The sequence below is a fragment of the Sesamum indicum genome, linkage group LG1 (genome assembly GCF_026168435.1).
Source record: "Sesamum indicum cultivar Baizhima isolate 11 linkage group LG1, ASM2616843v1, whole genome shotgun sequence".
In the NCBI taxonomy this organism is placed as follows: Eukaryota; Viridiplantae; Streptophyta; class Magnoliopsida; order Lamiales; family Pedaliaceae; genus Sesamum; species Sesamum indicum.
This window is the reverse complement of record NC_142657.1, coordinates 22013435-22223380: the sequence shown is the minus strand read 5'-3', so window position 1 is coordinate 22223380 and position 209946 is coordinate 22013435. Positions and strand designations below refer to the sequence as shown.

Sequence of the window (209946 nt, the reverse complement as noted above, 5' to 3'; positions counted from 1 at the left end):
TTAAATTATAATTACATGAATGCCCTTGTAGAATCAATAGCATTGTGCTTATCAATAACAATAAAAAATAAAAATAAAAATGGGGGGTGGGGGTTGCAAAATTCAAAAATTGGATGGGAGGGTGAAATTGTACATAGGAATAAAAATAAAGAAATGGAAAAATAATGGAAGTCAAAAAGTCAAAATAGAGAGATGGAGGGCCGGCGTGGCATATATTTCTTTTGACAGTGCAAAGTGCCACGTCGAATCCAATGATGTCAGTTGTAACCGAAGGGGAACATCGCTAACCTCAGCGCGTCTGTGGGTTCCACCCACCGTTTGTTTGTAGCAGGATACTACTCTCTCTCTCTCTCTCTCTCTCTCTCTCCCTCCCTCGCCTTTCATGAAATGGACTGCATGTTTCAATTGCACATGTGGTAACACCAGAATACACTGACACGTTAAATCATGCACTTCCATCACACATGAGTATTTCTCATCCCATTTCAATTTCATTAAATTTATATTACAAAAAAGTTACAATTTTCTCGTTTGAAATATGATATAACTACGTATAAATTTTTTATATTAAAAAAATATATTTATTTTTATAATTTTACTTTCTATTAATAAATAAATTTTTACATTAATTAAAATTTTAAAATTTATCAAATTAGTTGATATTGACAAAAAAATTGATAAAAATTCATATTAACCCCGATTGATTTATTATTAATTTAATACAAGTTAAATAAATATTTTTTATAATCAAATTACCTTTATACAACTTTACAAATTAATACATGTGATGAGGTATACTTTCACCTATATAAGAGTAGTTCGGTCACCAAAAAAAATTATTTGACTTGCAATAAGACAGTAAGAACTCAATTGAGGATAAATATCTTTCTTTTCAAGTAATTTTGACTAACCGAATGACCTATTTATTGTAGTGATACAAAACTCAGGTATATTGGAATAATTTTTTAAATAAAAAAGATTACTATATAATTACACCGAATTTCAAAAAAGAGAAGCATATTATTCCTTTATACTATTATATTATTATTTAATTGATATACATAATAAAGTGATCGTAGATTACATAATTAATACATATACTATCACTATAATAAAAATAATATTAGTGATAAAATATATCAAGTGAAGATAAAATTAAAGGATAGTATTTTATATTTGACCATAATATAATTATTAGTGACAATAACTATACATAAATTTGTCCTTCACTATGAAAAAAAAAACTAGTAATAATTTTCATATTATTGCTAATATTATATATTTAGTGACAATAATTATTATTTTATCACAATCAATAGAGTTTGAGTTTTAATATTATTTATTAGTAATATGAATTAGTGATAAATTAAAAATTATAAATAAAAATATCGTCAAAGAAAATTAATAAAATATATATAGGTGATCATATAGTAACAACAAATAATTATTATCACTATATTGTGGGGGAAATAGTATTTTTGGTCCCATAACTTAGAGCCTTTTTATTTTTTATTGTATTGGTTATAGAATTTTCATTTTTGGTCTAATAACTTGGAAAAAATAGCAATTTTGATCCCATAATATTTTTTCTTTAGATGTTTAATGAAAAATGTCACATGACCCTTTAATGAATGGGACAAAAAGTGTTATTTTGAAAAATTATGAGACCAAAAGTGATAGTTCTGTAATATATGGAACCAAACGTGTAAAGGCTCTAATAACCATGTGCTAAATACATGGTATTTTCCGTTAAATATATAACGGAAACGTGTCATGGGACCAAAAATTTTAATTTTTAGAAGTTAGAGGATAAAAAATGAGAATTCTGTAACCAATGAGACCAAAAGTGAAAAACCCTAAATTACAAGACGAAAAGTATCATTTTCCCTAATATTGTGTTGCCACTAAACTAGTTGTCATTATATGTGTTATTAATTATTTATAGTAGTAATTCTAAAGCCTGTCTTCAGAATAAAAATTTAATTAATTTGGATATATATAAAATTAAATCATATATAGGTAGGTGTATATATATATATATATAGTAGAAGGGAGTAATTTGAAGTAGTAATTGTGTTCTGGTTCTGGGGTACGTTGGAAGAGTAGGAGGAAAACTCAGGCACAGTGCGTAACGGCGCCACCGCCGCGCCGTCCGGTGGCTGTCCAAAAGCGTGTGGTGTAAAGCCGAAGCAATGACAGGATGGACTGATGGACCCACATTTGACCGACACGTGTTGCCTTGTTGAACCCCCCTTTGCTCACACTCTTATTACGGTACTAGATAACAGTGTTGGAGTACTGCACCACCCCGCTCTAACACTCCAACTTCCGTTTTATTTTTATTAGCATTATGATACGTGTTTTATGTGTGTAATAAATAATGATTTATATTTTAAAATATATTATAATAAAATAAAATATATAAATCAACACATTATATTTAAAATAAATACAAAAATAAAATTAATATAAAAATATTATCGATAAAAAAATTAATGTGGGTGAAATTTTCATATTAGTATAGATAGATATTATAAATCATATAGATAAGAAAATGAATTTGAGTAGGGATGGCAGAGAATACATAAAGATATTTTTTATAATATAAAAAATTAGTATCGCGTATAAGTAACCGTTATTTGTGAGTGAAAATAAAATTTTTTCCTCTTTTATATCGTATATGCTTATTACTAAAATTTTATATATTAAAAAATAAAATCATGATTTATAAATTTTTCTATGAACTATATTTATAGTTTGATAAATTACACATTTCAGTCCCGATATATCAGGTTCAAATCGTTTTTGGATCCCTAAATTTCAAAAACATGATTTTTATTCTTAATTTTTACGATTTTATTCGAATCATTTATGTAAAGATATTAAGAAAGAGGGGACTGAATGAACCAAAATTGTACTTTATTTTTCATATATATGTCTATATATTATGTAAAATTCGATTTTATTTAATAGGCTCTGAATTGGAAGACATGATGAACAACATAAACACAATTTATCCGAAGCCATTGATCTAGAAATGAGCAATAACTCAAACTTAATATACATACAACCCTATTTTCAGACAATTAATCTATCAAATAAACATTTGCTATGATATAAGCAACCAATCAATAAGTTAATTAGCCCTAATTTATTAATTAAGAAATTAATTTGTTGGATGATAATTTATTATAATTAGCTAGTTATATAGCAGAGACATGTGTAATTAGGTTTGTTAATTGAATTATCATGAAACCGAATATAATTCAAATGTGCATGGGACCTAAGCTTTGTGCACTCGTGTGGTCAAAACCTAGGAATTATAAAACTAATTTGACGGAATTAATGTAAAATAAAACTAAGCAATGGTCATAAATTTGCTGAGTTTTGTGAAGAAAAGCGTGTGTTTTATTTATGTCACCCCGACATACGGCAACTTTTAATTAATTTATTGCGTATCTTTAACAATAAAACTTTAAAACTCAGTATTATTACTTAAGATTTTTGAAGACTCAAAGCTGAATATTGTAGTGTGGGCTGCGGCCCATGGGCCTATTAGAAAGAAGCCCAGATGGTTCCACTTTCCCCCAGGAATAATAACAATAAACTAGCAGTCGTATAGAATTTTGACCGCTACTAAAATTACACAAATAAAATAAAATAACATATTTCAACACTCAATACATATAATTGGTAAAAATTCTGATATTACGTTATATTATTTATTTCCTATATACATAAATAGTAATGAATAATGATAGTATAAATAAATCCCCTAAATTAAGACAAAGCGATTATATATAGTTTCTTACATTATTCACAACATACTATAAATGCTTCCACAATTGAGACATAAACTTAAATTGATAAGGTAGAGAGAGTGTGATGGGGGTAGGGTTGATTGGTCCAAAAGCCTAGGATCTGAGTTGCAGAATTAGAGTGGGCAGAGCAAAAATTATGAGCAATCACTTCAACTTTCATCTCTGCCTGCCCCTACTTCTTTCACTAATTCTTTTTCTCATTTCCAACTCTAGGATTTTTTTTTTATTCAAATATATATATATATATATATATATATTAAAACTTGTTGATGTAAGAACTGAGGTGTGGGCCTAAGCGGGTAGCCCACGTGTGTTTGGATTTAAATGCAGTCCAACATCGATTTCCGAGATTCTTCGTGGTGGGCTTGACCGGGGGGGACTATGCGGGACGGGTTCTTCTACGCTGGGTCTAGCTGCACTAGCTATCCGCTGCATTAATTTCTCTTCTATTTCCCTCCAATCATAACAAAATAAAATTAAAAATAAATTACTATCACTTCATAACTTAACAAACATTTTCTTTTTTAAACATTTTATTTTTTTATGTATTTTTACTATGAATGTTATAATAATTAATTGATGAAAAATAAAGGAATATTTTAAAAAGAAATCAGTGTTATTATTATTATAGTATGATGTGTGAGAGACACGTGTGGAACAAAGTGGTGAGTTCATGAAATGAAGCACAAATCCCTTTCAATCATTATTGGACAAAAGGGGCAACTCTCTCTCTATATATATATCATCATTGCTTAATCACACTCACATCACCTCCTTAAATCAACTCTAATCTATCACTTCAACCACACTATTGAATATTTAAACTATTAGATACTCATTTTTTGAATATTGATTATTTATCTACTGTAATATTAATTATTAGTCAATTTTTTTATATGTTATGTTTATAATTAGATATATTAGTTTTGGTTGTTAATTGAAATGGGTGATGTGATCTATTCAAAAAAGAAAGATTATATATGTACCGACATATGTTTATTTAATTATTTATTGCAAAATGGATATTGATAAATTAATATGATTAATATTGGAAAAATTCCAAAAATAAAAAAAGACAAGGGTAAGGGTGGAGGAGGTAGGGTTTAAATTTAATAGGGAGGGGAGCAGTGTAAGTGTTGGTGGGTTGAGTATATGTATGTGTGTGTGGTGAGTGAGTGATGGAAATGACAAGAGAAAAAAGCGATTTACTGAGAGTTGACAGTGATTGAATGGGATGTCTGTCCCACGTGGGAGATCGCACGTGGAATGAATTGAAAGAAAGAATTGTTGGGATGGGATGATGAACAGTGAGTGTGATTGGGGTGCAGTGTGTTTGCTTCACGCAATCTCCCCTCCCTTCCCTTCTCCCCCCTCCTATTCTTTCTCCCCCTCCTCTCCTCTCCACTCCACTACCGTTTGCCGTGGCTTTCAAGTTTAATCTTAATTTGCACCTACACCACTGTTTAATATCTCTCTCTCTCTCTCTCTCCATCATAAATCATTGCTTTATATATATCTATTTTCTAATTAAACTTTTTCATCTTTTCCTCAAAATAATAGTATTCAGAAATTATAACATAATTTTTAATGTACGTAAAAAATTTTAAAAAAATCAAACAGAATATATATATATATATATAAATGAAGATTTTACGTGGTTTAATGATAGATCATAAAATTCTATAAGTTATAAGTTTATTCCGAGAATAATAATAATAATGCTTTTAATTTATTAGGATGAAATTCGTTTAGAGATAGTTCTAAGATGAGAATAACAAATGAAATTCGATAATATTTGTTATTGTATGATAATTTCTTCCTCATTTCTATGATTGGGAATGAGTTAATATTCATCCACATTATTATATATAAATTAAAATCCGATTTAATTTCACTCTGCACAGACTATATATATATATATGTGAATTAATACAGACCCACCACCAAAAAAAGCTTGGTCCATTTATTAATTACACAAAAATAATATGTGTCCGTACTTGAACTCACACAACAAACAGCAAAATAGCAACAAACAGACCCCTTTTTCTCTAAATAAAAACCATCATCTTTTCTTTTCTTTGCCCTCCACAGACCAAACACCAACAACGACACACCTTCTTCTAATTACTACAACAATGAGCAACGGCGGCGCTGCAGGGCCTTGTGGTGCCTGCAAGTTCCTTCGAAGGAAGTGCGTTAGGGGTTGCATTTTTGCACCCTACTTCGACTCCGACCAAGGCACCGCCCACTTCGCCGCCGTGCACAGGGTGTTCGGTGCTAGCAACGCCTCCAAGTTGCTGCTCAGAATTCCGCCGCACCGCCGCCTCGACGCCGTCATCACCCTCTGTTATGAGGCACTTGCTAGGGTTAGAGACCCCGTTTATGGCTGTGTTGCCCACATTTTCACTCTCCAACAACAGGTATATATATGTATATATATTATTACAACAGTTCTATCTATATATATATATACTCTTCTCTACTTATTTGCTTATGGTAATATATATTCCAAAAATTGTTTGTTGGTAAAATAGGAGTGATATAATAATGTGATTGGTTATTTTTTTTGAAATTATGCTATAATTACACAACAAATATATAATACTTGACATATATGTAATTCAGGTCCGATCAAATTCGATTTGAAATAAAATATTTCTATATATTCTTATTCTCAAAATTTTGCCATCATTCATACATATACGTATAAGAACTTATAATTAGGGTATATATGTAGTGTATGCCTTGACTAATATTATTACCCTAGTTGAGTTTTCTTAATAATTACCTCATATATAGATGCTTTTGTCTGTAATTGATGAGGATGACTTGCATGTTCTAATTTCCAATCTTGTCCACTTTGATGCATTTACATAGACCATATAAAGATTTAACCGAGTTTTCTGGGTCTTATATGATGTAATATCTTTGACTTGTATGCCTTTTTCCACTAAAATATTGTTTCTTGAATCCGCTCATCTCTAGGGAATAGTTACTGAGTTGCAATAGAATAATGTACGCTGTCGTCAATTATTGAACATTTTCAAACATAAATTATCCATGTTGCTAGCTTTAATTAGGTGGGCTGGTGGGGTTTCACTATTATTATGCCTTGTGGTTTAGAAAATTTCTTATCCAACTTTGAGTTTCATTACATATTGTGATTATTTATAATGTAATAAGTAATATTATATTTGTCACACGAGGAATTGTAATCACTTGAATTCAACCAGATTGAACTGAGAGTATGTTATTGTAAGAACCTTAGAAGGTCTAGTGCTGATTTGATCCTTATATATTAGCTAGGAGGCATGAGTTTTAACCATTAGCATACCGGATAATCTTATCTCAAAGAGAAGAAAAGCCTAACTCTTGGCTTGTAAGGACGCTCATGATCGTGGTTCTTGAATGGTCGTAGGTTGTCAATCTCCAGGCCGAACTGGCGTACATCCAGGCACGTATATCAACCCTACAACGTTCGCCATTACCACCCCCTCAGCACCCATGTCTTTCCTCACCCAACATTCGGACCTCCTCAGAGCTTGCGGGCAACTCTAGTTGTCTGCAAACGGGCATCTTCGATCCCTCCCAGTCTGAGGAAACATCTCCGGAGATGGTTAGTTTTTGTAACGCAGTCGATCAAGAAGTGGAAGATATTGGCGATCTCCAGTCTCTGGCCAGGGAATATGTTTCCAGGTATTTTCCAGGGGTTAGATTCAGGCCTCCAACTTCACAGTGAAAAGCACTGGTGACTGTGTTGAGGAACTTGTAATCTGTAGTGCCGTTCTGACCTTTTGGGTTTTAAGGATTAGTACTATAAATGTTTGTATCTTGTCGTGGAAATAACGTGGTTTCTGGTGTAATCTGAATTAGAATTTTTGTCATTCTTTACAAATTTAGCAAGCCTCAACGTTGGCAGTAACAAAATATTGCCTAACAAATAATATGCAAAAAATTTAAAAATATTGAACGCAATCAGTGAATAGTTAGAGAAAATGAAGACTTGCTCCCTTGATTCTTGAAATAACTTCACTTAAAAAATATTGAATCAAAAATAAAATCTAGAAGATAATTAACATATTTGGACGACAAACAACAACAAATTTCGCTCCGACAAGTTTCGATTTCGATAAATGTTTTTGTATGTGCAGTGCAATAATTCCGAATTTTGAGGTATAATTAAATTTCTAGAAAAAACTGGGGTGAGGTTAATAGACATTTGATTATGATGGGCCGAAGAGTGTGTTTGCTGGGCCATAAAATATGGGCTTGGGCTTTTGGGAACTAACATCCATAATGATGCTGCTATTGTAGATTGTAGCCCAATGCGTTTCATGGAATCAAGCCCGCTTTAACTCTAACATAATCCATCTCTTATTAATGAAGAAATATTATAATAATCCTCTATACTAATCTATAAAACGACTGTTATGACACCACAATACCAATTTAATTGTTCTACTAATAATATCCCTAAGTTGTTTTTCTTTTTTTCCTTTGTTGCTCTCTTTCTTTCTTTTTTTTTTTTGGAAATATAATGTATGATTTTTTTTTTCTATAATGTATCTCAAAACGTAAAATATTATTTATTATATGCATATAGAGACAGCGTGCCATAACGACTAGTATAAAAAGAAAAGTCATCTCACACTCACAAATGGCAGTTAGTGACACCACCGCATCAATTTTTTGTAAAATAAAAAATACCCTTCATATGAAATAACTAACTTATTGAACTTTTCAAAATTTACATTAATTGATAAATATTTTTTACTTTTTTTTAATTAATCTAATGTACTTGTTTATATATTTTACGCTTATTTATAATATACTTTAAAGCGTAAAAGATTATTTATTATATGCACGTAGAAATGACGTACCATAACGGCTAGTAGGAAAAAATGGAAAGTTATTGAACATTCACAAATGACGTTTGATATATATATTATTTATTTAATATTCTAGATTTATATAAAATAATCAATTATTTTTCTTTTTTCCTTTTTAATATAATATATTAAAAATATAAAAGAAGTATATTTTATAAACTGGTGGGAGGATTTAAAAAGAAGAATTAACAGCAGTGCGTGGATGTGGATCCATGGCACGAAACAAAACCAAACTGCGAGTGCGAAATTCAAACAGAGAGTTGTGTTTGTGTTGTGCATGTGCGACATGAGTCAACACCTCCAGCTCCACCCCCCTTCTCACTCACTATCGCTAACCCTTTCCGGTTTCCGCCAAAATCCCCAATTTCTAGTTTCAACCCTTTCTCCAACTTAATCAATTACTCACTTCCTTAATTCATGCGTATATGCTAATCAGAAAGAATTTAGAGAGAGAGAGAGATAGAGAGAACGCTTACACTCTCCTTCTATGTCAGAACCAATGACCACAGAACTTCCACAGATAAACTTCTACGCGGAGCTCATGCTGGTGCCGCTTCTCTGAAATTCTTTGATTCTAATGAATCCCAGCAAAATCGAGGAGGCTATACTCCACCATCTCGGCCCCCCTCCTCTGCACCATCAACAGTTTATGGGCCCCCACCCCTCCATTGACGATGACGCCTTCTCCCTCCCCGAAATCGACCTCTTCCACCACGACGGCGACGACGACGATGACGTCAGCCACACCTCGTCGGACGCCGAAGTCCCACATCCCCCGTCCAGTGACGGGGTGCCCTCTCTAAACCCTAATTTGCCGAATCCTCCCTTCGTCGCCCATAACAAGAGGCCAATTCAGCGCCCCTCGATGCATGTTAGCCCAGAGCCCCACATTTCCGCCCAATTCTACACCTTCAATAAGGAATCCCATGCCCTAATGACTCAATGCTTAGTTGAAGGCCGGTTAGCGACGCCGGAGGAGATACGCGCCGCCACTCCCCCGCCGGTGCTCTCCAGCTGGCGGTCAGTGTGGAAGGATCGCAATGAGGATACTGCATATTTGACGGCCTGGAAGCGCATCCAGGACAAGCTTACCGTACACGCGGCGGAACCCGCTGCCACTATCACCGGTAATCAGAGTCATTTTCTTTGTTTCAAGAACAATTCCAATCAATTTGTCTCGCACGTTGATCAGTGGCAGGACATAGTCATGTCATTTCACGGTGATGCGGATTTTAAACACCTAGGATTGAAAGAAACTATAGACAAAATTAAGCAGGTGTGGACTGTAGGCACCAAATTTTATGGCATTCCTGAAAGCTATATTAGGACTTGTGTTGCTGCCTGCCCAGTGTGCTCAGACGAGTCTTCTGGGTGTGCGCCCAGGTCTAAGAGGCGTAGGTTTGAGTATACAGAGTCTTTTGAAGTGCCTGCCAAGGAAGTGCCCGTTAAGTTGCAACAGTTGGCTGCAAAGCATAAGGTTGTGTTGTGTATACGACAGAAGTATATTAGGTACAAACCAGTTATGGCTGAGGTTAAGGATTATGCGTGCCACAGGGCTGGCGAGCCAGTCTCAAAAAAATCACGGATTTTGAAAAGAGAACCATACACGTCAAAGCGGTGTGGGTGTGGGTTTCGTATAAGGGCGATAGTTCCAATATCAAACTATAATGAGAAGGACAAGACATTTGTCTACGAGGAAGAGGGCACAGCTGTCTTTAAGCTGTACGCGTTGCACTCAGGACATGAGCCAGGGCCATTGGATGGCAATGCAAGGATTATGCACCGAATCGTTGGGCATAAGGGGGGATTTTTGATGGATCATGAGACACTCAATGGCATGGCTGAGGAAGGGGAAAATGACAATTTTGGGTTCTTGGGGAAGGATACTGGACAATTACAGCATTCAGTTCTAAAGCAGCTGCAGGAATTGAGGAATGAATTGGGGTTGCTTGAGGGTAGGGTTCAGAAAATCCCGCCCCAGCTGTTGGATTCTGTGTCACGTGAGCTCTTTGACATTGTGAATACACTAAGAAACGTAGCAGATGATGGCTCGAAATCCGTTCGATTGTTATCAGGGAAGCAGCATCTGGATGATTTGTTGGTGGTGGAACATGATTTGGCAGATTGGGGTGATGATCATCACGCTAGGATCTATGGGGATGGAAAGGATGCAGATGTTATCGAAGATGATGAGGACAGCTTTGGCAGAACTCTTGGGGAGGTTGCTTCTTGGGATCAGATGAGAATGGAGGACCAGAATGAGAAGGATCTGCTTGGTGAGACTTGTAAAGAAGAGAAGTGGTTAAAATGTGGTGGGTTTGGCGAAAAGGGCATTCTTGGCTGCAGCAATCCTAAGGCGCCCAAGTCCTTAAGGCATGATCAGGCAATTAATCTGGATGTTGGTCTGGCCAGTGTACAAATGGATGGCTTCTATCCTGAAAACCCAAGGTGGTTTGACCCTCCTTGTGGACTGGACCCTGGAGCTGGTTATAGTGATGGTGGATTCCAACATGGGGAGATTGTTTAGAAATCATTCATCTCTATGAACCGACCCACTCTAACTTAATTCTGAGTTTTTCTGGTACCGTTCATCTCTTTTGCTGTTGTACATTTGTTTACATAGAGCCCGAGCGCTCTAACAATCACTCACAGGCCTTTAGTTGTCTTCCTTCCATATAATTTTGTAAAGTTGCCCATTTTGGCACCTGCATATACTTTAAATGACTCCGTGTTGACCCACTTACGAGTTTCAAATTTAAACTTGGATTTTCTGATATGTTATGATTTTTAGCCCGTATTATTGCTCCATGTTAGCTTCATTTCATTTTCGTGTTGGTTTTGAGTATATAAATTTATTGCTGGGATATGTGTGATGTTTTGTTACTTAGCGCCTATGTGTTTTTCTTATAATTTTTCGAAATCTGTGCATTATAGGTCTGAAAATGTGTACCATCACTCATTTTTACGTTCTGAATTGATCTGCGTTGCTTTGTTTCAAATATAAGGTACAATCTCTCAGTCCCCCAAAGAAAGTAATGGTGCACAATCTTTCTCTGTAATTCTGACGGTTAACATAGAACTAAAATTACCTTATTTGTGTACTTAATGATTTCATAAAATTTTGGTTGTTGCCTGTTTTAGGTCAGTTGGACAATTTTGTTGAGCAATATTTGATGCTGATTTACTCCGGTTATTGACTTTGTAGTATTTTGTTGGAACCTTATTGTTATATTAACAACATTTGTACCAAGTAAAATGAATGGTGTGACATCTGCTCTACGAATAAAGTCTGATTCTGAAAAGTCTCAATTTCATGGAATTGAAGGGGTAGTGGGTGAGTCTTAGGACTGCATCATTTAATTAATGAAACAATTGCACAGTGTCATTTGCATGCGTGCCCAAAATCCGCTGCACCTCAACGCCTGTTATTTTAGAAATAATATTTGTGAAGAGTAATAGAAACTAGGGTTCTGCCCCTTGTGAATCGAATTTTGAGTCATAACATAATAAATGCATGACAACATCGGTATTTGGTAATGTGCTCTTAGTGTTCTCTTTCATTAAAAATATCAGGAAAATGTTCAAACTTTCACCCACAACTTTCTCTATGATTAAGCTCCGGCTAGAGAATAATAGCCGATTCTGGGACATGCTAGTTAAAAATGTAATGAGGTCTGAAATTAAACTTTGGTTCACTTCTGCTCTCACAAATGGTATTATGAGTTAGAAATGCCATAAATCTTGGTGGATTCTGATATAAAAATGCGAGGTGTTATTCGATTTATGTGTGAGCATATTCAAGCTTTGACATGAATCGATTAGAGGAATCTTCTGAGTTATGAGATCGAAATTTTTTTCTCTTTGATTCGGATGCATAATTACTATGCAAGGTGAAATTAATGGTTCAGAACATACGGAGTGATTGGAGTTTGGGAAGTGCATTTTCAAAATGGTTTGTTGCAGCTACTTGTCAAGCTCTGCTGAAATCATGGTTTACCAGGTCTTAACATCATTATTGGTAGCTTACAAACTGCACTAAGACTTACACAAACCCCCTTAACCAATTTCCTTATGTTTCTTTTTATAATTTAGAAGATTCATGATCACATATGCCTTATACACAAATGTGCATTGGATATATGACGTATCCTTGTATTCATTGTGTGACAATCAGGGAAAATGGAGGTTTGATACATTTGTCTATAATGAATTCATGGTTGTTTCAAGGTAATACCAGGGTAAAGCAGTCCCTGCACTTTGCTTACAGGTGATGAACAGGTCGCTTGATGTATCTTGAAAGCTTTAGAACCTAAAGACTGCTTGACACGAGTTATTTGGGAGAAAGCTACGACCTTTATTTATGAACACCAAGAAACATTTCTGAGGTCTGCATGTGGAGCTAAATGGAACTTCACGGTGGTAATCAGCTCTGGGGTCTTTGGTAAGTATTTAGATCTTAACCAATATGGACTCCTCAACCAAGTGATCTAAGTTGTTTGCAGGTCAGTGTCCAATCCAATGCAACATTTATAAAGCTGTTGCTACTACGTTTTTTGACACTATGCGTAACATTTTACTTTTTGTTTTTTTGTTGCTGCTTGGACCAATGCAGATGTTGCGAATTTTTTGCAGCGGCTGAATCAAACCTGTTCCGCTTAGTTGCTTGGACGGAACTCTCGTCCTTAGTTCTTTCCTTTCACTTCAGTGTTGAAGGACCATTGGCAGGAACATGACTGGATGTTGCCAATTTCGGGCTGTGTTCTAGCCAACAGCACCACCACAAACACTCACACAACACAAGACAGAAAAAAGAGAACCCTAAGGACAAAAGAATATCTTCATATTGCCTTCACAAGTATGCTCTGCCGTGTACAAGTTTTCTATATACTGGAAAGAAAGTATAACATATGATGGAATTTTCCCCTAAAAGTTGTTGAAGGGAGAGCAGCTTAGCTTAGGGTCGAGATCCATGGTGACTATTCCAAAGGCATATCTTATTGCATCCTCATCCCGGCAATGGCATCATCGCTTGGTAATCTGCTGGATGTTGGATCATGTGAATAATCATACATGTTTGATTTGAAAATGTTTGTTTGATCTTCATTTTCGCCATTACTTCTTCGTATCACTTCAACTTCAGGAGACAATCTTAAACTAACTACTACTCCATTTTAGGTGACTTTGAACTGAAGCTGTATTGATTGGCTTCTTTCCTTTATATGTCTGAATGTCAGCAAAGATTTTCCGGACAACACCACTGTCACTCTGGCTTCTTTGCTCCTTTCTTTTATAAAACGTGAACGTTTGAAATTAATATATCTTGATTTAGTGTGGTGGGCTGGCGTATAATCGCCCTATCCTAAATGGGCCTATTTCTCACCTACTCGACCAAAGTGGGTTTTTCATCTAAATGCCAGAATTGGTTGGATTAAAATATTAATTATGCATCATCCTCAAGAAAGTAAACTTTTATTATTTGATTATATATGGAATCCAGACCCGAAATACATACAAGGACTTTGTACCAATGATTTTTTTTTTATTTAAATTAAATTTAGTTGAAAATCTATTATACAACAAATAATGTACTTATATTTATATACTTGTTATCTAATAATTTTAGAATCGATTAAATTAGATTTAAATAAAAAAAAAACGGTATCAATCAGCTACCTTCAAAGGTCAGTAACATAAAATAAAAAAAGAGTAATTAGATATATAAGTAAATAGCTATAACAGTTATTTTATATAGAATATGGAGTAATATCAAGAATCCATAGCAATTTCAATTTCTTAACCAGACAAAATTTCCCAATACATATAAAACCTTGCAATCAAAACAGAGTAGGGCCCCTTTCTCTTTTAACTTAACTGTTGAATTACATTGTCTTGTTTTCCACTAATAACAGTTTTAAGGAGAGGGTTTAATCCATCATGTCAGATTTTCCGTCAACACTATTTTGTAATAACCTTTCACTTCCCAAAAAAGGAAACACAACTAACTAATCACTTACATTTGCTGTCCTAATCACAGTTAATTACCTTAATTACCCAAATACCACAAATTTTCAACATCAGTGGCATGATTAGTAATTAACACCACCTTTGATGGTGTTTCTGTTCCATCTCACCTATAATCAACATCTGAACAAAAGGACAGAGAGCAGGTCAGCAGAAAAAGGGAAAAAGTTTGACAAAAGAATTCTACTCTAAGTTTCTGGTCCCCTCCCCTACATTAACTTTTCTTTTTTTCCCTTTTAAAATTGCAATATGTCAATTGTAAATTCAAAAGAAGCTTTCACCTTTTTCCATTAATAATAATAATTAATTTTTACTCCTCCAATTAAGCTCTTCAAGATCTTGATGAATATCTGAACCGGACTTGAAAATTTTTCTTAATCACATTTCATTTTCTGTTCTTGGGCTTTTGTTTTCTCTCTTGTTCACCATTCCACACTTTTTTTATTTTTTTTACAGTGTTCTAAGGAAAGCAAGATTAGACAAATTCGTATTCATTTTTTCTTGACTGCTTTGAATTTATCAGTAGCAGTACAGTGTGATTGGAGGTGGGCAGCAGTGTACAGTGTGACTCTGTGTACGTCTTCTTCCTGTTTACTTGACCTTAAGTTTTTGGTACAAATACTAAGTTTACAAGATGAGAAGAATTTGATTCTGTTGATACTGTCGGTTTATTGTTGTATTTTTGTTTTTGTGTTTCTGGGTTTTGCATGGGCTGAAATGGGTACAAGTTAAAGAAATTTTTACCATCAGTTATATTTTTCTTGTGATCATGAAAAAGATTGAATTTTTCTCTGGCTCGAGTGTAGAGAAGGTCTGAGCTCTGAAGTTTGTACATTGAAGACAATGCTGATTGTTCATGGAAGTTTGCGAATTAGATTTTAGCACATTTTCTGATAATTCCATCATCCTTTTCTTTCTTTGGAATGGTTGGTATGTTAGAACATTTGGGTTCTAACTTCTAAGAGTTGAGACAGTGCCATCTTTTTAGCTTTCATTTCAGCTAATAATGGGAAAAAATCTTTGACCTGCTGTTGATTGTTTCATTACAGATATCTACATTTGTTGTATTTTATACATTTTTTTACCTTAATGGAGTAATGTTATGTTCAAATTAAGTTTATAGGATTGAATTTTTGTAGGAACATCAGGTTTTTGGGCATTAGTTCATTAAGAATCTACAACTACGAGCCATGGATACGGGAAAGGCAATGGCCTCTGGGGTCACAGTAATCGCCCCTGGAGCTCCATCCACCTATCATATGGCTCCAAGAATCGAGAATTCTGAACTTGGAACATCGCAAATGAGTTCACCGTTGATGACTCCAGGCTCTGAGAGGAAGAAGAGAGGCAGACCTAGGAAGTATAAACCTGATGAATCATCAAGCAGGACGTTCTCTTCAGTGCAAGTTTCATCTTCAGCTCCACCGGCCTCAGGCAAGGCCTACACGGAGGAGGATAAGCTGAATGTTGCACGGCCTATGAATTCTGAGAAAAAACATAAGAGCAAAATTGGAACGGAAAAATTAGGTAATCGAATTATATCTTGTTTCTAAATTTTAATTCAAGACTGCCCTCTGTGAATTGGGAAGTACATTTAGTAAGTGGAGATTTATTTACTGACTTTTGCTCTGTTTTATATTGTCATTGATTGCTACTTTCTGGTAGATTCTCGAAACACTACTGTGTTTGGGCTTGAATGCGCATAATGCAATTGATTGATATTAATTGGAAATTTGTTAATCTGAAAATTTGAGGATAAGCAAATTTTCTGGAGAATGGCATGAGAGTTGAAGGTTATTTTCCACGTTGCAGGTAAAGGGGGTTCTTCAGCTGCAACACATGTTCATGGCAAACTCTACAAATCAACATGGACTATTTTGTCTGAAATTATAGTCAAGATTATTTGATAGTATCAGTACTTACTATTGCTGAACATCCACTAAGTTGTAGTTTTGACTCTTTGCATAAGTTTTGATAATTGAGATCATAGATCAAAGTGAACTCCAATTCACCCTTTCCATTACCAATTTGAGTTTGAGTAGACATGAGAGGAACTTGGTTACCAGTTAGAAGACAGGAATGTTTTGTTTTCACAAGCTTTTGAAAGTAAAGTTACTTTCTTTAATGCACTTGATTTGCACTTGATTTCCAGGGCCTTGTTTGTCGTAGAGGTTTTTATCCATCATATTTCATCTGCAATATTAAATCATTCCCATAATTTGTTTCAACTTGTGGAGGTTTTAAGTGTATTGCCAATAACTTATTTGAGATGTTCATTTTAGAGCTAAGTACGCCATTCTTGTGTATCGTGACTTCGTGATCTTTTTTTTAACTATAATTAACTCTAATTACTGAAGACACAATTCGATATAAACGTAACTCTTTGTTTTTCGATTCCTGTACTCAATTTTACTCTATCAACTATTCATGTTTATTTAACTTGTTTTCTGCATAAACTTCTCTTCTTTGCACTTCTGCCCTCAAATTATCTCAAGTTTCCACTTGGGTTGGATTCTTACCAAGAAGGTGGAGAAGAATAAGTAAAACTATTCAATACTATGATTAAAGATCTTATACCTTCTTCATGTTGTTCTACAGATGATTGGGTTGATTGCTCTACAGGTTCAAGTTTTTTGCCACATGTGATCACCGTCAATACTGGCGAGGTACACTGATAAGATTGAGATGAAGCTTTGGTAGTTAAAATGCATTCTTTGTTGTGAACATTATTAAGCATAAATTACGTTACATCACCTGAGGTTAGGTCTAAATATACAAACACCCCTTGCCATTTGCAAAATTACAAGATTGTAGTTGTAATTACAATCACACCCCCAATTCAGAGGCAAAAGCATCGCTGAGATACATTACACTAGCACCCCCTTAGGGGGTGGATGTGCAGTTTTGCACAGGGACAGGGTGTTTGTGTATTTGGACCTAATCTTAAGGGGTGTCAATGTAATTACCTTAGTATTAACTATTCCAACCAATTTCTTTGTTTTTCAGGATATATCCACAAAGATAATGGAGTTCTCTCGAGAAGGGCCTCGAGCTGTCTGCATAATATCTGGTAGTGGAACGGTGTCAACTCTAACAATTCGACATCCCAGTTCCTCCGCGGGCATTACGACTTATGAGGTCTGCTGTTGATCTTTGAGTTTCTAGTACAGTTACATTATTCTTTGCAAGCAAAGGAGACAGTGTATACGATAAGACTGTATATTAAAACAATGTCCTCATTGCTCTTATACATTACAAAAGAAAATCAAAATATTGAAATTACTTGGTAATATTTTAGTCCAATGACTCCTCTTATGGATCCTAAGGTGATAAATCTGATTCTTCTGCGCGAACTAACTTCAAGATTTTTTTGCCATTACATGCATTTTACATGTCTGTAGACAAGCACATAGATTACAAGAATATGTGATAGTCCTAGAACACCTTGATATGTAATTGATGATGTGATCTCGTTAGGAAAGAATGTCCATAGCCAGTGAAGCATGGTTAATGAATGAGTTGTTTTCATCCAAACTACATTTTTGTTCTGAGTTTGCGAAGACATCCAGATAAGGTCACAATCTAAAAATGCACAAAAGACACACCACTATACCTGGGGTGGCAAAATTATGCTCTATACGCTGTTATTTTCTTTCAGCTAGATTTTTTGAATTAAATACAACTCCGGTTGCCTTATGACCTGGCTGTTATCGCAAACCATTTAATTTCCCACATTCTTTTATCAGATTTGCTATTCTTGTCCAACATTTTGATCTTTGGTTGGCTGAAGGATTTCCTCGAATAATTTGCTTCTAGGGTCTTTTTGAAATTCTTTCTTTTTCTGGATCCTTCACACCAATGGAGATGCCAGACCCCAGATCTGGCACATCGGGCAGGATGACCATAACTTTGTCGGGTGCCGATGGTCGTGTTGTGGGCGGTTTAATTGCTGGATTGACATTAGCTGCCAGTCCTGTGAAGGTACATTTTTCAATTATCTTTATCTTTCACCACTACTACACAATCACCAGAGGACTGATGACATCCTCTGCAATTTCTAAAACGGAGTCTAAGGTTTGTACGTAGTATGGAAACTTTTGATTTTGAAAAATCATAGTGACCCCCATGAAACCATGTTTGTCATCACAAATATTGCGGTGCTCATCCAATCTTGAGTCTCCTTTTGACGTTATTTGAGTAAGTGTTGGCCACTGTGTCATACATCACATAATTTCTGGTTATTATTCCTCCTACCTTACCTGTCTGTCTAATTACACTAGGTTGTTGTTGCGAGTTTTCTATTGGGCAGTCCTCACGAGCTAAAACCTAAGAAGCACTTCACAGTCGATGCATTGGGTCCAAATGGTGCCGCAGCTTCCAATGCAGAGAAGAGGAGCTCCGACAATGTACAAGGGCCGGGCTACTCGATTTCTGACAACCCGACTAGTTGGGCAGCAATGCAAACTGCAGAGAGGTCGAGGAAGTCTAAAGCAGACATCAATATATCTTTACAGGGCTAGTCTCCTACGTGGAAATCATTATTTTCTAATGTTACTATGTATATCTGGGAAACAAATGTGCAAGAGACCTCGGAGATTATGTGCTGTTCTGGAAGTGGTACTCTTTCAATTATTGAACATTTGCTAATTGTGATGATGTACATGTGAGGTTGATTTCATTTGTATTTGTGTATTGATACTCACCTTATCTCATGTAATGTTCCTATACTGTCATGATGTTATAAGATTTGGAAAATTTTATTACATCTCCGGTTTGCTCAAAATTGGTTGCTATCAAGACTGTTTTTAGTAGGGTATGGTATCGCTGCATTTGGACGAAACTCCACGCTCCAACAATATTGAGACTCCACACAAGATTTGTTTAAAAGCAATGAACGCATATAATACACATATGGATGATTGCGCTACAGTGATTGAGTAATATTCCAAAGAATCTTGATTAAAGAAATATCTTATGGGGATTAAATTACCTTCATAGGAATAAAATTTGGATAAATCACGACGAGCTCTCCTAAAGTTTGATATAATTATAATATCTTTTTATTGCTTGAATAATTATAAATATCTTTATACTAATTAATGAAATAATGTAATTTTTGGATGGAGACTTAAAATTGTCAACTTTGCTTTTGCTGTATTTTTCTTTTAAAAAAAATTATAAAAAATCGAACGAGGTGGATGGAAAATTTTAAAAAATTATCTATTTAGTCCAAAATTTTTAAAAATAAATAAATTATAATTCTTAGCCCGTAATGATATTTTAGTTAGTTCACCACATACAATCGATGAAAATATAATTGAAACTAATGAATTGGGCTAATTGTTAGACGAATATTAAAATCAAAGGGTATTGGTAATTTTTCAATATGAGAATGTATTTATAATTATGCCATATAAATAATTAGTTCAACTTAACCTAATATTTTTTTATTACATCGAGATTAAAATATATGTGGGTAGAGTGACATACAATTATTGCATCATTGTAACTACATACATATGAATTCATATTGGAAATAAATAAATATTATTCAATTGTGGGCGTTACGTTGAAAAACATGCACACACCCACTTTTAATATTAGCTACATACCCAAATCCTAACACAAAATTTTGGAATTGAATAATTAACCACAATAAACTATTTGCAAGTGGGTTATTTTCAACTACCGAAATAAATCAAGTAATCAAAGTATTTTTTGTAATAATTAAGACCAAATTGTTGCTAATAAATGGACACAAATATTGTAAGTGGCATGCCATAAATTGGAGGAGCATGCTGCTTCATTATGAACTCTCACATTACAATTTATCATACATCAATTTCAAATTCTGAAATAATAGTTAGGAAATCAGCTTTGATTCTCCTTTATAAAATAAAATTATAATGATTGCATTTTTCTTATATGTTAAGAAGTAACAAACCCAGAAGAAGGGAAATAAATAGTTGTAGGAGAGCAGCACCCAAATCACATAAAATCTCATTACCTCCAATTACATTTATCATAGGGTAAAGTACACTTTCCCCCTAAATTCTTCATCATCATGTAATATTTATCCTTTAAATTAATAAGTATAATATTTACTATCTTGATTGAACAAAAATGTCCCTCGTATCTTGAATAATTATATTATTTTTAATATATTTTAGTATTTTGCACATTAAATCATCACCAAATTATTTTTTAATAAATGAAGAATTTAAATTAAAAATGGAGTATATATATAATAGATACACAATATAATCTAACCAACAACCTATATATGCCTCTTAAAAGAAATTGATATATATATATATATGTATGCTTAACCAAATGTTAGACATTTTTAGAAAAAAATGAATAAACATATCATAATTTTTAAATAAAATTTGTGAAAGAAATGGATATTTAATTATTCATTTTTATGCAAAAGAATAAATAGTTAAAAACTTAATTTTATTACTAACTTAAGAAAATATTTTCATGAAAATTTTTTGTGTACTTATTGTACTCATTTATTAGTTAACTTTGAGTCTATAAAAAAAATCGAACTATTTAACTTACTAAATATATAGATATTTTTTTCAATTAAAGAAATTTAATTAAACTTAAATTGCAAAATTACTAAAAGAAAATTCTTTGAACTAAATATATATATAATATGAGTGCAATATTATCCGAAAGCTTAATTGTAGGGAGTAATTAAGTGTTACATTTGCTAGTTTAGGGGGTAATTGTTATATGACGTATAGTTGAGGGGGGCAAAGTATATTTTATCCTTTATCATAACACAATTCATAATAAGGGTACATTATAGTTAATTTTTTCAAAATTTGTCATAATTATAAATATCTTTAGTTATTTAAAAAATTACAAATATTATTCTTAAATGAAAAATAAATATGTAGCTCCTAGATGGTAAAGTAGATATTACTATTTTACACTTGTTGAAATTTAAAGAAAAATTGAAGAAATGTACCAAAAAAATTAAAGGTTTTTTTTTTATTTTCAAACAACAAATATTTATTTATAATTAATCAAATCTCAGTTGATGTGGCTGTAAGTTATCCCTCGTAATAATAACGTGCCTCTCCACTGAAGTTAAAAAAAAAAAGAAAAAAGAAAGAATTAAGGACAACATAAACCTACAATTACAGTAATACTATTGTTCATATATAATTTAACATCTGCCTCCCAGCAGAATAACAGCATCACAAGGATTATTACCGAGTACAGCTAAAAATTTGAGACACTAGAGATACTAAAACTGCCATTCGTCTGCTTTATGCTAAACATCTGCTGCAGCTTTCTCCCCGACAGCGAATGCAGTTGGAAAGCTTGACAAATTCAAAAAGAATGACGGTAGGATTATCATCGGTGAAGATCAATAAAGAGATTCTGCGTAATCTAATGGTCTAAGTGACGAACAATACTAGTTCTTGAATAGTTCCAAACAGTGCTCCTGGTCCAAGTTCCTGCTCCAGAACTTATTGTAATACTCAGCATATGTGAAATCTCTATAAACGGCTCCATCTTCTCCACTTGTGAGTCCCTTTGGAGCACTAATGTTTGCGCTGTCGCATGGGCAGAGGAAGGAAGCCACTGAGAGTCTTGCGTTATCTGCATTTACTACAGCGCGATGCCAAACGCTTTTGTACTTCCCGTTGCTCAGTGCCTAAAGATATTAGTTATGATAACAATTCAATAAAGTAAGCAAGTTATTTTAAACTGCAATATTTGGCCTGTCTTATCTGATTTCTGGTAAAAAATGCCCTTTACCGTGAAGGTCAACTAAATTCCCCTTCTTAACATCAGAAGATATGTTGAAACAGGAGATACAAAAAAGAATTTCTCATTTTTTTCCTTTGTCAAAGAACTGGTTGAGTTTGTTTTGTGTCGAGAGGCCAGTAGAAAATGTCTCGAGTGCTCAGGAAAAACAACCATGTTATTCATTTTCAGTTCCGTATAATAAGTTAATAGACCAGTTCTTCAAACGGACTTTCTCATGTTATCAGTTAATTGAATTTACAGAACCACATATATTACTTACCTGGAGTTGATCACCGATGTTAATGACAAAAGCATCCGGCTGAGGTTTTATTGCCATCCATTTTCCGTCCTTGAGAACTTGAAGCCCAGCTACTTGCAAATCTTGAAGGAGAATGGTGAGGGCATTGGGATCTGTATGTGCTGGTAATCCATACGTCAGCTCTGGTTCTGGGCATGCAGGATAATAGTTCATAGCCATGTGTTGCCCTTGCTCTCCTAAGACATTCTTGAGGCTGTCTTTATCCAATCCTAGGCTCTCTGATATGGCTTCCTGCAATCTGAACCCAAGTTGTCGAACTTCCATGCAGTAACTACTTACAATATCCCTACAAATGCAAAAATATTTACATTATTGCTTTGCTTCCACTACTAAGGAAATGGTTTTCCAAAAAACACTATGATTCGTAATAATGCTGGTTCATCGGTATGGGCCAAACATCGAATAATGTAACTCACTTGAAAGAAGAGGGATTAGTAGGCCACTCGGGCACATATTTGTCCAACGGATAACAATGAAGCCTGAGATAGTCCCTCCAATTATGAACAGTCTCCTTCTTCACATTAAAACTCGTGGAAAGTCGCATAGTTTTGGAAGGGTCATCAGAGTACAATTTCATCTTCTCTTCCACAGGTAATCTAAAGAATTCATGAGCCACTCCCAGGATTTTATCCACCACCTCCTTTGAAACTCCATGATTTATCACCTGATACCACACATTTAAAAGAGCAAAGATATATCCAGTAAAGTATATGTATGGATTGGGCTTTTAGTAACAACATATAAGCTGGAGGTAATGAAGTAACCTGGAAGAATCCATATTCTCGACAGGCATCTCCAATTTGTTTAATTATTAGGCTTCGATCTCCACAACCCAAGTCAACAATTGGAACATTATCGCATTCCACAACTTCAGACAGTTTCGGCCTCTGAGATTCTGGACGGATGTAACTGCTGGGGAGGCTTGAGAACTGGATTCCACTAATGACCTTTGGTTCCATGGAACCCAGTCTCTCACTATTATTAAAGAAACTGGAAAAACCTGTCCAGAGGGTGGCCTCCGTTTGAGGTTATGGAAGCTTTCTGAAATCTACGAACGAAAATACAAAGAATAACAGGGAAAATGCGAAGCTAAATCGGCCACTGGATCTTTCATAGATGGCCTCTGGAATTCCCACATTGCTGGGTGCCTGAACAATTCAAGGCTAAGAATTAACACTTTCTTATTATCTTTTGTTCTTCCAATTAGTAAGGTACAACAGGTAGATAAAAAGGTTTGACAAATAGGACACTGGTATTACAGCATAAACCATTGATGATAACAGAAAATACCGACAACAAACGCAAAGTAACATGCAAAATTAAATGCAGAAAGAAGGTTCTCTTTCGTTCAAATATATAATAAAGACCACTACCACCAGTGTTTTGGTTAAAAATGAAAAAACAGCCCAGTCATAAGTCATTTATATGGCCCTTTTGCTTAAGAATTTTCTATAAAAAAACAAAAAGTGTTGAATTGCCAAGAAATTCTAGAGATCTAGGTGAGTTCAAATATACTAATCGGGATTTAAGCATAAAACTTGCTAAAATGCCTTCTGTTTCATTAAGGACCAAATCACTTCACGCACTGCTTATCGTACTTCCTTTTTGAAGAGATTCTCATTTATATCATATTTGACAAATGTTTTGGCTTCAAAATTTAATCTCCAGATATGTGTATTGCACCGCGGTAAGTTCACATAAACTTAGCCTTGAAATTAATGAAGAAATGGGAACAGCATCTCCTCCCAAGCTTTTTGCTCAACAGCAAAATCTACCAGCATGCATTCGATGGACGGTGCTTTACACTTTAATTATAAAAAGCAAATCCATGAACTCGACTTGTGTACTTCACAACCGAAAGGAAAAACTAAAAACTCACTTCACAAGAGAGGAATCTACAGGGTGTGGCTCAAGATAAAACTTTATCGCCCTCTAACATAATAATACAAAGATCATGAGAGAGCACTTTGGACTCTTGACTTGAGAAAGTTAAGAAAAGACAAAAAGCATTAACTTTTTTCCCTAAACGATCAACTTAAACAACTGCAAACACTTTCCCTGATTACTCTCATAGTTTCATCATATATATCTCAATCCATGCATGAATCTATTAATCATCATCACCTCAGTGGCCTAGTTCCAACTCAAACATGCAAAATTAACATGTTAGAGTAAAAATACACACACCACCAAAACGCAAAACCAACAAAGAAGAAACAGAAATTCAACTAGCAATCAGCACCCACACAGTAAAGCGTGATTCTGCGTGTACAGGAATAGAAAGAATAGTAAAAGATTGAAAAAGGGCACCTGGGCCACTGTTCTTCTACTTCCAATCAGCAACTAACATTTATCCTTAACTCAATGCTACAATAAAACAAACACTTTGTGTTCATACTTAAATAAACATCGAGGTTGATGGGAAACAGTAGGATCTTTTTCTAGAAAAAAGAAAATACTACCTGTCCCTGTATTACCGATTGCTCATGAAGAGCGCATTTTCATGTTATCATGTGCATTGTTCGTCAATAAATGCTCACCACTCGATCCCACCATTGACGTCAACGCGGATATATCCAATGATGTCACCAAGGCACAGTTTTCCAGAACTGGGCAGAAAATGCAAGCGGAGCTGAGGTAATCCGATTACGTCAAGGCTGGTGTCATCCTGACAAATTGCTGCAAAGTAGCTTAGTGGCAGAGTAGTAGACTTTGTGCCGACCTCACGAGCCATGGTGTCCGGGGATTACAGATTCATTACGATGCTTATTTGTTTGTGTGAAACTTTTTAACCTTGGATTATGAACTAATTGGTCGCCCTTTCTATATTATTCACTACTATAATATTGAGTACATTATATTTATTAAATATTCCCTTTCAAATAAAATGATAAAAAAATATTCTAAAAATTAAAATATTACGTTTGAGTCGAATATTAAAATTTTAAAATAAATACATATCTAGTTTGAGTCAGATTTCAAACATTAAGATATGTATATATCTTAAAATTTCATGTTAATTTCAGAAAAATGGAAATTATATCCCCCTCTCCTCTCTCCGACCACAGCAAAACTCAACGATTAACCTTGTTCTCTTTAAAAATAAATAAATAAGTGTTTTATTTGAGAATAATTTTTCTGTAATATATCCTTTATGAAAATTAAACATCCAAGATTTTTATTTATTGATTGTATTTATTTATTCAGTATTCCGCCGCAGATAAATAATAAAAGCGAGGAAAGTGTGGGAACACGTGGGAGATCGTCGGGCCCGTTTGCTATGGACGGAAATACACATGCAACTTGACAAAGGCTCATACGCCCATAATCTTACAGTGCTTTTCGCTTTCCACGTCATCAAAAGACAACTCTTTTCTTTTGATAATGTAAAAACGATGCACATAAATATATATATATATATATATTATTCAAACAATATGTATATATTTAAAAATATTTATTTATTTTACCAAGTCAACGACCCACCACCGCCCCATCATTATACTTGTGAGCCATAACGCAATAATATTCGTGTGAATTTCTTCAACAAGATTTTGTAATCAGTAATTCATACAATAAGTAAGGAATTCACTTTTTTTAAAAAATATAAAATTACCTTTTTTTACGAAGAAATTAAAATTATACCTACACATGTAAATTCTCTGTTTAGACTTGATCTATTTTATTAGGGATCGAACCAAAAAAACATGAGTTTAGTAAAAAAAAAAAAAATTTAATTTTACCATTTATTTAGCATTCTCATGTATATTTTTGTATTTATAAATGAGTAAAAGTGATATATATATACATAGAGTGATATTAACATCATTACAATACTTCTCTTTATAAATACAAAATTACTATATGAGAACAACGTGAACGGTAAATTTTTGAAAGGTGTAAGTATAAATTTAAAATTTAATTAAAAAAATATAATATAATATTTTTAAATAAAAATTTGAAGTATAATTAATTTTATTATTTTTGTTTTATTCTAAGAAGAAATAATGGTCGCAAAAATTATGTGCGAACTGTGAGGAATTATTTTATTAACACTTAGAAGATTTTATGGTTTCTTTAACAATTAGAAACTGTGAGTGAAGTAGGACAGGATCGTGGCGGCCACAGAGTGTGACATGATTGTGCAATTACACCATAGTTTTTGCGTGACTAATGACTTTGGCCAAAAGTTACTTTCTGGGACAAATCAAATTAATAAGGATTGGAGCTCCATGCATGTGATGTCTGATGATATGCCCACTGCACCCATTCATCAAAGGCAAAAAGTAACACTGAATACGAGGAGGACTTGGACTCCATCACTACAAGTTGGCAATAGTTTAAGGACAAAAGCGCATTCATAAAATGGAAAATGTGCACATCCGCTTTTTATGCTAAACTCCTACTATCGATTTCAGTAACATAAAATTTTAAAAAAAAAAAATTATTTAGTATGATTCCGACATAGTACATCATGCTTTATGCCTGTTTTTTTTTCTAAAAAAAAAAAAAATTATGTGAGGTGATGACCGACTAAATTATTGAATGACTATAGAATAATAAATATGTATATCGAATATGTCACTATGATTAATGTAGATGATTACGATCAAACGAAGATACATTTGTGGTGTGTATTTATTTTCATGACACAAACTTATTCGTGACGAAATTAATAGTGTGGAGTCCATCCAGCACTAATCAACCACCTCAAATTACTTATAAGTCTATGTTGATAATTAAGAGACGACCAAGACTTTGCACAAAAACATCACAACATTGTCTGTACTAATCTCATGTGAGGTGTCGCATGTATTGCATAAAAGGGACACAAAAAATAGATTAAAATCGTGTATGTATATATATAGAGAGAACTAATATAGTAGTAGTCTTTTGTATTAAAAAATAATAATTATATAATTACATCAATATTTTAATAAATTTGATATTTTATTAATTAAATTATTATAACTAAAATAATAAAATAAATAACAATAAACTCACAAAGTTTAGTAAAGATACTCACATAAAATTAAATAAATATCTACCCGTTTAATAGAATTCAAAATCATAACTTCAAATTTATTCGTAGATAATTTTATGATGAACGAAAGGAGCGTAATTTGTGTTTAGGACCCTGGGGGACTAATTATACAATTATTGAAGATATAACATTTATAGAAATGTAAATGCAGGAGTTTAGGAGACGGCGAGAGGGTCTTCCGACCCCAGTCCCAAGTCTTGTCGGAAAGTGAGAAAAGACAAAGAAGGATGCAATAAATTCCAGGCCCCCTTTTAACGACGCATGTGACTCATTTCCTTGAAACGACAACTCAACCAGATAAATCCTCTATCCCTGCTTTTGCCTCCACCTTCACTTCATTTTTCTCGAAATTAAATCATTTTAATAATAATTGTATCATAATTAATAATTATACTTGTCAACTCCGATTCAAATTCAATTTGGATTAAAATTATCCCATTTCTCTCAAACACATCACTTTCTTACCATCAGAATTACGAATTTTCAGAAATATATTGAAAGTATTATGCAAATGAATTTGTTAAATTATATTCGATTTGAATGAAAATTGTTATCGCCTTTTAAGATAATGTCGATGTCAATTCAAATGAGAGATGTTCAGTTGGAATTTTGCTACGATATATCAATTTAAATTTATTGATGAGACGATACGCAAATTAAGAAACATCACCAGCAACACTGCGCATAAACTTTAGACGATTATGATGTATGGTAGCAAAAATCACCATCAAGATCATAAATAATTGCAGATTAAACTTACATCTTATTTTCTATTTCCTAGGAAATTTCTGCGAAACTTCCCAACTTTCTACGCTCAGGAATTAATTTCAACTTTATCAATTAAATAAATATAATAAAAATTTAAATTATATACATATATTGAGTGCGCTTTGAATCATTCTTATAATCAATTTTTTCCCTTCAAATTGTTCATGAAATTTACATTTTACTATAAATTCATAAAAGTTTTCTCAGAGACGAAATAATCTTCTGAAAGTATTTTATAAAATATTTAGTAAAACTTGGAGGATTTTATAAGTTCATAAAAGAGTAAAAGCAAAAAAAAAAAAGTCTAACTTATTTTTTGAAACTTTTAAAAATTTCTACAATTTTTTTATTATATTGATTATAAAAATGTCGAGAACCTTCAAGAACTCATTTTAAAAATTAAAAATAGTACTATTTGGATCTTTTATCTATATTTTTTTTTATAATGATACTTATTATTTGATTATAGATTAATCATTAAAGATTAATTATTAAATTAATGAAGCTGCTTATTACCTAGATTTATGATGGTACACGTATTATGCATGTGATAGATTTATTAAAAAAGTGACAGCGGATTAAAATACTTAATTAATCGTTTCTTAAAAGTATAATCAATGTGTGAGCATGATAATCAATGTGTTGGCTCCACGCAACCCCAATTAAAAAAGAAAAAAAGAAAAGAAAATAGATGAACTCCTATTTATAAATTTCGTGAAAAGAAAAAAAGAAAATGAAAAATGAAATTAAAAACCTCTGAGTTAAGAGTCCATGCCAAGATTAGGAGATAGAGGGTGTTAAGACTTCAGAATATATTCATATAATAAATATAATATATATTTATTAAATAATTAATCTAAATTTGATCAAATTCGATAAAATTTAATATCCATTTATAGAATCATAGGATTAATCAATTTATATATATATATATATATATATGCTGATCTGGATTGAAATGGATGTGAGCCCTCTTATGGTCGGATCGAGCTCATTCCACGCGCCCAGTAATGTAGTTCCTAAGAAAAGAATAAATCGTTAGGTTAGTTAGTAGATCTCTAACTAAAATCCTCCAATATTTAAGTCACTGTAGGTTATGAGAGGGTCACAAGCGATCTAGAGGAGTAAATTAGGTCGAAAAGACCGTGAGAGTAACATACTATAAATGCATATAAACAGTAGTATTTATAGGCCCAAGTGTCCATACATGATTGGTCCACATGGCGCCATATCTCATGAGGTGTCGTCAAAGGATTTACAGTCCAAATTTTGGGTTACTAATGTGAGTCGGAGCCTGCGAGTCAGGTGTGTGACCCGACCCAAAAAAGGAATGCGAATCCTTGGATTTTAGTGTATTTTCCTCATTTTGAAAGGGAATTTTTGTCCGTTTGACTTATAAGGGCAAATGGTAATGCACTCCCACAAACAGAAATTACTTATACTGCGATATTAATTTTTTGAATTGTAAAAAATATTTCTTATATATTTTTTAAAATTCTTACTCAAATTCCTTTTCTCATCTATATTATTTATTAATACCAATATGAAAAAGAAAGATTTTTTTTTTCAGTCACACACAACAATTTGTGACACCACGACACTCAATCTTTTATGTCAATAACATTCCTAAATTAATTTTTTATTTACTTATTTATTATTTTAAAAAATGATATGTTTGTTTATATTTTTTATTTTTATGTGTAATATATTTTAAAGTGTAAACATATTATTTATTATATGCACGCACGGACAACATGCCATAACTATTATTAGTTTATCTATATCTATTCTATATAAAAAGAAAAGCCTTCTACAATCACAAACAACGACACTGCTTCACTAATTTTTTATAAAGCCAAAAATACTCTTCAACCAATAAAATAAATAACTTATTTAACTTTTCAAATTTTACATAAATTGATAAATTAGCTTCTTCTTCTTTTTCTTTCTTTCTTCTTTTTTATTTTTTTATATAATATATTGATTTATATATTTTATTTTTATTTATAATATTATTTCTAATATATTTTAAAATAAATAAAAAGATTAAATATTGTATATACGAAAAAACGACATTCCAAAATCTCAACCTCAACCATAGTGGATTTAAGACTTAGTTGCAAATGAAGAAAAAAAAAAAATAGAAAAGGAAGGACGACAAGGACGGAAGTGGGAGGAATTGAATGAAATAACAATAGGCAATAAGGCAATAGGCGGTGGATGAAGGAAGGTTGAGAAATTAGTACAAGGACGTGTTGGACGGGGCGGTGCATGTGAGAGTGAGTGGATCTCCTCCCTCCGCCGGCTCCTCATCCTATCTCCTCCCCCCTTCCTCTCACCATCTTCCTAGATAAGCCCCCTGGCCTACCCATTCATTGCTTTTCTAATAATTAGTTATCATTTCACGTAATTTTTACGAGCATATAAAAAAGAATCTTAATTTAAAATTATGATATAAAGTAAGAAATTTGTGAAAAAAATATTTTTTTTAATTATAGATTATAATAAACGAGTGGATAAGTATGTATCCATAATAAATAAATAATTAAAAATTTTTCCTTTATTTTTGAGTAAATTAATTTTACGATCACTATAATTATATTTCATGTAAGAGGAAGCTCAATTGATAATGGCTATTTATTGAGGTTTTAATATTGGGTTATTTACTGATGTACAAGAAAATTCTAATTCGACATAAATTGAGTTCATTTAAAATAAATCACATGACTGGCGAAACAGTTGTCATAGAATTATTAGCAAACAACAATTTATGAGCTCCTAAAGTCATGATTTAAAGTGGTTTTTTTTAAAAAATATTTTTTGACAAAATTACAACAGAAAACTATTGAAATTTAGTCACATTTACTGACATTCCTGAGATAAGAACAACGATTTTCAAGTCAAGGATCAAGCAGTCATAATTATAGGCAATTCACAGGGTTTGCTAACGTGGAAAAAAATAAAGGGCCCATTGGAATTTGTTTAATTTAAATTCCAAACCCAGAGTTAAATCCAATATATAATGCTATATATGATAGTGGAATTGGTCAATTTATTAATAAATTGCAGTTCTAACCCCACAAGTTTCTCAAAAATCCATTCTTCCCTACAAGTTTCTCAAAAATCCATTCTTCCCTACAAGTTTCGAATTTATTATTTTAGCTCCTGTCTATTATTAAATTGCTCCATACAATTTATCAAACTCTTCTCATTTTCCTCTCCAAGATTAAAATCATGATTCTGTCCCTGTTGATCTACTCAACAAATCAAACAAAACGTTATTTTTTTCTTTTTCTATCTACGTCACCTTGAAATTATGCCCAAAGCTACTCTTAAGTAATCCCTCTGATGCATCAGTTCAATCTAACATATATTTATACTAATATAATTTCTTTTTGTCTTACTATTTTTTGAATACTTAAACTTACCCTTTAATTTAAAATAATAATTTCAATGATTTTTAATAAGTTTACGAGTACAAGTTTTTTCCTCTTAACCCACTACCTCATTTTTCTCTCAAATCACTCCACAATTTTTTTCCTCGTGAACTTGTTTCTTTCTCACTTTCTTTTTTTTTTTTTTCACAAATTTCTTCTTTTCCCTTTGTCTCTTGCGCCAGCTCTTTCTTATATGCTCCCGATGACCGCGTGCAACGATAACTAGTTTATTACAAAAAAAAAAAAAAAAACACATCTAAACTCCACAAACAAGAATATAAAGAAAAGAAAATGTCAAACTAATACTAAACCACATCTTGAATCAGGCATGGGGCAGCCCATGTGATCACGCAGTCAACATCGCATTTTCGCCACCAAATTTGGACAGCCCACGAGTCATGACAATCGTGCTCGGCTAAAACTTAGAATATACAAATGTATATGAGAAGTGCAACTTTTATGTAGTTATCAATACATAAAACATTGACTAAGGCTCGGCATTAAAATTAGGAGGTCCTACCTCTGAGAGATTATTCAAAATGTTTCTAGTATATCCCAGATGTTATTTCTTGTCTCTACTAATACTTTGCCTTTGCTAAAATAATTCGAAACAAACCAATCATTCACAAGTTGGATGGATGTTTTCCGCAAGAATGATTCAAAATTTAACTGCGCAAGCAAGAATTCTGGTACCTTAGGGTGGCTGGTGGCTATATTCTAGAGAAGTCATGAAGACTATCCCCAGTTCATCACTAACGCAGCCGCAATTCAAGACTTGTGCTATAGATGATAGATCTCAACTTCCATACCTGAACTGTAGTTCAATACAGCAATTGAGAAATGCAACCAAAGACTAACTGTACGCTGACTAAACGGAAAAATTCCCAGCTCCAACGGCAAGTACCTTATTGAAATTGATAGATATACCTAAGCTGCACCAAGTCTTTCCAGGTATAAAAAATACGATGATGTGATCTGTAACTTTGTATTCCACTTCATTCAACCAGGAAACACTAGGCCTCCAATGTTACTTGCCCGTAAACAATCTTGCTAAGATCAGAAGACTGGAACATTCCTTTTCTGGCTCTTATATCCCTTGCCAGACCATACTAGAAGGCAAAAGTAATCTACAACTAAGACAACTTCATTCCTTCTCTTCCTCAACTTCAAGCAAACAGAGACAGAGCGTCAGTGCTGCTTTGTTCCCTTCTATTGATACAAAATACAAACCCAAAACACTTCATAAATTTGGATATTATGCTTACAAATCCCGGAAGCATAAATTTGACTTGCTGGGAATGCGATAATTTCCTGTAAAAATTGCCATGTTTCTTCACTCCTTTTCTTTCTGGAACACACAACCAAAATAAGCATTGCTGTTTGATTTCATCTCTATGTGACTTGCTTCATCACAACATACCCCGAATTATCTAGAAGGTAGTAGTTTTAGCATCACAACAGATGAAACCAACAAGTGAATAACTTTCCTTTTTCACTGGAACCCAAGATAAACTACAGAATCAACTGCATTCGATAACAGTTTTGCTACTTCCTGTTGTATGAGAAGAAACACTGGATTTTCCATTGGCTCTATAAGTACTCACTTCGTTTTCCTAGTTTATCTTCTGGTTCCTACAACATGTTTTACCAGCCCCTAGGCTCCAAATGAGGTTTCATTATAGTTTTCAGTCAGTGTATAGAACATCCCTAGTAAAAGAATTGGACAAGATACATTGTTCTTCTACTTCTAGAAGAATGGAATTGATCTCTTTTAGCATCAAATGGGCCCAGGCGAATTGAAATTCTTCCATGTACAAAAACAAGAGCTCACAGAATGTATAACAAATAGGTGCAAAACCAGAGAGCTCATTCATCCACAATGGTCCAAATCATCCTGAAAAGGGTGTCATGATATAAATCAGCAAAACAAGGAACATCCTGAACTGAAAAATAAATCATACAAAACATTTGAAGTACTCACCAGAAAATTGTCAAAGCCAGAAGGATGACCAGGTATCCTAGCTTGTACAATTTTACCTTCTTCTCCCAAGGAAGCTGGTTGAATATCTCAGTTACATCTACCAAGTGCCGCCTCCTAGTATAACTGATCACAGTTCAACACCACTTAGCTACTAAGAATCCAATAAAATGGAAAATTTACAAACTAACACTTAAGTTGACTGTAAGTTATGTTCATTGGATTCTGACAGAAAAAACAAGCCATATAACCGGCCAAGAATTTTAGATGCAGGTACTTATTTAGCATTGAGCTATGAAAAGATCAAGCCAAGTTAAAATGTTAATTAAACTTAACTTACTTCATAAGTGTACTAAGGGAAAAGGCAGCAAAGATTTAGCCAAATAATGACCACCTGGTTTCAGTTCATACCATAAGGGCACAACATATAACCATCGAACACAGAGTATTAAAAGCTATTCTGTCTTCTATTTGAGAGCACTACCTGAGAGATTCCTTGACATTTTCAGAATTATCTGCTTTTTCAGACAACAATCAAAGCAAAGTGCAGGAGAGAACCTGGTTTAAAATCAAATCAAAATTCGCTCAATTTTGATTAGTTCAAGGCATTTTAGGATTCCATTTCACCAATCAGAGTGCCAATTGGATAAGTACTCCAGAGGTCTCAAACCAAATACACTTATTCTCAAAATTCTAATCAATAAACTGCTATTTCCATGGATCTCAGTTTCTTGGAAACATGTATTTGAACTGTATTTTGCCTCCCAGATTTTTCTGAAAACCTCGTTGTGACAGGACAAAATGAAGTATGACTGCTTGAATAATGGATATTTAGCTTTAAGGGAACACATTGCCTTCTGCCTCCAACATAGCATAAATGGACCAATTTCTTATATACCATATGGAAATGCTAACACCTTAGCTTCTAATTTATGCTAGTTCGACAGACCACGGACACAAAATCCCACTGATAGGACACCTTAGGTCCACATATTTTCCGAATGTAAGATTGATATCCAGGCCTTGGACTAGATTGATTCCTACTTATGTTCATGGTTTTCTTGACATCCGTTGCAGATTTGGTTAACTAGGCTGTCTGAACTAAAGCAAAACCATGAATAGGAAACTTAGGAGCTTAATTGTACCATGATAGCCAGTGGATGCATCATCTCATCTACCTCTTTGATCGCAATGTGTTTCTTATTTTTCTGCCTATGCCCAGCACATGTCTGCTTCAGAAAGGTGCTTGCTAAAAGCTTAATAGCTGGCTCAGAAATTAAAGAAATAAAGAATTTGCCGATCCCAAAATTATTCATGTCAAAAAAAGTTTTTATTGTGCTCCTAGAAAAACTGAAGTTGATCCACCTTTTCATATTAACCTGAACTGGCTATTCTGAGCTATCACTTAGTAAAAATCTCCTTGCCAACACCAATTAAGATTTATGAGCAAATACATTAACTGCCTCATAAGTCCTAGGTTTTACAGAAGTATATCTTCATAAAAAGAAATATCACATATACCTTCTATTCATGTAAATTTTGATAAAGTAAAACAGAAACTTTTCATACTGTTCAAAAAGGAAAATTGATTTTTCCAAACAATTTTCAAATATGAGTTGCAATGCAGCTACATAGTATCTCTTTGATTGACAATTCTTTACATAATGCAATTCTGAAAATTCACAGGAAAAAGACACATATACACAACAAATGCCTGATTTTATCCAATTTCCTCCAAGTAGGTTTTCCGATTTATAATGAATATATCTTATTTACAATTATGTGATTCTCATCTGAGTGCTGGTATATAACTCTGGACATTTTATCATTCTAACAGAAGTTCTACAAATGATTCCCTGGGATCTTCCCAGTAACAATTAGGCAAAAGCAAAGTTTTGATAGTAACTGCTGTATATAAATAATTATCCAGCCAAGAACATTCATCATATTGCACATAATTTCTTTGACACCGTTAGTCATTCACAGTGCAGTGTCAATTGTTGTTTGTTACATGGACCACATTTAAAATGTCAACGTTTGGCGGAGTTGACAGGTTCCAAGAAGAATTTCCATTAGAAAATAACTGTTCAAAATTTAGACTGAACCACAATATAGTCTTGTAGTAATTCTAACCAGAAGGAGAAAAACTTACAGTGTTACATTATAGTATGTACACGGAACACACAGCAAAAACATAACCCAGTGTCCTGTAATCAGATGGAGGAAGCACAAAACTCCTTGAACAACAAACTCAGGCAAAACAGCCTTATTGATTCTAGATGCTGAATCATATGGATTGATATAATCGTACTCAAGGTCAGCCAAGCACATTAGCTGCAAGACAACAATTTCCAGCATCAATTTCTCAAAACATAAAGGAAATGAACAGATGGACTAATTCCAAATAAAAGATAAATTTTAGAACAACTTTAATTCCAGACTCTTAATTTTACCTTTCTCTTGAAATCATATAATAAACACCACTTTAAACCTCCTTAATTTGACAGTACATAAGCCCCTAAGCCAAGATTTCTACTTCATTGTTCATACTTGTTCCCACCCAATTCCTTTCCCCATAATTCTTTACGCTGTTCCAAGTTTAACAAACTACCTCGCTTCAAATCCATGAAACAGAAGTAAATACTAAATTTTTTTTTTCTCGTAGAAAGCACGAAATTTGAATCCAGAACACAACATTAAGACATCAACAAGTCAGAATACAATGACTAAAGTGAAGTAAAACAGATGCAAAAACAGAGTACAGCTAATCATGGGCATGAGCACAGTAACATAAACATCATATAGAAATTTACCTCAAAAAGTATAATACCGATAACAGCTATGACGAGAAAAAAGGAAATCAGCCATGCAAATAAATCCGCCATTGCTGACTTTTTCCCCTTCTCTCGGCTCTGCTGCTTTCCTCGTTCTTGTTCTGTGTGTTGTGCGATTTGTTGTAGTGCGTGAGTAACGATTTAGACCATAAGCGGTTTTACGATTTATCTTGTTCACCAATATAGCGGGTTTTTTATTAAGCACGAGATTTGTGCTGAAGTCCTTCCAAGAAAAGAATAGTATATTTGCACAAAGACGACGCCGTATAGAAGCTTCAAAAGCATTTTCCGGGTTTCTTGAGAGAACAGGTACCAGAGAGCTCAAAAGAGAATCCATATCAATCTTTATTCAGTCGAACTTTGCCCCCATCACTTTCCGTGATTTGTATTTCTACGATTGAAGATAGCTATGACGAAGCAGCAAGCAAATTGGTCTCCTTATGACAACAATGGAGGGTATGCGGCAACCCTAGTTCGATCTCTGTGGATAGAAAAATAGATAAACCCTATTTGAAATTTAATGCCGATTCTTACTCATTATGGTGTGTGCGTGTTTGCTTTCTGTAGGACGTGTGTTGCAATTGCTGGAGCTAATTACTGCGTGATTGCGGCTGACACTCGAATGTCCACCGGTTACAACATTCTTACTCGCGATTACTCCAAAATTATTCAGCTGTAAACATTTATTTCTCAGTCGTTTTTCAGTTTTACCCGATCTTATTTTATTGATTTTTGCTGTATGTTTTTAGGTTAGCTATGTTTTTTTCGTGTGAATTTAAGGGAGGAAGGGCATATTGATATCTAGTGTATGGCTTATAGAAGTCTGCTGCTAAATATGAAAAGATAGTTCAATTGGTAGGTACCAGTTTTTATATGGAAAAACATAGAAACGAGTTTGTTGGGTTAGGAGTTGATTTTGAGTTAAATATCAATGTAGGAGTCTGCTTGGGTAATGGCTAGATTTAAAGGAACAGAGGAAAGATGTGAATTTTGTGCAAGAATTATGCAAATGAAGCACATAAATGATTCTCGGGGCTTGAAAAGACATGGTAAAATTCAGTTTCCTAACTTGTTACCTTTTCTACCCTCGCTTGATACTCAACTTAATGGTGCCCTTGAGCTAAGTATAAAGTTGGATTTTTAAACTTTTGATCGAACATTTGTTACAAAAGAATGTTAGAGATGCTATGAAAAGACTTTTTGCCTAAGCTAAGTTTTGCTATGACATATAGATACATTTTTCAAATGAATTTCTTGTCACCTCAAAGTTCTCACTATAAATATTTTTCTGTATTGTAATTTATGCGTTTGTTTATCCAACCATGTAGAGCGGACAAATCTGTGATGGCCTCTTCAGGTTTTCAGGCTGACGTCAGAGCTCTGCAAAAGGTTTTGGCAGCCAGGCACTTGGTCAGTTATCTAAGCATTTAGTTTGAGAATGTGGTTTAACGTCTTCAATAATCACGTCTGTGTACATGCTAACTTTGTGTGCTGTGTGACTGAGAGAGGAGGTGCAGTGGTGGTTGGAGCACATGCATGCATTTGACCACCTAGGCGTCCTTTCTAGTCCTTTTTATATCTCAATAATAATATGTAAATTCTGCCAAATAATCTATCTATAACAATACCATATCAATTAAAAGTTCCACACATTTTAATATTAAATAGGGGTCTGGTCTTTTAAACTTGTTTGTGAATTTATAGTTGGTTTGTAGATATATAGTAACATACAAAGCATTGTTATGTTTGGCTTTCAGCTAAAGGGGGAAAACGCTGTATCTTAACTCTAAGGGGTCATAGTATGATCACATGTATAGTGGGAGGGGTTACAGATCGAGTACTATACTTCTCTTTGGTGCGAGATTTGACATTGATGGAGACTTTGGACTGCTACTCTTCCGATGCCATCTAACTTGTTGTATTATTTTGTTGGAATTGTACTTGAAATATTTTGCTATTATTTGATTTCTAGATCTATCAACATCAGCATAACAAACAAATGAGCTGCCCTGCAATGGCCCAGCTGCTCTCTAATACCCTGTACTACAAGCGTTTCTTCCCTTATTATGCTTTCAATGTCCTGGGTGGCCTTGACAATGAAGGTAAGGCTTCACCTCTTTTGAGTTGGGTTTAAATCCAAATCTTCCTGATCCATGACGTGTATCTTTCTTATACATGGGGAAAATCCTGAAGGAAAGGGGTGTGTCTTCACTTATGATGCTGTTGGATCTTATGAAAGGGTGGGATACAGTTCTCAAGGCTCTGGTGCTACTCTTATCACCCCTTTTTTGGACAACCAACTGAAGTCTCCAAGTCCTCTCTTATTACCTGCAAAGGTGTGATTTTGGCAACAATCTTGTTGGCTATATCCTTTTACTTCAACTTGTAGCATCTCCAAGTAAAAACTGTAAATATTGCAGGATGCGGTAACTCCTCTTTCAGAGTCTGAAGCCATTGACTTGGTGAAAACTTGTTTTGCATCAGCAACAGAAAGGGACATATACACTGTAAGTTTGGTTCTTCCCCTTGTTCCAACCCTGCTGTGTGAGATTTGCCATTTGGATATTAATGCTAAAGTTGGAGATTCTCTGTTTGCTATCTTTTCAGGTCTATTGATTTTCTCCATACTTTTGACCTGTGTTCCAGCTTTATTAGGAGTTATATTTAGTTAAATTGGGAGTCTCCCCCCTTTCCCCCTTCCAATTGGAAGGAACCATCTGTTTGAGCCCTAAGGAGTAAGGACGTTCCACCTCAATGTCATCATGTTCTCATAGACTTGTAATCAATTTTTCTGTACTATACTATAGATTTATTTCAGGTTGAGCCACAGAATGGTTGCTTAGTTGCTCAGGAAAGAAATAAAAGCTTCAATAGGCATAGAGGATAGGCTATCAGATTTACCAAAAATTAATGAACTTATACATATGAAGTATGAACCACATAGGCATGACAATAGCTAATTCAGCAACTATTATGATCGACTAATGACTTGCTTGCAAGACAAATAGTAAGCGAGAGTTCCAGATACCACAGACACACACATCCCCATGTAACACCCCCCCCCCCCCCCCGGCGACTCCATATTCTGTGAAAAGTTGACTGTATGAGCATCACCAATGTGGATAAATAGTAATTCAAAATTTGATGTCCTATAAGTATCATCATGAATCATATTAGATGTTCAAATTATGGCTGTGGAAACATTTCACTGGTTACCCGTTCTTACAATTCCTGCTTGTTATACAGGGAGACAAGGTGGAGATAGTCATTTTGAATGCAAGTGGAATACGTCGTGAGTACATGGAACTTAGGAAAGACTAAATCCAGTTTCCTGTTCCTTGTGCCCCTGCTTTCCTTGGGAGATCGAAAATGCTAGGGTACCTGTTTGACGATATTTTATCCCATTGTTGGGACACATTAGTTACCTGTTACTTAGTGAATTATCCTCTCATGGTATGGTGATTTCTTGAGGAAAATCAAATTTCTGTGTTTGCATTTAAGTCCCTGTTGTTTAAACTCTCAAACCTTGGATACGAGGAGCAATCAGGTATTTCTTGGGGGAAAAAAATTGAATCCTTTAATCTTAAGAAACTTGTAATGGTTCTTACCTTATTTCCAGAAGCAACACTCAGAAACAAAGCAACAGTCATCCTGTCGTGTCAGACGTATAGAACTCCGATGCTAAGGCATCTTCATTTCTTCCTGGCCATTTAAGCATGTGGAGTAATTTTTATTTGTCACTACCTCTTATTTTCTCTCACCTGGAGGAGTCCGGTTATCTTGTGTTGGGGTAAGCAAAGGCTGAAACTTCCACCTTCAATCAGTTCGGTTTGGCAAACACAAAAAGTGTCGTTGAACCGAATGATGGTAACCATGTAAGTAGGGCTTTCGCATTAGTCAAAGCTCACGTCTGTTATTTGCCATAAAGTAGAGGTAATTTGTATTCTGTACTACGAGTTATTTGGGTGATATGATAAAAAAAGAATAGAAATTTTAAATCTTATGTTAATTATAATATAAGATAAATTATAACAATCTTCTCTAAAATTTGGCATAATTACGAATATTTTTCGTTGTTTGAAAAATTATTAATATTTTTTTATAATCGTTGTCTAATAATTAACCAAATTCGTTAAGTTTGTATTTGTTCTTTATGATAAATTAATTAAAATATTCTTGTGGATTAAAATTATAATTTTATTTATGTTTTAAAAACACTTTATTTTTTTTTATGGACTAACTGGATAATTTTTTGTAATTCTTAAGATCTTTTCATTCATCTAGTTCGATTTTTTATAAGTTTATAATTCTTTGAAAAAAAAATAAAAGAATACAGTAAGGGCAAAGTTGACAATTTCATAACTCCGTCCAAGGATTATATAATTTCATTAAATATCAGGGGATATTTATAATTTTTCAAACAATGAGAAGGTATTCGTAATTATACCAAACTTCAGGGGAGGTCGTTGTAATCTACCCTCTATTATATTTATTTAGGTAGGTTGAGTTATTCAACCCAATGTCCCAAAGAATAATTAATATTTTATAATTCGGCCTGTTGTAACGTAAAATAAACGTTTTATTTGGATATATTATTTTGCATATGCAACTTGATAATAAAAAAACAAATGTGGTATCATCGTATAATAAATCTAATTATAGCGATATTAGTAGTTGGTTGCCATTCTATCAAGATAGTAATTGTAAAAATTATACTAGTATAGAAAAAAACAAGAAGAACAATTATTTTTTTGGAAAAAAAGAAAAAGAAAATATAGCAATGTAGTAATACAAGGAAGATGAGGTGAGAGACCTTCTTGTGCAAGTTTCCAACAAGGGAAAACCCACAGAAAACACAAAAGAAATTTCTTTGGCAAGATTTGGGGCCAAATTGTAATTTAATAAAATTCAGATTGACCCCGCGCGGAATAACTGAAGAAGCACCAAACGACATCGTTGACCACTTGTCTCTATATATTTAATATTTTCAAAAGCTAAACCCCTCTTTTTCTCTACTCGAGACTTCCACCACAATCTCTGTAATTTTCTCGGAGGAAATGGCTCGAAATAAGGTGATTTTCCCCGCAGTTTGTCTTCTTCTACTGGAGTAGGTGTATGCCTTTTCGTTGTATGCGCTCAAGATTGCTGTGTTTGATAATCTGAACCTACTTGAACAAATTTTGGCGGTGTCTGTCTAATTTCCTCCTCAATCTATATGTCTATATTGATGGGGTTAGCCTGCATGAAGTTTCTGTGATTTTCCTTTACATGGTTTGATTATGTTGTTGGTGCATTTGTACTCGATGTCTTTGGTATGTGTGAATGCTGAAAAAATTTTCATTTACAAAGCAATGAACTCATAGAAATGCACAGGGATTCCGGGGGAAAAGAAAGATAAGTTTTTGTTTTTTCTATTTAACAGGAGGGCCTTGTTCTGGTGCTCGATGTTGGTCCATCTATGCATGCTCTGCTGCCGGAAATAGAAAAAGTTTGTTCTATGCTAGTACAAAAGAAGGTACGTAAATATTATGTTCAGTTGAATACTCCTGCTTCTTTTAAATGAGCACTTTATGCTTGTAGAAAAGATTCAAATTAACAGTCTTGTACAACTTGCAAGTTGTACTACTGTCCTTGTCATCTACCAAAGTTTTGCGCCTGAAAATTTGTAACACCAGAGTAGTCAGTATAATCTTATGAGCTTCTGCAATAATGTGAACGGATTTTGATGTTGCATGCCTTCACTTATGCAGCTCATCTACAACAAGTATGATGAAGTGGGAGTTGTCGTATTTGGTACTGCAGGTATTGTATTCTGAACTGATGCAGTGAAATCTCTGGATTGTCATGACAGCAGTTCAGAAATTGGTTTGTAGTTTTAATTTATAGCAGAGTGGCTAACTGGCTAAGTACATGTGTGCTCTACAAATGATATGTGAAATGGTGACAGATTCATTTTACTGGGTGCAGAAGACATTTGAAAGTATTTTTATTTTTCACCAACATTCTAATTAATCAAATTTCATCATTTCTGATTTCCATTATAAATTTGATTATATTCTTAACTGCTTTTGTTGATGTTCACTTGAGATAGGTAATGAACAACTTGTGGTTGAAAATTTCAGATACTAAAAATGACTTGACAGTGGAAGTGGGTGGATACGAAAACGTGATGGTTTTGCGGGATGTAAAGGTTGTAGATGGAGATCTCATTGAAGCTGTACAACAACTTCCTCGAGGAAGTGCCCATGGTGACTGTATCCGATTTGGCCGCTAAAGTTTTATATTCAGAATATGTGCTCTTATATGGGCTTTGAGCTATATTTATTGATAGCTTCTTCCTTTGACCACTTTTATTTGTGTTTGGCAACTTCTTTGTCCCTTCAGATGGCAGAGTTCTCTCTTAAATCAGGTCGTCTGTTTCTGCAATATTTGAAATGTATCTAACTGGTTAAAAGACTAACCAATTTTTTTTACTCTAAAGAAGAATCTGAGCATGTGTTCTGATATCAAGTAAGATCTATACATGGTGAAGTAATGTTTGTCAACACACCGCGATAAACTTTGCCACCACCAGGCATGTATCTAAGCAGTTTCCAGAGGCTTATTCCTCTAAAGCAACAAAGAAAATAAAAGAGAAAGAAGAAACCCTGTGATTTGCTGGCAGTCTAGAGCACCTCCCCTTTAGTAAGAAATCCTGTTCTCCACGCCGTTATCTTGGTAAAAACTACGGCTGGATGCATATTTTTCATTGGAAAAATGTATTGAAGTTAAAGTAACAGTAGAAGAAAGTTCATAGTTTGGACAGATAATGAAGGAATCATGTTCCTATAAGTATGGGGTCAGTAGTGGGTTGCTGCAATCTCTAATGGAGAATGGCCCTTCTTTTTCAGTCTGGAGTAGACCATACTGTTGGTCACTTGATATGTGGTTCTTTAGGCGATGATTTCTTTGGTAATTAGATGTTCTGCTGTTTTAATGTTTTTCATCTCATGAACACCTATGGCCTTAACTTTGTTGAAGTTCTTGATGCAATTGTTGTTGGGATGGATATGCTGATTAAGAAGTATGGGCCAACTAACAAGGGAAAGAAACGTTTATGTCTCATCACCAATGCACTTACTCCAATCAAAGATCCATATGAGGGATCAAAGGAGGATCAAGTAAACACAGTTGCTGCACAGATGATGACGCATGGTATGAAGATGGATTGCATAATTATTAGAGCAAACCAAGATTGGGGTGTGAGAAAGGAGATTGTGAAAGAGAATGATTTCCTTTTAGATGTATTTTCAACCAGATCTTCTTCAAAGAAGGTGTATGTTGAGAGTGCAACTTCACTTTTAGGTGCATTAAGAACTCGTAACATATCGCCAGTCACTATATACAGGGGTGATTTTGAGCTGAGCTCCAAACTGAAGATCAAGGTGAGACTCCAGCAAACAGTGCTAAAAACTAAATGATCCTTCAACTGTCAAATTTATACTTATACAAAAGAACCCTGTGTTTTTGTGTTATTTGCACTACTGCACATCATATGATGATACCCTGAGGGTTCTTATTTCCCTTATCAGAGGCCTCAGTTAGTTACTTGGGGCTATGGTCTAACATTGTGGACGGGTATTCCCCATACGATGGGTGCCCAACACCCCAAGTAATTTCGTACTTTTGGGATGACTCCTGCCTTTGGTTCTTAACCTTTGCCAATGAAATTTCTTACTCATAATCTTGTAGTTTAGTGTTGAGATTGATAAAAAGGACCAGATATTTGTCTTACAAGTGCATTCTCTCAGGATGCCATGCATGTTTTAGATATTGTTTTTTTGGATTCTTATGCTATATAGCAAGAGGACTAACAACGTTAAGGTCAAAGTTTGTTTGTCTTCTTAACATTCAAGCTTGGCCTAAAGATAAATTGGTTATACTCCTGGCCTTGTCCTTATAACTGTGTTTGTTAAGATGTCATATGGGTCTTGACTCATGAGAACTGTACCCGATGAAGAATGATTTCTCAAAAGCATTTTGAATTACCGCCTCATCTAGTAACATCGAAGGAGACCCTTTGCTTCTTGAACATGACTCCTCATTTTAGGCTGCATCTTTTCTTTAGACATGCACTTAAAATTTCTTTAGAGAAGGGTGATGAAACTTGAACCCAATTTTATTTTGGATCTCTCTGATGCCATACTAAATAACAAATTCAAAAAGTTGTTCTTATAAAGGAAAAATGTTTAATTTGCAACTGTTCAATGTTTCAATAAATAGCGCCTCTTTGTGTGTACTGCTTGGTGTGTTACAATGCCACACTTCTCTGTTTAGAGTTCCAATTGGTGCAGTAGCTGTTCTTAGTGCTAATCGCTTTTACGTTTGCTTGATCAATACATTTGCATAGGATAATGGTGATTTTTTTTGTCAATTATGCCTTGATCTGTTGACATATTTGATGCGCCCTTCTATTTCGTTTTGTGATTAGGTATGGATCTACAAGAAAACATCTGAAGAGAAATTTCCCTCTTTGAAAAAGTATTCTGATAAAGCACCTCCAACAGATAAGTTTGCCACTCATGAAATCAAGGTTGATTATGAATACAAGAGTATTGAAGATCCAAACAGAGTTGTACCACCTGAACAAAGGATCAAAGGCTACCGCTATGGTCCTCAAGTTGTCCCTATATCATCTGCTGAGTGGGAAGCTGTGAAGTTCAAACCAGAGAAAGGTGTAAAGCTTCTAGGCTTTACAGATGTTTCAAATATCATGAGGTAAACCTTGGTGCTCTTTGCCGCCCATATGATTTTGGTGTTAGTTAATTTCATGGAGTTATTGAAGAGTTTGTTGTGTCCATCACTATGTATCCCAAAAGACAATATTATATGAGAGATGTGAACATCTTCATTGCTGAACCTGGAAATACAAAGGCCACACTCGCAGTCTCAGCATTAGCAAGAGCAATGAAAGATATGGATAAAGTAGCTATTATCCGCTGTGTTTGGAGACAAGGACAGGCAAATGTTGTTGTGGGAGTCCTAACTCCTAATGTATCAGAAAAAGATAATATTGTAAGTAACTGGAAATAAGCATTTTAATGACCCTTTCTACTTTCTAGCATGATTTGATTAATTTTTTCATCCTTAATTTTGCAGCCAGATTCATTTTATTTCAATGTGCTTCCTTTTGCTGAAGACGTGAGGGAGTTCCAGTTCCCATCTTTCAGCAATCTCCCTCCATCAGTGCAGCCAAATGAACAGCAGCAACAGGCTGCAGATAAGTTGGTTCAAATGCTTGAGCTTGCTCCATCTGGCAAAGAGGAAGCCTTGCAACCCAACCTCACACCCAATCCTGTTCTTGAGGTAATTACTTATGACAATTTTCGCGTACTACTGGATTGAAAAGCCATCAACAGAATGGTGCAGATGCCTCTTAAGCAAAATCTGGCCTTGATTATTCTTTGACTCCCTTAGTTTGCTTGTTTCTCATGTCATCACCTGCCATTTAAAATCACCATGCCCACTGGCAGTTTCCAGAGGCTTTCTGGAGTGCTGTAAAGCCATCTTCAAATAGCGAACATTAAATTAACGTGGGATTTTAATCTTGAATATAAAGAACTTCTGAGAACAGAGGATAATGTTACTGGAGCTAGCTATTTCCTTGATTCATCCTTTTGTCAAAGATGATTATGCATGTTAATGAATGTTAGTTTTATTGCGAAAAGTGATATAAACTTATGTTAGAAGATTGGCTGTACAATTTGGAAATGACATTTGGCTGAGATGATTCTTATCCATAAGAAGCAAAAATTGCCCTTGATTTTGGGGGTCTAACATAATTGATATTTCGGTGTTAATTGTAAATGAAAACAGGATATGAGTGAATAATACTCATTGGTGGTGGAGAACAAGAATACAGTTTCAGTGATTTGAATTATGAATTGATTCTCTAAATAACTGTAAAATCAGAGTAATATATAATTATTTCTTGTGATATCTATATGATTTGATTTTGGAGAGATTTTCCTTCATTTTCTGTTATCGGCATATGTAATTCACTTATATAAATAGTTGAAGGTTGTATCCTCAAACTAAGAGAGAATAACATGATTTAGCCCTTTGGGTATTGTCTTGTCGACATAGTTCATATGACCGAACCATGTAAATCGTCGTCTTCTATTTCTGCCATCACTTATCCAAAATTCTGACATGTACTTTTCGTATATCCTGTAATTAACTGTTTTCTACAAAAATTCCAGCGTTATTATCGTTCCCTTGAGCTGAAATCAAAGGACCCAGATGCTGCTATCCCTCCACTTGATGAGACCCTCAGAAAGATAACAGAACCTGATGCCGAACTTCTTTATCAAAACAGAGCTGTGATTGAGGAATTCCGTACGTCATTTGAACTCAAAGAGAATCCAAAGGTTATATTCATCAATGAATCTCATTGCATAACATATTTCTTCTTTATAAAATCCCTTCAGAATTGTGATATCATTACTTGGTCTGTCTCCCAGCTGAAAAAATCATCCCGAAGAGTATTAAGAGAAAAACCTTCTGGATCAAGTGAGGAAGGAGAGGGTGTAAGTGATGTTGGTCAAGCCATGGATGCTATTGAATATACATCCAACGTAAAAGTCGGAAAAATAGGGGATTCAAATCCTGTTCAAGATTTTGAAGCCATGATATCTCGTCGAGATAGTCCACAATGGATTACAAAAGCTATTCAGAGCATGAAAGACAAGATATTTGATCTAGTTGAGAACTCTTTTGAAGGAGACACCTATGAGAAAGCACTGGAGTGTCTAGGTGCTCTCCGCAAGGGTTGCATTCTGGAGCAGGTAAACTTTCATCCCAGCTATTTGCTCTTTCTATGCATGAGTGTTTTTTTTTTTCCTTTTTTTTTTGTCTGCCAAATTCATTAAATGATCTAGTGGAGCTGGTTAATACCGGTTAAGTGTGGCAACATGCAAACACACTAAAAAATTTACTTTACAGGAACCGAAGCAGTTCAATGATTTTTTGCATCATCTCCATAAATTCTGCCAAGAGAAAAACCTCAGTAGCTTTTCCGAATATTTGATGTCACACGAGATGATGTTAATAAGCAAGAATGAAGCACCAGAGAGGTCTGACCGTATCAATGTCTTCTCTTTGTTTCTTCATGGTGTTTTTTGACTCCTCTGTTCCTCATCTTTGAGTCTTTGACCAAACAAATGGTAATCTATGTACTATATCTTTTTTCCCTCTCATGTAGTGATGTTCCAGAGCATGAAGCCAGACTCTTAACCGTGAAAAAGGAGCCGAAGGCTGAGCAGGATCCTGAGACAGTACCCCTCGATGTCGGGCGGTTGTAACAATTTTTGACTCAGCTCGATGGTCACAGAAGAGACTCTTCAGTCAAGTCATTAATGTTCCGGTAACCCAAGAACCAAGTAAGCATATCTTGACACCACCTGTAAACAATGGAAGGACTTCACAATCGAAGAAGAGTAGCTTCAATCTTCTCATCCAATCCTGTTTTGTTCAGATGCTCAGCCGAGACTCAATTGCATGTTTGTGTACGTGCAAAATCTGTGAATATTGTGACCTTTGAAGGAACTTGTCTGAACCAATTGCATCCGCTAGATAAGATGAAGATCCTGATACTGTTGGCGACTAATTATTTGGTGAAACATGTGAAACACATACTTTGATTTATCACATAACTTTTTTTTTAAATCTTATATCCATTTTCTGATATGCTAGAGATGTTGGTATTCAAGTATAGAGTTCAAAGTTGTGTTGTATATGGCCAATCTTGCTATCATAAAAGGACTATTAATCGTTACAGGGCGATACTTGAAATTTCCATGAGCATAGTTACTGCAATTCTATGTAGTTATAATGAAGCAAGATAGCTAATCTTGTCTAATTCACAAGAGTGCATAAAGTTGCTTGAAATCCCATCAGTATCCACATATGGCAGGGAGATAAATGATTCTACAACTGTCCAATTTAATTCTAAACTCCCTCGCCTTGGACCAATGAAGGAAAATGCGATTTACAAATACCAGAGAAAAAAACAAGAACCAGCACTTATTTGTGTCAAGAAACTGAATGATATCAGTGGTATGCTAAGAGAATAATTACTAAATGTCACGAGTGCAGCTTGCAAACTCAAACCACATTTCCTCAACAAGACACTAGCAACAGCCATTCAAATCACCAAATACGTATGATCAAACCTTCACAAACATATCTAAAACCATTTAGTGGCACAACTCAAGGTATTTAACCTTCTGAGTTGCTCAAACACAACCTGAGAGTGCCAGCTAAACCCACACTTGTGCATCTGCAATGATGATGATTTTTGCCACACCAGGCCAGCAGATAATAGTGGTATCTCCATTCATTTCATCTTGTTCTTGAGTTTCCTGAAGGACCAATTTTTTCACAAAACTAAACAAACTGCAAATTGATATCAATAGACAGTCCCCACTTAAATGGTACTTGGGTGGGGGTAACAGAGCTGCCATGCAGGACTAAAGAGGTCAAAGGGGCAGATTCAGAATGTCATATGCACTACATTGATTCACACTGCAAATTCAAAATAATTCCACGGGTTGTTTCTGAACTTTTTGCTCAGGTCTTCATAGTATTCTACAAATATTCAAGTTCTATGCATATTTGCACCCCAACGATTTCCAATAAAAGGAAAAAAAAAAAAAAAGAAAAGAACTTTTGCAATTCAAAATATATTATCAGCTGGACCTTTAGCTTCATACCCCGTTTCACAAATCTTGCTTTGATCCTCATTTCTTCCAGGACTTCGAGGGCAATTAGATGAGAGGAAAGTTAAAACAAAGCCAGACAAAACAGCTATGTCATCTGCGGACACCAACCAATTCAACATCATAAACAAGCCATGAGTTTGGTGGGACATTATTTTCCACACCGTGATCTCCGAAACTGCATAAAAAATGTCAGAATCTTAATATGTGGTGTGAAAATTTGCAAGAAACTGTTTTAAGTGAGAGAGAGAGGTGACAGAAATTTATATGTTTTTGGAAGATTTAACATGTACCCCATAGAAGGTGGGATGATCAACCTCCTCTTGTCACCAACATGCATACCTGGGCATATCATTTTGCAAGACTATAGTTATAGAGGCAACGGGCAATGAGTGCACATAAAATAAGCCAAGGAAACGATACTAATAAGGATCAGTTGCAGAAGTAACTACCCTCAATACCAACATTCCATCCATCAATAAATTCTTCATCCCCTGAAAGCAGATGGAAATGATGGTAAGTAAACAGATCAACAAAGAACCTAAAAGAAGACAACTGGGGTACGGTGGAGGCTGGAGCCATGAACATTGCAAAAGACTGGAATTGGTACCTAACCGGAACTTGAAAGCAGTTTTCCCAACATTCGAGTCAAAAACATGCCAGGTCTCTTTTAACATGCCAGTGTAATAAATTTTGACCTGATACAAAATTTGTCTATTCAGTAGTGAGCGGCATGATAATAAATATTTCAATTAAAACGTGACATCTATCAACGACAATATAGTTATCCCTGGATGGGTTTACAAAATATACCTTTTTACCAGGGGCAGCTAATTTTCCTCCTGGTGGTCCACTTGCCAACTCTTCAATAATCAACCCATTTGACAAGGTCCTCTTTTGAAGTGGCACTGCATTTGTAGTCTGATCCTCAAAGTTCATGAGCGTCGTCTCTTGATTTGCTTTCAGCTCAGACACATGCATATTCAAGTCACTCGCACCTTGAGTTTGCTTCATCTTTTTCTTAGTCTTCTTCTCAGGTTGATGATCATTTGCTAGTAATTCAGGATTTGTGCTGGTATTGCTGCATGTAGAAATTTCATTTAAAATCAGAGCATTAGGAATTGGAAGCTAAAACTGGAGGTCATTACTTTGTTCACAAGCCATAATCAAATTACTGATCACAGATGGGTGCTGGGTTGCCTTAAAATGCCAGCAAGCACACAGGTCTGAAACAACTCAGAAATGATTCTCAAGAGTTCTAGAAAAAGCCATGTTGGTAAAAAGATAGGCTTAGGGAACCATGAACTGAAAAATAATCAGCTGGTTCACTGGTTGTCCATATTCAAATTTAAAAGGAAATGGCCAGCATTCCTCCCTCACCCACATAGTCTCTTTGATATATGTTGCGGAGTAATAAATAACAGAAATCATAAACCATCAAAAGGCAGACAAGTACTAACTTATCAATCTGTTGCTCCCGATATTCTCCGTTAGCTGCTGATAGATCCTCTCGGATGCTGTCAGCAAGTTGTAAACCTTGGACGGTTTTATACTCTTCAGGTTTATTCTGATATGTTGCGCCAATTTGTTCTGTACAAGCTTCTTCCAACCTCAGTTGCTCCTCATTTTCTCTATTAGCAGTTAGCAGATCCATTGTCCTAGTGTCAATACATAGTGAACCCTCCTCGAAATTATCATCCTTATGGACACAGTGACGTTTTTCGTCAATTCCTTCTGCATGTGGTTCTTCCAACGTAATTCCATTCTTTCTCTTCTTTGATTTTTGACCATTTGCAGAGCCCAATTCTGGAGTGTTCACTGAATCATTTGCATCGATTTCCCTGCTAGAGCATGTGATATAAGATGAATGCTCATGAAGGTTACTACTAACAATTGTCAATGAAGCAAACAGTTATTGTTACCATACAAACATAAGATGCACCAACTGATTATTATTAACAGATCAAACATGTAACATTCTTACTGATCAGTGGAGGCCTGAACCTCATGCTCTCTATCCTCTCCGACCGCACTGTGCTCCCTGTTGTCAGTCTGAACTTCAAAGGTTTTCTCCTCCTTCACAGAGCGTTCTTTTCTTTTCTTTTTTGGTTTTACACTGACCGGACAACCCAGTAAAAGCAGCAAATGAAGTAGCAAGTCAGACCGTGTAAGAGTAATTTATATGATGCATCAAGTAGGCATATAGCAGATTGTTATATGATACTCACATATCAAGGGATTGCATTTGATCTTCTCCATTGCTTTCATTAACCGTATCACCAGTTAAGGCCTCCTTATTGGAAACAATATTTTCCTCAAGAGTCTCCACTTCCTCAGGAAGTTTATTCTTTTCATTGTTGTCCTCAGAACTTTCACCATCACCAAAGAACGTTCTTGTCGCCCTATACAAATTCGTGGAGGAAATCAAACCATGTTATACAATCATAAAAAATGAAAAAAAAACCTAATTGACACGTCACATCTCCCAAAGTTCAAGAATAAAAAAATCTTAAAGAAGACTGTCTAAGTTCTTCAAATCCAAGAGGTTAGAGGACTACATAGAAGTAAAATCTCCTAAGAAAAGTGAATACAAAATTTACAATACATTGCTTTTTTTACCTTTTTAGCATGCCATCAATATCTAGAGGATCAACCATTTGCTTTGATTCGCTACCACATACAGCATCAGCTTTTGCATCATCACCCATTTCCACCAATACCCGAGCAATCTTTTCTTCAGCATCAGACATAACTGTCTTGTCGGCTCTTCTATTCTTACATACAGATAAAGTGCGGCCATCTTCATCTTCACTTTCATGTGAATTAACATCATTATCTGATTCAATCAATCGGCATTTCTTCTTAAGTTGTTTCCCACGACCCTTTCTGTCCTTCGGCTTATTATTTTCCAGCATAACCTCATCTATTCCTTTAATGAAAGAAAGTTCAAAACACAAAGCCAAACCTCTATGCCATAAACAAGCAGAAGAATTATTCAAAAGCAAAGTTAAAATTGTGTGGTAATACGATTTTAATGTTACATTAGAATATTTCACTTTCCGCATTACAGTGAGGTTCTCAGCATAAGATATTTTATGACTTAGCCAAAACGACCAGAAATTCGTGTATCTAGAGCTTTAACAAGTTATATCTAAGATCTCAATATGGCATCCAATCGTGATAACAGATAGAATTACCACCAAATGTAACTGAAGCATACCTTTGTCGCTTAAAACAGGAGACTTGGGAGAACCTTGTAATTCATCATCATCAATAAAACTGTCATCATACTTATCATCATCACTACAGTAACTAGATCCCTCTGTCTGGGTGTTTTCAATATCCACACCATATGATTCTCTATTTAGTCAGTGTAAAGGAAGCTGAAAATTCAGAACATGCAAACCAAATAAAAGCTCAAGAATAAGAATTGGAAGTATTTTCCTATATAAGAATATCTATATAGTTGTAATGAAAATGTTGAAGTTATTAAATGGGCAGTGAAGGAAACTTGCAGTTTTCGCATTTGGGCTAAAAGAAGTAAGAAAATGATTTAGAGTAGTAAAAGGGCGTCAACGTCTAGATGATCACTAGAATTAAAGAGAATAAACAGGCACGAAGGATACGTATCACTTTGGAGGTTTGACTGCCGACTTTGATGGACATAGTAACCAGTGAGGAAGACACTTCGTGGGCCGATAACAGAAAAAACCACATCAACCGCCTCATCAAATTCTAAGTCTAAATGGCATGACTCCGTTTTGTTGGGCAGCAATACACAGAGCAAGACGGGACTTCTGTTACCCACATTACACTGTACTATAGTCCTCGTCGTGGCTCGACCAATTCCCAAAGTCGCCTAAAGAGTCAGTCACAGCATAGACAACATCAATATAACACCAACAATATTTAGTAAGAATTAACATGCAAATATCAAACTTAACGACAGATAAGCAGTAAATGGATTTCTCTTTTATCACTGTCATTCCCAATCATAATCCCTCAGGAAGCTTTCCTCTACAAAAAAAGGAACTATTCAGAAACCAAAAGCACTTTGCAGCAAAATTAACTTTTCACGAGAATACAATGTGCATTATGTCCAGAAACTTGTTAGTTAATAGGGAACCAAAGATAGAGGCAACAAAGCATGCCACATTACCAAAACCAACTAGCTTTATCTGGTAAATAAATGAAGACCTGTGAAATTCGGAGCCTTCCTCTAGCCTCTTCACAAGAATGAGTGATAGGCTTTCCGGGCTTTACCTCAATACCTGAAAACAATAACAGACAACGCGATCTGAACGCTATACAAAAATAGTAGAACAACACAGTAAAACACAACAGCAGAGAGGAGGTTGAGGGAGAAAGGCTAACCCCAGAAAGTCATTGTTGCGGGTAGAAGATTCCAGAATAGGGATCGTCGCAATAGTGGCCTTGTTTAACAAAAGCTGGTATCTCCGATGCTCCTCTCCTTAAACCCTAGTGTGAGAAAGATGCTTCGGTCAGAGCTTCTCGATCCTCAAATTCCATTTAAATGAATATTTCATATATATTGTATATTATAATATAATATAATATATGTATCGATAGATAGGGGGGAGAGATGTGATACGGCGGGAGTCCGTCCGTTTATGTTTTCCATTTCTTCATTTTCAAAAGTTTATTTACATGTTGCTCGATTGTAGGAATAAATGACAGCAACAAGCCCGTCTAGCTCAGTCGGTAGAGCGCAAGGCTCTTAACCTTGTGGTCGTGGGTTCGAGCCCCACGGTGGGCGTTCATTTCTTCTTTTCTGTTGCTTTTTTCTGATAGTACGCTTTTAATTTACCTCTTCGAATTTCAAAGGATCCCTTCATTTCCTATTCTGGTAATTGAATTTCACAAGACCAAACATCAGCATATGTTTGGTTTTAATTTTAATTTATTTTGATGTGTTTTGTGGAGATAGAAAGAGAAAAATAAAGATAAATAAATATGTGTTAGAGATAGTGTGTATATTTTTGTTTATTTTTGAAAATAATATGAAATAAATATGATATGTTTGATGTTATTTCGTATGAGATAAAAACTACTCTTCATTGTCAATTATGTATCTTTTATATATACTTATATATATGTATGAGTATGTATATAATTTTTTTTAGTTGTAGAGCCTATAATTAACATAGACTTATTTTTTATAAAAAACAAATGAGGTACTATTTCAAAACACCATCAAAACTTTCAAAACAAATCAGGACAAACATTGTCCATGTTTTGACCCATCTCGGAGATGAAACAAAATTGAAACTAAACATTATGCAGAAATTCCAAACCACCATTCTCATTACCGGTTTTTATTCTCCTCCTCTTTCATTTTTCCGTTAATTTCTGCAAGCCTTTGACCAGATCCACCACACATTTTACTTTGTAGCCTATATGAGTAAGCAATGTATTGAGAGTCCAGATACCAGTTGGCCGTACATGGTAAATGTCAACTAAGTTGATAAACATATGAATATCAGTTCAAAATCCCAATCCAGATATTAAAGATAACCTAAAGTACCCATGCTATCAGTTCATTCCAATAGTACAACTTATAAAAGTGCTCTCATTTCTCAGCACAAACAAAAGATAAAGCCGAAGCACTGACCAAAAATTTCTCAAAGTAACCAAATTACTAGCTCTGCTGTTTTTTCTTTTTGCCGGAAAAAACCGAAGGGAGTAAGACCACCTGGTTCTCTTTCAAACTTCTCAGAGAATTTTTGTCCCAACTTACTTTCTTGCCTACAAAATTCTAGCAAGTATGAAGATAAGTGAGGTTTTACGCCCATGATAATTTTCCATCCAGAGAACTGTGTCAAACTCGCCTTGAAATTTACTGACTCTGACCAGAAGCCCTATCTCATGCACAATGGGTTAAACCTGTTCCCGATACTCTCCTCAGGAAGGATGCAACGGCGGGCTTGCCCATAGCTTGACTTTCTTGTCAGTGCTGGCCGTGGCTAAAACAGCCAACTCTTTATTTTCTGCAGAAAGACAAAAAGAATGCATTAGAGTTGTTAATGCATTTAGAAATGTTCCAAAGATGTATTTTTGTAGAAATTAATTAGAGTCTTATATGTAAATTGATCACAAAGAACACGAAGGTAAAATGACATTACACCAATAACCTACACCAATCCAGAAAATAAATAATTAAATACTTGGCAAGCACTGAAAGTAGAAAACAAAGAAATGCTTGACAAGCATCATATTGAAATGTAAAAGCAAATTACCCATAGGAATGGTTGTTGGCGCCCATGCCATATCCGTGATATCACCTGCATCACAGTTTGCTTATGTCAGATAATTGAAGACAGTTCTATGCATAATCCCAGTTTATTTGCTGCATGAGACAAATGTGTACATCAGAACTATATTTGCTTTGCATTTAATCCAGATCAATCTGACTGGATAAGGCCCAGTAACAATATTCTGCAGATGTCCTTTACTGTCAACACCAATACCAGCCATTCAACACATAACCAAAATTTAGGTGTTCACCATCTGCTGGAGCTTAATTTTAGTGAGAATATTAGGGTATAACAGCAGAACACGCTTTGACCTGGATGAATATATTGATGAAGGAGAGAAGAAAACTCAAACATACATGAAGTTCTTCTATTATTATGATTTCACTATAATTACAGCCCCCCCCCCCCCCCCACCTTTTTGCCATCCATAAGATCAGGTGGAAACCTGTCGTACAACATACATAGAAAATCACTAGGAAATTCACAAAATCAGATTTACCATCATGAGCTTTTTCAGCAGTGTCCAAAACCTCTCCAGTCTCAGCACACAGCCACTGCAATGTTGAACCATGAGTTGCTGCCAGTATCTTCCCATCAGGCGACAGACTCATACGATCATAGTGTAAAGTAGTGCCATTTGCATCATGAAGTGGTATGGGAAGCACCTTCAAAGTCTTAGGGTCCTCATCTAGATGATATCGAACTTCATGAATGATGAAACAGCTAAAGGTCAGCAAAAATATACGATGCTATTATCACAGGAAGTATAGATGCAGTAGTTTGGGATAACAACAGTATTTAGTGTTGATGGCCAACTAATGCCCAGTGAAAAAGGATCATTTGTTGTAAGATATGTTTAAGATTTCTACACAATTTCATGTTTGCAGCTGGGAATTGATGCGGTTATGTCCCTCGTTTATTAGTTTCTATCACTTACAAGTAAGAAATAGTTAACCTCAAATACTATTACAGATTGCTATAATACATTTCCAAAGTGTATATTACACTTCCGGTATGCAACTATAAATCCCAGTTTATAAACTGTCCTTGCCATCAGCTTCATCTAATTCATAAATTCAGAATAACTCAACAAAGTAAGAATAAAGTCACAAACTATTCATACCATTGATATTCCATATTCTTATTGAACCATCCTTGGAGGCTGTGATGATTTCTTCCGAATTTGGAGTAAAGCAAAGCCACGTTACTGCACTCTGAAAATCATACATACCAAAAACTTAAGGTAGAACAAACAGGGTGAAGTTGGAAGAAGCAGCAGACATATTAATAGGATTGATCATGATGCAAATATGTGGAAGTAAATCTCAACTTTTTTTTTAAATATGATAAAATATAAATCGAGAATGAACAAAATGTAACTGGAGTCAGGATCTCCTGCCAGAGCCATAAAGAAACAGAATTTACTCGCATTCCAAAAGAGAAGTTCTACTCTAATAATGGGCATCAAACTCTTTGTTTGGATGTTGGGAACATCTTTCCTCCCAGGTTCTTTATCTTGATAAGGGTAAGTTTCATGAAATACCCAAACAAAATTACCAATAAAAAGAAGACATGAAGCTGTGACAAACGAAAACAGAAAAAACTGGAAATGAAACAAACATATAATAGAACTTGAAAATCCACAATGTGCCTGGAAAGGTACCACTTAAGAGACCTTGAGCTCTTGTTTGCACCACTCGAATTTCAATGGAGTACTATGATAAATTTATTTATGGAAGTTGGAATTCCGACCAAAACACTAACTCTGAAGTCTATGCAACCCATAAACCTCAAAAGGAGATATCAGAGGTGCAAAAAAAAGCTAGAGGAGGCTGGGTAGGATTTAGCACACATCTAGCACAAATCTCATACTTTACACAATCATACAAAGACAGCACCCTGCACCGCAAGTCTGGATGAAGTCATTATAATTGCAATACAACATGAGCTAGGACGGAAGAACGAGAAGCACAAATAGCATTACAAAGCATGCATGTAACCACAACCTTGTGACCTTTAAGCTGCATAACCTTTAAAATCTCCTTCACCGAACCATCCTTCGAGTACACAATTTCCCAAACCTGTAAAATAAGGCTATCAAAGGTAAATGTATGCTGGTTGATACTAAATAAGGGGAACTTGCCAGTACAATACTTATATTTTTAGATTTTTCTTCAATAAATGTAGAAGCTAGGGCGTCATAGTTCAATAATTTTCAATTGCCAAAATGGTACACATGGATGCCTACTGAACTTAGGACAACTATTCCAGATACATTCTCACAAGTTATTGGATGTCTTTTATGAGAAGAGTAATGCCATATTCCAAAAAATCCTGAGTTAAGGATATTTTACCATAAAAATCTAATCACCAGTATGTCAATTCAGGTACAAAGAGCAATGTGTTAACCCATCAGATAAAGAGAAAAATGGGTTCGGACCTCGATGGAAGAGTAGAAAAAGGCTTGGTATATCCTATCACATTACTCAATGTAATAAGGCAATACACAAGTGGATATTGCAAAATGTATTCCCAAATTATATGTAGTACAGTAAACTTCCGCAGTCATTCAATAAGATCTATTCATAAAAACAAATATAATTAGTGAAATACAGATGATTCAAATATTCCTGTTAAATAAATTTGAGTAGTCAAAGATAGAAATTTGAAATTATTGAGGTTAGGCACACAGGCGACCAAGAAGAAGAAAACATCTCCTCTCCAGAGAATAGAAAAGGAAACTAAAAGCATCAACTTGGTTACAAAAGTTCTTAACTTAGGATTAACCAAGTACAAAAAAACCAATTATTTTCCCAATAACTTCCTTTTGCTTGCTCGTTAACATGAAAATACCCATACAAATTTATCAGATGGAAATAAAAGTTAAACCTGATTTAAGCATCATACATTGTATACTTTTGTTGTATATAAACAAAAGTTCCCTAATATTCAAGTGTTTCATATATGGTGGTTTTTTTAAATTTAAGAACCTTTCAATAGAGGGTCAGCTTTTCAATGTTTAATAAGACTCTTTCATAAAGGGCCGGTTTCTCTACAAGGATAATATGTTTTCCAGTAAAATATAAAAGCGCCACAGATAGCAAAATTCATAGACACCTCTAATATTAATCTAGTTCAGTTTCAAACCTTATTGAGAAAAAAAGTAATCACATGAGCATAGAAATCACTCTGATTCCTAACAGTCAAACGTCATTTAACTCAACACATGAACAGGACTGTCACCTTCACATCAGCAGTAAAGGCAGCCGCTGCAATGAAACGACCATTAGGAGAAATGGTGGCCATTGTATTTTTGAGCTGGTTTGTGTCAGTATGGCCCAATACTTTTCCAGATTTTCCGTGCCAGAGTATAATATCAGTGCCTGCAAGGAACATGAGAAGCAAAAAGAGAGAGAAATTAGTTTTCTTGCAGATTCTTATCCATCAAACCTTCACTTTTCTCAACAAAAAGAGGAAAAAGATATCCTTATGAACAATAATGCAATTGTTCACTAGACAGCTTTAAGTTTCAATATATTGAACTAGAAAATAACAGCAGCCAGAAAAAAAACACATTATTAACATATGCAAAGGAAAAAGATTTAGCAACTCTATGCACCAATTTCACGCAAGTTCCAAACACCAACTTTAGCATGCAGTGAGAGAAGATGCTATTGCAACAAAAGAAACTAAAAAAGAGAAAAAGAAAATAACAAATTACTGAACCATCTTATTAAACTACCAGGGAAAGTGCGACAGTTTATAATACCTATGCAGAGACAAGAAAGAAAATAACATATAATAAGAAAAATGTCATGATATTAGAAGGTTTTATGTAAGCTCAACTCCATACAAGAACTGATTATCAGCAATAGAAAAGCACCTTCTGAGCATGACGCAATAATTGCACTCCCATCAGCGCTGCCATAAGTTGCCTTGGTTCCGACCAAAGTTATGATGGCTCTCTTGTCATGAACTTTGTGGTGTTCCCATTTGATTTCAGGAAGAGGGAGCTTGCTCTGTTGCTTCTGCTCGCCAGTTGTTTTGGGTTTTTCTTCTCCATACATGTATAAAGATGAGCCTGCGAGTACCTGGGTAGCCACTACTACAGACGACGCATCACCAGCAAAAGCAACTGCTGTTGGATGACCTCCAGCAGGTAAGTTGATTCTCAGAAACCTATAAAACATAATTGGAACAATTAGAACACGGAAATGAAACACTTGCAGCAATACAACTGGGGTGGAGAAGAGAAATCAGAGATTAGTACTTGAAGCTTTTGCTTGAAGCATCATCCAACCTGAAAACCCGGACAACACCATCTCCGCAAGCTGCGCAACCAGTGTTAAAAAACTTCAGGATAACCATAATAAATTCAGATTTTGACTGAGATGCTAATTGAACATGACTAATCAATTAACAAGTAAAAGAATAAACCACATCCAGAAACAGAAATATATACTACCCATTATGGTACAAGTTAATGACCAGAGTTACTAAAAATGAAAACTAAACCAGGAACTAGTTCAGTAGGTTATATCGTAAACAATTGATAAATGACCAGAAGAAAGGCTATCAAGCATGACTGGAGACCAATATAATACTCAACAACGAGAACAATAACGGGCAGACTGAAAGCAAAACAGTTACCAGTTGCTAAGCTACGTGCATCAGGCGAAAAAGATACACTGGTGACAGCATCCCCGTGCCCTTTCAAAGTATTCAAATCCAACGGGTGATGCTTTTTATTAGCATCCTACAGTTATAATACAAAACAATAGGAGATCAAATTCTCTAAGACCCTAAGATAAACAGTACGATAGAACCAGAAAAGAAGCAGAAGGAATTCGATCTTTACTTTATCGGCTGCATGCGAATGGGAGTGAGATTTGTGGTGGGGTTTCTTGGCAGCCGATGGCTTCAAAGCGGGTCTGGGGTTCGTTTTCAGGGTTTCGGGCCTGTTGATGGATTCGATTTCAGATTTCCTCTTCCGGAAATAGGTCCCAAATATTACAAGTGCGATCACAGCTCCGACGATCACCGAGAAGGCGATAATCGGCAGAATTGCGTCCATTTCGAAAATTCTTGGGGGTAATGCTATGAAATCTTTTGAGTTATGGGTTTTGAATTAGAGTTTTACTGCGAATTCGAAGCAAGTGTCCATGCGGATTGCATTGGCGTAGGGGTTGGGGTGCAACGTTTATCCAGTTTCGTCCGATGTGAGCTGGTGTCGCATTTCAGAAGCAGCGACTTACAAGTATTTGTTAGTGATGAACTCGGGCCTGCAGTTCACATGTGGAAGAAAGAGTGTGCATATTTTGGGCTGGGCCAGGCGTATGGACCAACCGACCTGTAGCAACTTTATAATGAAAGTTGCAAAGTGCGGTTAGTTTTTCAGTTAACCCCTTTTTTGGCCTTGTTACATGTGGGATAATGTTTTGGAGAGAGCTCATTTTTATGGTAGATTTTCCTCAAATACATCATTCCACGTGCAACAAGACCAAAAAAAGGGGAGCTAATTGACAAACTAACGACATTTTACGACTTTTCATTAAAAATTGATTAAAGTTGTTAATGGGATTAACTTTGCAACTTTTATTTGACATTTTTGGACCAAAAAAGAGTTCCCATAATTAAGGAATCAAAACGGGCACGAGGCTTCCATATTTAGCCTAAAAGTAAATATGAATTATGTTACTAACGAAAATTAAGTATATATATAAATTTTATGGGTAAGGATAAAATATTATATGCATATCCAAGTTTACCTAATTCAAGGAAAATTATTGACAAAACAGATGTGTTTGCGTTGATGCAATGTATATGGAGGTTATACAATTGTTATTGTTCCCTAACCCTTTCCATGAAATCATAAAGACAACCCCTTTCTTTTTTTCAATCATCCGCAAAATGAGTTAAATACAATGAATTATCGTTTAAATATAAAATATGTTATAAAACCATTAAAGAAATGAAAGGGAAACGCAATCCTTGAACCTTCAGAAAAAAAAAAAAAAGAAAAAAGACAACCCATAAACTAGGAAGTAGCGAGCTTCTTTTTCAAAAGTTCAAAAATCACACTGTTTTTTCTTTTTCCTTTTTTTGTTTGTTTGGAGAAGTTTGTGCATATTAATGTTTTCACATAAGATAAACTGCAATAAAACCCCAAGTAAAAATGATGTGCCCAACTGGAAGCAGCAACTATACTTTTCTCATTGCTTGCAATGTACTTTCTAAAGTAACAGACAATATACTTCAAACACTAAAGCTTCAAAAATCACTACTAATAAAAGATAAATGATCAAGGCTGAGTACAAACAAAATTAATGGAGATAATCAAAGCTTCATATTTTAAGGCGTCATCCGAGTTTACTCCCATTTGCATGTAGTATAATTGAGCAGGACGATTCAGGGTTGTTCCAACGTTTGGCTCCTTCATGCACCAATTGCATGCTGGACATTAGGTAGAGATTTAGTCTTGATAAATCACACAGAAAGAAGTAAAGCCATCGAAAAATAGGAAAAACCTACGCTGTTTGGCCAAACTGTATCTGTACAAAACTTGGACTGTTCAAACATTAATGTCTTCCATTGAGAGCTCCTTTTCTGACAAGAGCTTCAGTTTCTGACAAAAACGAGAAAAGAAGCAGAAAATTATGCTCTGTTGATTTTTTATTTCAGTGTAGCAAACAAGTCAAAAAAGATGGCAGTTTTCAAGTATAGAAAGACTCATGGAAGGTAGAAAAGGTAGATCAACTCTAAAACTTGATCATTTCATATATCTGTGTCAGGTACAACAACGATAATTACAGTCTCATATTCCAAACTTAAACGTGGTTATACATAATTGATATATGGATTGGGTTATAGTACAGCTCCAGCAATTTGCACTATTTTAAGCAGAAAAGGGAATGTAAAGAAAAATGTTGGACAATCTTTGGAGAAAGAGGGACAAAAGTTAAATGAAGCACGAGAATATAGTTACCGTAATATATTGAGGTGGATCATCAATACTAGTTGTGCCAAGGACCACTTCCCTTCTTAACTTTGCTGTAAGTTTATGGCAAACCCTAAGCTGTGGGCAGACCAATAACTTGGTTATAGATTAAATTGACCACGGAAGCTTAATGCTGTGAAGGAGAACAATCAAGAATTTATACCTCAGATCTGGTTGCCCCACCTATTATGAATATAAAAATGCGCTGTCCCATCTTTCTAAAGTCAGTAGATATGCATTTCAAGACTGAGTCACTGGAAACCATGGAGGCAGAGAGAATAGAAGTGAGTTGTGTTTCTCGTAATAATGGAAAGATCAAATTGCAATCAAGATCTCTCATACAGTGAAAGTAGAAGAAAAATGTAAATGCAAGTTGAGCATTTGGAGGTTATGCTGTGTATTTTTCGTAGACCGATTTACTCCACATGATGAATTAACCAAAAATAGGAGTATATTACCTGGATCACAAGCTTGAATCAAGAGAAAGAGTAGCACATGGGTTACCTTGAAGTTCCATCATCAGAGTTGCGCGTTCGTGCCCATGTTGCAGTTCGTCTTGATCTCATAGAATGTGGCTGACCTGTTTTACCTGATGGAGGCTGTGGCGCTCCAGAACTCCCGTGGGTAGTGGCACGATTGGAAGGAGTTGGACTAGTGTTCATGCATTGGTACTCATCTTTGGGCAATTCTCTTTTATTCAACTTCTCAATTAACTCCTGAGAGAGAAACCAGGTCAATATATGCAAAACATAGTCAAATAAAAGTTGACGGATGCCTCTTTCACTCCCAAACAGGCTTCACAGATGGTGCCAGTTTAAGTATTGTATTAAAAATGAGTATGTTTCTCACCTTAGATGGATGAATATTGCCTCTTCTCACTTTTGTAGATAAATGGTTCAATATATGCACAAATCGTGATAATGCGGAAAAACAGTGAAGTTCAGAAGCATAGACTTTCAATAGTTATTCACAAGATCACAGAATTATATGCCTGTAAGTTCTCCTAAAAATTACATAAATAAGTACTTGTTAATTACGCAGCTCCAAGTACAACGAATAGAGCCATTGGTTGGGTGAAATATAATCAACAGCATTTTCTCATGTTATAATGCCTCAATTTATGCATCCGCAGCCGCTGCAACAAGCACTTTTTTGCTTATCACAAGGTATATCCTGCGTTTGCTCATGTTATGGGTGGTGATTCTCCAGGCAGTTCTGAACTAAACACCACCATTTTAATTTGCCTATGAACCAAAGGAGTGAGGAGTGAGGATTGAGGATTGATATCAATCAAAACCTCATTCTCCAGGATCAAAGTCCATATGTCCAGTAGTTTCAGACATAAGTTTATGTTATTTATTGTTCCAAGATAAAAGGATCATGTCTGAACAGCCAAACGAAGAACAGATGGTGCAACAGGCAAGTTCTTCTTTACTGTGAATATCCAAATTTTTCAGACCCATCTAGCGTCATAAATAGATTGAAAGAATTTTATGCTCAAGCAACATATGCATTTAATCTAAAACCGAACCTCAATCTTGGGATAAAACCGAAATAGTGCCCACGTCTCTTCCTCTCCAGTTCGATCCTGTCTTTCTGCATGCTTCGTCTAAGAAGCAAAATAGTAGGCAACTTTCAGGTCTCAGATATAGACCCATGCTTCGGTTCTGTCAATAGTTACAAGCTCTTGGTCTAATAGAAAGATTTACCTTCGCTGAATCAAACTTGAGTGAGAATCCCCCATTTGAACTCTTTCTAGAGTCTGATGATGCCTCAAGCAATTTCATATTTTTCACTGTTTTCATGTCTGCACGTGATAATTTTGCCAACTGAAGAAGCAAAAATAGGTTCAGAAAATGCCAAAGAACTTCTAAACTTAACATTCAAACTCAATTTTGAATGTATATAGTTGGAAAAGACAAGAACTGGCTGAAAAAAATCTCTAGTAGCTTGAAAAATCTTTGGCGGAGATGGCCCAAAGGCATTCAATATTTTGCCAATTTTTGTCTCGTTTCTAAGTATTTGTAACAGTGAGTGGGCGACAAAACTAAAATTTCTCTCTCTTCATTTACAAATAAATTATATACATTTTTATACATATATATAAATATATATCAAAAAGACATGATTTGACAATAAACAGTACTTTTTGTTTCTTCACTACCCAACATCAAATATACCAAACTTATTTTATATTATCTCCAAAAATAAATCCAAACATACACACTATCTCTAACTTATTTTTATTTATCTTTATTTTTCTCTCTATCTCCGCAAAATACCCAAAAATAAGTTAAAAACAAAACCAAACATTTTGCAACTTTTTTGTATCTCCCAAGAAAATACTTTTACTTAATAAAATCAAGAAAAAGAAGAGTTTGACATTTTCTTTTTTCCTGATATTTGTAAGTAAACATTCAACAAAAGTCATATTTAATCCATCCAAGGTAATAACATGTTTACCAACAGAACTCCCTTGGTCAGCAATTGGATTTCATGTTTAAGTTTGGAAAGTGTTTAAATATTTGAAATAAAACTTAATTGTTAGAATGGAAAAACAACAGGTCGGAATTTTTTATAGTGATAAATCACAAATATCCATTATTATACACAAATGATGCTTATTGCACATTAAAAGTGGCTATATCAGTTATTAAACAAATATCATGAAACATGAAAGTATGCTTACAAAAGTGCGTCTCCATATGCCATATGAGCACATAACCTATGCATGAACATGCATTTGCACAAAAAACAGGCAAAAAGACCCTCGCGCACACACCCATATATGTAGATAGGGGTATGAATGGGCCAAGATGGAGATCAATAACCTGCATAAGTTTTACTGCTTTGTCACCCTCAAACTTTTCTGGATAGACACAACCATAAATCATCAAAAGCCGCAATTTATTCTCGCACGGCGCATTCTGCAGGGTAAAGAAATGATTAATGTATTGGCATGACTTAACAGAACCTAAAATAGATGTCTACTGGTATTCCTAGATTGAAATTAAAATATTACTTGATTGGATCTCAGAAAATGGATGACTTCCTTTGTTCCTGCATCACCAAATACAAGGTCCTGCTCCAGTTGTCCAAGTTGTCGAAGACCCGCATCTCTGATAATTTTATTAAGTTTCCCAGCAATCTGATTAAAAAAGGTATAAGATCAGCATTTTGCTAGGTTTCTCAACAAAAATACTTCTCTTCGTCTTCACAATCATTCTCAAAAATTTTCATTTGATTGGTCCATGTTAGTTGCACATTTGACTAGTCAAAAGAAAAATTAGAACTCTGCCAACTATTATACAATAACATGACAGAAACCCAAATCCAAATTTGCTGGTTAGGCCTCGAGTTGTTTTTCAGTTGATATGATATACATTTAAGAAATGATGAGAGGCTTCACAGATATTGTGAGGTAAACAACCTGAACATGGATAGAGAGTTTCTCCATCTGTTCATTATATTGTGGCAAAGCTTGAACCATTTTCTGCAGGTCTCTTGTGGATAACTCATTAGCATCTCTGCATAAAAACATAACTTGAATTGTTAGAGTTAGACAGATGAAACAACAGTAGTATAGAAAACTTCTGTATGAGCAAATAACAAGGTAGGCACCCAGTCACAATTTCTCATAATATTTTAATCTGAAAGACATGTAGAACAAACTGATCCTGTAAAAGTAAAAGTTCAGCTCTAGTCATATCAATCATCCAACAAAACAGAGACCTGGGTTTTAGATGAGTTTCCATACTCCTAAACTAAGATGAACTTGTCGGTTATCCATATATTTTATTGTGATCTGGGAACGAAATTTGCTTCTAAAAGAGATGTTTCAGTTTCAAACGTGTGGCCATCTTACTAGCTCAATCAAATATAAAAGACCCGGTGAATTAAAATGAAAAATCAGATTCTGTAGGCTACATTTACTGATTAGAAAATGTCCTCCACTCAATAACATAAAAATACTGCTTCTGGCCAGATCACCTGACTACGTGACAGGACATAATCAGATTGAGGTAGATGCATTTATAACCACCCACCTCTGTTGTAATTGTGCTGCTTTATTCTTGGAAGTAAAATTTGTCATCTTCTCGTGCAACCGTTCACTAGCCTAAAATTTTAAATGGAGAATATTTAAAAGATGGCACATATAAGTAATTGCCAAAGGCCATTCACATACAACTTCAAGGAACTTCAAGGAAAATGTGGATGTGTTAGAAATACCTCTGCTATGTGAGCATGCCGGAGCTCAAGCCAGACAGGATCATGATCTTCCAGAAGGACTTCCTTTTTTTCAGGGTCACCACCTGTTTTGCTAGGAACCTTGCATCCACTATATGCCATCAGAAAAGTACTCACACCCCAAAAAGAAATTCTTGGATGAAAGCATTTACCTCATGTATATATTTATTCCCTTCGAGCTCAAGCAGATCATGACACATTGCGTCATACGTCCATTCATGAATGACGGGAGCAATCTAAAGCAGCAAATTCATCAAATGTTCAAAAGGAATAAAACATGAAAAATCAAACTTATGAATTAGATTGAAGAGTATGAGACCTGATCAACTGATCTGTCTACTATAAGGAATTCACATGTTTCTGTTTGTGGGAAGTTGGGAATGGAAGATTTATAAGTTGTAATGTGGTTCCAAATTGCTGCAGCTAGCTTTGCCGGAACCAAGGCACGAGAGTTGTTATCTGAGGCACTATCAAGTCCTTTGGCAGCTTTATACCGCACATAGGGAAATTCCTGACATTGAAAATTGTGAAAGAAGGCAAATAAAATTGACAACAAATGGCACAGACTCGATTTTCCATATTTTCCGTATTTGAATCAGCAGTCCAAAAGGGAATATATTCCAGTGCTGCTCCATGCACTCCATGTCAATGCCATATTTTTGCACCAGGTAAATTTGGATTTTGGTTAAACTTTTTCCTTCCATCTACACTTACAAGGGGCAATATTCAAATTGATTGCCTCTCAACAAATTTAATAAATCAGGATACTCTTACCTTCTGCGTTTATTGGCATTAAAACTTTAAGCACTTTAATATTGCAATGAGACAGATTTAAAAAGGCAATGGAAGACAGTCAACCTGGATCAACACTCTTACTTTTCTTGAAGTTGTGGGAGGGTAGGGTTGAAGAATCAGGGTGAAACACAAAGAAGATTCTTTTGGTACCTTCAATGAAGCAAAAACCGTAGCAATTCTCGAGGCCATTACATTTAAACAGGCATCAAATTTGTGAGAATCTGCAGCATTATCACCGAAAAGTTCTTCAAGTGCTCTTTCATGATCAGTGATGAAGGCCTGAAATTAAAATTGCCCATGCAGATAGTTAAAATAGTTCGTCCTCTTTATTCCAAAAGCCAAACGGACATAATCAAAATCCAAAATACCAAAATGGATATGAGTTACCTGACTGTCTATAGAGAAGTACTCCAAATTCATCTACAAATTGCCAAGGGAAAATTAATGAAAAGATACTCCTTAGATTTCAACGAAGATAAGTATAATTTACTGCCAAAGACAAGTAGAGGTCGTTTACCTCTCTTAATGCACCAATACGTGGTACAACACTAGCATCATTCTTGATGCGAGTTAGAAGGTCTTTTGGTACATGCGAACTGAAGTATATATATGCTCTACAGCAACAGATTATCAATACAAGAAAGCAAGCATTTAGACTCCAGACAAGAAACTAAGCAGGGAGAATGAAGTTTGGTGATAAAAATCTCTGACATACTTCTTATACAAAGGTTCTCTTCCTGACATGTCAGACAACAACATGACAATGCTGAAAAAGGAAAAAGGAATTAGTGCCTATAGTTGATTTCCTGGAAAAGCTATATTACCGTAGGACACAATCCCAACATGAGTTAAATGGAGGTTTTCTGGAAGCATACAATAAGGCTAAAGAAATGACCAAGAAAAGGCAGATTCTCCAACAAGTATTACATCTTAACTAACTGAATACGATTACATCCGTCTTATGGAATAAACTGCTTCCAGCAAAGTCTATTCCTACCCTGACATTTCAAGTATTAAGAGCTCCATGATGATAATTGAATAGAAAGACTATTTTAAGCATTACAAAATGAAATAAATAAGAAAAGAAGATGGACGAGGACTTCTTTTCAATTACACTGATCTAGTAATTAAAAGACTATTTTAAGCACTGCAGAAAGAAATAAATAAGAAAAAAGAACGGGGTGAGGAACTTCCTTTCAATTACGCTGTTCCACTAATGACAATGGTGCGAGGAAATTAATCTTTTTTAACTGGCTAAAATATCAGTCATCAATTAGATAGCAACAGATATCAGAAGACAACAACTGCTACAAAATATTCTTTTATGAAACTTGAATTGACGGAATCATTACACGAAGATAGAGCATAAAAAAAAACTAGAAAGGATGAGATCACATACAGACAATGATATCAACCAGATACCAGAAGGACAACAACTAAAGCATTCCTAAAGCATAAAAAATAAGCATATGATGTTGGACAATTGGGTTTCAGATTAACTTCTATTCTTTAAACCAAGAGCAGAACTTCAACAATAATATGGAATTCTCAAAATGTCAGGATTGAATTTGAACTGGTATAACCTACTTTTGGTTCACCAAAAATTACAGCCTAATAGTTAGAAAAAGAAAAATGAAGAATGGCAATACTTTTCTTTGGATGGTTGAATGAAATATACGGCATCCATTGAAGGCAAAGGCTCTCTTCTTCTAAAAAGGTCTTCCACCACTGCAAGGATTGGGGACAAAAAAATATTACGAATGTTATAAAGCTAAGAACTCAACTGAAATATCTATACTGACGTTGTTGAATAATTAAATTGTGGATGACTTCATTTCACACAACATCGAGCGATAGTATGTCAGCACGATTACTTTAGCAACTGAAGACTAAGCTAATAATTCACATACAAGAAAAAAGAATAAAGACCTCTGGAATAAAACATCAAGAGCTTGTGACTCTACTGGAAATTAAGAAGAATGGGTAACAAAAGTTTATATTACTTTAGCAACTGAAGACTAAGCTAATAAATTCACATACAAGAAAAAAGAATAAGACCTCCAGAATAAAAGATCAAGAGCTTGTGATTCTACTGGAAATTAAGAAGAATGGGTAACAAAAGCTTTCTCGTGATAAATCTCTAAATTCTAAATTATTAATAGGAGAGAAATCCCATTGCTATGTGATAGAGCTTTATCAAGGTTAATATGAATAAAGCAACAGATCTTCTACTATATAACATAATCTTAAATGCTTACATGAAATTCCTTGGTCGGTGATGTCTGCCATTTTGCATGAGTGGGACATCACTTTTACAGTAACTTTGTCCATGATAAGTACCTGACAAAATTAGGTAGTTCAGAAGACTACTTTCCAAAAACTGAAGTGTCAGGATAAAGGAGGTAGATCCATGACAGAAAAAGAGCATTAAGATTATGAAATAGTCCAATTTCGTAAGCATGTTGAGGTGCTTTATGATTCATAAATTAATGATAAATTGATCCAGAAGAAGGCAAGTACATCAATTTAGACATATCTTTTCACATAATTAAATAATGTAGTAGATATTAACTCCTGTTTCTTCAAATTGCGTGGACTTTTAAAATATTAATATCAAGGAAAAACTCCCTTCCCCTTTTCTTATTTCCAGAAGATGCTCACAATAGAAGCCCAAAGATCAACACAATGGCAAAAAGAGAAAGCTTGAGAATTTTCACACAGCTAAAAGCCAGATAGTTGCGGTTCACCTTTCTCCATGCAACCTTTCAAAACTAATGAAGTACGTTCCAAGAGCAATTTCTATGGCCTGTTAGATAAGAAAAACTGCACGCACGCATTAACTTAGTATGATATAAAGCTGATATTGGTATAGGGATCAGTGATGAATTAATATACAACCATTAACAAAGACCCGTTATCCGTCCTTCCATCAGTCTGCTAACACCACTTCTAAGAAAAACTGCACGCAGGCATTAACTTAGTATGATATAAAGCTGATGTTGGTATAGGGATCAGTGATGAATTAATATACAACCATTAACAAAGACCCATTATCCGTCCTTCCATGAGTCTGCTAACACCGCTTCTAATGCTTTCTATACATTAACCTTTACTGTGCAACTATTGAAATTCTATCTCCTTCTCCATAACTTGAACAAAATATGGTAAAAGGAGCCAAATCACTTAATGTGTAGTATTTCAAGGGGAAAAAAAGGGTATAAGTTCATAAGGTGGTAAAACTATCTTTTAAACTTCGATTTGCCAGACTATCTAGGTTTCTGCTTGAAATAAGGATGTATACGCCAATAAAATTGCATGTTTTTAAACCTAAATGTGTTAAAATTAGATCCTATCACTATACTATTCCGATTATTTGGAAAAAGACATTTTCACTTAGAGCCCCAGTAAATTACAACAAAAAAGTTACAATTACTTAGATTCCTGACATACAAATATCTCGTTGCATGTGCGAAATTAAAGAAAAACTACTAAAACTAGAAACAAAATTTAAACCATTCTTCCTTTTTTTTTAAGAAAAGAAAGAAAATTATCTTCACTGCACGGACAAAATTTAAAGTATAACAAAAAAACCTTCACAAATTTGCTTCATTATAACTGTAAAGTACAGTGAGATTAAATATACCTTCCACGATGATTTTGAATCTGCTGATTTGGAATCTTGGAGCATTTCGTACAATAACCCTACAAGAGAATTACACCAAAATAATCAATCAATCCAAATACGAAGAAAATACATGATAAGAAGATCTCTACTTCAAGACTAGAAAAATCAACTTGTTATCTGGACAGGACAAGACAAGAAAAGCGAAACCTTCAGCAGATTGATCGTCGCCTTTCTCAAAACATAAAATAGTAATGAACCCTGATATAGTAACTACACTTGTTCATCTCAGGAAACACACTATGAAAACGCTGAAGAACATCGTATAAAGAATAAACAGAGAGTAAAAACATAGTCGAAATAACTAATACAAAGATATGGAATCGAGAGAGGATCAAAACTTACGATCGCGGCTGATTTGGCGGAAAGTTTTGTACTCGTGTGAGGAGGTTTCCGAATCCGAGAACGACATTTTCCGGCGCCGGTGGCCCAATACATAAAAATTTTAACATTCAGAACTTTCAGTTGTTTTTCTGGTTCTTGGAGAAAAGGAGAGAAAGAAATTCACAGAGAGAGAGAGAGTCTGTGTGTTCGTCGGAAGAGGCGGGTGATTTTAAGGAAAGAGGTCGTTATATTTGTGGGAGCGCATGATTTGCTCCAACGGTCTCCTCCACGTATATTGTATTTCTCCCCCTATTTTATCTCATATTTCACTTCTTTGCCCTTATATTTTACATAATTACTTATTCACTCCTTTGAATATCTTTTCCGAGTTTTGGTATGACAACACAAATTTTGGTGTGTATTTATCATGTTTTTTTGATAAACATCAATAATACAATTTTTCGCCCATCATAATCAAACACTTATGTAACTATACTAAAATGATCTCATTTTTTTTTTTCAAATATTGCTAAACGAGATATGTAATGTAGTTATTGGTTATGTTTTTTTTTTATGATTTTAATAAAAAAATAACATCAAAGTATGAGTGATGTCAAATTCAAAAGATTAAAAACGAAACCAAGGGAAGAACGTGTTAACATCATAGTTCCATGCAATTCATTTGCATAGTGGCTAAGCCCTCGTTTGATATGGTAATTGTATAATTAATAAATAATTAACTTTTAAAAAAACGATCATTCCGATATCGTAATTAAATTTTAAAATTGACCTTATTTAATTGATAGAAAGTGAAATTAGAGAAAAATAGTTGGGTGGGATTAAAACTATAAATTATACATAGTCTTTGGTTTTATTTTTGGACTATTTTATTTTGGGGTTTTGGAAATAAAGAGAGAAAAATAAAGATAAATAATTATGTGTTGGAAATAGATTGGTATATTTGAATTTGTATTTTGAGGTAATATAAAATAATTTAAAATTAGTGGTGTATGTTTGATATTAAAATTTATGAAACAAAAATTACTGTTGATTATTAAATTATGTTTTATATATATATATATATATATATTTATGAATTCACAGAAATTTTCTAATTTGAACTCAAAAGCAGAACAAATGTATCAGCCTTTTGCCTCTGAATACTCATCCAGCGGGTGTGTATTGTATGCCATATAGGCTCTCACCACATCATCGACATGGACTAGACTGGAATAAGCCTCCTTACGGGCCATGATCCAAGAAAACATGTTCCACCCGTCACTGAGTCGAATTTTTTATTTTATTTTATATATACATACTATGTATATAAAAATTATATCATTATTTTTTTATAAATAAAATAGGATATACAATATAAATTGCAATAAAAAATTCAATCTCATCCCTTTTTCTTTCTCCCATTTTTGTCCCTTTTAATTTTTTTCCTTGTTTCCTTCTCTGCCATGGATGCATATGTATAGATGGAGGCGATTCATGTCATTTCCACACAAAATGATGATGCAACACATGGCCAGATTTACATTTATATTAAATTTGAAGAGGGGGATTAATAAGTAATTACGAGGGGTTGGTCTTACTGATCATGCATGTTGTATTTGATCAAATGGTTGGTAGTTTGCGTTGCAAGGAATTAAATGACAATGTTCACTTATAATATAAAAATGGTAATATAAAAAGTAAATTACATCTACGTCTCATGATATTGAACGATATTCGATTTGATTATAAATATATTTATATTGAGATTGAACATTACAATTACCCAATTTGAGGTTTGTTCCATCTTAAATGTAACGTTATTCCATAGAATTTTGGAGATTTTTATATATGATATTTAAAAAATACAGCTCATTGAATTTTGATTGTAATTTAAATATTTTTTCAGAATAAAAATGTCTTTCAGATCAAATTTCAAGTAAAACATTCTTGGTTGTTTCGTCAGTGTATTAAAGTGAAGATTGTCAGCATCAAAGAATTGAAAAGACGATTGGTTATGGTGATATGGGGAAGACGATATAAAGAGATGGGGATAAGAATAAAATGAGTGTCAGATATTATTATCTTTTTTCATTTAAAAAAAATATTTAATATTCTTTTTTTCTTTCTATCAGAAAAGAGCTATGATATTTGAATACCTTATATATAATAATTTAGGTGGGAGCACTTTAAAACAAGAGGGGTAAGCTTGAAATACATTATTACACCATTCGATCCATTCATTGCCATATGAATTTAATTACAGACCAAACTGTATCGAAAGTAAAATTATTCAAACACGTGCAACCAAGAAACAAGGTACGGCACAACGGTAAGAGATTTTCTACCTCGTGTTTGTGTCGCACATGATGGTTACATTAAAAAATTCCAACACAATATGAATGTAGTATAATAAAATGGAATGAAACAAATGATGAATCATCAAACAACTAGAGAAGACCCTTTTCTTTGCAACACTTGATTGCTCCATCGAACATCTCCTCGAGCCCATTTTCATACTTGAATCCAATTTCCTGGAGTTTTTTGGTTGAAAGGCCAGAGAATTTAACAGGAATTAAATCTTTCCAAGAACTGCATAAAAACAGACCCCACCCCAGCCCCGCCAAAAAAAGAAAAAGAAAAAAGAGCAAATTGTTATTTAAGTAAAATAAGAACAACAATGACTATATATAGATGAAAGGAGAGTGGGAACTCACTCTGGAGTTGGCATCTGATACTCAGGGTATGTGGCAGAGATGAACTCACACAAATCTTCGATTGTGAACTCAACCGCAGAGCAAATGTATCGGCCTTTCGCCTTCGGATACTCAAGCAGGTGTATATGGGCTCTAGCCACATCGTCTACGTGCACTAAACTCCCATCCTTAAGGTGTTGATAATGCCCCTTATCACCTGTACCCATTGAAAGAAAAATATAGATTATGTTAACAGGACACTCAGGACTGCTATGTAGAGTTGACTATTAGATCATGCAGGGGAAATTACAATTGTAATCATATAATTTAGAAAAGTGGCATTTTTAGTCCTGTATAAATTGATTTTTGCAATTTAGTCTTGTAACTTTATAATTTTGTCAAACTGTAAATAAATTAATAAAGGACAAAAAATGACAACTCTCCCATGTTATAGGACTAAAAATACTAATGTCCCTTAAGTTACAGGACAAAAATTTCAATTTAATTGGGTCGTGTGCAAGTCAAATGTAATTCTTCGTTCAAATTGGGCAAAAAAGGATGAAATTGTCAAATTTTTAAAATTATAGGACTAAATTACGAAAAAATCAATTTGTACTGGGCTTGTCGCACCCATAAATTATAAGACTAGAATTGCATTTTTCCCGCATCATGCATGATGATATCAGCGCTTGGTTTTAAAACGTTATTGAGCATAACCAAACGCCCTCTAAGTAGAAGAAACGTACCAAGAATCAAGGCCATGGAGACATAGACTGAATCAGGGCAGTGAGAGCAAATGAAGGGACCGGTAATCCAAGTAGGGTTCACTGAGACAAGATCCAGTCCAAGTTCCTCAGCCAAACCCAGAGCTGCTTTCTCCGCTAAAGTCTTGGTCACGATATATGGTCCACCGAACGTCTTTAAGCTTCGTATAAACTCCACATCGGTCCAGCAACTTTCATCAACGAGTCCCGACTCAGACTTGTTGCCGAAAGCAACTGCCGAAATGCTAGACGTGTACACGACTCGTTTTATCGTTTTTGAATCAGCGCACGCCTGTAAAATCCCACGTAAGGCAGCCGTAACTCTTTTGACCTTGACTTCTTCCGTTTCTTTCTCCTCAAAATCCAATGGGTGAGCCATGTGGAAGACGCCGATGCACCCTTCTAAGGCCGGGGCAAATGTCTCGGCCTTGTCGAGATCTGCATTGAAAATCTGTAGCCTTTCTGATGCGCCGGGGAGGTTGGTTAGGTAGCTGATGTCCCGTTTGCGCTCTGCATGCAGTCAACCAACGTCAAATGGACTAATAAGTGAAAATTACAATTTTAGTCGTATAAAATTGGGAAAGTATTCGGACTGCAATTTTAGCAATGTGAATCAACTTAATTAGATGCACTTTTTCGATCGACCATTTTTTTTCTTAATGAGATTTCTTTGAAATGATTTAAAAAAATTATGAAAATATATAAGACTAAAATTGTCATTTGAACTGCATACTTGCACTATTAACATTACAATTTTTTGAAACTAATAATTTCAAAAATATATATAATTGTAACAATATGATAGTAGAAATAGTGATTTAATTGTGTGACCTGGATCAATCCTTATGGTAGCGTTGACAGAATAGCCATCTTGGAGAAGCCTCTTAATGGTCCAAGATCCAAGAAAACCTGTTCCACCGGTCACACAAACTCGTCCCTTCTTGTTGTCGTCTGCTGCCATCTCTCTCCCTGAATCTGATCTCTCTATCTCTCTCTCTTGTGTTCTCTCCGTTGACTAGGAAGGAATAAGGCCATGCATATATACACACACATATATATATATATATAGGCTTCAAAATCACATAGATGGAGGAGGTCATTCATGTCTTTTTCCTATCTACTCCGTTGCCCACTCGATAAGAACCCCCCCACCCAATCCCCCCCCAAAAAAAAAAAAGAAAAAAAAACACATGCAACACATGGCCACACACTATTAACGTACGTACCATATATAGCTAGCTGTCCCAGACCTATACATATATATATCATCAATGTGATATACGTCATTTACAGTTTAAGATGGTTAATTTTTTGAATAATTAACATTCGAAGAGGGACCATTGCATGTAATGTCCGCATGCAACCATAGATCGTGTGCATGCCACATGATGCAAATTGCGTTTTGCAAAGGACGTCACCAAATCCCGAAGCTCATCAAATGGTCAGTATTGGTGGAATCAATTAATCATATTTATTATATAATTAATTATTATTTTTAAATAAAAATAAAATGATGCATCTATAGTATAAAATGAACTGGATGAAGCTTTTCCGTCCACGACAAAATATCCATGCAACCAAAAATTCTAGCCCAATCGAGCTAGCTATGTTATTAATACATGGCTGGAGCTATTACTCCAAGCAGCGTAAATTTTTTGTCCCTACTGAGTTTGGCATTCCCAATTAATAATTATGGGAAGTGGTATGCTAATTATACGATTATTATAATTAATTTACCTCCTATTTATGTATTCTTGGCCAAATTCAGTACGAATTAGAACTTTTCGGATGAGTTTTACCAGCGTCTATTCTCTAATAATTTTGTATATTTTTTAAAATATTTTATTTGTGTATATAAATTAATACTATATATACATGGAATTAATATAAATAAAACAATACACAAAGTATTAGAAGTATATTCAATCAATATTTCACCTAATATAAGAAAAAAGTGCAAGGAACCCCCTTGTGATATCTACCCCCTTATGAAAAAATAAATAGCAATTTACCTCTCTATATATTTTAAAATGCAATAATTTACTCCCTCTATGATTTTTAAAATGAAGCAATAAGGAGATAAATTGCTTTATTTTAAAAAGTACAGGGGAGTAAATTGCTATAATTTTTAGAAGGATAAATTGCTATTCACCCCGTAATATAATATATTTTTATTTTACCAGAAACTTAAACTTAATATTTTAAGTAATACTATATATGTAATAATTACACATATTTAGTCTCGTCATATTTTTTCATAAACAACATTATTTAAATATATATTTACATATTTTTTGCTGATTTTTTCACGTGAATTCTTAATTCATTGTACTTTTGTAATCAACAACTAATTACATACACTATTATCCTAATTCAATCTCTCTCTGCTCTTTTATTTATTTAATTTTGGGTCAACGAGAGGGGGCGTCATAATGTGTTCCTAGCTAACGAGTATTATAATAAACTGATTTGAAAAAAAATAAAATAAAAAACACGAGTACTATAATTAATGGGAAAATGTGATTCTCACAATCAGGTCATAATACATATAAATTAATGTTTTTTTCTTTATTTTATTTTTAAATGTACAACTGCGAAAATTAACCTTCAGGTCTGAGATTAAAAAAACAATATGTAATAATAATAAAGTACCTCCATGTTGAATTGGAATCAAGTACCAAGTACTTGAATAGTATTGCTCCATTCCCACCCTATGGTTATATTAGTAAGTTGAGCAACATTAGAAGACAAGAAACGTCAACTCGAGGACAAGGACAAGCTACCATTGATTCATTCATTAATTATATAAAATAAACAAATAACGAATTATTATTATTAAACTAGACAAATAATTATATTAATTATATATTGTATTTGACTCAAATCTTGAAAATACACCATCATATTTATTAAAAAGGAGTTACAACTTTCTCTCCATTTTCGTGGTTGCCTGCTTTTGCGCGCTTTCTTCTTCTTCTGTTGGTTCTCCACAAGTTCTTGATAGTTTTGCTATCGATACATGTGGTCATAAAATTTGTTTATTCTTTTTTCTTTTTTTTTCTCTCGAGTGGGGTAGACTTAGATATTGATGAAATTATGATTTAGTTCTTTTTTTTTAATAATTACATACCTCTTCCTTGAGGTTTCATGTAATTATACGTACACTCTTATCTAACAAATAAGTCTTCTATTAATCAAAATTCACTGGATTTGATAATATTTAAAAAAAAATGCATAAAAATTCATATTTATCCCGATTGACTTATTACTGATTCATTATAGGTCAAGTAAATCAGCTATGACCAAATTACCCTTATGTATCTTTGCATGTTGATGCATGTTAGGAAGTATATATTTATTATTATAAGGGTAGTTTAGTAAAAAAAATTATTTGACTTGCAATAAGTGAATAATAAATCAATTGAGGGTAAGTATCGATTTTATTCAGTTTCTTTTTTTTTTTTTGTTAATATCAACAAATTCAGTAAATTTTGACTAACAAATAGATTTATTTGTTAAACGAAAACAAACTTTAGAGGTACTAAATTAATATAATTTTCAAACCACATAAAATTTACATGTAATTATACTAAATCTGATGAAAGGAAAGTATAATTATCCATTTTGTTTAAAAAGGACAAAATATTTGTTTATGTGGGCTAATCATTTATTGCTTAGACCCAATGGTGCTCATTCACTTTCTTGATACCCCAATCTCTTTAATTGTTAGGGTTAGGTTTAACAGTTAAGTGTACGATTTCAGTACCGCTGAGTTTCATTATAGGTACGGCGATAATTTATTTTGCTTATTTAAAATTGTATTAAATTGTTAATTATATAACATTTTGATGAGATAATATTGTTATAATTTCTATTAAAGTTACTAATATATATATATATATATATATATAGCGCGCACACGCCAATTCTTGATGAATATTCTCTGCCACAGATCTCCTGACCTGATGCACTTTTCATTACAGCCGTATTTTTGTTCTGGTTTTGAACTGCAATGTTCCATTACCCGGTTACACCCAATTGTGAAGTTTTGCAAGTATTTATTATAATGACACCGGTCGTTACGGGACATTGTTTCTATGTGTATATAATAAATACTTTTTTTGTATTTTAAAATATATTATAAATAAGAGTAGAATATATAAATCAATACGTACATTAATAAAAATAAAATAAAATTATCAATTAATGTAATTTTAAAAAGTTGAATAAGTTAGTTATTTTGTTATGAAAGGTATTTTTTATTTCAAAAAAACTTGGTACGGTGGTGTTATTAACCGTTGTTTATAAGTGTGGAGGGATTTTTTTTTTATATTAATATAGATAAAAGAATATTTTAAATTTTCTTTATACCGTCAACAAATACTTATAAGTTATTAATTACTATCGGCATATAAATAATTTTATATCATTTAATTTTATTTCAAAATTTATTCATACTCATAAAACGTATCAATACTTATAAGTCACATAATATGCCAAATTTTGATAATACCGGTTAAATTCATGCTACATTTAATAATTTGTTATATTGGGTACAAAATAATGGAAAAAATACAAGCAACCTCCTTGTGATATCGTAAATGAACAACTTACTTCCTTATGAAAAACTAAATATCAATTTACCTTCCTATATTTTTTAAAATACAATAATTTACCCCTTTATGATTTTCAAAATAAAATAATTTACCTCCTTATACAAGGAGGTAAATTACTTTATTTTAAAAAGTATAGGGGATAAATTATTATATTTTTTTCATATGAGAGTAATTTACTTATTTTTTCATATGAGAGTAATTTCATATTTACTCATTTTAAAAAGTATAGGGGATAATTTACAATGTTGAATAATTCAAAATAAAAAATATTAAGAGTGAAATTTAATTCTTTACTTATATAAACCTCTAACCAATAATTTTACTAATAAAATTAAATACAGATTTGAATGTTATGTACATATTATTTATATAGATAGGGAAATTAATAAAAAAATAGAATAAAAATTTGTAATAAAATATTTAGATTAGAAAAGAGTATGTTATTTAATATTATTTAAAAAACCTCTATTGAAAAATGTTATATTCTCAAACTAGTCATGGCAATTCTGTAGATAAGAAGATTAATAAGGACATTTTTAGAATTTTTGGGTACCAATGTCATGGTAAAAAGGACAATTACTTTATAATCCATCATAAGTGGGATAGCCGGGATAAGCAATCCTACCTGTCCAAGTGGGATTGCTCCCAGCTTCCCAACCTTATACATTTTCAATCGGCCTAATTTAAAAAGTGGCCGACCAATATGCAAGTAAATATGAAATTGGATGGTGATGATGCCACTTATAATTAATGGGTCAAGTACACAAATTAGGTCTATTAGTTCAGTCGGCTAACAGCCCAACTTGCTCATCAGCAGAACGGATAAGGGCTCACTTATAAGTCAGATGAAGCCCACCATCAGGACGGATAAAGCTCATCAGTAGGGAAGAAAGGCCCACAGGCTTACTTGCTACTATACTGAACTGGTAGACTCAAGAAACAAGCCCATTCCAGCTGACACGTCACCATACAGATAGGAGGACACGTCATATAGCTTGCCGACATATTTGTACACATCACCTTAAAATATCTTCAAGTGATTCCAAGTAAATCGGTAACAAATTAGTTGGAAAATCCACAAATAACTAATTTCCAAAATTGTAGACAGATTTGACAAGGTTTAGTCCAGCCTCGCGTATCTCAGCCAACACTTATCCAAATCACCAACAATTTATTTTGTATGACAGCCGATCCAAATAGCTTTCTAATAGTGTATGGAACTCAGTATTTGACTCTGTATCCAACTTTATACAAGCCTATAAATAGAGGTCTTATGCGGATTTCTAGTAACATTAAGCAACATCACACTTATTATCAAACTCTCACTTTCTTGTACTACTCTGTCTCGATTATTGAGCTATTCTAAGCCTATACTTTGCACTCTATATGAATCCTTACTGTGCCTAATCATATATTACCATTATTCTTATTTTTATTCAAATTTTTCCTTTTATCTTTTAATAAACTGTTATTAATTTAAGTATTGGAGTGCTAATCTTTATTTTGGATGTCCTGAAAAAAAAATATGTAGCCCAAGACCAAAGGTAGGCCCACCCACTTCTGGACAAAGCTCAGCCCAAGCCCAAGCCCACTACCCTACCCGACCCGAACCAACTGCTGAAAAAAAAAGCCCTATCCCTAACCCACAAAATCTGACTCTCTCTCTTCCTCTCTTCAAATCACCGTCTGTCTCTCTTCTTCTCTCATTCACTGGGCCGCTTCTCTGGTTTCCCCTCCACCCAACAGCAGGCTAGACCTTCAATAATTTTAGAATATTTTTTAAAAAATCTTTCAATTATTGTGGTGTGGTCAAATTTGTGTTACGCATAAGATGAGATAGTCAATCGAATAAACACAACCTAATACAAAAGATGAGTGCATATTGTCCACTCTTTAGCAAATTGATTGGGGTCAAAAATATGTGGCTAGTATAAGTTGTAGTTACTATAGAAGAAGGTGCTTGAGCGTGCAATGTCCATAAAATTTTTAAATAATTATGAAATTAATTGATAAGTATTAAAAAAAATTAAATTAATTGATAAATAAATTATATGTTGAAATTTAAATATATTAAAAATTTATAAGAGTAAATTGAACTGTATAAAGTATTTGAGGTTAAAATTATATATTATTAGAAAAAATATTTAGGAACTAAATTGTAAATTGGATATAAAAGAAAATGGAAAATGAAAATAGCAGCACATGGGCAGTGGGGATGACACTAATGATTCTACTGAGTGAATAGCACCACCATTTGATATATAAAAGATACTATCAATACATTCCAGAAGTGGAAAGCTTAAGGCTCAGTCTCCTTTTTCTTTCTTCGGCATAGCTCACCTCTCCCTCAAACAGGTAAGTATTCAATTTATGCAATTTTTACTATTTGATTTAATGTTTAATTTGAAAATTTATTTGATTATTTTTAAATTAGAGTTGGTTAGATATTCTACTTGAATTAAGGAAGTTAAAGTTAATTTATTAAATTACTTAATTTATTAAATTTAAGTATTGTTGTAATTGATTTATTGACTGAATTCTTAATCATATGTGTAGGTGTTTAATTTATTGCTATAATAACAAGATTTTGATAATAAATTAAATTATATTTGAAAAATATTACACTTTTTTTAACATAATAAATTAAAATATGTCCTTTGAAGTCAGAAGGTCACAAGACCTCAACTTCGTCAATTAAATTAGGTTTTATTGACTACTAATTTAATCACTTTGAGATTGATATAAGTACAATTAATTAAATATATATAGATATATACCTATTTGTTTGTAAAATTGATTGATGGGGATTACATTGTTGTCCTGTGAAGTTACCGTCATGTGTTTATTCATGGTTATATCTGAAATAAAAATTGATCGATAATTGTATTATATTACATTTAATTGTTGAAATGCATGAGGAAGTTATTGACGGGGATATTGCCTGTTGAGATGGATAGGTGGCTTACCTAATATAAGCCATATTTAATAGTTTATAATGATAATGTGATTCATGATGTGATATGTGATACGAAAAAAGTAAATATAAACCTAGAATTGTGGTGCATAGGGAACCAAAATAACTCGAGTCGCGGGAAAATCCTGTGTTGATAAATTCACACTGGGATGGTATGAGGATGTCAAGTTCGTTGTGATGCCTTATATTGATATTGTTGCGGATATTGCATTCTTCGGGTATCATGTGTTGTATATTATTTGACATTAATTATTGAGATGATAATGATCGACAAAATCATGAATGATGTACTCCAACTAGACTAAGCTGGGCATTAAGAAAACTTACAAAACCTTGGGTGTATTATGCTATGGATTGATCTATGATTATTGGAATTGGTTACTTCATGAATTGTGGTGATTGCATAATGAATATTTGTTGGTTGCTGTCAGTGTATGAAATTTCTTTGGAAGCATATGTTTATGTATATATATATAAAGTTAATTAAGTATACTTATAAAGTTGTCAGCTCATTTCTTACCATATATTTTTGAAGAGATAAGTGAAGTTTATAGATATTATAAATTTCACTTTTCTACATTTCTTATGATCATAAATGCTACCATGGACTACAAAATCCCAAATTTTTAATGAAGCGCTTAATTACTTGATAACTATATAATATATTGGTAAAAGTAGGTTTTATCTTATTAAGTTAAATGAGAATTTTCTGTGAGAAGAGTTGTATTTATTATAATTGCTGCAATAGTTGTGGGCAGTGAAGTGACAAGCGGGAGAGAAATGGGAGAGGATGATGATGATGCGAAGAAGGGAAGAGTATGCGTGACGGGTGGAAGTGGATTTGTGGCTTCATGGCTTATCATGAGGCTTCTTCAACATGGCTATTCCGTCAACACCACTGTTAGGTCCCAATCCCACACCTCAGCCTCAGGTACATGTTTGCCATACAGATTCGATTTCTCATTACAAATCACTTTGCATGTTTTATTACATTTAGCATACATGCGGGGCATGTACAAAATCTTTTTTTTATAAAAAAATTAAATAGATAATATAATCTTTATATGGGTCAAATGCAATAGAAGCTGCAGCAGGCAGTTATACCATCAAGCACCATATCATCAAATTGTGGCATTTTGGTGCAATTGATTCAGGCAGTAAGAAAGACATCAGCTTCCTAAAAAGCCTGCCAGGTGCGTCAGAAAGACTACATGTATTCACGGCAGATCTTGAAAATCCAGATAGTTTTGCAGTAGCAATTGACGGATGCATAGGAGTGTTCCATGTCGCTCACCCGATCGACTTCCAGAACAAGGAAACTGTAGAAACGATCACCAACAAATCCATTGGTGCAACTTTAGGCATCCTCAAGGCATGCCTTAAAACGAAGACTGTGAAGCGGGTCGTGTACACGTCTAGTGCATCGACAGTGATGTTCAACGACAAGGCTGCTGGAGCAGTGCTTGATGAGGGCTCGTGGAGTGATGTAGATTACATAAAAAATGGGAAGCATTTTGGAACTTCTTACTTTATTTCCAAGACACTGACTGAAAGGGCAGCTCTTGAATTTGCAGAAAAGCATTCGTTGGATCTTGTCTCGGTGATCCCGACTTGGATTCATGGCCCCTTCATTTGCACTAGCTGCCCTGGCTCAGTCAAATCATCACTGGCTATGCTCATCGGTATATCTTTTATATATTGCAAGCCGAACATTATGAACCCTTGCCAATTAATATGCATTTTGGAAATTTGAAGATGCATAATATCATGTTCTTATGCAGGAAACGAGGGACAAATTCAATATTGTGAAAATACCCCTTTTGTGCACACAGATGATGTTGCAAGTGCACACATATTCCTTTTCGAGTATCCAGAAGCTAAAGGGAGGTACATTTGTTCCGCTAGTAGATAAGTTACATGAGTTTCTTTCCGCTCGATATCCTGAGTTCAAAGTATTGAGTGCAGAGTGAGTTGCTGTCATCTTTTCTCTATTTTTTGTCAAGTTAGAAGAACATAACTCTGATTCTAAAGTAATTGGTTATCTTTTTTTCTTATTTTCTTGCAGCTTTTTAATTGATGAAGGAGTTAAATTCACTAGCCTATCATCAAAGAAACTGTTGGACACTGGTTTTAGGTATAAATATGGACTAGAGGAAATGTTTGATGAAGCAATTGAATGTTGCAGACAGAAAGGTTTTATTTGATTATGTTGTTTCTTTGTGTCTCAAGAATTTGGATCTCCCTAAATTACTTCTCTAATATACACTCAGTTTCATATATTATGTTCGTTGTCCGAACCCATACCGAAGTTAGTACTTTGATAATTTCCATCCTTTTGACACAAAAGTTATCATCTTTTCTCTCCTTATTTTCATTCTTGTTCTTTAAATCAAATGTGCTATTTCAACTCTCTATCATGAATACACGTGTTATAAAGTAAATGTGTTAACTTTGTTGCGTGAACAATTTTGAATGGTTTTGTATTTTTACGCTCCATGTTATCTGTATTTTTACGCTCGATTCATATAGAACAAAAAATGCAATATCTGATCGAGTCGGGCCTTTCATGCCACATCATGAAACTCAGTAGCCCCCTAAGGTTAGTAATGCGAAAAGCTTTTACTACGCATTTGACGGCAAACGCAGAATAAGGACATTGATTATCAGGATTAAGGTCACTTTTCTGGAGAGTAATATATGTGTAATGAGATCATAAGAGTGAAACGATATGGTTTCTGTATCTAATATGACGTTATATAATCAAATCAGACAGCTATTAACATGGATAGCAATATCTTGGGAATTCACAAACCTGAAAACTTTTATGTTGGTTTAAATGGAAAAATTAATTTCCATGTATTAAAGGTAAAAAGGAGAACGTAGAAACTTAAAGAGAATTCATATTGATATATAGATACAGGTTTTTGTTTTTTTTGTTTTTATCTTTTCACCCAAATAACTCGTATCACAAAATAAACAGGGCCTGACATAGGATACAAGTATAATCAAAGAAAGCCCTTCTGTTTGCAACATTCGATTGCTTGATCAAATATTTCCTCGAGTCCGTATTTATACCTGAAACCAGCATCCAACAGTTTCTTCGATGAAAATTTTAATGTATTATCATCTAAAGATCTGCAAAGAAAGTAAGCAAATACGGTTAGAGTTATTTGCTCCGGACTTGATAAAGAAACAGAGAAATTAAAACTGATTGCAACTTACTGTGGGCTCAATATCTTTAACTCTGGATACCGGGTAGAAAGAAACTCATATAACTCATCCATTGTGATTTCAACGGCGGAGCAAATGTACCTCCCTCTGGCTTCTGGATACTCAAAAAGAAATATGTGTGCGCTGGCAACGTCATCTATATGCACAAAAGGATTAATATTGAAATACTGGACTTCATTCTCTTTTCCTGCACAAGAGCACAATATGTATGTCTATCATAATACATATTTGCTGGAATTTTTTCCTGAACCAATTAGTATTAACAAGGAAAATCGAGTACAAGGCAAAGACATACCAAGAATCATAGCCAGTGATCCGGTAACAGAGCCAGGGATGTTAGGACAGATGAAGGGGCCGTTAACCCATGTTGGGATCACTGAGACAAGATCCAATGAATGCTTTTCTGCGAATTCAAGAGCTGCCCTTTCAGTAAGTGTCTTGGAAATGCTGTAAGAAGCTCCAAAATAATTAGCATTTCTGACATAATCTACATCAGTCCATGAGCTCTCGTCCACGACAGTGTCTGGACCATCGTTGTTGAACATTACAGTAAATGCACTAGACGTATACACAACCCGTTTCACGGTCTTTGCTTTAAGGCATGCCTCCAGAATGCCTAAAGTTCCTTTAACCGACTTCTTGGTGATCATTTCTTCAGTTTCTTGGAAGTCGATCGGATGAGCAACATGAAACACTCCTATGCATCCTTCAATTGCTGCTTCAAAGCTATCTGGATTTTCAAGATCTGCAGGGAAAACTTGCAGTCTTTCCTGTGCACCTGGCAGGTTCTTCAAGTAGCTAATATCTTTCTTGCTGCCTGAAATTGCATGTATTCTTTTTAGTATTTGTAAAAAGCACGAACGAGAACTACCGAAAATATTAAAATGAAATAAAGCAACTCTTGAAAAATGGATAAACAGGCCCTAAAACACGGTGAATTTATGCCTATAACTCAGAAAAAATTACACCAACTTGGTCCAAAAATAGCCTAACATACTAGTAATAACGCGGTAAAATGTTATACCCGAAAACTATAAAAAGAAAAATTTATACGAAAATTAAACAAAGTACGCTGAAAAATGGAAAAACATGCCCTAAAACGCGGTGGATGTTTTTACTAAACCCAAAACATTACGGAACTTGACACAAAGATAACCTGATATACTAAAAAAAACATTAAAAATTAAACAAAGCAAGCTAAAAAAAAGGAACAAACATGCCCTAAAAACGCGTTGAATTGGTGTCTAACATGTTTTCAAGAAAAAAGAAATCCCTAATCAAACCTGAAGAATGGGATTGGGGCCTCATAGTAGTGTTGACGGAATAGCCAACTTGAAGAAGCTTCATTATAAGCCATGACGCCACAAACCCAGTTCCACCTGTGACGCACACTCTTCCCTTCTTCTTCTGATCATCCTCTTCCATCTCTGATCTCTCTCCCCGCCGCTTATCACTACTCTGTGTACTGCCCTAGTCGTTGGATAAGCCACTTGTGCTTTAACTTGCTGGAACTTCATAGCGGCCACATGTTTTTAGCATTGTCAGATTTTACGTTTTAGTGCAAGAAACGTGTTTTATCTATCTTTCGCTTTCTTTCTTTTCATTTTTTTTTTTTATAAATTAACACCCTATTCATAAAAGTCTTTGACATGGTTCGATGATTCCCATTACAAAGGATTTTGAACTATGTTTAGTGAAATATTAACGAATTTCAAATTTATTTTATATGAAGTCATTCAAAATCCATCTTTCAAATTCAAATTATTCCATCTAAATGTAATTTTAGTATCTTATAAATTTTCGTCAAATACTTTAGATTATATAATCTGAAAATTTTAATTCTGTTTCAAAACCTAAAATAATTTAAATATTATTTATTGAAAACTGAAAATGAAAACATAAACAAACAAACAGAGACAGAGAAGTAAAAGACAGTGCTTCTTAGGATACAGAAGACAACATAAGTAGAGGAAGACAATGCTGCTTATTAAGATCTAGAAAACAACATTATCAGAGCACACCCCTCTGTTTGCAGCATTGAATGGCTTCATCAAACATCTCCTCCAGCCCAATTTATACTTGAAACCAGCATTCAATAGTTTCTTTGATGAATAGCTAGCCACTTTTATTGCTCTATTAGTTAAACAGCTGCAAAATACAAAGAAGCAGTTATATTCTTCTAATTAATGTGATTAGAACAAAATAGTTAAAAAAAAAACGACCGACCGCAACTTACTCTGAGCTCAATATTTTATTAAATTCAGGATACCGCACAGAAAGAAACTCGTATAACTTATCTACTGTGATTTGAATACCGGAGCAAATGTACCTCCCTTTGGCTTCTGGATACTCGAAAAGGAATATATGTGCATTGGCAACATCGTCGATGTGCACAAAAGGCATGTTTGGAAAGTATTGGAATATTTGATCCATGTTTCCTACATAAGTGCATAATAATATATCTCATCCAGTGTCAAAATAAACGATTCATGTAATGTACATAATATTTATCAATGTGATGTTTCTCCCGGCTATCTGCACAACTTCTTGTTAGATTATGTTGGGAACAAATACACATACATCCCTTGAGATTTTATCACATTACTAAAGATCCTTAATATGTTCAAACCTATAATATGAAGTTAATTAGAGTAATTATATTAATTAACAGGTAATAAACAGACATACTAATGATCATAGCCAATGCTGAGTAGACTGACAAAGGGCAGTTAGGACAAATGAAGGGGCCATGAATCCAAGTAGGGAGCACCGAGACAAGATCCAAGGAATGCTTTTCTGCGAATTCAAGAGCTGCCCTCTCTGTAATAGTTTTGGAAATAGCGTCAGCATCTCCAAAAAACTTCAAGTTTCTCGTATAATCTACATCACTCCACGAGCCCTCGTCCACGACACGTCCCTCATCGTTGAACATTACTGTCCATATGCTCGACGTGTACACGACACGTCTAACGGTCTTTACTTTAAGGCATGCGTCAAGAATGCCGAGAGTTGCTCTAACAGACAAGCTGGTGATCATTTCCTCAGCGTCTTTGCCCTCGAAGTCGAATGGGTGAGCGACGTGAAACACCCCCGTGCATCCTTCAATTGCTGCTTCAAAGCTATCCGGATTTTCAAAGTCTGCGCTGAAAACTTGTAGTCGCTCTGATGCACCTGGCAGGTTTGTTAGGAAGCTGATGTCTCGCTTGCTGCCTGAAATCGCGTAAAGATTGTATTCCATTTCAAAAACATGTAATCTTTCTTTCTAACAGCTTCAATATTTAGATAAAATGATCGTTTAACATAGAATTAGAGTCGAATTCACATGCAGAGTTTGCTCTTAAGGCGTGTGTATTAAGATATTGCACATTAAGTGATTTTTCTTTTAAATAATTTAAATTTTTAGATAAAATAATCGTTTAAACGCGATCAGCATAAAATGAAAGAGAAATAAAAGAAACCTGAAGAATGGGATTGGGTTCTGACAGTAGTGTTGGCAGAGTAGCCATGTTGAAGAAGCCTCATGATAAGCCATGAAGCCACAAATCCACTTCCACCTGTTACACAAACTCTTCCTTTCTCCTCCATCTCTCTCCCACAATATATATATTGTGGGGTGAAAACTGAAAATGGGTTGGTTTCAAGAAAGCGTATCCCAGTAGTTATAAAGTCACAGGCTAAATGTATTTTTGATTTTGTAATTTAATTTATTTGATATTTTTCAACTTTTTAAAATAATATTTCTTTTGCTATATTCGCTAGTATTATTATAGAGAATGTCACACTACGTATTTTTAGTATTAACTTGTCGAGTTCTGTTAGTACTAGTACACTTTATAGATTGTGGCGTATCCCTTAGCCTGTAGAGGGAGATGCTAGCACCTGAACACTGTTGTATTATACCTCTATTCTCTTTTATGAAATTTACCTTTTTTCGAAAAAAAAAAAAAGAAAAACTGAAATGCTGAAAAAAATGAACCAATATAAACAGTGGTCCCAGTTTTAAAAGTTCATGTAAGATGCATATGTATTTCTTCGTTGAAAATAATAAACTTCGATGGAGAAAAAAAAAGAATTGAAATTAAAAAATTAAAAAAATATAGAATTAAAATACTATCTTATAAAATTAAAGAACCAATAAAAACATCAAATAACCTAAATTACCGAATAAAAAATGCATTTAATCCTAAATTGATCGATGATAGATATGCTAGTTATCAAGGAGATAGCCTTTCGGTGGCCTTATGTATGCGGACTTTTAGCACCTTGTAAACTTTTTAAAACACATTAATTACTATAAATTTTCATTACTGACATTTTAACCTCAATAATCTTAATTTTATTCAAATATTTTAAAAATTTATTTTAAAAAATAAGTTCTACAATCTTATGAATTATGAAATATTTTATAAGATGTAAAAATTTATAAAATATGTAAGACTAGATTTTACTTCACATCTGAAAATTCTTAAATTTTGTAAAATTTTTGAATAATATATTGCTTTTGTTAATATATTGGTATTTTGCAAATTTTTTTGGAGTTTTTTTTTTTTTTTTATCTCTTTTACTTCGGTAATGGCAACTCCAAATTAAATTCTAATAATATCTTCTTGGTTCTTAAAATTTTGATTTCTACCCAATTATATAATTTAATTATTAATAACAGTTTAGTATTTGAATAAAGTCAAGATAATTATTTAAATTTAAAAAAAAATAATAAATTTACACTTATTGAAAATCTAAATAATTTTTTTTATCAATCAAACTACCATAAAATATTTTTAGTAAAGAAAATAAATTTAGTAATATATTCTCGTGATACCATTACTTTAGATTAATAGAACAGTTAATTTTTATTATTTTATTGTTTGAAAGATCATAAAAATTATTAATAAGTTAAATATTAATATATTATTGTGATATCATTGTGAAAAACACGTAGAATTACTTCATTCATTTTAAAATTTTATTTTCTGAAACTTATTACAAAAAAAACAAAATACTTAATGGGTAAAGCCAAGACCTTCCCTAATTATTAGACAGGTTAAGCTTGGCAAAATTTCAAGTTTAAACTCAAATTCGAGCTCATACAAAAAATACAAAATTAAATAAATAAATTTTCAATTAATCATATAGAATAAATTTAAAAATTTACTATCTTTAGAATATTTATTTAAAAATTAACACATGAGGTCGATATTATTTATAATCAGAGATACAGAACAACATAATCATCAGAGAAAGCCCTTCTGTCTGCAACATTGAATTGCTTCATCAAACATCTCCTCCAGGCCATATTTGTACTTGAAACCAGCATCCAATAGTTTCTTTGATGAAAATCTAACCAGTTTTATTGCCTTGTTAGTGCAAGAACTGCAAAAGAATGTTTAGAATTAGAGTGATGTTCTCAGACATATATATATATAGAGGAAAAATCGACCACAACTTACTCTGCACTTGATATCTTTTTCTCAGGATATTGTGTAGAAAGAAATTCATATAACTTATCTATTGTGATCTCAACAGCACAACAAATGTATCTCCCTTTGGCTTCTGGATACTCAAAAAGGAATATGTGCGCACTTGCAACATCGTCGATGTGGACAAAAGGCATGTTTGGAAAGCATTGGATTTGATACTCGTTTCCTGCATAAGAGCATCATAACTATATCTCACTTTCAATATATCAAAAAGTATGTAACGTAGAAAAATTCTTATCCAAATCAATATTAAATTAATCACAGAGTAAGTGTGATACATTTGCTATTAATAGGGGCACTTTTCTTGAAATGTACACTAACAACACGATAGGCATATTGTATTTGTCATATAATTAAAAATGTTCGATCAAATTCAGTATGAATTAGAACATCCCTACAATGTTAGAGTAATTAATCAACAGGTACAGAAATTCATACTAATCATCATAGCCAGTGCTGAGTTGACGGACAAAGGCCAATTGGGACAAATGAAGGGGCCATGAGTCCAAGTCAGGTTCACCGTGACAAGATCCAGCGAATGCTTCTCTGCAAATTCAAGAGCTGCCCTTTCAGTAAGCGTCTTGGAAATGTAGTAAGAGCCTCCATGAAACTTCTCATTTCTAATATAATCAACATCACTCCACCAGCCCTCGTCAAGCACTGCACCTCCCTCAACCTCGTCGTTGAACATCACCGCCGACACGCTAGACGTGTACACGACCCGCCTCACGCTCTTCGTCTCAACGCACGCAGTCAGGATGCCTAGAGTTGCTCCGATGCACTTGTCGATGATCGTTTCTTCAGTTTCTTCGTTCCGGTAGTTGAGTGGGTGCGCGACATGAAACACCCCCACGCATCCTTCAATTGCTGCTGCAAAGCTGTCTGGATTTTCAAGATCCGCCGTGAAAACACGCAGCCTTTCCGATGCGCCCGGCAGGTTCGTTAGAAAGCCTATATCTCTCGTGCTGCCTGAAACTGCACCAAATTAAACGCCACAATGTCATATATATATGGTATTTGTACGGTATTTGTACGCCACCATAATTATTGCATTTAACATACACATGCCAGGTATATAAATTATCAAACCTGAAGAATGGGATTGGGGCCTAACAGTAGTGTTGACAGAGTAGCCATGTTGAAGAAGTCTCATGATAAGCCATGAAGCCACGAATCCAGTCCCACCTGTTACACACACTACTCTTCCCTTCTCTTCCATATCTTTCCCACTCCCACTATGGAGGGGTATGCATTTGGTTTGAGGATAAGTCTATTGCAGGCTTTGCAGCAGCTATAAACTGAGGCAAGATGGGATAAGGGTGCATTATTGCAATTATACATGCCCCCTATATATATATATATTTTATATATGTGCACCAAATAATTCAGAAAAATTAATTATACATGCATCATGAAGGACCATAAAAAAATTAACGATTCGTCTTTGATGGGGAAACCCCAATTTTAATGTGAAGTACCAAAAATATCTTTAATAAAGGGTATTTTCTTCATTTATTAGCTTAGGATCGGCGCACCGAGGAAAACGGGTCGAATAGTCCAATCCCGGATCCATTTTGAGAAAGAAGACCCCGAGATCTGAGGACTGTCCGATCGAGGACGCTTGCTTCTTAGATGAGGACACGTGGCTTAAACAACAGTAACCGCCTGGGTCGTATAAATACTTCGACGCACTGTTATTTGAGGTAATTGACATTTATTTATATTCGAGTTGTTTAACTTTTGATCGCACATTTTCTATTCGATTTGACCTTACTAACTCGCATAGCCCTGGCAACGAGTTGAGCTCGAGTCGAGCTCGATCATTTTTGTCGAGCTCGAGCTCGACACTCTATTCTCGAGCTCGCTCTCGAACTCGAGTTCGATTTCACGAGCTCGAGCTCGAGCTGCCGAGCTCGAACGCGAGCGACAAACAGCAGCGACAACCAACAACAGAACAGCAACAAGCAACAACAGAACATCAAAAACAGACTTTTCGTTGGTGATATTGGCAAAAGCAATTCCAAATATTTTTAGTTTGTAAAACTTCTAAAACTTTAGTTTGTAAGATAAGATTTTTAGGATATTTTGCACCAGTCAATTGCAGAAGCAACCTTGTGTCAACAGAGAGAAGGATTACCTCGTCGCTACCGACGAGCTTTTCTTGTCGCCGTGAATTTGGGGGTCTAGGGTTCTAAGATGTTTGAGGAAGAAATAAGAGAGGGGAAAGAATGGAGGTAGAAAGAGAAAGAGAGAGAGAAAGAAAGAAAAAGGAAGAAGAAACGATGAAAAGAAAGAGAAAGAGGGGTTTTTGATTTGACTTTTGGTATTATTATTATTATTATTATTATTATTATATTATTATTATTATTATTTAAAATTATGAGATCGAATCATAAAATTTTTATATAGATATAGTTGAAATTAATATATGTTCATAATTTATAAAATTTATATATTTATAAATGTTAGTATAACATCGATATAACTATCATCTTATATTATTGAACAATATAGGTTAATCGGGACATTAAAATTCAGATCAAATCGTTAGATATGATAAAACTTACAAAAAAATATATTTGGTAAAGTTTTAGACTTATTGGATATACGGATGTCGAGATATCGTACTCGCACATAAGAGTAATCATTCAAGACGGTGTATCGTTGAATCAAGTCATGTGATTTTAAATCATATCGTTTGATATGATCTAATGGACACAGTTTTGTATATATTTAAATTTCGTATGAATCAGGTGTCCGAATTTTAAAATATCTTAATTATTGATTAAACTTTTTAATCTCATTATATATATAATAAAATAATAATTGTAATTGTTCAACCATCATCATCATCATCATCATCATCATTATTATTATTATTTTAAATCATGAGATCAAATTATGAAAATTTACATAGATATAGTTGAAATTAGTATATATTCACAATCTGTAAAATTTATATATTTATAAATGTTAGTATAACATTGATGTAACTATCATCTTACATTGTTGAACAACATGGGTTAATTGGACCATCAAAATTCAGATCAAACCGTTAGATATGATAAAACTTACAAAAAAATACATTTGGTAAAATTTTAGATTTATTGGATATACGGATGTCGAGATATCATACTTAGAATATAAATATAATCATTCAAGACGGTGTATCGTTGAATTAGGCCATGTGATTTTAAATCATATCGTCTGATATGATCTAATGGACACAATCTTGTATATATTAAAATTTCGTATGAATTAGGTGCTCAAATTTTAAGTTATCGTAATTATTGATTAAACTTTTTAATCTCATTATATATATAATAAAATAATAATTAGAATTGTTCAACTCTCATTATTATCATTATTATTATTATGTTGTTGTTATTATTATTATTATGATTTTTAGATTAATTCATAGGAATTACTAAATTTTGACAAAATTTTATAAATAATAAAAAATTATAAGTCAATTACTTGTCAATTTAAAAAATGTTAACGTAATACAAATATATATTAAAATATAGCATAAAGTTCTATATATAATATTAAACAATAATTATAATTATAAAAAATATTATAATTTATTAAGTTGTTGATTAAATTTATTTTAGTATAAAGATTTAATGTATAAATAAAAGTACCATAATTTATTATTATCTAAAATAAAATATATGATATTGATTAATAATTATAATATATGGTCAATTTTGATTATAAAACTGATCAAATATTAAATATAAAATTAAATATATAAAGAATTCAAAAATTAAAACATATATAAAAAAAAAATAAAAAATATTCACCAGCTCGCGAGCTGGTGAACAACATTCTTTGAGCTCGAGCTCGAGCTGGCTCGACTAATCTGCCACCCCTAAATTACTCGCGTGTCAGAGGGTCAAAGTCGGGGACGAACCCAATGAGCCTCACGTGCTTTCTTGTCCTCAGGATCCAATACTGTATTGATAGAATACATGGCTGTCTATGAGATTGTTGTGGAACGTCGCTAATTTCAATCAAAATCAGTCTTAGTACTGGCAAAATAAAAATAACTAATAATTAAATCCTAAATCATAGCAGATGCATTGGGCCAGCCCTGGTAAAGTATTGTCATTGGGCTCTGGGTTGGATTCACTTTAAGCCCATTTTATGCCCCATCATGGAGCTGCCGGCTGGCCCATGAGAAAATTAATATGGGAAAATAGAAAGCGGAATTCAAAACAAAGTTAAACAAATTTTTATTTTGAGATACGCATATAATTTTTTTCTAAAAATGAAAAAAAAAATGAAATTCCACTCTTATTTACATTTTTTGAAAAAATTTCTTTGCATAATTCATCTAATAAATATTCAACACACCAATAAAAAATATATAAAATTAATTTAAAATAAAGATGAAATAAATTTACCAAAAAAAAAATAATTTCAAAATCAGATAACATACTATTATTATCAACTATATATCAATATTTCTAAATTAATCATTAAATCTACATTCGCAAAATTTGAACTCACATCCTCTTAACTGTAAAACCTTAAATTCACCGAATTGCTAAAAGGCGTGTTTGATTCGGCAAAGGATAAAATTAACTAACCTAATCTCCTAATTTATTATGACCTTTTTCAAGAAAGTCAAATTTTTTAGCTAAAGTGTACATGCCCTTTCATTTAAAATAATTATCTTCTACTTAATTTTCAATTTAATAAATGTTAATAGGCTTCTAGATGTTCACCCACTGACCATGACCACAACAGGCAAGGACCCAACACGCTTCTTGAAGTTGTTAGCAGCTTCCCACAATTGACCAACATTTCTTACTATACTAACAAAAATCAAAGGATAAGCAAAGAGGTTGTTGGATTTTTTTATCAAACAAATTCCTCTTCTTTTTGCATAAATACAAAATTTATCATGTTATTTTTGAATCGTTGAATTTAAAAATATTATTTTTAGTTAATAATACATATTTTGTTTATTTGCTTGATTAATATTATATTAAAAAATATTTCAAATTCTTCGTCTCTCATTTTGAAATATACTTTCCTGATATATTGATGGTATTTTTTTTCTCGAATTATCTTTGTATTTATTAATTTAATTTTTTTAAACAAAAATCTTAGAATTGATTTATTATCTAAATATATATAAAAAATTAATAATAGAATTTATATAAATATTTTATTCTAATTTATGTTGAAAGATTACGTACATATGCCACGCTTACTATTATATGTAAATATTGGCATATTTTTAGTAAGGTAAGGTTCAGAAATTGATTGATCAAAAATGCGCGGATAAAAATAGGATGAGTTAAAATAAAAAGTATTTAATTTTAGTCTTACCCATGAGAAAGAACAAATATTAAAATCGCCCCTCCCTTTTCTCTCTCTATTTCAGTCATGGATTCCACCGTAGCTGAACTCATACTCCACAGGCGGAATCCATAAACCCTAACCACCACCGCACGGGGAGGCGTCGATTCCAAAGCTCAGATTATTATTGAATAACAATTGTGGTCTTGTTTTTCTTTAGTGATATTGGATTTGTGATTGAATAATCGGATAATATTATGTATAGATCTGGAGCGGTGATGGCCTGGAACGTGTTCAAGTTCTGCACGGCTCTGAGGGGGCTAGGGTCGATCATGATACTGTTGGTTCTCGGCATCGTCGGCGTCAGCTATTATGCGGTGGTGATCACCAGTTACGGCCCTGGGCTCGCTGCCGGCGGCCTTGACTCGCTCCTCGCCTTCGTAGTTTTGGTCTTGTTTCATTGTCTGGTAATACCGCCATCATTTTTGGGGAATCTAGTGAAAATTTTCAAATGTTCTTATATTGGTTTTTGTCGTATTGAAATCAGATGCTTTCCTATTTGTTTATTTGGAAGTGGATATTTGTTTTAGATTGATCTGCGTGGTACTTTATGCATAGCTTCTTGGGCAATTTTCTAATCTATATCCCTTTTCTGATTTTTTTCATGGAGTTGTGTTGGAAGATCAGCTGTTATTTGCATGTTATTTTGAGTTGGTAGCTCAGTAATATTGGAAGTTCTATGAGAAGCATCTGCATTTTGCAGTCCAATATGCAAATTTGAACTATTATGTGAAATGTTGGAAAGATTTATTTCCCATGGTTTGGATTTTGGTGGTGTCAAATATTTTAATTTGGAAGGAAATGGTTTGGTGTAAGAACTCTCTCACAGAAAAGATAATTAGTTTGATTAATGGTCAGTTAAGTATTTAAGATTATTCGGTGCGCTTGATGATCGCTTGAAGGTCAACTGTTTGTTGTCGGATTTGAAGTCAATGCTTCTCCTAGGCATGTAATTCATGAAATACTGTCGCTATCTTTATTTTGAATTTCTTTTCTGTATGTACCCCGGTTCTTGGGAAAGTGGGATAATCGAGCATGCTCTTTCATGATATGGATGGCGTAAAATCTTTTAAAGGTGGAAGAGTTATTTCTCATTTTTTCTTCCTGCTGTTTGTTGTCCAATTCTAATTCCTTGTTTCGTTTGACGTCATGAAACATTGAGCATTTGAAAAAGCTGTCATTTGTTTGATATTGAATTTTGTTCTCTCTCTACAATTGGGAATAATGACGTGCAGCATTTGTCGCTATGGAACTGAATAGTTGACAAAATTTAATGCTTTTGCAGTTAGTGATGCTATTATGGAGTTATTTTTCAGTTGTATTTACGGACCCGGGTGGTGTGCCTCCAAATTGGCGGCCAGCCGTAGATGAAGAAAGAGGAGATAGTGACCCATTGACTGGAACTGAATTTCAAGCTGACTCAGAGAATGGTAGAATCCGTTTTTGTAGAAAGTGCAACCAGTTAAAACCACCCCGCTGTCATCACTGCTCTGTTTGTGAGTTGCTTCATACACAAGTTGTAGGAGATTGTTGGATTGTGTAATTTTTTCTTTTCCCAAGAGTAATGTGTAATTGGTTACCTTCTTAGGTGGGAGGTGCATACTGAAGATGGACCATCATTGTGTTTGGGTTGTCAATTGTGTTGGGGCATTGAACTACAAGTATTTTCTTCTCTTCCTGGTATGATGTGGTCATGTTGTATGAGTCATATAGGTGGCTTTGTTGATCTCAATTATTTTGTGGGTCTTGAATTAGCATGATGATACAAATAGGTTTCTTCTAATTAGATAACTTTTCTGCTGGATATTTTTCCTTGGCATTTCCGAAATGTAACTTGCATTGCATCCTGGTTGATGTTTTAGTTGCATCTCTTTTAAACTCTTTACCTGCTTTGTATCTCTAAACATGTGATTAGAATATCGAGTTGGTTACTGTTTACTTTCTTTTTGTTATGCAGTTCTACACATTCCTCGAAACTACTCTTGTTACGCTATCATTACTGCCGCATTTTATTGCATTCTTTAGTGACGGAGATATCCCTGGGACTCCAGGAAGTCTTGCAACCACTTTTCTTGCCTTTGGTACTGTTTCCTGCACTTCTCTTCCCCTTCCTGATTCTTTCCTATACTCCGCTGATGATATATCTAATTTTTGCAGTGTTGAATTTGGCATTCGCTTTGAGCGTAATGGGGTTCCTGATTATGCACATATCACTGGTGACTGCCAACACCACAACCATCGAGGTCAGGAGCATGTTCTTTTGTTCTCATAATTTGATATTGATGATAAGAGATTCATCTTCCCTAGGGATAGCTCAAGAATCCAAGTCTTGATAAAGGCTTATTTTTCTGAAGATATGTTACAATCTTAGTTGACATGGGGGTGGTTGCTGATGTTTTTATTTACATTTAGGCTTATGAGAAGAAGACTACTCCAAAATGGCGTTATGATCTTGGACGGAGGAGAAACTTTGAGCAGGTAAGCTCACTTTTAGGTTTCAACTACTGCTTCTGTTAGTTGGAGTAATAATTTCATTAGTAGTTTTAATGTCTTTTTCAGATAAGAAGAATCTAATATGTTAATAACCTCCTTTGCCTATTTGGTGTTCTCCATCCCATCATGCCTTGAAAGACATGGGCCCCTATTTATGACTTGTGAATGTTTACCTCTTACTTGAGGAAAACATGTAATTAGTTGACTACAATTCACCTCTTTTAAAACATGAGAAAAACAAGACATGGAAACTCAATAGAAAGTGGGGATGGAAATTAGCCAGGGTCGTAGTTGTGAATTGCATGATCTCAGTGGTCAGCATTAGATTAGAGCATGAAGCTCTAGAATTACCTCATTTTTGCTCCACGTGGGGCTACAGCCAGTGATTAGGCTGCCTTTGTTCTGCTCTGCTTTTATAATTTCGTTAATGTGATAGTTTGTCTTCTGCTTATGGAAACCATAATTGGAACTAAAGCCAAGACTAGTTATTCTTATTTTCTCTGGTTCATGTATCTCTTATAAGTCACCTTATCTTTAATAGGTGTTCGGGATGGATAAGAAGTACTGGTTTATCCCAGCTTACTCAGAAGAAGATTTACGACGAATTCCTGCCCTTCAGGGTCTTGAATATCCTTCAAAGCCTGACCTGGATGCTCAATAATTTTGAGCCGGATGACGACATAATTATAATGCATCCAATCTTGCTTAGGCTGCTGGTCTCTGGAAGCACCCATCTTCCCACCCTTCAAATTCATTTTGTAATATGCAACTAATTCGCTACTACAGCGTTCCATCTGCTGAATTAACAGTCGAAAAAACGTAGATATTGTGCAGAAAACTTGGTGGATTGCAGCTGATCTGAGAATGCTTAGCATGGTGATGTTTAGATTTCTCTATTACAACAAGAAATTGGGGTGTATATGGATACAAAACGCTAGTTGTCGCGTGGCTTCCGGCCAAGTTGTTGTAAAACTTGTAAGCCTTGTTCGCTAGAAATGTAGATTAATCTCAGCATCCGTCTGACGAGGAACAATAGTCTATTATAGTGATTCTTGGACTTTTTAATCTTCTTGTCTCGGGGCTTTGTTGTTTCCTTTGGCTGTTTAAAAGAATGTTCCCAAGACTGCTGCAGATGCAACTGAGTTGAGTATCCTGGTTTTCAAGTAATGTGCTCCAAATAACTGATTTGGGGCTCAGTCAATCTCCATTCTAGAGTCATAGACAACCTGTTTTAGGGGTTATTTATTAGACGGTAGTTAATTTTAAGAGTATTCGTAACTTTTTAAAAAATAATAAAAATCGGTAATTATGATAAATTTTATTGTAATTATTCAATAAATTATATTAAAACTAGGAGAATATTAATCAGAAAAATAAAAAGGAGAATTGGGTTTATCCGTTTTGTTTTAATGGAAAACAAATTCCCCCATAAAACTTTTAGTATAACTTAAAAAAATACAACGATTATTATATAATTTATACTAATATTTTAAGACAAATTATTAAGAACTAATAGTGTCAAAGTAATATTCCAATGATGGTAGTTTTTAAAATAAAATTTTCATTTTAAGAAGCTGAAATCTTATTTTGAACCTTTCTGAAAAAGAGAAATTAAGAGCTTTTAATTTAATGAGAGATGGAGCAAGAAATTTCTGGAGAAAAAGAACTCATTAGCAGAATTTCTGGATCTATCAATTTATGGCATCGTTACAAAATTATTGTTCTTCGTTTCTTTTTTTTTTTTAATACTAAAAGAGAGAGATGCAAGTAAATTATCTTTACATATAAAGCAAATTGCCTTTATAAAGAAATAATTTACTTGCCTCAGTTTAAAAAAATATAAGGAGGTAAATTATTATTTTTTAAAATAACAATATATTTATTTGTAATATCACATTGGATCATTAAACCCTCCACTAAAATTCAAATTCTAAACATTATTATTATTATTATTTATTGGATATTAATCATAAAACGTATGAACCATAAACTGAGTTATGGAGCTGAATTTATTATGAATCATAAAAATAGTTAGTATATAAATTGAAGAGAAAAATAAGTGAAATGTGGAACGTTGGTATGTATGAGAAAAGAGAAACAGAAACGATCTCACGTAATAAAAAGTGAGAAATCACGGGAACAATCTAGCGTCCCGGGGTATGTTAACACGTGTCTGCTTCTCTCTCGCCCTTCCTTTCCCATATGTCATCATTATCAACCAACTTCAACATCATTTCACCCAAACCGCCAAACAGGTAATTGGAGAATATCATCATTTCCTTCATTCTTCAATTGCTTTTTCATGTTTCTGTTTTGATTTTGTTATAACTGTGAATGAACTGCTTCGACGAAAAGAATTTCAACCTGCGTCATTGATTGATTCGATTGTTGTGGAAATGTTTGAATGAATTCTCCTGACAGATATATTTGTGGTTTATGATTCTTTAGCTTACAATATGTTTCGCGTTCTAGTTGACAATCCTATAATTTTTTCTCATATTCATTGGGAAATGGTTAGGGGATCGTAAGCAACACGATGCAGAGAGACAGAGAAGTTCGAGAGAATTCGACTACTTCGGGTGGTCCATTTGTTAATTCTGGTGATTTTGGTTTTCGTGGGAGCACGTTTCCAAGCATTTTTGGAGGGAAGGATCCTTTTGATGACCCTTTCTTCACTCGTCCCTTCGGTGGCTTGTTTGGTTCTGACGTGTATAGCTCCGGTGCTCCTGCTGATAATTTGCAGCACGCAAACAGATCAAAGGGGCCAGTAATTGAAGAGCTAGACAGTGATGCTGAGGGAGAGCTGGAAAAGAAGCAGGAGAATGATGTTACTGATGCTACTTGGGCGAATAAGAACCCGCTTGTTGAGCATCCGGAGGATCAAGACAACGGTAAATCGACTTGTTTTCCTTTTATCGTATACTGCTCGGGCTTGTCTGCTTAAAGCAATCCTAATCTGACAGACCATGGGAAGAGTAAAAGCAAAGCAAGAGAAGTTTCATTTAATACCAATCATAACAATGTAGAAGGGAATCGATCACATACTAGGAGTGCCAGCTTCCAAAGGGTGACTTATGGTGGCATTAATGGAGCATACTACACCGCGACGACTACACGCACTACAGGAAGTGACGGAGTATGTGACTTTTTATATTTTCTTTTTTAACTTTCGGTGCTGTTCAGTTTGTTGTTTAATGGTGTTATTTGACTTATTAGGTAACACTGGAAGAGAGCAAACAAGCTGATAGAACAACTGGTCAAGCCACACACAGGATTTCCAGAGGAATTCAGGACAAGGTGCGGATTAGCCAGCTCGTTCTGCTTGGTCTTTGAGAAAATTTAAATCTCAGATTTGGAAAATATTCTTAAGTGATTGGTTAAAAAGGGCAGGATGTTGTTTCCCCCTCCCTAATAATATTTTCCTGTAATGAAAGAGAAAATTTTGATTCCTTGGATATCAAATATTCACCATATATAGTTTCAGCAAATTTTCGGGTATAAAATTTCCCTTTTGGGGGTCTTCCTGCGTATGGGTTCAATTGTTTCATGTTTTCTTGTTCGTCCCTTCGTATCAGGCATTCTTCTGGTGTGGCATGCCCGGATGCGACAATGTATTCCGCTTGTTGTTGAAGTTGTTATGCTTGATACAAGTCAACAGTATACTTGCTTTGTTGCCTAAGTGTTGTTTTGCTTCTTTCTTGTTGCATTTGTTGATCTTAGATTTGTTACTTCTGCAAATAGTCATTTCGAGTTCCTCTTGTTAAAGCATGGAAAAGGATTGGTTTTTTTTTTTTGGATAGTTCTTCTCACAGTTGTACTCATGTTTTTCTTACAGGGGCATTCAGTTACGAGGAAGCTTGACTCAGATGGTAAGGTCAACACAATGCAGACTCTACACAACTTAAATGAAGGTTAGTAATGTTAAAAGGTTATGTTTGATATATCATTTTCTCTTATGTAAGAGGCTGAAGTTATGCTATATCATAGATGAACTTCTGGGGTTTGAACAAGCTTGGAGAGGCAACACAGACAGGCTTTCGCATGGTGATCGATTTGATTTTCCTGGGAAGTCAGGTCAGTTGAGGGTGTAGTCCTGCAGTTATTTCTGGTGAAGTGATGTTACCTGCGCCTAGATACACCCCAAGAATGTAAATTTCTAGTTGGTTTAATAGTGACAATCTTGTAGTTTGTCTGGTGATTGATCAACAATTGTAATGATCATGCGCATTTTTCGCTTTGATGGTTTTGTGAAATCATATGTGATATTTTCCCCATGGTCATTGTCAGTTACTCCAAACAGTTTCCTGGCTTATCTCGTGTTAGTAATGTGGTTATCAGGTAAACACCTTGAGCGAAATTATGTTTGCCTGTTTCATAAGATGGACGTGCTTCTAGTCTAAACTTTGTTTGGCATTTTGGAATTGATTATTTGTGGTCACTTAATTCGATGAAGGTTACCTGTTTTGTTTAACATGAATCCCGGCAATTTCTACATTTGTTAGGTGAGGTAGCTGATGGTCCTCTTGGAGCTGCCTTTCAAAGAAATTGCTGTTTTTGGTTCTTTGGAAGACCTCTTATACTTTTTACGCTATTTCAGCTAACTTCTTGCTATTAATCTTTTTAAATCACAGGAAAGATCGTAGGTGGCCATGGTCAACTGGCAGCTTGGGGAGGATTTCCGGATCCATTCAAAGAGCTTTCTGGGAGACATGGTATGCAGAGTTTTAATCGAAGTTTCCAGGCCCAGTCTTCCGGGGACAAACCCAAGAAAGTTGTCACAATCAACATTGAGTAATTGCCCTGCTGTTAAAAGCTAGTTTGGCTGTGAGGTTAAAGTGTTTAAATTAGTGAATAATCACCCTGCCGTGATAAGCTGTGTATATTAGTGTGTATGCCCTTATGGTAGTAGCAATATGGATGCAATATCCTTCAACTGCTCACCGTGTAGCGGCAATAAGTTTTTCAGGTCTTCTACTTTTGCGTTTATTCCATCTATGGATTAGCACCTTGTTTTTGTTTTGCAGCCGTCTAAGAGTCGCTGCTTGCAGAGCTGATATGTAAGTTAGCTGAGTGGATTCTAAACAAATTGTTGTTTCTTGTTATTGTTCAGAAAAAGAAATACCATAGCATTTAAGATGAAATATCATGGCTCCGAGTTCGACCTAAACTTTCCCCGTCCCAGCAGGCCAGTCCCACCAAAGAGAACGCAAAAAAACAGTATTCATGTACTCCAAAGAATTAATTTCGGGTCGAGCCAGAAGTCGTGTCCAGTCCCACCAAAGAGAACGCAAAAAAACAGTATTCATGTACTCCAAAGAATTAATTTCAGGTCGAGCCGGAAGTCATGTCGTGCGGGTGCACGAGCATGATTCTCAAGTGTGTAGGTTTGATCTAAAGCAGCAAGAAAAAAGTGATACTGTTGTTCCTTCTCCTACGACAAAATATTGCACTAGTCAGCTTCTTTTAGCTTTTTGGCTTTTATACTACAGGATTCGGGACATTGATATAACTCACAACCAAATTTTCATGTTTGTTCCTGCTGTTTCAATTACGAACCTCGAGATAGAACAAAGTTTTGTTCAGTGAAGATCCTATGGAATGGAATCAAATGTCAAGGAAGCTGTCGAACGAACTACATGCTATAGGAGAAATGAAATGGTAGATCGCAAGCTCTTACATTGTCCAAGTCAAGATTTGATAAAACAAGTTGCATACAAAAGAAAATTGCCAAGACAATGCCTTGCCAACAACTAAAGTAGCAAAGACACCTATAATAACAGAAACTCTGTTTCTCTGCCTGAACTATTACTCAAATTACAAATCCAGTCTCTCTACCAAACATGCTCCTTAGGCCACAAGAGTACTGGCGGTGGTTGACTCGCTGCCAAGAAAATAGAGCAGATCAGTTTATATTGTAATCTTTCCCCGTGAACTCAAGGCAATACTATATCTAAGTTTTTGTGGCGACAAACTGAAAATTTTTCAAGAGCTCAAAAAGCAGCACAGAATCAACAAAAAATGTTGAGGAAGATCCACAAAGTTCAAATGCCCCCCACCTACCAACGCAGGGGAAAAAGATAGGAGAAAGGCTACACTTGATGGAAATGCTAAGGGTTAAAGATACCACACAATTGCACAAGCAGTTTTATTTGGTAACCAAGTTGAATCATAGATAAATGGCATGCAGCTCAAGTGAATTTTTTTTTCAAGCATGATCTTCCAAATGATGACTTGTGGAAATATTGAACATGTGATCAGCTCTCCAAATTAAAAGAGATAATAAAAAGGAGTTCTGTAGAGTCAAACATGGACTTACTATTTCCAGACAGGTGGAAGCTTCTTTGTCTTTTTATAGTAACGAGCAAGTCTGTGAATTCTGCTTTCAACAAGAATGAGCCTAAATTTGGAATCTTTGTCCTTTCTGTTCCTCTCCAAATGCTTCCGAATGGCAACAGCCTTCTTAATGAGGTGGTAGAGATCCTCTGGTATCTCAGGAGCAAGTCCTGGGCAGAGATTAAAATACAGTTACGAACAGGTCTGTTATTATACCAGGACTGGAGAACAGAGCCAATATGTTGAGGAATCATACCGTGGGCCTTGAGAATCCTTAAAATTTTGCTGCCAGTGACACTCTTCACTTGGGCAATCCCATGAGAATCACGAAGAATAACACCAATTTGTGAGGGTGTCAACCCCTTCTTTGCAAACTTACAAATATTCTCTTCAACCTAAAATAAGGTTAAAATATTGTTAGTGATGAATCAATGAAACAACCCTCAAGCCAATGGAAGGAAGTCAAACAATTGCCCTCATTAACAACAAGATAGACTTGTCTAGCCTATTAAAACAGGTCCCAATCACAAAATTAAGGCAATAACAAATCCTAGCCACACCACTCGGCAAACTAAAACTTAAGTGGATGAATAACAAATTACTATAATAACGCCAGGATGAAATAAGAAACCCAAACAACATATAAGCATACGAAAGAATATCAGCTAACTTATCCGGGTACATTGGAACCAGATTTCGTAAATCAATAAGGAAGAGTAAAACGAGTAATGGCAGCACCATACGTTCTATAAACGACTAGAAGAACTTCTTATCTAAATGCCGGATTGCATGAAGTTTCATTGTAGCAATCAAAGCAATTAAAAAGAAAAGAAGAACGAATCCGAAATCACGTACATCCTGAGAAGAGATCTTGAGCCAGCTAGGTGGAGTCCTCTTGTATGGCAGTGCTGATGCTGAAATACCCTTTCTGCAACACCCAGAAATAAACATTCAACAATCACAAAAAACACACATTAAAAGCAAAAATACACATATATAAAGAGAAAGCAGACCCTCTGCTGTGCATACGACCCATGACGGCGGCTTCTTCTGGACTCGGCGGAGTGCTGCAGTGGCGGCGGGTTCTTCGGTTAGATGAGCAACCCTTATACTTGAGTGCAACCCTAGAGCGACAAACGGGAAGATGGTAGTGGAGGGCTTTTATACCTGAGATGCGTATTTGCGATTGAGTCCTTGAGGTTTGCCTATATGTGTTTAGTGTCCAAAAATAACTAAAATATTTAAAGGCATAATTACTAGCGCCTCCCTTCAAATTTAATGTAACTACATATAATTTTAAAGATTATATTCAATTTTTTTCAAGTTCGATTTAATCTAATAAATAAGTCTTTTTATTAATTAAAATTTTTATTTACTAATATTAAAAATAAAAAAAATTCAAATACTAAGTTATCAAAAACAATTATTTAAATATTATTCATATAAAATAAAAGATAACTTAAAAAATAAAAAATAATAATCACAATTATATTTAATAAATAATTTTTTCATTTAGTGTAACACATACATAAAGAAAAGTGTTCTTTTAGCAATTTTTGGCCATAGTTTTTGGGTACACAGTTATTATCGCATGCAATTTTCTCAAGAATATTAAAAAAAAATTATTGTGAGATGATGAAAAAAACAAAAAAAAAATATTAAAATTATAAATTATAATAAATATGGAGAAAAAAATTGAATATTTAACAATCGATTCGCGAATTTTTTTTTTTATGATAGTATAGATAACAGATAAAAATAAATAGAATAAAATTATTACAAAATAATTATTAGGTCTCCAGTTATATTCGATGCAATTGCTAGGCCCAAAATGAATGGAAAGATAACTGAAAGGCCCAATAGTTTCAAATCGGCCCATATGAATGTAGGCCCAAATTGCTTTCGCTTTTCGGTTCTGAGGCAGAAGTCCTCAGATCAGAGAACCTTTGTGTGATTACTGAGCTTCTGCAAAGAAACTCAAGGTAAGTTATCGCATTAAGTCTTACTCTATGCAATGTTAGTACAGTTGAATCCATCAATTGTCTCACCTTCCTCTTAATTTGACTGCTGATTCAGAACTAGCATGTTATGGATTAATTTTCAAGGAATCCTCTATTTTTGCGGTTAAATGTGCAACATTAATTGTTAAAGGCAATTTACCTGTGCTGCCGAAATGCTTCGCGAGAAAATGTGGTTGACTTTGATGTAGCTCTGCTCATTTTTACTTGTAAGGGTGATATTTAATTGTTGATTTATGGCTACAGGAGTTAAGTTGATTTGGAGGTTGTTGCTATTGCAGGGAGTAACAGAAGCAGGTCAGAATTAGTGTTTAGAAACTGAATTTCGTCCGTCTGAAAGTAGAAAGTAATATATCTTCGAGGGGGAGTATGCTGGGAAAGAGAATTTGTGTTGGATGGAATCGGTTGCTTTTAGGTCTTCCTCTAGTCATCTTAATAACCCACATGCTCTCAGGTGGGATATTCAATGCTTTCTGAATTTGTTTTCATGAATTTCTGCTTTACTGTTATGTTTAAATGTTTTCAGCAATTTTTCGTGAAAAGAGAAATGGATGCTTGTTTCAGTTAAAGAGCTCCATCAACAGACTAATTTGGGGGATGTACATAAAGAAAAGCCAAAGAAATTTGATCATCTTATTCTTGGACCTGCTGCTGGTGAAGGACTGCCTGACCGTTTGCAATGCCAAGGTTTGTGAATTCCTTTTGGCTTTTTCTTCAAAAGATTATTAGCTTATCCATTTGTGAATGCTTGTGCAAATGAGTATTTTTCGAACAGAAAGTTAGAAACAGTAGTACTTAGTGGTTAAACAGATTGATATTATTGCTGCACTCTGAAATCCGCCCATCCTCATAAAACTCATATTTATTTGCCCGCGAAAATTAGGATAAAAAATTTTGTTAACTTCTGGATAACTTTACTGATAATTTGCAAAAATCTCGCTATGCTATTGGCTGTCTCATCTCAAAGTCACTATTCTTAAGAGACTTTTGTGCATATGGCTGGATTTTGTGTAAGTTCTCTGTGATCTTGTTTCATGTTAGGATGGTTGTCTCCATTCTTAGCCCTGATTTGTTTGTGGTCATGGGTAAAACATGTTGCCTTTCTTGCATATTTTGATTCAACTGAAAAGTGCCATAACTGTGATGCACTTATTTTGCATGAAATCCTCTCCCTGAGTTTGTAACAATCATGTGATTGGGAACTAATGGATAAACCTAAAATGCTTGCAGGAATAAAGGCTCTTAACAAGATACATTTTCGAATGTCCCATAACAATTCTCGCTCGATAGATCCCGTGGCTTTTGTCACTGTGTTTACTATCTACAACTCTACTGTTGGGAGCAGACCAGTTGATTTGGTTACTGTTGGGAACATTTCATACAACAAAGTGAAGAGGTCGTTGGCCATTTTGAATGTTTTCATAAATTTCATTCAGGTAATTCTAGTCAACGTGCTTTCCAAAATACAATCTAAAAACGTTTTATTTTGAGCGTAATATGAACCTGGTCATGTGCGGGCACGTCAGAGTGCTGCACATGCTTGACATTGCAAGACAAAGTAATTGCTCTCTTCTGGGCAATTTCAGTGATTCGGTCTATGTTTAGTATTGCAGAATTTTACAAAAGGAGCTAGTAGGTGCATAGTTAGCAAGGTTCATATTCCTAGTCTTCGATACATGAGAATGTTGATGCTCCTAAGATTTGTGAATAAGCACTAGTTGAAGACTTCAAATTCAGATATGCCTTAAATTTTGTTGATGGTGCCTAGAAATGCTATCTACAAAGATCTTATGGGAAGTAATGAACTGCATGGATAAAATTTTATAACGCAGTTAAATATCATTTCTATATTCGCTTCTTAATGATTGTATAGTTCTGTATAAGATAAATATAAGGTTATGCAAATTACTTAATTAGATAACTTCAAATTTGAGAAGAACTGAAATATGACATTTTGAGGTTAGAACCAAATTTGACATGCATCAATAAAGTAATGTCCCTTTATGGTTTAGTATAGTTTAAGCAAGCTAAATCTGCCACTTTTCTCAAGAACCAATCAGTATCATCTGTTGGCATTGTTTGGGAAGGTATTATAGAAGCATTGATGAATGCAGTAGATTAGATGGCCAAGGTGCTAAGTTCAGAACATATTTGTCTTGGTGCTTGAACCATTACCCTTGCTAGTTATCACAAAGTTTAGTCCTCAGCCACCATGGTCCTGGATATTTTACTGTGGTTTTCATGCCGTTGATTATTAGCTGTTTGGTCTTCATCGGCTCCAAAAGAAAAACAATTTTGATACAGTATCAACTAGTAGTTCATGAATAACAATGCTAATCCACGAATTCTTTTTTCTTGAATTAATCATACCATTTGGCTTCTCTATGAGCAACATTTGCTTGTCCTGTTCAGATCTGAATTGATGCTTTAGCCAATTCGTGTAGGTGAACATGCCTCAAAGCAAAGTTATCATTCTTACTGATCCTGCCTCAGAGCTTCCACTGCAGAAAGATATGGTTACCATAAAACCAATACAAGGTGAATATTCACGAGACAAGTTGATGCTTCAAAGAATCAGGTCTTACATTGTAAGAGCACAATAACTGTTGGAAATCGGAACATGTTTTTTGTTATTAGTTCCTATTTATATGAGCTTCATGTTACGTTTGTCGTCTTAGATATTTTGTTACGGAATGCTAGTTATCTATTTTGGTACAAATGATAGTTGACTTGTATGCATAGAGCTGTCTGCACATGTTCCATTGACATTGAATACTAACTTTATATTCACCGTGATGGTATACTTTAAAGTACTTCCCTACCATGCGCTATTAAGATTTGTAACATGAACTCTTCTACCTATACTTTGTAGCCTGATTTTAACGGGATAAGATAGCAATTTACTGGATATTGTTATCTATTTGCTCTCCTGCTTCTCCTGCTGTAATGTCTTGTTTAATTTTTTTAATGTCTTTTTTATTTTAGATAAAGCCATCATATATGATTTGTAAGGATTATCTCCTAGAAATTTTGTTAGGCTTTTCTTTGAAGCTGATTTGCCTTTAACTAGCAAGACAACCTGCTTTTAGTTATCCTAAGATTCTGCTTCTTATTCGCAATATATGTTGTTTATGCAGGCCTTCTTGGAAACAAGGCTTGAGAAGCTGAGTCAGAAGCAGGAGCAATTTACTCATTTCATTTTTACAGACTCAGATATCGCAGTAATAGATGACCTGGGACAAATATTCATTGACTATCCAAATTTTGATCTGGCTCTCACCTTCCGAAATAACAAAGAGCAACCTCTAAATTCAGGATTTATTGCAGTACGCGGCACTGCTGAGGGAATTCAAAGGTGAATTTTTTTCATTTTCTTTGTCTGAAATCTAATCAGATATGATGGAAAGAAAGAACATACAGATTTAAAAGAGTAAGCATCTGGGCCTAGAAAATGGTTATGGGCTTAAGCACTCTTTCTATGTTGTGAAAGATACGGTATCGTCGGTATGAAAGGATTGCTTCTGCTTTCTCTCTTTCGTCAGCTCCTAAAAGACGGTAGTTAACATACATTGCGGTGCTTATCTCTGTAATGGTAGCTGTATCCATTTCCTCCTAAATAATGTTCTCCTTTGTCCCAGGGGGAAGGCTTTCTTACAAGAAGTGCTGAAAGTGTACAGTTCAAAATTCATGAAAGCTTCTCGAATGCTTGGAGATCAATTAGCTCTTGCGTGGGTTGTGCGATCTAACCCCAATTTTAATGTGAGAAGGTTTTCCAGAAGAGAGGCTTTTCTAGACAAAATAGGTGGTGCTTCAGTGCTATTCTTGCCTTGCTCCAGTTATAATTGGACACCACCAGAGGGCGCCGGCCAATTTCATGGCATGCCGTTGGATGTGAAGGTAAAAAGATGTTTACCTATCTTAATAGATTAAGGATACTTCAATGGTTTTTTTTATTCAGTTCTTATCTCTTTGTTGAGGTTTCTCAAAAAATCTCTTCCCCAAACATAGCTTGACTTCTGGACCCAGGTAGTGCATTTCAAGGGATCAAGAAAGCGACTTATGCTGGAGTCTTGGAACTTTTTCTCGTCTTCTTCTGACCTCTCAGATACGCTATGCCTTATTTTGAAGAGTGGAAGAACAAAATATGATTTCTGAACTCTGTATAGGTTTCTTTGGGTCTGCAACAATCGTAGTTTGTTGTGAAGTTGTGATAGTGACTAGTGTTGGACTTTGATGCGCGAGTAGTTATCAATTCATCAAAACTTGTCTTTGTTTTTCTGAATTTCACATGGCTGCTGCTAATGCAATAGTTTCCTGAGATGATAAGAAATCCATTGTTGTTGAAATGTCTTGTATATTACAATTTACAATAGCCGCTTTGCACTGTTGAAGTAATTTTGGTCGGAAGGTTTTAATTATTGAATTACTTCTAATATTCTGTTTCAGCTTATTGTGGCTATTTAATTTGATATTTATTTAAGGTTTACGACTATGTTATTATAATGTGATGTATATAGGGGGGTTTTCTTTTGCAGCAGAAACATTATTGAATAGGATTATAACAGTTGTTCTGCAAAACCATGTCTGAAGTCTTCCCATAACTAGTCGAGCTGATAACAGAGCAAAAACTGGAATACCATATAAATTTAGTACTATCTAATTTAGATTGTAACAATTTAATCTTATAGAAATTTTTTATTTGATATTAGCCAATGTAGCGTAATGTTACTGCATTCATATAATAAACAATTTTCACGCTTTAAAATATGTAATATATATATAAATATAAATAAAATATATTAATTGAACAGTTAAATAAAATTTTAAAAAATTAATTAATTATCTTATCTATTAAAAGCTCTTTTGAAATTACAAGAGATTGGTGTAGCAATGTCAAAACGTCACTTTGCGTCAGATATTATTAATTATATTAAATTAAAAGATAATATAATACAATTAAATCATAAATTAACAACAAATCTCCTTTAGTTTGAAAATTTCTAGACGTTAGAAGGCACAATTATATCAAGAAAGTAAATTTAATAAGACTCTGTTCAAAATCTTTGAATAATATAACCCGTAAATCCTTTCTTTCATTTCATAAATACAGTTTCAACGCTGGATATGCTTCACTGTAAAATTGAAATACTGAAGATTAGGACATTGTAAGTGTTTTCCAGGTAGGAAAAAATAAAATAAGCTCCCCATCCGTCAGAAGTAGACAATATATACCATGAACCACCATGGCAATAACACCTGCAATAAATAACCTGATCTTGTCAAAGACATTACAAAGTTGTGAAACAATGGCCTTTTGGACACTACACGCATGGATGCAGTTTCTATACTGCACACATATACAGACAGAAGAATGGGCATCCTATGGGGGTAAACTTCTTCCAATGACCTCCATACACACATTTCACAATCTGATGACATTTTTCGACATCGGGTACTGGTAATAAACTGCCTCGTTCTACTTATCATTTCATTTCAAACAGCAAGGGGGGGGGGGGGGGGGGGGAGCAGTCTACTCGAACAGTCTATCTGCGGTTTCACTTTCTTTCATCCACTATGAAACTTATGGCTAGTAATACCTCGAAGTTTTCATCATACTAATAATTTTCTACTACTATAATGATAGATAACCTCGGGAGTAACTTAACATATCGTAAATTGTCATGTTACATAATGCATCAAGAGGTGGAAGGAGATCAAAACCTAACTTATTGAAGAGATCTTTCAGGCTTTAAGTTGTTCCTTCATAAAGTAACCCCTTTCTGCATTTGTAAACTATCTACTTATAACAACCCTGCCGTCTTTGTTTTCTCAAGCTCTAATCACTTCGATTAGCATCCTATTCAGGGTCCAAAATAGCTAACAGCCTGTTCTGAATTATCGCAGTTAATATATGCAGAAATTGATAGCATTTGCACCTAGATTGTTTGTCCTCATAACATAATCACTTAACCTACATAAATACTCCACAGGTCAGCGCATTCCTAAATAGCTCATCCCTTTCATTAATGGGAAGTGGTAGTACGGCTAGATTTGAGCTATAGTTCCAAATCAGAGACTAAAGTAGCTATGGCTGAAATCTTTCCTATTAGGACAAGATTAGTCTCGCCTATGTAATCCTAAGTGAATCTGTACGTGGGAAAGAAACATTCTAACACATCTAGCTGCTCAAAGATCAAACAAAAATTCATTACCAATTTCAGCAAATCCACATATTTCCAAGTACTAGCTGCAAGGATACGAGTCCAAAACATCAGACATGTAAAGCCCTGTTAATTCAATTGTTTTACCAACATAGACCTCCTTGTAATTAAGAACAAGCAGTTAAATTTATTGAACGCTGGCGCATGGCATTTAATAAATAACACAACAGTTCTTCACCAATGATATAGCCAAGATGGATCAGTTCAGAAGCTCCAGATTTCATAGGAGCAGTAAAGAACAAAATGATGTCAGAGTTCATTTAATGAATCTACATAAAGACAGTAATACCGAACTATCGTGTGCTATTTTATTTGAATTGGATTCAGATGATACACGTCCATCAATCAGCAAATTGTTCTATCAGTCATGAATGCTACAATGATAAAACTACAACAAATACAATCCCATGAATGACAAAAGTTGGTTTGTCCTTTGATGCAGACCAGAACACCAATGCCCACCAACCACAAGAACTTCTTCATCGTGGGATCAGGAATCTCATCCTTATATGACATCATCCAGATATGTGAAAACAAGATAATTGGGTGACAAACAGAGATATGTTAAGAAAACAATTATAAGAATCGAAACGAAAAAGAATAGAATGATCCTACCGCACCTTGATAATTTTGTATCACTGTGCACTCTTTTTCCCATTAACGTAGTAATTCAGGTACCACCGAACAAATTTCTTCAACCCTGTCTGCAGATCAGTAGTAGGTTTATAGCCAAGCTCCCTCTGAGCCAAGCTTATGTTCGCATGTGTAAATTGCACATCTCCATTCCTTGGCAACTTCATAACCAACCTCTTTGCCTTTGTCTTGAGCAATCTCTCTAAAATGCTCACAAGATCCGAAACAGGCACTGGAGATGTGTTGCCCAAATTATAGACCCGCAATTGAGCTGGCCCCTTCTTCTTGCCGCCACTGCCAGTACTTTTCTCAGCTGTATCCAATGCAGCCAAACAACCCTTTACAATATCATCAATATAGGTGAAATCCCTCGCAACTGTGCCATGATTAGCAGCCTCAAAGATTGGAATTGATTTTCCTTTCAAAATATCCCTGGTGAAAAAGAAATATGCCATGTCTGGCCTCCCCCAAGGTCCATATACTGTGAAAAATCTCAATCCTGTAAGCGAAAGCCCATATATGTGATTATAAGTATGCGCAATTTCCTCTCCAGCCTTCTTGGTTGCAGCATATAAACTAGCAGGCTGATCAGTCCGGTCCCTTTCAGAAAACGGAACTTTTGTATTCAATCCATATACAGAACTACTAGAAGCCCACACGATTGCCGGCTGGGGATTGACACTCTTGCAAACTTCAAGAATGCTGACGAGGCCGGCAATGTTGCTATGCACATAGGAGCTAGGATTCTCCATGGCGTATCGCACACCGGCCTGTGCCGCCAGATGCATAACATGAGTAAAAGGCACAATATCGAAAAGCTTCTTCAACAAAGAAACATCATTAATATCACCCTCCACAATGTAAACCCCGCTACGCTCTAAAAGTGCTTGCCGTGCCCTTTTAAGGGACGGATCATAATAATCATTGAAATTGTCAAGGCCCAAAACGCCATCACCCCGTCGCTTAAGGGCAGCGGAAACATGGGTGCCCACAAAACCAGCGGCCCCTGTCACTAAAACAGAAATCCCATTTCTTGACCTGATTTTAGCTGAGGCTCTAACCCTCCTTTCAAAGTTAGGGCCTCCATAGTAGCTGGTTCTGAGGGATCTTCTGGAGAGATCTGAGGGCGCAGAGGACGACGAAGACGGTGATCTATAGAAGAATACAAAGATCAGGCCAAGGAACACTAGAGACCAAAAAGTGAGCTTGGCTAGGGAAGAATGCAGCCTCAGCCTATTGTATGGAGATTTCTCGATCTTGAACTTTCCTGGTGTTGATGGGGTGGTGTCAATGTGCTTCATCTGTGACGCAATCCACTAAAAATCTTGGAGATTTTAGAAGCGCCCACTTGGAAATTCCCTCGTTCTGAGGCCAATGTGCTGATTTTCTTGAAATGCTAGGGTTGAATGGAGAATGGTAACAAGATTTGTCTCTTTTGCTTTAAAATTTGACGAATGTGGTATTCAAGAAGAGAGAAAAGGGTGCCGGCCAGAAGATTGTGGTGTTGAAGAGTTGTACACTTTTATTAATGGGGAATCCTCTGGTTTCTTGGAGGGAGGGACTGGTTGGTGATGGTGGTGTTGATGGTATTTATCACCTTTTCTTGCTTTGCTTTTCACAGAGGAAATAAATTTTGAGATATTGATGATTGAATAATATGAGTGAATTGATTGGAGAGAGAATGGAGAGATCTCGAGGGGTGGGGTTAAAATGGGAGGAGGAGGGAGAGGAATGAGGTTTGAAGAAAAATTTAAAATGGATTAATGGAAGAGTAAGAAGAGAGTCAAACAAGACTGTAATAAATTGAAAGGGTTGATATTGAATTCTTGATTCATGATTACTTGTTTTTAATGCATTAGAAAATACTACTACTACTACTTCTATTTAGGGCTCCCTCTCTTTCTTTCTTTTTTTCTCTTTGTTTTTTCTCCTTCCATGAGTTCTTCTTCCAAGATCATTCCTTTTTTTTTTTCCCTCCAAGTGGGATGAATCATTAATTTCTTCAAAGGATAAATAGTTTAAAATGAAGTGTGTGTGTGTAAAGGGTTCTTGTTTTTACTTTGATTGGTTGTAAAGGGCCTTGAAATTTAGGCCTCCATTTTCACATGGCATTGCCCATACCAATAAATATTTGTGTGGGTTTGTTGGAGGGAGACGGTGTGGAGAAGAGAGAATTGGGGGTGTAGTCATTTGAGGGATTCCTAATTCTCACTCCATTGGATGGTGTGTGAGATTTGTGGGGATATGCAATTTCTTGAGAATCAATCCCACATTAAATTTTTCCTTCATTATTACAAGATAATGTGGATTGGACAAACCTTGTTGATTACAAATAAATGTCCTAAAAGGAATTAGCATGTTTTTTCTCAATCAATTTTATTTTCTTGCCCAAATGGAAAAGTTGGAAGAGAAATATCACTACTAGTTTATATATATATATATGAGGTCCCTGCTTGAAGGTTTACAAAAATATGCTTGTTTATCTAATAGTATTTAGCATTTCTTTGAGGATTTATAGAGGTAAGAAAAATTGACGTTTTCCTTTTACTATACATACTATTTCCAAATGAGTAGGTAAGGATTGAAAATTGACATGTTGTACTATTTTCACTTCTTGATTCTCTAAAGTTGAAATTTACTAGACAAAAGTAAAATAACAAACTTAATTTTGTTTATTTATAAATAAAATATAAAAAATCATAAATATTTGATAGGTGAATAATGAATGCATGGAAAGCAGGTTAGATTTATATTTTGACCTGTTAACATTAATAAACAGCAAATATTATAGCTTGGGTTACAATACACACTTTCTTTGTAGAGGATTGTGATTGAATTAAGAACATTGTGAAATAATAAATAGATATGAGTATAGAAGGAGAACAAAATTTAAGGTGAACATAGCAACTAATGCAATTCCACTAGGCAAATTAACATACTTTTAATCATCATTTATAAAGATGATGGTTGTCGTACAATTAATTTTGTTCCTGATACATGGAATTAAAAGTCAAAAATTTGAGAGGCGCTTACCTTAGATTATTAGACTTGACTTGATTTACTATATCCGTCCACACATCCAATGCTGGAAACAGACTTAAGAAGAAGGCAAAAACCCTCTTTTTCAACAACCCTTTATTGCCATCTACATATCTATATGTCTTATTAATCATCAAAATCACTATACCTAACCACACACCATTTACTTCAACGCAAACTTACAAGTAAAAAGAGTTCACTTTTTTTTCCTTGTTTGTGGGGGTGGGGTGGTTGGACATACTTGGAATCCCTCATAAATGCCTATCAACATTCTTGTTAATAGCCAGAAGTATAAAGAGCACAAGGTTTTAGATCAAACTCCAATTTGAGAAACTAAATTTAAGATATAAATATGTAAGTTAAGGAATGGGTATTATAGTGAGGTGTAATGGCTCATGTGATGCAATTGTTTTCATCCATATAATTTGATCAAAGCATGCATGTGAATTTTTGCTCACTTTCGAGTGCTGTAAATGCCAAAAAGCAAGAGTCAGTCAGTCGTACAAACGTGAGCTGGTTTTAATATTGTAATTAAGCATTTGATGCAAGAATTAAAAAAGGAATTTGTACCACAACAAATGCCTGAACCATGTGACCTGCCCATGTTAAAGGAGACACAATTATATGTCTTTTCTCTCTTTATAATTTGGCATCGTGTTCATCCCAATTCAGATGATACGTACTTACAATATTTATTTATTTATTTCTGAAAATTGAGATTTTATTATTGCTGTCCACATGCCACAATGTGAGAAAAATTCATAACAAATAGCTCTGGACTTGGCTGAATCTGTAAAAACAGAAGAGGGGACAACATTTATTTCAGAAACGGCCACAGCAGCGCAGTACAGAACTCAATCTATTAACAATCTCTACAACATAGAATCATTCTCACTTTAAATAGAGTTTTAATGTTACAGACAAATATTTGTGATCATTGGAAGGCAAAATTTATGGCTGCAGGCATCCTTCTCATCTCATAGCGCAATTCTTGATTCTGGTTTAGACGTACCCCAAGGTGTTCAGTGCTTTGAGAATGTAGCAAGAACGTCGAAATAATTAGGGAAGGTTTTACGGGTGCAACCAGGGTCTCTGATTGTCACCGGAACGTCTGCGCAGGCAGCAAGAGAAAAGGCCATGGCCATGCGATGGTCGTCATATGTGTCGATGGCTGTGACGTTTAATTTCTCTGGTGGAGTGATTACACAGTAATCTGGGCCTTCTTCTACTGTCGCTCCCAACTGAAATTAGCACATATGAATGGAGTGGATAAAGTGATAATAGAGGCACATAGTTTTGTTCAGATGAAAAAAGAGGCGGAAACTAGACAAGGCTTGAGAAACGGAGAGGCGTGTAAAGGAGCAACAAACCTTTCTCAGTTCTGTGCATATGGCGATCATCCGCTCAGTTTCTTTAACCCTCCAGCTAGCAACTGCAAATAGGTGTGAGAACAGATCAATTTACGACAAAAGAATGTAACATCCAAAGCAGTGCAAATATCAATGTGTATTATCCTTGTAGGAGTTGTTTCCGCTGTTATCTTGATGATGGTCACAAAAGAGATTTGTATAGAGTTATTTATAACCCAAAGAAAAGGCACCATACCATCTCTTATGGCAGTGGGTCCATCAGCAAAAAGCGCGACCACAGCAAGAGTCATGGCAACATCTGGCATTTTGTTCATGTTGATATCAATTGCACGCAAATGCTTCCGTCCAGAAGTACCACGAGGAGGTCCTTTAACAGTGACACTATTCTCAGTCCAGGTAACTTCAGCACCCATTTTCTCGAGAACCTCGGCAAATTTGACATCACCCTTAAAAAGAGAAAATATGATGAAATTAACATAAGAAATCACGATATGAGCATATAGAAGCATATGACAACAACAGTAATTTGTTCAGATCCATGCAGTTTGATAGAGATTATATTAATTTTGAAGTGCTTAAATGGAAAATTCATTTTATAACTTGGATAAAGGCAAGTCAATCTTAGTATTCCACAACTTCTACTACACCAACTAACATAAGAAAGCACAAAAAACTGAAGAATAATACTCAATAAGCACCTGTAAACTGCTTGTCCCACAACCTTCAACAGTGATGGTTCCACCAGTAACAGCCGCACCAGCCAAAAAGTAACTGGCACTTGAGGCATCACCTTCCACATAAGCGTTTCCAGGAGACCTGACGAAAAATGAACTCTTCAACTCACATGAAATTCAGTTTCTCAAAATTGATTAAACACTTGCGTAAAGGAACTCAAACTCACTTGTACTTTTGACCTCCTCGGACCAAGAATCTGTCCCAGCTGTCACTGTGCTCTACAGAGACACCAAAGCGTTCCATCAACTTAAGTGTCATCTCCACATAAGGAACAGAAATTAGTTTGTCAATGATTTCAATTTCAACATCTCCTAGAGCCAGGGGAGCGGCCATGAGGAGAGCAGTCAAGTATTGGCTGCTAACAGATCCAGAGAGCTTCACCTGCCAAAAGTAAGCAAAAGCAGAGAAAAATAAATTGTAGATTCTCATTGAACTTTCACAAGACATATATCATTTCCCAGTCACCTCAGCAAAAAAACAGAGGGTCAAAATATGACCAATAATCTTATGCACATCAATTAAAATATAAAACCACTTGCCTCCAAGAAGAACACTTAGAACAGCAAGTTGAATTATTTATACATTTTTATCAATGCAGTTTTACAAATTATTTGAAGCTTCTTGGTTCAGCAGGATTTATGGAGGATGGGCAACATAGATTTCACACATGACCATCTCCTAAATCTAGTGTCACAGTGTTTTTATTTATTAGTCTTTATTTTTATTTTCCCTTGGCTATTAAAGAAATATCAGCTTTGTATCCTACTTTTGAAGCCTGAAGCAAAAGCGATTCAAGCTGCATAAGAATATGACCAAAAAAAAAAAAAGTGAAAAGAAAGACAAGTGCAGGAGCAGGAATATGGTAATGTGCAGGGATACATAAATCCCACAGCCAGGTTCATTGTCACAAATGTTATATCAAATGAACGGAAGAGCTACCTTTCCCCCAGGAAGACCTCCCTTTCCAACAATGCGAACGGGGGGACAATTTGTGCCCAGGAAACAGTCAACATCTGCACCAAGCTGCTTAAGTCCACTGACTAAATCGCCAATGGGTCTCTCTCTCATGCGAGGAACCCCATCAAGTACATAGCTGAAAGCCGTAAAAATAATAAAACTGTGAGACACTAAAGAACTAGACTACATTAAGAATTGGCAGGATCTTAGCATGCAAGTGGACCAATCAACATGATTTAATTCAGCCAAGTTCCTCAAGCAAAATGAAAAACTTGCCTCTCTCTATGACAGTTCATGAAGGACCCTAAAGATCACAGACTAACATTTCAACTTAAATGGAATTCAAGAAAAAGTATTCAGAGATCTGGCGGGAATTGGGAAATATACACTTGTGAGAAAGTGAATACCCTAAAGATAAGATCTAAAAAGCTTGACGATGTACCTTGCATTTCCACCAGCAGCAACAACTGCGGCAGTTAATGGGCGCATTGCTGTTCCTGCATTTCCCAAGAAAAGTTGAATTTCATCCTTGGCTTCTTTCGATACTGGAAATAAACCACCAGAGCCTCCCACTACTGCCCGTTGTTTAGCTTTGTCTTCTTCCACATGCAGTCCAAGTGTTTTCAAGGCACCAAGCATATAATGAATATCATCACTGCTCAGTAAGTTGTCCACAACAGTTGTCCCCTGAAAAAACAAGTGTACGACATAAATAAGTATCAGGGAAAATGCTAAAAAACCCAATACCTAATAACTGATCACATTCAAGATTTATGAAAAGTTAACTAAAAGCAGTTAAGAGTTACCTTATCATATGGCAAAAAGCACACATGAAAAATGAACCAGTGACATAGGGCCTAGAGAATGCTGAAGTACTATAAACAGAAAATGAGATGATGAGATGGACAATGTGAAAGCTATAAAGCATGGTGATACTTAAAAGACTACAAACATTGATGTTATACTTTACTGAAACTTCCTGGTGCTTTTCATGGAATTACCAATCTTCTTAAAACCTATTCTGTCACATATTTGCCCAGCCCCAAGAATCTTAGTTTGCTACTGACCAAATGAGGAAGTGGCTTAGCAGTTCGCTGAAAGAGCAAAACTTTAACCACTAGCATTTCAGGCATTAACTCCAGGTGGGGAATCAAGACAGGTGTTGTGCTTGCATCAAGCATGCTACGGGAAATATAATACCGTAAAAAGTGAGTTATGAAGAAACTCTTCTGGCTTTTTCGTAGAATCTTAAATCTCCTTCAATGAGCTCTATCTAGTTGAACATTAACACAGATAGGCATAAACACTTGCACATGCATTGTATATGGAAGACAAGATGTATAAGCACGAGCAAAAGTAAAGCTACCACAAGATCAGACTTCATATGCATGTAACAGAACATATTTACATATCCACATATGAATACAAAGACACAATTATATCTACATAATATTGAACTGGAGAGGTATCTTGAATCCGGAAACTTAAACCCACAGGAGATCCTAGAGTACAATATCGGTAAATCTTTTATCCATGTGATCCCAGTTAGTAGTACCAAAGAAATTTCTACTTCACCATTTTCAATTGCTTAAGCTGAATCCAGAAATGAACATAGATAAAAACAAAGACTTTGAATTCTCAACTATCACAATAGATAAAAACTGCCAATCATCGCACAATCCCAAGACGAAACCTCCTTAATCACAATGCATACATCTAGACATTAGAAAACACATAAAAGAAATCATATTTATAAAAATCATATTCATATGTAAAGATTACCTCAGAGAGAGCAGCAAGAAGCAAAATACGGTTGGAAAGTGATTTCGAGCCCGGCAACTTAACAGTACCGGAGATTTCTTTGATGGGTTGCAGCACAATCTCCGGCACGGTCGAGGGCTTCTCCGCCGTGGCAACGGACGCCAAAACCTTAAATTGACTCGTCTTTCTAACTGTAAAGATCGAACTTTTATTCAAAACCCACGAATTTTTCGATGGGTTCTTCAGATTGTTGGAGCCCAAAAAAAAGGAAGACGAAGTTGAAGCAGAAGATTTAGCATTAGGGGTTGGGATTTTGGGTGAGTGAAGTTTGTGCGACATAGTGCTAGCGTGCGCCATTTCTATGGGTTTCAGCGATTCAGATTGAAAAATGGTGGATTTTGTTGATGGGTTTTTACAGGTTTTGCAATTCAAGAACCTGCAACCAAATCTTGTTGAAGTGGGCGTTAGGTTTGAACTTTGAAGGCTGAACGGTTGGCAGGCCAAATTATGGTCAGAATCACTAACTAGTAGTACATGAACTATTCTACTCAGCTCACCAACCACTTCCTTTCCCAATGTTTTTTAGGTTGCCAAATATTAATACAACTTATCAATTAAAAATATTATAAAAAACTACATATTTTATCATAATATAACAATCCACGTTTTCAATTACGCAATAAAAATACACTATATTCTTTTTCAATAATTCAAATAATAATATATCGAAATTTTGTGTTACTTTTTTAATATTCGTATCATCTTTAAAATTATTATTTCAAATCATACATTGCTCTCAAAACTCACGTTATATTCCCTAAACCCTATTATAAATTCTAACACACAAAAAATGTAACCAAAATAAAAAAAGTAAACTTAATTATGCTCATAATAATTTGGTTAGGTATGTTGATTAAATAAGTAGGACCCTGCATCATTATTAGTTTCTTTTAGTATTTAACTTTATTTTTGTCTTGAAAATTGAAGTTTGATTGTAATTCGTAGCCACCAACCACAGCCACCAACTACGGCCACCAACCACCGCAATGTTGGTAGCTGCAACAGTGGATCTGTTTATTGGCATGGACAATTGGACATGGACTTAGGAGTGATGGGCTTTTCTTCATTCTTGCAGAAAGAAAATAAAAACAAAGCTGCTTCAACGTGAATAATACGTATTCTTACTTCATCAATACTGCTATAATAATGATATGCATCTGCTGATTTTATTTTGGGATAACTATTTACGCTTTCTCATTTATAGTTTATTTGTATAATTTATTTTTATTTTTTGTATAATTATAAAAATTACCCGTGACAGTAAAAAAACAAGAATAATTTATTTCATTATACTGACATTTTTGGCATGCATGTGTAATTTTTAATAAAGTAAGGATGATTTATGTAAATGATGTTGACGCTTCTAGTGAGTGTATGAATATTTTTTTTAAAAGGTAGGAATTACTTATATATATAAACCACAAATCAAAAGAGTGTAGATAGAATTATCCCTTTTCTTTTTATTGCGGATGTTTGTTAGTGCAAGAATTTCTCAAATTAGATGTTGCTTTCAAGACTTTATGAAACTATTAAATCCACTAGAAATTTAAATTTGTATGTTTTGATAAATTATTTGTCATATTCCTGTTTTTTGGTTGGAAATTTTTGTTTTTATTGATGGAAAATGTGGCATATGGTTTTCATCAACTATATATGAGCCTAAATCAGCATCAAATGGTCCCTAAAATTTCAAAACAAAAGAGTTTTACTAGTTTCCTGATAATACATTATACATATATAGCATTACAGCAATACAACTCATGAGAAGACTAAGGTTGTAAGATGGGAAGGGTGGTAGATTTGATGCGGGATGCCTTCACGTCAATGTTCTTCGCCTCCATTAATTAATGTTATGATTGAAACACAACCAATAAAAACAATACTTAGTACATAAAAGAAGGCAAATCAAATTTATTATTGCGAATTTAGTAGTGCATCTTGTGTTTACTTTATATATACAAGTTATGTATACAAAGATGTTTATTCAAAAGTATAAATGAACTTGATTTTATGCAGCAACGTATGTATACAAAATATTAATATTGAATATGAATTTGTAATAAAAGAATTTGCAAATCAAGTACAATTATTGGAACTCAAACGATTATTAATTGTGAAGCTTCAATACCTAGCTAGTTCACCGATCTTAATAACTCAAGTACAAATTGTGTCATGAATTATTTGAAATTGTCATATGTCGAGAGAGAGAAAGAGAGAATATGCTAAAGTTGGAGGGTTATTCCATGTCACAGTGGTCCTCCACAGGACATAAAAATAATTGAAACCATAGCTTTCAACGTGTAATAAGGTCCAAATATTGAAAGAATTCAGACAAATATGTTGAGTTTGATCCCTTACCTTAAGGTAATGAACACAATGCAGAGGAGTGGGAATAGGAGATAATGTGGATAGCCCAAGCTCTGACCTCAAACTCTCAACTCACCACACATAACACACCTCCTTCAACAACCACATATAGCAATAGATGGATGGATTCATGGCCCTACATTTCTATTGCTTGGAAGGCCCTCAGTTTTCTTCAACAGATTAGGGTTACCCTACCTCTTTCTTCAATTCAGTGGCTCCAATTCATAATCTAATCCATGATAATGTGTTCTAAAATATCTCTTATGTGAGCTGTAGAAACAACTTTTTCGTCATCGGTTGGTGGAAATTGTGACAAGAACCAACCTTGTAACAAATCAAAAGCACATATGAGTTACAAAATCAAGATGATGTTCAAGTGTACAAATTCAGGAGGATTCATATGCCTAATCTCTCCTGATCACATTTAGGCTGCAAAAGCTGCTTCTCAATTTCAGGAACACAAAAAGAAACAAGAGATTAAAATTTTGACTTCTTTATTAGGAATTCTCAACTGGACTACCAAGAACAATGGCCCTTTTTTTTTGTGCTTTCAGTATGATTTAACCAACTCCAAATTTCTCACAAGCAACCAAGAAGCTCAAAATTACCAAAGCTTAACATAATTCTTTGGCTGCGGCTATGACAGCTTCAGCTGTGATGCCGAACTCCTTGTATATTTTTCCTGCAGGTGCACTAGCACCAAAGCGGTCAATTCCGATGGCCTTTCCTTTAGCTCCAACAATCTTCTCCCACCCAAATGTTGATCCAGCCTCAATGCTAACCCTAGCTGTTACAGCTGCTGGCAGAACACTTTCCTTGTACTCATCAGATTGCTCATCAAAGAGCTCCCAAGAAACAAAGGAGACCACTCTAACCGCCTTGCCTTCCTTTCTGAGTTCATCAGCAGCCTTTGCTGCAATTTCCAACTCTGAACCAGTTCCAATCAAAATAACATCAGGCTTGTTACCAGATGAATTGTCTGATATGGTATAGCCACCCTTTTCTACACCTTCAATGGAGGTCCCAGGAAGTTGAGGCAGCTTTTGTCGAGAAAGGGCAAGGACTGAGGGTCTCTTTCTGTTGAGCACGGCCACCTTGTATGAACCTGCGGTCTCATTGCCATCAGCCGGACGGAGCATCAATATGTTGGGCATTGCTCGGAAACTTGCTAAATGCTCAATGGGCTGATGTGTAGGTCCATCTTCTCCTAGACCAATAGAGTCGTGGGTCATGACATAGATAACTCCAGCTTCAGACAAGGCAGAGATCCTCATGGCAGCTCTCATATAGTCAGTGAACACAAAGAAGGTTGCACAATAGGGAATGAAGCCAGGGCTGTGAAGGGCAATCCCATTACAGATGGCTCCCATACCATGTTCACGGACACCAAACCTAACATTACGCTCTTCTGGTGTGTTCTTTTGGAAGTCGCCAAACATTTTCAAAAGGGTCATGTTGGAGGAAGCAAGATCAGCACTGCCACCAAGCAGACCAGGGAGAACCTTTGCAAGCGCATTGAGATTTTGCTGAGATAGATTTCTGGTGGCGTCACCTGGGCTCTCCGGAGTGTATGTCTGAGCAAGATAATATAGAAGTCAGAAACATATTTCACAAACGCAAATCCTCAGCAGAAATTCAATTGCAAGCAAGGAGCAAGGTTTGACACACTTTGAAGAGTAAAAAAATGTCGTTAACAAGTATACACCAGCGGCATTAAAAAATGTCATTAAATGTCGTGAACAAGAATAAAAAGAACTAGCAACAAATCACTCACAGGAAGAGCCTTCTCCCAACCAGCTGGGAGTTCACCAGTGAAGATAGATTTCAGCTCAGCAGCTTCCTCTGGATACTTCTTCTCATATTCAGCAAACCTAGCATTCCATTCAGCTTCATAAGCAGCCCCCTCAGACGCATGTCGGCTCCAATGGCTGCCACAAAGAATATGCAATATCTCTAGGATTAGTTAAAAGAAATATAATAATGCTATTCTGGTAAGTAAGAAAAGAGATGCTCACTTCTTCACATCCTCAGGCACGTGGAAAGGCTCAAATGGCCATCCAAGGTTCTTCCTGGTGGCCTCAACTTCCTTGGCACCTAATGCACTTCCATGCACACTGTACGAGTTTGCCTTGTTGGGGGAACCAAAGCCGATGGTTGTAGTAACCTGCTCAGAGGAAAAGAAGAGAAAACTAATCAGCAAAAGAACAATTTTGCCTTCAACGAACCTCCAAAGAAATTCAAGCACAAAATGTAAAATATGTGCAGAAATTAAGAGAAATTCTTTTGACCGATTCTTTCTTGATGTCACTTTCAGTTGTGCTATGTATGAAAAATATCTGACCTTGATCAGAGTGGGCTTGTCTTTCACAGCCTTTGCTTCCTTGATGGCAGCGCGAATTTCATCATAACCAGTGTTACCATTCTTCACCCAGATTACATGCCAACCAAGAGCCTCAAAACGGGTGTCAACACTCTCAGTAAAAGCAATTTCTGTGTCACCATCAATGGAGATGTGATTGTCGTCATAAAATGCAATCAGCTTTCCAAGTCCCCAGTGTCCAGCGAGGGAGCAGGCTTCATTAGAAATACCCTCCATTTGGCAGCCATCTCCAAGGATAACATATCTGTATACAAGGCAATGCCATTGGTCAAACATATCAATCAGGGATTTAATCCTTGATTGAAGAACACAAATCAAGAGATTTGAGTAAATCAGTTCTTTACGTGTAGTGGTCAACTATCTCGTTATCTGGTTTGTTGTATCGTGCAGCCAAATGCTTCTCTGCAAGTGCCAGGCCAACAGCATTGGCAATACCTTGACCAAGAGGGCCTATACAAAAGAAAATGTGGAAATTAGTATCAGATCTAGAGATCTTGGCGGTCAAATAAAAAGAAATTTCAAGACTTGATTCTAACCAGTGGTGACTTCGACACCAGGTGTCTCAAAGTTCTCGGGATGACCTGGGGTCCTGCTTCCCCATTGACGGAAACTCTTCAAATCCTCTTCCTGTACAGTATAATGCATCAGCTAACAAGACATGAAATGCTCATAAGGCTACTGAAATATCTACCAAACAAGCTTTACAACCAAAAAAAGAAAAAAAAAACATTTATCCACTAATAAATAAAAGTACTACCGGAGCATTACAAACCAAAACACAGTGAAATTTTCAGTATAAAACAAATCCAAACAAATGAATAAACGAAATTTTTTTCTCAATCCGAAAAACTAAGTTATCGGCAAGGTCAGTTAACCTCAGAAATCAAATTTCAACAAATTTGTCAGAAAACCAGTTCTTGAATAACTAAGGGTTATCCAAAAAAATTGTAGAAACCCAGATCCACCAAGAAATTATATCACCAACCCAAATATCTAAAAATCAACTCCATTTTCCATCTCTGATTAAAAAAATAAAATAAAATAAAACCGCGTAAATTACCACCTGGAAGAGCAGATGGCATGTCATGTATCTGCTAATGAAAACAAGTTGAGAATGAGCTGAGAAATAAATTATAAAAGAAAGATTCGACCTTGACGGCATCGTATCCGGCTAGGTGAAGAAGTGCGTACTGTAGCATACACCCGTGTCCAGCGGAGAGCACAAAGCGGTCACGGTTAAACCAATAGGGATTCTTAGGATTGTACTTCATCACCTCATCGTACAATATGTGACCCATCGGCGCGCAGCCCATAGGCAGACCAGGGTGGCCGGAATTGGCCTTCTCTACGGCGTCAATTGACAAGAACCTAATAGTGTTGATGGATTTCTCAACGAGCTCAGTGTCAGTTGTTTTCTCGAGCGTCTCGACGGCAGCGGAGGCGCGGACTGGGAGGCGGGTGACAGCGGGGGTGCTGCGGCGGCGGGAAACAGAAACAGCGGCGGAAGAGGAAGTGGATTTGAGAGCGGAGAAGGAAGGGATAGAGAGAGGGGGATGAGAGGAGGCATGGCGCGGGGCGGTGGAGCGAGAGAGGATGGCCTGGGAGAGAGTGAGGGAGGAAGAAGAAGCCATGGTGTGGTCTGGTGTTTGGTGTTGGTGGAACTGGGAAGTGAATGAGAAGAGAGAGAGGAGGGGGGAAGAAGATAATAAAAGGAAATATGAGGTGAGGATTTGAAATTTTTTATTATATATCCTTTTGATTTTCAACCTATATTTATCATCAATACATATACCAAATGGTCTACTCTACTCAATTTTTATTTATAATCTCACATAATAAAATACAATGATGATTTATAATAAATACGTAAAACATTTGGTATTCTCCATTACTTACTGTTATAAATATAAAATTAAAAAAATTGTGAACAGTGAGTAGAGTAGCTTAAATTTTTTTATGAGGAAATGGCAAAGTTAGTAAAGTTTTGGTGATGTTTACTATGTGTGTTTGTTTATTTGGTTATATGGGTGGGGTTGGGGTTGGTGAGCTTTTGAGAGAGAGAAAGGGGTAGTGGCTGCGGGGCTCTTGCCTCATTGTTTGCTCCTAAAGCTATATTTGCTTCTACCCATCTTTAACTTTTGAACGCCCATTACTTTGTGACATGAATTGTTTCAGGAATACAATCAATTATTATGCTAAAAAAATTCAATTTTAATTATCAACAATTTCTTTGAATTGATAACTTTTTATGAAAATTATCAATTATGTTTACTTATATGTATAGAAGAATTACTAGTAATTTATTATATACATCTAAAATTATAAAAATTGATTATTTCAAATTATTAAAAGTATCTATGCAAAATTATTACAAATCTTGCAAAAACCCTCTTTTGAGGAAGAAGAGAACTTCTTTACAGTAGACATCGAAAATAACACGCGAGAAAAGAGAATTACAGGGCAGAGATGGGAAGAAGCTGAGGGGCGGAGAAGGATGAAGGGGGATTGACAGGGCCCTAGAAGAAGGCAGGAGGTGTTAGAGGAGGAAAAAGGGAGGGGGAGCCACAAAAAGTGGAAGTAAGGAGGATGAGAAAGAGGTAAGGGGGGATGAGGGCGGTGGGGAAGAAGGGTCGAATTGAGTCTATTGGGTTAAATAACTCAATCCATCTCTTAAGGTGGATTGGATCATTAAGGTTGAACAGTAATTAATATCAAGCCTTCATCGCTCCAAGTAAATAATTTATTAATTTGTACAATTCATTTTATTCAAGGTATCTCGCCTAAGTTGAATTGCGCATACATGAAGGTTTGATGTAAGATTTCCTGTTTTCTTTCTTTTTCTACTTTTGTTTTTAGGAAAGAACGGCTGTCTGTGTTGGCAGCCGAGGCTGACAAATTATTGAGAGTCTTTACTAAAATTATTGTAATAAATAATTAGAGAAAATATAAGTTGTGCTATTTCGTGTTTTAACCACATTCTTCATACCAAACAAATATTATAATCTCAAACAGTGCATTTGAATTTATGTTCAGTTTCAAATTCGACATAACACTTATTCAGTTAGGAATACTTCAACACTACAATGTATAATTTATGACATAACTACAAGTATTTTTTTTTTTTATTAATAATCGTCCTAATTTATACTGTTATATTTATATTGTAGTAATTTAAATGCTCTATTATTTCTTAATTCTAAGTTTGTCAAAAACAATCTTATACTATCTTTTATATCATAAATAATTCAACTAAAACAAAATAAATAATGTAACAACTTCCGCCAGCAAAATTCCTAATTCTGCATTGATGGGCGCAACATAACAAAATGGGTAGGCAGTCAATTTTGTTTTCTCCTCATTTGTTTATTCCTTAATCAGTATTATTTTATTAACGTACGCAACCAAACGGAGGTAGGTGAAATCAAAGTTGAAAGGGCAGCAGCATTTGGTTTGAACTTAGAACGCAACGATTCATGTGTAAACTTAGATGCCCATTTTTTCTAGTTTGATTGGATGGATGGATGGTCATAAAGCTAAATCTCAATCAAAACTTATATATATATATATATATATATATATCACAGTTGATCTTACACCCATTTCCATTGATTTGTTGACCGGTTGGTTTTGACTAGCAAAATTTACTGAAATAGAAACTAATGGAGTAACAATTTATGGTAGAGTCACTGTCTGGCCTATTCTTTTTTCTAAAGAAATAGACATTTATAGAAGAGTAGCACCATTGAGGAATGACGATCCACAAACATCACTATTTGGAGAAACTCATTTTTTTTTTTTTTTTTACCAGTATCCATGTGGCTATTATTGGAGTGAATTTCAGTAAACAGCAAGAGTTGTTTTTTTGTGGTTGGGCGTGGAGAAAGACAAAAATGGGCTGAAGAAACCAGGAATGCAGAGTGAAATCCAAGATTATACAAGATCTCCAAGTTAGAGTGGCAGAATCCATCGCTCATGGAATATTTTGTCAATAAGCAGTTTACTTGCATAATAGCAACTACTAGACTACCACTCACATATGGAAGCTTTTAACAACTTAAAACAGGATGCATAAGCATATCTATAAGCACATTTACTAGTGAAACAAGTCTAAGAGAAGGGATGTATAGAAAGACCAAATGCTTTACCCTGAAAAGCATGCGTCAAATAATTAGCAACCATTCTAGGTTGCGATAACCAGTTAAAGGCAAGGTCTTCCTTGATCACCTCATCCAAGAGAAAGAATGTCTGCTGCTCGTTCTCTAAGCGAATGCCTACATTAACTTAACTCTTTTACAGTTTGGAGCTGCATTTCGGATGCCTTTGCCTGTCACAGCATATGGAGCTGATGCTGATTGCAGAGAAGGTGATTTATCGAGGTATGCATACCTCTCATCGCCATTCCAGTGCAATATGATCCGGTTTGTAGAAGCATGTGACCAACTGTCACCTGTTGAGCATGGTTTCCAAGTTAGAAATCGTATATCTGTTGTTTAAGTTCTATAAAGCTTCCTCGCACCCCATGAAAACCTCAAATAACTTCGTAAATCTAAAGCAAACAGAAGGGGGACCATGTAAAGATGAGGACAAGTGGAGTATTTACCAAGAGCGAGAGTTAACTGGAATGAACCTTCTTTGTACTTTGTGGTTACTTGATTTAACAGGACTACCTGCAGAAGTTTTTGCGTGAACACAAAATTGAGCATATCCTGACGGAGAACTTCGATAAATTGTTAACAACATGGTGAGGCAAAAAGGAGTAGAAAGTAGAAGCGTTTCTTGCACGATGAAAGCATTCCTTACTGCCAATTTGAACTGTTTTGCAAGTTTCATCAGTTTTAAGGCCATTCCACCAAGTAGCCGAGTCCTAAGAGCCATGTCCTCAAAATCTTGACGGAAGTGGAAAGTAATGCTGTCAACAATCACAACCTTAACCTGTGAGAAAAAACAACATTTCAAAGCTGTAAAACCCATGAAGCCTCTAACCAAAAAATTGTTGAAGGCCACAAGTTGAACCACCATGAATTGCTCTACTCACGTCCTTCTGCTCAGAGATAAACTTCTCCAAGTAATTTATCACTGCAATTTGCTCTGTATAAGTGCATACACGGAAGTAGAATATATTTTCAAGGAAAGCTTTTGGCTGTTTAATTACTCTACACGCTTGGGAATCCTTCCTCAGCAAGTTATCGTATTCTAGCATATCCTGAGCACATGCCTCTGCAATTTGTAAAGCACGTTCCACCATAAAACTGCCTTCTGTATCTGAACATCAAAAAATACAATGCTTTGAGCTTCACATTAAGGAGATAACAGCAATTTCATATGCAGAAAAGCCAGCTACTGAATATATCCTGCCTGTAAATACCTATATAAATTGCTTTCCCTCCAAGGCCGCCATAACCAGATGGAATTTGGACATTTACAGCAAGTTGAATCCTATACATATCCATTGAATGTTAGGTTGAATATAGTTGGTGAATTATCAATTTGAACACAGAAATAGTAGATTGGTATCATCCTCACCCAAGTTGCGTTTTCCCAATGCCAGGCACTCCACCTAATTAAATCACGACCAGAACTCTAGTAAGAATATACAGAAAATTGAAAGTAAATACAATATGGGTGCACATAGTTACTTGGGGCATAAAAATGTCTGCGACTGACCAATCTCAGTTACTTCTTTACAGTGAATTCCTCCACCTAGTATTACATCCAAATCTGAGCAAGATGTAGTGATGCATACAGAAGATTCCTCCTCATGCAGCATATCCCAGGCAGTCTGTGCTCCTAGACAAAATGATTTGTGAAATCTTAATGATCCAAAATTGCTTCAAGACTTTCTCAACAGCACAGTTATGCTATGGGCTGACCTCAAATGAGGTAAAAGAGGAAAGAGGGGAACCACTAGCTGCTGCATTTTCAGGCTTCTGTCAGGAATATAATTACTTTTTGGACAATAAATACTCTGCCAAACATTTAGGATAGAAGAAAAGATTTATTGAACATAAATGAACACTGAAACTGCACTGCAACAATCCCAGCAGGAGAAGCTTAAGAAGGGTATTGCAGTGAACACAGCAAACAGCTTCCATATTTCCCATGTAAAAATATGCCATTTGGATCAGCATGACGATACTAACAACTTAACTGCTTAAACAATGTTTTATAATCACAAAGTTGGATTTAGATGTTCATATGTAATAAATCTAGAGTTGTGTAGCATAAACAAAAAAAGCTACATGTACTAGTCCCATAAGATTCAACTACATATTCAACTTATTCCTGAGACAATAATAAGAAAGCATCCATCTGTGAATAGCAGAACAGCAAAAAGTGATATAATCTACTTTGTCTACTGCTCTATGCTTCCTATGGAGCTTTTGGTACCTTAATAGACCAGGGTTCCTGAACATGTATTATCTTTTTCAAGTTGGCACATCATGATATAGATTCCAGATTCCTTGCAAGCATCAGAAATTAAATGTGAAAAAAGTTACACGAATAACCACCATATAATTCCCACAATAATAGTAACTCCTAACCAATTAGGACAGAGAACTTTATCTCTTAGCAAAAAACTGCTCACCAGCTGATTATTAGCAATTGTATGTGAAATTAGAAAGGGTAAATGGTGATATACTTATTGTTTTTTCTCCCTCAGGAGATCCATAACTATAAAGTGTGCTGCTAACATTAACATTTACAAACATCATTTTGCCAAAAATCAAAAACCTCAGCCCAGAATTCAGGCTGTTCAGCAGCACTAAACAATGATTCTTGCATTATCAGTAAAAGTAAGGCTAGAAGTTTCCAATAACTTGGTAAAAGCCTGATGATCGAGAAAATCTAAAGCAACATATATATATATATATATATAACCAAATTTTTAAAATTAAACATAGCTTCATCAGTCAATTTTATACCAGAACGGCACGCCAATAAACAAAGAAAAATCAACTTAATTTTACCATTCATAATAGCATGATTTCCGTTCTCAATTTTTTCTGACCCACTCCTTCGCGATACAACTTTCAAAATCTCCACCGCTTCATTTTCCGAAATCTTCAAATCTACTCAACCAATTACAAAAAATCAACATCGTAATAAAAAAATTCCGACATACAGTATAATAAACAGCAACAGTACAAACTTGAAGGAATATTACAAGACCGAAACTCTCTCAAAGTACAGTGCAAAAGAATTGCACTGAAGTTTATGCACATAGTATATAGACAAACAAGACACGTAAATGCGCGCATACCTTGAGCTAAACGGGAAGGAGACACGGAGGATAAAGAGGAGAGAGACGTGTAGCCTGACGATATCAGCTTTCCTCTATGTGATGCAGAAATGGGTAGAGTCGAGACCTCCATTCTCACATTAAGTGTGCGTGTTGTGTGTGTTTCGCGGGCTCTGGTTGTTTGCCTCCTTTTCGAGCTGAAATCGAAAATTTGTCAGATTCTGGAAATGGGGTAGTTCGTATAATATGGGAATTCTAGGGGTCATAGAAAACAAATATGTCTATCGATTTAGTCCCCGAGGTTTGCGGTATTTGTCCCTGAGCTCCATGCTGAGTTTGTAAGTAAAACTTTTAATTTATGTGGGGCTAAATAATCCTCTGTTCCTACCAAAACACAAACTTCCATTTCATTTCAATTTACATTTCAAAATGACTAGATATCAAAAGAATTTAAAATCAATTAATATTCAATGAAACATAATTAAAATTAATATTAAATATTTTAAATATATGTTATTGGAGATTTGAAATTTAAAATATCCATCTTTTAACCGAGAATGCAAATATAAAATTTCAATATCTTTATATTTTCATCTCTAGAAAATAGTAGTTGATAAAATTTGTAATAGCAGATGCTATCTTAATTGAAATAGCAAACCTTTTTAAAAATAAAACTTAAATTAGAAGATATAAATTATAGCAATGTATTTCAGAAAGAAAATATCCGTACAGAAACTCTACAGTTTTTTAAAGGAAAAGGGGTGATGGAAATCAAACCAATTAAATTACCCCCTGCAACTCTACAGTCTACAAATAAGCTTCCACGTATAAAGCATTAGTTATCCACAAATAGCAAAATCCTGTTCGCTGTTTTACAATGGCCCTATGTTTCATCCATACTAAAGCATGCATTTGATATTTGATTAAAAAATGCTGGCTTAATTTGGGAACAAAAGATCAAGTCTTCCCCCATATGCCATTGGAAAGGCGAGCTCTGAGCTTTTCTTTAAGACGTTTTTTGTGTGGATGCTTGAATGAGAGAGGTTAGTGATGGATGAACCCTAGCCGTTTTCAATGATCGAGCTTCACTTTTTCCTTCAGCATACTCTTCGCCCAACGGCCATCTTGGTCGAAGATCAAGCTGATTCATAAGATCAAACAGTGAGGCTCTATACAACATAAGTAGACAACAACTACACAGGGTCGATTTCAAGAAATCCAACATTGCAGATATATCATCTTGGATTTAACTCAAGAGCAGAGCTCAAGAAAGTTTAAAAGAGGTCAAATTTGTTGCAAAATAAAAGTAATATCAAGCAAATTAAACTTCCGACTACATGAAAAGTAAAAGATCGAACCATGGCATCCTCAGGTTCACATGCAGGTGGCGGAGGATCATATCTTCCCATCTGGAAATGCTCAATGCCGGTCCAAGCAATCATTACACCTTTCGTAAATGCAAGTGTGTAAGAATGTTACAGGAGATTTTATTTTTATTATAACAGGAATAGCACTTAGCAGACTTTCCTTTCAAATGTATATAGTTGTCCAGAACTGAAAACTGCAAATTTATTCACCGTGAAAACACAGTTTATTTTATGTTACCACGCTGGGGGAGCAACTATTAGACTCTACTCCAAGTTCATGTTCAGGAAGCAGACTGGAGCAGTTATCTAGTCGTATCATTGTGCTTTTACAAAGTAGCTTCCTTCTTTAATAAAATCTTTGATCGATCTATTACAAGATTGAAGTTTGTGTAAATTAACAAATCTTTTTGAATAGGACAGCATGGGGTAGCACCGTAGCAGACGGGCATGGCATGGAATGAGAAAAAAATACTCTCGGAAGACTTGTCTTACCATTGTCAGTACAGAGGCTGGGAGGAGGGCAAACAAGTTGCAGTGCGTGCTTTTCCACTATCTTATTAAGCCGAGACCTGACATACTGATTAGATGCAACACCTCCAGATACCACCTGTACAAGATACAATATTGCTTAGATGTAATGGAAAATAATATTGAGGAAGGGAAGTAAAAATACAAGAAAATTGAGCCCTCCATGTAATGTGAGGGGACTAAGACCGGTAGTGATGTATTTTACAGACCAAATGCTTAATAGAAGGCTCCATCTTCATTGCCCATTCAACTGCTCGTTCACACTTTTCTTCTAAATGCAATACTGCAACTCGCTGCATGAGGCATGTTTGTGAATCTTTCAGGTAAATATAGATGGCGTTATGTAGGTTAAGTATCGCAACACTGAGAAGGAGGCAATGAGAAAAGCATCAGAGACTCAATTACCTGGAAAGAAGCAGCAATATCAGCCCGAGCTCTTCTGTCTTCACTACTAGCTGAGGCAATGGGGATTGAAGCATCGCTGCAAAGGGCCAACAAAAGGTTAGCAATTATCAAGGTCTAAACAAGGAAGTTTGGTTGGTTAACAACTTTTACTTGATAATCAACGTGATATTCTTATCAGACGGGGCTTCATTTTAAAATTAGCATAAGGGAGATTTAAAGCACTAAAATCTATAATTTCCAAAATGAGGTTACTTTCAGACTGGAAATTTTGAGCATGCTCTATTGGTGAAACAACTCATGCATGATTCAGTTACAAATGAAGATGGGAAGAGAATCATAAAATATATCGCCACCAATCAGAGCCTTCAGTGTTGCAAGTCCGAGATGAACAGTGAGATGACTAAGCAAATATAGTTTACAAGGAGCTACTACTGGAATTCTCTTAATTGATGTGGTTATTATTAGGGAAAAAGTCCTAAATGTTAACCAGCCAATAATGCAACACCACCATTTCTAATACTACATAAGAGACCTAAAGTGTGTATATTTCTCATCTACAGATGAGCTATGAAAACAACCAATATACATATCTTTAAGGAATCTAATTCCAGACTTGATAATTCATGGAAAATGGATATCCAGTTTCATCTAAAATTCTACTTGATTTTCTCATGACAGAGGGTGCTAACATAGTTATTCATGCCACAAGAAACATCTATATAATACAGGTAAAAATAAAAGCAACAAAGATGGTCATACGCAAATGTATTCAAAGATAAAAACTTGACAATGGCCAGGAAAGTTAAGCAGCAAAATAATATATGGAAAAACAAATGGCATAAGAGATAATTACATATTTTTGGATTCAATTGCCAGCCTCACTTGAGTCTTGAGACCTGCGTATGAGAAGTTGCAGTCTTTATGCTGTTTCATAGGGACCTGTGGGATATCACAACATTAACCTCGTTGTCCAAAAAGTTTAAATTCAACATGATCAAAATCAGAGAGAAGTTCAGAATATACTAACCTTAAATTTGACAAAGTTTTCATCACCCTCTCGAGCCAGCTCCTCAACAGCAGGGCCTCCGCTTTTCCTCATATCAAGACCAAGCCATTTTGCTGTCTTGTCATATGCCTCTCCAATTGCATCATCTATTGTGGTCCCAAGTTGTATATAATGGCCAACATCACGAGCAAGAATAAGAAGATTATGGCCTCCTAAGTAAACAGGTTAAATATAAATGTTAATCTTCGTAGCCATAAGCATGCAAAAGAATGCTACTGTGGAAAGCCTAGATGAAGTAGTCATTGCAAGTAGTTTCAAGATGCTTAGAATAGAATTCAAGAAATGGTATAAAACAATAATAATCCGACACTTTTTCTGGAACTTTTTGTATGTCTCTCACTTGTGATCCATGCAACTAATTTGAGTATAAAATCAAACGAGAAACTTTTTACTGCAGTGGCAATCATACCTGAGATAAGCAAGGCGATGAAAGGAAACTGTAACTCTCTTTCCACTAACCTAGATGAAAGCAACATGTTAACTCTTCAACATGACATAAGCCTGTTATAGGTTAGAAACTTGCATCTTTTGCATTTCCCTTCTAGTTCCTACTTCCAAATTATACATCCACCTGGTAAACTTTGGGCTGGATTTTATACTTAAGGTACATCTAGAATCAACTGCTTTATTCTCATTGTTGGGTTGCATAAAATAAAAAGATTTCTCTCCAACAACAAATCCACTGCAGATTCATCACTTTCAAATATGTAAAATCGGGCCTAAACTAAAATTATGATGAAACCACAGTACGCCTTTGTAGAACAGCTTCTAGCCCCTATGTGGATTTTAACTTTAGTCAACGCCCCATGGCTTGATTTTGAAGGGGGAAAATAAAATAAATAAGTGACGAATTTTGTTAAAATCAGTAAGTTCATATTAATGAACAGATCAATACATTCAATTTTTTTTGTTTAAACTATTAACAATTTTCACGAAAATTCATCATTACCTTGCTACCAAAGCATGAGCTTCCATGTGATGGACACCAACAATGGGTAAAGCATAAGTACCAGCTACTTTCCGTGCTTTTCTCACACCAACTGCATGAAACGCAATAAGAAGAGTATAAGGGCCTTTTTCTCTCAACAATTGTGTTATAATCCACAAGGTTGCAGCAACCAAAATGAAGTGTCATAATGTGGCTGCTCCTGTATTTTAAACTACCTTAGGCACCTGTAGCATAATATAGACAATATAGACAAAATTAAGAACAGAACCAATATACCAAAACAAAAATGTTTCTATAACTCAAAAGATTGCCAAAACAAAAAGAACATACTTTGACTATTACACCTGTATATCCAACTCAAGATGCAACTTGTAGTAATACTAAAGATGCAAAGACCACATTTCTTTACCCTTTAATCCATGAACTAGAATAATGCTCAAGATACAGCATAAAGCAAAACAAAAACCAATGAAAGAAAGATAAGCAGAAACAGAAGGCTCTGCAATAAATACCACGTAGACAAAGGCTTAACCCAGGACCAATTGTAACAGCAACTGCAGAAAGATCCTCCTCAGTTACTTTAGCTTTATCAAGAGCCTCCTGCACTACCTGCGACAGAGCACATCTTATAGGTTAGAGGTCAACAAACATAAGAACACAACGATTGACACAGTTATAATTTTCTCACCGCTACCATTCTCCCCCGAAATGCAGGCATGACAGTCAACGTTCAGAAGTTATTTGTAAGTGAATGATATTCATCACATTTTCAGCTGAGGGAATCCAGGGAAGGGACTTAGCATGGTGCATTTCTAGATAATTACCACTAGAGTATCATATAGCAGCAAATAACTGAGACTTCTAACAAGTATATAAGCAACAGCCATCTGTGTATGTACATTACCAAAATATGGAGCGGGTAACTTTTTTAATTATGATCAGGCACTAATAAGATATGATTGCAATTAACAAAACTGCATTAGATGAAAGAACACATACATAACATGATTGACAATATTCAAACATTTCTTAGCTGACCATGTTTCAATGAATATGTCAGAATACTGAATAGGATATGCAATCCAATACAAGGAAGGAACAATGTTTTTCTGAGTTTAGCTGAGCTTGACATCTCATTCTTGCCATGGGCATGCAGGAGAACATCCTTGATGAAAAAATAGAAGTTGAAATAATAGTTAAAATGAAATGCAACTATTGACAGAAAATTCTGAAATGTAGTAAAGACCCTCAGTCGAAAGAGAGAGATTAATGAAGTAAATTAAGGAAATAAATAGAAGGGTGCTATCAAGCAAGCAAGTTTATGACCTGATCAATCACTAGCGAATGTGCTTCCTCTGCCATTTTAGGAGCCACTCCTCCATACCGGACAAGCAGATCTGCCTTGATGGAGTGAAACAGGATAAAAGATAAGCAAATGACATGATTATACAGATTCTGTATATCATGCTTGGCAAGCAGTGTAACAAGATTATCTACATAAGTTATAAAACTTAATATCTGTACATGGCATAAAAAGTAGAACCGGCAACCAAGGTTGCTATGCAATTGAAAGACTTGATCTGAAAATGAAAAGATGCTCAGACAAAAGTATCCTCAGATAGAATCAGCAGAAAAAATAACTAATTATTAAGAATTGACCATCAATTAAAAAGGATTTGACATGACAGCTGTGTACTTAATTTCTACTGAAAATTCAAGACAGGTACAGTTGTATAACCAGCTGTATCAGATCATCAAGATCTAAGTCCATGAACGGCAGTATACTTTTATTAATACACAAGTACCCGTGATGCATGCTTGCGTGTGAGACACAGGTACCACGTGCGCTCGTTGAACTAGAAAATATGCTCTGCTAGAACACATGGTAAATTACAGACACAAAACTCATCATTTTTCTTTAAAGAAGGGAGCAACACTAGGACTTCCAAGGGGGCGCCCATCCTAGTACTATTCTCGCCCAAGCACGCTTAACTTCGGAGTTCTGACGGGATCCAGTGCATCAGTGCCGGTATGATCGCACCCTCAAAACTCTCCATTTAAGTTAGATAATTATAAATTGTTAACCATTCTTCAGTGATTACCGAGAGAGAACAATACATCTTCTCTTTAAGAATCATTAAAATGAGCGAAAACCTACCTCGTTTCATGTGGGTGAAAAAATAAGATCTAATAAAGCTAATGCTCTCACTTATTTTCCATTTTAGTCATTCGGTCAAGGTGTGTTCGAAGGGATGACGCTGGGCACTTAAGAAGCACCTAGGAAATGCTAGGGGCATACACCTAGGAGTACCTGGTATACGTCCAAGCGCTTGGGCTGTATGCCCTTTTTGTGCCAAAAAGTACTCCAAGTTTATTGAGCATGTAAGCAAAAGAATTTGAACAAAAACTTTTTTTTCCCAATCTAGAAAGGCTTAATGATCTAAATTTGTGATAAACAAAATTTATAAAATTCACAAAAGCAGGAAAAATAAATTAGGACAGAATTCAAAAAGAATCTCTCTTAAATGACATATTGCTTCTATGCTTCTTTAAAAAATATTTTTTCCTTCTTTCCCGTAACTTAACCTTCGTGGGGATTTCAGTAATTTTCCTCTTCCATACTGATTAACTATAACGGACAGATCAAATGAGTAGTGTTGGCATGAATGCCTATCAGGTTAGTATTAGGTAGCAGTGAAACTTGTTGCGTTAGTTGAGAAGGCATTTAGAAGAACAAATAAAGGCATCCAAGCCCCACAAGGTGTGCTACTCAATTATCCATGCAGCATTCAAGCTCCTAAGCTGTCAACGAGAACTAAAGTAAAACTATTTCAATATTTCAAGTTTCATAAATTATGTTTTACATAAAACTGTCTGTTGAGCATCTAATAAAGGCATTCAAACATGAATGGCTAAAGGCCAAGCAATAATAGCCATCACGCGAGAAAATATTTAAACTAGAATATATGCATAATGGGAAAGAAATCCATGACAATGGATCAAAATTCAACCAAAATACCACCAAGGACTATAATAATTTCCACTCTAAATAGAACCAGAAAGAGAGAAAATAATAATCCAGAATATCACGCATGCAAGCACTCTATCGCACGCCAATGCTTTAATATATACCTGAGAAGACACAACTTGGCTAAGAATTTCACCATTGCTTCGAACCTATCATCACGTCAACATTCAAAAGAACCAAAGTCATTTCACAAAATAACCAAGACCCACAAACTTTTTCTCATTAATTTCAGAAATAATCCCGGCCCACCAAATAATTACGCAAAATTATAATGTTCCCGTCCCGCACACAAGACTTACTACTGCTGCGGCAGTGTCGTCACAGCTAGTTTCAATACCCAGAACAACTAACTCTTCATCTTGGCCTAATGCGTTCATGCTTTTGGCTTTTGGGCAAGACGAAAAGTGGGCAAAATCATAATTAGTCGAAACATGGAGAAAAGGCGATATGGGCCCCCTCCTTTTGCGGTCGACTTCAAATTTTCGGAGAGTTTTGACGGGGAAGTGCAGTGAGGGCTTGCGAAGAAGGGTTAGGCGGGAAATCGTGGAAGACAGACTGGATATTAAAGACGCCATGCGAGAGAGAGAGAGAGGGGAGAGGAGAGTGTGTTTGACAGATAGCCACAAGGTTTTGCTTTGTATATGCTGAGTTCAGTATTTGACTTACATGAAGGGTAAAATTGCAATATCTTTCGCGGAATGAGGGGTAAATGGATAATTATAAAAGAAACTTGGGCCTGATCCGGAATTCCTAAGTTCCTGTGTTTGAATTAATTCTGAAGTGTCATCTTGGAAAAATCATGCATACTTTTTTTTTCACTGACTGAAATAAGCGTAACTTATTCTTTTTAAAGAATTGTTTTGATGATGCTGCAAATAACCAAAAGTTGCAATATTTTTGCTTGCAAGAATGCTAAATTGAGTTCGAGGATCTAAAATTTAGCATATATCATATAACAAGCAACTTAAAGATGAATAGTAAGTGCAATACTGATTGGTGAACAGTTCTGGTGCCAAACATACCATTCTTAATTTTGATTTATTTGGTTCGAGCAAATCTTCTATCATTCAATATAGTTATTTGATAAACTTAAATTGATTGTAAGTCCTAATATCTTCAGCAATGAATTCCTAAGCAACATTGAGGGTGGCTTTCTGTACAACGTTTTTTCTGCCGCTGCGTTAAGCCAGCATTTGCATGGAACCCACGTCTCAACATCTCCAGTATTTGCTTTCCTCTGGTTCTTAATTTCTCTCTCTCTCTCTCTCTAGCCTTATTGTCAAGAAAAATGGAGACAGAACAGCAGGCCAGTAGCAACACTGACATTTCTGCTGTTTCCAATGATTCCAAGGTTCATGGAGAATTAAAAGTCGCATTTGCAGAGCTTCTTTTTGTTGTTTGTATACATATAAATCCATCATATGTTGGAGCTAAAGTTTTTCCAGTATTTTATGCTTATAGGGTCGATTGTTGACTTGCAAACAGGGAAAAAGATTGCAACTTTGGTTCAGCAGTTAGTGGAACCAAATCTTTTGACATGAAATTTGCTTAACTATTTCAGGATACATAGTCTAATTGGATTTTTACTTATTCGTTGTATTCTTATGCATGAATCTTGCTTTAGCACTCGACTTTATTTGTCTTTTTTTGATCCTCAAATCAAGAATTCATGTGCAGCATAATGATGGATGGAAATGCAGTCTGTCAAGTCGCGATGATTTTCTTCTTCCTGTTCTTTATCTACACAATCATGCAGTATAATTCTTTATGCTTGTTTGTTTATTTATTTATCTTTTTTGTTTTTCAAGTTAAGAAATACTTCATACAGCATAATCATTGTGGAAATCCCTTTACAACTGATTCATTTATACTTTACAAAGATTTGATCTTTAGCATGTCTGTCAAGGAGGAAATGAGTGCATCTCACTGATCGATATGATTGAGGATTAAGCACACTCTGTTCACTCCCAAAGCAACAGAAGGAAAGCAAACTCCCTTTTCTGTCTGTGTGTACCTTTGTTTGTTGGGAAATAAAATACTATTATTGGACTTGTTCGGCCTGTTTTTATGAATCATGAGCAATCAGCTCTTCCTGAAAATGGATGAATGACAGAAAAATAAACGTGGGATGGCCTTAAAATGTGGTTGAATTTTGTTTGTTGTGTTAGATTAGGATAAGTATCAAGATTGTAATGAATTCATGTTTGGAAAACTTTGACATGGGATTCTAGAAGAAGGACCCAAGAGCGTCGATGGCATATCAAGAAAACTTAATTCGTGATCCTGTTTCCTGTCTGGCTCAAGCAGCAAAAAACTTTATTTTTTGTAAGGAGGCTTATTGGAAAGGGGGGAGTAAGAATTAAGTGGACCTGATGTGCCCATAGTGCTGATTTAATAATGCAACATGTGATCATAAAAGTACACATTTAGCTAAATGGAGGCTTTCTTCTAACTTTCAATGATTAAAATACTTTAGAGAAATTCTTATCTTAGTGTCACTTTATTTTCATATTGTTTACCAGTAGTCTTGTTATTATCATTGTTGTTTGTTATTTTATTCGAACTTGTTTAGCTACTTCCTTGCTTTTATTGAACCGGCATGAGTGCCAGTAGCTTAAATAACTGTTCACTAAAACAATAGTAACTAGCTGTTTTTATTATATAGGACTACATTCTTTTTGGTTGAAAAGACATGGTAAGTGCCATTCCACAATTTTAAATGCTCAGAGTACAATAACCTCTTACTTCTCTAGATTCAATCGACACTGAACTTGATCTGTAATATGCAGGAAAGAGGAACTGGACTCCTGGACACTTGCACCAAAGATGGGGCAATCGATATGTACAGAAAACCAGCAGTGAAAGAAAAAACTGGTGGTTGGAGATCAGGATTTCTTCTGCTTGGTATTTATCTTGTTGATTCTCATCTTTAAATGTTTTCTTGAATAGCATCAATGTGGCAGGCATTGTATACATGTACAAATGAAATGAAATGAAAAAGATCGGATCTTGGATGAAAGAATGGTATTCAAGGCTGCTCTTAATCTCATTTTCTTAGCGTAAATGGAAAGAACAGATGATTTAAAGGAAGTATGAGCATTTATAAGAGTAAAATCACCTAAAACGACGAGCATTTTATAAAGATGTCCTCTCATTTTATGTGATATATCATTTGAGTATAACGTAAAGTGCGTTTGATCTATTTGTTGTTCAGTAAGTGAAGGACTTGCTGCACTGGCATTTACGGGGGTAGAAGTAAATATGGTTCTTTTCTCAAAATCGGTGTTGAGGCAGTCAAATGCAGATGCAGCAAAGACATTTAGTACATGGATGGGAACTCTTAACATCTGCACTCTGTTTGGTGCTTTTCTCAGTGACTCATACTTGGGAAGATACCTTACTTGTGTAGTCTTTCAAGTTGTTTTGGTCATTGTAAGTAAGCTATCTGACCTTCTTAGAATTGCTATTGACCAAACGTTCCTGTTAACTGATATCATTTATAGCATGGTAATCTGCTCAAGCCTACCTCGGCTTATTAAGTTGCTCCTTAAGTTTTCAAATTCGAGCCAAGCTGGATAATCTCTTAACTCAGTGTAGTTCTAACTGTAACTCATTTGTCTAGAAATAGTAGATTGGTTGGTTTGTGATATATTTTGATGCATAATGCTATTATCCGAGAAGCTTAAAATCTTAACAGAGAGCTATTTAAACAAGTTGGCTTTCTTGAGGTTATTCTCTTGTCCAAGTTTCAGTCACTTCTAAGAGTGTTTTGTGAGTACAGTAACAAAACACTTTTGTCTTGCAGGGACTGGTACTATTGTCTGTGTCAACTCAAGAATTCATGCTTGAACCAAAGGGTTGTGGAAAGATTGGAGAAATGTGCAACCAGCCATCACCAGCTAAACTTGCTAGTTTCTACGTATCAGTATACTTGCTAGCTCTGGGAAGTGGGGCTATAGAACCAGCACTAGCCACATTGGGTGCAGATCAATTTGATGAGGAAGATTCAGAAGAAAATAAGTCAAAAACAAAATTTTTCAGCTATTACTATGTCGCGCTCAACCTTGGATCATTGATAGCAGAGACAGTATTAGTTTATATAGAAAATCTGGGGAAATGGGTGTTGGCCTTTTGGATATCGACGTTTTGTGGCTTCTTGGCTTTAATTTTCCTACTAAGTGGGACTTCCAGATATCGGCACACTAGGCCCTCTGGTAATCCTATTTCTAGATTCTGTCAGGTGATTGTTGCTTGTGTGAGGAAACTAAAGATGGATTTACCGTCACATGGAGAAGGGCTATATGAAGTTCATGGTAAGGATGAAAAGGAATGTGCTCAAAGAATATCACATACAGATGATTTCAAGTAAGTCTCTGGTAGATTTTAACTCATCTGACTTCAGAAAAACATCATTTTTTATGTTCCATAGTTCTTGTGCATTAGTGCTGTTGGAATATCTGTATTCCTTGCTATTAAAAATCTGTTATCTTGCAAGTGAGTCTGCAATGTAATGCTCTTCTCATCACATTGAGGTCCTAAATGATAGTGTATGGAGCTTTGACCAAAACATTATACTCTGTACGAGAATCCTAGGGGCTTTCTCCTAGACTATATTCCACAGAAATTCCTAGTCGTGTGTGGTTAATGGGTGCCTGTTTAATATAATTGTACGAATATTCTCGTTGTCTGTACAGATTTCTATTATATTTTTCAAAAACTCTCTATATATTAATACTTGAAATGGCCATTATCTGTAACGGTTGGCTGTATATGGCAACAGGTGTCTTGACAGGGCAGCAGTAATGACCCCATCAGACAAGATCTTGTTATCAAGCAAAGGGCAAACTCCAAATCCATGGCATCTTTGTACAGTTACGCAAGTTGAGGAAGTAAAATGTGTGCTAAGGTTGCTTCCAATATGGTTCTGCTCCATTATGGCATCTGTAGTATTCGTACAAGTACTCTCACTTTTCGTGGAGCAGGGAGCAACCATGAACACACAGATATCCAATTTCCACATCCCCCCGGCCAGCATGACCGCCTTTGACATCATAAGCACATCAACTTTCATCATCTGCTACGAGAAGGTGATTGTACCGTTATACATCAAACTAACCAAGAAAGAGCCAAAGATGCCAAGCGAGCTACAAAGAATGGGAATAGGCATGGTAATATCGATCATTGCCATGATAGTTGCAGGACTAGTCGAGCAATGCAGACTAAAGTATGCAAATGAGAGAGAAATAAGTTCTTTGAGTATTTTCTGGCAAATCCCACAGTATGTGCTTGTGGGCGTTTCAGAAGCATTTATCTACGTTGCACAGTGGGAATTCTTTGCTACACAGATACCGGACAGGTTAAAGAGCTTGGGGATTGGTTTGTCAATGTCTTCGTCGGCCTTAGGTAGCTATCTCTGCACCATAATATTAACTCTGGTTATGAAGGTGACATCAAAGCATGGGAAGCCTGGCTGGATACCTCCAAATCTGAATGAAGGTCATTTGGACAGATTTTTCTTCTTGTCGGCTGCTTTGATTGCTTTTGATCTTGTGCTATTCATCACCTGTGCAAACCGGTTTAAGTGTATCGAGATAGAAAAACGAGACGATGGGAAGGAAACACCAGCTTTGCCTTGACTCGATGAAGACGACGACTCACCTTACCTTATCTGTAGCTTCTGGGAGTAGGAAAACAGTGAAGAAAAAGCATGAAGTTTACAAGGGTAAAAGTGTAGTCTTTAAGCATAGAGGACGCAAGATTTTTGGAAGTGAAAACAAATCTTTATTCCTCTTCACAAAAGCTTAACAGTAACTCAAAATATGACCATATCTTGAAGTTGAATTCATTTCCAAGGTCAAGGATCCATTGTTCTTTGTTACTATGTGAGCAACTTTACTCAAAGTCATCATTATTTCTATCAGTCAAATCCTATAAAAACATTATGGGAACTTTACTTGAAAAGATAGTCTTGTGGTCCAAAAATATAGCACGTGTAAAAGACAACTCACTATTATATAATGAACTGCTGGAAATGATCGACTAAAAAATAGTATCAGGTTTTGACTTTATTTGACAATACAGGCATTTATGAATACAATAGCTGAACTGTCATTTCATTTTCCTTTTCAGATCTAAAAAGGTGTTTAAGCATATAATGAGGCTACATGGCCCCTGGAAACTATCAATCTAAAAGTGAACTTGCAACTCATTTCTTTCCGAGCTGGCACGTCTCAAGAGACTAGGAATCAACTGGTTCTTGCAGCCACCACGGAATAAATTGTTAACATCCTACTTTCTCCACTAGAATTCTGTAGAATCATAACGACCACTAAATATGAGACGCAATTATGTGGGATGATTGGATCCATTCATTTTGATATCTTGGCAGTCAATTCTCTCACTAGTTTAGCAGCAACCATTGCAGTCATCCCATCAACAGTGTCTCGTTGTGGGTTGAACTCAACAACATCTGCAGCAACAACATCGCCTTTAAGGTTGTGAAGTATGTTCAGAACATCACGGAAAGAGAGGCCTCCTGGCTCAATGTGAGATACTCCAGGAGCAAATGCTGGATCAAGACAGTCCACATCTACAGAGATATAGACACCTTTTACGCCTTCACCAAGTTTCTGCAAACAAAAAATCATGCCGCAAAAGATAAGTTGGAATAGATTGGCAGAATATATTCCCAAATTTGATTCTTTGCAATTGTTAACCGATCCTTGTTAGCAATTAACATGACAACTTTGTTAACTGCTACATGTATGCAAAACTGTGAACTGGATAAAGAACTGGATTCCCAACAATCAAAAGCATTCAGAGGACAAAATAACAGATCAAAATCCAAGGAAAACTTTATGCTTTGTTCAAAGTTATAAATTAACAAGAATGCACCAGATATTCTCTACAGTTTTCGTGCAATCCAGCTATACAGACTGACTGAAATGTTATTTACCACATCTTCAGATCTATAATTCCGAAAATTCCACAAAAGTCATTCAGCTATTAAAAGGACAGAAAAAGGAAACATGGAAGACAGAAGGGGGGGGGGGGGGGAATAGAGAGAGTGAAGGAGAAACCAGATTCTCTAACAGCTGTCTATCCCTGGAAAATGTTCTCATTTCATATTGCTCCACACCAAACCGTTTCCCCTGTTCACGGCCTTCAGGGTTTATTGATCTGATTCCAACCTGCAGATGCGTTTAGAATAAACATGAGAAATTTTTCATAAGCCCGTTAAAGCTCAATGCAGCTGCAGAAATCACTCTTCAAAGATAATAGACCATGACTGTATATAAACAGCAACCAATAACAAACTCAGATTACCTGCAATAGTCGCCGAGCATAACCCCCCTCCATAATTCTTGCAAAAGAAGATGCATGAGAATATTTATTTCCCTCAAAAGCATGATAAATATCAGGATGAGCATCAAGGTGAAGAATATCAACTGGTCCTCCCAGCTTCTCAGACACTGCTCTCACCACTGGAAATGAAATAGAGTGGTCGCCCCCTAGAACCAATGGCCGCAATGGTTCCTGACATTTGAAAAATAAATAATTATTACAATTAGTTCACGTCGTTATATCGAGTATCTAAAAAGTTTTCCTGAATATATGAGGTATTGAAAATAGAGCTTACTTGTTCCATCACTAGCTTCACAGATTCGCTTATTATACTCATTAATCTGTCATCATCTACTCCGCAATCTCGTAACTCCTGAACCGGCACATCACCAACATCAGTGAGGACTCGTGGATCGTTCAGGTCTTTACCTGCAAAGTCTCAGGATTGTTAAGAACTTATATTGCTATATAGTTTTCAGCCGAAGAAACCAAAACAAGTAAATGGCACATTTCAAAAAGAATCCAGATACTATAACAGAAGAATCCAGAAATTGGAAGTTGTCAAAGCTTGTGATCAAAATACATAAAAAAGGAGCCCAAGGCTAACTGTAGCATTCTCTACAGTAAGTTGATTTGTCTGTTTATTAGAGACGCAACCCAAAAAAAAAAAAACAGAACTGTCTATTAGTGTTGAAATCATTTTTCTTACTGTAATTTAGATAATCAATAATTTAAAATATTATACATGTTGTAAATGATAGAGGGCCATAATCAATCAGTTTCCAAGAACAAAAATGTCATCATCAAAAAACAAGTTTCTTACGAGACAGTATCTAGGTCCAACTGAAAAGGCAACAAGGTTGATCGAATGCATGCAGTGCTACCTTCTTCAGTGCTGGGATTTGTGCTTCCACACCAGATGGCCTCTCTTATACGGGGAGGTGCAAAAGCAGGCCCCTGGAGAAATGAAGAGTTGTGTCCAATAGGAACTCCAAGAAGAGATGATGATGCCACCACACCTCCCAAAGCTCTCAATAGTTCACCCTGTTATAGAGTAAGCATTTACGAGAGATCAAGATCCAACAGAAACAATTACTTCTGACGTGAATGGAAAGTGGAATCTCTCTGGATATCCAATAGTATTATCTTCCAAGGAGCTATTTTCAGAATTAAGGAAGCAGCTTTACGCCAAAGGAGTTATAGTATAACCATTTTACAAAATTAACAGCTGCTCAGAGTCTAAACCACTTATGCTCACAAACTTTTTTCCATCTTAATTTGTCTTTGAAAATAAAAGAATGGGCATCTCATGTTAATACACGTAAAGCTCCGCTAAACTCATTATACCTTGAGTTTTGCTCTCTCACGGATAAGTGTCAGGGATGCCTCAATAACACGATTTTGACCTTTCTCTATCAAGTCGTTTGGAACATTTGCAGCTTTCAGCCTCTGCAAGTAGTGAATTCCCATCTTTCCAATGTTTATCATTTTTTCTGATTCTTGAATTCAAATCTCTGCCATATCAGAAAATTAAGTTACTTAAGAAATAAAACAATACACTGTATTAAAAGAAATTCCAGTTAGAATGTAGCTTGAAATGCTTCAATTCATAGTTTTATCTTGTCCAGCAAAATAATTGATCACAAAGCTTCCAAAGCACATATCTAAAATCTCAAGCCAAAACAACTGAGGTGTCATTGCTAAAACACAGAATCACGCAAACATTGCTCCGCCTTTCTCCATTAACCCCACCAACTAAATTCGTACAAACGGCCTCTTCAATTCTACATAGGGAAAACATGAAACAAAATTCTGAATAATATCTTTATACCAGGAAGAGAAAGAAAAAGGGCAGCTAAAAGCCTTTCCTGTTAAACTTTAATCCAAATTTCATTTCCTTAGACAGTTTGTCACGCAATTAATTACAAGGGCCAACCCCAACTTCCTCCGCAGATACTCTCTCTCAATGAACACAAGTAAAATTATTCCATGAATTAAACACAACTACAGGATCCTGGTTTCGACGTCGCAAAGCGATCATCCCAGTACTCCAAACTGCAAACACACGCACACATAGATAACGAGAATAGACAGTAAAGAATCTACACATACAGTGACTGGAAGAAAAGCGATTATTGAAGAAATTCAGGAAACAAAGACTTACCCGAGTGAGAAGAAGCGATGAAGGAGAAGGGAGCCAGACCAGTGCGTGATGTGTGTGTGAGAAGGGAAAAGTTGTAAGGAGTAAAAAGAAACGCGGCTTTTCTCGTTGCTGTTGTACTGAATATATACGAGACTGCTCAAATTGGAGCATTGCACTGCAGCAATACGATTAGGACATGATTTATTACTTAATATAAGTGCCCGTTTTCGTAAATTATTTGCGGTCACGATGATGATTATCCCCTTCATATCAGTTGGATTAGGACATGCGTTACACGTAATCAAAGCACTCATAAAAGAGAAGTACACCTAAAAAAAAATACAAAAAGAACGACACTTGGTTATTACTTTTTTCATAAAGGTTTTTGTTTCAATCTTTTCACACTTTTGATATTGTATTTATTTTATATTTTACATTTATACAGATTATGTCTGAAATATTTTTTTAAATAATCAACATATGATTTTTATTAATATACATGTACTAAATAAAATATAATTCTGAATATAGAGACATTTTCAATATATACGATCATTATATTCAATAACGCATTCATAATATTAAAAAATAAATAAAATCATCATACTTATAATCCTTCCACATTAATATTATTCGGGTGTGGAATATAATAATTAGACAATAAAACTAATTTTGTTCGACATGCGATATCAAAATTAAAACCCCTTTTAATTAATATGACATAAGATTTTAAATTATACTTTGATTGCTAAAATTTAGTTGATTTAGTATTACACCTATTATTTGTTAGATTTTTTTTAAATAAAAGTAATAAATTATTATTAATTGAAATAAATTAATTATACTATTTAATAAAAATTATTACAATAATCGTATTCTAATTAATAATATCGATACATACTATTAAGTAGAATACAATATTCCACACATAAAATAATGTTTAAATACATAACTTTTAAAATCACACAGCATCAATTTTATTAATATGTTTTTTAATTTGGTTTGGGTTTATGCAGAGGGTAGAATTGTTCACTTCCCAAATAGGAAAGTTTTAAGGTGGAGGGTTTGATATTATTCATCGTAACTATAAAGCCTTTTCACTTGTTTTTCGTGCCACAACTGCTTCCTCACGCAACTCTATGTACTCCACTCCGTTAGCCGCTTCACAGCGAATATAGTTCCCACCTCATGCTTTTTTAATACTCCTTTAATTTATTACACTTTTTGGGGTTTTCTACACTTTAAGTTTGAATTTAATCCACTTATTAATTACTGAAAGACCTTCACGAAAATTATAAATTATACTAAAAATATATGTTTGGGCTGCTCAATCTTAGATTACGATTTACTGGGCTAACAAGAGATCTTGGCCCAATTACTTGTAGACCAATGGAAATTGGGCTCGGCCCATCAAGTACGAACCCAATTGTTACACGAGGGCTTTTCTTTTAAATGGAATCTTAAGTTAGGAGAAGGTGGAATTTTGTATGGGCTACCATACTATTTGATTTTAAAAAATTTTATTTAAATTGAGGATCGTTTTTATAGTTGGCATTGGAAAAAATAAATTTGCCTAAATAATAAGATTGGAGTTTCTAACTTCTAGAAAACATAAAATATTTTTGTATGTATGAATCTCAGTTACATTTGAATTAATTTACTTTGACACTTTTGAAAATGGCCAAGTGATTGACAGAGAATGGGTCAATAGTAAGTGAATAAAATTATAATTATTGAATAATAATGATTGTTATTATATTTACAATAATAATAATAACTATAGAAGGGCTATATGAAGTTCATGGTAAAGATGGAAAGGAATTCGCTCAAAGAATATCACGTACAGATGATTCAAGTAAGTCTCTGGTAGATTTGAACTCATCTGACTTGAGAAAAACATCATCTTTTATGTTCCATAGTTCTTGTGCGTTACTGCTGTTAGAATATCTGTATTCCCTGCAAGTAAAAATCTGGTATCTTGCAAGTGAGTCTGCAATGTAATGCTCTTCTCATCACATTGAGGTCCTAAATGATAGTGTATGGAGCTTTGACCAAAACATTATACTCTGTACGAGAATCCTAGGGGCTTTCTCCTAGACTATATTCCACAGAAACTCCTAGTCGTGTGTGGTTAATGGGTGCCTGTTTAATATAATTGTACGAATATTCTCGTTGTCTGTACAGATTTCTATTATATTTTTCAAAAACTCTCTATATATTAATACTTGAAATGGCCATTATCTGTAACGGTTGGCTGTATATGGCAACAGGTGTCTTGACAGGGCAGCAGTAATGACCCCATCAGACAAGATCTTGTTATCAAGCAAAGGGCAAACTCCAAATCCATGGCATCTTTGTACAGTTACGCAAGTTGAGGAAGTAAAATGTGTGCTAAGGTTGCTTCCAATATGGTTCTGCTCCATTATGGCATCTGTAGTATTCGTACAAGTACTCTCACTTTTCGTGGAGCAGGGAGCAACCATGAACACACAGATATCCAATTTCCACATCCCCCCGGCCAGCATGACCGCCTTTGACATCATAAGCACATCGACTTTCATCATCTGCTACGAGAAGGTGATTGTACCGTTATACATCAAACTAACCAAGAAAGAGCCAAAGATGCCAAGTGAGCTACAAAGAATGGGAATAGGCCTGGTGATATCGATCATTGCCATGATAGCTGCAGGACTAGTCGAGCAATGCAGACTAAAGTATGCAAATGAGAGAGGAAGAAGTTCTTTGAGTATTTTCTGGCAAATCCCACAGTATCTGCTTGTGGGCGTTTCAGAAGCATTTATCTAAGTTGCACAGTGGGACTTTATTTGAAAATACAGGCATTTATTAATACAATAGCTGAACTGTCATTTCATTTTCCTTTTCCGATCTAAAAAGGTGTTTAACATCCTACTGGATGATTGGATCCATTCATTTTGATATCTTGGCAGACAATTCTCTCACTAGTTTAGCAGCAACCATTGCCGTCATCCCACCAACAATGTCCCGTTGTGGGTTGAACTCAACAACATCTGCACCAACAATATCGCCTTTAAGGTTGTGAAGTATGTTTAGAACATCACGGAAAGAGAGGCCTCCTGGCTCAATGTGAGATACTCCAGGAGCATATGCTGGATCAAGACAGTCCACATCTACAGAAATATAGACACCTTTTACGCCTTCACCAAGTTTCTGCAAACAAAAAATCATGCCGCAAAAGATAAGGAGGAATAGATTGGCAGAATATATTCCCAAATTTGATTCTTTGCAATTGTTAACTGATCCTTGTCACCAATTAACATGAGAACTTTGTTAACTGCTACATGTATGCAAAACTGTGAACTGGATTCTCAACAATCAAAAGCATTCAGAGGACAAAATAACAAATCAGAATCCAAGAAAAACTTTATGTTTTGTTCAAAGTTATAAATTAACAAGAATGCACCAGATATTCTCTACAGTTTTGGTGTAATCCAGCTATACAGACTGATTAAAATGTTATTTACCACATCTTCAGATCTATAATTCCGAAAATTCCACAAAAGTCATTCAGCTAGTAAGAAGACAGAAAAAGGAAACATGGAAGACAGAAGGGGGGGGGGGGGATAGAGAGAGAGAGAGAGAGGGAGAAACCAGATTCTCTAACAGCTGTCTATCCCTGGAAAATGTTCTCATTTCATATTGCTCCACACCAAACCGTTTCCCCTGTTCACGGCCTTCAGGGTTTATTGATCTGATTCCAACCTGCAGATGCATTTAGAATAAACATGAGAAATTTTTCATAAGCCCGTTAAAGCTCAATGCAGCTGCAGAAATCACTCTTAAAAGATAATAGACCATGACTGTATATAAGCAGCAACCAATAACAAACTCAGATTACCTGCAATAGGCGCCGAGCATAACCCCCCTCCATAATTCTTGCAAAAGAAGATGCATGAGAATATTTATTTCCCTCAAAAGCATCATAAATATCAGGATGAGCATCAAGGTGAAGAATATCAACTGGTCCTCCCAGCTTCTCAGACACTGCTCTCACCACTGGATATGAAAGAGAGTGGTCGCCCCCTAGAACCAATGGCCGCAATGGTTCCTGACGTTTGGAAAATAAATAATTATTACAATGAATTCACGTGATTACTTCGAGTATCCAAAAAGTTTTCCTGAATACATGAGGTATTGAAAATAGAGCTTACTTGTTCCATCACTAGCTTCACAGATTCGCTTATGATACTCATTAATCTGTCATCATCTACTCCACAATCTCGTAACTCCTGAACCGGCAGATCACCAGCATCAGTTAGGACTCGTGGGTCGTCCACCTCTTTACCTGCAAAGTCTCGGGATTGTTATGTTGCTATATAGTTTTCAGCCGAAGAAACCAAAACAAGTAAATGCCACATTTCAAAAAGAATCCAGATACTATAACAGAAGAATCCAGAAATTGGAAGGTGTCAAAGCTTGTGATCAAAATACATAAAAAAGGAGCCCAAGGCTAACTGTAGCATTCTGTACAGTAAGTTGATTTGTCTGTTTATTAGAGACGCAACCCCCCACCCCCAAAAAAAAAAGAAAATAAGAACTGTCTATTAGTGTTGAAATCATTTTTCTTACTGTAATTTAGATAATTAATAATGTAAAATATTATACATGTGGTAAATGATAGAGGGCCATAATCAATCAGTTTCCAAGAACAGAAATGTCATCATTCAAAAAACAAGTTTCTTAGGAAACAGTATCTAGGCGCAACTGAAAAGGCAAGGTTGATTGAATGCATGCAGTGCTACCTTCTTCAGTGCTGGAATTTGTGCTTCCACACCAGATGGCCTCTCTTATAAGAGGAGGTGCAAAAGCAGGCCCCTGGAGAAATGAAGAGTTGTGTCCAATAGGAACTCCAAGAAGACATGATGATGCCACCACACCTCCCAAAGCTCTCAATAGTTCTCCCTGTTATAGAGTAGGCATTTACGAGAGATCAAGATCCAATAGAAACAATTACTTCTGACGTGAACGGAAAGTCGAATCTCTCTGGATATCCAATACAATTATCTTCCAAGGAGCTATTTTCAGAATTAAGGAAGCAGCTTTACGCCAAAGGAATTATAATATAACCATTTTACAAAATTAACAGCTGCTCAGAGTCTAAACCACTTATGCACACGACCTTTATAATAAAAGAATGGGCATCTCATGTCAATACACGTAAAGCTCTGATAAACTCATTATACCTTGAGTTTTGCTTTCTCACGGATAAGTGTCAGGGATGCCTCAATAACACGATTTTGACCTTTCTCTATCAAGTCGTTTGGAATATTTGCAGCTTGCAGCCTCTGCAAGTAGTGAATTCCCCTCTTTCCGATGTTTTTCATTTTTTCTGATTCTTGAATTCAAAGTCTCTGCCATATCAGAAAATGAAGTTACTTAAAATAAATTCAAAGAAATTCCAATTAGAATGTAGCTTGAAATGCTTCGATTCATAGTTTTATCTTGTCCAGCAAAATAATTAATCACAAAGCGTCCAAACCACACATCTAAAGTCTCAAGCCAAAACAACTGAGCTGTCATTGCTAAAACACAGAATCACGCAAACATTGCTCCGCCTTTCTCCATTAACCCCACCAACTAAATTCGTACAAACGGCCTCTTTAATTCTACATAGGGAAAACATGAAACAAAAGCTTGAATAATTTCTTTATACCAAGAAGAGAAAGAAATCGTGTGAAGATAGTATAAACCGTTAGCTCTCCAAGGTTAACACAGCTATAACTAGCTTACACACACTCGTAGGAAAAAAAAAAGTTTAGAACAACCAACAGAACAACAATTAAAAGAGAAAGTAGATAGAAGAGAAGAGCTCTTGTATTTTGGTCTGTTTCAAATGCTCAGGGGCAAGGCTATTTATAGACAAGCAGTTCAGCTGCTTGAGGACACTTTGGACTTTATACTAATTGCAAAAATCCGACCCCTAATTTAGACACGTGTAATAATTCTTTCAAAATATATCTACCCACACTTCTCATTCCAAAGTAACAAAATGATTTAATATATATAAGAAAAGTTGTTTATATTTTCCATATGAAACAAACAAAGGTGCATTAGTCATTCCCAATATTGTAAGGAGTGAAAGAGACGCAGCTTATCCTGTAGCTGTTTGTATTGAACATATGCGAGATTGAAATTGGAGCACTGCATTGCAGCAGTACGATTAGGATAAAATTTTTGTGGTGACGATGATGATTATCCCCTTCATATCAGTTGTATTAGGACATGCGTTACACGTGACCAAAGCACCCATAAAAGAGAGAACCGACACTTTAAAAAAAAACAACCGACACCTTCATATCAGTTGTATTAGGACATGCGTTACACGTGATCAAAGCACCCATAGAAGAGAGAACCAAAACTTCGTTATTATTTTTTCATAAATGTTTTCGTTTCAATCTTTTCAGACTTTTGATGCTGTATTTATTTTATATTTTTACATTTATACAGATCATGTCTATTAAATATTTTTTAAATATACAACATATGATTTTTATTAATATACATGTACTAAATAAAATATATTTCTGAATATGCACACATTTTAAATATAACCGATCATTATATTCGATAGCACATTCATAATATTAAAAAAATAAATAAAATTATCAGAATTATTATCATTCCACATTAAAAATAAAATTAATATTATTCGGATGCGGTATAAAATAATTAAACAACAAAATTAATTTTGTTCGACACGTTATATCAAAATTAAACCCCTTTTAATTAATATGACTGAAGATTTTAAATTATACTTTGACAAGAATTCGTGCTAAAATTTAGTTTATTTAGCATTGCACGTATTATTTGTTACGTTTCTTTTTTTTAAATACGAGTAATAGACTATTATTAATTGAAATAATTAGTTATAATTTTTTTTATCAAATATTAATATTTAACAAAATTTATTACAATAATCATGTTGTGATCAATAATATCAATACCTATTGTTCAGTATACACAATATTCCACACATCGCTTTATATTTGAACTCATAATCTCTAAAATCATATACTAAAAGACCTTTGCTATCACTATTTCTGATACGGCAAAAATAAATTATATTTTTTATAATCAAATTATAAATTTTTTATTATTCAATTACGTAATTAATTTTGATAAATAAAATCTATAAAATAATTCAAATTTAATATAATAGTTGCTGGCAATGATTTACTAACACGATTGATTCTAATTAATAAAACTTATAAGTTAATTCCTGTCAAAATTAACCTCATTCTTAAGGTCAACAAAGAAATGGAAAAATTATTTAGTGACCATAATATGTAATTAGGTAGAAAAAAATTGCAATATGATTAAAAAACTAAAGATTGTAACTTTATATCAAAAGTTTAGTTTAAATAAAATGTTATCTTTAGTATAATTATTAAAAAAGTTATCAAATATTGTGAAAAAACTAAAGTTTATACTAAAAATAAAAGTTTGGACTGCTCAATCTTAGATTGCGATCTACTGGGCTAACAAGAAATCTTGGCCCAATTACATGTAGACCAATGGAAATTGGGCTCAGCCCATCAAGTACGAGCCAAATTGTTACATGAGGAGGATCCACTTGCTTTTCTTTTAAATCGAATCTTCAGTTAGGAGAAGGAATCATTCAAGAAAGTGAAATTTCTGTATGGGCTACCATACTATTTGATTTTAAATATTTTATTTAAATTGAGGATCCTTTTTATAGTTGGCATTGGAAAAAATAGATTTGCCTAAATAATAAGATTGGAGTTTCTAACTTCTAGAAAACATAAAATATTCTTGTATGTATGAGTCTCAATTATATTTGAATTAATTTACTTTGACACTCTTGAAAATGGCCAAGTGATTAAAATAGAATGGGTCAATGTAAGTGAATAAAATTATAATTATTGAATAATAATGATTGTTATTTTATATACAAAAATAATAATGATAATAATAATAATAAATAACTACCAATGTTGAAACACATAATGTGAGTGTTCAAATTTACTTTATATAAATTATTAATACTTTATGTGATCATAATTATTATTATTAAGGATAAATTACATCACATGTGGGGAAGTTTGACATAATTAAAAGTTTCTTATTGTTGTTTGAAAAGTTAAAAATATCTTATTGGTGTGTGTCTAACAACAAATTCATTGTGTAAGTCTTCGTTAGGCCTCTATTTAACTTTTACGGTTAACTGATCAAAATATCATTTTAAATGATATATTATGAGTTTTATATGCTTTTTTTATAAGTTTCTAAAATAATTTATGGACTAGTATGTTTTATGAGTTATTTATTTTTCCCAACACTTTGTTTTTATATTTTTTCAAATAATTTTTTAATTTAATTAGAATAAAGTAATAATTTTCAACTTATAATTTAAAAACTATATGATTATTTTTTTTTAAATTAGATATTTGTAATTTTTAAATAATAAAAAAAATATTTTATAATTTTATCTAGCTTACCCATACATTATCTTTCCAATTTAGAAAGAGGAAGGGAAGGAAAGAGTAGCAGTGATGGTCATTTCCCAGAAGTTAGGAGAAGGGCAGAAGTTGGAACCTTCCAAAATATTCTAAAACCAACAAGGCAACTTCTCTAAACAGCGGGAAACAGTTCCTTATGACATAAAAAATTACAGGGGCAGCCTCCTCTAATGTCTCTCATACATCACAGACTCCCACTCTCTCTTCACCACCACCACCGCCGCCGCCGCCACATATCTTTGCCGCTTCCTTCCATCCCTACCGTCGCCGCAAGAAAGCTTGTGCGTTTTATCAGCATGTCGACCTCATCACAAGAAATAGCCACGGAAGAGAAACAAGAGCTCTTAACCCAAGTCTTGAAGTACCATAACCAAACTAAGCACTCCTTTACCAATTACGCCCGCGGCCCGCATGGCCTCGACTGGGCCAACCAGCCCAACCCCTTCCGCCGCTACATATCCGCTCCGCTCCTCCCGCTGCTCCACCCTACCTCAGATGACCAAGATTCCCCTCCCTATTCCTCCCTCTTCAATTCCCTCCCATCTCCAAAACCCATCTCCAAAACCACCATTTCTCAACTCTTCTATAATTCTCTTGCTTTATCAGCCTGGAAGACAACTGGGTTTTCGACGTGGTCGCTGCGCGTAAACCCAAGCAGCGGAAATTTACACCCGACGGAAGCCTACATCATTTCACCTGCCATAGATTCCCTCTCGGAACACTCTTTCGTCGCGCATTATGCGCCGAAAGAGCACGCGCTGGAGCTTAGAGCTCAACTTCCATCTGAGTTTTTCGCGGGATGTTTCCCTGAGGGTTCTTTTTTGATTGGATTATCATCTATCTTCTGGCGTGAAGCTTGGAAGTATGGAGAGAGGGCGTTTAGGTATTGTAATCACGATGTGGGCCACGCGATAGCGGCAGTCTCCATGGCTGCAGCTGGGCTTGGATGGGATGTTAGACTTTTAGATGGATTGGGTTATGAAGAGTTGGAGAAATTAATGGGACTAGATACTTTTCCAAAATTTAGCATTCCTAGCAGGCCGGTGAGAGGGAGAATGCCCGAGATTGAATTTGAGCATCCTGATTGTGTGTTGTTGGTTTTCCCCAGTGGTGGAGTTGGATTTGAGGTGGATTATGAGAAGGTTAAAGTGGCTTTGTCCGAGTTTCAGAATCTTGAATGGAAGGGGGAACCTAATATGCTTAGTAAAGAGCATATATGTTGGGATATCATCTATAGAACCGCAGAGGCCGTGAAAAAGGGCTTAACAATGGCAAAAGAGTTGGTTTCTAAGCCTTTCAGGAGCAGTCGGATGATAAGTGAGAGTTCTTATAAGGGGTTTAATCTAAGCGAGGTGGTGAGGAAGCGGAGGAGTGCAGTTGATATGGATAGTTTTACTACGATGGCAAGAGAAACATTCTATCAGATTTTGTTGCATTGCATGCCTTCAGGTTGTGGAGAAAATGGAGGGAAGCAGCGGACTCAACTGGCATTGCCGTTTCGGGCTTTGCCTTGGGATTCTGAAGTTCATGCTGTTCTTTTTGTTCATAGGGTTGTAGGTTTGCCAAACGGGTTATACTTTCTAGTGAGGAACGAGGACAGTTTTTGTGAGCTTAGAACAGCTACAAGATCAGAATTCAATTGGGTGAAGCCGGATGACTGCCCCGTTGATCTTCCTCTGTATGAACTTGCACGAGGTGATTGTCGGGAGATTTCAAAACGGCTTTCATGCCATCAGGTATGCCTATTACTATGTCATGGAATGTCCAGTTTGAAGGTTGTTCATATGCCATGTTTTCTTATGAGGCTTTAAAGATAATTAAATTGTCTTTCTGATGTTCAGATTACTTGCCTTTACTCTTTTCTGCTGACGTGCCATTAAGTAATCGTAGTAACTGGTTTCTGTGAATCCTGCAAACTGGAAATGGAAAAGTATCAGAACCTAACTATTGGTCTGAAGTGCTGATGTAGCTAGGAAGTCCACATGAAAGTCCATATGAACTATCAGGACAATCTACAGGTCTGGTGTGAGGCTTTGCAAATTGCTCAAATCTTAAACCTTAGACCCTTCTAGCCGCCGGTCGGTGGCTAATCTGAAAATTCTACAGTCCTCCTAGTTGGTTATTGCACAATAGGTATTTGTGATACAATGAACCCTTTGTCTTTGTCACAATAAACTAGACAAAGTCTGGTGAAAATGCATACATGCCAAGTTTTTATGTGGTACCTGTGTTCTGGGTCCTTGTATATGGTTTGGGAGTTGTAATGTGATATGAATTATTTATAAGTTGCAAGATCATGACCTTTTTATGAATCTATATTACTGTCAACCCTAACATAGTATTTAGTTTATGACGAGTCTGCAAAGTATTAGGATAAATATAATTTGCTGGAAACTTTATATTATCTGACTGAGTACTCCTTGCGTCTAATGATATTACCAATGTCGCGTAGGACATTGCTAGTGATGGATGCTTCAGCCTCGGTATGGTGGCTCATCTTGAGCCCACTTTGCAGGAAAGAGGGGCTTGGATGTATCCACGGCTTTTCTGGGAAACTGGAGTGCTTGGCCAAGTCTTGTATCTTGAAGCCCATGCAGTTGGGGTTTCTGCTACTGGAATTGGTTGCTTTTTTGATGATCCTGGTATGTCATCATTTTTTCATCTCTCTTAAAGATCATTCAAGGATTTATGTTACCTCCTTATGGGGATTTTGATGGTTATTGTTTTGCTAACTTGAAAATAGCATCAGATATGAACTGTTAGTGCTATGGTTTGCAGCCATATTTGTTGATCCTTATTGAACTGATCTTGAAAATCAAGAAAAAATGTGCCTATTTATATTTGGTGAGTCCCATCAGTGCAGATTGAACTGCACAGTAGAAGTAACAGAACAATTTGGTTGCTAGAGGCCATACAAATCTCATATTATAATACAGAAGCATGGGATAAAGTTCCATACTGTGCCTTGCTTGTTGCGAGAGGTAGAAAATGTGCCGAATGCATTAAATACGTACTAAATAAATACTAATAAATTGCATTACTATTAACTTGGATGGAGTTACACGAATGATGAAACTGTGCCTAGTAGAAGTAGAAGTAAAATATAAAACTGGTAAAACAAATTTGACCACAAATTTAGAAGGTGGAATCTCTATTTGTGATAATCTTTCATGATTTGGAAGGTTCTTGATGGGAAGACAATCTTATGGGTGCTTGCAACTTAATCTCGTATTATAAGGAGACATAAGGTGGCTATACCTGATTAAAAGCATCAAGAACTTCACCCTGATTTCCTTCAACGAATGAGCTTGCAGCTTCAGTTGGTTCAGGCTCTGTATCTGTCCATTTCAACAAATCAAGATTGTTTTGGAAAACAGACATTCTTTCACTAGACCATTTCTCTTCTCTCATATTTTCCATCCCTGAAGTGATTGGAAGTGTTCCAAAGATGCCACTAATTTGACCTTTTGACACCGTAGTTTCCCCTGCTACCTGGAAGGAGGGGGAATGATGATCTGCAATGTTTGTTGCCGAAAGTTGCCCTTGCACCTCGTCAATTTCATCCATCCTGTTCTGAAGCTTCCTTAGCTTTTCATCAACCAAAAGGTACAAACCATTCAGCTGCCTTATATCAAGTTCATTGAAGGTTTTACCACCTATGAGTTGATTGATTAGGACTCCCATTTCTGTTTCTTCATTCTTCTTGTGAAGTTTCGTTGATTTGTCAGCCACTTGTTTCAGTTTATCCATCACGAACTATTCTTGCAGAACCGTCTTTTTGAGTCGGTCCCGTTCAGGAAAGCTTATGAACGTCATGACTCCATTCATAACCTTATCCTGGGAGGGCCACAGTGTTGAATAGCCCTCAGTAGGAGTATGAACTATAATAACTATCTCTACTTCACACAAGATTGATAGCTCATTTGCTTTCGTAGACAGACTATTAAGCCTTCTTCTAAGAGTTGATTTTCTCACTCAATCGAAATCTGTGTATGGCTTGTTTTCTTCTGCGGCATGTTTAATATCTTGTGTGTTCTTTTCTAGTAAAATATTGTGGTATATATAATGGTGCCAACTGAGAGAATTCTACAAACTGTATAATATTCTTGTAAGTTCTGCACTTCCCTCATTGATGTGGTAAACATTCTTTCGATGAGAAGAGAACAACAATTTGGGTCAGAAGAATTTGTATCTATGCACCTAGTAAGTCTGTTTGTGAGTTGGCACTTGATTTCCAGGTAGTATACATAAAGAGGTAGGTAGCATCTTTCAAGAGTTTTCAACTTGAATCTTTAATATACAGGTCAAATAATCCAGGAACAGTGTATCTTTTATATGGTGAGACGACTTTGAATGCCAAATAATTGCCATGTGGTAAAACCGTAAAATGACTGTCGACTATTATGAACTTCATATGGTAAAATGATTTTAGTATTGTTAAATACTATTCACAAATGGTAAATCTTTAATATGTGAGACTATTTGACAAAAAAATTTGACCGGCGTACATAATGATTTTAACGTGACACAAGAAATCCTTATCTGTTATTGTATAATTGTTTTCTCATAACGACTAGCGGGATTCAAGTATTCTGTTATTGAATTTTATACAATATCTGAGGAAATTGATAAGCTTAGCTTCTGGTTACTTTGATACTATAATACAATTGCAGAAATTATTGTGGTGGATTTGAAGCTATAATATAAAATCTTTTCTCTCCGCAAAGACTAACAGAGGTGGCTCGTTTCAGATTATATTTAGAAGCAAACTGATAAGTGCAGAACTTACCTGACAACTGTTAAGTAATTATGTCTTTTTTCTTCCTCCCCTGCAAAATCATAAAAACATAAGTGCAGTTGTGTGGTGTTCTCTCACTCAATGACTGTCAGTGTAAGTGAGTAGGAGTATTTTATGCTTAATGCTTCTGTGAATGTGAGAGATTTGTAGGTATGTTGAAGAAACTTGTTTTAATGTCATGTTTTGTTTGCTGATGATTCTATCAAGCCCGTAATGAATGGAGTTCTGAGTCAAACTAAAAATAAACTAGTCGACGCTCATGCAGCTAACATGTGAAAAGGATTCATAAATCACTGTCAGTGAGAATTATACAATTTTTCTTTGTACTTGAAATGATTTCTACTGGTTCTTATCTTTGTCTAAAATGTTGGCAGTCCATGAGATTCTTGGGTTGAAAGGGATGAAGTTCCAGAGCCTTTATCATTTTACAGTTGGAGGCCCTGTGCTCGACAAAAGAATCATGAGCCTACCGGCATATCCAGGACCCAGTATCGATGCTTAATTTGAAGAGCAGTGACAAGCCGCTGGCCTGTTTTCAACAGCAGCGTCTGTACAGTGATAATCAAGAGAAGATAGTGCTGAAATAGACGAGTTTTTAGCAAATAATTCAACAGCCGAGTTGTTTTTGTAAATATCCAAAGTGTTTATAATGCCTGAGGTGTTAAGTAGTTGTATATGATTCTATTGACAGGTAAAGTGCTCTTATGTCGAAATAATTGACAGTTTGGCGTCCCATTTTGGAACCAAGCCCATGATATGTTGAAGGTTATAGAGATATGGACCAGAAAACTGGGCTGGAGTAACTCGGGTCCAGACTATTGAAATTCAATTTATTTATGTACTTTTCATGTACCACTTTTGTCACTTTTTTATTTATTATTACAGTGTCGGGGAGGGAGGGAGTTTTTGTTGGCAGATGGCTTTGAAATCTTGCCCTTTTCTCGAAACTGTGGTAACGTCGACACTCAATTATGCGCTATTAGTTCTTGCAGACTTGAGAGAATGGAGGAAAAACACAACACAGACACAGACAAGCACACACGTGGTACGTTTGATATTTGCTAAGAAACATTGAAATCAAAGGAAAAAGCCTTCACCACATAACAACTGAACAATTAGCTACAGTTGAGTGTCAACTATAAAAGAGAATCGTTATTCTGGATCGCAAGAGATCACAGCGCTAAAATCGCATTTGACTGCCGTTCATATCTCCCACGTGATTCTAATTAATCCTCCATTATTGGTCGGTTTAAGTAAACCCTACCTCTCCTCACAATCCATCCCCACTTAATTATTTATTAATCATTCCAGATTTGGATCTAATTAACCTCCTACTAATGTTAATTATAAGCTCCAGTTTTTCTGTTTAAATAATTAACAAACTTTTCTTTTTCTCAATTTTTGCAATAAAATATAGTTAATTTGAAATATGAAAAATAATAAAAAGGAAATATTTAAAATAGCAACTCTTATCCTTTTAGTAAAGTTTAAACTGAGGGAGACATTTAAATGAAAAATAATTAGTAAATCGATATGCTGATTATTCAAGAAAAGTATGTTGGAGATCATTCTTCAATAATGTCTAGTATTTAAAAAAAAAAAAAAAACAAAGAAAGCTGGATTGTTTGTGTGGGGTGGCTTGGTAATTAATTAATTTTGTTTATAAGTTTAATATTTACCACTTGCATTAATTGCCAGCCACTTCCATACCTACAACTTAGAAGTTAATTTTCTTAGCATAAATTGATTCCTACTCTGATTATTATTTAATTTAATGTTTTAATGAATATTATTAATTGATTACCTTTAGGTGTCGCGTCATGCTGGTTAAAGCAAGCTAGTTCTGAGTATTTTGTTGCCACAATATGGCGCAGAATCCGAGAAGACTGCTGCTCCGCTACTATATATGTTTATTTATACAATTAATTACATCTAAATTTTCTTTATAAACGTAAAATTATATTTTTCACCAATTTTTTTTTTATCTTACAGCTGACACCTTTTTTTTTAGGATTTGGATGCAAATATTATTACATGAGAATATTAAATAAGTGATAAATTTGAAAATATATGTAAATATTTTTTGTTAACATCAGTATTTTATTCAAATTCAAACAAAAGGGAATTAGGTGTAAATGGTGGATTTCGAAAAAAGTGTAAATATAACTTTAGAAGTTATTTGGGAAAAAGTGCAATATGGATTTTCATAAATATTTTGACTCTAATTAACCTTTATTTATGTATATTTTGTGAATATGTTCATTATATCGCTTTATTACATTTGTAAATTAAAAAATAATTTAATCATTAATAACTTGAAATCATAGATCATATCAAATAAAATAAAAAAAATAACAATTCATTATAAAAACAATAATATTTATATGACTTGAACAACTTAAATTCGTTTTATTAATATCTAAATTTAGAACGTATATATATGTGTGTGTGTGTGTGTATCAGAGATGCCATTGGTTGGCTATTGACTTTCTCATTTACTTGAGATTTATGACACGTTGATGGGATGTGGGCTACATATATTATATTAATACATAAATTCAGGTAGTTGCTGGAGGAGTGTTAATTGTATTATTACCTTAAAATATTCAATGAATTATTATTGATCAATTAGTTGCAATCAATAATAAGAGTTAAGAATTCTTATACCAATTAGGGCTAGAGTGTGGCATACATAGTTGAAATTATAAAATTAGAATTCCAAGATTATGAGAATATTATACATTAGATCAATCTCGCGGACTATATAAACATTTATCTTACCTTGTTGTAATAATTAATTGGTACTTATATACATTATTAATTTGATAATTGACAAATATAAAGATACATATATATTGGATGAAACTAAATAAACTCATCAATTTAAATTGAAAATTTGAATATTGGTATCCCATTAAGTCTAAATAAAAGAATATGTGAGGTTTGAGTGATTACTTAATTATATATCCCATCGTATAGGCAAAATTAATGCAAAATGTATCACACATTCTTGTTGAAATGAGAAAAAAGAGAGCATGTTGTTTGAGTCTAATGAGTGATTTAAGTTGCTTAATTCTCAAAATTGGTGCAGCATGAATCAAGGTTTTTGTTTTCTCAAAAACTGACTCAACTGCTTCCTGGAAACCTCAAATCACATGCATGTTTTAATAAAAGAATTATTGAGTAGAATCCCATGCAAGTTATACTATGGCTCAATTCCTCTCTATATAAACCACACAATACCATCTTCATTTTGCACTTCCAACACAGATAATACCAAACATTCTATATTTTTACTCGAATCTTTCACTAACACAGAGACATGGCACAAATTCTTAGGCTCTCTTGCTTTCTACTTTCTCTTCTCCTCTTAACGCTGGTTCAGGCTAAGCATCCCCTCCTTCACCGACGCTCCCGAGCTAGAGCATTTATTGAGTTACAATGTCAAACCACGCTCTATCCTCGTTTATGCGTCCGAAGTTTGTCGCCCTATGCTAGCAACTTCACTACAGCTCTAAGTCATCGACAACTAGCTCAGATCGCTCTCAAGGTAACCCTAGCCAGGGCGGAATCGACACGGGCCTATGTGACTGGAGTAGCTAAATGGCTCAACCAAACCAAGGCCAAGGATTACCAAGCCGTGGAAGAATGTCTGGATCAAATAAACGATGGGGTGGATCAGCTTACAAACTGCATCAAAGAAACTCAAAAGATTAAGGAAGATGGAGAAGCTAGTGACTTCCCATGGCATGAAAGCAATGTCGAGACATGGATGAGCACCGCCCTAACTGATGCAGGCATGTGCATAGACGGGTTCTCCGGCCGGGCCATTGGGGGCAAGACAAAAGCCATGATCAAAGCCAAGGTTCTTAATCTTCAACAGGTTACCAGCAATGCTCTGGCCTTGTTCCATAGATTTGCTGCAAGGTTTAGATCCTCCCATGTCAAGAAACCTAAAGTACTCTAGGTCCTTAATTTTGGATAACTGAAGTTTGTTTTGCTTTTATTGATTTATTTGATTGATCTGTTTGTTGTCGCCTGGCAATTCACATATGTAAGAAAATTTGTGAATATAAAAATTAAGTTTTTGGGACTTTTCCATATCTACATGTTAAAATTAATTATAATTATTCTTAAATATACATATATGGTTAATTCAGTCCAAGTGTTTGTATGCTTCTTTTCTTTATTTGATTTCCTTCAAGTAAAGTTTCCTTCTCTGCATGAAGAATAAACAACAGTTTGCTCGAATCAATTCATCAAACAAGGAATTTTCAAATGACTAAAGACTTGCCAAAATTACATGTTGGGAACTAGGCCCAAATGCTTTCTCTCTAAATAATTGTGGATTCTCTGAATGAGAAAAATACTCGGAGTGAAACTGAAAAAGCGAACAAGAATACCCAAACTCTATCCTAGAAATAGCAGTAATGAAGCTTTCTGGGCTTCTGTTCTAATCATCCAACTAGGTCTAAGACGATTGGAAGAGAATGCAGCTATTTTTAAGTTCTTTGCTCCATTATTTGGCTCTAACTCCCATCAAATCAATAAAGCAACTGCACACACAAGGGATTCATTAATAAATAAGACATTTGCTTTACGAAATGACAAGGTTCCTTGGGAAGATCACCGCAGCTATTGACGATCTCTAACACATTTGCTCGAGCTGGCAATGTGGAGGATGATCACAACCTAGATCTCTAATTTTCCTCTCTCCCTCTCTCTCTCTAAACACTCTGTGTGTGCACTCGAGCATGGTAATTCTGGATTACGGTGATTCCTTATAATGGGGAAAAAGTATCTCTACGCTCTAGCCACTGATATATTTTACGTTCCATACAGCAGAAAACACAACTATTTATCACAACAATCTTCATAAACTTGCAAACATTATATCACCTTTACCACCAAGCAGTAATCGAAGTCTGTTCAAAGAGCCCAAATAATTTGGGTAAAAGCCTTGCAGATTTACACCAAGTCACAAACTGTAGATCTTTTTCTCTGGTCTATAATATAAACAGATAAATATAACACATAATCTCCCACGGAAATACAGCCACACTTTTCACAGATGCCAAAACTGCAGCAGAACATTTATTCCCTATGCTTGTCTTAGTTACCAATAGGTTTCCAGGAAGGTCATCGTAACTCAAAATTTGACAATAGACAGAATTACAAATACAACACTTCTAGTCCTCCTAGAAGGGTAACAAGAACTACTTGTTGAATACGTAGTTGAAAAATGATGCTATAAGGATCTCCTCATATCACCCCCCTTTGAAGAACTAGTAGAATCACGGATTTAGCCAAGGAAACATTTTAGGGGATGAGGGCAAACGTGCCGTAAGAACTTCAACCCCCGTGTCTGTCACCTGCAATCATGATCGTGTATAAAGAGGGTGTTTGTTAGTTACAATAAAAACAATCAAGATAGACATTATAGAAATACTAACACTTGTAATTAGTATGACAAACAGAATAAACAACGTTGTACCCCGCAGAAGCGAAAAATTTTAATGTATAATGAAAACTTTCCACTCCTTCAAAATGGACAGAGCCTAACCTCGTGACTGTAGCCACCTTATATTTGTGGGCTTTAGGGACTTAAGCATTTTCCAGTTGTTAAATGTTCCATTGCATAAAAAGGAGAAACCATGTTTTGGGGAAAAACATGGATACATGCACATTATGGGCGTAACGACAGCAAAAGTTTCACAAACTAGAAACCAACCATGTATGGCAAAATATTAACATAACAGGAAAAAAACCTTTACCAGAAGTGTGTGTTCAAATTGTGCACTACGTTTGCCATCAGCAGTTACAGCAGTCCAGCCATCAGGCCACATTCGATCGCGCCAAACGCCTACCATGGAAGTAACTTTAGATGTATAGAGCAAAGATCTAAAACGCACAGACATTAGACATCGTATAAAGGAACTTGAAGATTACCTGAGTTAATCATAGGTTCAATGGTAAAGGTCTGTCCTGCCTTCATCACTCCAACAGCTTTATTTCCTACTTAGGCTAAGGTCCATATGGGGAATGTGGAGTCACAAGATAATATAGAAACATAATACCGATTCTTTCTCAGAAGACCATCCTCATTCTAACGTATCACAAGTCAATTTCAGAAAATAACTATTCACCTAAGCAACATGTGCTATAAAGATCTCTTCACACGAAAAAAGGGAAAAAGCAAAAACATCTTAATCCAGTCTCAAGGATACTTGCATAATGTGGTATATTTGGAGCACAATGGAAGAGCTCACCAATTCCATGACCACAATAAGATTTCACCTAATAGCATGCGATGAGAAAAATAGGGCAAATGTCAGGAACATGTTAATACTTAAAACAAAAAAAAAAAATAATTAAATAGACTACAAACTCATTACCACAGAGAATCCTGACATAGAAGCATGCCGGTTAATAACCTCCCCAATTTCCCGGAAACGAACTCCAGGCTTAACTGACAAAAGGGAGGAAAGAATAAAATAGTCAGGTTTATAAATTTAAGATAATCCTTAAAGCACAGAAGTGGCTGGAACTAATAACCAAGTCATATAGAATCATGGATACTTTGAGTTCAAATTAACTTAAGCAAGGATTAAAGGTCGTAAACCATTTGAGTAGGCCAGCATGCAAGAGGTTAAATAAGAAAAAGAATAGACCAAAGAATGCAGGAGGCGAGTGGTGATTTATAGGATATGCAACACCTGTGCGGTTACTGACATCACCGAGGTACAGGACAAACACTTACCCATAGCTATTGCTTTCTCCAAGCATTCATAAGTACATTGAACTAGCCGTTGAGATGCTTCATCAACATTACCCACAAAGAATGTTTCATTCAAGTCACCTGTATAGGACAAGGAATTACAATTTTTAATGGTTACAGACATAAAAAAAAATAACTCAAACCTTGAGTTGGATATAACGATTTGACTTACCATGTACCCCCTTATAATAAACAGTAACATCAACATTTACAATATCCCCATCCTCTAACTTCCTGACAAGGACAAATTGGCAGAAGTGAGGCAAAATGGTAGTCTTGTATATGGATGATCGTCCATCATGAATTTATTGCGAAGTTTATCTATGACTGATGTAATGAATCAGGAATCAAGAAAATATCTGAAAGCAAAAGGCTGGATTCATAGGTCAATTACTTCTGTTGAGCTTATGCTTTTAGGTTCTTAAGCCAAGAAAAGCAGATTAGGAAATAGAAGGAATCAACATACAAAAACTTCATAAAATCCCATGGCAATAGAGATAGATCACACAAACTCTAGAGGTAGTACGATAGGTAGATCAGAAACAAAGCCTATTCAAAGAAAAACTTGGTTGAAATTAGCACTTGTCATGGTAAACTTTACTTCTTGCTTGAGCTTATAAAATACCTTGCATCTGGGATACCATGGCAGATTACTTCATTTACAGACCTGAGAAATATAAGAGCACGTTTCTGAAGGCAGTTAGGGACCATAATGCAAATAACATAGACAAAAGGATTTCCGATTAAGAAATACCTACGTGCAGCAAGACTTCGGGAAAAAATGATAGTTCAATGGAGATGGATATCCTCCTGCATGGGTAAAAAAAAGTGATAATACTTGGTTTAATTCTCGCAGACAAATACTAGCTTTCACACTTTCCAAGAAGAGAAACCGCTGAGAAAGAAGAACGAGCTTATTATGTTTCTATATACTTAGGTTTAATTCTGCATGCCCAAAAGAGTTACGGTACAATTATCTCTAAATGCAAGGCTGATACGAGAAGAAATTTATGCTTAGCCATAAAAAGTAGGCTGAGTCCTGCCATATATGATCACCAGAACCTCATACCTACTGCATAATGAGACAACAATTCTACTCTAAATCTAGAAATGAGGTCAGATGTACCGGCAGCAATTGTTGCTTCATGAACCACAGCATCAATTTCATCAGTAGTAATTCCAGGTCGAATGACACGAGCAGCAGCATCCAAAACTTCTCTTGCTATCTGGATTAGAGGAAAAAACAGACTCAAGGACTAAGTATCAGAAACAGCTGCTATAATGTTCAATCCCAAATTCCCAATCATGGCATGAGAAGACCTATTATTTTGCAGCAAAATTTTTGTTTATTGTCCATATAATGCTATAAAGTTTCACTCACATATAAACATGTGTATCCCCACAAACTTTAGATGTTATTTCAAAACTCCTGTGGCACAGATACTTTTTCCTCGTTATGTCTTACTCGCCACCACCGACCCCCTATAGTTTACTGAAAATGAAAAGGTTCTAATTTTTATGGCCAGTCATGTTGGACAAAATTTGTCTGCAGTTAGCAACTTTCTCCTAATTAACGTTCCTTTCTAACTTCTATACGTCAGCCAAGATGAACATATTATGTCTTAAAACTTCCTCAGATGATAGAATTCATGCAAAGAACGTAGAAGTACACTTCTCTTCAGGGATTGACAATAAAGCTTACCCGGCAAGTTTCTCGCATTCTCTCAATTTGATCAGGAGTCTTGATCTTCACATATTGCGTCATAAAAAAGGAATTGCGTTCAGCACTTCAGTCTTCCAAAATTAATGGCTGAGAGTATTGAAAGATCACAATCAAAGACTACCTCAACAACATGTTGCAGATCACTGTTGGGCTCAATTTTTGGAATTCCCTGTAAAAGTTTGAGCATAGAGATGTTATTGTCCCTCAAATATGCAGGAAGATGTTCCAACTAGGTAGATAGATAAGCAGAATTACATTAACTCTTCCCATTGAAAAGTTTCCATTATCATAAATAATAATCAAACACAAGTCATCTATGAATATATTTGGAGACTAAACGATGAAAGCATAATACATAAACATTCAGAAAGAAATCTATGGAGCTACTTACATCAGTTGCCCAGTCAGGTTGATCAATATGAGCAGGTACTGGACGTCTTTTTGATATTGGATATGGTCTTAATTGTCTGACAAAGATTTGCAGCAATGCAACAGGTCAACAGCTAACCTTAAAGTTTCATAGTCAAGAAAGAAGTTTCTGGGGAGAAAGTAGAGTTGAGTGCTCTGATTACTGTTTTCAAAGAGTCAACTCCTTACATAGGTTAAAGTAATGAGCAGTGACCAAAATTCATCTGAAACAGGAACACTGCATCATGCTTGAAGAAAATGAGAAGATTTCAAGGAACAAGCACTATTCAGATCAAGCATGCAAACTATACTCCAACTTTGATGAAGCTCACTCTACAAGTACTAAACAACTATAACAGTATCAACAAAAAAAGAAGTTCCCACCCTGCGAGGACTCTGAGAAAAGTTCTGACCCTTCCAACAGGATAAAATTCTACATTGGCGTAAAAAGAAAACCAAAAAGGACTAATACCCAGTCCAGTCAAAATGTGGAAGCTTGGGTGTTCGAGCCTGTCCTTTCCTCAAGCAGTAGAGCCAACCATCATTGGGCGAGGCTGAATTTTGTTCACTGGGATTTTCAGGTGCAGGGGAAGATAACTTTGCCTTCAAGTGAACAGATTTATGAGAACTCCAGGATGCCTTGAAACAGTCTTGAGAACTGAAGAAAAAGATTCCCACCACGAAAGAGGGGTTTGCATCAAGAATCAAGATCAAATTCCATAAGAAATGAGGCTAGGTTAACAGTACCCGGTATCACACTGAAAACTTATTGCATTTTTCTGGGTACCATCTAATTAATGAGATGAGTAGAATTTTGAGTGTCTTCCAAATGAAGACACGGAACCATGGGCACATACAAGTCCTACATCTGAATAAGATACATACAACTATTGTACCATATGCTCATTCTACTCAACCACCCAAGGGCCAGGGAGCGGGTATTATCATTTTTAACTTTCTAATTCATCCAATTGCTACAGAACCCAAACTCTTAAAAGTTTGACTTATTTAATTCAATAAGATTCAACTGTAAACCTCACTGAATAAATATAAATTCCAGCTTAAATTGCATATCTAGGTCCAGGATCTACCAACTTGGAGATTGTAGATCTCCATTGTTTTAAGCAAGTCTAAATTCCGAAATGCAATCAAAGAACGAACCAGAAAGCAGCACCTTCACGGGGAAGCTTTAATTCAACGCACTTTGGGCACCTGTAAAGATCAAGTATTCAAAACCTGGATGATACTGACTCTTGTTAAAAAGCTTGATTAGTAGATTACCACATACTGCCATCTATTTACATAACTGCCACTATGAAAAGGCATGTGATACAAAACAAAAGTCTACATAATAAATGGAACATGATTCTAGGGACTACGCAGCATATACTGCAGTGAATAGAACACGTCCATATACATCCACACTTTTCTAAAATAAAGCAATTTACCATTTAGCTCTGCTAAAATAATAACCCCACTAGTAACACCAGCCAAGAAAATCACGAAGTAAAACACCTCTATCCATGTTCAATAAAGATGATATTGAAGAATTTCAATTAGCATATTCAATCATTCAAACCCTCCCACACCACCCCTATTACGGCAACTAAGCGAATCACAAGCAGCACACAACCATCAAAGATTAAATACCCAAAAATTGAATGAACTACATACTGAAGATGAGCAGGTTTGCCACATTTAGCACATGATAAGGTTGCAGTCTCCACCGCATCTGATCCACCCGCCATCCCTTCTCGCACTGAATCAAGTACAAATTCATTGGTACAAACAGAACCATATACCATCACATACTCTTCGATATTTAGATAATTAAAAAGAAATTCCCATCAAATCGAAATTCCATGTTAAAGGAAATACCTCTTTTTACAACAATTGGTCGTCTATCCTATGATTATGGTTCAAGGAACCAGCGGAGGGTTTCTTGAGCTAGGGTTTTCCGCTGAAAGAAGGGGAAGACGATGGCGCTTTGTTTAAGTAAGGATGGCCATTGTGGTCAAAGTCAAAATATTTTACTTTTTTAATATTTATCTTTGCTACATTGTCGTTTGTTGAATTTTTTACTTTTTTTAATCTCCTCAAATTATGAAATTACCAACTCCATGAACTTAGAAATCATGGATACGAAATTTATTGTACATGTGAAATCTTGTTCTTCTATATAATAGTATGAGCTATTTATTATAATAGTATGTATTATTTATATTAATTTATCTAATCATAATATAATTCATAATTGTATTTTTCAAAAATTAATATTTGATAAAAAATAATTATAATTAATTTATTACCATTAATAATATTCATTGCTTTCAAATAAAAAAAAATGTACGATTCTATACAAATATAAAAAGAGATAGGCTCTTTATACTCATAAATGATAGCTAATGATATCATTATACCAGATTTTAAATATTTCAATCATACTTTTAATTAGATAGTTTTAGAAATTATTTATAATTACTTTTTTTTAACAGAAGTGACATCACATTATTTTAACACTACTATATCAATTCTTTTGTTGTATATTTTAAGTTTTTTTTTTTAATTTCATTTTTTTAAAAACGTGATCTATTAATTTGTATATTCTATTGTAATTTATAATAAATTTTAAAAATATAAAAAAAATATTTATTTTATTTGTGCAAGAGCAACGCACCGCGACAACTAGTGATGGAGGAAAAAAATCAAAAAGAAGAAAGAAAAATAACTACCAAATCAACTCAAATGTAAAAAATTACTAAAATACTTGGTCAATTAATTATAGCAATGTAATAAGTGACCCTTACATACTTTAATTAATACTTATAACTTTCTTATATTTTTATTTTTAATATATTTAGCTAAAATTAAAATACAATTTAAAAAATAAAGTTTATTTTTTATAGAAAAAAATATTTAATTATACACAAACGCAGCAGTAGTAGTTGTCTTCTTTTAGTGTTTTTCAGGGAAAACATAGTTGTATTTCCTACAACTTATCTTATCTCATAAAAACCAAAAGAAATAGGAAATACAAATAACGTGTATTACATATTACTTCGCTTCTCCTAACAAAGCACTCCAACTGAGAACAGACGCAATCACACCGCAGAAGAGAACGGCACACCGGTGGCCGGAATCCACGACTCCCCGCCGATGAAATTCCTCACACTAAACTGCTCAGCCTCCTGCCGATCACGCAGCACGTGAAAACCAGGCCATTTCACTCTGTCCGCGGTCGACGCCCCAGCCCCCGTGTTCATATACTCTGCATAATACAGAGTCGAAAGCGCGAAATCCCCACTCCATTCCTTCCACCCCTTTCCATCAACCAACCCATCCAAATCCGTCTGCAAGACCACCGTCCTAGAGTACTTCTTCCACGGCCGCCCTAAATAACTCCTGAACCTGCCCTTCACGTCACGAAAGTCGAATGCAGGCAGTACCCGAGAGTTCATGATCGAAATGCCCGTGTTCTCGTTGGGATCGTCTCGTCCCTGTGCAGTTATCATGTTGGATTGGTGAGGCATCGGCCTCCGGACGACTATGTCGCAGTTTTGGAGAACTGCAGCCGCGTCGCCAAAGATGAAGTCGACCGTGCCGTGTACTTGGCAGTCCCGGTAAAATTGCCGTAGGGAGTGGAGTAGGAGAGTGTCTTGGTAGCCCTTGAAGCTGCACCGGTAGAAGACTGATAGGTCAGAGCTTACTCTTAGTGCCACGGCCTGATGCTTTTGAGGCCCTGCTGTGTTCTCAAATGTCATATCCCGTGCCCAAAAGCCATCGCCAGATACACCTACACAAACAATCTACGTCAAGATTTGAGCTTTAACTTGTATATTGTGTTCGTATGATCCCAGTGATCAAATTGGGCAATATTTCATCGACAATTGGAGAGAAAAACAGGGTAAAATACGTTTCTTATGTATTGGCCAAATCCAATCTAGATTGGAGGAATATTCCCAAAATGGCTTGACGAATACTTGCCGAATGTGGCCGAATTAAAAGTGGTTGCACCATCCTGGACATTTTGACTGCCTGTGACTACGGTTTTGTCTATGCCATCGCCAACAAACATAACGTTCTTCAAGTCTCTTCCAATCTCCACTTTCTCTTTATACACACCTGATTTCACGTACACTACAGCCCGTTCAGGCCGATTACCACCCAATCGACCAAGTGCAGCTACGGCTTCGTTGATCGTCCTATAGTTCCCTGACCCATCTTGAGCAACCACAATGTCAGCCTTTGAGGTTGCTGCGTTCCATGTTGCTAAATTAATCCCCTGCCCCGAATTTCCCGTCAATGCTGTTGTATTATAGAGGACGAAACGATTCAATTAACAATTTACGAACTCACGTTATTTTGTATAATTAGAAAAAAAATAATTGATAAAAATACTACAATATATTTTACATTAGAAAATTAAATCCGTTAACCAATTACCCTTTCTTTTCCCCCTAGGATTCCTTCTGCCCCGATAAACAGCTAAAGCCTCCCGAATCACCCATGTCAAATTTCGGGCCTGTCGGGCTTCAAACAGCCATCCCTTTTCTCCCAACCCATCCAAGCAAGTGCCATGGCTAGCCAAGGCCGCACTCAGCCAAGTCACAGCATCATCATTACTGCACCGCTTCCTCTCGCCGGAGACCAACCGGGCCAGCCTCGGCTCAACCTCTTCATACAGCTTAACGCAATCACCAACAGCCCCATCAGGGAAGCCCGATTCTTGGCTCGGCCCGTCAAGAGTCCTGAATCCCCGAGCCCGAGCCACTGCATGCAGCATTCCTTCTCTCGCCATTTCCACCACCTCGAGCTCTCTCCCGCAAGAAACAAAATTAGCCAGAAGAAGAAGATGAAGGAGAAAGGTGGCGGAAAAACAAGACATTTTGTTTCACAAATTTGACAGAGAAATTTTCAAGTAAAATGCAAGAATGAACGTTTTGCGGGTGTTAAAGGGCAAAGGGGTTAGATAGAGACAAAGTTGTTGTGGCCATGTGTCGTTGTGGAAGCTTATTGTAATAGACTAAGAGTTTGCATGGCAGCTTATGATCTGTGAGGAGGTTGCATGGATAAACATCATGCCCCGGCATTCACAACTAGCTGTATTTTCCTCATATCATCACCGACTGGATTTTTCTTCTTTGTCTTTCTCCTTTTTTCTTTTTTCTTTTCCTCTTTCTGGTAAAATGAAAAAAACACACCCACCTACCGATTTTGATCGTTTATCGAACTTTTATGTAATACCTCACACTATTAGGGTCCTATTATTAAAAATTGAAAAATAGAACTAAATTATTTTATTATCTAAAAATAGAATTACATACAATATATGGGATATTGTGCTTTTAATGTGTAGGATATGAGCGTAATAAAAGATCTTTCACTCCACATATGTGCCAAGAAGAATTGTATCATATTATAGTACTAAATTTACAAAAAAAAAAAATGACCAAATGTTCAACATCCCGAACGAAATTAATCAAAATAACAATTAAATATATGAATAAAATAAATTATAAAATAAAAAATGCTACCAACCCACAATTGTAGGGCCAATATGAGCCCACCAGGTATAATTCTTGTCAAGCGCACCAAGATGATTACAAGGGTGCAGAGCGGACCATTAAGCTTGAGGCCTTTTACAGGATGATGAGACATATTGTCTAGGCCTTGATGGAGACAACCTTGTGAAAAGAAAATTTTAGGATTATATCTATTCAATTAATATAACAGAGATAGTAAATAAAAAATTATAGTATTTTTTTATTTAATTAATATAGAAATATAATTATTAATAAATTATATTAATTTATGTAAAATAAGATAAATATCCACACATCCTGTGAGATTAAAACCCATAATAGCCGTAAATTAATTAGGCATAAAAGCGTCGAAAATAAGAATTTTAAATTTCTAATAATAAATTTGTAGATTTATTTGAATACTTTTCATATTAGAAAAAAATATTAACAGATCTTGAACTTTTTTTATATGAAATAATTTTCTTAAATCCTTTGTTCAAATTCAAATTTTTCTTCAAAGAATAATGTTTTATTTTTAAAAATTATTTTTAAGCACAAAGACACTTTCGACCAACTTTTTCCGGACGTAATTATCATTGAGCTTTTCAATAATTTCTTCCAATTTATTGATATTAGAAAGATTTTGTCTAATGTAATTATTTATATTTAAATTCAAGAAAATACTTTTGCGTAAAAAAAAAATATGTATCAAAATTAAATCATCTTTCACTCACATAAATCAATTTGGAAAAACTAAATAAAAATAATTAGAAAAGAAAATCAAGTCATGAAATTGCTTAAGCTAAGAGTTAGAGATGAAAAAGACATGGGTTATTTTCCAATTGATTGCTATGTTGCGAAAGTCACATAATATTTAGAAAAACACAACTACTTCCGCAAAATTGACATTGATACTTGATTATTGCTAAACGACAGCGTATTTCCCTTGCTCAATATCATCGTCAGTCTACGACGCTCATACGATGGGCTCACAGACAAAGATTAAAATACTAAGAAGACGTTTGGCTATAATTTATTTAAAAAGATTGGCTAAGTTGATCGCTTCTGTACTATATTTTTTGAGCTAACAAAATAGATATAATATTGTTTTAAAAATAAAATGGTTCAAGTGTTTGATTAAGACACGAAATAACTGGAGCAACGAGACATTGAGCATGTCACACGCCACATCATTTGGTGTTGTGTCGTATATGTGGAAAAGATGTCATGTACCTACTTCGAGCCCCTCGTTTAGGAAGTTGGTAATATAGGCACGCATCCCATATTGGTTGCAGATTATGAGCATAAAACGTTTTTCCAAAACAAAATCATAAGATTCATGCAAAATTAGAGAAAATAATGCCTGATCGTATAACGGAACATCGATAGCGTCGCACCCTAACATCAATCATTTCCCTAAAACATAGTTTTATTTAAAATAAATACAACCCAAAAATTATAATTTTTTGTAATGAATATAGAATCTATACGAATTCTATAAATTTATAATTTTTATATTTTATACACAAATATTCAAAAATTTATATTATTTTTATTTGTAATGTCAATAATTTTAAAATTCATAAGCTCATTCTAATAAAATTTAAAAAACACTACAAATTGTTATAAGCTTCGAAATGTTATAAAATATCTTAGAGTTATTGAGATAGTCTTTGCATGAACTTCCTCGGAAAAAAAAATAAAAATAAAATAAAATTTTCTTTTAAAATCGACATGCACAACAGATAAATATTTAAAATAAAGCTGTTAGTGCCTAAGTCCTGTACCAACCCAAAGCATAGATAATAATTCAAATATAAATACGAAAGACAAACGATATTGAAAATTCGTAACTTGTAAGACATTCTAACCCCTCAATTATTCCAAGAGAATGTCGAAATGTCAAAGGAATTAAACTAATTGTTAATGAATTAAATAAAATGTACTTATCCACAATAATTTTGAACCCATCTCAGATTCGATCCACTAATTATTTTATTAGTAATGTCACACAAATTATAAATAAATCAATAACCACATTTTCTTATATTGCAATAATAATAATAATAATCAATTCCATGTTTAATTATCTAAATGTGTGTATGTAATTAATGGGAGATTTCTAATCATATATAGTGTATTTAATTTAATCTAGTTTATATGATTAAGTAATTATTTGGACCTCTACATATGCTCGTAATTGAGAGGTGGAACGTGGATGCCTCTTTGGGAATAAAAAAGAAATATTTAAATATTTATCTCAATTCCATATGAATTATTATATTTTTATTTATTATTATTAATAATAATAAAGAGCAGCCATTGTCCAAAAATACAACAGGTTCTGGTTACGTAAGAAGAGGTATAGCTGTTGGGGCTTTGACCCGTGCTCTCATCCTAAATCAACGAATATACAGAATTAGAGATTAATAAAGAAAAACAGACACATCGCATATCCAACTTGCTGCTATTATTTCTTTCATTTTTCAATTTTTTTTTCCAATTAATTATTACTAAAAAAAATTATATTATAACAAAGTAGACATGCAGCGATAATATCAGTTTACTGTTAGTCATATAGATATATATTCACAACAATAATTTTTATTTTTGGGTAAATGTAAATTTCATTAATAAAACAAGATCGTACAGTATAATGGTGGTGTTTCCCTCGACAGGCCAAGGGATACACCATAATTTGTATAACGCACATGAACTAACCGAACTAGATAAATTAACACTGATAATCCTCTGTCTAATCTCTTTCACAATTATTGTGGTTATGATATTCGTTGGTCGCTACAATAATAATTTTTATTTTACCACAATATAATTGAAATACAAGGACGAAAATTATATTTAAATTTTCAGTTTTGGTCATTAGTATAAGTAACGTGGTGATAAAATAGTTGTTATTGCTAATTGTTTATATATAACGATAATTTGAGTAATTATTAATATATCCCTAATTAATTAACTTTTTCACAATTCTTCTAACTAATAAATCTAATTATTATAGCAAAATGAAAAATAGTACCACTGGCGTTTAATGCAATTTATCCGTCTGTGCAAATGAGCAAATTACTCCCTATAAAAGTAATAATAACCATATATCCCCTTTGTGTCTTTTAAAATGAAGCAATTTACTTTCCTATCTAAAGAGGTAAATTGCTTTATTTTAAAAAATACAAAGGTATAAATTGCTGTATTTTTAAAAATATGAGAAATTAAAAATTGTAATATTTTTTATAAGAGAATAATTTACTCATTTATAATATCAAAAGGGATCAAAGTTGCTTGCATAGTTCCCTATATTTATTTACTAATTGTTGTTTTTTCATTGATGTCGTTTGATTTTGTTTTTTGAATTAATACTTTAAGACATGACCATTCCCTAACGAATTTTGGTATATTGCTGTGATTTTGATTGCCATTTGGACCAGAAGATCCTAAGCAACAACTACATTGGAATAGAACAAAGGAAAGAAAAGAAAAAGGGACTCAAATTTACTTAGTATGATATAAAAAAAAAAGTAAATATAATTACAAACGATTTCTTTTAGATATTAAAGATAATAACTATATTAGAATTAAAGTAATCAATAGTAATTCAAATTTTAAAATTATAATAATCAATATCTATAAAAAAAAAATTAAAACTATATTTAATTTCAAAATAAAATTTAAATTATATTACTAACGATTTTAAATAAAAAAAAATCTAAATCTTTTAGATATATATAAGATGATGTAGGCATGTTTGAAAATTTCAGCATGGCTAGTTGGACTTTGCTACACGTGGAAAAAGAATATAGGTAATTAATTAAAGTAATTGTGTTTTAATTAAGAGACTAAACCATCAGCAATTAGACTGCATTGCCTTAATTATAATTAACAGCTATTGTTTGGTCACAGGAGGAGTTCCAGGACATTTAACATGCCATCCAGCCCTAAAAACAACCCTAAATAGAGGTTTATTAATTTCTTTTTTTCTTTTTATAAAGTTTAGTTAATTTTAATTCATGGGTTGATTAATTCACTAAATTACGAATTGGAAATAATTTAATTAATTTATTGAACCCGTAGAGAGCTAGCCATAGTTTTTTCCATCTTCAACGGGCTCTGCCAAAGTCAAAAGACAAGTTTGAAATTTGTTAATTTAATTAGTCGTTGATATGATTAAATTTATAGTCATATATTATTTTTTTCTTTGATATAGACCTCCATTTTAATTAATCAGTTTTACCCATTTTTTTTAGAGTAGAATTATCAACTCATACTAAGAAAAATTAGACAATTCCAGATAAAGAAGAGGAAAAATTTAGTATTTAATCGTCATCAAGTAGGAAACTATATATAACATACTATAAAATGAAATATATTTGAAAAATAAAACTTGTTACCCCATGCAATATACACTAACTTAATTTTTCCCATAAAATATGATGAATATTTTCCATATGCCAATTTAAATAGTACTCGTCCATCAATTTCAAGGACATAGTATATTATAAGTTGGATTAAAGACAATTTTAATCCTGTAATTATAGTCATTTAATTTTTTAAGGTTGCGAAATGGTTCTCTATCTTTTTTAATTGCTCAATTTTAGTATATTTTTTGCCGGAAAATTTCACATGCACTTTTAAATTAGAGGTGAAATATTATTGACTAATTTGAAGCTGAGTTGGCAAATTTTTTCAATTTTTCTTTTAAAAAATTCCATGTGGCATGACTTGCCACATCACCTGCTGAGTTGTTTGATTAGTTGACCGGGCGAATAGGTTGAGTTTGCAGTGGAATCGTCGAGTCAACTGGGCGAGTTTGGGATGATGAGGCCATGGTAGAATTTCTCTGATGCTAGAAATTGATGGGATAGACATGTGCGCCACTTAGAGATGAGCACAGTGGTGGCCGTAACGCGCCGATTGAAATTTCCGAGTGCCGATATTGGTTAGATATATGTAATAAATCAATGTAACGAAAAGCAAATTCTACAAGGAAAAGCAACATCCATGTTTTTCATCGAAGCTACCTAACTAACTTAAAGGCTTTGAATTTTTAGAACATGGAATTAGAGTCCAGCCCATGGAGATTATCTTAATTCACATAAACCCATAAATTAATAGATTGTAGGAATATCTATCTCGTATCGCGCTTCGTGCCTGCCCTAATCTCTGTCATGCATTCAATTTCCTACAGTCAACACTGCAAACATATATTAAACTGGATAAACAGAATGAACAATGCATTATTAGGTTGTATTCTATCCAAAACACAAACAAGGACAACATAAACTATACAACATTAGCACATATTTTAGTTACCAACCCCATGATTCCTAGTAGTTATGCACTGAAATAAGAACAAAATATTAGCAGTAATGCGTCCCAATCACCAACACCAATTCATCTTTGATCCCTTCTTGCCCTATATAAAGCAATCAAAATAAGACAAGAACTCCACACATGTACACAAAAACACCCTCAAAACATACACCTAGTACTATGGCAACAAGAACAATCTTAACCCTTCTCTTTGCATCAATTTTGGTCTTTTCTCCGGCCGTTTCCGGCGGTTCCAGTGCTGCAATAAAGGCTTGGTGCAGCCAAACTCCAAACCCACAACCCTGTGAGTATTTCTTCACACATAACCCTAAATACAAAGTCCCGATCAAGAATAAGTCAGACTTCTTTAAGCTGTCGACTCAGCTGGCCCTCGATCGTTGCATGCACGTGCAGAGCAATCTGCACTTGCTCGGCCCAAAATGTCGTAATGAGCGTGAAAAGGCGGCGTGGGCCGACTGTGTCGAGCTATACGAGCACACAATACATAAAATCAACACCACCGTTGATCCTAACACAAAGTGTACCCCGGCCGATGCGCAAACATGGCTAAGCACAGCCTTGACCAATCTCGAGACATGCAAATCGGGGTTCGTTGATTTTGGCATCACGGATGACTACATGTTTCCCATGATGTCGAACAACGTTAGTTTGTTGCTGAGCAATACCCTAGCCCTGAACAAGGGGCCATACGCTAACGGGCCAGCGGGGAGTTACAAAGAAGGGTTTCCAAGTTGGGTGAAGCCTGGTGACAGAAAGTTGCTGCAGTCGTCGACACCGACGGCGAATGTGGTGGTGGCGCAAGACGGCTCCGGCAACTATAAGACGGTGAGTGAGGCTGTTGCGGCGGCTGGAAAACGGTCGGGGAGTGGTAGGTTTGTGATTCATGTGAAACAAGGGACCTATAGGGAGAATGTGAATATCGCGGCGAAGAATATAATGTTGTTGGGGGATGGTATCGGTAAGACTATTATCACCGGAAGCAGGAGCGTCGGAGGAGGCTCCACCACCTTCAAATCAGCCACAGTTGGTAAGTGTGAATGAATCTTTTATTATACATTTGATATGTGTGCATAATTTAAATTTTTATTATAATTATTTAATTCATATAAAATAAAATAAATATAAACTAAAAAACTAATGGGAATTCATAATTCTTAAAAATTTCATATGTTGGAAATTTATGTGATCTGGATATTAAATTAGTGATATATATACAGTCAATATAATTTTAAATTGCATGCATTATCATTCTATACACGGTAATGATATTTTTATGACGATAAAGTAATACGTCAAATTACAATTATTTTTTGAATAGGTGAAAGTATTGTTGAGCAATTTGCAAGTTGAACTTAGGAAGGCATGAACCATTCAAAAGACATAAAAATTCAAAGCATGACGCAAACATGATTTAATTAGGATTTCATGACTAACTCTATACCAATAAACTGATTTAATTTTTGCAGCTGGAATTTATGGAGGTGTATATAATTAAATTAAAGTTTGGTGATTTGACAAAAGCTTGATTAGCTCTAGATAGGTAGATGTATACCTTGGCTCCGTATCATAACTACTTGATCTCTTGAGTTTTTTTTTTTTTTTCTTTCTTTTTTTCCTTTTGTTTTAGTACAATGGGAGTGAGGGTTGAGGGATAATCGGGATTTGAACTCAGGTTTTTCTCTTCCAAGTTCAAACAGGAGAGTAATGCTAAGTCAACGAATTAGATCTCTTGAATTAATCCTTATCCTTTATATTTTTTTAAAATTTTTAATTACTTTCTTGAGTTCCTTGTGTAAAAAGGAAGCTAATCCTACTGGCTTAAATTCAATTCATGGTCAAATGTGTATATTTGCATTAATATATATAATTGTGACAAGCAAGTTTGGTTTCTCATTTTTCTTTGGGTGTGGGGAAGGGGAATGACAATTAGCAACATGCTGGGCATCATAGTCAGAATCTTACAACTTGGTCTTAATTAATCCAATCAGAGATACAACCTTAATTTGAATCATTCATGTAATGTTGCAGCTGCTGTGGGAGACGGATTCATTGCTCGTGGCATTACCTTCAGGAACACTGCCGGGGCCCAAAACCACCAGGCCGTGGCCTTTCGCTCCGGGTCGGATCTCTCTGTATTTTACCAATGCAGTTTCGAGGGCTATCAAGATACTCTCTACGTACACTCCGAGAGACAATTCTACAGGGAATGTGACATATACGGCACGGTTGATTTCATTTTTGGCAACGCAGCCGTGGTATTCCAGAACTGTAACATATACCCAAGAAACCCACCCAACAAGACCAATACCCTGACCGCTCAGGGTCGGACCGACCCGAACCAAAACACCGGGATCTCCATCCACAACTGCCGGGTCACAGCTGCTCCGGATCTCAGACCCGTTCAGGGCTCCGTGAAGACGTACTTGGGCAGGCCGTGGCAAAAGTACTCCCGCACTGTTTTCATGAAGACCTTCCTGGATAGCTTGATCAACCCGGCGGGTTGGATGCCGTGGAGCGGGAACTTCGCGCTGGATACTTTGTACTACGGGGAGTACGCGAATACGGGTCCCGGGTCATCGACAGCGAACCGGGTCAAGTGGAAGGGGTACCACGTTATTACAAGCGCGTCTGAAGCATCAAGGTTTACACCTGGGAGTTTCATTGCTGCGAATTCTTGGATTCCTGCCACCAATGTGCCCTTTACTTCTGGTCTTTAATTTCTTTTTTCTTTTTTTTTTCTGGGTTTGATTTTGATTGAGCTTACTTTGATTTAGTCAATTATCTTTAATTATCATTAAATAAAAAAATTAGCGGGGACATGCGTCTTCAGTGTAATATCCATATTGTAAAAGAATGATTGTCAAGTGTATCTTAAATTAATAGAAATTTCATTTTCTTTCACAATTGTATTATTATTCCACTGTTATTTACTCGTGTATCTTGTTGTCGATCTCCCTTTAATAAATTATTTTTTTCTTTTAATTAAACTATTAGAATCCCAGTTTCCTAGTAGGAGTTTATTCCTAATTAATTTTTGAGCTATTTCTAGAAACCTTAATCATTGAACCTTATTACCTCTAGGTATATATTATTCAACTTTTATATTAATTTATTCTTTATTTTATTTAGATAGTTGTTTCGAGTAATTTCAGAGTTTCAATGTAATTAATCAATTATATATATTCTGAATTGTTGTCGATTAATTTACTTTTACAATAATCATCTTCGTATTACATTTGAACAGTTATTTTAAAAAATTATTGAGACAACTAATTAATTAGTCTTTAACATATGCATTGAATTGTTAATAAAACAAACGATTTTCAAGAAAAGAAGTCCAAGGGAAAAACAAGCTTTCTTGTTCACAAATAACCTTTTCCACAATCAATATTCGGATCAGAAAAGATCCAAACATAGATTTTTCCACCCACAAAACTCCGGCTCGAGACAACATCAGGTCCAATCCGAGGATCTCTGCACCTGCCCAAATATATGGTTTTCTTCGTCAACCTGCATTTGCAGTACCAACACATGTTATCTCCTAGAGGATCAAAACAATAATATTGATATCAAAAGGGATTAATTATTAATAACAGAGATAACTAGACCCAAATTAATTAGTTGAACTTATGAAGCTAAATTAGAATTAGTGATTTACCGAGGGCCTTTTTGCAAAAAGCTAGAGTTACAATCAGCACCGCGATCCCTGCCACGACTCCCAGGATTATGGCCACTGTCTTCCCCACGTCGTCGTGGTTGGAGGAATCTATGTTTTAACATTGCCAACGAAAACAAATCCAAAGCAATATTATGTTGTCTGAGTAATTTAATTTTGAAATAATTAGACATAGAATTTTATTATTAAAAAAAAAAAGGGTTGAAACGCACATATTGAAGACAAGATAAACAAATGATCCGATGATTTAAAAAATTAGATTCTGGAACAAAAAGCAAATAAAGCGGAGATTTGTTGCCTTAGAATAAATTTAGTGCTTTTCGTAGGCTCTACCTAATGTACTGTCCCAACTTGTTCCACTCGAAACTCTCAAATCAACTTTGCATCTTTTTTATATGTTCGGCCACTTTTAAATTTTTAATTTTTATGTAAATATTATGTGTATAAAATCTATTTTTAAATATTTATGATAATATGTGAATTTTATATAAATTTACCACACGAGATACGATATGAATTTGTAGTAAATGATTCATCAAATTGACCTATTTAATATATACATATATTGTTCGTTATTTGGGGTTATCGCATTATATACAAAACTTTATATACGCATAGTGTATATACTAATTAGAATAGAAGATTTAACAACACACAATCGAATTAAGTGATAAAATTAAACTTTTCATCCCATGCACAAAACAAATTAAAAGTGCGGCTTTTCCAGTCCTGCACTTTATGAAATTTTGATTTACGCAATTGATGTTGAGAAGATTCATCAAATTTATTCTTTTATATATCATAATAAATATTTGAATTTCCTCTTCAGAAAAACTAAATGAATTACCTGAAGAAGAATCATAGTAGCCAGACTCCCAATACCGCACATAACATTGCCCCAAGAACACGTCCCCAGCCGCCGCCGACCCGCACAAACTTTTCACCTTCATAACAGCATCAGCAAGGCATGCCGAACAATCCGCCGCCTCCAAATCCCCCAGACACTGCGCGTAACCCTCGACAGCCCCAGCGGCGGCGACCCGAAAACCCACCGCCCCTTGCAAGTCAGCAAGAACGTCATCTCTACGCCTGAGGAACTCACCATCATTACCGCCATTCCCACTACACTTCTTGAACCTCAAACTGTCGTCCAACTTCCCCAAGAAATCCGTGTTCACGTACGTCACGAAGCACCCGTCGAGCTGCAGGCTCGCGCCGTAGGTGTACGGACACAACAACTCTATTTGGTCGATCAAACCGGCTATGCATGTGGAGCAATCCCTCGGTTTCAGGTCCCCCCGGCATTGGTACAAGCCGTAAACGGCACTGTCAGGTGGAACCGACGTCGTGTCATTCCCGACAGCGAACATGTTGTAAAGTGTTTGAGAAGACGAGCTGACGATGGACGAGAGTAGGGAGTTGAGGTTCGTTTCATAGGGCGAACTCGGTTGGTATTTATCTTGGGAGCAACTGGCGTATATGAAGATGCGGGCTTGGGCGAGATGGCCATGGATGGAAGTGATCAAGAGGATGAAGAGCAATAGGGTTAGAGAAGACGGGGCCAGCATTTGTGTTGGTGATGGAATTTTGTTTGAAGGTTTTCGTCATTTTGTTTGTTTTTTATTTTTATTTTTTATTTAATTGGATGCTTTTGTATTTATTCAACATTTATGGTGGGATATTGGTATGAAAAATTCTAATTCAAATCGGGTTTATGATACCTGAATTAATTATATAATAAATATAATATACTTGTATATAGTGTTATTAGTGTATCGTTCAAAAAGAAAAAATAATTCCACTAAATTCGATTTGAGTAAGAATTTTTGGCAATTGGTTGGGTGGGAAGAGAATAATGTGAAGGAGATGGGAGTTGCTTTTTGGTTGTTCTTTTGGTGCAGGTGGATGGATGCCTTTTCACTTTGGATTGGCCTAATTGGTTATATTCTTGAGCCCCCACTAGCATGTTTCTAATAAATATTGACCGCAATTGCTATTATCGATCCACGGGAAACATATGTGCTTCTTCCATCAATTATTGAATTCTTTATTATTATCTTTTTTTTTCCTTTAATGATGAGCATTATTTTTTATATATCTTTTTCTTATTTGTGTCCATACTATGAAATAAAATTACGGCATAATAACAGAGTTCAAACAATCGGAACTTTTAAAGTTGCTTAGAGTATCGAGTTCAATATTGTTGCCTTTCACATATACTGAGTGGACCATTTGATAGAAAATTTTTATTTCAATCAAGATTTGATCGAATTTAATCAATTACACAACAGATATGATAGATTTATCATGTTGTATGGACATTCTTTAAAATGTAAACTAATAAATGAGTTATGTGATTGGTTCAAATTTGATTAAACCTGATCTAGACTAAACTTTTTTCCTAATTTAGCAAATGATTTTGAATATATTCCCCGCATCATTTAATTATACCGATGACGACTGTACCTTGATTAGATGAATATATTCACTTTCTATCTTTTCTTACCTTTTTCTCTTTTTTGTTGTTCTAGCATTTTTTGTCTCGTTTCTTTGGAAATGTGGATGTGGTCACGATAAATATATATATAGATATGTATATATATATTACATGAACAATATAATCTTAAACAGATAATTTCATAATGATTATTAAGAATATATACTAAGCGTCGACTGTAATTTTAGTTTTATCAAGATACTATTCTAAAAAATTATTAGTAATAACACGTTTGTCTAAGTTATTATACATTATTCTTTCTAAAATTAAAAGAAAATATTATAATCATAATTAAGTAAAAATTATGCAGCGAATCAGAACATTCTTTAAATCTTTACATGAAAAGGTTAAAAGTTTAGAGGGAATTAGGCCTCAGGTTCCCCACCTTCCCTTTCGGCACCCAAACCGAACCTGCCATTCTTGCTGGGCCGAAACAATTCAACAATAACCCAATTTCAATTGTGTGCGGCATGTACACAAGAAGTTCCACTGAAATTCGATTTTAGTACAGTACTGTTCATAAAAATAAAATCATTTTTCGCTCATAATTTATGTTTCTTAACCAGTAATTATATAAAATAAAAGCATTTATGTTTTGTCCACAAATTCAAATATCCAATTAGACTTAGTACTTGTTCTCAAAAAATCAAAGTTTTATTGTTTCGCAAATTTAATTATAGTTGACGCGAGATAATTTGGAATGACGCCATGTGCCATCCCACACCTTTTGTCTAAAAAACATGCATTTCACATCAATTGTAAATAAAATATTTGATAATTTATAAGTCTCAAAATTTATTTATTTTGAAATAAAATATTTATTCGGAACAATCTCGTAGAACTCCGTACAAAACAATCAATGACTTTTTTAATAGGATCCAAATCTAATTGCATTACATGCCGTATCAAACTCTTTCTTTTTATCTACGTCAAAAATTTGTGAGGAATTTCGGGAAGTTTGGACCAATAATCAAAGTTGAAATCATGAGAAGTAAACACATAAAAGGGATCCCTAGGAAATAAGGCACGCATTTATGACCCCATACCATATGATGGTGGTGCCTAATTGAAATCCACCATCGAGTGGGTGTAATGTAATGAGAATTGACACTCACTATCTTCCTTGTAGATTTTCTTCCGTTTACACCGCATTTTAGGAGAAGGACATATGTGGTCGTCATTTGATCCGCGCCAAATTATCACAAAATACAAAATAGGTTTACAGGCCTAGAAAATAAAGATAAGAATTACACAAACCATCCATAACAATAAAAAATCAAGAGTAATTTGTGTAATAATATTTATTTATTTTTAATTGAAGGTTGGGGTGCAAATATAATTATTCCTATTAAAACTCCAATTTTATTAAATACGCAAAGCCCACCACTTTACGTTGATTTATTATGGGGTGTTAAAACTGCTTATAATACTTATATTTTTTAAAATATTTTAAGGGTTTATTTTAAAATAAAATTAAATATCATATAAATTATACAATAGTTATTCTATTTTATCAGATGTATAAGTTTATAAAATTGATGATAACATGAGAGCGTGTTGAATGAGAAATGATAGTGATCTAGAAAGTAGAACAAAGAAAAAATGGTATACCACTAATTATTAGTCAGCTCAGCTCAGGTCCTCCAAAGGTGAAGACAGTGGTAATTATTAATCATTTAAGGTAGGAATAAAGGGGTTCTGATTCTTAGCCCATCACTGCTAATTATCCATAATAAAAAGATTGAAATTATTGAACAAAGAATTTAAGTCCTTTTATGGCTAAATGTACACTCTGGAAATATTTTCATCTAAATCAATTTAAGCAGATTCCATTAATCAAACAACAATTGCAATAAAAACTTCCTTTTATAGCCAATCATAATATTTAAAGTTATCAATAATTGGATGATAATTACAATTTAATTCTTTCTAATCCTATGCATCAAAAGCTAATTTGGAAACAATGAAAATACTTGACAAGTTTTTTATATTTCTTCCTTCTCCATATTTAGGGAAACTTCTTTTTCCATATTTGAGCAGTCAATTAATATGACAGTAGGAAACGCTGTCTGAAATTTTTATTATAAATTGATATTTTATTTACCTATATATAATTAAAAATGACCGTAATGAGCTATATATAAATTTAGTTAGTTAATACGATGAATCACGATCAAATAAAAATAATGCAAAATATTTAATTTTATTATGATTAATCAATATTTGTCATGATTTTAATCTTGTTTGTAGGAATGTGGACTAATGACTGTTATGGAGTTGTGATTATTTATATTAGCAGAAAAAACAAAATTATAGCAAAAAATTATATTTGTTTTAGTAGATTGAAACTACGGAAATAATTATGATCTAAAAAATCTCCATATCTACACAACCATACACTGTGAATCAAAGCTACAATAATTCCAAATAAATACTAGAATATATCATCAAAAGAGAAGTTGCTAAATAATCTTTAATCACCACAACCACGTTTTTATCGTCATCATCATGTTCAAGACACAGTCAAACTCCTGCGGTTTCTCTTCCACGACAGCAATTTCCGGTTACACTGAACTGCCTTGATCCGGGTCTGGACACGCTCAAACTCCGAGATCCGACATGGTATGGTAATCCCTCCGGAATGATTGAACCCGTACTCCTTTTCGGACTCTTTCAGCAAATCCCCGAACAAAGGGTGATTGAAATACACAACGGGCACCAAAATCCTCTGAAAATCGCCATCTTTTTGACCCACGTAAACCGCCATGTGCCCTTTCGGGACAGGCGCGGGCTTCTCCAAAACAGGCTCCTGCCCCGCACGAATGTACCCTCGACCCGGATCAAGATTCCTACACAGAAGTGACTTTGCTTTGGTCCGGAGGCGGTGAGTCCAGAGAATGAGCCCGGAGAAGGGTTTCACACGGGCGCCTTGAGGTGGGTCTAGGCGGTGGAAAGCAGAAGGACGCCGGAAAACCCGCCGAAAAAGTGTGGTGACTCGGTGTTTGAGCAAGAAACCTCGTATCCTGCCCATGAATTCTTTTTCCCCCAAAAAATGCGACAAACCCTAGACAGGAAGGTGTACAAAGACGGCGGGTGCGGAGAAAATCTAAGAGAAAGGCCAAGGGTCGGTTATGGACATGGCTAGACGGAAAAGAGTGAGACAGACTTCAGAGAGAGACGTGGGTATGTTTGACATGATTGATTCCTCTGCTTTTTCCGGTAGAATGTTTCATCCGAGAGCAGTCTTTGTTGCGGCGGAAGTGGTGGTGGGAAAAAAGAAATACAGGGGGAGTTGTTTTGGAAGGAGAAAGAGAGAAGGAAATAGCACAAGAGTCCGCAAAGATTTCAAGATGCGCACCAGGAAATTATATAAGAGCAAGAGCCTTGAAAATGTCAACTAAATACAAGACCAGGCAGATGATTTCAGGATTCTTTTCTTTCTTTTTTTATTTACTAAAAAAATTCTAATTTACTATAATTATAAAATATTATTAATTTATTTTATGTTTGAATAGTTTCCACTATTCCAATAAAACCCTCATAAATGTGGGGTTTCTTTTTTTGTATGGAATTGGAAGTGAAGTAGGCAAGGAAATTTCCCGTAGTTAAAGGAAAATGATGTGTAAGGTTGTGATTGGAAGAATGGATTTAAGTGTTTTTGTTGATATTTTCTTCTTTCTTATAGGTTTTCTTTTATATATATATATATTCAAAATTGGGGGCCACGGTCAACCTGAATTTTTGGGGTAGGGCAGAAACATTCAACAGTGCACACCGTAGCCACTGGGAACGCGCCACGTCAGTTAACTTTCACGGTTAATTCGTAATTAAAGTGCGTGTTGTCCAATTTTTGTATGGATTTTTTTTAAAATTTTATTTTATATCACATGAAAGATAATTGATACTTTAATTTTTATATGAATTTTTTAAAATATTTCTATTATCATAGGGATCCCTAAACTTTTTCCTTTTAAATGCTTGTGAAGTCAACTAGATATCCTGTAAATTTAGAAAAGCATATCGTGTTATTATTATTTAATTAACAGCTAAAACAAAATTACAAGTACAGTGATTTATACTGAAATTTAATTTATAATGCTAACAAAATGAAATATGGTCCATGGCAATAGCTATCACAAACAAAATTACGTGGTCGAATTTTATTGTGTGAATATTCAATAATTGATGGTCAGCTGAAATTTTCGTACTCTACGTATGAACATGACCTATTTATAGTGACTCTTGTGTACCAAAAAATACGTAATATTTATTTATTTTATTAATCTCTATTTTTTTCTTTCTTCAGCTTCCCATTTTATTTAAAAAAATAAAAATCTACATTTCGATTTTTTTTTTATATATTTTTGTGGAAGCATCTAGTACTCTCAAAGCATTAACTACACACAAGACTCTACCTAATTATTAATCCTAAAAACCAATTCAATTACTTTGTACATTTATGTATATGACAATGATAGGTCTCTATGCTGGAAAAAAAAATATTATGTATACTTAAATTTCCTGTTTTTTAAGTTTCGTGTAATTATGAGTAAATTTTATGTTATTCAAAAAATTTTATTTAATACTCTTGATATTTATTTATATTTAATAAATACATTATTGTGTTAATTAAAATTCAGTGAATTGACTAATAATATAAAAAAAATTGCTTAAAAATCTATAAAAACTATCAACAATGTCAACTCTGCATAATTCTTATCACTGGTTAAATTTTTTAAAATTATGTTTTGGAAAAATTAAAAAATATATATTATAATTAATATCTAACACTACTAATAACATTAATTTTGATTTAATTTGTCATTATATATTCCGTCACTTGCTTATTATAATAAATAGGAAAATATAAATATTATTGATATATATAAATGATTCTACTATATCCAACGTTTTTTTTTTTTCTGTTGTTATGATTATGATTACACCTTTATTATTTAAAAAACTACAAATTCTTTATTGAAATAAATAGTTGTCTAACAAATACTCCCTATAATGGACCGTCATGATGGAGTATTTATTAAACGACTATTAATTTTAGAGAATATTTATAAATTTTTTTAACAACAGTAGTGTGTTTTAATTATGATAAATTTTAAATGAGTCGGTTGTACTTTAATTTTTTTTTTTTTTTCAAATTGACATTACTTGAATATGAGTGAAATTTTATGATATTAATGGAGTAAATTAACAAAAATAAAATATTAAAGAAGTACATCATATAAGTTTTTTATGTTGGTTTTGTCTGGAAGACCAAATTAAGCCAACCGTGCAATATTTTTTTAATATTTTTTAGTATTCATGCAAATAAAAAAACTTATGAAATTCGCAAAAATCTTGGATGTACCCAAACGTAACGTAGTGCATACGCAGCCGTACATACGGTCTGTACTTTTCTGCCGAATACAAAACTAACCTGGAGGTGGTGGGCCTACCTTGACAAAAATGGGACAAATGTGTCCACTTATTCTAAAGTTGTGGGCCGTCTGGTCTAGTGGAATATAGACCAAACCGGCCCATTTCACCTTTCTTATTTCTTCCACGTAATCCCAACTAAATCTCAATTTCGTGGAAACAAAAATTAAAATTTTTTACTGAATAAATAAAAAGTGAGATAAAGAAGAATCAAACACATCAAGATTACGCTTTTACTACCAAATCCCGTTTTATTTATCTTTAATTTTCTTTTTGTGTTAATCTTATCTTAAAGTGAAATTGTTGCCTTTTTTTTTTTAATCATGTATGATAATGATACATATCAATTTTACTTTTCGTACTTTTATCGTGTACAAATGAGATATATTTAATGGTTTTGAATCATCAAGCATCATGAGCAATCATAGCTAATAAAGTATCTCCACACAAATTGGAGATAATTTGATCAAGAATTTTGTGTAAAATAGTTGATCGATGTATTCTCAATCTCTTACAATTAAAAGATTAAATTAGAAAAATAGATAATTCCAGCAAAAATATTTTGATATTTAATTCAGACCAAATAAACGAATAGTTGGAGAGAATTGTAATCTCGTATCTCATATATATATAATAGATACAAAATATTTATATTAATTATACATCTAAAAACTATATTAATTATACAAAATTACAATAATAATAAGTATGAACAATGGCCCACATCAATTGAGAATCAAAGCAGTTCCAGAAAATATTTATAGTGTATATTTGTGTTTCGAGTATAATATATGAATTGAAATTAAGTTAATTGATGGCGAATACTTTTGTGAATAGGTGCAATAATAGTGTAATAGTTGTATAGTGTGATTTAGAATAGCAAACGCCTGGAGCATTGACTTTGCAGTGGATTTAAGTGAAGATTGAGACGACTAAAGGTACATTTCTAGTACGTACAACTCAATCAATTAGTCAATTAATTTGGCCGCCCAAGACTGGGACTTCTTATTTATTTATTTATTGAACATGAAGACAACTTTGAATTTTTGTGTTTCCCACATTTGTTGTACTAAGTTGAACAAACATGCATGTGGTTTATCCTTTCACAAAAGCAGCTGTAATCGCTTCATAAATTGACTATTATAATATAGGAAGGCATTTAATTAACGCTTACCTTATTCAAAAAATTAAATTGTCTGAAAAAAGAAAATATTTAATATTCCTAATGTTTGTTTTTATCTAATAAATAACTTCATTTATTAGTTAAATATTAATAAATTCGATGAATTTGACTAAGGGAATGATTTATTTGTTGGACAGAAATAAATGTGAATATAATTTTTCAAATCCCAGGGAAGCACTGTGTATTAATATTTATTTTTTCTTTTTTTTTTTTGAGGGGGGGGGGGGGGGATAATTCAAGGTTAGTTGAGCAATAACCTCAGACCTTGTTGATATAATTAGAGAAATTCAGAGACAGATAGATTGGTTGAACTTTGATTGCTATGTATATATGTTTTAATTCGTACCTACTTTATTAATTATATATTCATGCATGGGAGACGTGGTACATTATATGTGTCTATATATATATATATATATTAATAAATTCTGAAAAGTATTTATTCAAAGTGACATATTTTCGATCTGGTACTGAGATGGATTGGAGGGCATGCGAATATTAATTTATTTTTTATGTGTAAAGTATTATAATAAAAGCATAATATCAATAATAAAATATAAAAAAATCTTTGAATGATCACCAGATATATAAATATTAACATAGTTATTCTAATTTTATCACAATAAAATCTTTAATTTGATGACACTCAGTATACAATTCGATGCATCTTACTCAAGTTCAATTTCAATTAATAAAAATAATGAAGCAAATCAACTTTAGACGTGCGTTAGTAAAAATAATGAAGCAAATCAACTTTAGACGTGCACGAGTAGATTTCAATTAGTAAAAATAATGAAGCAAATCAACTTTAGACGTGCACGAGTAGAAAATTAACTTTAAAGAGATGATCGTTTGTGGAAGAATAAGCAAACTCGACAGTATTTTAGTCGGTACATATTAATAAAAAATAATTAATTTAATCCCCTCACACTTAATAAATAGTATAAATTAATTATAATATAATCCGAATGAATTAGTCTCATCCGAAAGTCTTGCTGGAAGACAACGAGATATCAATCGTTATTTACATTATTTAATATTTTTAAATTGATATATTTTTGTCAGTAATCAGGATGCCACCAATTTGGGTCTCACTAATATACGTGTATTAATTTATTTTAATAATAATTATGAAGTATTGATATATTCGATATTAGTAACAGACTTTTACAGCACATGTGATGAATTCTGGGTCTCAAATGTGCATATTTTTATAGCAGCCCTCAATCATCACATTAGATAACTGGGTTAATATTGGAAGCCCACTTCCAAGATTTGGGTTTTACTTGGACTTGGTGATATCTGGGCCACAGATTTATAATAGAAATACTCTTTGGGCTGGTTTAGGTAGTTTGAGAAATTGGGCATTACACTTGAAATTTTTAAAACGTTCTTGATGAATTACAATTAGTATTATATTCTGACTACAAAAGGTGGGCTGTTAGCAAGAGTACCTTGCAACTATGATTTTAGTTATGGATAAAATCACTTAAAAGAATAATTGAGAAATCAGCACTAATCCTGTTGACGTATTTATTCTCTTTTGTTGCAGTGGATAGTAATTAGGAGGGATGAGGAACTTGACGTAACGTATTTTAGGAAAAAAGAAACAATTGGTAGCAAGGGGTAAAAGAGTAATTAAAGTCAACCCGAAGCGCAGATGCACTCGCTCGCAGGCGTAGTGGGCAACGAAATAAGGAAACTGGAGTGTTAGAAACTGCATCAGTCACCAACACTGTTGCGCACTCGGATCCCGCGACCCGCCCAATTCCAACTGTAGACAACTGACGGATTTGGATCGTAATTAGTGTATAGAACAAAGTAAGACGGCTCGGAAACCGGTTCGGGTCACTGTAGATTCTGGTGCCCGAGGATCCGAGTATGGATGTGTTGCAGGAATCGGGCTGGGAAGAGCTCCGGAAAGAGGCTCGGAAAATCGAAGGCGATCTAGATGTCAAGCTCTCGTCGTATGCTAAGCTCGGCGCGCGTTTCACGCAAGGAGGTTAAGCATTTTTCTTTCTCTGTACTTACTATCAATCAGCTGGATGGTCGTGTTAAACTACCTGTTGGCTGTATTTTCTTTAGCAAATTCTTTTTGTAAATCCAAAATAACTTTTTGGGCAATGCGTGATGGGTTTTTTATCTTCTTAAATGATAAGGGAGAGTGGAACACCTTGATCCCATCTGGATCGTGCATTGGCAGCGATAACCATAACTTGCTGAAATCATTTGAAACTGAATTGATTTTACTGGATTTTTGGGTTTTCTGGTGTGTCTGCAATTTTAGATCTGTTGATGCGGCTTGTCTTAAGAGTTAATTGTGAATGTTAAAACTCTATATTAATACCTCACGGAGTTTATAGTTTATCTATTGGCTGCAAAAGTGGCTTGCGGCTGTGATTAAACTAATGAGCATTTGGTCTGGGGATGAGGTAATATGATGACTTTAAAGTCCTCCTATTGACTACTGCGAGTGAGAGACAATAGGCTAAGCATTGTCTTCTTGTTGTTAAGTAGTTAAATTAGTTTATTACATAAGTTCTCAAGTTTTATAACTACTGGATGTTTTTATATTTCTACCAAAAGGTCTTTTAACTTGGGAAATATTAGATGGACTTGATGCTGATCATATCTGTAAGTTTAAGGAGTGATCTGCTTTCTTATGGTTGCTTCTGGCAACCGAAATATTGGAGTAATGTTACTTGTTGAAGAGCTTTTCCAATAATAAACTGAAGACAGTTTTACAGCATGGTGTTTGACACCCGCAACACTTTTTATATAATGAATATGACTTGGTGCAAGGCCTTGTGTTTTTTATGAGATCATGTGTTTCCAGGCTTTGTCGATGCTGGTTCACCAACTCTTGGGTCCAGCAGGTCGTGGAAGTCTATGGAAATGGAGATTCAGTCATTGCTTGAGAAGTTGCTGGATATAAATGATTCAATGAGTCGGTGTGCTGCATCTGCAGGGCCTGCTACTTCGGTTACTCAAAAGCTTGCAAGGCATAGAGACATATTGCATGAGTTTACGCAGGTCAGTTACTATTCGACAAGAAACAAGAATTACAACTGGGGAAGTGGTTTTCTGGTTGATACACTCAATTTTTTGTTTTTCTAGTGAAAATATTAATGAAATTCAGCAAAGCTAAAGAGGTGGTTGATATGAGCAATGATTATGATGATTGATCTACCCTTTTTTAGTGAACTTTGCTTGGCAATCATTTTTATCTATTCGCTACAACATCAGAATTCAGAATTAGTAAGCTATAACTTTCTCAAGATGCTTTATCTTATTCACGCTTTTTCCATCAGACAGCATCTAGCTTTTCATTCAAGGAATACTCAGCAAATGTGCCATGTGGAGGGATCAAAATTTTAACTGGGCAGCTAGTTCTCTATGCTCCACTTACTTTGCTTTATTTTGTTTCTTCACATTTTCTAAATTCTTCCATACAAAAGAACATGTCCAAACTTTGATTTAACATTTCGATTATACTTGGGGAAATATCCTGACCCCATATCCATGTCCTGTGCAAAACCAAAACTGATGATAGGTTAACTCTGAGGATAATGTGACAGTTTGTATACCTACACTCTGTAGTAACATGTAGTTTATTAGAAATATTTACCAGTCAAGAGAAATAAAAACAGAGGATAATGATGATTGGATAATTGATCCGAGGGTTGTCAATGGGCCTATTTGTTGCATTGGCTTTTTATGTTCTTGCTCGGGTAAGTTTTAGACATTACTTGCTATTTTAAGGAACATCAATTAGGACGGGGCATCCTGTGTATGAATGAATCTTTTGTTAACTGTCCCTGTTATAAGTGAGTCATGATGATTAAGTAGAGTGTCTAATATTCAAATAATACCTTCTACTGATATACCTGAGATTATTGGGAGCTCAATTCACAGTCCTCATCCTTCTTTTGTCTCAAATGGTCGTTGGCTTTTGACTGCTTGTGGATTAGTAGATTTTGGGAATTGGAAGTATTTCTTGTGTGGATTAAGTAGGGTGTCTAAGTTTCTAACATTTTTCCACTAATGAACTATTTCAACATACTCATGTGATCATCTTTTCATTTTATTCATTGGATTGTCAGGTACGGATTGATTTATTTGTTTATTTCTCTGTCCTAGACTTGCTATGAAATAAACTAGCTTGTTGTGGTTCTTATCTTCATTTACCTAAATTTGTCCTTACAATAATATGTCATGTGGTTGATGAGTAAATATTTCATCTTATGATTTTCAAATTAAGGATGATTTGTGAAGGAGCCTGAACCTTTTCTGGCTATCCTTCTCTTGCCTTGCCAAGAGCTTCTGCCTATATTTCACAGAGCTCTTCTTGTATTCATTTTTCCTGCCATAATTTTTATCTTGAAATCTGGTGGAAGTGACTGCAGATCTTATGTAGGAATTTAGACGTATCAAGGGAAATATTAGCTCAATGAGGGAACATGCTGAACTTCTTAGTTCTGTTCGAGATGATATCAGTGAGTACAAGGTGATGCCATGTAATTCATCAATATGGTTAGACACAGTTTTCTTGGGAATCATGTTTTAGCTAAAAGTTGTTTTATGCAGGCTTCTGGGAATGGGTCTCCAAGAATGCATTTGCTACGGGAAAGAGCTGCGATACATGGAAGCATATCTCATGTAAGATTTATAAGCTGCTGACAATTGTGTCTTGGGTATGACTTTCAGAAGAGCTTTTGTTTGTGATTTTATGAACTGGTGTAGCTTAGGGTGGAGTGGACCCGGAGGGTGTTGAGCTAAGCTTCTAAGCTCCTCAAAACATCTTATAAGATGTTTGGGAGCTTATATGCTCTTGAAATCATTTGAGAATATTTTTCAGAAAGAGCTTCTGGATCTTATAAGATCTTAATTTTTTTTAACTTTACCTAACTTTTTTAAAAACATCTTATAAGATCTATATAATTAACATTCATAAGACAAAAATATCCTCATTTTTGGATATGACTCAATTTTAACCTTCACATATTTCACACTATTCTTGAACGGCCTCCTCCTGTCTCCAGTTCTAATCTTATGGCGCCTACCATTGTATGAAAATCCAATATTAAATTACATTTGTATCAATTCTCATGTCAAAATTTTCATTTTTGTAAAAAAGGATTATCAGTTAAGTTTTTATTTGGAGTTAAACCTATAATACTTATGAAAGTATTTTAAAAAGATTAGACCCAAAATGTCACTGTTTAGCTACTTACTTGATCTTAATGGTATTATGTTCTCTTTTAATCATTATATCAATTAAAAGAGCTTTTTATGCCACACACTCTAAGCACATAATGTTTTAGTTTATCCAAACGCTTTACAAGCTTATTTTTAGAATAAGATCCAACATCTTAGAAGTTCCTATAACAACTTATAAGATATAGGAGCTTATAAGATGCTGTAAATAAGCTTAGCCAAACACCCTCTTAGTTTGATGAGGGTTGAAGGTGTCTTTTTAATTACTTTCATTATTGTCTCACCATCTTGATTGTTGTACTTCATCCAAAAAATTTTTTAGTCTCTCGTGGTTTTGTTATTTGCGTACATAAAAAAATTTACAGTATGTGAATGGTGTCAATTATTAAACCTCTAGACATTTTGGTGAACTTCTTACAGATTGATGATGTGATTAGTCAAGCTCAAGCGACCAGAGCTGTCTTGGGCTCTCAAAGGGCCTTGTTTGGAGATGTTCAAGGAAAAGTCAAGCTACTGGGTGACAAATTTCCGGTCATTCGTGGTCTAATTGGTAATTTCCTGAAGAGGTGTTGCTTCCTTTAAGCGAGATATGCAAAAAAAGCTATGCTTGACTACCTAGCTATTTGATTCTCTCAGGTTCTATCCGAAGAAAACGATCAAGGGACACTCTCATCCTCTCTGCAGTTATTGCTGCTTGTACACTTTTCCTCATCATCTATTGGCTTTCAAAGTGAAGGGACACTTGATCTATTCCGATAACTGAAGGAAAAGAGGCTCTCTGAGCAAATTTCCAGGCGTAGTTTATCAGAACAAAATTCTTTTCAAGTTCAACAGTCTGTGACCTGCCTATTTCACGTTGTCTTAGCCAATACTCTTTACATGTACAGAAAGAATGTGAGTTCTGGTTATTCTAGTGACGAGAACATAATGATTTGACTGATGATAGTTTCTTTACATTTGTGTTTTTAACATGTGGATGCTATCTCAATACGCTACTTTTCTCAGGGTGCCATTTTAGGGTAACTGTACCAGTTCCCAGCTGCTCCACCAAAGACGCCGACTTTGAAGTGTCTTGGATCTTTCTTCTTGTCTTTGTTATCTTTGATCTATGTGTGAACTTTTCCAGAACATCCGAATCTGCACCAAGTATCATGTTGTGTGTCAATATCTGACTAGAACTTGTAGAAGATAATAGCATATGTTTATAATTTTGAACAATTCTGTGTAGTTACACTTCATTGGACTGATAGAGCTGTTGAAGGTACCAATACATTGTATCGCTGTGGACTTACTGTTCCTGCAATTAAAATCAAGTCGTGACAGTCTGTAGCTGGTAACCCAAAAAAAAAAAAAAGAAAAAGTTGTTTAGCTGCCATTCTTTAGCAGTATGAGTGAGTTGTTAGATTGCAAACGTTTCTCCTATGCACTTAGCTTCTTCCGCTCCAATGCATCAGTGGTCAGAGAAGGGACCTTTTCTTAGTTGGACTGTTGGATCACCTATGGAGGCATAATTGGGTCCGTGTGACAACAGTTTGTAATATTCAAACTGGGTTCTGACAACGTGCATTAAGTTCATGTAATGTTTTTGGACCATGTTCGTGAAATTCAAAGCATTGGGATAAAATAAAATGTTGGAAGTTAACTTATGATAATTAATCAGGTTAAAACTGAAGGAGTTTATTGACGAAACAAAAATGAATTTTGAATCTTTTATACTTATAAAATCCCATTCATTTTGATTTCTCATATATATTTTTAATATATCAGGAATGAGCCTATTAGGAATGTTCATGAATGAATAATAGTGGTAAAGCAGAAAAGTCCAAGTTGCTCTGAATTCATTATGGCAGGTGAAGAAGGGTGGTTTTAAATGAGGCGTAAAAGCGATTAAGGTGACAGTTTGGAGTTGATAGCGTGCACAAAAGGGCAGGCCCTTGCCAAAACTTTTCCCCACCTCTCTCTCTACAAAGCCAAATTACTGTTCCTTTTTTTTTTTTTCTTTCTGCTTGTCATTTTTACAAACACCAAAGCAGGCATGGGGATGGGGGAATGCAGACATGCATACATGGTACCTAGATTCGATGCAATTGCTGATTTCTTGTCACTTATATGGGGAGAATCTGCTGCAAAATCTGTGTAAAAACAAACCCAATACATGTTTTTCTTACCATAGGAGCCCTATATTTATAAACACATGTAATAGAGTCTATCTAAACACACACATATTTTCAACTGAAAAAGTATACATCTACCTCTGCCCCCTCAGCTCCCATTGTATGAAGCTAGGTACATAGCTATATCTCCTACCACATACTACTAGTCTATGTATGTAGTTTTGTACGTACTATACCATCTCCACACAGAGAGAGAGAGAGAGAGAGAGAGAGTGGTGGTGTGTAATTGAGGTTGAGATGCCAAAAACATGTTACAGTGTCCGCAGCGCGCTCATTAATTGCGGGTATCGGTCTTTCCATCTTTCTCGATTTTCTCACAATTCACGCACACTCTCTTGTTTGTGAATGGATGAATTAAAGTAGGATTCCCATTAATTGAGTGATAGATAAATTATAATTATGTTAAGACACTTTTCCTCTTTAATTATTAATCCAGATAAGTAATTAACGATGTTAAGTAGTAGTGATGAAATTAGTAAGATTTAGTATTTAGTGTTATGATATGGATGAAGAGGGTAGGTACGTCGTACGTACATGAAATTGAATAGTATGAATCATGCAAGTGGTAGGCGTAGGCTCTTTGATTTTGTTTGGGTTGAATTGAAAAAGGAAGGGTTGATATTGATATGTATGTCACCACTTATGACTGCCACCATTTTTTCATTTCACCTACTATAAATTTTCTGCTTGCTTTTTTAAGCTACGTACACCTTTGGCTTGGCTGCCTAAATACCCACACACCCACATTCATCTGTGTCTCTCTCTTAGGCCGGGTGGTCTACGTATGTTTGTGAATTAAGTGGGCTGGTGGCTGTGTGTTGTTTGACATTGTGCATAACAAAAAGGTGTAAGAGAATTATTAATTAGAAAGAAAAATGTTTGTGTCAGGGGCTGACACTTTGCACACACCCTAATTCAACCAATATGAATTTTATCTTTTGTGTTTGAATTACAAAAAGGTTAATTCATTGAAAAATAAATTTGAATGCGTAGGAAGGGAGGGGTGAGGGGTCTTAGTCCCAAAACCAAATGGAATTGGAGGTGGAAGTGTACATGAAATGTAGTGGAGAAATGTTATATTATATGTAGTGACATTACATTATTATTCAGATGTAAGAAGGTTGGCAGAACATACGTACACCATCCCTCTCCCTCTACCACTATTACCCTACCCCTTTATCACACGACAAAACACATAGAAACAACCCCCCAATATCCCTTCCACTATCATACAATATCTATAAAATTCCACACCTTTAATTTTCTCAATCTATTATTGTTTATGTCTTCAGTATTTGCCTCTTTTCTTACAAATATTTCTTACTCGTACTACTCTTTTCACTACACTCAACGTCTAAGTATATTAGAGTTGTGATGTATTCATCTTTTGATTCATTTAAGATTTGACCCAATCAGCTAATTCAATGATGTATTAAAAATATAATAATCTTGTTATATATTTGATTAAATCGAATGTTTGATCGAAGACTCGATTGAATGGTACATTAATTTTTCTTCGTCAATTTAGTCACTTTTTTAGTAATTTTCACCTCACATCTAATTAATTAATAAACTTTAGGATTGCTAGCTTCTGAATTATTTGTTCATTCAGATTCTAATAAAAGAGTGTATTTAACTATTTCATTAGGGAAAAAAAAAAGAATTATCCAAATTAATTATACTCAGTTGTACAATCAATCAACTTGAAACCAATGAATGTGGATTTGTTTATTGTTCTGCAGGTATTAATTGAACCAAAGTGATATTCATGGCCCCATATATACAGTACTATTACTATTATGTGACGTGGTAGTGATTTCGACTGAAGATTGATATGAAAAATTTACTTTTGATATAATAATACAATCAGGTATAATTTTAGTGTAATATTTAATTATGGTTAATTGCTATAATTGATAAAAGAATATCCGTAGTAAATAGTCATTGATCACTGTGGGGGTGGCTAAAACATTTGTCATGACTCTTAACCATGACAAATAACTTTTTCTTGATGGAAAATCTTTGTTTTTGTATTGATTTTATTTAACCGGGATCAATAAAAAGTATTTACCATAATTTTTAGTTCATAGTTATTAAAATTGTAGTCAATAGTAATTTTTTTTTCTAGTGATTGTAACTTGGATTAAAAAAATAATATTTTGAATATTTATATTGGAGTTGAAAATTTTATGGTATGATAAGGTGTAGGCAGTTATTTTGAATATTGGGTGGAAAAAATACTTTTGTGCCCTTAACAATAGTTTAATGTTATAGCGAACAAAAAAAATGAAATTTTACTCCAATAATTTATGGGGAGTGGTATTTTTGATCATGCACGAATTAATTTTCGCAATTTAATCCTATAACTTAATAATTTAGTAATTTTCATCATTTTTCTGTTAATTTGGTCGAAAAATTGCATGTGACTTACAGATGACCCAATTAAATTGTATTTTTAGTCATGTAACTTAGGACACATTAGCATTTTTAGTCCTATAATTTAGGAGAATTGCCATTTTTAGTCATGCGTGAATTACTTTACAGGATCAAAATTGAATTTCCAGCCAAATTGGCTGGAAAAGGATTAAAATTGCTAAAATCATGAAGTTACATGACTAGATTGCAAAAATTAATTTATACACGACTAAAAATACCACCCCTCCTAAATTACATGATTAAAATTACAATTTTCCCTATTACAGGTATATCCATCATTGTGAAACATATTTTTTTTTAAAAAAAAAATAATTAATTATAGCTAGTTAGATTTGTCCAATTCCATTTTCAGTACCAGACATAAATATTTGTACAAATTAAAGAACAGGGTCAATAATCATAAATAGCATTAATTAATTCGTTTATGAATAAATCATGAAAATGTGATTAATAATATTGAATTTGTACATCTATTATATCAATTACGTGCACATGGGTCAAAATCAATATTGGAAGTCAGTAAACTGCACCGATTGATGACATAATTCCATGGTGAAGATCAGTCAAGCATGTGAATTAATGTGATGAACATAAAAGGAAAGACGATAAATTAGAACGTTTTTGCTAAATTTGAGCATTTTCTTGGTCAGAATATGAACTTAGTTTCCCTGCGCTCCTCCTCAAATTATATATCTATCTATATTGTCAATATTCGTTGTGATTAACAACATTCTGGAAAGTACTATAATAATTCATACGACAAACAATACAAGTGAGAGAGGAAAAGAAAAAGAAATATAATTTACGAAATTACACTTTTAATCTCACATAATAAGGGATTGAACACTTTTAGTCGTCTATTTTATGGGATTTTCAAAATACTCTCAAAATTAAAAAATGCTCGGCACATTTAGTTCTATGCTATACGAGATCTTTAAAATGTTCTTAAAATTAAAAAAATTCGACACATTTTAGTCCTTTAAAATTCCGTAAAGAAGAGGACTAAATGTGTCGAGTTGAAGAGCAATATGAAGTGGGGTAAATTATAAATGGAAGGGCAGAGAGAGCAGAAAGTTGAGAGGAGGAGGAGGCAATGAAGAGTGAAGATGAAGATCCCCATTCCCCACACCAACTAGAGTGGGAGTGGACCACAAGAGCATGTGTGAAGAAAAGGAGAAAACAGTAATTAACACAATTTCTCCAGGGCAGTTTCTGGAAAAGAAAGAGAAAAGGCCGTTGTTTGTTCTTATTTTCTTTTTTTGCCCTCTTTGGTTCTTTCTAACTCCGGTCCACGAGGTTTGATGTTTTGGATGTGATAGTTTTCAATTATGTAAGAGAACACCCATCTTTTTCACACCAAATGCCCATCACACAAACATATTATATATTTCTTTGTTTCTTGGCTTACACAAATAAAAAATCAGAAAAGACACTTTATTTTATATATGAAGCTGCAATGCCATTCTATCCTCATAATTATACAATTCTCACATGTAGAGACAGTAGTCAACAACATATGAAAAATAGAATGTCCTAACTCTTTGCTACCTTGTTTTTTTACTGTTACAACAGAGACTAAACCCTTAATTTGTTGTGCAACCCTAATCTTAACCTGTATGTATGTACAAATATTGATTACCCAAGAAATGAGAGCTAAAAGGAAAAATAAAAATGAAATTGGGATATGGATGTATGGATGTATGTATGTATAGCACAGATAACGAAACATAGCTTGATTTGCACATAAATTAGCCAAAGGGAGTTGCAGAAAATAATGTAAGGACAAAAGGCTACATAAATGAAAAAAATGGAAGATATCTGTCTTCTGATTTCACTGACAACTACGTATCTGTGTGTGTGTGGGGGAGAGAGAGAATAGGCTGTGCGAGCGGTCAAATCACCAAAAATGCTATTCTTTATTATTTTTTGTTGTAATCCGCTTGTGCGTATTATGTATTTTGGATTTAGGCTCTGTTTCTGCTGAATATGTGAAAAAAATAAATTAAAAGTATTTAGTTAACGGAAATGACTATAATATCCTTATCGACATTCTTAACTCTCTGTAACCCTAATGAAACCCATTCCACCATGTTCATACCCATTCACGTGGTCGGACGACTCGGACCGTTCCCAACCAACCACCACCTACGGTGGCCGTGCTGGTGGCAACGGTGTCCTCCATATCTGTTATCAAACATAATTAAGATGACAATGTTGACGAGACAAATTATTAGAGAATAATTAATTTTACATGATTGAGTAATTTGTTTTTTGGTGGATTGATTATAATCAATTAATAATTTCATAATACCAAATCAAAAAATTCATAATTTATAATATTTAATACAATATATTTTAGTATCAATTATTTATATTTATCTATAACTACTATTAAAGTCAAAAAATAACTACTAAAATAACAATCCGTATTTGGGTGAGATTCAGGGGTTCCAATTTTGCCAATTAAATTAGCTAGGTCTCATTTGAGAATTTTTAAATATTAGCAATTTTAATCAAATATTTTATAGAATTTTTATAAGGGTTCATTACACTTAGACCTCTTCTAAAAATACAATATCCCAAAAAAAGTCCTAACATTATACTTACACCCCATTTAAAAATTCATTGTTTACTTCTGACCTCCCTTATTGATATTTGGACCACAAATGCTGACATTAGCAAAAGTTCTTTATATAAATTTTTAATTTTAT

General features: G+C 34.8%; 33 protein-coding genes, 1 non-coding gene and 4 pseudogenes across 62 annotated transcripts; 16 read left to right on the top strand and 22 right to left on the bottom strand.

The window, feature by feature from the left end:
- The first annotated feature begins 5817 nt into the window (after positions 1 to 5817).
- Positions 5818 to 7705, top strand: LBD19 (LOB domain-containing protein 19). The gene is made up of 2 exons (XM_011092554.3): positions 5818 to 6241; positions 7240 to 7705. Exons 1-2 carry the CDS (start codon positions 5957 to 5959, stop codon positions 7558 to 7560), a joined length of 606 nt encoding a protein of 201 aa, XP_011090856.3. The 5' UTR covers positions 5818 to 5956; the 3' UTR covers positions 7561 to 7705.
- A 1216-nt stretch (positions 7706 to 8921) lies between these two features.
- On the top strand, positions 8922 to 13928 carry LOC105171418 (uncharacterized). 4 transcript variants are annotated; one of them, XM_020695040.2, is made up of 4 exons: positions 8922 to 11291; positions 11645 to 11715; positions 12978 to 13212; positions 13323 to 13928. In XM_020695040.2, the coding sequence occupies exon 1, from the start codon at positions 9288 to 9290 to the stop codon at positions 11235 to 11237; it is 1950 nt and encodes a 649-aa protein (XP_020550699.2). In that variant the 5' UTR covers positions 8922 to 9287; the 3' UTR covers positions 11238 to 11291; positions 11645 to 11715; positions 12978 to 13212; positions 13323 to 13928. The 4 variants fall into 4 exon arrangements, with proteins under 4 accessions (XP_020550699.2, XP_088741555.1, XP_088741554.1 ...); XM_088885429.1 differs by lacking the exon at positions 11645 to 11715 and having other exon boundaries at positions 12978 to 13151; positions 13343 to 13928; XM_088885428.1 differs by lacking the exon at positions 11645 to 11715 and having other exon boundaries at positions 13343 to 13928.
- Positions 13929 to 15010: 1082 nt separating this feature from the next.
- LOC105171401 (AT-hook motif nuclear-localized protein 1) lies at positions 15011 to 19494 on the top strand. 4 transcript variants are annotated; one of them, XM_011092513.3, is made up of 6 exons: positions 15011 to 15305; positions 15880 to 16258; positions 17330 to 17397; positions 17738 to 17869; positions 18548 to 18712; positions 19012 to 19494. In XM_011092513.3, exons 2-6 carry the CDS (start codon positions 15922 to 15924, stop codon positions 19249 to 19251), a joined length of 942 nt encoding a protein of 313 aa, XP_011090815.1. In that variant the 5' UTR covers positions 15011 to 15305; positions 15880 to 15921; the 3' UTR covers positions 19252 to 19494. The 4 variants fall into 4 exon arrangements, with proteins under 4 accessions (XP_011090815.1, XP_011090808.1, XP_020551232.1 ...); XM_011092506.3 differs by having other exon boundaries at positions 15871 to 16258; XM_020695573.2 differs by lacking the exon at positions 15011 to 15305 and adding an exon at positions 15358 to 15452 and having other exon boundaries at positions 15871 to 16258.
- Positions 19495 to 21882: 2388 nt separating this feature from the next.
- On the bottom strand, positions 21883 to 25434 carry LOC105171386 (protein DOWNY MILDEW RESISTANCE 6). Of its 4 annotated transcripts, XM_011092495.3 has the most exons (6): positions 25283 to 25370; positions 25131 to 25187; positions 23585 to 23968; positions 23237 to 23484; positions 22782 to 23106; positions 21883 to 22406 (listed from the first exon to the last, which is right to left on the bottom strand). In XM_011092495.3, exons 3-6 carry the CDS (start codon positions 23777 to 23779, stop codon positions 22164 to 22166), a joined length of 1011 nt encoding a protein of 336 aa, XP_011090797.2. In that variant the 5' UTR covers positions 23780 to 23968; positions 25131 to 25187; positions 25283 to 25370; the 3' UTR covers positions 21883 to 22163. The 4 variants fall into 4 exon arrangements, with proteins under 4 accessions (XP_011090797.2, XP_020550824.2, XP_011090789.2 ...); XM_020695165.2 differs by lacking the exon at positions 25131 to 25187 and having other exon boundaries at positions 25283 to 25434; XM_011092487.3 differs by lacking the exon at positions 25283 to 25370 and having other exon boundaries at positions 25131 to 25276.
- Positions 25435 to 33531: 8097 nt separating this feature from the next.
- Positions 33532 to 37021, bottom strand: LOC105171371 (protein cornichon homolog 4). The gene is made up of 4 exons (XM_011092462.3): positions 36861 to 37021; positions 36200 to 36381; positions 34051 to 34173; positions 33532 to 33963 (listed from the first exon to the last, which is right to left on the bottom strand). Exons 1-4 carry the CDS (start codon positions 36930 to 36932, stop codon positions 33936 to 33938), a joined length of 405 nt encoding a protein of 134 aa, XP_011090764.1. The 5' UTR covers positions 36933 to 37021; the 3' UTR covers positions 33532 to 33935.
- Positions 37022 to 37147: 126 nt separating this feature from the next.
- Positions 37148 to 40381, top strand: LOC105171379 (proteasome subunit beta type-1). Its single transcript, XM_011092473.3, has 7 exons — positions 37148 to 37337; positions 37449 to 37556; positions 38210 to 38291; positions 38854 to 38983; positions 39075 to 39217; positions 39302 to 39388; positions 40128 to 40381. The coding sequence occupies exons 1-7, from the start codon at positions 37291 to 37293 to the stop codon at positions 40200 to 40202; spliced, it is 672 nt and encodes a 223-aa protein (XP_011090775.1). The 5' UTR covers positions 37148 to 37290; the 3' UTR covers positions 40203 to 40381.
- A 1424-nt stretch (positions 40382 to 41805) lies between these two features.
- KU80 (Ku80 family protein) lies at positions 41806 to 48608 on the top strand. Of its 3 annotated transcripts, XR_848571.3 has the most exons (13): positions 42170 to 42193; positions 42304 to 42396; positions 42632 to 42683; positions 43004 to 43135; positions 43902 to 44305; positions 45352 to 45638; positions 45740 to 45935; positions 46020 to 46226; positions 47123 to 47290; positions 47384 to 47707; positions 47865 to 47995; positions 48124 to 48301; positions 48397 to 48608. XR_848571.3 is itself a non-coding variant. In XM_011092421.3 (12 exons), exons 1-12 carry the CDS (start codon positions 41939 to 41941, stop codon positions 48221 to 48223), a joined length of 2109 nt encoding a protein of 702 aa, XP_011090723.1. In that variant the 5' UTR covers positions 41806 to 41938; the 3' UTR covers positions 48224 to 48608. The 3 variants fall into 3 exon arrangements, 2 of the variants coding, with proteins under 2 accessions (XP_011090723.1, XP_011090712.2); XM_011092421.3 differs by lacking the exon at positions 42170 to 42193 and adding an exon at positions 41806 to 41953 and having other exon boundaries at positions 48124 to 48608; XM_011092410.3 differs by having other exon boundaries at positions 48124 to 48608.
- Positions 48609 to 49410: 802 nt separating this feature from the next.
- LOC105171353 (peptidyl-prolyl cis-trans isomerase FKBP43) lies at positions 49411 to 54201 on the bottom strand. Of its 3 annotated transcripts, none has more exons than XM_011092448.3 (13): positions 54014 to 54201; positions 53837 to 53910; positions 53266 to 53498; positions 52860 to 52999; positions 52259 to 52562; positions 51868 to 52041; positions 51624 to 51755; positions 51100 to 51483; positions 50453 to 50720; positions 50250 to 50337; positions 50092 to 50133; positions 49933 to 49981; positions 49411 to 49817 (listed from the first exon to the last, which is right to left on the bottom strand). In XM_011092448.3, exons 1-13 carry the CDS (start codon positions 54024 to 54026, stop codon positions 49733 to 49735), a joined length of 1986 nt encoding a protein of 661 aa, XP_011090750.2. In that variant the 5' UTR covers positions 54027 to 54201; the 3' UTR covers positions 49411 to 49732. The 3 variants fall into 3 exon arrangements, with proteins under 3 accessions (XP_011090750.2, XP_011090734.2, XP_011090742.2); XM_011092432.3 differs by having other exon boundaries at positions 52259 to 52568; positions 54014 to 54200; XM_011092440.3 differs by having other exon boundaries at positions 51100 to 51480; positions 52259 to 52568; positions 54014 to 54199.
- A 142-nt stretch (positions 54202 to 54343) lies between these two features.
- Positions 54344 to 54416, top strand: TRNAK-CUU (transfer RNA lysine (anticodon CUU)). Its single transcript has one exon. It is a non-coding gene; the product is annotated as a tRNA-Lys (tRNA).
- Positions 54417 to 55103: 687 nt separating this feature from the next.
- Positions 55104 to 61131, bottom strand: LOC105171324 (Transducin/WD40 repeat-like superfamily protein). The gene is made up of 10 exons (XM_011092398.3): positions 60773 to 61131; positions 60565 to 60670; positions 60185 to 60245; positions 59798 to 60093; positions 59158 to 59297; positions 57921 to 57995; positions 57038 to 57128; positions 56414 to 56617; positions 55897 to 55941; positions 55104 to 55647 (listed from the first exon to the last, which is right to left on the bottom strand). Exons 1-10 carry the CDS (start codon positions 60986 to 60988, stop codon positions 55562 to 55564), a joined length of 1320 nt encoding a protein of 439 aa, XP_011090700.1. The 5' UTR covers positions 60989 to 61131; the 3' UTR covers positions 55104 to 55561.
- A 972-nt stretch (positions 61132 to 62103) lies between these two features.
- LOC105171314 (protein transport Sec1a) lies at positions 62104 to 72134 on the bottom strand. Of its 2 annotated transcripts, XM_011092387.3 has the most exons (22): positions 71982 to 72134; positions 71598 to 71656; positions 70213 to 70294; positions 69604 to 69682; positions 68670 to 68720; positions 68472 to 68568; positions 68342 to 68374; positions 68105 to 68233; positions 67479 to 67670; positions 67312 to 67395; positions 67142 to 67240; positions 66958 to 67028; positions 66342 to 66438; positions 65934 to 66059; positions 65743 to 65838; positions 64621 to 64740; positions 64443 to 64520; positions 63416 to 63627; positions 63075 to 63165; positions 62900 to 62989; positions 62446 to 62539; positions 62104 to 62367 (listed from the first exon to the last, which is right to left on the bottom strand). In XM_011092387.3, the coding sequence occupies exons 1-21, from the start codon at positions 72046 to 72048 to the stop codon at positions 62486 to 62488; spliced, it is 2007 nt and encodes a 668-aa protein (XP_011090689.2). In that variant the 5' UTR covers positions 72049 to 72134; the 3' UTR covers positions 62104 to 62367; positions 62446 to 62485. The 2 variants fall into 2 exon arrangements, with proteins under 2 accessions (XP_011090689.2, XP_020550169.2); XM_020694510.2 differs by lacking the exons at positions 70213 to 70294; positions 71598 to 71656; positions 71982 to 72134 and adding an exon at positions 70013 to 70147.
- A 2027-nt stretch (positions 72135 to 74161) lies between these two features.
- On the bottom strand, positions 74162 to 76424 carry LOC105171303 (vestitone reductase). Its single transcript, XM_011092376.3, has 4 exons — positions 76249 to 76424; positions 75400 to 75927; positions 74675 to 74870; positions 74162 to 74549 (listed from the first exon to the last, which is right to left on the bottom strand). The coding sequence occupies exons 1-4, from the start codon at positions 76376 to 76378 to the stop codon at positions 74408 to 74410; spliced, it is 996 nt and encodes a 331-aa protein (XP_011090678.2). The 5' UTR covers positions 76379 to 76424; the 3' UTR covers positions 74162 to 74407.
- A 5804-nt stretch (positions 76425 to 82228) lies between these two features.
- Positions 82229 to 85289, top strand: LOC105171290 (vestitone reductase). Its single transcript, XM_011092356.3, is given in 6 exon segments — positions 82229 to 82388; positions 83756 to 83938; positions 84162 to 84689; positions 84789 to 84909; positions 84911 to 84973; positions 85073 to 85289. Coding segments are annotated over 5 exon segments (1002 nt in total). The 5' UTR covers positions 82229 to 82388; positions 83756 to 83787; the 3' UTR covers positions 85212 to 85289.
- A 600-nt stretch (positions 85290 to 85889) lies between these two features.
- LOC105171285 (vestitone reductase) lies at positions 85890 to 87778 on the bottom strand. The gene is made up of 4 exons (XM_011092342.3): positions 87522 to 87778; positions 86534 to 87055; positions 86230 to 86425; positions 85890 to 86142 (listed from the first exon to the last, which is right to left on the bottom strand). The coding sequence occupies exons 1-4, from the start codon at positions 87661 to 87663 to the stop codon at positions 86013 to 86015; spliced, it is 990 nt and encodes a 329-aa protein (XP_011090644.2). The 5' UTR covers positions 87664 to 87778; the 3' UTR covers positions 85890 to 86012.
- A 470-nt stretch (positions 87779 to 88248) lies between these two features.
- On the bottom strand, positions 88249 to 89823 carry LOC105171281 (vestitone reductase-like; annotated as a pseudogene).
- Positions 89824 to 91368: 1545 nt separating this feature from the next.
- Positions 91369 to 93993, bottom strand: LOC105171274 (vestitone reductase). Its single transcript, XM_088878415.1, has 5 exons — positions 93853 to 93993; positions 92805 to 93013; positions 92154 to 92690; positions 91686 to 91881; positions 91369 to 91608 (listed from the first exon to the last, which is right to left on the bottom strand). The coding sequence occupies exons 2-5, from the start codon at positions 92932 to 92934 to the stop codon at positions 91470 to 91472; spliced, it is 1002 nt and encodes a 333-aa protein (XP_088734541.1). The 5' UTR covers positions 92935 to 93013; positions 93853 to 93993; the 3' UTR covers positions 91369 to 91469.
- A 3065-nt stretch (positions 93994 to 97058) lies between these two features.
- LOC105171269 (putative protein S-acyltransferase 14) lies at positions 97059 to 100646 on the top strand. Its single transcript, XM_011092328.3, has 7 exons — positions 97059 to 97495; positions 98374 to 98584; positions 98677 to 98768; positions 99046 to 99169; positions 99246 to 99331; positions 99501 to 99566; positions 100123 to 100646. The coding sequence occupies exons 1-7, from the start codon at positions 97286 to 97288 to the stop codon at positions 100240 to 100242; spliced, it is 909 nt and encodes a 302-aa protein (XP_011090630.1). The 5' UTR covers positions 97059 to 97285; the 3' UTR covers positions 100243 to 100646.
- A 1044-nt stretch (positions 100647 to 101690) lies between these two features.
- LOC105171251 (myeloid leukemia factor) lies at positions 101691 to 104722 on the top strand. Of its 2 annotated transcripts, none has more exons than XM_011092322.3 (7): positions 101691 to 101836; positions 102100 to 102472; positions 102545 to 102717; positions 102798 to 102878; positions 103417 to 103492; positions 103569 to 103655; positions 104218 to 104722. In XM_011092322.3, exons 1-7 carry the CDS (start codon positions 101741 to 101743, stop codon positions 104307 to 104309), a joined length of 978 nt encoding a protein of 325 aa, XP_011090624.2. In that variant the 5' UTR covers positions 101691 to 101740; the 3' UTR covers positions 104310 to 104722. The 2 variants fall into 2 exon arrangements, with proteins under 2 accessions (XP_011090624.2, XP_011090610.2); XM_011092308.3 differs by having other exon boundaries at positions 104213 to 104722.
- Positions 104723 to 105223: 501 nt separating this feature from the next.
- On the bottom strand, positions 105224 to 107080 carry RPS13A (ribosomal protein S13A). The gene is made up of 5 exons (XM_011092297.3): positions 106928 to 107080; positions 106770 to 106842; positions 106171 to 106309; positions 105898 to 106084; positions 105224 to 105462 (listed from the first exon to the last, which is right to left on the bottom strand). Exons 1-5 carry the CDS (start codon positions 106948 to 106950, stop codon positions 105429 to 105431), a joined length of 456 nt encoding a protein of 151 aa, XP_011090599.1. The 5' UTR covers positions 106951 to 107080; the 3' UTR covers positions 105224 to 105428.
- Positions 107081 to 107786: 706 nt separating this feature from the next.
- LOC105171231 (polyphosphatidylinositol phosphatase) lies at positions 107787 to 112377 on the top strand. 8 transcript variants are annotated; one of them, XM_011092270.3, is made up of 8 exons: positions 107787 to 107896; positions 108214 to 108386; positions 108497 to 108619; positions 109163 to 109368; positions 110377 to 110520; positions 111070 to 111287; positions 111571 to 111829; positions 111959 to 112377. In XM_011092270.3, the coding sequence occupies exons 2-8, from the start codon at positions 108302 to 108304 to the stop codon at positions 112085 to 112087; spliced, it is 1164 nt and encodes a 387-aa protein (XP_011090572.2). In that variant the 5' UTR covers positions 107787 to 107896; positions 108214 to 108301; the 3' UTR covers positions 112088 to 112377. The 8 variants fall into 8 exon arrangements, with proteins under 8 accessions (XP_011090572.2, XP_088740341.1, XP_088740327.1 ...); XM_088884215.1 differs by having other exon boundaries at positions 111941 to 112377; XM_088884201.1 differs by having other exon boundaries at positions 108476 to 108619.
- Positions 112378 to 114439: 2062 nt separating this feature from the next.
- LOC105171224 (UDP-glucuronate 4-epimerase 3) lies at positions 114440 to 116742 on the bottom strand. The gene is made up of 2 exons (XM_011092263.3): positions 114774 to 116742; positions 114440 to 114657 (listed from the first exon to the last, which is right to left on the bottom strand). The coding sequence occupies exon 1, from the start codon at positions 116085 to 116087 to the stop codon at positions 114789 to 114791; it is 1299 nt and encodes a 432-aa protein (XP_011090565.1). The 5' UTR covers positions 116088 to 116742; the 3' UTR covers positions 114440 to 114657; positions 114774 to 114788.
- Positions 116743 to 118610: 1868 nt separating this feature from the next.
- LOC105171218 (RNA 3'-terminal phosphate cyclase/enolpyruvate transferase, alpha/beta) lies at positions 118611 to 123215 on the bottom strand. The gene is made up of 8 exons (XM_011092260.3): positions 122670 to 123215; positions 121330 to 121574; positions 120870 to 121023; positions 120097 to 120311; positions 119894 to 120011; positions 119431 to 119641; positions 119196 to 119257; positions 118611 to 119066 (listed from the first exon to the last, which is right to left on the bottom strand). Exons 1-8 carry the CDS (start codon positions 123003 to 123005, stop codon positions 118848 to 118850), a joined length of 1560 nt encoding a protein of 519 aa, XP_011090562.2. The 5' UTR covers positions 123006 to 123215; the 3' UTR covers positions 118611 to 118847.
- Positions 123216 to 125382: 2167 nt separating this feature from the next.
- LOC105171209 (Transketolase) lies at positions 125383 to 129178 on the bottom strand. Its single transcript, XM_011092248.3, has 7 exons — positions 128607 to 129178; positions 127992 to 128082; positions 127800 to 127905; positions 127417 to 127699; positions 127091 to 127239; positions 126850 to 127003; positions 125383 to 126649 (listed from the first exon to the last, which is right to left on the bottom strand). The coding sequence occupies exons 1-7, from the start codon at positions 129084 to 129086 to the stop codon at positions 125690 to 125692; spliced, it is 2223 nt and encodes a 740-aa protein (XP_011090550.2). The 5' UTR covers positions 129087 to 129178; the 3' UTR covers positions 125383 to 125689.
- A 2207-nt stretch (positions 129179 to 131385) lies between these two features.
- On the bottom strand, positions 131386 to 135104 carry RAD51C (RAS associated with diabetes protein 51C). Of its 2 annotated transcripts, XM_088882380.1 has the most exons (10): positions 134717 to 135104; positions 134424 to 134525; positions 133326 to 133366; positions 133120 to 133234; positions 132979 to 133012; positions 132821 to 132891; positions 132491 to 132717; positions 132256 to 132387; positions 132056 to 132122; positions 131386 to 131902 (listed from the first exon to the last, which is right to left on the bottom strand). In XM_088882380.1, the coding sequence occupies exons 1-10, from the start codon at positions 134826 to 134828 to the stop codon at positions 131727 to 131729; spliced, it is 1077 nt and encodes a 358-aa protein (XP_088738506.1). In that variant the 5' UTR covers positions 134829 to 135104; the 3' UTR covers positions 131386 to 131726. The 2 variants fall into 2 exon arrangements, with proteins under 2 accessions (XP_088738506.1, XP_011090541.1); XM_011092239.3 differs by lacking the exon at positions 133326 to 133366 and having other exon boundaries at positions 133120 to 133242; positions 134717 to 135096.
- Positions 135105 to 135375: 271 nt separating this feature from the next.
- Positions 135376 to 142672, bottom strand: GCP1 (glycoprotease 1). 3 transcript variants are annotated; one of them, XR_016066316.1, is made up of 14 exons: positions 142338 to 142672; positions 142143 to 142187; positions 140337 to 140411; positions 139523 to 139619; positions 139011 to 139101; positions 138471 to 138520; positions 138023 to 138213; positions 137849 to 137934; positions 136996 to 137071; positions 136800 to 136883; positions 136555 to 136669; positions 136301 to 136429; positions 136054 to 136142; positions 135817 to 135836 (listed from the first exon to the last, which is right to left on the bottom strand). XR_016066316.1 is itself a non-coding variant. In XM_011092206.3 (13 exons), the coding sequence occupies exons 1-13, from the start codon at positions 142611 to 142613 to the stop codon at positions 135702 to 135704; spliced, it is 1410 nt and encodes a 469-aa protein (XP_011090508.1). In that variant the 5' UTR covers positions 142614 to 142672; the 3' UTR covers positions 135376 to 135701. The 3 variants fall into 3 exon arrangements, 2 of the variants coding, with proteins under 2 accessions (XP_011090508.1, XP_088738505.1); XM_011092206.3 differs by lacking the exon at positions 136301 to 136429 and having other exon boundaries at positions 135376 to 135836; XM_088882379.1 differs by lacking the exons at positions 136301 to 136429; positions 140337 to 140411; positions 142143 to 142187; positions 142338 to 142672 and adding an exon at positions 139699 to 139747 and having other exon boundaries at positions 135376 to 135836.
- On the bottom strand, positions 140936 to 141053 carry LOC148789534 (5S ribosomal RNA; annotated as a pseudogene).
- Positions 142673 to 144743: 2071 nt separating the features above from the next.
- On the top strand, positions 144744 to 147916 carry LOC105174225 (protein NRT1/ PTR FAMILY 7.3-like). The gene is made up of 4 exons (XM_020693362.2): positions 144744 to 144942; positions 145253 to 145470; positions 145844 to 146403; positions 146819 to 147916. Exons 1-4 carry the CDS (start codon positions 144822 to 144824, stop codon positions 147672 to 147674), a joined length of 1755 nt encoding a protein of 584 aa, XP_020549021.1. The 5' UTR covers positions 144744 to 144821; the 3' UTR covers positions 147675 to 147916.
- A 154-nt stretch (positions 147917 to 148070) lies between these two features.
- LOC105171167 (arginase 1, mitochondrial) lies at positions 148071 to 151712 on the bottom strand. 2 transcript variants are annotated; one of them, XM_088884072.1, is made up of 7 exons: positions 151547 to 151712; positions 150730 to 150896; positions 150267 to 150426; positions 149678 to 149811; positions 149365 to 149574; positions 149118 to 149228; positions 148071 to 148667 (listed from the first exon to the last, which is right to left on the bottom strand). In XM_088884072.1, the coding sequence occupies exons 2-7, from the start codon at positions 150868 to 150870 to the stop codon at positions 148407 to 148409; spliced, it is 1017 nt and encodes a 338-aa protein (XP_088740198.1). In that variant the 5' UTR covers positions 150871 to 150896; positions 151547 to 151712; the 3' UTR covers positions 148071 to 148406. The 2 variants fall into 2 exon arrangements, with proteins under 2 accessions (XP_088740198.1, XP_088740199.1); XM_088884073.1 differs by lacking the exon at positions 151547 to 151712 and adding an exon at positions 151214 to 151437.
- Positions 151713 to 153335: 1623 nt separating this feature from the next.
- On the top strand, positions 153336 to 154330 carry LOC148789533 (protein NRT1/ PTR FAMILY 7.3 pseudogene; annotated as a pseudogene).
- On the bottom strand, positions 154249 to 157243 carry LOC148789532 (arginase 1, mitochondrial-like). Its single transcript, XM_088875139.1, has 6 exons — positions 156748 to 157243; positions 156307 to 156466; positions 155716 to 155849; positions 155403 to 155612; positions 155156 to 155266; positions 154249 to 154714 (listed from the first exon to the last, which is right to left on the bottom strand). The coding sequence occupies exons 1-6, from the start codon at positions 156886 to 156888 to the stop codon at positions 154454 to 154456; spliced, it is 1017 nt and encodes a 338-aa protein (XP_088731265.1). The 5' UTR covers positions 156889 to 157243; the 3' UTR covers positions 154249 to 154453.
- Positions 157244 to 160056: 2813 nt separating this feature from the next.
- LOC105171157 (nitroreductase family protein) lies at positions 160057 to 165694 on the top strand. 2 transcript variants are annotated; one of them, XM_088885957.1, is made up of 3 exons: positions 160057 to 161780; positions 162560 to 162686; positions 165217 to 165694. In XM_088885957.1, exons 1-3 carry the CDS (start codon positions 160215 to 160217, stop codon positions 165342 to 165344), a joined length of 1821 nt encoding a protein of 606 aa, XP_088742083.1. In that variant the 5' UTR covers positions 160057 to 160214; the 3' UTR covers positions 165345 to 165694. The 2 variants fall into 2 exon arrangements, with proteins under 2 accessions (XP_088742083.1, XP_011090488.2); XM_011092186.3 differs by having other exon boundaries at positions 160059 to 161780; positions 162497 to 162686.
- Positions 165695 to 168089: 2395 nt separating this feature from the next.
- Positions 168090 to 168937, top strand: LOC105171145 (pectinesterase inhibitor 9 pseudogene; annotated as a pseudogene).
- An 872-nt stretch (positions 168938 to 169809) lies between these two features.
- MAP1A (methionine aminopeptidase 1A) lies at positions 169810 to 175787 on the bottom strand. The gene is made up of 17 exons (XM_011092165.3): positions 175630 to 175787; positions 175426 to 175510; positions 174913 to 174963; positions 174224 to 174409; positions 173735 to 173810; positions 173465 to 173512; positions 173323 to 173367; positions 172747 to 172846; positions 172379 to 172430; positions 172246 to 172287; positions 171793 to 171854; positions 171603 to 171701; positions 171238 to 171311; positions 171070 to 171139; positions 170792 to 170857; positions 170617 to 170705; positions 169810 to 170214 (listed from the first exon to the last, which is right to left on the bottom strand). Exons 2-17 carry the CDS (start codon positions 175497 to 175499, stop codon positions 170137 to 170139), a joined length of 1212 nt encoding a protein of 403 aa, XP_011090467.2. The 5' UTR covers positions 175500 to 175510; positions 175630 to 175787; the 3' UTR covers positions 169810 to 170136.
- An 842-nt stretch (positions 175788 to 176629) lies between these two features.
- LOC105171126 (Plant invertase/pectin methylesterase inhibitor superfamily) lies at positions 176630 to 178808 on the bottom strand. Its single transcript, XM_011092153.3, has 3 exons — positions 178195 to 178808; positions 177736 to 178056; positions 176630 to 177544 (listed from the first exon to the last, which is right to left on the bottom strand). The coding sequence occupies exons 1-3, from the start codon at positions 178634 to 178636 to the stop codon at positions 176853 to 176855; spliced, it is 1455 nt and encodes a 484-aa protein (XP_011090455.2). The 5' UTR covers positions 178637 to 178808; the 3' UTR covers positions 176630 to 176852.
- A 5739-nt stretch (positions 178809 to 184547) lies between these two features.
- On the top strand, positions 184548 to 187523 carry LOC105171115 (Plant invertase/pectin methylesterase inhibitor superfamily). The gene is made up of 2 exons (XM_011092142.3): positions 184548 to 185646; positions 186648 to 187523. Exons 1-2 carry the CDS (start codon positions 184740 to 184742, stop codon positions 187334 to 187336), a joined length of 1596 nt encoding a protein of 531 aa, XP_011090444.1. The 5' UTR covers positions 184548 to 184739; the 3' UTR covers positions 187337 to 187523.
- A 366-nt stretch (positions 187524 to 187889) lies between these two features.
- On the bottom strand, positions 187890 to 189952 carry PDLP8 (plasmodesmata-located protein 8). The gene is made up of 3 exons (XM_011092131.3): positions 189143 to 189952; positions 188278 to 188385; positions 187890 to 188129 (listed from the first exon to the last, which is right to left on the bottom strand). Exons 1-3 carry the CDS (start codon positions 189861 to 189863, stop codon positions 188125 to 188127), a joined length of 834 nt encoding a protein of 277 aa, XP_011090433.2. The 5' UTR covers positions 189864 to 189952; the 3' UTR covers positions 187890 to 188124.
- Positions 189953 to 193152: 3200 nt separating this feature from the next.
- Positions 193153 to 194173, bottom strand: LOC105171100 (auxin-responsive protein SAUR36-like). The gene has a single exon (XM_011092118.3). The coding sequence runs from the start codon at positions 193821 to 193823 to the stop codon at positions 193305 to 193307; it is 519 nt and encodes a 172-aa protein (XP_011090420.1). The 5' UTR covers positions 193824 to 194173; the 3' UTR covers positions 193153 to 193304.
- A 4838-nt stretch (positions 194174 to 199011) lies between these two features.
- Positions 199012 to 203947, top strand: LOC105171088 (Golgi SNAP receptor complex member 1-2). 2 transcript variants are annotated; one of them, XR_848542.3, is made up of 7 exons: positions 199012 to 199410; positions 200245 to 200441; positions 201826 to 201915; positions 201996 to 202067; positions 203046 to 203175; positions 203262 to 203519; positions 203631 to 203947. XR_848542.3 is itself a non-coding variant. In XM_011092106.3 (6 exons), the coding sequence occupies exons 1-6, from the start codon at positions 199290 to 199292 to the stop codon at positions 203357 to 203359; spliced, it is 708 nt and encodes a 235-aa protein (XP_011090408.1). In that variant the 5' UTR covers positions 199012 to 199289; the 3' UTR covers positions 203360 to 203579. The 2 variants fall into 2 exon arrangements, 1 of the variants encoding a protein (XP_011090408.1); XM_011092106.3 differs by lacking the exon at positions 203631 to 203947 and having other exon boundaries at positions 203262 to 203579.
- The last annotated feature ends 5999 nt before the right edge of the window (positions 203948 to 209946 follow it).

What these genes read in the sequence shown, in the direction of transcription:
- LOC105171401 (XM_011092513.3), top strand. Translation starts at nt 15,922, where the DNA reads ATGGATACGGGAAAGGCAATGGCCTCTGGGGTCACAGTAATCGCCCCT. An exon ending in AATTGGAACGGAAAAATTAG is followed by an intron (nt 16,259 to 17,329) that starts GTAATCGAATTA and finishes GTTGTTCTACAG; the next exon opens with ATGATTGGGTTGATTGCTCT. An exon ending in CGGGCATTACGACTTATGAG is followed by an intron (nt 17,870 to 18,547) that starts GTCTGCTGTTGA and finishes ATTTGCTTCTAG; the next exon opens with GGTCTTTTTGAAATTCTTTC.
- LOC105171224 (XM_011092263.3), bottom strand. Translation starts at nt 116,087, where the DNA reads ATGAAGCACATTGACACCACCCCATCAACACCAGGAAAGTTCAAGATC.
- LOC105171285 (XM_011092342.3), bottom strand. Translation starts at nt 87,663, where the DNA reads ATGGAAGAGGATGATCAGAAGAAGAAGGGAAGAGTGTGCGTCACAGGT. An exon ending in GCCCCAATCCCATTCTTCAG is followed by an intron (nt 87,056 to 87,521) that starts GTTTGATTAGGG and finishes ATGCAATTTCAG; the next exon opens with GCAGCAAGAAAGATATTAGC. An exon ending in TTAAAGATATTGAGCCCACA is followed by an intron (nt 86,143 to 86,229) that starts GTAAGTTGCAAT and finishes CTTTCTTTGCAG; the next exon opens with ATCTTTAGATGATAATACAT.
- LOC105171371 (XM_011092462.3), bottom strand. Translation starts at nt 36,932, where the DNA reads ATGGCGGATTTATTTGCATGGCTGATTTCCTTTTTTCTCGTCATAGCT. An exon ending in ACATACTATAATGTAACACT is followed by an intron (nt 34,174 to 36,199) that starts GTAAGTTTTTCT and finishes AACTGTGATCAG; the next exon opens with TTATACTAGGAGGCGGCACT. An exon ending in CTGGCTTTGACAATTTTCTG is followed by an intron (nt 33,964 to 34,050) that starts GTGAGTACTTCA and finishes CACCCTTTTCAG; the next exon opens with GATGATTTGGACCATTGTGG.
- LOC105171115 (XM_011092142.3), top strand. Translation starts at nt 184,740, where the DNA reads ATGTACACAAAAACACCCTCAAAACATACACCTAGTACTATGGCAACA. An exon ending in CTTCAAATCAGCCACAGTTG is followed by an intron (nt 185,647 to 186,647) that starts GTAAGTGTGAAT and finishes GTAATGTTGCAG; the next exon opens with CTGCTGTGGGAGACGGATTC.
- LOC105171418 (XM_088885429.1), top strand. Translation starts at nt 9,288, where the DNA reads ATGAATCCCAGCAAAATCGAGGAGGCTATACTCCACCATCTCGGCCCC.
- MAP1A (XM_011092165.3), bottom strand. Translation starts at nt 175,499, where the DNA reads ATGGCGGGTGGATCAGATGCGGTGGAGACTGCAACCTTATCATGTGCT. An exon ending in GAATGCGAGAAACTTGCCGG is followed by an intron (nt 172,847 to 173,322) that starts GTAAGCTTTATT and finishes CCTCTAATCCAG; the next exon opens with ATAGCAAGAGAAGTTTTGGA. An exon ending in TGAACCTATGATTAACTCAG is followed by an intron (nt 170,706 to 170,791) that starts GTAATCTTCAAG and finishes CTTCCATGGTAG; the next exon opens with GCGTTTGGCGCGATCGAATG.
- RPS13A (XM_011092297.3), bottom strand. Translation starts at nt 106,950, where the DNA reads ATGGGTCGTATGCACAGCAGAGG. An exon ending in TCAAGATCTCTTCTCAGGAT is followed by an intron (nt 106,310 to 106,769) that starts GTACGTGATTTC and finishes ACCTTATTTTAG; the next exon opens with GTTGAAGAGAATATTTGTAA. An exon ending in CTTCCACCTGTCTGGAAATA is followed by an intron (nt 105,463 to 105,897) that starts GTAAGTCCATGT and finishes TTTTCTTGGCAG; the next exon opens with CGAGTCAACCACCGCCAGTA.
- LOC105171218 (XM_011092260.3), bottom strand. Translation starts at nt 123,005, where the DNA reads ATGGCGCACGCTAGCACTATGTCGCACAAACTTCACTCACCCAAAATC. An exon ending in CGAGGAGGTCAAAAGTACAA is followed by an intron (nt 120,012 to 120,096) that starts GTGAGTTTGAGT and finishes ATTTTTCGTCAG; the next exon opens with GTCTCCTGGAAACGCTTATG. An exon ending in GTGGGACAAGCAGTTTACAG is followed by an intron (nt 119,642 to 119,893) that starts GTGCTTATTGAG and finishes TCTCTTTTTAAG; the next exon opens with GGTGATGTCAAATTTGCCGA.
- KU80 (XM_011092421.3), top strand. An exon ending in AGGGTTGCATTCTGGAGCAG is followed by an intron (nt 47,708 to 47,864) that starts GTAAACTTTCAT and finishes TTTACTTTACAG; the next exon opens with GAACCGAAGCAGTTCAATGA. An exon ending in AAGAATGAAGCACCAGAGAG is followed by an intron (nt 47,996 to 48,123) that starts GTCTGACCGTAT and finishes CCTCTCATGTAG; the next exon opens with TGATGTTCCAGAGCATGAAG.
- LOC105171167 (XM_088884072.1), bottom strand. Translation starts at nt 150,870, where the DNA reads ATGATAAACATTGGAAAGATGGGAATTCACTACTTGCAGAGGCTGAAA. An exon ending in GTGAGAGAGCAAAACTCAAG is followed by an intron (nt 150,427 to 150,729) that starts GTATAATGAGTT and finishes ACTCTATAACAG; the next exon opens with GGTGAACTATTGAGAGCTTT. An exon ending in GACAGCTGTTAGAGAATCTG is followed by an intron (nt 148,668 to 149,117) that starts GTTTCTCCTTCA and finishes TTTTGTTTGCAG; the next exon opens with AAACTTGGTGAAGGCGTAAA.
- LOC105171324 (XM_011092398.3), bottom strand. Translation starts at nt 60,988, where the DNA reads ATGGACGCAATTCTGCCGATTATCGCCTTCTCGGTGATCGTCGGAGCT. An exon ending in TGCAGCTTAAAGGTCACAAG is followed by an intron (nt 57,129 to 57,920) that starts GTTGTGGTTACA and finishes TATGATTTTCAG; the next exon opens with AGTGCAGTAACGTGGCTTTG. An exon ending in TGCTGAAAAAGCTCATGATG is followed by an intron (nt 55,942 to 56,413) that starts GTAAATCTGATT and finishes ACTGTGATGCAG; the next exon opens with GTGATATCACGGATATGGCA.
- LOC105171251 (XM_011092308.3), top strand. Translation starts at nt 101,741, where the DNA reads ATGTTAACACGTGTCTGCTTCTCTCTCGCCCTTCCTTTCCCATATGTC. An exon ending in GCACTACAGGAAGTGACGGA is followed by an intron (nt 102,718 to 102,797) that starts GTATGTGACTTT and finishes TTGACTTATTAG; the next exon opens with GTAACACTGGAAGAGAGCAA. An exon ending in TGATTTTCCTGGGAAGTCAG is followed by an intron (nt 103,656 to 104,212) that starts GTCAGTTGAGGG and finishes TTTAAATCACAG; the next exon opens with GAAAGATCGTAGGTGGCCAT.
- LOC105171088 (XM_011092106.3), top strand. Translation starts at nt 199,290, where the DNA reads ATGGATGTGTTGCAGGAATCGGGCTGGGAAGAGCTCCGGAAAGAGGCT. An exon ending in ATGATATCAGTGAGTACAAG is followed by an intron (nt 201,916 to 201,995) that starts GTGATGCCATGT and finishes TGTTTTATGCAG; the next exon opens with GCTTCTGGGAATGGGTCTCC. An exon ending in TACATGGAAGCATATCTCAT is followed by an intron (nt 202,068 to 203,045) that starts GTAAGATTTATA and finishes AACTTCTTACAG; the next exon opens with ATTGATGATGTGATTAGTCA.
- LOC105171157 (XM_011092186.3), top strand. Translation starts at nt 160,215, where the DNA reads ATGTCTCTCATACATCACAGACTCCCACTCTCTCTTCACCACCACCAC. An exon ending in AACGGCTTTCATGCCATCAG is followed by an intron (nt 161,781 to 162,496) that starts GTATGCCTATTA and finishes AATGTCGCGTAG; the next exon opens with GACATTGCTAGTGATGGATG. An exon ending in TTGCTTTTTTGATGATCCTG is followed by an intron (nt 162,687 to 165,216) that starts GTATGTCATCAT and finishes AAATGTTGGCAG; the next exon opens with TCCATGAGATTCTTGGGTTG.
- GCP1 (XM_011092206.3), bottom strand. Translation starts at nt 142,613, where the DNA reads ATGGCGTCTTTAATATCCAGTCTGTCTTCCACGATTTCCCGCCTAACC. An exon ending in ACGACACTGCCGCAGCAGTA is followed by an intron (nt 142,188 to 142,337) that starts GTAAGTCTTGTG and finishes ACGTGATGATAG; the next exon opens with GTTCGAAGCAATGGTGAAAT. An exon ending in GCAATTGAATCCAAAAATAT is followed by an intron (nt 137,072 to 137,848) that starts GTAATTATCTCT and finishes GGCCCTTTGCAG; the next exon opens with CGATGCTTCAATCCCCATTG.
- LOC105171126 (XM_011092153.3), bottom strand. Translation starts at nt 178,636, where the DNA reads ATGTCTTGTTTTTCCGCCACCTTTCTCCTTCATCTTCTTCTTCTGGCT. An exon ending in TCCTAGGGGGAAAAGAAAGG is followed by an intron (nt 178,057 to 178,194) that starts GTAATTGGTTAA and finishes ATAATACAACAG; the next exon opens with CATTGACGGGAAATTCGGGG. An exon ending in TTTTAATTCGGCCACATTCG is followed by an intron (nt 177,545 to 177,735) that starts GCAAGTATTCGT and finishes TTGTTTGTGTAG; the next exon opens with GTGTATCTGGCGATGGCTTT.
- LOC105171209 (XM_011092248.3), bottom strand. Translation starts at nt 129,086, where the DNA reads ATGGCTTCTTCTTCCTCCCTCACTCTCTCCCAGGCCATCCTCTCTCGC. An exon ending in TGGTGTCGAAGTCACCACTG is followed by an intron (nt 127,906 to 127,991) that starts GTTAGAATCAAG and finishes TCTTTTGTATAG; the next exon opens with GCCCTCTTGGTCAAGGTATT. An exon ending in GTGCCTGAGGATGTGAAGAA is followed by an intron (nt 127,004 to 127,090) that starts GTGAGCATCTCT and finishes TCTTTGTGGCAG; the next exon opens with CCATTGGAGCCGACATGCGT.
- LOC105174225 (XM_020693362.2), top strand. Translation starts at nt 144,822, where the DNA reads ATGCAGGAAAGAGGAACTGGACTCCTGGACACTTGCACCAAAGATGGG. An exon ending in TTCAAGTTGTTTTGGTCATT is followed by an intron (nt 145,471 to 145,843) that starts GTAAGTAAGCTA and finishes TTTGTCTTGCAG; the next exon opens with GGACTGGTACTATTGTCTGT. An exon ending in TCACATACAGATGATTTCAA is followed by an intron (nt 146,404 to 146,818) that starts GTAAGTCTCTGG and finishes ATATGGCAACAG; the next exon opens with GTGTCTTGACAGGGCAGCAG.
- LBD19 (XM_011092554.3), top strand. Translation starts at nt 5,957, where the DNA reads ATGAGCAACGGCGGCGCTGCAGGGCCTTGTGGTGCCTGCAAGTTCCTT. An exon ending in TTTTCACTCTCCAACAACAG is followed by an intron (nt 6,242 to 7,239) that starts GTATATATATGT and finishes GAATGGTCGTAG; the next exon opens with GTTGTCAATCTCCAGGCCGA.
- LOC105171274 (XM_088878415.1), bottom strand. Translation starts at nt 92,934, where the DNA reads ATGGAAGAGAAGGGAAGAGTAGTGTGTGTAACAGGTGGGACTGGATTC. An exon ending in GCCCCAATCCCATTCTTCAG is followed by an intron (nt 92,691 to 92,804) that starts GTTTGATAATTT and finishes AATTTGGTGCAG; the next exon opens with TTTCAGGCAGCACGAGAGAT. An exon ending in AAAAAGATATCAAGTGCAGA is followed by an intron (nt 91,609 to 91,685) that starts GTAAGTTGTGGT and finishes ATTCTTTTGCAG; the next exon opens with TTCTTGCACTAACAAGGCAA.
- PDLP8 (XM_011092131.3), bottom strand. Translation starts at nt 189,863, where the DNA reads ATGCTGGCCCCGTCTTCTCTAACCCTATTGCTCTTCATCCTCTTGATC. An exon ending in CTACTATGATTCTTCTTCAG is followed by an intron (nt 188,386 to 189,142) that starts GTAATTCATTTA and finishes GTTAAAACATAG; the next exon opens with ATTCCTCCAACCACGACGAC.
- LOC105171314 (XM_011092387.3), bottom strand. Translation starts at nt 72,048, where the DNA reads ATGTCGTTCTCGGATTCGGAAACCTCCTCACACGAGTACAAAACTTTC. An exon ending in GTATTGGTGCATTAAGAGAG is followed by an intron (nt 68,375 to 68,471) that starts GTAAACGACCTC and finishes GGCAATTTGTAG; the next exon opens with ATGAATTTGGAGTACTTCTC. An exon ending in TAGACAGATCAGTTGATCAG is followed by an intron (nt 67,396 to 67,478) that starts GTCTCATACTCT and finishes TTGCTGCTTTAG; the next exon opens with ATTGCTCCCGTCATTCATGA.
- LOC105171353 (XM_011092432.3), bottom strand. An exon ending in GTTCAGGCCTCCACTGATCA is followed by an intron (nt 51,484 to 51,623) that starts GTAAGAATGTTA and finishes CACATGCTCTAG; the next exon opens with CAGGGAAATCGATGCAAATG. An exon ending in TGCTTTCAAGTTCCGGTTAG is followed by an intron (nt 50,134 to 50,249) that starts GTACCAATTCCA and finishes ATCTGCTTTCAG; the next exon opens with GGGATGAAGAATTTATTGAT.
- LOC105171100 (XM_011092118.3), bottom strand. Translation starts at nt 193,823, where the DNA reads ATGGGCAGGATACGAGGTTTCTTGCTCAAACACCGAGTCACCACACTT.
- LOC148789532 (XM_088875139.1), bottom strand. Translation starts at nt 156,888, where the DNA reads ATGAAAAACATCGGAAAGAGGGGAATTCACTACTTGCAGAGGCTGCAA. An exon ending in TGAAGCTAGTGATGGAACAA is followed by an intron (nt 155,613 to 155,715) that starts GTAAGCTCTATT and finishes TCCAAACGTCAG; the next exon opens with GAACCATTGCGGCCATTGGT. An exon ending in ATGCTCGGCGCCTATTGCAG is followed by an intron (nt 155,267 to 155,402) that starts GTAATCTGAGTT and finishes ATGCATCTGCAG; the next exon opens with GTTGGAATCAGATCAATAAA.
- LOC105171231 (XM_088884129.1), top strand. Translation starts at nt 108,302, where the DNA reads ATGCTGGGAAAGAGAATTTGTGTTGGATGGAATCGGTTGCTTTTAGGT. An exon ending in TTTTCATAAATTTCATTCAG is followed by an intron (nt 109,369 to 110,376) that starts GTAATTCTAGTC and finishes CAATTCGTGTAG; the next exon opens with GTGAACATGCCTCAAAGCAA. An exon ending in ACTGCTGAGGGAATTCAAAG is followed by an intron (nt 111,288 to 111,570) that starts GTGAATTTTTTT and finishes CCTTTGTCCCAG; the next exon opens with GGGGAAGGCTTTCTTACAAG.
- LOC105171269 (XM_011092328.3), top strand. Translation starts at nt 97,286, where the DNA reads ATGTATAGATCTGGAGCGGTGATGGCCTGGAACGTGTTCAAGTTCTGC. An exon ending in TGGTCTTGTTTCATTGTCTG is followed by an intron (nt 97,496 to 98,373) that starts GTAATACCGCCA and finishes ATGCTTTTGCAG; the next exon opens with TTAGTGATGCTATTATGGAG. An exon ending in AACCACTTTTCTTGCCTTTG is followed by an intron (nt 99,170 to 99,245) that starts GTACTGTTTCCT and finishes TAATTTTTGCAG; the next exon opens with TGTTGAATTTGGCATTCGCT.
- LOC105171303 (XM_011092376.3), bottom strand. Translation starts at nt 76,378, where the DNA reads ATGGCAGCAGACGACAACAAGAAGGGACGAGTTTGTGTGACCGGTGGA. An exon ending in TACCATAAGGATTGATCCAG is followed by an intron (nt 75,928 to 76,248) that starts GTCACACAATTA and finishes GACTGCATGCAG; the next exon opens with AGCGCAAACGGGACATCAGC. An exon ending in TATCAGATGCCAACTCCAGA is followed by an intron (nt 74,550 to 74,674) that starts GTGAGTTCCCAC and finishes GTTTTTATGCAG; the next exon opens with TTCTTGGAAAGATTTAATTC.
- LOC105171379 (XM_011092473.3), top strand. Translation starts at nt 37,291, where the DNA reads ATGACGAAGCAGCAAGCAAATTGGTCTCCTTATGACAACAATGGAGG. An exon ending in TACTCCAAAATTATTCAGCT is followed by an intron (nt 37,557 to 38,209) that starts GTAAACATTTAT and finishes CCAACCATGTAG; the next exon opens with AGCGGACAAATCTGTGATGG. An exon ending in CAGAAAGGGACATATACACT is followed by an intron (nt 39,389 to 40,127) that starts GTAAGTTTGGTT and finishes CTTGTTATACAG; the next exon opens with GGAGACAAGGTGGAGATAGT.
- RAD51C (XM_088882380.1), bottom strand. Translation starts at nt 134,828, where the DNA reads ATGGAGGTCTCGACTCTACCCATTTCTGCATCACATAGAGGAAAGCTG. An exon ending in TTATCTCTGAGCAGAAGGAC is followed by an intron (nt 132,388 to 132,490) that starts GTGAGTAGAGCA and finishes TTTTTCTCACAG; the next exon opens with GTTAAGGTTGTGATTGTTGA. An exon ending in CCAGTTAACTCTCGCTCTTG is followed by an intron (nt 131,903 to 132,055) that starts GTAAATACTCCA and finishes CATGCTCAACAG; the next exon opens with GTGACAGTTGGTCACATGCT.
- LOC105171386 (XM_020695165.2), bottom strand. Translation starts at nt 23,779, where the DNA reads ATGGAACCAAAGGTCATTAGTGGAATCCAGTTCTCAAGCCTCCCCAGC. An exon ending in ACTAATCCCTCTTCTTTCAA is followed by an intron (nt 23,107 to 23,236) that starts GTGAGTTACATT and finishes TTGCATTTGTAG; the next exon opens with GGATATTGTAAGTAGTTACT. An exon ending in ACATCGGTGATCAACTCCAG is followed by an intron (nt 22,407 to 22,781) that starts GTAAGTAATATA and finishes TAATATCTTTAG; the next exon opens with GCACTGAGCAACGGGAAGTA.